This window comes from Temnothorax americanus, unplaced genomic scaffold, assembly GCF_048541705.1.
Source record: "Temnothorax americanus isolate GAGA-0224 unplaced genomic scaffold, ASM4854170v1 Scaffold7, whole genome shotgun sequence".
In the NCBI taxonomy this organism is placed as follows: Eukaryota; Metazoa; Arthropoda; class Insecta; order Hymenoptera; family Formicidae; genus Temnothorax; species Temnothorax americanus.
The window spans coordinates 1826844-2115201 of NW_027509792.1; the positions used below are offsets into that span (position 1 = coordinate 1826844).

Consider the following 288358-nt stretch of genomic DNA (forward strand, 5'->3'; position numbering starts at 1 on the left):
GAATTACTCATAATTAATGTTAAATTTGTACATTCCGCCCACTGTTACGAAACTGACATGGGCGATAGTTGTAACGTTCACTTTTGACAGACGTTACGGCATTGTATATGGCAATAATTCGTTAATCACACTCTGTCCAATTAATGTCAAATTAAATGGTGTGAAATACGAACCGCATTTCCGTTTGATGCAGATACGCCACATATGTTGATGTCATTACCGATCGCGTCTGATGAGCCGGTTATATATTGAACACGATAAATAAGCATATATCTGATATAATTTTCTTGTCTAACGAAAACCGAAATCGCATTACGAATATATCTCGTCAAATTTGAGGAACTAATATTTTTAAAACATGATTTAAACTGTATTAAATATTTAAACTAGATGTTTAGACTGCATATCTTCACAAACTACAATGTCGTTATTTGTAGAGGATTTCGCTGTAGTTATACACTGTCTGCACACAGCAGACAGGGTGTTAGCAGGGTTTGAAAAACGAAGATCACCATAGTTACGCCGGCTGAAGGAAATGCATGAATATAATGAGAGAGAGTAAAAGAGGGGGCGAGCATATGGGCTTTCGAAGAGCACCGGGGACAGGGGGCGGATATGGAAAACGTTGAATGAGGGGGAAAGAGTGAGGGAGGCATACGTGAGCGAGGGTAATGTACTGTTCTCACCTCCGACAGGCCCTCAGGGGTTCCTCGGCTATCCTTTAGTACGTGCCGGTATACGCGATTGTACGCTGTATACTATCCGATATGTGCATGTAGACGCCATACGTACGTACATGCAGACATGCATATATGCGACGGGCAAGGTCGGTACGACTCAGTACGCGAGAAGCGCGTTTGTTGCTCGTATCTGTTCATCATCGGGCGTCTCTCGTATCCAATCCCGGGCAAAAGAGCAAGTTAACTTTCTCTCTTTCTCTCGATATGTCTGTTCACTGTCAGACCATTATCTCCTCACTGCTTTCTACTATTTATATCTTTAATGATTTTGCTTGCACAGCGAAGAATGGAATTATTTTAGTTTTGAAATCGTTGCCTTTTATATTTGAATTAGGAATAGTCGAAAATGAAAATGTGAAATGAAGAAGCTTAAATCAAAGAATTGAAGGATTTAAAAATAACTAATTTGTGTGTTGAAAAACCATAAAAAGTATTTTATTAGTAAAATTTATTGTTAATTTAGTTTTGCTTGAAACAATTTTTCACAAGATTCCAAAATTTACGATAATTATACATAAATAATTGTATACGTTTGCATTACTATTATTGACGATTTATTTCTATTACTTAATAAAAATTCGTAGCTAAAAGCTGTATAGGTACTAGATAATTATTCACGCACTGGATAAACTAAAAAAAAAGAAAGAAAAGGAGGAAGCACAACAACGACGACACGATTGATTCATCGACATTCACGATTGTCCTCTCCACGCGCATACGCATTCGGCTATACACGTTCGTGAATTATGGCGACGCTACGTTGCGTCCACCGACAGGAAGAGAAGTACACGAGAGAATCGAAGAGAATGACGCCGAGTCGAGTCGCGAATCGCTACGAGGGGGATGAAGAAGAGAGAAACTGCGACAAGGGCTGCTGACAGGCAGTGACGGGTACCACTTTATCCACGACACGATTCTGCGCTTACCACAGCCCACGAGTTTACCATCACCGTCGTCAATGCCGCCCACGACCGATCTGATCTGATCTTATCTTAGTCACCCTGATCCACCATCCACTTTCTATCCGCCACCTTTCTTCGTTTACTATCTTACTTGATCTCATAGCCCTTCGCGTCTTCCGCACGAGGTTTCTCTTACCTCCGCTTTTCTTGCTCTTGTTTTCCTCCAATATCCACAACACGGATATCCGAGATGACTTCTTGGTATAATATACCAAAAGCACCCTTTCACCCTCGCGAAGCTTAAACGACGAGGCTCGGTGAATCTAAAAATGTCTATTTATTCTATGTCCGTGCAGATTGTGGAGATACTCTCTATCTTAACCCTCGGTTGTCACACGGGGTCAAAATAACCCCAATCAATTTTCAAATAGCTGCATGCTGTTCAAAAACTGACAGAGTTTAAGTGAACCGCAAAAAATTCTAGAATTAAGTTTAAACATTGTAGAATATATTCTTATTATAAAAAATTTAACTTTTGAGTGGCATAATGTTCAAAAAAATCCTTTGAAAAATGTTCAAAAAAGAGGTGTGACAACCGAGAGTTAAATTCGTTTCTGTCTTCGTTTTGTGTAATGTACGTTGCTTGTTATGTTGCGCTTGCTTGTCGTGTTTTTTTTCTTTCTATACTCTTATTCGCTTTCGCTAAGAAATAAAAGTTAGCTTTTCCACATCCCCTGCCGAACTAAATAGGTACGAGCTTTCGGCGGAGGGTTTTACGACAACGGAGAGACGTCTATATTTGGAAATTTTACGTTGGCAAGGGGAGTGCGCTACAAATCGAATTCCCTTATTTCGGTCATCCTGTCGAACGGTTCTCGATCCTTCCCTCACGCACACCTGCCTGTCATTCGGTACGAGAGTGCTCTCGATTTCGACGCCCTAAGGGAAATAATCCGTCGTTTCGCTTCCTGGATCACGTAGAAGACTGCGTATCCTTCGCGGAGTATTACGGATTTCTGTATTCCGACATGCATGTATATCGTGTACATAGTACGTATCCATATGTATCGACCGAATGTACATGTGTAAGTCTGGCTTCCCCTACGATGCGAAGCAGGCGGCCGTGAGTGGAAGTCGTATACGGCTCATCAGCGTCAACGTGCAAGTGCCTTGTTGTCTGAAATTGCGGCAACGAAATGCACGAAACTTTATCGATCGCCTCAATCTTGTGCAAGTTGAGCTTGTCTTCGACGGTTTCGCATTCTCGGCTGAGATTACGGGGCGAACTGTAAGTGACAGACGTATATTACAAAATCTCATAAGGCAGTGCTAAATTGTACCTCGTAAAACAATGCGAAAGATGTACAATCAGAAGTCATTGTTCTATTAGAAAAGTAGAAAAAATTAACTTGAAATTAACATAAAGTTTAAAATTATAAAATAATAGTTACAATAATTATACATGTTTATGAATATGATTATAATATTCAATTATAATTTTGGTAAACTGGGAAATAAAAAAGCATGTATGTTATGAAAGTATATAAATAATAGAATAACGTATCTCTAGAGTAAATAATACGGTAATGCACTTAACGTTCGGAACATAAAAAATAGCTGTGTAAAGACACGTAGCTTTAGTTACTAACAATATGGCAACATGAGCCATCAATTGTCGATAATACCGCCGATAGATACTTGGCATGCATTATTTACTGATTATCGACATGAATCGTATTCTGAATGAAAAGAGACTTAATATGCAGCGAAACGTAGAAGATTTGAAACCGTAGAAGAAAATATTACAGATGTAGGAACATATATACGCTTATATTCCCGTGTTCGTTGCAAGTTCAAATAAAAACTATTAAGTGGGAATATGGGTCTATATAAAATGTAGAATGCAAATGTATATTGATATTTTGCATAGTGACTTTGGATTTACATACATCGCAGCAACACCTGGCATGCCATATTTCGGATCTCGGCTCGCGTAAAATATTATCGTGATACCATCTGCCACTTGCAACAGATACACGGAGAAAATATTTCGTTTATCCGTTTCATGCATACGGCACATGCATATGCACGCGAAAGCAATCTATTTGAGTAAAGTCGGGGATAATACATAAAAGTAATCTCCAAGTGCGCTTTACGATTGTTTTTATTTATTTTATTTTGTTAATCGGTTTTCACTCTAATCGCGCGTTTGAAGGCACATCTGTTTCTTTTCCCGTTTTTCGCAAACGAGTCTTGTGTGATCTATCAATGATTAAGATCATTATATTATTAAGTATAATTATAATTTTATCCGATATATACTTATTGAAAGAAAGACGACCGAATTATTTTGACACAGTAAGACTTATATTTGTTATGAATGCAGTAGGAAATAACGTAATCGTCATCGTTTAAATGACAGAGTGTGGCCGAGCTCGAGGATCTCCACGCTGAATACTTGTCTTATTGTGGGGGCAAGTGCCTTTCGGATACCTACATTTCAGCCTCGAATGGGCGTCGATAGACATCCTAACGATCACCCAAACGCAACTATAATTTCGGGTTTCTTTAATTAATATAAATAACCTCGGTGTGTGTAAGTCCTGATGTTTCTTGGGTCCAGACGGCGCGAAAGAACGGCCATCCCACCGCGTACAGCTCGACGAATTAACTCATTGCCCCTTCAGCGGGTTCCATGACTCGACTCGGCTCAATGTGGATGTGCACCCAGGTATATACCTTCTTTTTCTTGAGGAAAAAAAGAACTCGCCGGGAATCTCCAAATTACCAACATTTATAAACCGGACTGAGCATTCAGCTAACGTGAACTTTAAAATAACGGTTTGCAGGAGAGTCATCGCTTTTAATTGCCGTCCTCGCTCGCTCGTATTATCCGTTCCATTCAGCATCGAATTACGAATTATCGTATTCACCGCAGTGTTATTGGACGTTATTACTTTCGACTCAACGATTATAATTCGGGCGTGGTGTGTCTCGAGCGAATAAATTACAAAATAATTTATATATTTCTTGCACGTTTGATTAAAATACGTCATGCTTTTGCGGAGATTGAAATTATGTATACTAAAATTAAATGGTTAATTAACGAAAGTATAGTTATGGATAGAATCGTTGAAGGACTAATAAGATATATAACATAGAAACAAAATAGCATCATTCAATATTTAATAAAAACATTTTTTTTATTTTCTTCTCTCTGCTCATAGTGTTTCATAAAAATGCAGAATTGTACAATTGTAGTGTATAAATCACGATTACAGTTCTTTAAAATTACGAACGGGCGAGAGTTTAATTATAGTTTTGATGAGAAACACTCGACATAAAAGGAATCATTAGCGCTTGAAATTCGCGGACCATTTCTATCCACCATACTTATTGACGTAACATGTCTTCTTGTTCACTCATATCAACTTCCAACTCGTGGAAAGGTGCTCGACTTCCTTCGTGTAAACAATAATCCTACCGTGTAAACGCGAAAACGTAGGCCGCCCAAACCATCGTACTCCGCGTGCTTCCTTGAGCAAGAAATAGCGCGGGATCGCGTTCTTGCTTTCATGAATTTTCTATACGCGCACCGGATGGATTAAAAATAACCGTAAAAGCGTTTTTGCGCGAAGATAGCTTGGGGAATTCTTCCTTGTTGAAAACAAATTTTGCGCCGCTAGCTTTATCCGTATATTGCTCAAGAGCAGAATATTAAAAACTATCTGGAATAATGTCTGTTCAGCATCTTTGCGTAACGCAGAGGAACAACAAAGGATCAAAATTTATTTATGGTGTCAGTAATACTTCTGATACTCTCACATTATGTCATATAATCGCATTTTTGAGAAAGATGCGCTGAAGATAAAAATGAAATAACAGTTCCTTGTGTGTTCTTTCATTAAGAGAAGTGGTCCGAACAAATTAACAAATATCAGAAGTTAAATCGCATCCCCTATCTCTGAGCTATTTATCGTGTTTTTCTTTTCTAGATACAGTTTATTTTTTGCGCATTACTTTTATTCGATAGTTAAGAAAATACTTTCGAGCGATACGAAATCCACTCAACGGCCGACATTGATTAAAAAGAACAAACCAGGCTAAGAATATCTCGGCTTGCACTTCTCTCGGGACTTGAAACTGGAAAGTAGTTAAAGATTAGGGATAAACAGTATATATATTAATGTATGTAGGAAGTTTGCTCGATACCTGTCGCAAAAGTTACGAAGTTACAAGCCTGCCCCTACCCACACTGGGCAAAGTTTGTTGCTTGAGCAAAGAGGTTCGCAATCATTTATTAAAAGGTAGATCAGAGAAAACGAGCTAAAATTTCAAAGCTTCAAGAAGGTTGACTGAAGAGGCGGCGCAAACTGGAAAAAATACAAATATTAATGAGCAATAATGATGGAAATAGAAAATAATACACAAATCCTTAATTTAAAACTTTGATAGGTTAGTTTAATTTGTAAGTCCAATGAAAGTACAAGAACTTTCTTGAATAACATAGCTTTTTCATCAGTCTCGGCCGTTTAAGACTTTCCATGGGATAAAAGATGAAAAGGTATTGACTTATGCCGTATTATGGTAAAATCTCTCCCAGTTATATAATATATTTCATTATTTTTGTATAACTAGCATGACAATATTTAAAAAAGCATGATTCTTTTGTGCGATAAAAAATGTTAATTGTTTTTTTTTATAAGATAATCAGCGTCATATAAAGCACCACTTTCATGCTACTCGAACACAATATGCTAATCTCTATAAAATTATTCTAATTAAATCAGCAGTATATTCCATCTTGTAACTAGCGCAAATTATTCCAGATTGCTCGTATAATAAATATTATGATTAGAATGCTATCTTGAAGGTATTTAAAGAAATCAAGGAGAAATTCGCTCGTAAATAAAAAAATATGCATAGGTCAAAAATGTTCAATTATCGATTAAAGCATATTGCATTTCGGATATAAGATACTATATACAGCGACAGCTTGCCTCTTCGCCGACCTAATTGCGGTTTCCTTCGTTCGCGAGTAGAGAGTATTGAATCCTAAGGCGATCAGGCATTGGGCGTGTGTATCGGCGAGCATTATCTCGAACGCAGAGCAAGTCACAGGTACCGTATAACCGCGCGCCACGTCGGTGTACGGCTCTGCGCTCGGAATTTCCCGGATAATTTGGTCGGTGCGGCCCGCCAGCTTGTGATTTGCGAGCTCCCGATGGATAAAGACGACTCGTTGCGGACAGGAGAGCGCGGGAGGGTAAGAGAGCTGCGCGAGGACAAATGTTGCGAGACGAGGAGACAAGTAGGATGTCGCGATAACGGAGAGATAGAGAGAAAGAGAGACAATGAGAGAAGGCACGCGGAGACTCGACAATTTGCCATCGAGTTTGCGAGCGACTTCCTGGCAGCCCGAAGGTCTGTCTCCTTAGACGAAGGAGTATTACTTGGGTTAATCTATGTGAGAACCTAAGCAGCTGCCTCTGGTGGTGGTAGGAAGCCTCTGTCTGTCCTTCCCTTATTTCCTTATAGCCGATACGAAGAGAAACAACGGGCTTTCTCCACTACGTTTCTTGCCCTTAGCTCGATTACAGTTTATGCAGAATGCCCAGGTGTTTGTATATTATTATACTACGAGTAATTTAGCATAAAATCAATAGCGTTGCCTTCTAGCATTTCTTCGAGGGAGGAACGCGAAAATTCGCTAGTAATTTATACACGGCGTTTATGCTTTTCTGTGGTAGGGACGTTTCCCCTAAAAATAGAATTCACCCCGCGGACATTGTAATTTCCGCGGCAGTATACCTCCAAGCGTATCGCATATTTCGCGAGGAACCTCTTCTGTCTGATAGGTGTAATTTTTTGCGCGCGTGGTTTCTTCTTTTCCCTTTTCAAAGTGTAATATCGATATCGCGGCCTCGTTCTGACAAACGCTAACGATATCTCGTTAACCATATCTCGTTTTTGCTTGTTTCAGGTAAGTGCAATTAGCCTATACCCGTTCAGCCGCGAGGCGCAGGGGCAGTACGCGTGAGTATGTCACTTTGATGAAATTTCAAAATAACTGCTACTGCGTCGATGTGATGGACGCTGGTGTCCTGACAGCCGACGGGACGAAGATAAAAGACGCGGTAGCTAACGCGAAGCGAGCAGCAGCCCGAAAGAGAGTGGCGCGAGACTAGCGTCCAATTTGGACGCCGGAATGACGAATCGTCGTGGCGTTCGTATGCGAAATTCAATTAGGTCGGGTTCACCGGTTAGTCCGCGGTTGCCTTCGAACGATCCCCGCGAGAACGTATTACGCGTCGATTGCGTCCGCGATCTCCGTCGTCGTTAACCAACAATCCGCGACGGACCGGTACGACCCACGCGGTTCATCGATTTCTAAACTCGATTTTTAGATATAATTGATAAAGGATTGATTGACATATTCAGAAAATATAATGAGCGAACGTCACTGAATTATTTAGAATACAAAGCGGTCTTTTATATCTACACATTTCGTGTGTGAAAAATCTAATAAATACCAACGAAATACTAATGAATTAAATTATCTCGAGAGATAAAAGGTAAAATACTATCCTATTATCTAATTATGGCAATAAATATTTTATAAAAAGAAAAGGAAAAGAGGTAAAATCAAATTAAAAGTGATTTATTACGAGTGACAACAGTAGAACGTGTTTTACTTTTTTATGGAAAGTAATAATTAATTCTCTATTAAATTTTGTTTAACGATAAAGTGTTTCTATTATTATTTTCGAGGGAAACTTGTCTTTCTCAGCGATTTCAATTTTTATTACAGTCTTTTTACGATTAATCTACTTTTACTGAATCGTATTTGTATGAACTTTTGACAATATATTCACTAGATAGTATCTAGAATTAATGAATACTTTCAATTTTGTATGACATTTATACGAAAATACGTAATTGCATTCAAGATCTTCCATATTTCTATATTTTTTATATTTCTACATTTTTATTGTTAAACTTATAGCGAAATTATTATTTAGAAATATCAATGGCATAATAATAAGATTATTATTCGCATATTTTATGTAATCACGAATACTAGCCTTTACTGGTAGCTGAGAGGACTCTCTGAATTGCTCGCTGAGCTTGATAGGGCACATGCGAATCATGAAGTAACTTCTAGGTTGAAAGTTCACACCAAATTCCTCCCTCTCACCCGTTCCCTCTTCATGAATTCTCGGCGTTTAAGGCGAGGTTAGCTATTGTGTGTCCTTCTATGTGCAATTGTGGACATTCGGACATTTTAAGTTCTACACGTACATGTAAAAATACATACTTACTTGTAGAGCAACGCTTCTTCGTAACGGTAAAACATTGACCAGTTGACTATCCATGACTGAAATTTCCGCGATATATAAATATATACACACATAATATCTGGAGTAGCTGGACTATCCACGTAGCAATATACGAGTAGTTTTCATGTGGCTAAACAGAATCAGGATATACTGCGGATGACACAATTGGGAACTCAAGCGCGTATAGCCAAACGGGTTGTAGGGCTCTGAGCTAATTATTATATTCCCACAACAATGATCGTACATTAAAAACTAATATTCCTGACGGGAACTGAAAATTAATCATCGCTTACCCAGACATATCTAGTGACCCACTGAGTCCCTGAGACACGGTCTAGGAATAACTTCTCAAACAACTATAGGTCTCCTACCGACCTTACGACCCGGGAGAATACGCATATGGTCGGTGCATTGACGCGCATAAGTTTTTAATCATTTCGTCGACACGACCTTTGTCGTAAAAAATTGCAACTTTGTTTGCTCGTTAGAAGTCGTCAAGCTTTTTGAGACAAAGAAATTATTTCACGCATTAAAGACAAGTATTAACAGATTTGTCTTTTAAAATGCTCTATGGACATAATTCATTTATTTCTCTAAAATTGACCAGAATTGTTCCGTAACATTTTATTTGAAACATAAAATACAGAAACTCAGATAATATATTATATTACTCGCTGCAATTAGAAACGCTACTTCCTCTAAATTATATGGCAGATATAATTCGTGACTTCGTAATAAATTGGAAATGAAATATCTCCCGGTTGTTAAAACGCTCTTTGCCTACACCAATTGTAATTAGCAACTTCCGCGAGATTAAAATTCCTTCACGAATCAGTGAAGCGCCGTAAAATCGTCTGTAAACGCTGATTTCAACGGCGATCGCGCTGTGTCGCACCGTAATGACCGCGATAATCGATTATGGCTCTAAATTATGGAGGAAGTTTTAAACCGTCCCGCCTTCATTGGCAAACGCAATCAATTAACGAGGAGCCGCCCGTCTATGAATTATTCGACTCTCTTGTATCTATATAGCTGCACGCGTTCACAAACGAGAATGTCGTTCGGGCCATCAAAACGTTGGAACTCGCGTATAGCGAGAGACAAATGCCTCGTTGAAATATGTAAGCAAGAATCCGTTTCGGCTAATGCGTCCGTCTTTCCCCTCTTGCTTCCTAATGCGTTTAGTTGACGAAAAACGTAACAAATTGCTGCCGCCGCGAACGCTGTCGACTCCGTAAGAAAGCCCCATTTCTGGCATTGACAGCTGGATAATGTTGCAAGCCTCTTATGGCGAGGCATTACGTCGCTTGATGGTAGTCGTGTCTGTATCCCGCGCACTAGTACTTGAATTGGTAATTGCAGCACGCGTCATTACGCACGGAGCTACTATTACGGTATTCTATCTGCGACAAAGTCAGGCATATTTTTAACGGTGAGGAAGTAGAAAGAAGTTTTCGGTAGCGAGACACAACTATTGCAAAATATGTTCACATTATTAAACTGTTAACAACTGCGTTCTTTAAATTGAACTTTCGTCATTTTCAGCTCTCATTGCAATTTCTAACGCATGAAGAACCCCGCTATCGCGATACGAACGCGTTATTTCGGGTTATTACAGCAAACTGAAACGTAATACGCAGCGCGTTTCCAAGTTCTAAAATCATTCACAATTATATCAAGAACTGTATTCCGCGTGCGACTTTCGCGACGACGTGATTTCCCTCGCGATATAGTCGCGTTCGACTCGTGCAAGGCGCCCGGGGAGGGACTTGATGCGGTACTTTAAAAGTACGTGGCACACTCCAACTACACCAACTACACGGTACGCCGCGACTCGCTATCGTTTCGTCTAAAGTGTCTCTCGCGATATCGATGAGAGAACGCGCCGCGCGGAACATTGCATTGCGGTCTCGGGGAAGAAATTGCACTCCGAGAAATCCAATAGGTTGCGGATCGAATCGGTACTCGCGACCGTTTCAGAGAGCTTTATCTTCTCGACCTGGTCGCGCAGCTAAACGAGGCTAAACATAATCCGCAACGGGACGTGTTCGTGGAGGAGGTGGCTGACGAGCAACGTGCGCGCTTATATGCTGTCCGGATTCCACCGTCTCGTCGTCCACTCTGTACGGCACGAATTTTTCTTCTGCCCAGAGACTCAAAGGCAAAAGCTATTAACATCGTGACTTTTCTTTCGTTCAACGGCCAGAACTCATTACCACGTTGTATAAGAGTTCCGACAGTTTTCGAGGTAAAGTTGGATTAGAGGCTGGCAGCTCGTTAGCCGACCTTATCGATCGTTTCTCCTGGATACCATTGTGCACGGCGTATTAATTAAAAAATGAAAATCCAGAGCCCGTCCAACACACGAGGAGCTTTATAATCTCCAAGTTTCGTATCCTCTCTTGCACCCCCCCTCTCTCTCTCTCTTTCTTTCTCTCTCTCGTCCGGAAACGGCTGCGAAGTTAAATTACACTGGATCGCTTATCGATTTTCAATTTACTCTTGGGGTATCAATAATTCAATGAACTCCGGAATACTACTTAAATGAAGCTAGCGAAGTCTCAATGGTTAGCCATAGTTTATCTTTTCATACCTCTTTTTCATAGTCAAGAGCATAAATTATGATCCGCTGTGAAAGATGTGACGGATGATGTTAGTCCGATCGATAGAATATTCTGAATGAGTCTAGAGTCGAATACGCGTGCACAGAAACACCTAGGAGCCCGCATTCAACATAACTGTCGACAACCGTGAGAAGCAACATGTGCGATCTTACCAAATCATTATCGACGATGGCTCTAATCAAGCGTGGACAAGAGAGACTCGCGCCGTATTCGAATTACTAACAAATGTATGTTACAGACAGGTGCGAGGGTGTCGAGGTGACATCTCGCAATCACTCTGGTCCGCCAATTTATCGAAAGAAAGACTAATGGTTGCCGGAGGGTGACGCTTGGTGAAGTCTTTGGCGGGATGGAGAGAAAAAGGGGAAAGAGAAAGAGAAAGAGAAAGAGAGCGCGAGGAGACGACGGGACGAGGAAGGGCAATGACAGATACCACCGTCGGAACCGATCGATCTGGAACGAAATAAAATATGCTCGCGAGAGCACGGGTGTAATTACGAGCGCCGAAGAAAAATACAGCGCGCCATTACCGGAGGGTTAAGTGAACCTGCCCTGATCGGCTTGTACGGAAAGGAGAAAAAGAGAAGAACGATAGAGGAAGGGGGTCAGCAGTGGGATACAGGGAGAAAGCGAGATAGAGGGAGAGAACGAGAGTGAGATAGACGGGGAGTGAAGGGGGCAGGGCAACGCGAGGTGAAGCCGGAGGAGAAGTATTACTCAGATAACTGAGACGTGGAACGAATGAACGAAGGGAACTTCGAAACGGGTAGGAACGAGTCGTAGGAGGTCGGACGAGGCGACGGGGGGGAGTGCTCGCTCTCGCGAGGACCATCAAGGGTGGAAAGTACGGTTTGCGTGTTCGGGCGCAAGTTCGCCTTGGCTTCCGGTTGCTCGCATGCTACAAGTCCACTTGTATTAGGCTCGCCGTACGAATACGCCACACGCCCGCCCGCGGTTCGGACGTAGTCAGTCAACGGTACACGAACGCACGTGAAACACACACACATACTCGGGCATTTACGATCGAACGCACGAAAGCCGTTTCGGCCAGAACTCACCCCCGACGCGGAAGCTAATCGCCGGTTGAATTAATTCCAGAACTGAGAATGGCTTCTGCCGACACGCCGGCGCTTTACTATCTGGAAATGGAAAGATATCGGAATATCGAGTGCGACTAATGGCCACCGGAAATGCTAGATATAGAGCGCGTGCATGCAAACGCGATTTCGATTGTGGCTTAGCGCGAGTACATAAAAAGTTCGAGGTCGTGCGTTTTGCTCAATTCATGTGACCCGACCGACCCTGGGGCTCGAAGGTGAACTCTGATGTGGTTAGGGAAACTACCCTAGACTAGATACAATCGGTCGTTACAACTTTCGCGGGAAGGCATATAAAAGCCATTACACGCAGGCTAGATAATTTCTATTATTACGAGAGTCATGCTGAAGATAATAGAAAGTTGGTTTGATAAATGCCGAATATAATAACTCCATCTTAAACCTCACTTTAGATGATCCATTTGCGTCAGATTTTATAGAAAATTTTATGAATTCTATTTATAATTTTATACACCATGCATTTTAATATATTTTTACATTTTAGCACACAAAAAGTTAGAAATAGAATTCTATTCTGCATTCCGACAGAAATTAAATATCGTTTAAAGTAGACTTTACACGTCATTCCAAATTAAGAGAGAAGATACACAGATTTTAATATTTTACGCAAAAAAACGTTTCCATGTATGATTCAACCATTTCTTTTGTAATAAACGCGCTTCAAAAGCTATTCAAAAACACGCGTATTTTCTCTGTTCCTTAATTATCACGCACAATATTTCATTCGCGCGACAGATCCAGCCTCGCGTTTCAATTAAAAATCCCTCCTGATACACGAGCAAGCTCCATCCGAACGGCAGTCAGAAATCAATGAAAAATTTTCAGGATTAATTTCGAGGAAAATGATGAAAACACCGTGTCCGCAACGCGCGCGCCGAATCAAAGTACTTTTTTGCGATTCCATATAGGGGTAGTTAAGTTAAATAATGAATGAGGATTGGCTAGCTGAGTCGGTCTGCTGGGGGTTCGGCTCGGTATACCGAGTTACTTTGATGTCTGGCGGCAGCCGCCGATTATGGAATCAATTATTGCGCGGTACTCCCTCTTTCGTCCTCTCTATATAGCCTTTTCAATCCACTCTCGCACTCGTGGCTTCGGGCTTATTCGCCCGTTCTCTGCTCTCTTTATCTTCTCCCTATTCCGCTTCCTCTCCCTCGCTCTCTCTACCTCTATTCCACTTCGTGACGGATGCGAAGGGAAAGATTTATTCCGTATAAAAAATTACACGGACAGAGAATCACGAAGGACCGATTCCGCGGAAGGTCAGCGGAGTGCGGACTCAGGTCTACCGTCTACCCATGTATACATGAGGATACCCCGCGAGGGATACCGCTATTATCGTTCCATAACCTACGTCAATTACGCCCCCGACGACGGGCGGTACCGCGGAAATAGAACTTTAACCATCAGTACGTGCTTACTTCTCCCAGTTGCAACACTCGGAATTAATTATGAGATAAACCGCACGATTTTAATAGATACTTCGCGAATAATTATATCATCGCTAATATCATGAAAAATGTTTCGTTATTTGCGATCAAAATAGTTTTCTACTGTATTTTTTTTACTATCTTTATGTATTATCGCGTTTATTTAAATTATCGTGATTAATATAGAATATATTGCAATTCGTGAAAATAAATCTAATTTATTTTATAACTAAACCGGCTGGAAGCATTGAGAAATGTCGAAACAAGTTATAAAAATTTATTATTTATTTACCTTATTACAATATCACACACATGTCAAATACAAAAGATAACGTAGATGAACCAAGTGTACCTTTTCTAGAAACATTTCTTTTTATACTTTCTCTTCCCGGAGTCTGTAATGGAAGGTATGGGATTAGTCGGCGTTACAAACATACATGCATATTAAAATATGTATTAAAATATGCAAAAAGAGGCTTAGCCATCGTTGTTGCGCGTTGCCTGCCAGTTGCGTGCGCTTTTTTTCTATTGATTAGAAAAAAATAGATGGTCACCTCAAAGTTTTCTATCAATTAGAAAACTAAATTTAAAAAACTTTATTCAGTTAATGATAAGAAATAATTTGGAAAAGAGGATATTGCTTACTAACATTGACTCTTATTTTTTTTGCTCTCTTTGATGGAAATCACGTATCGTTGCGCTACATTCAGTGGTGGTGAATAGCCCGTCGTGTAGGCGGCGTCCTCGAACAGAACCAGGTACTCTTCCGTGGCGGTCGTCGGTAGACGTTGCACGACCGCTTTGTAAAAGCAAGTAGTCTGCGGGTACAGCGCCATTACTGTAGATCCTTTCGAGAACAGGGCGTGCGGATCGGTCTCGGGATTGGCCCTCATCAACGGCAACGGCACAACTCGTCTCCGCGACAACGTGTGACGTTCCTTCTGCTCCTCGTCGATATCGTCCACCTCGTATTTGTTTGTCGTGGGATTAAAGTGCAGGACCTCCGCGAGTATCCAGTTCTCCCCCTCCTCGTTGCCCTTCACCAGGGCGGCTACCATGTCTCCCGTCTTCGCGATGTACGTGGGCTCGGCGGGTATCGCGCCGCACAATGGTGGTGGTTTGTGGCCCGGTGTCTTTCCCACGTAGAGGGGCAGGGTCTGCGCGGTGCTCAGCAGCATCTTCATCAGTGCGCCGCGCCTGATGGTCTCCTTGTTGCCGGCTTGACGTGCCTGTATACGTAGGTCATTTCGTAACGTGCGGATCTCGTTGATCTTGTCGAGAGCCTTGCGCAGGATCTCCTCTTCCTGCTGGGTGTCGGTCACCGCGGCGTTGTACAGATTCTTCAACTTTTGCTGGTAGTAAGGGGAGACTTTGTCGTCCGGTGTGACCTTTTCGTGGGTCTTCATTATATTGTTTAGATTGTGCTCCGAGCGGACTCGCTGACTCTCAATCTCGTGTACGAGCTTGTAAATATTCTTCAAGAGCTCTTGTATCTGAGTCGCCGCCGCGTCCGCCGTGAGAGGCATCGCGTCGAGAGATATGAGAATTATAGGAGGCCGTGTGTCAACTGTAGTAAATAGCAACCTAACGGCTTATGCTATCGATCGCTTCCCTGTAATGAAAAAGTATAAAACGCGCGCGTTTTAGGAACATTTTCTTAACGCACTTTTTTTATTATCAATTTAAAATTAATTTAAAATTAATTAAAGTATCAATTTAAAATCAACTTAAAATTAATTAAAAAGTATCAATTTGAATATCATTAAATATCTTTTATTTTACAAGTAACATTCACAATATTGAATACCGCGATAAAAAAATTTTTTTAATTAGGTTAGAAATGATCGTTCTCGAACTCGTGTTTCTCAGGGACTCAGGGACGACATGCTTCAGTCCAAGACCCAAGACTTTATTTGTACCACGTGTATATAACAGAATCACTATCTGAATGCAATTAGGAGTTCGATATTTCTTCAAAAACTTCCCGCGTCGTTCGGTTCGATGTTGATATAGCGCATGCAATCGCCGTTCATTTCCCGAACTCGTTCATCGAATTTTAGCGTGTACTACGTCCGCCAACAGCGCTCGTGATAAAATGGCCGAGAGTCGGCGCAGCACGACTCGATCAATACACTTACCCGGTCGGGAACTGACATGAGTCACATCCGAGTGGACGGTTGCTCGACGAGTCTCCGAAGAACGAGGTTTCGGTCAAACGTTTCGATACACCGACAGTCGTGTCGCAGGGCTTCCTAGCACGAAGCTGCGAGAGGCACCGAGCGTTCACGAGATGTTACACGTTCGATCGTTGACGCGCATCTGCGCCACAGGCCGCCACACCGTTTCTCCCACTACCTAACTACCTTCTGGTTCTGGTTGCAGCAGTTTTCTATCAAGGCGATGCTGCCACCTGGTAGCGAGCTCTGAAAACAATGCATCAGTGATAATGCTGACTGTCGCAGAGCTGGAGTCACTGGTATCTTGGGCCTTAGGCTTGCTCAATAAATTTATTAATCCTAGCTAGCCACACACTTATTTTCGAATCCTTAATTCGCCACGCTTCGGTTCTTGAGACCGCTCGGCTTTGTCACATTGTCATTTTCATTCTAATTAATGTTTTTAATCTTGTAATGTATTAGGAATTGGAAATACAGAGTCTGAATAAGATAATTTATAAAAATATCAGGTCAAGAAAATATTTTGAGTTTAAACTGAATTTATTATAAGGAAACTAGAAAATTATGTTATGTGAAAACGGAAACCGAATAACGTTTAATGGCCCCCCACTGGACCGGAATGTGGCGAGCTAGAATTAATTGTCGATGCATAAAATATTTTTTACATCAGCGAACATTATTAACGTTATATGTTGATTATATTATACTGATACAAAACACTGTTTGTCAACTTTGTCATTTTTGTATTAAGCTTTGTATTAAAGAAAAGAAATTAATATTGTTTAGAAAGAAAATTGAAAAGTGTCTCTTTATATTATATGAAAGAAAGAGCATACTGAAATCAATCGACAATTTTGCTTCATTCGCTGATCGCAATTCTTTCTTTTCGATCTAACGCGAGAGGCAAGTCATCTAATGTTAAAATTTATGTAAGTGCTTTGGAGAAAATAATAATCTAACAAAATGCGGTTAAATATTTGAGTGTCTGTACGTGCACAAGGATACACATTAATCTGTTAGACAAATTATCGAATTATCACGCTTTCTCGTTATAATTCGATCGCAACTCTCTCTTTCTCTACCTTTCTATTTATTACTGAAGTATATTTAGAGAGAGTTTGTGAAAAATAAAGTCAAATATGTAAATTATCAGAGTTATCGGTTTAAATATTCAGTATATGTTCTAAATATTTTTGTTATCTCAGGAAAGGTTTCCATAGCAAGAAATTTAATTGATGATTTAATCTTGAATATTTAATACCATAAATGAATTATCTTTATTGATTTAAAAATATTCGGCATATGTTCTAAATGTTTTTGTTATCTTGATAGAAGAAGTTTCCATAGCAAGAAATTTAATTAATGAATCAATCCTGAATATTTAATGCTATAAATCACGGTGAATGGATTATCTTTTTTTTGTATCTTTCTCAAGAATGTCTTTCATAGCGATTTGTACCGTGTCAGTGCTATTACTGTACTTGAATCATATTCGAGATATTTCATTAAACGTTCGATCGGACATTCCATTACTTGTGGGTTATGTGTGTGTGTGTGTGTGTGTGTATGCCAGTGATAAAGTCGTTTTGATATGCGAAAAATACGCCGTACGCTGATAATTTTTCTTTGCACGAACTCGTTCTTCGTAGATCCAATCGTATATCGTATCGCACAGACGGGCCTGGCTGCGGTACCAAGCGGAGGCATATATTGAATGTGGCGTGTATCATCGCTAACAACCAACAGGTTAACCGCGCTAACAGCATCGATAGCACCGCAGAATGCCATAACTCATTCGCGCCGAGGCATGCCGAGGCATGCCAAAGCTTGGGAAAACTGAATCTAATCTCTTGATTAAATTCATACTTCCGCGGCGAGATTTCGCGTTATCGTACTTTGATAAACTTTAGTCATTCATTTGTACGAAGTACTCCGTAATGAACAATTAATTCGTCACAATTTAAAGAAGCGAGTTAAAACTAGATAATTATGTAAGAGAAATTATAACATGTGAAAATATCGTGTCGGAAAATATAGCGCAACTCGATATTTAACTATTTTTTAAATTTGTAATTTGTAATAATTTGTAATTAGTAATTTTTTTAGTTTGACAACTTAAAATAATAATATAGTAATAAAGATTTTAGAGTATCTATACGACAGAGCGAACGTTACGAGATTGCGTGTCATAAAATTATTCGCCACTGTCGATCAATGCGATACATTTCAGTGGGCGCCGATCGAAGCATCCGTTTCGATAAATCGCGATGACCGGGATTTCGCCGTGAAAACGTGTCGCGTCGTATCCAGATATGCGATCTCTTGGCATATCGCGGTGTGTTACGCAAGATGCATCGTGTGCACGTGCATCATCGCTAACGGCTGACTAGTCTAACCGCCGTGCTCTAACCGATGGTGCCGATGCTGCTTGGTGTACAGGACCGTGCCATAACGCGTCGCATGTAGAACTTGAGAGAATTCCGAGCCGCGTGGACCATTACCGCGTCTGCCATCGTTTCTCGAGCCTGCAATGTCTACATGTTCGCTGCATCGTACACGTACGCGGGTACACCTGCCGATATGCGGCCTCGCTATGTGTAAACGTTATCCCGCGCGCTCTTACGAACGCCATGACCTATCCGCAATGAGATGCGTGTCACGCGTGCCACTGGCATGCACCTGTGCTGGTGCATGGTTATACCGCATTGTCGAGAAATCGCAGACGATTAGGCGGCCACGTTGTCCCGAGAGTCTCACACACATTTGAGTAATATATACGTACGCATCATCGTTGAGTGTCCTGCCTGAAAGTCGATTTCTCCATCTTAAGCGATTATGAAATGCGATAAAATAATTTAAAATCGCTACTGCCGATACCTCGATAGTTCTTGGTTACTTTAAGCAGTAATCTAACATAACTGGATTTTTTTAACTACGTGAGCAACTTAGTATAAATTCAATTTTAAAAATATGGCTGTCGTAGCGTTGTTGATATGTCGATTTAAAGAAATTTTATTTGAAGATTTAGAGTATATAAATTTTATTTGAAGAAATAGAGTATATATAATACTATTAAATCGTAACGTTGCTATAATTACTCCGACCATGCTCAGATTCGAGTATTCGTGCACTCTCTCGTTGAGTGGAAAACAAATTCTTTGTACACGTCTGATGGGTGCAGCCGCGAATGGACTATTAAAATGTGTTATAACGATGAGCTGAGCTAACGTTACTTCAAAATATTACATACATACATATGTACGTATGTAGATACATTTTATAGAACAATGTGTCTAACGAGGCGTATATAAGGAGAGATCCTGGGTCTCGAGTAAAGTCCTCACGTCATTTCGCGCCCGTCGTCTAGACACCTATATTTTCACTGATACCTATTTCGACTCTCATCACCGAATTCGCACAAACTAACCCTGCGGCAAACTCCAAATCGCAATGCTTTGAGCACATGACAGAGACAGAACAAACTTTACTTTTCGGACGTATAAGTTTTTAGCATTCTTCTCAATTATTATACTTTTACTGTCGATATTTCCACGTTTTGTAAAACATAAATCGCCAGTATAATGTTCTTTTTTTTTTTAAGATACGACGTTGTGTACAATGCACTGATGAAAAAAAGAAATCTCGAGACAAAAATTTATTATACAGTTGTGACGTTTACGTTCCGTTCGGTGTGTCCGGTAAGCAAATGTGATATAAGACAAAGCAAAATAATGCAGCGGAACTGGTGTGTATATATATATATAGGTATAATGCATGGATATTCGCATAAATCGATCGTGCGTAGCGAACGACTGATTCGACGGTGGCTCGCGCAATTCGATCTTCATCTAATATCGGCCCTTTACGACGCACGAGTTAACGACTTGTTGCAGTCGTTAATCCGGCTACAATGCCGGATACCGGCGCGCATAAACGATATTTCAAACGGATCCTCCGTAAGGCGCGGAATGAAAATGTCAAACGCAGCTATACGTTACCGTTGACGCGAACGGGAAACAGGAGCCTGCAAGGAAAACCGGGATGGAAAGTTCGACTCGTAAACGCAATTTATACGCGGAGATTCGATATCTCGTGACTGTCACATATGTTTGTCCTTTTGTTTCTATTAGGTTGTTTGTCAAATCGTTTAGTAGAGGCAGGATGATTTCGCCAACCGCACAGTCTTCGCATAAAACTGCAGAGTAAATTGTAAACAAATAAACGTAGATACCAACTTTTCTAAGCTCATGCACATTTTACTTTCGGGACTTTATCGCAATAAGTATGTAGTTATTATACATATATAAAATATTATTAGCAAGTGACAAGTAAAAAGTGGCTTTGAGAGTTCAACGCGGTCTCGGTGCGTAAATTAACGTTATATCGATCTTTAATAACTAATAGGATACATAATTATAAATCGGACGTTTTGGCTCTACTTAAGCCATCTTCTCAGATGCGTTAACAATTAAATCAAAATATATATATAATCTCACGTTCTCCGAGAAATAAGTGAGTAACTTCAAAATTATTTCTCACCGGAGATCATTTTGATTTAATTGTTACCGCATCGCTGAAGATGATTAAAAGCGAAGTCGAAACATTCAATTTATAATTATGTATCCTAATTAGTTATTAAAAATAACGTTAACTTACGTATCATCAATCGCTTTGAACTCTCAAAACCTCTTTGTACTTGTTGCTCGATAATTCCATTATCAAGAGTTACTTGTTATTTATTCAATTATTAAAATATTATTGATATATGATGCATATTTCTCTAATTTATAATATTTGTATCATATGTTTTATATTTATATAATATAACATACATGTAATAGCAATAAAAAGCTAAAATATATTAATATTTATACAACTTTGTATATCTATTTTTGCGAAGAGTAAAATATGAAAGCGTTAAAGATAAAAGATGATAAAAACGGAAAATTTTTCTCCAACGTTCGTTTATCGCAATATGCACAGTATTTTTTATTGATTATCGAGGAAATAATAAGAAATATATACGTACGTTGTAAATTACTGTCATTTACTATTCGCCGCATGATGGTGAGAAAACCGTCCTTCCTACATCGCAGCTTTATCATTTATTATCTGAATCTCAAAATCTCGGGTATTTGCAACTCGTGCGTTCGGGTAAAAGAGTCACGGCGGTCTCTCGCTGCGCGTGTACTTGGCACGTGACACTACCGTGTCTCTCGATATCTTATTCTCCACAATACATGTATACTCGATACACTCGATCGATGTGCCACTGACGATCACACGAGACATCATGCCGCGCGCATCTTCTCCACGAGAATTTACCTGGATTCGTCTATAGAAGTGCCAGACGAATGCTCGTAAAAATAGCGAGAAGTCGTGAGAGGAATTCAAACGGCAGCCGTTCAAACGGAATCGATACGATTGTGATTTTCCGTATCCGTATAGTGCCTTTTCTCTAACTAGTATCGGGCGATTTATCGAGGCGGATCGAAAGAAAACAAATGCGGAGCTTCGAAGCTGGCCGCTATATGTCTACGCTTTGTTGCATAGAAAAGTAAACGTATTACCACACACACACACACACACACATGCGTACACGTTGATGCGTGCCTTATCTTTTATTTCGAGAGCTTCGCTTCCGGTCCGATAGAATATTCAACGAGGGTGACATCGTATCGATGTATGCGCGCTGCAAACCAAATATTCCTTTCCGTCGATGTTCACGCGCGCGGTCAACACCAGCGTGGCCCATAATCGGATCACAGTCGGACAGGAAACAATAGAGCGGAGAGAAGTGATAAAGGTCAAATCACAGAGGCGGCGGTGCGGTCAAGGCGTAAGGGATATTTGATTTTATGCCAGAGATGCTCTCCGGCTTGAGGTGTCAAGATGCTGGACGCGCTTCCTTTCTCGACGCGAAGGTACACGCGGAAATCCCTCGGCCGCTGTATAATGCAGACCCGTGCGCATTAGCGCGATTAGATCGACATTCGAATCGACATTGCAACCTTTTGCGCACCCCCTCTCTTTGTCTCTCTTGTTCACCCTCCGTTTATTTTTTATAAGACGTAGCCTGGACTGCCTTGCCATATGCCGTTTCATTGGTGGCGGCGAGGGCTCTGTGACACGCGTAGCATAAGGGATAATGCACTGCCTCGTGTTTGCGTAGGGAAGCTCCTACGGATGGGAATTATCGAATTTCAGAAACGCCCGCGTACGGTCCCGTTATTATTTCAGTAAACATACGAAGCTCGACCAGGTGAGCAATGGCAAGCCGGAACGATAGTCAAAACTAACAAGCACCCTCGCCCTCTCGAGAACGATAATGCCGCCTCCGTTGCCGTGAAATTTGTCCATAAATATTGGCACAGAGTAATCGATGTGACGAATATTTCATCGGGGAATGAGTGATACCGTGACAGCCGGTATTATCGATACTGTCACTTTCTGTATTCGCATTTCTTGTCGGTATCGATAATGAATATGAATAGGATTTTACCTGTTTAGAAGATAAAATTTTGCCACGTGCGAATTTAATAGCTTTTCGCAATATTGATCGATTTATTAGATGTTGTTGAAACAATCTTCAATGCTGAATATATAACGCCTCGTGTTTAAACAATTTTAACGACGACAACTTGATCGACGTTGAAGCGACATTTGCGTGGCTGAACGGCGAAAGCCTGTATTGGACAGTTCCCGGTTGACAGCGTTTAAATAATTAAGGAGATGTGCGAGTTGGCCGATCAATGCCGAAGTTCGGCGAAAATTGACAATCCATAAGATAAAGAGAGAGAGTGTGTGTGGGAGAGGGGGAGAGAGACAGAGAGAGAGAGAGAGCTCACTGAGAGAAGCGAAATACTCGAGGCCGGCGACAGGAGAAGAGGGTCGGAAAGAGGGGTTGAGAGACGCTGGCTGACAGGCTGAACTCAGTGACACAGCCCGGCGAACGTATTAATAATAAATGCAAACGGCTAACATCAATTTCTGTCTGGCTGCCTCCGCCGCCGCTACCCTCGCAGCCAACTCGGAGACTTACCACTCCCTTCGGGAGGAAGAGGAAGCGAGACGAACTTAACTACCCCTTTATTTAGTCGCCCGTTTGCTTACTTACACCGGACTCGCTCCGACGAACTTCCGCGCGCGTTTGTCAGAGAGCCGAGGCTGCCAAGACACGAAGAAAGAGCGCGAGACATTGAACAAACTACAAATTGATACAACCCCCGTATCTCCCTCTGCAATTCTGGGCTGACTACTGCGATGTTGTATACAGCGGCGTCCGAGAAATTGAAGTAGAGTTAAATTAAGGCTTGATTGACAGTTCTCTCTCTTTCTCGCCGTCCGCGTCGATTGATTTTTATATAGTTAAAATAATCTGGTTAAGCACTTCCGGTATAACTCGTATTTAGGCGAAAGTTTTAGTCGTCTCCCTCTCCTGTCTACATGTAAGTTATACATAAAATAAAATTTTACGAATATATACATTTTTATTTTAAGCTCAGTAAATTACAAAAGTTAAATTAATTTTTGTAAATTATTTTGTAATTATGAAATTATTTCATATATTTCACTTTCTTTAATTATACATTATATACCGTCGCACACACAAATAAAAGCGTATTTTTATCTCTGTTGTACAAAATATGATTATTCAAACATTTTAACATTTTAATATTTACCTGAAATTGTGGCAAACCTGCGTTTAAACATTATTGCTTGGTTTGTGATATATTCCCTTTCTGTGTTCAATGGAAACGCTACTTTTGTCAAATAAAAAGGTTCTTCACAAGTCATGCGACAGTTATGCGAATCTTTCGTTTTGCAAGAGAAGTCATATCACTTCGTGAGAATCGATTGCACAGTCAGCGGATATGGCATATCCCATGGCAGTTACCCGAATAGTAGGATACGCATATGGATGGAAGGGATATACGAAATCGCTCCGCACTTCGGCGTGGTACCGAGAATGATAGGCGAAGAGAGTGACGGCGGCGGCCGTAACGTCAAAGAAGACGTTGAAAGGATTTTCCTCGATAAATGGCTCTCTAGACCCAAACGAAACGGAAGCGGAGACAGCGCGCTGAGAAAGACGAGTGCACTCGGTGGAGTGTAGAATGACCGTTTTATCGGCACGAGATGCACTTCCTTTGGGACACCCTTTTTGCAGGGCGAGCTTAACAGCATCGATGTAGCGCACCTTGGACCATCGCACTGTTCCGATAAGGAACTGAGATTGTCGCTGGAAACCGATTCTTTATCTGGTCTCGGAGAATGAAACGGGGAAAAGAGGATATAGCGAAGCCCGTGAAGAGCAAAGGAGACGAGGCGCAACGCGTGTTCCATCGATTAAACAAGAGGAAAGAGAAAGGGGGAAGAAAGATGGAAAGAGGCGACCTCACGAAGAACTTTTCGAATATATACGTACCACCACCGCGATCTCATCTCCCTAAGTAAGATCGCCATCCTCCACTTAGCGGAGGATTTATACGAGCCAAGTTGAAATCGAATCCTGAACGGATGGAACTTTAAATTCCTGCCGTAAGTATAAACGCACCGCCGCGCTCTCCGTAGCATTGATTTTGCTGCGAGGTTGCGCTTAGCAGCATACGAATCACGCGAGATCGACGATGGCGATCGCCCGAGATAGGAATGCCGTGATCCAATAAGGAAGGAAATTAAATCAACTGAAAATTTTTAACGCGCGGATATTTAGGAGCGAGCGCACCGAGTTTACGCAAGAGCTGACGGAGCGAGAAGGAACGATAATGTCGTAGAAAGACTAAACGAGATTGATATTTATGGTGATTCGATATCTGGTGACAATAACCGGTTGCATGGAATATCAATTTTGATCAACCGGTTCAACCTACGCGGTATTAGACTCTTTCGACAAAGCTGCAAAAACGATCCGTTGCTCGAATATTTTAGAATAATAATTTTGAATAAATTAATTTAATAACATTGTCTAAATTTTTTTTTACATATAGACATAGATCTTTATTGATCCTTCTTTCGGTTCCTCATTTGCTTTTTAAATTTAGTATTTAGTATTTATTTAGTAAAATACCCGGAAAATCATCAAGCCTAGACGTGCTAAGCTATGTTAATCCGTTTCAAACAGATATACTAGCAAAGACGTGGTATTACAGATCATTTGTAGATATCATCTCTTTTAATTGCCCTGCAATTCTGCTTATTTCGTAGAACACACTATCAATCCAATCGGTTATATAAATTATCATTGCAGCAAACACTTTGTCAAACATCTAAGCAATAAACGCGTAGATCTTCGCGTTTTATCTAGACGCCAGAATTTCACAAACGTGTGCGAATGATGAAGAACGTTGCTGCGCAATAAGTTTTTCGCATATTCTTAGCCGTTCATGCTCTCACACGTTCCACGTTTATGCAATGCGAATGCGCGTATATACTATTATATCTTTCAACGCGTCGCGTCGGTATTCCCCGTCGGGCAATAATGCTTGTATTTTTCCTCTTGCACGCGCACACGCTGAGCCTGATTTTCTAATGACTTATAGACGCACCGTGGCCATCGGCACGTGCATTTCGATCCTACCTTCCGATATCTACGACTCGCATTAAAGCCAGACCGCCGTGTACATCTCGCGGCGCCGCGGCTAGATATGCGCGCGTAGGCAAGGTAGGTGCTAACGATCGCAAGATACGATACGATTTGCGCACGATCGATCTGCAAAAACCGTCACCATGTACAGGATGTTCTAAAACCGCCGAATATTGTAAACAAATATTAGCTGAATTAAAAAAAAAAAACTATTTAGTTTTGTGTTGAAGCATTTTCTTGTTGCAAGACACATCTGTTTTTTAGAAGCTTAACAAGTAGCAAAGCATTATTCTTTAATGAATTTTCGCGTTTTAATGGAACTTCACAGCCTTTTTGTAATCGTTATATTAAAAATTTTACACTCGAAACTAAAAGGTCGTGATAAACGAAGATATAAAGTTTGTTACACAAAATAGATTTCACATGATTATTAAATGTGTTATTATTGAAATGCATATCGATCGGCTCTGTCGCTGTTGTTACTACAAGTACTCCCAGTTACTATTATACCTATGTGCATCGTAATGCATCTGGTCTTCGTAATATTCGAATGCTGGTGGACAGTATGCGGGAATGCGGTGGAAATCGCTCGCGGAAATGTCTGCGGGGAATTCTATTGTTAATGGATAGGAGATGGGCGGACGGGCAAGGTAGTAAATCGGTATCGTCGTAGGAAGATAGTATAATAATAGTGTCGTATAACGCAGGGCGATAAAGTCGTAATAGGCAAATTAGCAAAGCTTTTTGTACGACGTCAGTAAATGTCGGCTCTGCGTGTTTATCGATGATGCCTGTGGTAAAGAGAGATTGTGACGGCAGGTGGTCAGCTGACATAGCTATTTCGCGTAGATTATATTCCAACAATCAAGAACCGGATTTACGTGACAGCAAATGCGATACAGAAATGTAAGAACGTATCTTTGCGTTTATAAGATATAATCATTGTGTCTACTCGATTTGACATTTAATCACACCTTTATGAAATAGTTCGTGTTATATTAAGCACTAATACACATATGTATATCGAAATGATTTAAAATTGATTTGATTTATTTTTTTCAATAAATATTACAGGTATAACATATTTAAAAAATCTTGATTACGTGAGATTAAATTATATTTTTTGTATATGTTGTATTAAATAATTAGCTTTAATATTTTAGACTGCAATTTAAGAGCGAATAAATGTAACATGATAATCTAAATAATATCGAAATATCACTTGTTTCGTCTGCATCCCGGAAACGCGTTATCAATTTCGCCGTAATTGCGTGTCTGAATTTACTTACGTGTGTTTCACGCATAACCGCCAATTTAGTGAACAAAGTGAAATTTATGTTTTGGTTACCATTTCGGGTAATAACAATACATAAAATTTATATCTATGTAACACGGAGAAGATACCCCAGATATAGCTATATATCGTTCATATATAATATCCGTTGTGATTATATCTACGTGATTTATAACACCGCAGGAGGCAATTGGCAATCGTTGAAGAAGTCGGGTGTGTGCAATTAAAATTCGTGACACGATGAGAGGTAATTAGAATTTCGGAACGAATTATCCACTTACCGTACAGTAATCTCAAGTCCCGTATTTCAAGTATAAACGCTACAGTATACTTTACATCTTTATTTAAATTAGATGTATTGTCCTGATAATAACTGCATTAATAAGAAAAAGCGCAAGGCCGATGCAGCTAGCTCGAAATAGTTCATAAAGATCACAAACTTGCAACATTGATTATCACAATATCCGCAGTGAATCCACGGTGCATTGACGCGAATGCTCCCCGGGTTCGTCGAAGTAGGAAGACTGGAGCCAGAGCAGAGAGAGCGTATAATCCAAACGAGAGACAACCGGGGAGGGCGACATAACTGGTTATGTATATGAAACGCTAAGTCGTGTGAGTAACATATGTCACGTATTAACAGGTTGTCCCATTAAACGTTCCGGCAGCGCGCACGGCTGGCTCTTTTCAACCCCGAAGAAACCGCCCGCGTCCTCCCGCTTTATCTCGCGTATTTGAATAAATTCGAAAAATAAAGGTCACCGGCGCGTTCAATTATAATTGAGCGGTTGTCAACGCGACGATAACGTCGACACCCCGTTTCCCGCGCGTCAACACGTGTGAATCTCGTTCAACAAGGGCTCCCTTCCTGCGTCGCGAGGCCCGAAAAAAAGGAAATGGCTGTGGCACGGTGTCCTTTCTCTCTTTCTCCCTGACCAACCTGGTACCGCGGAAGTGTTACTCTTTTTTCCCTTTTCTTCACTCGCGGGAGTGTGGGTAACGCGAAAACAAGTCGGCGTCGCGTGATCTAACGCCGAGGGGAAGGAACCGTATCCTCGCGTCGGACAGGAAAAGGAGAAGAGGAGAAAAAAAATGCGTAATTAATCCGGCCAGACATCGGTATGCCCGCCGTGTCGGTAAACCTGTGCGTGCATGCGTGCGTTCGTGCGTGCTTATTTCTTTTGAGTAATTATCCCCACGGGTCCGCTCGTCGTTAGGCGACCGAGAAGATCGAAGATAAATATATTAAACGGTGAGAAGATATAGGCCCGGCCTTCCTATACAACATCCTGGTTGGCTGACGCGAGGGGCCGATTATTGAATGGATAAATTTTCGAGGAAAAACGAAACCGTCGAAACTCGCTCTCGGATTGAATTTTGTTTCGCTAGGTCCGGGTGTTGGAAGGGATCGTTCGTTCGTGAAGCCCCCTGTATTCACGCGGAACGGATATATCGCCGCGATATAAGAAGTCTAAGCAGCGCGCGGCTATCTTGAGGTATCTTAAGACCCGAGTAACAAAACGTGTTCCTACCCGAATAAAGGCCGCGAAGCGAACGGGCGCGGCGATATGATAAAAATAACGAATGTTATTGCTAACTGCTAACGAGTCAAAGCACCTCGGCGTGGGTATGGCACTCGATAAAAAACCTGCTGGCCCACGGAATTCATTTATTATTCGCCCTCTGCGTCCTTCTCTCTCTCTCTCTCTCTCTCTCTCTCTCTCTCTCTCTCTCTCTCTCTCTCTCTCTCTTCCCGCGGGTTTCGTCTCCCACTGCGGCAACAGTCGTGCCGCCATTATCGCAAATTTCCGTTTCGGTGATGCCACTTGTCAATTACCGCCTCGTATTGCCCTTTCGCCGCGCGTTTGCGACGTTTATCTGGTCGGCTCGCTCTGAGGATTTATCGCACATGCGAATTCCGCCGAGCGGCCGATTTATCGAATTATACCGATCGCCAGCCCTTATCGGCGCCCATGATATCGGCCATGTCGCGCATAAGCGATACCTCGGTGAATGAGCGAGCATCGTTTAAATGCTTTCGTGCGTTTCGTGCAGAGCTGCAGCAAAAAATTAAGCGGCAGCGATAATCACCTTCGTTGGTCCCCGTCGCATCAATGCGATTACAACGACAAGCGGTCGCTTCGGGGCGTCTTATTTCAGACTCATCGACCCAACTCAGAATACACACCCCTCGGTTATTAGCGATCCACCCCGTCGCTATTCTCGCACTTACTATATAACTATCTGACAACAGTACGATGTTTCCTGCTTAGCCGGCTTTCCCCCGTCTTCGCGCTTCGTTCCATTCGTCGAACAAATATTTGTCGTTGTGTCGATTTCCTATCCAAGTCTCTCTCGGTGTCAATTATTCGTTGATACGCGCGCCCGCGGTGTGCGTCGACGTTGCGCGGCACGTGTTTCACTGGAATAACGCACAGGTGTTGCCGCGTATTGTGCGTATGATTCGTACGATGGTCGTGGACTCTCGGTTCGTTCTCTGAATTCGGGAATAATAAGCGTCGTGTACCCGCGTCGCGTCGCGCGGAAGAACGGGTTTACGGTGGGATTGCAATGCAAACAGTCACCAGAATGTGCACACCCACGTGTTATACATGCCTTTGCGTTTCTGCATGCGCCGACAATCCCTCTGTCCCTTTCTCTCTCTCTCCCTCTGTCTCCTCTTTCTCTCGTTGGTGCTGCTATTTCTCCGGTACGCGTTCTGCAATGTAACGCGCGAACCGTGCAGTCAGTTACGCGCGTCGCCTCTACTGCATATACATACAATGCTCCCGGTTGCCGACTTCTCTCTATCTCACTATTACGGACGTTGGCCGCACGACCTCGTCACTGACCGTTAATTGAACCTCACGGGCTACTATTTAAACGTATTTATTAATATCATTGTAACTAGTAGCTAGAGTTCTTAATGCACGCGGTAAAAAAAAAATAGAACTGGGGCATCATTATGTAAACGGATATATGTATATATTTATAAGGATAATATTAGATATATGAATTAAAAACTAATTTGATATTTTAATATTATTTGCAATTATAATGTGATTATAATCACTTTGATGCTTATGTAGATAAGTTTCTGTTTTATGAATTTTTTAACTTTTTTATTACACAATTTACTGACAATGAGTTTGTAGGACTTTTTGGCGTATGTAGTGTGTTTTACTAAAATATTTGGAATAAATAGTGATATTATACGTAATTGTCCACCAGCAGTCCAAAATCAGATATGCAAAGCTCGAAAAATTGTACTCAGAAAACTGCAGAAAACTTCACTCCGACTTTACGACAGAGGATATAAACCTCGGAATTTTTCTTTCTGAACTCGCAGCTTTGGTGACTGTAAAGTATTATCCCATTTCTTTTTTTACATTATAAGTTGTTACATAACTCAAACTTAGAATTACCTGCTTTCTCGAAAGAATATCTAAATCAATGCAGAGGAAACTTCAAAATACGTAGACACGTATATCGTATCGCGTAACATTGAGCATATCGTAAAAACGTAGAAAAGCTTCGATATGAAAGAATATAAACCAAAGAAGAATCCGTTGAAAAATTTCAATCGAGATAACGTATTCGCCAATAGAAGAAAATCGAATCACGGATCTCCGAGTGGAAAAATGTAACGCCTCATAAATAAATATATCGGGGGCGAGGCAAATAATATCATCCAATTACACCGCGGGCTCGTATCGATCATGTATCTCGAACCCATCGACTCCCACACACAGAAGCGACGCGACGGCGCGGGCGGGATGGACAGATGAACGAACGCGCGGTCGCGCAGGTGGGCTAAGGGCAATCCCCGGCTCATTGGCTTCTCGAATCCCGCATCGGGAATGAACTCATGAAAATGATTGCCAATCCCAGACGGTGGCGGGTAGGCATTAGTAACCGATAGATCGAGCGTCCGGGGTAGGGGAAAAGGCATCGAGGTTAAATTACCTCTCGGAGAGGTAGCAAGGACAAGGGGCCGACGCGAGGCGGTGTGGCCGACGACCGAAAGGGTGGAGAGGTGTGCCGAAGTAGCGAGTAAGTATTAGCGGAGATTAATCGAACGACGAGTCCTTGCTCCACGTCCACACACAGACGCACGAAAGCCACAGTGGAATGGCTCCTGCTGCTGCTGGTTACTGGAACGAAAGGAGAGCAGAAGAAAGAGAGGGACGACACGGTGAACGCGCTGCGCGCGTGATTAGTTACACACTTAGTTACTTACCGAGGTACCAAAGTGGAAGACGCCATTAGTTTCAGGTTTCAGGTGGAAACAGTCAGGAAGAAGATGTCGCCGGGGGACCACTAGCTCCTGTCTACCCACGACTTATACTACTCTTTCTCCTACAAGTTTCCTCTTGCGAGGGCACAAGAGCATAAACGCTTTCTGGGTCTGAGAAATATCCTTGCTTTAAACGAAATTAGCGATTACGCCATGGCGACCGTCCCGTCGCATTAAAGTATTATGAACGATAAAGTTTCGGTTAGCAGAGAGATCGATTTGAATAATAATAATTATTGCTTTTTATAGTAAAGATTTGACAGAAATAATGATGCAGATTTAATGTAGTGAATACTTACATAAGTACCATTAGCATTATCATAAGTAATGCTTTCTGGAAGAGACGAATGTTTATAAAATATTAAATTTCTTCGACCGTGCGAATTAAAGGCGCCTCGCTTGAAGGAAATATAATAAAAAATTTTACAGCAGGTTTTTAAGATTCAGTGAATCTGCAGTTTGTTGCATCTCCTTTTTTTTCTTGTTTTAACTGCGTTCGCGATGGCTGGTCAATTACCCAAAACGTTTTACCTTCTTCGAATTAAGCCTATTCGAAGTAATCCTTGGTCGTCTCGCTAATCTCCGCATTCCCTTTTTTATACAACATCAACCAGTTTACAGGATTAGCCGTCTTATTGCGCGAAACGACATCGTTAAAGTCGATGACTATATGCAATTTTATAACGGTTGGACGATTTCGCGTGCATACTTATCGACTACGAAATTATCGCGAGACGAATTTACAGACCTCACCTATATCAAATGCGGTTTTTAATTTGAACAAGGACCTTCGGGAGCGACGAACAAAAATGACACAGTCGTCATGTGAATTAATAACGATCGAAGTATCTAACTTCATCACGAAGACTCGCAAAGTTATCGCAACTTTAGAAACGATCAATCACAACTGCTAGACAGTTCAATTTATTGGTCGATGTATCTACTTTCGCAGGATAACAAACGAATGCGCGAACTTGTCAGTCAGGGGAGGTCCTAAGAACGCTTGCACTCAGCCAGCTATTTGAGATTTGCGTTGCGACATTTCTACTTGCAACTGATATCTCACGTTTTCTCTCACGCGGCCGGAGAGCGACATCTCGCTCGCGCCCCCGATGTTTTCCTTTCTTTTTTAACAATCTGCTTTTTGCGCGGCGTCTAAACGAAACGGTGTGAGAGTCGTGAGAGGTAACGAGTTTCGCTTCTTGCCGCGAGAAAAATGCCTCCACTCGTAAAACTCGCCTCTATTTTCTCTGTTTGCCTTCTCCCTTTCTGTCTCCTGCGAGAGCGAGAATACGCCATGCTTCTTCATTCGATAAGCCGGGGTGACATTTTACACCAGCAGCGAATGAATGTAACGAAGGGCCATTTAAATGTTCTCGCAACCGGAAAAATACGCGCTTTTTGCAAAATTCGGTAGGATTTTGTACACCAATTATTTTCCACACCGGTACTAATCTACTACTAATAGAGTCACCCTAATCTGTCGGTATTGATTCAAGTGATCGCGATACTAGTAATTTCGTACTTCGGTGTTGCACTATATATGTTGTAAAGGAAGAACTCGACGACAACGAAATGGCATTCAGGACACGGCATACTAAATTACGAGACGATCAACTTTGTTCCTTCAGCACTGTTTAAAATCAATTTCTTATTCTTACAAATGAAATTTTTATTTTATTATCTCGGCATAAATTCGACCCTTGATGATGCCTAAAATACTCGCCTCAGTGCTCCTCGCGCGAGGAGTTACGGGCAGGCTGGTCGTACGTGCGTAGCACATGCAGCAAAGCAGAAGGAAACGATTCATAGCGTTTTAATGTCAAATATGCGGGAGATAACGCGGACGGGGAGTCACGATCGGAAGAGGACGGAGATTGCGTAAGGGGGACCGGTTGCGTGTGCAAGAGCAGCGAGGTACGAACTATGGGACGGTACCAACCGTGGGTCCCATGCATTTAAAATGTTTCATTAGAAACCGTCTAATAAATATTGACCCCCTTTTTAACTTGATTTTCAAAGGGCCATTCGGCGAGCGGACAAAAGGGGCGGGGGAAACCCGGACGTGCGTCTGATGGAGAGAACTCGTCGGGGGCCACAGCGTTGCAGCGCTGACGGTACCTGCGCGAAACAAGATCTGATTTATATAGACACCGTCGAAAATTGGTTTCATCCCCGGACCACATCTCCTGGGTGGCATTCGGGTGGCCCCAGCGACGACGCGCTCGTTCGGGGTATCCATAAATACATCCGTGCCCTCTATCCCCTTCGGTACGGTTGTTCCGCGACGTAGAAGCGATTCGGCAACGGAAATCGATTAGCCTGGTTTGTGCTTACAAAGTAACTGCTGAAATGCGATAAAGAAGCGTGAGTTCTGGCGAACGTAAATAAGGCGGGATAAATAAGTACGCGGATAAGAACCGCGGTCAGACAGGAATAGCATAAATTCGATTGCAGATACCGCTGCGTGTGCAATTCCAATTGACAGCGATGCGAGAATCATATACGCGTCCGAACATGTTGTAAATGATGGTTCGTTTAATATAGCCGCGACTTCAATTATTCTCCAATTTTATAGATTCTTCAAATTGAAAGATTGATGGAAATTAATTGAAAAAAGATGACAGAGATTATTGTAATGAAATTTATTTATTTCTTGTGTGAAAATTTACAAGCGTACAGAAGAAATATTTGGCTGCACGTATTGCATGCTAAAAATAAAGGCAAACTTAAAAAAATATAACGATTATTCAGTTCTTTTCATAAAATAATAAGTAACAAGATAGTAACAATAAGAATTCAGGATTCCGTTACGCTGCTGAGAAGGGAAACAATCGTTTTATAAGTATGCAAAAACTGACACTCGAATAATAATAAAGGGGATAAAAAAGAGAGTAATGCTTTAACTTTTTGACAGGAAGTGCATTTCACGTGATGCACCTGGTAGTAAAAGCCGAATGCGTCTGATATGTAATAAATTCCGAAATGCCGACTACCTTGGTTACATCTCTCTCTCTCTCAGGCGCTCTTCCTTATCCGCTCTCTTTTTCTCGGCGCTACCTCCTTTGCTATTTCCGCATAGTCAATCGTTGAGTTGCATGCGTTTATTGAGCTGTTCTACACAGAATACAGCCCTGTTCGTGCGCCCAATCGATCGAGCGAGCTATCTATCTCGAGAAATTAACCTCCTCTCCCTCTTTCACGCGACGGAATATTAAGTGCCATATTCATGCTCGCTGCAGGAAATGTGTTATACCGTTGAAACAATGTGAGCGGATATCTGAAAGTAATGCTTATGCGTCGAGTATTATGCACAATGCAAATAAATGTAATCGTTGTTGAAAGTAAAACGTGACTTAGGAAAGCGTAAATTATCGTGGCTTTCAATTATTATATAATCAAATTGACGAAAATGTTACTCATTTGACTTTTCAAATTAGAACCCTAAGAAGTGTCAGATAATAATATTTGAAAAAAAAAAAAAAAACTGAAAGTTTTCGCACAGGAAGAATAATCTAAATCCACATTGAAGTTTATTTGACGTGTAATGTCGCAGAAATGTCCGAGAAAGTGTTACAAATGAATCCGTGATACGCGTCTGAGTAGGTTACGAATGTTGGCAGAGAACGTACATCGAATTTCGACGCGTGCCAAATCCTAATCCCACGAATTTCCCAACGGGATACTGCCGCGAATACGTGCGACAATCATTCTATACCCGGCAGTCGAATTCCACATTAGTGCAACGTGAGAAGAAAATGTAAAAAGTCCCTACGGAAATACGGAAATGGTATAACAAAACGTTTATGATACTTTACTTCGATTTCACGGTACAAAATATAATTATTTAATATATTTAATATAACCCCATCGATTTATATATATATATATATATATATATATATATATATATATATATATAAAGGGATGTTACCAATCGCATAAAAGCTGTTATAAAATCTTTTTTTTTCTTTAGATTTGAGTCTTCTCGTATCGCGGAATATTATCACGCGCTCATACAAAGCACACACAGGTTCGACGAAACGCGAAAGAACACCTTATACATGGCGGAGCCAATAATTCTCGAGGCAGGAATATGATCGAAGCAGATGCGTCTGCAGGCGGTTATATGCACACACTCGCTCGCATCTCTCTTTCGATCTCCGTACGTGTGTCCCCGTGCGCTCGTGTCAGTGACGCTTAGTCGCAAACGCGAGGGTATTACAGGGCCTCGAAGAGAGAGGAGATGGTAGATGTGGTCGTAGCCAAGGGAAGGACGGAAAGAGATGTAGCGTGCGGGCCCGGGGGCCTTAAAGCGGGGGCCGGTTTGCGTGGGCCGTATACGGCACCTCCGTTCACCATACCCGGCCCACCTGGATCCTCCTTATTCCTACGGTCACCTTCACATCTCCATGCTACTATTTTTTTCTCTTTCTTTCCCACCATTCGCTCCTATCTTCTCAAAGAAGCTCTCCTTTCTTACACAGTATATAAATATACACATTGCGTTCTGTTCTCTTTTCATTCCACACATCGATATCTGGTCTTTCAGCCTTCCGTCTCCTTTTCTCTCAGATTTCAATCGTCATTTACCCCGAAATCTCTCGTTTTCTTTTCTGTACATTCTGCCCTTCACGCATACATTATTTTACCATCGTGAACGTATCCCCGGATATTTCAATTATATCCGTGATGTTGTACGAATGCGACAATACTCGCTCATTTGCGCGTGTGTCTGTGTATATCCGACAAGCTTGCCCCTTTCCAGCAGATCGGAACGAGAAAGTGCCTTCCAATTTTATTACCCACCGAGGTACGATCTCGATAATGAAATACTTCGGGGAGTATTTCGGCCCCCGAGTGAACTCCATTCGACTATAATCGAGATAAGAATGAAGCGCATACCCCGAACGCGCGCTGCAGTCGCGCGGGTCCTGTCGATGATCGAGGAACGTGGGCAAAGCCTCCGGGCGCAGAAGGTGTCGACGACTTTTTCGTAACGAACTTTTATGGATTTTTTCGGAGGCGCGTTCATATTATCTTTAAAGTCTGTGAGATAGCTCTCGAAACGGAGTTCCCTAGATGATACAATTTTATAGGGATTAAAACTGGAATGTGAAAAATTTGAAGAACTGCGTTTAAAGATAGGAGTTTTACGCAGCATTTAGGAAATGTGCTGGAATTTAGGAACTTTTTTTAAATTGAACCACCAAACATGTTACTCAAATTAAATTTTCTATGAATTTTGTTTTGAAAATGATATTATCAGTATCATATAGTATTGTATTACGATGAGAAAGAATATACATATATAGATACACTTTTTATTTATCTTTGTGGATACAAATTTCAGAATCTTGCGGGGTCTTTTCCGAATCCTTTTATGAGATACAAATGGGTCGAAATTTAAATATATTTCATGCTCATTTGGATCTAAAATAATGTCATTAGTCGTGGTTTCCGGACTCGTGTTGTATTTCAATGCTAATTGTTAAAAGCTCGTCGAAACTCGTTAATTATTTCCACGTTGTTTCGGTGCCACCTTGTTAGAATCGGCGAACGTTGCGTCTGCGGAAACTCATTATAGTTCCCAGTTTTGAGAAGTACATTCGTGATAATGATTAAAAATAGTCATGCAGACACACATGTGCGAGAGCATCGACAGTAATAGGCCACAGCTCAAAATTCGTAAATTGTTGTCCTCGTTGATTTTAACTGGTAGATATGTCGGCCCGGCCGTAGCGCTTGACACCGTCGTCGTCGTGCGGCTTATTTCTGTTTCATCCGCAGGCTTAAACGCAAGAACGGCGATGTCCGTTGCGCGACTGATTTCTCCAGAGATTATCCAATCAAACTTGGTAATTACATTTCCATGATAGATTTTGCAGATTCTCCCACGCCGCTCGCCGTAGCATCGCCCGCAAATTCGTGGTTTGCCGGATTCGCGGTGTGTTTCGTTTGTCCTATCTGTATCTGTTTTATTAGTTTCCCCGCGATTCTACCGGATGGCCGTCTAACCCGGAAACAAATACGACCGTGGCAAATTAGTTTTGGCGGCGAAGTTTCGGCTTAAACATTTTATTACCCGTGAGTTGATATTGCGTCTGATAGCGGCAATCAAAACGCGAGGTATCACCATAAAAACCAATATATGAGACAATATATATGGGATAATCAAATGTTAGCAGAAATATATATGAAATGAGCAGGAAACGGTATAGAACACTTTTATTATTATTTATTTATGATACGAAAAGTAATAAAATTTTGAATAATAGTAAAATTTTCATGAAGATAATTCAACTATATCATAAGAATATACGAAATACATTTTTCTCTCACTCATTTCTTGAAATAAATTATACTACTTATGTGTCAAAATCATTATTATAGACACTTTCCTGCATGATAATGTATGCTAATTCAGCTACAGACAAGCTTTTTAAGCCGCTATTACGTTCGATTAGAAACACTCACGCGCATAAGCATTTATACATCCCGATCTTAACTGTATGCGGAAAAGTCGCGGTTGAACGCTCCATATTCTCATGAAATTATGCGAATTGCCGTGCTGTAAAATCCATATGTTATAGCGACAATAAAATCGCACCTTGGTTGGTGCTCGTCGCAGTGGTTAGATGCTTCGCAGGCAAAGTTAGCCGAACTAGCCCTTTAAAGACACCTTAGACGCGCGATTACGTCAAGTACGGGGCTTCATTGAAAATAACCAGGTCACACAAATTGGCGAAGCCCTGTCCTCCGCCGCCGCCGCATTTCCCTGCATTCTCGCGGTCCCCGCGCCGAGGTGGCACTTCGTGGAGGCGACGGCCAAATTATTGATCGTCGCCGGACAGGTTAATTCCTTTAAACGGAACAAATCGAGCGGACAAAACATTCCAATCCGCGCAACGCTAGTCGGACATCTATTGGTCCGGCGTAAGAACGGGCACCACACTCGCCGTCTCGCGTCGCGTCGGACTACAGTTGTCCGGCCGCGCGTTAACCGTATTCCGGTCTCCCGAGCGGGCCTCGTTACACGGTGTAAAGATCTCGCCATATTTGATGTCATAATTATAATATTTACGAGCTGACACTCGCTACGTTTAAATCGTTTATACGTGATGGACGACAAGAACCCACTAGGACCCGAATCCCGCGCTCCCCCGAACCGCGCGGTTGCGCCCTGAGACTCCAGGGCCCCGCTAGCGCGCAATTTCAGGGCACGTTAGGGTTCGTCGAACCCGCGCAATTCCAGGGAGCCCTTCTTTTCGGAGCGATACCGGGCGAGTCATCAAGTGCCATTATGGCGGAATAACATGTCGATATTGCGGATATCAAACACTCGTTTAAGCGGGATTATGGTATATTAAAACATCATGCGATTATTATGCGTAAAAAAAACGTTTATTTATTTTCTCTGTTTATGATATCTAAAATGTGTCGAAAGGCTAATTTATGTGTTATATCGAAAATAAAATTTTTTAAAAGTGAAACCGAAATAAGAAAATCTCGAGCGGTCTTTTCTCAAGATAATAATTTAATTGAATATAAAGATGATCGTTCTGCAGATTCTCGCATAGATTCTACTGTCGCAAAAAATAAGATACCGTCGCGGAATCATTCGCCTATCCGAAATGAGATATCGGCCAATTCGTATGTATGAATCCTCGCGAGGTTCCGTGGCGAGCGAATATACGCGGTGAGGGTGTACTCGCAGCGCGAAATGATAGGATGCTCGTCGAAAGAGCGAGCCAGAGCCACGAGAGTTCCTCCGCCGCGCCGGTTATCTCGGAATAACTATGGAAATCACTACGAGGCTCGGTTCTCACACCATCGCTGTTGCTTTCTTCGTCGACCGTTTCGTTTCCACTCGCGCCTCCGATACCGCACCACGGTCTCGGTGCCGCCGTATCCTCTTCTTTCACCTACCTCCTCTTCTCGCCCTTTCGTGTGCTTCCATATGGCTGAAGGTGGAGCGCGTACATGCACGGGCGGACACGTGAGAAAGCGAACGATCCTGGGCTTTCGTACAGTTTCGTTCCCTCGGCGAGCCGCGGGGCCATTGCGTTCCTCATTGCCGCTCGTCGTCCCGACTTTTCTCACCATGAAATTATCATTTCCTCGTCCTGTCGGCAGCACGTTCGCAAATACTTCACGTAAACGCACAGATTGCGCGTCGCGAGATAAAATCTTTGCGAATTGTCTCTTGTCAACTTCACAAAATAATAATTAGCTTGAATATAATTAGGACTATACCAATAAATCTAAATGATAATATTGCCGGATTGTAGAAATGTTTGATAAAGATCTTAATTGTAGTCACTGAAATGCGAAGTTGGATTACCTAATTGCCGATTATCATCGCTCCTATAACTTACGTTTATCCGAAATATCGAAGAAAATTTCGAACCCGACTATTCGGCAAGGAGTTTTCGTGTTCGCGATATTTTTCTAGTGCATAACTAAAAAGTAATTATTCGTAAAGTGCAATAAGCCGTTACGAAAGACGCCGATAAAAGTCCGAATTATGCCTTGTGTAACAAAATACCCCGCCTGTCATGCAGCTGCCTGTAAGGCCGTTCATAAAGTGCCGCGAGTTGGGTAATTACTTTTTTTTTCTGCGGAGAAGTACAACCGACTGGTAGCATAACGCAAACGTTGCCTTCGGTGCCGTACGTCGACGTTATATATCTGCAAGAACATCCGCGAGAATTGGCGGGGAACTTTCCTTGCAGCATGCCGAGATATGTATACCATTTCAAACAGAAGCTCCTTCTGAAAAATGTATTTGAAGCAGTTATTGTTCGAGTTAGTAGAAGTATGCTCGTATACGTCTGTATACGCGTTATATTTTCGCGTCAGCAGGATGTATCTTGTGGCAAATAATGTGTTGTCGATGCCATATAAGTACATATAATACATAATTTTTTTCAACACAATATAGACGAATATTTTCTATATTGAATAGCTTCGGATGATCACGTGAAATCTTCATTGCACTTTGTGTAAGTATTATGGAAGTATTCAAACTTTTTAATTAATCCGTATATTACATTTATTTACTAATAAAATGCGGAATTTTGTAAATATGAAACCATAAAACTTTCTTTCCAATATTTATTTATATTAATAATTGGCAGAGTTCGGCGATTTCACCGATGTGTTACGTTGCATAAGGATTTATAAGAATTATTGATAATTCAGGTTCAGATAAAAAAATTTAGCTATACGTATATAGACACCGCCTACACGATACATTTTACACCTGAATAGATATGCGACCGGATACGAATAACGTCGTTAATGGCCAACGAGTCGGCACACATAATGGTTATTGAGCAGACGTTTTCTTGAACCCTTGATCTTGACGTGAGACTTTTCATGGCAAATCCACGTCGTTTGTTTGGCCGAAGTATTTATAGCTTCGGCGCTGCGTGAAATCTGTTATGTTCCTAAGCCAATCACCCACATCGCGCAGGCATTATTCATGCGACTCATTCATGTCCGCGCGCCGTTCGACACGCCGCGGTATTCTCACATTCTCGCGCGAAATGAATGTTACTCGATCCGGTTTAGCGCGATTATTTCGATGATCGCGAAACGTTCCTTCTCTCGAATTGTCACTCGATCAGACGCGAAACCTCCGTTACGCTCTACGTCGATCTGCCTATCTTGAAGTATTTATTGCTCCTGGCGTCGTACAAAGGCCGTTACGCCCGGTCGCTCGAATTGTACGACATAATGAGATCGCGTGTGCTGCGCCGTGATCGCGTTTCGGTGTGCGCCGTCGTATGCGCTGCGCAACAACGTTTGATCAAGTATAAGATATCATTCACAGGAGGTAAAGCGCTCACGGAAGCTTCGAAGTCGATTCGATCCTGGCAAATTAATGCGGCTCGAGATATCTCATTCAACCCGTACTTACGACACACTTACTCGTAGAATGCGCCCGGTACCGTATGTACATTGGACTGCTCGGAAATTGCTCATATTGCATCAACGTGCCGGTCCACGTCAATATAGAATGACAGTTCTATTAGAGTAATCTAATCGTTACGTTCTGTGTGTGTCGCGTTTTTCAATTTCTTAGAAATGTATAATAGGATCTTCAGAACAAACTAATGTAACTTATCAAAAATTAGCTCGATAGATTTTGTAACGATTAAATTAATCTACAGGCACATAGATGATTAATTATTTCTGTTTAACATTTTTTTATTAAAAAACATATACGTGTAGGTATATATGTATAATATATATTTAATCGTTTTAAAAATAAACACATAATATTATTCGAATCAAGTACGTGCTTCAGCATCGGATGCTAAACGCGCAATTATCGCTTCCAAAGCGTCAATTAGCTTTGGCGTCTCGAATCGTGCAAACCGAGTATGACTATGTCGCAGACAAATAAGGATCCAAGTACGCATGGTCCGATTACCCACAAGCGGACATGTCACTTCGCCTAAACAGTACATAGACCGGCGGGATGTATACGCATGCAAAGCGCCGGACGTGTCGTAGAATCGCCGACATTTGTAGGAGCTTGACTAGAAGCGAGTAGATGCCATTGCTGCACTATGTACACTAATTTCCGAGCTGTTTGATAGATCTTGGGTGATTGTTAATGATGTTTAAAGAGGCTGGAGACGGAGGATCCCGGTGGAAGCTGGCGGTGCTACTGTGACTCGATACGCTTCAAAGTGGTATTAAATGTACGGTCCACCACACGGACCCCCGCTGACGGGGCAAATTAAACAAATACCATTTAGTCGCAAACGATTGCACGGCAAATGTTAAGCATGCCATCGTGCTCGTTTGTCAAGGTACCTCTGTGCAATCGAGGCACGTCGGAGAGAGACCAGCGGAGCTAACTTTGATGCGCCGAGTTGGCGATGGTAGATTCGAAGCTCCCCAAGTCAAAGAGCTTAACGTAAGCTTAGTGTTTTCGTAATTAATTAGGATCGTTCGTTAATCTTAGCGATAAATTCGGCGAATACGCTTTGGCTGAGTATATGTATCAGCATCGATACAGATAAAACTCGATTAAAAAACTGCGATACCAACGCGATACAACAAAAACCGATTCTAATATAAGTACCACGCGATTCTTCATCAGCAAGATCTCGAAATTGCGACAGCTGCGAAGAAGCAGCTGTATATGTCTGAAAATACATTTTGCAGATACGATTCCACGCGAGTTAAGTATCTCTTTGTTCATCGATCGTGTACCGTGCGTGGTATGCAGATATAGAAACGAGACAATCAAACGTTGATCCGCTCCTCGATCTCGTAAAGTTTCACCGCGGCCGGTGTAGAAGCTTTCGCAAGATCATTATTGTCGACTGGGTAGACGAAAAGAGAGCCTCCTTGGAAGAATGCAGGGAAACGAGGAGACCGCATTACTACTGAACGTAGGTGCTATCCCAGCGATGGGTTATATTCCCGAAGCTGGTTTTACGAGCGACAAACGCGCACGGGATAGAAGATAAGTTTCCAACGATTTGCCCGAACCAGTACGTGCAGCATTCGCGGGAAGCGCGGCAGCTTAAGCAGGAGGAGCAGTACGAGGCACAGGCGCCGCAGTATTATTCTTATACAGGAAGTGTACCCTTAGCAGCTTGCACGCTCTGCGCCGGCCGGGCTCAGGACTTCGCCTTTGCCGACGATATCTATGAGCTCCCCCGGGATATTTTTACGATGGAAAATGTCTCGCGATCCGTTGAACTCTGCGGAGGCGTGTTACGAGTTAAGTTAAGAGAATAATGCCGGTCGAGAAGTACGGAAGGCGTGGTCTGAGGAAAAACTTCGTCTCGCGCCGAAGAGAATTATCTTATTCGTATCGAGAATTATTTATCGTATTTATTCTATATTAATGACGGTTCCCCCCCCCCAAAACTAAATTTAAAAAATCGTACAGAAGAGTACAATAAAATATAAAACGTAAAATTAAAATATATTTATTTAAATATAAACCCAGGAACACACACTTTAATCACGGGCACGTTATTCAGGATTGCTACATTTATGGATTAAAATTCGTGCTGTTATCGGTTACACGCTATCACATTTTTACCACGATTATACCGCATTATTTTTCCACTTTAGATAATGCTATCTTTATCTTCCACGACGGTAAGGTGTACCTATTTGAAAATGCCTGTGCACACATTTTAACTTTTCGGCTAACTTTATATCATTTGCCACTTCCCCGAGCGCCTCTCCCTCAAGAAGTTTTATCTACGAGCTCTTCCACATTTTACCAGACATAAAAATGCCAGAGGAAAATACATCGGTACAGTAAGCCACGCGCTATAGTTTTTCGTGATGTTTAGCCAGTCGAAAGATTACTTTCTAGAGATAATATTTTTGAATTAAACCAAAGATATAGGTGAAAAATGTGGATATAGAGCAAATAGATTATGTATAAATTTATAACTTCAATATATAATTTATATGTATATATTGTATATAATATATAAAAAATGTAGAATATAAAACATATTACAGAGATTACCGTTAATTCATAAAATATTAAATAAAAATTTTCCTCTTTGATTAAATGATTAGAAGAAACAGATGAGAATATATATATGCGCATTAAATTAAAAAAATTACACATTTAAATTGAATTATTAATTAATGCCTGTTGAAAATATCAATATCTATATAAATTTGCCTTTAAAATTTTATAAAAATTTGCTTAATAACGGAATCCCGCGGGGCATTATCCTCGCAGGCACAATGAGTTTCTGTTGCGAGCTAAAAAATTCGCTCTAAATTCCACAGTTTCATGAGAAAAGGTTCTCGCAGAAGCTCGCAAAGTGCACCGTAAAAGTAGATCAAGCCGGTATCCTTCGGGTGTTAATCATTAAAATACTTCATCTCCTCCGCTCGACGAAGTAAGCCCCGGCCGGGACTCGGATCTTCCGTTTCCGCCGTACGTAGCACGCTGGCGCACGTCTCTGATGCAGTCTCCTCTCTCCCCTCCCGCGTAGAGTTCAATGAGGTACCATTGTCCCCTGCGCCTAAAATGATCATAAATATTCCACAGCTCATCTCTATACCTCTGCGCGGCGCGGCCGGCTTTGGCCCTTCGCATAAAGGCACGCGATATATGTTCCCTACCGCGTTCGCGCTAACTCCCCATGGACAGACGGGAGCGTTGGCGCAGCAGGTGCAAACGCGGTATCTCTCCATCATAATCGTCGCTGATAATGGGGACGCCTTAGACGCCTCAAATTACCGAAAGAACGAGACCGGAATCATTCAAAGTCAGCTGCGGCACGTTCGTTCACGCGGCGCATCTTTATGCGCGGCCGCCCGTGCGCCAGATAAACGCTACCCCGTTCTTTGTATTCCAAAAGAAAACGATTCGCACGAGCACGAATCACGAGTAGATCGTTCGCTATTAATCGACGTCGAAATCTTGAATGCTTATCGGGCTTTGGTAGCGCGGCGATTAGTTACATTCATGACATTATCACGATCATTAAATGCCGCGGCGCGAGACGTAAAAAAAAACCGTAATTAATACTCGCCGTTGCGGCTCGGCAGAAAATTCGATAGCGTAGAACGGTATCAGCGACGTGAAGGCAAATCGTAAAAAGTGCACGCTCGTTCGCGGAGAAAGAACTTCATCGTGTTATTGCCCAGTATCATTATTTCGTTTAAGACGAAAACGATGTTTCGTACAGCCGCGGAGACCGTGAAAATTGCCTCGAGGAGGATTCTCTTATCAAATAAAAAGACGGGTGTTAGGGTGCCGGCACTGGCGCGAGCTGGAGAGAGGAGACGAAGCGAGGCGAGGCGAAGCGAGGTGAAGCGAAGAGAAGAAAAGAGGAGGTGCTCGGGCTCGCGGACGTGCGAACTGACAGGAGTCCATCCCAGATATCCAGCGGGATGGTTCTCGTTTTGCGGCCGGGCGGCTGGCGCCTTTTTTCGTCTGTTTGCACCTTCACCGAGGGTATACTTACGCCGGGCGTACTCATTATTTCTCATCCGTTCCTCTCGGTAAGACCTCTTCTTTCATATTTAACCCGTCCGTCGCTACGAAGCTTTCGGCGTGTTTAATTTAATCGGTATCGACGCCCTCGACCGAGTAAACCTCGTGCGAGAGTCCGATCGACCCGCTCGGTCGATAGCCGCGTATTCCGCTTGCGAAACGACTCTCTCGCTGAGGGCAATTGTTTTAAAACGCGCCGCGAAAGACTCGCCTGCCCGCACGAGGGATCCGGGATAATACGATATTGCCCGTACAAGCGATATCGTTATCTCTACTTTGGTATAAAGGCGCTCGAAAATTAAGATTGAAACTACGTCGAATAATTATTGTCACTAAAACTTCGCGTATTGCATTATTTTAAAATATTTATTTATGGCAGCGTTGACATAGACAACATTAATCGAGAGATGTGTGTTTCGTCTTAATATTATTTTCAATTTAGTTTTTCTGTGAGCGTATTTAAAAGAAAACTAAACGCTCTTATTTTCCGCGAATAGTCATAGATGCGTGTTTTTCTGCTTTTAATACTCCGGAGACTAAGCTGTCTTACGCGGAAACAGCAGAGATGAAATCTTTTATCTCGACTTCTGCATAAAGCGTCGCCTTTTATGACTGTCACTTTAAGGCCGAAGCTTTACGGCCTGGCCGCTTGCATATTTTACTCCGATCCAGTACAGCAGTGCCGGGTCGCGCGAAATTGAAGAGCCGTATATTATACTGAAAGCCACTTTTGACATTCTTCCGCACACATTTCTGAAAATTACACCGATGTTTCGCTTTTCATACCACAACTTTTATGTATTACGTTTGCACGATACAAAATAAACGATACAATTATATAGAATATTTTTAATTAGCCTTGACAAAAAGCAATTATATTCGACTGTCGCATTAAGAATTTCATATAAAGATAAAAGTTACAACTCTCTCACATTCGAGTTTTCGTTTTATCTATAAATATTAATTAGAATCATGCTAGGGATGAATGCCACTTTTACAAGAGATATTCTGTTTTATGATGTACCAGCTTACGTGAATAAAACATAAAGGTTCCAGGGCGTATGAAACGCTGTCAAATAAGATCTATAATCGAGGCGTAGCAAATTGCGAAATTTTGTCGTTCGAGCGCAACGTTTATTATCCCGACATCGTGTAATATTCAAGAGCTACGAGCGGACTTACGCAGCACTTACGAAATAGACGGCGGATTCGCATCGTTTCAGAGGCAGTGGGTTTGAAAAACGTTCTGGCGGCGCGGCAGTTATTACCGGAAGAGAATTCTGCGGGAGTATGTTACGTTCTGCCATCCGGGAGCATTACGATTAATGAGTTTGGACGGTCGCCATCTCAGAAATTATATAAGAAACACGCCGCTTAAACGGCAATTCCGTGCTATACACCGTTTGTTACGATAAGAGGGTAGGAAAGGGGTGCGCGGCATGAGCGTAAAGAACAAATGAGAAAGAATTGTGACAATCGTATTCTTTCTATATCCAGTTATATATATCGCTTCGTACCGAGGAACGCACATACCGCTTATCATGAAATTTGAGTCGCTTCCACTCGCTGTAATATGTCTATCCAATTTTGTTGAATTTAGCATTCGTCATTCTATAATACAATATCAAATTGTTATTTTATAAATTAATATTTTTCGCATAAATCGAATATGGAAAGAAATGTACTTATTTCAAAATCGTCTTTGCTATATGGAACCCTATTTTCTGAGGAAGAAATAGCACATTCGAGAGAGATACTTACGAAGGTCTGACAAATGACTGGAACCAAGATTTATAAAGAATTTTCAATCAACAATTCTGCTCGTAAGTCCGCTAACATGTTAGCTATCGCGCGCGCGCGCGCGCGCGTATGGCGCTTCTCTATTTTTCTGCCTTGGGTGTGCCGGCGCGGAAACGACCGTAGAGCTCTCTTTGAAGGAAAGAACGGGATGGGAAAGACGTAAGAGGATATTCCCGGTTTTTAATAGGAGAGAGGGGGATTCTTTTCGATTCTGGCGCGTCGCCAGCTTACACCCAAGTATACCAGGGCAGGGAGAGGCAACCTTGCGTGTAACGCGCTGCGACAAACTCAAATATACCGATCCCCGTGTTCAGCACACACGAGATACGCGTGTACGTGTGTACGGTACGGTTAAACCATTTCTCGAGCTATCTCGCCGGCGATTTTGCAGCCGTTGTAACTGCCGTCACGATAGCGCCCGTAGTTTCGGGAGAGCTCAGCGATGCCTGCGGGATTGCTCGAGATTTAATGGCCTCGGCAAGATTCGTTCCTTAAACCGTGAATAACGTCGGCTACGGCTATTTCCAAGAGGCGTTGTGCATACGTTTATGCACAGCACATACATGCTGCGATACGCGCGATCGAATGCGTGAAAGAGATAACGGGTCATTTATTGTTCACACAAAAGATCTGCGTGCTCGTTACTGGTCGTAATAACGATCGCCATCCTGTGGGAATCAAAACGTAAGGAAATATAAACGTATAGCTGTCGCTGCAAATCATTCAGCCGGTTTCGTCCCACCACTGACAGACAGTCACTTAACCGCTTTATTGGATTAACCCTTCCACGACTACGGGGCACCCCTATGCAATTACCTTCGCGCTAATCGCCGACGGCGTCACGTGTAATAGGAATTTATTTTCCGTGACGTAATGCGCTTAGAACGGCCTTACTTTCCTCCCGCTTCGACGCGGCCACCGTGCAAATTTGTAGCAAATCGCACATTCCTGTTTTGAGCGTAACATATTTAATTATGGGTTACTCGATGCTACGGAGATTGTGCGTTAAACTCCGCAACTTGCGACATCGTACGCGCGTTGCTCGGTTGCGACACCGAACACGCTGCTTCTGACGTATATCACGTGTCTCGTGCCGCGCGAAGAATGACACGAGATGACACGAGATAACGCGAGAACGCGGTAGGCATATACGCAGCTCGTTTTTAATTATAGCTGTATCGACATACGTAAAATTCCTGACAAAACACAAGTTCGCTCATTGTCAGACGAACATATATAATATCTATCCGGCCGCGTCGCCGCGTCTCTCGATACGTATCCAGTATTTGTAACATCGGCCGGCCGTCCGACAAGATATCGCATGGTTCGATAGTCCCTTCGGTCCCATCGATAGCGGAGCGCGTCCCGCATCCACACGCACACACACGCTTACTTCAAGTACGAGATATTTTGGTCCAGCCCAATATCTCCGCCATGCATCATTGCCGTCGTCATGTTTCGTACAAGGCTCGTATAACAAATGGTAGCCAAGGTGCGGCGAGAGAGGAAGGAGTCCTCTCTTGTCTCGCGGTGTCTTGTTCCATTTTCGCGCGCACCAATCATTTGCATTGACAGGGCCCTGTTCCAGGCAAAAACTCGCTTAAATTCTGCTGCCACCAGCCCCGGTACGGCTTTCTAACCCGCTCGGCATCGGGCGCGCCGGCGGCCGTTGGCCCGAGCTTCGACCCGATGGATCGAAGGATGTAAACGACAGGCGACTGATTTACTCGCGCGTGATTTTTATACTCGCTCTCGTTACCGACGCCCGGCCGCTATGGCCCCTTTCGTCCCGACGAAAACGGTCGGTTGAGCTCCGAGGATGCAGAAAACTTTTTTGTTGTCCGGCCAATTCTGGGAAAACGCGTTTGGTACGCGGCAACGCGAGCAATAAGGATCATTCGTAGGATTCCTTCGAGCGAAGGACATACAGACGCACAATACTTTTCTTTTTTTCAATTTATGTGCGCTGATACGAGCCTATTAATTTATTACCGAAAGGTATTTTGATAGCCGATCAAGAAGGAATAAACGGCGAAACAATATTTTGGTGAATATTTTTCAGTGCACTTGTAGATTCAATGGCGGACACTCTGTTGGACGACACCGAGAATTCCGCTCAAGTTTCCTCTCACGCAAGTCCCTTATCGTGATCCATTATCAAATTTCGTTGGCCTGCCGAGACTGCAAGATGCGCGCCTATACCGTGGAATCCTGCAAACCGTAGTTTCACGCAATTACGCTAAGAAAGTAACTTGATCCGCGATAGCAGACTACACGTTCGCAGCAGATTGGACAGCATGGTGGGTAGATATTTCCGAACTAATTGGTGGATGGCGTCCTTCGCAACATTCTAGATGGCCTCCGGTCGCTTTCTTCCTTCATCTTACGCTCGCCCGGTCCGGGCCGAGATTCTCGCGTAAATCCTCAGCCGTGGACAAGAGAAAGAGGACCTACGGATATCAGCAAGGGATTCTGCTGTATCCGAACACGCTGCATGCTCACGAGCAGAGAGATACTCGCGCCTGATCGTGAATCATACCAGTTAGTGTCGAGAGTCCTGCTCGCAGCTCGTTAGATTTATCACCTTTCGAGTTCACGACGGATCTAGTTTTCCACGTGCACCACGATAGGACGATAACGGCCAGGACATACGCACGCGTTTGGCATATATATATATATATATATATATATATATATATATATATATATATATGTATATATGTACGCCAATGCAACGTTTACCTGCTCTTCTTCATCCCTCCCGTCCATTCTACTCCCGTCAGCGAAGTGTATATAGTTAAATCCTTTGTTACGCCCGTTGTCCTGATCTCTCCCGTAGGATCTTTGCAACCACAGTGAGAGGAGTCTAAAAGAAGAAGAAGGAGGTGCGCCTTGCTATCGAGGTATCTCGGTGAGCACAAAGTATACAGCAACGAACCCGCCAGCGAGCAAACACCGTGACTCTCTCATTCTCTACTTCTCTTCATCCACAGGCCCTTTCCCTCTTCTGTCTTGAATCCCATCGGCTTGTCTTTGAACGAATCGAATCGTCAGCTTTTTACCCATGATTCGCGATTTTCTTATCCACGGTGCGCATAAAGCGAATAGTAGCCTATCATCGCGGATACGATTGGCTCGCCGATAATATATTGGACTCTGAAGCTGCATGGAGCCGCGGAATCGCAACCGTAAGAGCTATACGCGAAGTGCGCGCGAGGTCGTCAAAGAAGATGGCGAAGAGGATTCAGGGTGTCCAGTGTATACGGAGGGTAGAAAGGCGAGTTGAATTAATAATCGGTAGATCGACCGGATAGCTGCTTCCCCTCGAACACGTCGGGCGGGAGGAAAAAGAATAGGAAAGCAAAGGAAGGCAAGCAATATGAGCTTAAGGGAGAGTGAAGCTTCTAAGAGTCGAGCATTGAGTTGATTTATGCCAGATGGTAGATAGCGACGGTGGCTATGGCTGCTTTGCCTCGGTATGGTCGTTCGCTGAAGCACCGAGAACGAGCGAGCCACCTTCAGGGGCCCAGGATATATCTGAAGCCTCTGTAATACCAGAGAGATGAGAGAACGAGAGGTCGGATCTCGGGAAAGGAAAAGAAGAGTGGGAGGAGGCATTGAAGAATAAGAGTCCAAGGACGAAAGGTAAAGCGAAGAAGAGGCAGAATCGCGCCTTCGAGAATCGTACTTGATGGAAGAACTGATGCCGAGTGAACCTTTCCTCAGGGATATCCCCGGCCCATGACTTTCTACCTCGATACATTTTCATTAACACCATGAACCACCGCGTTTCTCTTCTCCCGTCATGGCGTTACTTAATGTATCGGTTGTTTAGCAGTCATGAGATATACGTTTATGGAGGAAAGAGAAAGAGAAAGAATATCACAAAAAAAGATTACCTGATCTTTTTCTTTATTTGTTGTCGACCGTGTTCTTCTATCACCGTGTCGTCCTTCTGCCTCGCTTCGGGGATCTCATTTCGCGCCAATGGCAGTTTTCTTTAAAAGCATTTTGACGGTATCGCGAAGTTTCTCCTCGTAAGATATTGCACGCTCGATACGACGCGCGCGAAAGATCGGCGCGCGTTTAACGTGCGCGAAAGATATCGGGCGCGCGTTTAACGTCCTCGGGGAGAATTGGCTCAGGAGCTCACAGCTCGATGTCGAAGAAAAACGACGCTGACGAATTCAGGAGAGCGAATACCTCGCACATTATTACCGAATGTTCGTGCGCATGTAACGAGTGTCTCCAGGGGCAAGTATACGACTCGGCTCGGCTTTTTGTGGGTGCGCTCGTTCGGAGTAAAAGTCTCCCTTGTCACCTTCAGGACAAGATGTGCACAGAAAGGGAAAGAGAGAGAAAGGGAAAAGACGCATTTATCACTACGTGGTGGGCGGGTTTATGGGGTTGGGATTTAATTAAGTCGATAGACACATTGCATCCTGCTGCATGCACCAACCTGCTCGGCCATGCGGGCAATGCTTGTTGAGAAAACACGTGTCTTAGAAAGACGCATTGTAATTATAGTACAATAAGAAGTAATAAATGCAACAAATAAGTTCTGTCGATTTAGTGAATAATAATAATAAGATGAAATGTAATATCTTATTAACATTTTACATTTACATCTCATGTTGTTATCATCTAATTATTGTTAGTGCAACAATTTTGTGTCCTTCGATAGATAGATAGATGCAATTCTTTTAATTATGCAGTTCTTAGAGGTTTAATAAACATCTCGCATGCAGTCATATTATTTGGCATCGCAGTATAGAACCGTTTGTTCTACATCATAAATTCAGCGGCGTTTATCTGGCGGTAACCAGACGGTACTAGCCGGACGAATTCTCGCTCTCACGGTTTTCTGAAACGCCGACGTGCGCGAAAACGCGCTGATGTCGTTCCTCGCGATAGTGTATATACGTAGTGGAAGAAACCGTCTGTCGTCGAAGCTGCGGCAGAAGGTGGCGGACGCGTTGGAGATGGAGAAGGCGCGCGAGGAACCCGAAGAAACGAAGAGGAGCCAAATAAGTGGAAGATAGAAGAGATGGAAGACGCGCGCGAGAGAAAGAGAGAGGGGTGGGGAAGATTGGGATAGCTGTCGACGGGCATTGAAAAATGTGCTAAGTCCAGAAAAAGCGGCTCCCGTGGCCGCAAGCGCCGCGCGCTCTCGTTTTCTTCGCCCTCCGCTTCTTCGGCTCCACGTTCCCTCTCGCCGTCCATCTTCCACCGCTCCTAACTGGCCTCCTCTCCGCGCTCCATTACCTCGCAATCCTTGCTTCTTGCCTGCCTGTTAAACCGGCGGATACTGCAAAACGGTACAGGATCGGAGAATGTGGCAGGGCGGCCAAGGCTACCGTCGCCATTAACATTTGCGCGCGCGCGCGCGCGTGCGCGCTCGCACTCGCGTCGCTCTTAACGCGATTTCGACGTGTCCATATGTATGTAAACAGGAGCAATGGCGTATTTGCGTGTATGCAAACCGCGTGGCCTAGTTGTTTGCTCTCCCTTTCCTTGCCCTCGGGGACCCACGATGCGAAATTTTCGGGTATCTCGATCTCGCACCACAAGCAGCAGAGTTGCATCACAATCCGTTTGATTCTCAGCCTATGGCAAACGGTATCGCGAGCGATCTTGACATAAAGAGAATCAAAGGTGAAGATTGCTGATAATGTCTAAAAAATTAGTTATCGATATCGCGGATTACGACTGAACAACTCAGGGATTATTACAACATGTACCGAATTGTTGCAATCTATTTGTACGTCATCACAGCAGAAGCGAATAAAACCTCCAAGAAATATTATTTCTTCATTTCAACGAGAGCCTTTGAACGCATCCTCGATAAACTCGCGATGGCTACCTCTCGGACAGCTCAGGTCAAAGGATTTTCCGGGTAACCATACTCGCGATGATTATCGAGAATCCTTTCTATCTCGCTCGTATGCTCAATAACTATCTCTCAGAGGTAGCCAACACGATCTTATATACAGAGTTCCCACCGTGGCATATGAGGTGCGAAATAGGTATATGTACCGCAAATACGTGCAAAAGTGAGCTTTGGCAGAGTACCGCCTGTGCATGAAATCGGATAGATAGATCTGCGCTCTCGTCAGAACCCTCAAATATCAAAGAAACGCAATATGTCTTCTCTATCATTTGTATATGTCTGACATGTTATTATCGCACACGTTATTAATAACGTCAAGATTAGTTTGCATTAATTAGTTCCGCGTACATTTATCTTAATATATTCATTAATTATTCATATCATGAGTTACTGCTTTATTATATTAATTTTAATTTTGAAATAACATATTTATTTCTGTATATAATTTATTTTTTTCGAGTACGTTGTTTGCTATATTGTGTATGTCAGAGGAATTATGATGAGATTAATAAACTTATTTACCTATCATCTTTGAAAGACGACTAGGAAGAAAAAGGATACACGCGGCCAGACTAAAAAATATACATAATATAGCTCGATCGGTACGACGAGAGTGATTAACATCGATGAGTTAACGCGCGCATAGAATAATTATACGGATCATCAACCGTGAAGGCGATGTAACGTCAAGCGTCGCTTTGAGATGGGGTTAAATACGGGGATCAGGCTCGTGCGATGAAAGGAAAATAGCGCGACTAAAAGCTGAGTGGAAGAATGATAACTGCATTTTTTAAAATAATGTAATAACTTCGCGCGCGATATTTAATTTTATTACGCCGGTTATTAATTTTACATTGCAGTTCTTATCAATGAAAGGTTCGATTAAATGAAAATTCTCAATAAGATATTTGCTCGTTATTTTCAATATTAGATGAGACGACAGATAAAAGCGAGGAAGAAGAAATTCGCCAACAATTACGAAAGCATACGAGGAATCTGCTTGATCGCGTGCTAAAAAGATGATTAACATCGGCAAAATTAACACGCTCGTAAGATAATTACCGATCACCTTCAGCGAAGCCATAATAACAGCTTCGGGCGCGATTACGCGTTCGTTTAATCACGGACAAGGCATTTCTCGGATACGCGCATTTACGACCGTGAAATGAAAAGTATTACATGAAGTGTAAATATAGCGATTTTTATCTATATATAAAAGCTCCAGAGATTTATAGTTTTCTTGTTTACGACAATATAAGAGAGAGAAATTAGTGAAGTTTTTGCTTCACCCCGCTTGCAATATCGATACTAATAGAACGAAAGAGCTATACAAAGAACGGAGTGTTATCTTTTCACAAAGAAAAAGAAATTATACGCGCTTCTTTTGTTATCGAATGCTCGGGTATGTACTTATATACCGGTTAAAATTCGGGCCTGTAACGAAAGCTACGAGAGCAGATTTTTTTTCGATCGGCCCGAAGAGACGATTAACACGAACGGACTCGACGCGTTAGGGTAATTACTGGCACCTTCGTTGGCGGAGGTGCCATAACCGTTCGGATGCGCGGCGGGGTACCAGAAAAATATTGCCGGCGAATCCGAAGCGCTAACTAACCGACTGGTTAGCGTATGAAGGCGCCTCTCACTCTCTTTTATCGCCTCCCCCCGTCTCCCTCGGCTCCTCCCTGCGGCAAGTGCGTGCACGCACGTACGCACGCACGCACACGCGCCTGCCCGATAATTGAGTCACAAATTTAGCGGCCAACGCGACAAATGATGTATCGTTCGGGCGATTCGTTTCCGCCGGATATCAGACGCGGTAGGCGTAAAGAACGCGCTTTCGTGACGCCTCAAATAATTTCGCGTTTGTCGTTGTCACGTACAAATTAAGAAATGTTTTTTACCTTTGAAAATTAATGCCCGCGACCTGACGAAAACATCCACGCGTTGGACTTGTATCCCGAAATTAAAGTAATCGATATGATTCGATTACTTGGCGACTACTTCGATGACTTAAATTTCTTATATCTTACTGCAGTATCTTATGTGAATTTCCACGCTGTTGATAATGGTAAATTTAATCTCATAAAAATAATGTTAAACATAATATACAACCCTTATTCAAATAATCGTAAAGAAAAATTATTGGAGAACGCGATACTATATATGTAGAGAAATGATAAATGACATTAAATAGGGGGCGGTTAAAAAGCACGCGATGTATGCCTCACGACACTTGCAATTAGGTCCGATATATGCAAATGCATGTGTGCTCCGGAATTTGAAATAATTATGGGGATCGCGGAAAGTTTGACGAAGCGAGCCGCAATTTCCGTAAATCCGTCATTCCACGTTTTTCTCGCTATCATCGCTCGGCTGTGCCTCGCGGCTGCACGCGCACGCAAGAAGGACCCTGCTCGCATCGCTCGGCGCCGTCGATGCATCGCCGCTCCGCACTTTCGACGCACACACGCGCTCGATAATTGAGTCACAAGTTAGCGGTCGGCGCGACAAATGATGTATCGGCCGGCCGATTCGTTTTCACCCAGATATCAGCTATAGTAAATGTACGACTTCTTGCTGCTTGCCGCCGCCGCTGCTGCCGCCATCGCCGCAGTCCCGCCGCGTAATTTCGCGCGTAAATGATGACGCGGCGATTTATTAACAGCCGGTCATGCGTGATTGCTAACGCGACGCGTCCGCTTTCACGCGGAACGCAACAATTATGCTAAAAGACGAGTCGACCGTACCGTTGAATTATTGACGGATAATCCAGATGTGATAATGATACGACACGATAATCCGCTCTCGCGAGCACGCATATGCGGCGGTCCCATGAACACGGCGATGACGATGATTTACAAATCTGATCGTAACGCGTGCGTTCTATCGGAAAACACGCGTAGTTTCCGTATTTCTCTATTTGAGCTCTTTTACTACTCGTCGAAGTCGCACGTGCGGAACGGCATGCATAAACATTATACCGCGCGACGATGAATGCGTTGGGCACGCGAGCGACGTGCATACCTTCGCGACGTGCGTATTGGTTATTCAAATTCTAGACAAACGTCCGGTTTCTCGCGCGAGACGCTCAGAGGCTATTAGCTCTCTAACGTTACCATTAAATACCTTTTCGCAGCTTTCAACTTATCCGCCTCTCTTGCTTACGCGTGCGCATGTGGACGTATGTACCTGCCTCGATAATTGAGGTATGAATTTAGTGCTGAAGTGACAAATGATGTATCGTCGATCCGATACATGTATCGGTTCGACGACTCGTTCTCTCTCCAGATATCAACCTCTCTCTCTCTCTCTACGAGTCACACACTCGCGCGAACTGGAAATAGCACATTGGTAATATATGAAGGATTGATAAACGCAATTACGATGCTTGTCGCAATTTTTTCGCGGTTGGCGATCATTATGCCGATATTCCTGTCTCACTTTATTAATCGTAATAAACGTATTTTTGAGCGATAATCGCGCGGTCGAGCTAGTGCCGAAGAAGGGACGCGCGAAGTGTATACTGGCCGTGTTACACCTGACGGATTTTAACGATCGTTCGCCGTACGATTCGCTGTACGAAATATGCGCGGTAGACAGTGATTACCACGGAACCTATCATTTGTCATCTCTTGCGAAAACCGTCGCTCTTCCGCCTAGCGGCCGCTCGAATCTCACTGACTTGTGAGAAGAGCAACGCGTGAACGTACCGCGCTAGACACGTTACACGCGTAACGCGCGTTGTGTGATAACGAAAACGTTAGTTTCACGCGCGCGCAACGTGACAAACGATCCGGTACGCCGCGGCGCCGGGCGATTCCAACTTAATAAATAATAAATCAGACCGAAGCGACGCGAATACGTTTTGTATTATCGTGGCGTGATTCCTGCCATGTAATCTGGCTCCCGCAGAAGTTGTATTACAGCGCTAACCGCTAGTAAAACAAATTACGGTTTCTTGCGTGTGCGAGATAATGGCGGACAATTATGTCGAAATAAAACTTTTATTTTTACTCGACGGTGAGCATAAGTGGCATGTATTTGTACTCTTACGCGTGTCACGGGCAATTAATTTCAGCGCGATACAATAGCACGCACACACACGGCTCGTCTCGATGTCCTTCAATATGGGGAAAGTGCGGCGTCCATTGTACAAATGCATACACGTAGAGATATAATGTAGACAGCCTACGGTTACAAAATGTCACAATCTATCAACATTGATCGGCGGTGACTTCTATTTCTACATTGGGATTCAACATTGGGAAAGGACCTTAATCACTTTGGATAATCGCGCGCCGTACATTGTAAATGCACGTAGGTGGTGCGAGAGTGCTGGCACACATATACCATGCGTGCACACGATCAGTCAGCCACGAATTCGGCGCACGAGGCGACAAATGATACGTCGATTCGGTTCCAACTGATAGCAGATTGGTAATAGCTAGGCTGGCGAATTCTATGTATGATTTGATTTGCCATGGCCAAGTGCGTCGAACGCGTTACCGTTGTATCATATACCTGGGTAATTTTATATAATATAGATAATAATAGATATTATTTTTCATAACACAAATTTCAGATCCGGGAATGTACGATATACGTTATAAGAGTACTGTTTAAATAAGTGTGGATAGGTGTAAATATACTCTATAAGATAGAATATTATGTGGTCGGAAAAGAAAAGGCATACGTTGCATCCATAAATTACATACATATAAGGTGTTCTGACTAAATACATACATGGTAAACATCGTAAAATTTTCACACGGATACAACTGAAAATTCTTCATCGAACCGTTGCCGTGCTGGTGTAATCGAGGGTGTAATGCAGTAATGATATACTTGTCACAGAATCTCAAGCGTAGTCGTGTCAATTAAGAATATAAATTATCTTATTATCGTATAAATAAATCCTACGAAACTTCCATTATCGCGTTTAAGATATTCAATAGCATCGAGCCATTAATGAGTGTTCGAGCTCGCTTTAATTTACAACCGGATCACTACCGGATCGCTATCAATACCGATTTTGCATAAAATGCTTAAATAAAATGGCGTATAAAAGTTCGCGTTGCCAATTCGCGTCTTGTTACTCCATCCGAAATTAATCGGACCATCGCGAAACCGGTTCGCGTTCCGTTCGTACGTCAATTTCTTAAAATCCCCCGACGCTAATGTTACCCGTACACGCGCAGCTGCGATACCGCGCGCGCGCGCGCACGCACGCATGCACACGCGTTCGATAATTGAGCCGCAACTTTAGCGTGCGTGGCGCGACAAATGATGCATCGACCGGTCGATTCGTTTCCCCAGATAGCGGATCTATTCGATGTACGACTCCGCGGTTCGCGCGCTCCATCGTATATATGGAGCCTTCGTTCCTGCAATATCGCGCATGTGTATGTATGCGCGCATCGAGCAGGTGCATGCCGTCGCACTTTCACGCGGATGCGCGCGCAAACGGACACTATTAAATCGGGCGCTTGTCAACTCCGCGAAAACTAACTGCCCGCATCTCGCATCTGCATACTATCGAGATACGTTCCGCAGCGGCGCCTCTCAATTTGCTGTCCTGAGTTAAAGCTGCTCGTGCATTTCCATGCTTATGTACAGATACTTACATACATATGCGTTTCAATGTTTGTTTCAAACGTGTCAAGATATTGACGATAACGATGTAAATTAATATGCAAAGAGGGACATTCTGCATACATTCATTAAATTCTGCCCCGAGATTTTAAGAGAAAGCGGTTCTCTTCAATTAAAATTAAACGAAGTTTGTTAAGATGGAAATAAAATGCGAGTCTTAATTGGCAAAATTATCAAGTTATGACAATGAATTATTAATACGAAAAGATTCCCATGCGCACTTATCACATACAATAATCGAACAAAATAACGTCCACAGTATTTCTCATGTCGCAAAATATTTAAGCAAACAATTGTTTGAATCGAAGTCGTAGTCGTATTTTAGGAGAAAATATGATGCAGAAGCATTTAATATTTCCAGATCGTCTCTTCTTTATTTTGATATGTCATGTCTCATCACTCATGCTTATTTGTATTAATATCTAATAAGAATAGTAGGTGGAAAAACATGACGGAAATCATAAAAGTGGAAGAATAATCACAAATTAAGCTATCTATTTAGTCCTAATATAACTTTTATGTTTAATCGTTTTTCCGTAACAAGTGAAAAGTAATAGTAATTGTATAATAATTGTAAGAGCGATAGTTAGTAAGTAAAAACTTAGTGTAACAACAGTGGTAAGTTTGGAGATTAATATTGCCGGAAGAATTGTTTCATGTTACTCGGTACCCGCGCACTAAAGTATAGTGCCTGTCACTATATAATGCTCACAGGAAACGAGTTTTTCGCAATATAAGTATCCACAAAGTTCGCTGATCGAGATCGTTTTTTAAAGGATCGAGAAAAGAGAGACAACTCATGCGACGCGGAACTACCGCGTACTTTGAACAATAAGCGCGAGTTAATGACGACACGTAAACACGTCGTGGCGAAATCTATAAAATAGCTATAATGATAGTAATGCCGTTATTGTTATTATTGAATATTGCTCGATCGTAAAGACGACCGATTTATAGAACGCCATGAAGCTGATCGCGGCCGAGGTCGTTTAACTCTCGCACGAGGAGGAGCGAGTCGAGAGAAGCGAAGGACGTCTCGTTGTACATTCGCGCCGTTAAGATAACCAGCCCGATCGTCAGGTCGAAAACTTATCGCACGCGCGCCGTTTACTATTCCCTATATCGTTCTCTAGCCTCGCAGATATATCTGTCCGCGAGAAACTCGTCCCGTGCTCGTGCATGGTATATTGCCGTCGACCGCTCAATGACATAAAAGGATGTGAACACATTTTGTTCTTTAATTCACGACCGACAATATTGTACCTTAGATTATTAAACTATGAATTTCCGGAAAAGTGACTTGTCCGCATTAAAATGATCTAGTAGATATATCAAAAAGTAATATAAATGCTACGTATTGGTAACTATATGAAAATAGAACTTTCATATACACACAAACAGATAATAATAAATAATTCACAACTATTAAATACTATTGAAGAAAGATAGATCTCGTTTTACAAAGTCTTTAAGAACGTTATGTCATATTATATTTTAGATATTATAGATTTTAGTGATTTAATTAACATAATTAATTTCCTGAAAAGCACATCATAATAGTATTCATTTCGCAAAATATATTATTACAATTTGTGTAAATCACAGTAACATATCACGGACACGCATGTAATGCGTGCATCAGCATAAACAATACGTATCTATCTCAGCCTTCCTCTAAGGTTTTTTCTAATACGTAAATCTTTCTTACGGGACGGCTGTGCTACATGAAAATATCGGTTGCATCCTTTGAAGCTCAATCAATCGCTCTCGCTGCGAATCTCGAAATCTTTCTCCAAAGTCAGCCATCTTTTTTTGGCCCTTTCTTCGACTCCGTCCACGACTTTCCGGGCGACGTAATCAGGCAATTCCCGTACATTTATTACTGATGCGTCGCCCAGAGAACGCTATGGACCAGCTGCTTAAGGTTCATCGTGGTTGGCAGGTTGGCAGGTGTGGTTTTCTCCCTAACGCGCAAAACCATCATGAAGTGTCACGATCGTCGCGTATTTCAGCGACCACCACAAAGACTTCGCACCGGGATTGCTGTGCCGCTTGCGCGAACTCTCGCATCGAATCAATCGAATCTTACAAATGTGTCGACCGTCATCCTCGTCGCAAAGAGACTGCATAACACATTTGTGTATAGAAATAAATATAATTATTACGGAAACTCATGCGACGTGAACGGCGTAGAAGTCGGTTCATTTTCACGACAAAGATAGGGAACCCTCCGTATCTGACGTGGTTAAACCGTCTTCAGGACGGTTTTTGCGGCGAGGTAAACGATTACCCGTGCACATCCATTAAATAATGCGCTCGTTTTCTTCGACTTGTCGCATTCAGAAGTGAAGTTTCTTCGACTCCCTGGGTGCAGCAGCCGGACCACTTTCCAGGTCCTCTGCTCGCGGCTCTCCTCGACAGCGTGCGAGTGCGAGAACTCGTTCGCGCGCGTTTTCGCTTTCGTCGCTTCTTTGTGACGTCTTTGCCGCTCGTTGTCGCTGCTCCTCGGTTTCGATCTTCAGCGTGGTATGTTTATACATCACTTTTTATTCGCGAGTTTCAACCGGACGCACGTCGCAACGAATGCGCGCGGGGCTTAAGAAGCGAGCTAATGGCGTCAACGGAAGGATATTAAGGGAAAGATGGTATTAACTGCGCGCCTGAGGAATGCATCTGAACTTTTAAGGTTGAAAGCGAAGTGTCGATTCTCTCTCTCTCTCGATCCACGAAACATTTTATATAGGAATGTTTGGTTTTTGTAGAGTCCTTATTGGAATCTCGATAGAGGATTGCACAAAGCAGTAACTATTACAGTAATATCTATCAAAATTGATAAAGTAATTAAATGTGTTTGTAATTCTATTCGAATTTTTTTGTTATAAATTATGAAACCGTTTTTTTTTGTTTCTTATTTGAAGAATATTATTATATACATTTATAATAAAAGATTTAGGCTTAACGAACTTATCAGAAAAGATAATTAATTATCAGTTTAGATAATTAATTTGGACGGGCATTTTTCTCTTGCGAAAAAAGTAGGAAGGATAAATCACTTTCGATCTATGTAAAGTCTGGCAATGGCAAGAACTGCGTGTTTCGTAATCGCGGTACTTAAATAGCATTTCGTGCCGGCGAGTTTCACGCGGCCAACAATGGCATCGCCGTGCCTTCCCGGCGCGCATGGCGCATTTTAAACCTTAGGCTATTCGTTGTACTCGCACCGGGTCTCTGCATTCACGGGAGGTAATCCGGGTATTTTAGATATCGCTAAGTAGATTCTCACGTACGTTTCTGCTGGAGATAATTGGAGTTATTTGCGCGATCTTATCTTATCTTATTAATGGAAGTGCGATAACAATTTTCACGTCCGCGTAAAAATAATCTTGAAGAAGAACGGGAGAAGGATAACTGAACATAGATACATTGTTAAATATGGATAAAAATGTCCCGTTTCCGGTTCAAGGATTGTGAGAAGTCAAATTTGGAACATTTTGATATACGTTCACGCACGTTAATACAATTGCCGTGGGATTAATGCCCGATGCGAATACGATCGACCTTTGGGCAACTAGACGAGACGAACGGCATCCTCCGTTGCAAGAGGTGTGTCATTACATACAATGCTAACTACGCGTGCCTAATAGTACCGCGACTAGGATCTCGTGCGATGCTCACCCGGAACTAGTTCCATAAAATCGATGTCAGGGTCGAGCGCACGAACGACGTTACTTAATTCCCTAATTTATCTCTTTCTAGATAAACCGAACTAATTTACTTTTTAGAGTACTCTAATAAATGTGTGATGACTAAATTTCTTAACATTTTCACTAGCAGTTCTCGAAGGCGCATATTAATAATTTACGAGAGGCTGTTTATAGATTAATATAGATCATTATTATCGGTAGAGAAAACGATTCAATAAGGAACATGAATATGCAAATGAAACGGGATGCCATTATGAGAAGCGTACCGTAATGCAATTAGTAATAATAATGATAATTTTCCACGAGAGGAAAGAAAAAACGAGCGTAACGATTATAATGATATCCTTAATTGAAATCTGAGGCACAGGCATCCCATAAGAACAGAGGAAATACGGATAATGCGGAGAACAATTAACAAAGATAGAGGAGAGATACGGCGGTATAATTGACAAACGGTAACGAGAATGGAAAAGGCAAGTGATACGTTATATCGCTCGCGTGGAACTCTTTACACCGTAACGTACGAACGATTAGCCGGCTCCGCGCGGACTGATTCGGATCCGCCTTTCGATTTCCACGGACGTAGCATTTGAGATTGGGGCGCGGCGGCAGCGGCGGCGGCGGCGGTGGCCTTTATGCGGCCGCGCGCCATAGTAAATCTCGAGTAGAGAGACGGCAAATAGCGCCTAGGGACCAAGTTCAAATTCCCCGGTGGAAGAATCGCGGAAAATTCGACTAACTTGGCACTCGGATGCGGAAAGGGCGGAGTCAAACCGGCTGCGGAGTTCGTCTAATTTATATCCGGCGTCCCGGCGCCCCGTTTCCGCGTCCCGGTGCCCGGCGCGCGGACCTGCGGAATATAGCGCCGGCGGATTAAACTCTCCCTCAAGTTTCGATCTGTACACGTGTCCGTAAATAATATTCGATAAGATATTGGATATGAGGCGCGGCAGCCACGCCGTACGAAGTGTCCGAGAGAGTGCGATATGATATATAGGACTTCTGTAGAAACTCGCGTCATGAAATCACGCGTCGTACGCGCCGTGAAAACGAACCCGGGGAAGAACCGCGTGGCCGCTATATAAATCGTACGCGCAAAGTTCATCGGTGTGATTTATCTGACAGTAAAATCTTACCTTGATCAATTGAGTTAATACATCGTCTGGTGATAAGACTCACCGGCATAGTTATATTATTACAATGCATCGTTCGAAGCATCGAATGCTTGGAAGACTTCATAGACTTCTTGTATTCATAAATTAACGTCAATTCGATCAATGGTGGAGAAAAACATTTCGAAAATTTTAAATTTTTACATGAGAAAATCTCTGTAGGAAAAAAAATTATCACACGAATTCATCAGAGAAACATATTGCGAGAGGGAATAAAGCGTTTTATGTGTTCCTTAATGTCTCTTTTTCGTACACACACCGAGTTGACCGGGTAATTCCGCGAGCTGCAAGGATAAACGTATACTTCCTGCGCAGCCAGATTTACGATATGATTCTAATAATTCTGTCGCGAGGCATAAAAGTGCCACGGTATAAGGTTAAAGCAAGCCCTTGAGAGTGCATCGCTTTCTGAACTGACGATAAAAGCGGACTTTCGAGATTGAGATGGTCGCGCGCGGAAGCCGCAGAGGGAAAGACGTTGTCGGCTCGTAGAAAAGAGCAATTTTATTGGCGTATTGGCACGGATCCAGCGGGAAGCAAATAAAACACCGTCGTGATTCCCGGCAGAACGGAGACGTACAACATCGCAGCACGAGAACCGACTTTAAAGCGCAATTTAAACGTCGCAACTGAATTTTTTTTATCGCGCCATCAAAGGTCCCGTGTTCTGCTTTCTCGACGTGAAAGAAAAAGTCTTTCGATCTCCTGCGAATAATTGTATAAACGTTTCTTACTCTGTTATTTTTTACGTAATTGCAGAGACTATTGTTTCGAACGTGAAACGTTAATTTGAAAAAAAAGGTTTCTCCTGCATTTAATATTTTAGGAACACATATATTACATGGTACGCGGTGTATAAGTAGGTCATACCAGCACCGTAGCCTATGAGATGATATAAGGATCCATTAACCTATACGCTGATGCATCCAACATAATAATCAGGTCGTGTGTGCATTAATTACTATCACGTTTCTATTCATCCCCCAGCTGTTAGACCGCACTTCCATTAAGAAACTATGCCTCGAGTGCACTCTCTCCTCTGTAAAATGCATGCAAATGAGCTCATCATGGATTCGGAGATAATAAGCTTCTGTTATGGAAAAGACTGGTACGCCAAGAACCAATTAATTTTATTACTTGTTTTATCTGTTTTCTGAGTAACATTCTACAATTTATTTTTTCTGTTAGATATATTAGATAAATTTTCAGATATACTTTACTTCGTTCTAATATGTTTTATAAAAGATCTGTAATATATAATTGCGTTTATAATATTATATATTATTTAGAAATATATTATATATATTTATTGGTGTCGAAGTAGATTATTTTTTTGAAAGTTTATAATGTACTTCGAGCGAATACATGCGTTCGGGCTATATGGGATGAATCAAATTACGGGACGAGTACATCCTCAAGCTAGACGCCAGGGGTCGGTGAGGTCGGTGAGGTCAACCTTCGGCACTCGTGGGCTTCTTAAGAACCGACAATGAGTGCCCGAAGGCGCTAAGAAACCTCCTCCCTCGACTCGTTGTTAAAGAAATTGTCTTGGCTCGTCCTGGACCCGGAGATGTACTCGGACCACTTGAGCATGGCATTTGTTCCTGAGACGCGCCAGTCGAGATCGTCTCTCTACTCCATCTGGACGTTAACAAATGACATCTTCCTGCGCGTTCATCTTTTAACTGCGCCACGAACTGAAGAAATTCGCTTAAGTTGAGAGACTTAAACTAAGGAGACAGATTGCGTCGAGTAAACTTATTGCGAGGAGGTGGCTCGGTGCACTCGTGTAGTACACAACGATCCTTTCTCTCTTCAATATTTTCTCCATGATCTGCACGATAAGATACCTTTTAAATCATATTAATCATCGTGTTATACTATATCATATATTATGATCAATTTGAAATATTTATTAATATATGACACGGTATTTTTTTTTAATAAATACAATTTCTTAATATATAAATCTCGCGGTTATATAAATATTTAACGCTATAGAGTAAGTGCTATTTCTATGCAAATATATTTCGAGGATGGTATGCCATGGTATACCAAAATGCAAAAGCGGCGTTGCTAAGTCAGTTCATGATCATCGCATTAGACTCTATTTTCGACGCTAATTTCTCTGCCGCTGCCTTTTGGTAAGGCTTCGTGCTTACGTCTTGCTTAGGTCTGGCTTACGATATGTTCCAGGCTCTTCCTTTTTCGCATTTCTCCGTCTTTCCGTCCGGCTTGATAAATTCACCCGATGATCGAGAGGCGTGACTAACTGGTAGACGGTCGAACATACGCGCACTGACTTTGGCACGGATACCGGGCCCTCTAATTAGACTTTTGCTCGATGGCCGCGAAGAGAATGGTTTGTGGTTAATGATTATTCTAGGCAATCTATGAGGCAATCCATAAGTGTTTAACAACTTAGCGCGCGCGGTAATAATGACTTTAATTGACAAGCGACTGCACGCATATTAATCATATCCCGAAAAACGGCAGCATTAATTGTCAATTCAACGATATGCATATCTATTAAACAGCGATTTAAATCGTCGATTAAATCGCGCAGCTTCCATAACTTGAATCAAGCTGCATTTTGATGCACTTTTACGTTTTGCGTCATCGTCAATATTTATTATACAGATCGAGATTCTATATATTAATATCTGTATTATATAATTTCTCACAAAGATATGTAGAGTTGTAATAAATTTCTTAAAACTCAACAATTTATTAATGCAGGTATATAAAATATGCTAATTATACATATTTCCGTTAGGTAGATATTAACGACAAATTTTACTTACAATTGATTACATTTTCTTTTTTAATTCTTTATTAGAGAGATCAAAAATATTTTTTTTTACGATAGTAAAAAAGCTGGATGAACATTTGTAAGTGTCATCCTTGACAATACTCTGCATAACTTATTTACGTAATACGAATACGTAATACGAAACAACTTTATAACCGCATTGTTATTTTATCCACGATATTCTCTCTTTTCCTTTCTAAAAGCTGGCACGCGATCGCACCGCACCTTCTTCTTTGCACCTCCCTCGGGCGTCGACCGTTCGATCCTCGGGGCGTTACGCAATTAATTAGACTGCAGCGGATCTTCGATTTAACGTCTACGCCGACAAAAGACGTACTTACTCGCGCGCCGTACGCGAACGGCCCCGCAAGCCCAAGAAATGCCGAGACGGGTCCGTTCTCCCTCGCCTTTGATGCCGGCGGATTTGTGGCTCTATTTTACATTCCACGTGGTCTACCACGCGGCAGCGCTTTCTCTCTCTTCCCCGTCCTTTCTATTTTCCCGATCTCTTCGTCTGTCTCTTTAGACTTACAATTAGAGAATTAAAACGAGTCTAACGCGATGGCGACGGCGCCGCGGCGGTGACGATACGGACGCATTGTCGTGCGTTGCGATGCCAGGCAATTACTTCTAGCCTTTGCCACGAATGTATACCTTACCTTACCTTCCGTCTTCTTCTCTCTCTGTCGATCGAAGTCGCTACACGATCTCTCTCGCGCTCTATCTAGATCGTGTGCAGTGTGCAGCGTGTGGAACACAAGCGCCGAGAAATCTAGACGAGTCGGATTTACTAGTCCGTTACGTCCGTGGCATTTCACCCGGCGTCTCCTCTTACCGGTCTCGACGGTGTCGTGCCCGGCCAAGAAATCCCGCGTGCTCCTAGAAGCCGACCCGACGCAGCCGGCGGGAAATAGAACCCTGGACCGCGTGGTGTCTACGGCGCCCGACGAAATTAGAGTCCACGCGGATCTGCGACGTGTATTTTTAGCTCGGCGCGCGACCGCTTCTATCTCGGTCGGGTCCTCGGCCGTCGGGAGAAACACCGATACCTTGTATACGAATACGTGCGTGATTTCAAATGAGACGAGAATACGGCATACGCGAGCGTGCTTGCAGCAACGAACGGTGCGAGTAATTTCACATCGCACGAGAGCAATTAATCGAATTAAAAGCGAAAATTGATAAATCAATTTGCACGTTTATATCAAATTAGAGATGGGTACGTCTTATAATCGGTCTGAAATAATTGAAACCCAAACATAGCAGACGTTCCTTTTTTCGCTCCTAGTAGTACATTTGAATTTAAGTTGTGTGGTAAATACAATCGACGTGACTTTTACTACTCTATGTATGGATACGGTTGTTTGAGAGAAAAGAAGTGTATACCGCGTCGGAACTTGCGCAAGTTTAAATTTTAACTCCATCCACGGACAGTAGGTTGGAACTTAAACTTACCGTCCTCAAGTTTTTCCATAATTCTCTCCTTCTTGCCAGATCCCACATTGTCGTCGAACTGAGTTCGCTTTTAAACTTTGTCTATTTTCGCGAATTCTTCCGTAACTCCTTTCGCGCGACCGTATTTCGCAGGTGTATAAAATTCATGCGCAAAAATTCCGCGCCATACGCGGGCTATTATGCCGCGCCGACACGCGGTGGATTTTCCATTTTCACTGAACTGGCGATGATAAAATCCGGGATGAATCGCGGCCGGAGATTATTGGCCGCGAATGTTGCGGAAGCCAGCGCTTTTTCTAATTACGAGATAAGATGTATTGTACGGTACGTGGTTTTTTTGTATTTGCGTTGGCAACCGATTTTCGCGAGGGAATTCGAATTACGGCGGCGGAAAATATGAGCCGCACGGTAAAAATACCGGCGCGGTTCGGACCGCGCTATTAAGTATAAATTACATGTCACCGGGGAAAAATAGGACCAACGGGAAAGCTGAAGGTGCGATCGGCTGGAAATATGATTCCCCGCTTAGCGGTGTTCCCGCAAAATTTACGATCGGCGTAATAGATATTGGAACTGCGGATTCTTTATTACGTGTGCTGCCGTTAGATGAGAGATAATGATGATTCTCGCCGCGAACTCTGGCACCATATAGAACCGTTTTCCCTTATGTAATGCACAGTCTTGTTTCGCGCGCGATATATTGAACATAATAGATTTTATTTCAATATCGTGTAATGTGACAACCGCCTATTTGCCTGCAATTACATTGCTGATTAACGAATTAAACTTTTGCCGCTTTATCTTATCGCAATATCCTGAAATTATTATTTCTCATCATAAGTTTGTCGATGACATAGGTCATAGAGAGAAAGCTGCACGGTAATGCCGTTGTAAATGCAGAAATAAGCGAATAAGTCATTCCCTCGTAAATAATTAAATAAGCGGACGTGCGGGACTTTAATAAAATATCTTTCATCAGTGATTAAACGAGCTTCAATCTGATTCCCGCGTCCTGCGAATGATAATTTCGAAAACATCGTAAATATAGATGCCAAAAATATTGAGATGCTTGGTGAAAGATATTCGGTGACTCGCACGCTAAAATCACGCACTTAACACACTCGGGAATTAATTCTTTTTGTATTTTTGTAAAAACGTATCTTTTTTTTTTTGCGATATCGTAACATGAAAATTTGTTGGCATACAAACATATTACGAATTTTACTGAGGATCCAAGCGTAACAATTTTAAATTAAAAGTGGTAGATACTATCGACATTTCATGTTTTTCATCGTATGCTGCATTCGAGATAAAATTCCAGCGTGTTACTATCTTCCCCTGCAACGTTCTGTCAATCGTTGAAAGATTCTGTTAATAGAAAGTTCCGCACACGCACGTTCTCTTGCCTTTACCAATCAACTCGCAGTTCCTTGGAATTCACGAAACAAAAAGAGGAAAAAGTCGACATCACGCACGGTGGCGCCAACGCGTCGATGTTATGCACGCACGCACCTACACCGGCGGCGGCCGCGAGTCCGCATTGCATCGCGTTGCAATTGACTTAATGAGAATGCCAGCGAGAGAGAGAAAAAGAGAGAGAGAGATAGGTTGATAGGTAGAGAGACGAGTACATACACGGTGGCCGTCAGAGCGGCGGGCACGCGGTTCAAAGGGCGGCGAACGATTTCTCGTTACGATCGAGAGAGCCGCGCGAAATGTATTATTTATTTGTAGTCTTGGCGGTTCTCGCGAGCGAATCTCGGCATGTCGGGTTTGCGAGAGAAATATCCCTTGTGTTATAAAGGTACAGAGGTAGAGGTAGAGGTAGAGGCCTTGTTTGCAGGCACTACACCTCGTATGTACTCGTGATGTACTCGCAAAGAGAATCCGCGAACGGTACCGAGGCCGCCTTTCTTGCTGTTAGGCCCGTAAAGCGCGATCCTTCTTTATGCCCGGAGGCCATCATTTGTGTTCGTGCGACGAATGTTCTGATTGCATTTCGTCGGCACGCGCACCGTTTGCACGGGAATGACAAATACGCGAGCGCTTTTATTAATTAGCAGACACGCGCGAGCGGTAACGCATTAATTATTACACTGATTTGTTTTCGTAATTATTTGGTATAAAAACTGACGCTACCGTATATAATTGTCATAAATATTTAAAATGTTCGTTTAATATAGCGAATAAATATTGAACATCAGAGTGATCACATCATTCAGTATATTTTTCATTTATTACGCGAGCCTGGAGGCTGATTATGCTGCATCGGTTGTATACGTAGTCTCTCTATACATTGTAAGACCCCATAACTATTTGTCACGAGTGCGATAAGAAATTGCTCGGCTATTTTCACGTGCGGCCGACGTGTATCGGATATCTCCTAGTTCTCGACCGCCGCCGTAACTCTGTCGCCATTACACGCGATGCATCTACTCGGCGCTTTAAATAAGCACGGCATAGTGCGCGATCCTTCATCGCGCATTTGCAGTCACTAAACTTTCCGTCCCCCACGAGATATCCCCGCAAGCCCTGTTCGCGAAAAAACGGCCGGGGTATGGCCCCGACGTGTAATTCCAATAAACCAAGCCAACGGCACCCAGTTCTGTGCGCGCACGAATGGCGGTTTGGAAGAAACGTCGTGTGTCGGCGGCCCGCTCTCGCTCGTCTACATCAGGATCACCCGATTGCGGAAGTGGACGATCTCGTCGACAGCCTACTGACGCGCCGATGCGCACTACCGTGCAGAAGCGGTCGCGTGCACTCGTACTCTAGCTTCGCCCAACCGACCCGCTCGTGCGGTTGACATTTAAATACATTATCATAACAATGCGCGCGGGTACATGTTAAGTTAATATCATCATACCTTTCCTCCTTCGTCGGCGGCCGCCGCAGCGTACACAACACGGTAGTTCTTCGTCGAGGAGCGAAAGGACAGGATGCGATTCCCCTTCCTGCGCTCGCGCGGCTCGCTCTCCGCTTATGATGCGCTTCTTTTTTTTTTTTTTTTTTTAAGCACGCACTTGCGACGCCTCGGCGAGGGCGCAGGTAATATATCTCGCTTGCCGTCAACGATTTGTTCCCATCACGAGGAATAATCGAACGCGATTGCAATCCTATGAACCAAGTTTGTAATGTTCTTCGATGCAAATGTTTATGGATATTGATCAGCGTCTCGCCGTATTTGCTGTAATTTATTTTATTTGCAGTGGTCTCTTCGCGAATAATTTTTATTGTTAAGATTTCTTTTTAAAATTTTGAAATATACTAGATATGTCTCAAGCTAGATCTGTATGTCTCGAATTAAAAATTAATTTATAAAGAATGCAATAATTATACCATTTTAAGATATTTAAATTGTCATTGAACAGTAGAATATCTTTGTCGGAAAATCTCTCTTCCGTTTATTGCACTTCAAGTAGATATCCAGTACCTAGATACGTATCTCAGACATTTTGTGATAGCATGCAAACCTTATTTCCAAAGAGACTAATATATTATCGTATTCGTTGTCAACAGTCTCTTCCCTTTAATTCACTCGGTGCGTCTTGGATTTGTCATCCGCAACAAGAACCGCGTGCGGCTCTTTCGCCGGTCGGCAAAAGAATTCACGGGCTAGTACGACGCCAGAACTGTCTTAACCCTGGTGAGAACCAGGACGATGCGGAAAGGTGCAGGACTGGCGTAGGGAATAGGGCCAAAGAGAAACGTATACGAGCGTACAAGCGTCTTGTAGCTGGACAAGCTCGGACGACCGCAGCGGCATGCGTCACAAAGAGACCGCAAACAGCCGCGGTAAGAAGGGATTTTTAGTGCTCGACGAAAGATGAGAGAGAAGATGCGAGAGGGAGAGAGACATGGAAAGATGGCGGCAGTAGATCCACAGAGAATATATTGATATTTATTTATGACTGGTAATAATAATTGATCTTAGGGATGCGTCTCTACGGGGTCTCCAATGGCGCGCCCCCCTATGCTTGGTGAGTCCCGAGCTGGCCCAGGAACTTACGACTTCTTTATTTCGCTCCGCCGTATATCAGCGCCAAAGGATAGAAAGTTGCACATATTTCGCTAAATAAATTTAAATCACCGCTTCAGCTTTTAACCCTGACTTTCTTGCACAGCAATGTCTTAAAAGATTTAAAGACAATACTCCTGGTGCAGTATAGAGAGATAAATCTAATAACGTCGATTATTATTAATTGTATCGTTAATCGTACTTATCACAATTAAAAACGAGAAAGACAATGAAAAATTTGATCAAATAAAATATATATAATATTTATAATTTATACTTTTATGACATTAAATTACGCATTATGCAAAATTTTCCAAACATTGTCGGCAGAAAGCAAAATCGATTTTAATTATTATGCCATTTTGGTTATTATTTTTATTTAATTCCAATATCTGATAAAACGCGTGATATTAAACATTTATTTAAAACTTTCAAGATTAGAATATCTTTAGTTAATTTTTTTCTATAGAAAACTTCAAAATAAGAATAAAGTAATTGACTGCATGCTTGTCTGAACTAGCTCAAATGTTTCCTGTAATATTTTTATGCCCATCACAGAAAACAGACATAGATGGCTGGTGCAAAAAGATGATATTTAGATAGCGGATATCGGCATTTCATATTGTCGACTTGATGACTCCCTAGAGCCGTATAAAACTGTGAGTCACGATCGCGTTTATTTCGTTCTCCGCGTGAGTATACTCGTGTGATAGTGCCGCTCGTTAGTTGGTCAGAGGGAGTATTAGAGTCTTAAACAGCGTCGTTTAATAAATACGTCAATCGTAAACTATTTCGCCCGGGATCATTAAATATCAACATATTACAAAAGAACCTCTCCTCCATTACGGGTACCCTCGCTGCGACTTCGCTTTCCTCTCTACTCTTTGTTGTTGCGTTCTCTACGTGGCATAATAAATCTGCACCTCGTACGCGTGTACAAGGTGTTCCAGAAGTCAAGGACTGTTTTGAATTAGCAGATAATACGTATGGAAGTAAAAATTTAAAATAGAGAGCAAACATTTTAATGGAGAATATGCATATCAATTACTTTTGATCGTACAAAATGGAAATTAAGGCACTTTAATGAAATTTTCTAGCTATATACACAATTTCGAAATTTATTTTCAGTAACACGATGTTCTTGTCAGCATTTTTTTCAGGAATGCATGAGCTTCTTCTTATTTTCGACATAACTCGATAAACACAGAAGATCTTTGGATGCGTTTCGCATATCTCACATTTCCCTTCTAAATTCCTGCAACCTGCAACTTGTTGTTTCTCAGAAATCGCGGAATGCAAAGTAACGATTCTGCGCGAGATACGTAACCGGCATCAAGGTGGTCGCCGACCGGGGTATCGCGCGAGAGTCGAAAATTCTGGACCGGACCCATTTGGACCGCACGGTGGAACCCATGAATCACGCGGAATCCCTCGTGAACGGACGAAGTGACGTCGGTATATCGCGCTCAGGCCCAGTGGTTTCTCGCTAGAGTTAAAAAGTTTGAAAAGTAATCCTCCTCGCATTAGAGAGTTATGCGCGAATCGCGCGCAGACACTGATAAAGCGACGTAACGCGATGTGACTCGCGGCGCTCTCGCACATAAGTTTCGCCTTGCGATTAATGCCTGTGAGATGCGTGACGGTACGGTTTTTGACACAGACGGGGGAAATTAATTGCCTTGCTTTAATAAAATTCCGTATCTTTGCGCGCGATTTGTCTACGCGATATCTAATCTCGCATATGTGCGGAAATAATCGACGGATGGAAAGTTCAATTAGGAAATCCACGATCAGCGTATAATATAATTATGAAAAGACAAGCAAAGTTTGTTTCTGTCATTTTGTAGATTATTTTACAAAGGAATATCAGTTTTATGAATATAGGGTATAAATGATTTTTATGAGATCGAAACAATTGAGTCGGATGTACCTTTCACTTTATTCATTGAATGTCACAAACTAACTTTGCCGTAAAGAACTTCGAATAAGACTACGTTGTTATTGTAATAAATACCTGTGTAACCGCGTGTTAAGCCGCGTCCGCGGGACCAAGAGGGGGCTGCAATAAAAATATCAATGCCTCGTATCCACTCGCCCCATCTCGCTTGCTACCATCGAGCCCTATTCAAGTCCATCCTCTCTACTTCAGTGAGAAAAAGAGAGGGGGGAGAGAGAGAGAGAGAGAGAGAGAGAGAGAGAGAGAGAGAGAAGGGAGAAAGAGAGAGAGTGCACTTTCACAAGGCAGATGTACAACGCTGTCGCTGCCGTTGCTGCTGCGGCCATCATGCTGCATCGTCCGACGGCCTAAAGCGGGCAATAAAGGGGTACCGCGCTCGCGCAACGCAAACTCCGACGCACAAATCAAAAAGTAATGGCTAGTTAGTCGCGCTCGACGCGTAAACGCATCTCGTGGATGACCGAGGGCGGATGTTTAACCCCCCGTGGCCGGGGCCGATTAGCCGACAAATTGGACGCGCCTGAGCCCCCCCCCTCCTTTGCCGGTCGCGCGAGTATCGACGCGGGGAAAATCGAATGCCGATGCGGAGAATGTCGATCACCCATAACGGATCTGGGTGTAGGCAATTACGACGTTTCTTAGCTCGAACTTATTATATCTTAATCGATGAAGCTTCCAAGCGTGAAAGAGAACCGAATATACGTGGCTATAACGGTACATGGCACGATCTTCATCGCAACATAACAAGACAACCTCAGATAATGTTGAAATTGATAACAAGTACGTTAGATTTAAGCTTTATTATTTTTATGTGAAATGTGTTTTTGGTAAATGAATAAATTGTGCGTAATGTGTAAAATTATTCGCACATATTTGTTTTATAACTAAAATAATCAAACAAGATGATATATATAAAATGAAGACTTTTACATTACGGCATACATATAGGACATGCTCTTTCAAATGGAAACGTGTAGTTAATATATGAGAGAAGACGTAGTATATTCTAGTATATATAATTTTCCTCTTGCAAGTATGGAAGAGAAATAAACGCAACGCACGAACTTTAACACTTCCATGTACGGCCACTAAAGAGTTAATGAGTTAACTGTTTCTTTTCTTTCTGTTCTAGGTAAGTACAATCACATGGCAACATCTACTGAATATATGGAAAGCTTTTCCACCGTATCGGGTGTAACTTATACATGTAAGTACATTACAGAAACGATAACATTCTATATAAATATCGAATATATCACTAGCAAGTATAAATTTAAAAAAAATATACGCGTTAAAAGAGGATAGTGCGATTTTTTTTTAGATTGATAGATTTATAAGATTTTCTACAAAATAAATTAATTTTTGCCTTGCGAAATATAGTAAATCATTAATATCAAAAGTAAAAACCGAGACGCGGTAAAATTTACTCTCCGAGGCTCTCCTGAAGCGTAAACGCGGATTAACGCGACGAAGATTCACACCCCGCCTCGGGCGGCTTTGCGACGACAGGCGGGTAGCTTTTCCTTTCCCTCGTTAGCCTAGCTGATCACGGATGTCAACTATCATCGTCGTATTCGCACACCGTTGAACTTGCCCCGATAATATTTTCACGGCGTTTATCATACCTGTGTCGCTTTGGTAGCTCCTCGGGCTAACTAACGACCAAAGTGCCCCGTAGGCGAAAATGCGGCAGCGAGTATGCTGCATCCAACTCGATCGCCAGGTACTGAACTGCTAAGAACTCGCCGAAAGAAAGAGAGGAACAGATAAGAAAAAGACACCGGGGAAACGAGTAGATACTGCCTGCGACGCTTTTACGCTTGTTAACCGTTCCCTTCGTGCGAAAAGGGGTAGTCGTATTATCCCCCCGAAGCACCGTGCTAATTATTTATCGGCCGTGTCTCGACTAGGTACGAACGACCTCGATGTGTGTGACGGGACGACTTCCAGCAGCGGTACGGGGCGCTCATGCGTCTCGTCTGTATACGTACGTGTGGCGGGCAAGACAAGCGTAACACGGCGAGATCTAATCGTGATAGCTGGTGTATTGGTTAAACGTAATTCGTCCCGAAGACAGCCGCAATTGGACGCGTCCGGAAAATAACGAGCACGCTGCCAGAGGATGAATTAACCGTCGCACGCAAGCGGCAAATAGGGTAAAACGGTGTATTTTCGACAAATATAATCGTGATCAGAAAGCGTTCAGTTCCGCCTTCCGACTCTATCGGAGATGTATCATTACACGTTCACGCGCGCGGATCTTTTAATGAATATCTAACGAGATAATCTCGTGTGTGAATATACATGTATCCGAATATCTCGGAAGCTCAACCCAAGTTTATCATATTGAAACAGATATTTTACGCGTACATCGGGTGATAGTATATAAGTGAAATATAGGTAGAATATGGTAATCGCAGATTATGATTGAATTTCTCATTCCACAATTTTAATATCTGATGATAGAATACAAAAATCGCGCGAGAAATATTGAATAAGGAATATCCCCGTTCGCCGAAGATTAATCTGAAGAAAGCTCTATGATTCTAATTACTTATAAATTAAAAAATGTTCGTATCTGAAAAAACAACCCTCTCGTGTTCTATCTCTATCTCTTGCTTAAAAATCCATGAAAATTCGAGTGAAACTCATAAATAGTTTACGCTACATTAAAACGCGATATATACGAATGAGCTATTTAATCGCGCTCGCGAAAACATACTACTAGCCTTAAAAGATAAAAATATTTGCGTATTGGTGCAAAATCGCGTATTCGATAAATACGTCCATTGTATATAGCGATCTCGTAAATACGCATATTACGGCCCCGTAAAATCGGATAATCGTTTGCCGATACGGGGCGAACGAATACAGCGTGTGATAACGTTTTGTCCACGGTCAGCAGATTGGTGATTGGGACACGCTGACCCATCGTTCCCTGCGCCTGTGAAAAACTCGCCGCCATTTCCGCAATCGAAATCGAAGATTATGCCCGAAACTTTTGACAATGGTCGCCGCGCGATTAATCGAATTCACGTATGCCGTCCGTTGTTCGTGCTCCGGGCTCTCGCGGCCCCATCGTCATTCTAACACTTTAGACTTCGCAAACTATATTTCACTCTCCCGCCGGCAGTAATTTTATGTGCCGGCTGTCTCACCTATCTTCGAGATGCGCGGAGAACCACGGCCACATCAACCCGCCAGTCTCGATATCCAAAGTTTATTGCCGTTGATAATCCGTAAATCGCTGTCCGTAGAAAACAGGTATAAACGATAGCGCGAAGTCGTAATCTACACCCCAATCACGCCGGCAAAGTCGGCGAGCAAGAAACTGGCATCATACCGATTTCGTCGATTCGGCATGCATCCGCTTGCGTTGGTATATACACAACGAGATTGCCTTTACATACTCGTAACGTTTAGTAACAATAATCATTCGTTTGCAGTATTGTTTATAGAAATAGCCGAGGAGACTGGGGAGCTTTAATTATCAACATTCAATTATAACTTCTGTTTTTGATGACAGAGAAATGCATGACGATGATATTGTATCGGAATATTTAAAGAGTGGCGTAACGGAGTTAATTAAAATAATGAGACTGATACAGATTTATATATAAAATTAAGTTAATATAAATTAATAGCAAATTAACAGCGCTTCAATTGTTAAATGTTCGGTGCTAATATTTGCGACGAACAAACATGTAATGAATTAATAGCGGAGAGATTTATTTTAGGTTGTTGTAGAATTGCAATGATTCGGTTTTACGGTCGGCATCAGTGTTGGCAAACGAAAATTATTTTACGGCATTCAAGGAGGCTATTTATTCGTCGAATTAATCGCGCGTGAATGGTAAATAGGTCCGTTGCGGAAATTTCGCAAAAAAAAAACCGAGATAAAGCTGACGCAGGAATAATTAAACGATGGAATTCTCTGGTGGGTTATCGGATTTGATTTGACGAAAAAATATGAAATATTACTGAATTCCGAACTTGTCGTGTATTTTATTTGCGCGTTTGTATTTGTTTTTAAAATTCGTATATTTAAAAGAGAAGATGATTTTTAATGAACCCTTGATTATCCGAGTTAAAATTGTTTTTGCTAAAATCTTTCCATTAAATTTTCGCGATTTCTACGTATTATTAATCAAAACATGAAAGGATAATTTATTTCATCATTTTATCACTAGCCGAACGTAGAAGTTAAATATGAAAAATACTAACTGTTTATTTTTTTTTTCGTCTCCGCAATATTTTAAGCATTCGCGTAATTTATTTCGCGTTGTCAGACACGTGATATGCTCAATACGTCATCGCCCCAAGCTTTCCCTACATAGTTTCTAACTATCCGACAAAAAGTTTCGCCCCAAATTTATCACTGGTACAATCGCAATCTAGGCAACGGCGCTAACCAAATTAACTCACGTATGGCACTGCGTTCGATATACCGCACATCCTGGAAAATAATATTTTTCGTTTTTTTTATAACATTTTAATAACAGATTTTGTCTTCAAGCATTAATTATTAAAGAGAAATTGTTAAATGTCATGGATTATACAATATATAATATATACATATATGTATATAGGATTAAACGATCGCCGCTAACGATCATTTACCCATTTATTGTCCTTGAGTTTAACGAGCGATTGATATGTCATTGGCGGCGGCATATATCCATTCCCGAAGCTCAGCGGATTGTAGACGTAATCGATTAGCGTGCAAGACACTTGACCCGGTTTACTGGCGTCGCCGACTAATGAGTTGGCTGAATTCAACTCGTCCTCGTCGTTCGCCAATCAACTCCGAGGTAAACTGATCGATCCCCCATCGATTCCCCCCGATGCCGTGTTGGCTCGCGCACGAGGGCACGTATGCGTGCAAAACGTATATTTCGTGTACGTGCGTATATACACGCGCGCGTTCGCGTCTGAACTGCTCGCAGGGGGTTGTTGCTGGTGATCGCGCATAGCGCATAAATTTTCGCGTTTGCGTGCATGTGTGCGCGCACCGTGGCGTTTCTTAACGATGGAAATATATGTATATCGAGGTGATTCCGCGCGCGCAGGAATTTCCGACGATAAGTGCGAAGCGAGGCGTTGAACACGTGCGTGTAAATGCGAAGTCGAATAAAACAAATCAGTAAACGTCAATTGATACGTGCATTCGAGATCGATCGAATTCTTATCGAAAGTAACATGGTATTACGAATGATCTCTTTGGTTTAAATAACAACGCGATTTTCGTGAAAAATTCACCCGAGTTTTATTCGTTTGTAAATAATTATTTTATTTTACGTCAGATCAAGCTCGCTATCATGAAGTATGTTTATCTCGTATCAGAGCTTATAAAAAGACCTTTATGGTTTTTATTGGTCTTTTTCTCCAAGAGCACCGCTAAATTCTGATAGAGTTTCGGAATGCCTCATTAAGTCGCGGCGTGCGCGCAAATTGTTTTCTTTTGCCGTAGGACCGCATCCAATTAACAAGCAAATTTGCTTTGAGAAAAGAAAAGATATTACGAGTCGCTCAGACCGGGCTTGAATAGCGAAAATAACGAGGGATGCGCTCGATATCAACTTAGGACCGCTAAACCGTCACGCAGTTAAACCGTCATAGCTACGTGCATACGCGACTGTTTACGAAGGAATTTTCCGGCGGACGACGCGCGCATACCATATCAAATAATTTCGTGCGTTCCAGGAATATCTGTGCTGACGAACTTCGTGTCTGACGAACTGACAATAACACGGTGCGCCAATGCAATTTGCACCTGCCGGAACCCGTCACGATGGTAGGCTCTCAATAATTTGTGCGCACGTCGTTGTCGCCGCCGTTGCCGCCGCCACCGCAGCAGTCGCGGCACTCTTCAGCGTGATCGTCATTACGCTAATTAGTCACGATGACTTTCGCGGAAACCGAGTGACCACGGCAAACCGACAGATCCTTTTTCGCTCTCTCTCTCTCTCTCTTTCTCTTTCTTTATATTTCACACAACCGCGCGTTTCACTCTCGCTAACGTACGATGCATTTCTCGCGCAAAAAGATGCAGAGAGACACGAGAGCGTTTATCTCTTTTCGGTATACGTGCGCTCCTTTCGACGGCGTGTTGCATCATTAATGTATCGCTGAAGCAAGGTATGCGAAAAGCGCGGTTTTCTTTTTAAAAGAATCTCGCTTACGGTTTTATTTCGCGATAGAAATTGAATCTTCTTTTCTCACGATAATAGTAGAAAATAGCAGAGCTTTCTTTTTTTTATAAACTAGTTTCGTCAGCATCACGAACGTGTTGCTCTCTGATTTCTATGAACTTAAAATCGTTAGTTTTTTTCGTAACGCAGCATCCATCTATATAAGGGTAAGAGAAACCGCGGCGTGCATACCGAATGCATTTCAACGAGATTCCTTTCGTCGAGTTTTGCGGACACGAAGTGAAAAACGGTAACGAATGTAGCGGCCGGCGCTCCACGGTCTTCTTTGTTCTGTCGGCAGCACATCTAGATCGAAGCTCGCGTGCGACGTGAATGCCTCCAAAGGATGTTCCCCGAACGATCGCGCGGCTCCAGGTGCATCGCGTTCTCGTATGCACGTCGGTGCAACCACCTCGAGGAAAATTAACGTCTCGATGTGGGGTTGCAGCATCGTTGCACAGATGGTGCTACCAGTTTCACACGATGGTTGAGATTTCTGAACCCCCCTTTGAAGGAAAAGCTCGCGAAGCAATGTGCGACTTTTCCGACGTTCGTTAAGAAAATATGATTGCCGCGCTTGCACGACGTAAGCGAATTTCTTCAGCTACATATACATTGCAGATGCAGGGAATAATAATAACACTTGAGAAAATGTTACTTTCATATCGCACGTATTAACGTTATAATATTATAGAAGTTACGAAACATTTCACGTATATGCTTTTTTAGATCAAGTTTAAGCTCTTTGTAATACGGATGTTAAGATGAACAACATGTGTTGTATATATTGTGCTATCCAACCTTTTGCACCGGCCTTTATTTTCATCTTTCTTATCATTATTACCGTCGTAATCATCGTCATCGTAGGATGTCACTAGAAAAGAAAGAAGTAGGCGACAGAAACATAGCTTTAATGGATTGCACAGCTACTATCAAGTCCCGTTGTATTCACAGTACATACGTGCATGCATACACGTGGCTGCACTCGAGCATCTTTATTCAAAAAGGCCTCGATTTCGTTCCGTTTTTCATAGCACCGTGCGTAGCAAACGAAGGTAACGCTCCGTTCGTCACCTTTCATCTTTTGTTCTTCGCAGCGAGTGCTTTTTCTCTTTTTCCTTTATCTTACAATTAAGCATAATTACACGTGCATCAAGTATTCGTAAGTGTATGTCGTAAGAGTATATGTCACTGCGGTGCAGCTTATAATAAATTAAGATCTTTTGTTCTTCCGCACTACTTCTTGCTAAGGAGGCACTTCATGATTATTTTTCGCACTATTTTTCGGACTTGCATTCTGTCATATTTGATACCTTTTCCATTAAGCACGAAATTGATCCACTTGTTATGATATATAAAAATTTTCAAGATATAATTACACATGACATTTTGTTTAATTCTGGCCATTTTCCAATATTAGAATGCTTAGATATGTGTGTGTGTGTTTAGTATTAGAAATTTAAAAATATATAATTAGCTCTAAAATTGAAATTTCAACATAAGGATTATATTAGTCTAGTTTAATTGAGATGACGGAAAAAGAAATTGCACACTTCTGTATTGAAAAAAATTTCCTCATTCTTCCAATCTCGCTAGACCGTCGTTACATTACAAATTCATTACTATTTTTCTCGTAAAATCGTCTTTTTTGTCTCTTGATGTATTATATTTTGAAATTACATCATGCGATTAAAATCGTTAAGCTTTGCGAATTTACGAAGCTGTTGAGAAACAGTGACGACGTATGTTAACCGCTTACATGCGTTCACCACGAACTTTCTCTCCTTTTCTGATGTAAACTCGCAAAGACCTGTGATGAAGTGCATCTCTCGGTAGTCGTTGGCGTAGCGCATGGCGAATGGGGTGGTTTGTCAGCGGAAAAAAAGTGAAAAAAAGAAAGAGATCGCGGAACGTGTGCTTTCAGTTGCGTGTGCAGGCCCTGCAGATTATTATAATAAAAGTCTCTCTCTCTCTCTCCCGACTTTTTTCGCTCGCGATAACGTTATCCACTTTGTTCGATTGACGCGCGTATTGCATCTACATTTGCATTCGTTGTACGCACGCGAAAGCGGAACACGCATCGTCAGTGGCCAAATAACAATGACGAACTACGTTTCTACTACCGCTTTGAATTTCCTCTTCGCCGTCTAACTGATAATAGAAAACGCTTCTATTCTCTGCCGCATTTGAACGTTTCATTACGATTGTTAATTTCATTATTAGTACGTATAATTATTTTGGACAAAATATATCCGAAAATTATATTGACTTGATAATAACAATAGTATAACGATACAGTTTTGTTTTATTTTAACTAATTCATTAATTTCTTTTTCTCTTCTTCTTTTATCAATTAATTGTCCCGTTAGCAATCATTACACATTAACATGCTTTCTCTTTCTTTTTCTCTCTTTCTCTTTCACGTAATAAATTTCTAATACCCTTTCTGCTATATAGAAGCTGTAAATGTTCTCGCAGTTTGGTCGTACCTTTTGGTCAAAGTGCAGTATATGCAGTACGGTTCCACATAGAGGCTCATTGTTTTACCTCTGAATCAATTACATGGCTCGGCTCCCGTCCGATGCTATCTCCCGCCCGGGATGCGCGCGGTTCGCGTTCACGTTTGCATTATTCGCGTTCGCGTGTGTCTTCCGTTCTGCTTCGCGAACCCTCGGTACTGTGCCTACGTGTATGTACCTACAAATGAACTCGGAGATCCGCGATTTGAACCTGGTAATTGGAACGTTCGGATAAAGCTTGCGGCCCATCCGTCCATCGCGGCCCGCCTATATCGGTCTTCCTCTTATTCCTGGTCTCTCGTTCTCTCTCGCGCCGCCTTTTGCCACCGCTATCCTTTTCGCCTGTAACCGCGATAAGCGCTTCCGGACCGAACGTCTCTCATCGCTCTCACAACTGGTCTTTTAATTAAATCGAAGTTTTCGCACAATTAAAATTTCGTACCTGTCGGCGAATAAATCGGTTTATTTACGATCGGACAGGAGTCAGATTAATCGCGTATTAACGCCGCCGGATCTGCTTCGTAAAAATGTTTGAATATTCGAACAATTACATTTTTCATTTGTGAAATAATCCGACAATATAATATCTAAAAACTCATATTTGTAAAAATCGTTAAAAAATGTTCCTATTATTTTTTTAATTTAAATATCAAGAAAAACATATAGAAGTTTATTTTTCGATTATCCGACATTCTATATCAAAGTCAAATATGTACAATTCTGAGATTTATTAAAACCGTCCTTATTAAATCGCAAAATACAAGAAATTCTATACCTATAAAGGCATTATTACCATAACGACATCCTTCGTTAATGCGTTCATTTCTTTAGCGTAAAGTAAAAGCGGAGTAATATGTTATCGCGTCTAAACTCAGCAAGACGCAAACGAATGTGAGATCGAGAAAAAAAAAGGAAAAAGACGGGAAAGACGGATAGAAAGGCAAAGCGAGACGGCACACGCTTGACCTCTTTGAAATTACAGAAATGGAAAGTGTGCGTACACTTCGCGGAGAAGTCAGCATATTTAGTATCGTCGTATACACATATATATGTACGTATGTCGTGCCTTCGCTCAATCTGCGAAGCGGCGAGTCGGCAAGTAGTTACAACGATTTACTAGCACGCTTGTTCGTTCACGCGAACGATGTACACGTCCTCGTCAGCCATCGTGTCGGACAGCACGGGACAGTTCTTCGTCGTCATATATCAAGTTGCGTTCATGCCGCTAAAGGGCTGTTACAGCTTGACAGAGCTTTTATCTTCCAAGCCCTTATTCCGTTAGAAAAGCTTCCCAAAATTTAAATTACAAAAATAGGTTTCTAAAATCGATATCATGTAATATTCTAGAGAGAGTTTGCTTTTGTCAAGATAATCTTTTATATGTGACAAACTTTCACGCTTGGGTAGTGATATACAGTGAAAGCAGGAGAAAACAAAAATTATATTGAAAGTGTAAACGAGATATAGTCATTCTCATAGTCAATATTTATTATTATTTCACGAAAGTCTAAAATACGCAATAAAAATATAGAATTTATAATACTATCTATAGAACGCTTATATGCTGTGATTATCGTAGTTTTTGCATAAAAACGTACTGTGAGTCTGTATCAAAGAAGTCAGAGTCGGTTAAACAGGGACAAATAATGTGGACCTAAAGGCATGCTGAAGGAATCCACCGCGGTGAAGCGTCAAAAGACGCGACATGGGATACCGATGCCAATCTGGTCGATCGTACCAGCAAATTGAAAATCTGTAGAAGCAGAAAATAGGCGAAAAAAGAATCCATAGGAATGAATCAACGGTCATATGGCGAGGCTATTTTTATTCCGACTGACCGCAGTCTACAATAATGTTGTCCATGTGGAAATCATCAGCTTTAGAAATCGTTTACAACTGGTCTCCGAATGTTAAAAAAACGTTATTCTAAAAGTTACTTTAATAATAAAATTTATTTTAATGTAAAATTTATTGTATTGTAGAATTTTAGACAACAACACGTAGAAAAGTAGTCAAGATAGTTGACAAAACATAAAAAAGAAATTTTTAATACTGTACATATATATTACATACTTTTGTTAGTTATTACAATTCGCGGAGAGAAATGGTAACAAGAATAAATTTTAGATACTTTTTTTGCTCTTTGACTTGAAGGCTCAAAAACGAAAATATACCATAACAAGGACGGGGTGACATCGAGGGGTGAAAGGGTAACACCGAAAGGGAGAGGTAGATTGGACGTGCCGATTTAATTTCGTTGCGAATCACGCTCAGTAAATACCGTTCGTGCAGATCCTGGGAGCCGATCGTGGCTGTAGGAAGAAAGTGGCAGCTGGTACGCTTTAATTAAACGAGCGGAAATGATCCTCAGGTAAATATTAAATGCGACGGACGGGCCGTGTCTCGTTAATATATATACGAGCGGGCGTGTGAATATGATTAAACTTGTATCAAGGCAAACCGGATGCGCCCGTGATGCATCGTCAGAAAAATCCTCTCTCACCGTCGTTAAATTTACTCGTGGTACATCGACTTTGCATATGGTTTTATTATCGCGCAATGCCGTTACCTCACACACGTGATATCTAAAAAAGAAATAACGGTTACTTTATTTATATACTTCCTGTAAGTGTGTGATAAAATAAAATTAGTTCATTTCATTCTTTATTTGCACATGAAGCAAATGCGAGGAATACTCGGTAAATATTTTTTGTTTAACATTATCAAAATTAGATATTTTTCCACTAAAATTTCCAGTAACTGATATTCAATTCCATTAAATATATAAGCGACGCTTTTTCTCGAGATTCTAATTTTTCTGATTGCTCTCCTGCCGCAATGCACTTCGCCATAACGAGATTGGCGACGTTAGACTTTTAGATCCGAAAAGTTCTGACGGGGGGGATTCCGCGTAACGTTCTCAAGAGTAACGTAGATTATCTCGACAAGACGGCCTTTAAACTTTTCCTCGACAAACCTTGTCATCGCTCGTCTCGCAATTAGTCTCGCTCGATGCATTTTTGTTCTGTGTCTGCCCGGTCGACTTCATGCAACGCAGTGTTGTGTGCTGAAATGTCTATACTAGTAGAGCGATACACGATCCCTCCAGAGCGTTAGAGCACGGTTAACGCATGCCATGCGTGTCAGTCGTTCACTCGGTGTAACGCGACACTTTAAATCCGTGCCGTTATTTTTAACCCGTGCGCAGCTCGGTGGTTACATATTACGCAGCATTAACCCTGCCACGGCTACTATCGAGGCAATTAATTTGTGCAAACGAATAAGTCAGCGTGGCTGGGATAATGAGACAGAGATCCAAACGTTTCGACTTCGGTAGGAGCGCGAATAGCGACTGAAACGGTCCTCCGGATTCCCAAGATAGAACAAGAGAAAGGTCGGCGACCTCATTTTAGAGAGAACGCTCGATTGATCCGTGGAATAACCGTAAGGAGCTTTACTGCGTAATTAACGAGCGACGAGTGTAAGATATATAGCGTTATTCTCACTAGAACTTAGTTTCTTTATGCTCACATCTGACACCGCTTCTACAAGATATGATTCTCATATTTACGAGTACTGTGCACTGCTGATATGTATGAAGATGTTTCATTTGATTAACCCGTGGGTTAAATCCATTAAGCAACATCCATTTGGCTCGAGACTTATTCGTGCTGGTAATTACAACGCAGTATTAAAGAAATATAAGGAATAAAAGAAAAATTATTTTCTTAATATTATTGTGTCGTTATATATATATACATATCCTCGCATTAAAAGATTTATTACTGTAGGATAGCTCCATGATTAACAGCATACAAAGACATAACAAAGACTCATTACACCAGGCATAAAAATACTCGTGCAATTATTAAGAAATTGCGAAATGCGAAATGATCAAAATTATTTTATCTGTCCCGGCTATAATAAGCTGGAGAAAAGAGACGTGCATCTCTAATAAAGCTTAACCCTTTTAAAATTTTCATCCGAGACAGTTAGGGAAACTAATCACGGCGATACAGATCGCGCTAAGGAAATTACTGAGTGCCTTGCCCTCGGCTGTGCCACGAAATTCGAAATCCCCCGGCTAGGCTGAGGCTACGAATCATGGTCGAAGGGACGCGCCGGTATCAGCGATAGGGCCCCAGAGATTAGATTCGCGCCGCATTATTATGGACGGGCGCGGTCGTGCGTATAACAAATACGTCTTGAATTTTCGGGGCACGGCCTGGCTCTATCATCGGCGCGCATTTGTATTCGGCTCGCAAGACGGGACGCGTCGCTCTTCGGCCTAGCCGTTTTCGATGCGAAAACGACGGGAAACTATCTCCCACGGGGCCGCATAACCCGCGCGTTACGCGCGAACGTGGAACGTACGCGCCGGAGAGGTACGCGAGAGATCCACCATGAACCTAAATGGAATTATCTTTCATTTCTCTCTCTCTCTCACTCTCTCTCTCTCTCTTGGCTGTCTGGTAGCAGCAACGTACAGTTCCACCTGACGTACAGTTATCGTTTCAGACTGTTCGAAACGGTTTCATTCGCTCGGACGAACCGGAACATACCGGACGTGTCCGTGCGAATTACCGCGAACCGAAACACGATTTACCCGGGCAATTTATATATCATGGTGAACGTCGTTACGCGCGCGCGCGCGTTCCCTTTATCGAACTTGACTCTCTTTTTCAGCTGTACACTGCCGCCGATGAGCCTTGTCAAATAAATATCAGATTTTAATCGGATGAAACTCGATTTGATCAGTATGAAAGTAATCGTGTTTGGGGCTCGTTCAAAGTTTACTTTGAGGTATATCGTCGTTACGTGGAAAATATGAAAAATAAATATCAAATATATCGCGCGCGCGAAACTTCCTATATACGTTTAATTACTTATGATGAAAGTTCAAACATCCGCGTACAAATAAATATCTTGCGGTAAAATGTCTCCCGTCCCAAAAACAAAATTTGCTCAGGCGACGAATATCCGATCTGAAAACCAAGAGATCATAAGTCATGTCTCTAATATAAAAAATATATAGCAAGATCACATATTCATAGCGACGGCCATAGGGGAAACGTGACACGCGATCGCGATTTCCATGCAGGCATTCGATTCGTAAGTGAACCGCGACCCTCTCCGGACCGGATCGGACCGGACGTGACGCAGGGGGGGTCTACAATTAACGGCTCGTCTCCGACGGATATATGGACCGTTCGTGCGGGCCGCGCTGTGTCATACGTCACGTCTTTCGGTTGCGCGGTATTTCGGCGTAACGAGTCTCAGTCGCACGCGTTATTCGGGCGCGACGTGAGTAACGATCGGGCGAGAAACCCACTGCAACATGATGCAACGCGACGCGTCGCACTGCGTCGCGCCACACCGCGCCATGCCGAACCGGTGAATCGAGCAAGCGGGACGAACGGCATCCCGCGAACGCGATACAGCCCCGAAGTTTCGGATTTCTACGGCCGTATGAAAGTTAGCGTCACGGAAGGCAGACGGTACGGCTGACGAGACGGCGAGAGCACGGGCGGAATCGGGAATTTATGGAACGACGGGACCTGGGATATCTTCCGCGTTGAGAACTCGGGGAGACGACGTGCCCGTTAAACGTTGTACCTGCCTGCCTTGCAGCGATAATATACCTCGTTACTCGTGCGTAACAGCAACTCCCGCAACACTCGCCCCGCAATTTCAACGTTCCTCGTTTCGCACTTGATGTCCTTTCCACGGTCCTTCTAATCTTTCGATACGCTTTGGGCGCTGAAACTACTCTCTTACACTATTTTCTCTTCACATATACAATTTTAGAGAGTTTGATTAAATAAAAAAGTGCAGTTATATTTGTTATATTGCATCGTGTAGGCGAAATTGTCATTTCGAATAATCTGTCGAAACTTTCAATAATATTCATAGTTCCATTTATATTTAATAGTGCGTCAATTAAAATTGATTTCAATCGAAAACTATTTCTGATTGTTTCCATCGTTGTATAACTACAATAGTACACGCAATAGCCGTTGATAAAATATTATAGTTTTTCACGCGCAAAGAGCCGCAACAAAATAGTCTAACGGTTGTAATCACCGTGCGTGCAAATTTGATTGCACAATCTCTCTCGATGCGAGTTTCCTCGCTCTAATTTATAAACTCGCTCGCCACGTGGGTAAACCCGTGGAACAAAAAGCTCGTTCACCGCCGTCTCTGACGAACTGAGCGTTTGCAGAACCACTAAATAAAGGCGAAACTTTTCGGTCGACGAGAGGGTTGTTTCGACAAGGGTCAGAGGCCTATTCAAATTATTACACGTGCGGCAACCCTTTCGAAGCGGTGGCAACGAGGCGCTCGGTCGCGTTTTGAGTAATTCCGATAATTTTAGTGCGGCTCTCGCACTTCTCCCCGAATTATTCTAAACGAGATTACGTACATCTGATTGTGAGCGAGAAGACGTGTCGACGTGACTTTAATGCGATAAACCGCAAGTAACTGCCACTTCAGGTAATATGAAAGCTTTCGAGTCTATAGAGTTGTAGAGACAAAAGTAGCAAGCAACAAAGCGTTCTCTCAAAGAGAAACATGACGCTCTTTTCCTGCGTCCTCCTCGATTTAGAGAATAAATTTTTATGACGAAATTTAATTAGAACCGAATTAGTGAAAGAAACAACTGAATGTAATTTTTGCGAGACAAAAATTCTCTTATAATTAAGATGTAGATATTTTATTCTCGTAATGAATCGCACATGTTTTTGTGTGCGTTACTTTTCAAAATTATTATATTTTATTACTATATATTATACAACGATAACACATTATAAATTGGATATTCGAAATAATAGATAATGGTAATGATTAAATACGAATAATCAAGTTGTGAATAATTTTTTAAGCTTAAATTCTAATTTTTGTTATTTAATTAAATTGAGTGGAAATATAAAAATATACGCGTGATAGGTTAAATTTTTTCTGCTAGCTTATCAATTAGCGCAACTTGCTAATTTTTGTTTCTTAATTTTTTATGCTCTCGAACTGGAAAGCAATTAAAGCGACTGGTTTCATTTAATGATCGACATAAATAAAAGTCTGCGTAATATAATATAATATGCCACTACATACGCGAACAAAAAATCCATTTGACCACCTGTATATCATTCTAGGTGACGTACTAATATCCTAATAAACTGCAATGGATGTTTTCAGAGCGTCGCTCTTACGTTTGCCATTATAATCGTAGCAAGCAATAAACACCTTTCTTATTACGCATCAAATACTAACTACATACCTATCAAACAAACCACACAATTAATTGCGTCATAAAAGATAATCGAATTACTTTATTCAATAAAAGTTTACTCCCATTAAATGGCATAACCCATATTTAGCAACTCGCAATGGGATGTAACACATATTGATTTGCAGCGCCATGCATGTCTTAATATAGTATATTAAATTTACGTTTATTTGGCATTTTTGGAGTAAACATATTGTGTCTAGAATTTCGTTATGATATATTAATTATAAATCTAAAATTGCATATTTTTATATTGATTCATTTAATATGTGACTTAATTTTTTACGTACTTCAAACAGTTATTGTTGTAAAATGCAACTATGATTCATGAGTATTCAAAAATATCTGGACACGATGTGTTAAGACGTGCACGCCAACGTTTAATAGTATAATAAAAGTTTCACTTCACCTTATTCGTAAGAACCGCAATAATTGCTTTCCAAACACGGGGAGTATACAAATGCGGCCTACATCGCGAAACAGTATCGAGAATGCAAATTGGCGAAAACCTTGCCTCGTGCCGTATCATTCGGACGTTTTTCACCGTACAGATGCGTTTATTCGTGCAAAATACAGACCGCGTCTCCTCGTCTACAGTTCGTAACAGGGCTCGCTGTTACGAGCCCAGTTTCGCAGATGCGGAACGCGTTCCTTTGACGACGCATGCAGCGCACAATGTGCACAAGCATGCACCCGCTACTCTTACGCGAAAGCCTTTGCAGCCGGACGAACGCTAATGACCTTAATGAGGCTGTTTTGACGCTTGCTCGCTCAGCCGTCCCCATCTCTCGTCGCTATGCACTTCTCTCCTCGGCGCAGTGTAACCGCAGTGCCGGGAGTAATTGCCGCCGATGCGCTCGGGCCCCGCTCGCCTAATTGCGTCGGATTCCTTGTCAAGCATGAACATCCGATATCGAGGTCATGTCCGAGTAACGCCTCAACCAACTTGGTCGACACGTGCTCACGCGTCCTTTTCTCGATCCTTCACTTCGTCTCGTAATTTCATCACGTTCCATAACGTACAGATGTTATTTTTACGATTGCGAAAAGTGTAACGTTGCGCGCTGATTGCGCGTCCTGAAATACGTTAGTCCGATGGAAATCTCATACAGATAGAGAAGCGCAACTGTTATAAATAGCGAGGAAACAGTGCTCGATCAAATTTTTAGTATCTGTACCGCAATCACGATTATAATAACACAATATTATATTAAGTTTCATTTTTTCTCTACAATTTCTGATGGCATTTTAATATCGTATTGATACTATTATATGCATTTTAACTGGCAAAGCAAGCATTCCAAACGTCACTATAAATGAATTTCTCCACTATCTATATACATGTTATACTAATAAAGATAATTTTAAAATGTTTAATTATTATTATATTATAATAAGTCAATAACCAATGTTACAAAAAATGTTACGTCACTTATATTTAATAACTCTAGTGTTTGGAATTAAAAGAATATAGTATATGTGCAACGATTTAAAAATCCTCATTTTGAGAATATTTGCAAAAACATTTTCGAGTGCTTTTGAAAATACGATATTGCCTATAGTACGAAATTGGCTACTCCACTATCGTTCCGATCAATTAGAAGCGTACTAATACGAATACGCGCGCGCGTAGAACGGATTCCGCTGTTGTAATATTGGATATCAAAGTTTACGCCGATTATCCGGGGCGATTTTCCGCGGGTTGAGGACGTACTCGAAAACGGGTAATAAAAACCATGCGCAGATCCTAGAAAAGCGGATTAGAGACGTTTGATCCAAACTATTCTCCGATGCTATTCGACTAACACGCGCGTAGACGTGCTCGCGTCCAAACAATGAACAACGAATATACATACAGCTCGAATCTTGCGAATATGTACACGTCGACAGTGTACGACCACGTCGATGGGGAATCATAATCAACCTAGCTGAAACGAGCTTGTTTCAAATCTGCTTAGCTTTCACTCGAGAGTTCTGATGATCACATTGCTAATTAATCGCGCAATTAAATGGTATTTCGGCAATGATTCGCTAGTACGACGTATCATGAGAGATTTGTAGGAGTAGAAATAGAACTTTCAACTGATGCATTTCAGAGTGCCTGTAGTTTCTAAATTGGGTATTAAGCGACAATAAATGGCAAAAGCTAATTAGGATATATATAACTAATGTTAAATTTATATCTATACAAATTCAGAATATATCTTTCTCATTTAATTTAAACGGGACATATACTTCTTTTCATTTAACGTTACGAGACTTTTTCTCAGTTTCTATAAACAAGTATCGTGCCCGGTAACAGTATTTTATTATTGGAAAACAGATAAGCGTTCAGTGTTCGATAAAAGATATCGCATATATGTATTATTCTTGTTCGTGTGCGGGTTAATGTTTTCTTCCAGTTTCGGAATTGTTACCAAGTTTCCTGAAGCGAGAGATATGACTCGTTTCTCTCTGGGTCACTAACTTCTTGGAGCGAATCCAAGTTTTGCATATCATTCATACAACCTTCACTATATAAGACCAGGATTTACATGAAATAAATGTGATATAAATCTATATATCTCTCTCTATGTTTTTAAAAGTAAAAATCTTTTTTGAAGAGAAGCAAACTTTTTCTTTGCGTACAGTTAAGACGAGATTCAATGGCTCTATAGAGACGGTCCTTAAAGTTCGCATCATGAACTTACATCTTCGCGTTATTCATATCGCTTCCATTTTTATACTGTCGGTCAATTCGTGCGCTCTCGCGGTTTAGAATGCGCTAACAGAGGCACGGGCAAAAGAAAACAATTTATTGTGCCTCGAGTCGTTAAAAGTACATTTTCTAGAAACGATTACCACATTCGCACGACATTTTTACTATTCAGCGTGCCTTGCAATTTAGAATGATGCATGTCTAAGCTTATCGTGGATCTTGCAACGATGCCTTTCGACATCGTTCGGTGGAATATAGCGAAACTACTGACAGTCGCTTTTGAAAGGTAATGGAGTGACTTGAAGCACGGGAGCAACGCAACTTCTTTTTTTCTGAGAGAACGTCCAACGATAAGTAATGATGGTACAGTTTGATTGCTAAAACAGTTAAATTATCTCCTCAATTAATTGGAGTAAATACCATTCACGTAATTATGTGTGTACGCATTTTTCTACTCTCTGCTAGATTCGGATAACATTGAATTCAATCTCTAACATAATGCAAGACAATCTTTTAGGCTGTCCACAAGTCAAGTACGAGTCAAGAAAAAATTGTTAAAAAGAGGAAGCTGGCAAAAAGACTTGAAACCATAATGCGAGGAACGTGAGGGTATTACGTGAAGTAATGATAATAGCAATGATAATCGTAATAAAATGAGGTAATATCCCGTAGACAATGTTATTCTCCTATTATATGCTCCCGCGCTCGCTGTTGTAGCAGCAAGCCAAGAATAGTTGCTTCAGAGACACGACGACGACGATCATTTTAGCAAGCAGCAATCACGAGAATGAGATTGAAATGCATTCTGTGCGTTTACGGCTACTTAGTTATCCGTCTGGATCTTCCCCGGTTGTCCCTTTTCCGTGCAAAGAAAACTAATAGCGAAGTGCGAGGGATGCAGGAAGTCTGTCCAGTAGTACTGCCTTCAAATATATCCATTCGTATGTATCGTGCCTGCCGTATTTACTGAAGAACTTCGTCGATCCTGTGAATTGTTCGTCAGCGTTGATTTTGCTCGCGGAGTCGACGTCGTCCGCCGAAGCAACGAAGAAGAACGGCCAGATCTGCAGCAAGGAGAGTTTGATTTTCTTTTCATGGCGATTCTTCGCTTCCCTATCCGTTATGCAAAGAGTATGCTGCCGAGGAGGATGAGAAAGTCAAGAGATATCGTCGAGTGGCGAGTAAACGAACGGCTGACGAGCGCCGCCATCGGGAATTTGAGCGCTCGAGACTCGATTGCCCATTGTACTTGTGATAATAATTATTTATTGCTTAGAGCATCCAAAGAAGTACCAAATTAACCAGAATTTTGGGACGTCTCAGCATGTAAATTCAACAATTTCAATATCTTAATTATCTATATAGTGAAACATCTCGTTTATTTCAAGCTACAAAATTGTTTAGAAAATATAAATCAAAATTAAATGACTTGAATTTTGTAAACTATATTTTCAACTCAGTTATCGCCTTAATTGCCAAGATTATGCCATTAATAGTTATATTTGTAAATTACTCTTAACAAAAAGATATATTTATGGTAAGTTAATTTTAAACGCCGTTTTTCCCAGAGGCGATTCTTCGCGCGCCTATACCGGCCAATCGTAAGTCATTTATTAAATTGCATCGGCATTCTCTTAAGCAAAATAAGCGCAATTGCAGGCGATGGATGTTAAAACGCAAGGCCGACGGTACTCTGCCGTGACTTCTGTGCGCGCTGACTCGAGAGCGTACAAGAGCGGTCCGTGCAACGGACGGTATTACACGAGACAAGAATGTGGCGAGGGCATGTATTACGCCGTGATTAAGGGAGCATGCAAGTAATTTGCTAAACTGGAGTAATGTCGTAATAAACACCGTTTTATGCTATTCCGCCTCTCCTCGTTCGTGCGTCCTCGCCGCAAGGAGCGGGCGTGGAAGAACCACGCGGAATGCAGTCGCAGCTTCTTCTGCGACAAGTGACACCGCCGCGGTTAACTAGTTTCCAAGTAACGTAGCGTCACGAACATTTACGGACAGTCAGAGCTTATCAGCTCTAAAATGATAAAAAAAACATGGGAAAACTTGTTAGGTGATAATTTAAATAATTCTATACGGAGTGCAGAAGGCGATGCGCATTTTATAATTATTAAACGAAAAACTAAGAAAACAAATCAATGAACAACTTTGTATTTTGTAAAATTTCCATGGTTCAAAGAAAATGCGAAAAAGAAGCTAGTTTTTATTTTATTTGAAAAATGTGTAATTATTATGTTTCGAAGAAGCCTTGAAGATCCATTTTAATGGCGGACCGTTTATGACGGTGTACCTGACTAACATAAAAATTCCCTAATGAGAGCGAGAGCTGGACCGAAACTCGTATTATAGATCGCGTGCCATAACTCGCGGGTTGATCGACGGGAGACGCGTCCTCGAACGGTCGTTTCTTGCGTGGCGGGATAATGAAAGTCGGAATCCCAAAAGGTGGAAGCTGACCTACACTTTCACGGCCGCGCCGGCCGCGCCGGTATTTAGCCGAGTGTAGCCTGGCCCCCTGATTCGCACGTAGGTGGGAAAGGTGGTCCTGGATTCGTGAGCGGATGGTTAGCGGTAGCCGGCATAGGAACGCCGCGGCGCGTCGTATCGCGCCGCAACAAAAGGCGAACCGCGAGCGGAATGGAACGCGACGGAATGCCAGCGGCGTGTGAATTACATTCCTGACACGGGCTAAGCACAGCCTCGACATCCCATAGAGCCACCTTTACCGAACTCCTTCCCTCCCGCCCGCGCCCTTTCTTTCCCCATTACCACCTTTCCTCCCCTCCTCTCCCGCCCCTCAAGAGATGCTCGACGCGGTGCGGATGGGCCTGAGACGATTGTGCTTTTAGCGACGCGATCTTGCCTCGATCAGCAGCTTTTTACCTCTCCGGTCGAAACCAGCTCAGGTGGCCCAGTCCCTGGAAGTCTTCAAATAAATCGAGATCCGATTTACCTCGATATTCGAGAGCCGGCAAAAGAAGCGACGATTCATTTCGTTCTCGCAAGAAACGCCTGTTTAGCAGCGGCTTTTTCTATACTGGGTAGAACGCGGCTTCCTCGACTAACTTTCTCCGTGTCATGAGGAGCTGTAGTACCGCAAAATAATTACACTATAAATATCCGGTAGAAATGGACAGTAACCGAGATTATCTTCACGTACGCGTGAACAAAGCGAATAGCTCGTGCTTTTTGTTTTATTTAAATATATATATATATATATATATATATATATGCCGCAAATATCTTAAAGAAATAGAAATTAATAATGCACGAAAGAACGTGATAATGAATAAGAATAAAAACTGTTCTTGTAATTGTTCGGAACTTTGTAGTTGCATCATGTATGTCAAGTTATCAGGTTATTTTCGTGAATTAAAAATTTTCTCGAAAATCTTTTGTTAAAAAAACTTCTGGACCTATAACAGAATTCTTTGTAATCGCAAGGCGCGCAAATGGCAATCGACATTAATCTATAGCTAATCGGAAAGACTGTTGCCAACCGGTAGACATAACAGATCAGCTGGAACAACGGTTGTTTTTACAGGATCGTGAACGCGTCAGGTGTAAATAATGTTAACATGAAGTGTAGCCAGCGACCGAGCCTTGTCGGAGCACGGAACCGGTACGTGGCTCGGTAATGAATAGTCGAGACGAGCATCGAGCAGTATAAATGATCGTGCGCGCGCGTGTTGAATCGACAATTTTCTTCGCGTTGTGTTATCCAGGGTCCGATGACAGTGTCGATAATTGCCAAATCACTCAGGCGCTATCGGACGCTGGAGATATGCGGCGAGCAGTTTGGAGAACGCGCGCGTCGATTGACGCGTACAATATGTCGCCGTTTATTCACCGACCCGTTTCCATTGTGGCCGCGCCGACAATACAGTTTTGTTCGATACTTACCAATGAGTCACGCCCGATAATCGCGGGACTTTTCGAGTACATCGAAGTACCACTCCGGCAAACGCGTGCACGCGTATAAGCGGTACAATACGCATTTGTCTCTTTAACAGGTCAATTACGGTCTCGTTTTAGCATCCATTTTCCTTCGCGATGCTGCGCGCGGAGTAATCCCTCGCTATAGTGTCGCGCGATGAGACGCATCTCGCAAACGTCAACGGTCATGACAATAGAAAAGCGAATTATTAATAGCGGACGCGCAATGCGATATCCGCGATGTTAATGAGTGAGAGTCGAGAGAGCGCCGATATGAGAAACGCGCGGCCGTGCCGCAAACCGCTCACGTTCGACGTGTCGGGACACGCACAAGACCAGAAGGTTAATATTGCTAGTATCTCTACTGCGCTCGTACATTAAACGCGTCATATCCTCCGCGCGAGCATAAACGCGTTTCTCACTCGACACGCGGCGAAGGTGACGCACCTATGTCCCCTCGCCGCAGTCGATCTTACCTCGCGTGGAAAACGCTTTCCGCGGAGTCGTTAACCCGGCTTACAGTGTCATCGGTCGCGGACAGCCAATCCGTTGTCTCGTGTCTCTTCTTCGCGGAATGGCGCATGCACTTCCGCGTAACAAACTAGCATTCAGCAGCGGCTTGGCACGGGCAAGGATTGCGCGTTACAAGCGACTCGAGCCGGGAGGGAAACACAACGGTTCGCCTGTATACCGGTAACTCGAACACGACGAACGAGACTCCGCTAGACGCGGTCGGACATACACGTTCGATCGGATGGACAGAGTGGAGGTCCGCGAGACCGGTATTTCGACTCCAAGGGAGCCGACGTTTGACCTTTCCCTCTGGCGTTACAACCACCTGTCTCCCTCGCCGACGTACAATTCATGGATTAGATCTGGACAGTTGGACTCCGCGAATAATCATCAGATAACGTCTCTCTTTTTTTCTCCCTCTCTCTGTATCAAGTTTCGTTATTCCGGTAGATAAATTAAGTACACTCGGTATGCGTCTAACATGCGGCGCCAGCCATTTCCAAATAAGGCATGCAAGAGGCATGAGAAATAATAATTGCAACAAGGGCAACGAATAGCACCGAAAGACAGTCCAAAGCGTGAGAGCTTGTCTTATCCGTCTAATCGAGTCGATCGTTGGCAACACCAACAACGATCGTGTCGATACGCTATCTGAACGCTCGTAGACAGGTGCTCCTCGTGCGAGAGATAAAAAGGCGCGATTTCGCTCGTACAAACATCTCCCGCGAACATTTCCTACGAGCACATCGCGAGAGGATGGACTTGAATCGATGACGACGACGACGATAACGACGACAAGAACGAAAATTCGAAGTCACGTTACTTATGTTACAGACGACGCCGATTTTGATCTTCGTCGATTATCCTCCTTCGCGAGACGTGACTGGGGAAGTGATTCGAGGATCAGTCTAAGTTTCTAATTCAGGCGGAAGAATCGTCTTTATTCAGGTTGCCGCATTAACATCGGGGAAATGTCTCGACGTATCTTTTTTCGAGGACCGTCGCGACGAAGAATTTAAAAGTCACTCTTGCAGCGGATTTCAAAGCGACATATTTGTATATCGCGATAATAAGATTAATTTAATCTCCAATAATGGATTATTTACGATAAATAGAAGCGTTTATTTATTTTTATTTGATAGATTGCAGTTAAAGCGAGGAAATCTCTTTTCTTCGAGAACCGTCAACTATATACCGTCTCTCGTAATCCCAACTCGCGTAATTTGATTGACGTTTATTACCAGATAAAATCCCTTCCCAGGTTATTACAGACTTTCATTCGCGATGCTTATCTATAATGCATCTTAATTATGTTTTATATTTCGAAATGGGCCTTGACGGGCCGGTACGATCGGACAGTAGCAGCGTTTTACCATTAACCTACGTATCCACACCGGCGATTAATCCGCGGTGTGGCAGTATCAATCAATTTTAATTCGTCGGTAGTCCATGCGTGCGGACTGTCGGGTTCGTCTTGTACCTGCTGGAGCCGGCTACCGATTTGTGAGAAGGGTATTTCAGAACTCGTCGTGAGGTGCCTTGACACGCGTGGTTTCAACCTTACGAATCGAACTCGCATCGTGGAACGCCAATCAACGCGCCGACCCCGTTTCAGCCCCGATACAATCGGACAATCTATCCCGCCGGCACCTACCCGTCAACCGGCGATGATACAACGCGGTGGCATCGCGGGCCGCGTGACAAATGATTCGATTTAACAAAACCCTACCGGTCAAATACTCGAACCTGTTCGTTACCCGCTTCGTTATCGCATCGAGCTTATGTTAGTTGAATCTAGATACCGGCGCGCAAAAGCGCCGACGTAGGCGTGCTTGTGGCCCTTCGGCTATTTCGACTTAACTAAGCTCAACACGATAACGAGACGATGAGCTGACGAGGTGAGGCAACGTCGCTAAGAGGTAACGATTTAACAAATGATCGAAATCGCCTATATTTGATTATTCGAGGTCGACGTTATCGTCTGCAATGTCTCGCCGCGACGTACTTAAGCTTGTTATCGACGGAAATTAGACTAACGAACTTAAACGTTTTTACGTTATCTTGATTTTTAACTTTGGTTCTACAAAATAGTATATGATATGTATATATAATTACAATAATCAATTATAATTATACAAAGCATTTTGTTTTACGATCCTTGGAATATTCTGTAAAATGTATATGATTAACCTTACATGTAAAATATAATGCTGTATTATTCCGGTTTAAGTATACTACTGTATTAAATGAAGTAGAAGACAAGATTGTCGAGGAGAACTCCGTAAATAAAAACACTGACCATGACAATGGTCTCGGTTGGCCCGGAAATGCGCGTGGGCAGCACGTATCATCTCAATGTCCAAGTAAAAATGCAACCTTGCTGACTACTGTAAGTACCACGACAGGACCATTGTCGAGCCTTCTAAGAAGTCCGACGAGCTTTCGGAGAAATGCTGACCAGAACATCAGACTTTTCCAAAGTACGCGCAGGGCAGAAGAAAATAGCGTCTAGACTCACAGTTGCGAAGAGAATAGTCGGTAATTGCGATAAAATCTCAATGCGAGAAAATGACGTCGGGAGGACAATGTGCATTCGCGATTAAGCCTCTCACTTCCGAGAGATTTTGCGGCAGAAGTAAAAGCTGCCCGTCTTGCGTACAAGTGCTGTACAAGCACTTTACCCGGACGTGATAAAATCTGAAAACGAAATTTGCGCACAAATATCTCCTTTCAATGATCGCGTATTACAACTCAATCCTTTCGGATCAATATCATGCAGTAACGCAGGTAACATAGACGTGAAGGTTTCTGCACGGACGGAAAACAATACGTTTCCTTCATCGCGCAATATGCAGTATCTCGTAATTGCATAAGAGAACATAAACCGGATAAACGTAGAACGGGACACTTCATCGAAACATTCGCCGGCGGTTTTTCTTCTTTTGCCAAAGCGAACCGTTAAAATATCTCGCTACATTCGAAGCGATCTGACCGAACCGCTTTCTCCGTGGCATGCACGATAATCGGGCCCCTCGTGTACCGACTCGTAATATTTTTCTTGCCCGAGACACACCGAGAGGCGAGACGCGCGTTTCCATTCGATCGCCGAGGCTGCTAGTTGCGCGGCGATACAAGCCGGCTCTGATGACAGTGATTATTATATCTTGTTACCACCGGCGATGTACCTCGTGGCTAAGCGCGATGCGCTTTAACGCATCGTTCGCGCGAATCATTATCTTAAAGACTCGGCTGATACGAATCTCGATCGGGTGCGCGCCAATTTGAGGAGTCGGGCGAAAGCATAAACGCGGATATATATATATATATATATATATATATATATAACTCGTCGGCGCGAGGGTCGAGGGAGGATTTCATAGATGCATGGCATTGATGCCTCGCGATACGCCGTGAAACGCTCGATCGGTGGACCATAACGAGTACAACTGCATTAACCTCGGCATCTCTATGATTATTGACCTTATATGTGCTGAGCGTATCGAGATCCTACGTCCGCGAAGTATTGAAACTTCTACGCCATTTTTTGAAAATGGGTTTTAAAGTTGGCAAGTCGCGAAATTTTGTGTGGCTGAATAGTTAAAATTACATATAGAATGCACTAACAGCTTTCGCTGAAATTGTTTTCACAGATTTACTGTGTTTTTAATTGGAAACATATTGTTTACCAAAAACACACACAAAAAATCGATAAATTTATATTGTAAACTATTTCAATTACGTGGTAAAAGTCAATAAATTCAGATGGTATTGCAAGAGCGATGCGGTTACTATCCGAGTTACTATCCGATAAATTGCGACAGATTCCAATACGATAACGGGACAGGTTTTAAATGTGCTGCTTAATGCAATGCTTGCACTCGATCACGATATTTCTTAACATCATAAGTGGACCGTACGGCGCTTATCATATCGTAAAAGAAATAAATGCGTATTTCACGCACGACTTGGCGATTAGAATGCGATAGAAAGAAAATGACGGAAGTATTAATTGGAAATAACCGAAGTTTCATGTTTGGACACATAGAAAAATATTCAATTGGGAGATCAGTTTACAACGCAATAATACAAAAATACATTCGATTCGAGTTGTATTTAAGATAATTAATTGACGAAATATAGATATTCCAAGCTGCATTTGTATTCATATCGCGCGCGCGCGAGAGCAATAAGATTAACAGGTATCATTAATTGCATTACTTTTATCCAGCGTATATTTAGCTTTAATCCTCAATGTTAAAATTAACGACAAAATTATTTCGATTATATCTCGGAAATCAATGATACCGGTGGCATTCGATAGCATTAGTATGGTATCGTTGACCGAATCGGAACTGAACGATTACTCGATCCCATTTAAATGCGGTTACCTTTAGACAAATATTTCCCAAAACCGCGGAGCGTATAACTACTATTCCTCTCATAATAACTGAACGCTGAACCGCCGATTTACGACGGATGCGAGCCGCAGACGAATTTCGAATGTATGTATCGCTTCGCGCGTTCGTCCATTTTGAGCACATTTCGGTCTCGATGAGAACCAACTCTCCGTTTCGATCGATATATAGCACGGTATACCGAATAATTTCATCTTCAGTGTTATGAACGCCACACGTCCAACTACCATCATCCACGAAAAAAGAAAGAAAAAAAATATCACGAAGTGATACGGATGAAACGAAAAACGGCGGCGCACGTGATCCCGTAGGAAAATATTAACTCAAGCCCGGGGATGGGATCGGCTTACAATAAATAGAATAAATATGACGTACGGCACGGCCCGTCGTCCGACGGGTCGGGGGAAGCCGTAAGTGGGATCTAAATTGAATGAAGAGCGTATACCCCGGGCCGTACGTGGACCGAAGCGGTAGCTTCGGCGAGAGGGGTCGAAGGGGAGCGATCCAGGGAGGGAAGTTGAAGTGGTGGAAGCGCGCCGTCCCGGATGATAGCCGGGCTTTATTGTTTTCCGCCCGGCAGCCACCCGGTATGCTTCGGCCCTCGGTCCGACATTACGAAATATACATATACACACGCTCGCGATGGTCGCGACTTTTAATAATTCCCCATACAGGGTGATAATAGAAGGCGGAGAGACCGGGGGGATGCAGCCGGCGAATACATCCGGCACGAATCGGTAATATCCGCGACCGTCTCACGCGACCACTTCAGATCGAGCAAATAATTCGGCGACGATAATTTAATCAGATCGGCAGCGCGCAAATTGCGTATCGGTCGCTCGCTAGCTCGCGAAGCTATCGAGATATCGTGGATGGAGAATAATTCGACGCGCGCCGGTATCTCGAACGGAGAGTAATCAATACGGAATTAAATCATTCAGACATGCACAACTTGAGTGTATTCAAATCACTGATTCAACCTTGCGAAATTTGCATTTATATGCCTCAAAAGCTGTAATACTGTTACAGCGGTACTATTGTTTAATAGAAAAATAGATATTGATTGTTATATTGCTCATGATAGAATGTTACATCCCTCTCCATTTTTAATTTATATACGAGCGTCAAATATATTATACCCTGAAATAGTATAAATTAATGTTCATTACTTACATTATAATGGACTAAAAGATAATGCTGACGTTAATGTACAATAATAGACTAGTCGATAGATGATGCTTTTGAGGTCGTCAAAGAGGAGAATGCGCAATCACTGTTGAATCATCGTAAATCTTGTTATCGTGCAAAAATTAAACTAATTCATAATACATCGTACGTCAAATTATAATAAGATGCATTCATAAAAATATATATGCGATAAAAATTGCGTGTCTTACAAAATTATTATATTGTACTTTCTCGCGTCAATAAATAATTGATTGTCAATAATTTAATTAAATTGATCGTCCAATTGCAAGTTACGCTTGATATTGACACTCGGACATTTAATAAATAAAATATTAAAAATAAAAAATAAAAAATGCGCGCGATGGTGCCTAAAGTCCTTCGTGCCTGAAAAGCAAGAAAACGAAATGCTGTTGTAGCCAGAGACTTTTCAGGCATGTAAATGATGCTGCGGAGAAGCACTTTGTATCGAGCCGTCGCGAATAGTACATTTCAAAGTCCGATGCAATATAAGCGCTTGTCGGTGCAGCTGAAAGAAATTAATTTCGCGACTGTTGCGCGCCTTAATAACTCTACACCGACAAGATAGATTCCTTTTTATACTTGCCTCGAAACGCGCTGCCATTATGCATGCCCGAACCCCGTAGACGACGGTGATTTCGAAAATTCACGCCCGAGTAATTAAACGCCGGGATGAACTCTCATTTCAAGCATCCTAAGGTGCATGTGTGAACGGTTACGAACAGATTGAGTCTTTCAACGCGACACTTTGTCACAGCTCTACTAAGCGGCGCTTATTGGAATTTTAGATATGAGCAGAGAAAGTCATTGTACCGCGAAAAGGATGTGCTCTTCTTTAGTCGGACGAGAACTTTAGTCAGCGATATTGGCGTCGCTCGGTTAAGAATTGCAAATGAGAAACACGCGAATATCATAACAGATATTTGCATCAACTGTAAATCGCGAGCGTGTATACTTATTATACCAAATTCACCTACTACAGAGAGAAAGAGAGAGAGAGAGAGAGAGAGAGAGAGAGAGAGAGAGAGAGAGAGAGAGAGAGAGAGAGAGAGAGAGAAAGAGAGAGAGAACTGAGTTTGCATATTTTATTCTAACCCAGTTATTTGTTTGAACATTACAATTTTCTTCGAGGCGAATATAATAGCGTATATACTCATTAAACCGCAAGTCTGAATACTCTTATAACAGTATCCGTCAGAGAACTCGATAAACAAGAGAGAAACAGCTTAGAAATTTAAAACGAGTTAAAAGAGAAGCACGCGATCTCTGGCGATCTCTTACATCAAACTACAAAGTAGAGCACCCCGCAGTCAGACGTAGAGTTGTTTGATAGTGAAGCTTGCGAAATAAGTAACTTTCAAAGAACTCACTACTGCATTGCTTGGCGCGTGATGGATGCTTTCATACTTCTTCTTCTCTCCCTTTCTCCCCCCTAAGCCTTCATTTATTAATACGTCTGGCCTGATACGTTCGATCCAGATTATATTTAATAGTTTATTAAAACACTCTTTAGAAGGAGAAACATTCTATCGGATGCTTCGCACAAATTTCATCTCATGGTACATTTTTAGTTCCGCGATCTTGACTCGCGCCGAAAAACTGCAAGGCCCAACGATTTCGAGGCAAAGCCGCGCACAAACTGAAAGAAACCAAAAGACAGAGAGATACGATCGTGTGACTGTAATTTTTGCAGACAGCCTGCCCACGATGATTCACTCCAAGATACCCCATAGACGCTGACGATCAGCAATCACGGTACCCTGCCGCGTGCTCTTACCGAGGGTTAATAACGGCAAACGCTTTGAGGGAGCTATATCTCACCCATGCGCCTCCTTAAACGACGCTCACAGTACCGAACGATGAAATAATCTTCCGCACTTTATCGCGAGCCTCCCTCCTACCTGAATCTCGAGTACGACGTAGACAGGATATGTCTTTATATATAGCGTCAACTTTTAGCAATAAAGATTATAAAACTAGGCTCCCGACGAAAATTTTGTTTACTGATGGATATTAAGAAGTCTCCGCGAACAAATTTTTTAAACAGAGACGCTTGATTAGATGCAATTAAGGTAAATGTATCAATGTCTGGACATTTTTATCATTTTAGTCCTTAAATAAATTATAACGCGAATTAAAATCAAAGTATCTCTCTCTCTCTCTCTCTCTCTCTCTCTCTCTCTCTCTCTCTCTCTCTCTCTCTCTCTCTCTCTCTCTCTCTCTCTCTCTCTCTCTCTCTCTCTCTCTCTCTCTCTCTCTCTCTCTCTCTCTCTCAAAAATACAAATATTTTTCTTATATTATATATTTTTATCTTTGATTTTAATTCACATTATACTTATTTGAGAATTATTAAGAACTAAAATGGTAAAGGTGTCCAGACATGTCTAGGCATTGGTACATTTACCTTAATGTCGTAATTTAAAATATTCGCCTAACGACGAAAGTCTGACGATAAAGTTTGTCACAGCGAAAGCGATATATCTTGTATATCGCGTGATAATTCGAGTAATTATTAGAGTCCATATATGCACGCATCGCATAAGTGTTGTTGCTTGTTAAGTTGCCAATAAATAGCGGATGATGGGTAATAATCAAAATTATGATTACGACAATAAGGTATCGCGTTAAGTTATGCGACGATCAAATTGCATATCTTGGCGTGCATGCGCGCGCTAATGTCGTTGGCAAAAGATTATTTCCTCGCGCGGCACGCTGTATATAGCGGTATGAGCGGTATGAGCGAAGCGAAATTTAATTTCGCGAACCGTTATGCGCGCTAATTTCGACAGTGAATTAAGACTTCTTGCAAATGAGCATTTAGTACGTGCTTAATCCCTGTGATATCGACCCTCGTATTACGATGCGAATTAATCGCCGATCTCGCCAGGAAAAGAGAAATAAACAGATGAGCTTTTTTAGGGAGGATGAGGAACCTAAGAAGCATTAAACACCTCGTAATTTATTGAACCAGTTAACAACGCCCGTAAGTGCATTAAGGTAAAATTGGGTTAAACTTTCTTCGAATTTTTTTTCTAACGTATGACTGATAGTCTTAATAAATACAATTAAATCATTAAATTTTTAATTGCCATGCAATTAAATGCATTGTTATTTACATAATAAGACAAAATTAGATCATTCAGTGAAAATTGTATAAGCAATAAGATAGATAGACTATCAATGTGCACGTGTCATGTGTATTTATCTCATAACTAACGATGTCGATAATGTTTAGGGAAGGAAAATATGGAGAAACACTGCATTTTTATGAGCAAATTGAATTTTGTTACTCCATGTATGTTTTAAATTAGAAATTTAAATTCGAGGTCGGAAGAGTGAATTAACGTGCTGCGTTTGGGCAACCTGTCAATTTGCGTAATTATTACTCGCCCGTATATTTGCCGCAATGAAAAGCCTGTTGTCCCTTAATACGTCGATAAATAACAGACGATGAGTAATTACCGAAATAATAATAAGGACCTCGCGTTGAAATATGTGCGATCGAATCGCATACTTGACGGTGTCAGAACACTTTGTTGTTAACGATTTCATTCAAACTGTTGGGCGCACAAAAAACTTGTAACATGATTTATACTTCGCTTAAGAAGCAGAATAATGTATCATGTCGAGAATGTGTTCATAAAACACTACCAATAAGTACAATTGGGGTAATGCAACCGCTACAAATTGTTGCAAAATTATTAGACATCTTAATGATCATCAAACACTTCACCAAGCTTCAACGATAAAATTGTAACGTTTTATTTGTCTTTTAATATTTCCTTTTAATACAATGCGTTATATAATTCTTTCGTTTGTTAATTGAAGAGGACAAACGTTAGAAAAAAAAGTAAATTCACCGAGAATAAGAAAGAAGAACTGTATAACGAAGTTTTCATTTAACCGCAAGGGACTCAATTACTGACCGCCATATATACGACAGTCGTAACACTTTGCACAGTCGAAGGTATCCGTCCCAAGGAATAGAAACGCAAGGCAAACAGTCCAGAATCTGTCTTTCTCTCCGCGATAAACTTACCGATGAATTATCCGCTAACTACGTTTACAACATAAATATACGGTTAACGACAGTCAGTTTTGGATAGGTAGGAAAAATACATCTGATGATAACGCGATAACTTTTGCTTGACTATCCAAACAGAAAAACCCTAATACCGCCGAATTCACTCTCGATGACGTAAGTTCGGAAACTTCGGAGAATGCATGAGCTTTTTCAAGCATGTTGCCTCAAGTTTCCCCCGAATTACCGCGAAATACGCAAACGGGTGTTTAGCGGAATTTCAGCGACGACGAACCGAGACGTTCTGGATCACGTTCTCGTCAGAATGCATTCCCTCCAGGAAGGTCTAATCGACCAGGACGTTGAGTGAATGACTGAATAACTTACAATCCCGATAGGATCTCCTTAATGATCGAACACGGTGATCTCCATACAGATTCCTCGAATCTATCTTCGATAGCCGCAATTTGAAAACTTATGGACGGAGAGGCAAAGAGAGAAATACGAGAGACCGTATCAGAGATCCGATCGTTCTCGAGCGCTAATCCTCCTAATTGTTTGACACGATACCCTACATAGCGAAGGATACATGTGTGCGCCTTGTCGCGACATGGACACATGTGTGTACAGTCTTGTACACATCTTACCAGTATCGAGCAACGTATTTACGTGTGTAAGTCAGTATCTATCTATCAAAACCGGAATGGGTTATTAAACACCCACCAATAGGCCATCAGAGGCCTTAGATGAGAGACTCGGCAGGCATATCGTAAAGTGCGATTTGCATTTTTTTCCCCTCCTCGGTCGCTGGCCGTAGGCAGAGATATCGGCGTCACTGATGATTCGCGGAGGTATAATAGGATATTTCCGGCAGACGTCCAGGCAATGGCACGCGGAATAATAAACCGTGGGTAAAACGCAAATCGTTTTCTTAGTGTCTCCATAAAAATACGTAGGAGTTTCTTCGGCTAATAAAATAGCAATAAAGTAAAATTATGGACGATGATTTATAATAATAATAAGCGATAGATTTGCGTTACTTCAGCTCGTTAACCCCAGGCCAGCTATTCGTGTCAAACTTTCTTAGACAGCACCCAGCATTTTAATCCATTTCAATTTATATTATAAGTTCTTTCTATTCTTAATTTTATATACGAATAAATATTTTATATTTCGGAGAAATACAAAGCGTACAGATATTTTTCTTTAGCAAAAATCGCAATCTGTGGAATGCAAACCTGTCTTAAAACCAGAAATTCTAGTCAGAGATCCATGCAATCCGTAGAAATGATAACCCCGATGCGAACAACGTGAGACCCTGATTTACAAAACGAGCGTAGCTTAACGCATCCTCCACGTAGTCGAGCGCCCTGTACGACCAGGAGGCGAGGCAAGGCGAGACTCGCGAGAGTGCGCGCTTGCAATCTCGAAAAACGTCCAACGCCTCTAATCGTGACCTCCCAGAACGTCGTAATAAGTGAGCTGTTAAAGGCGGCGTTGAACCAGGACTGTAACCCCGCAGGATCAAGCCGGGATCCGTTGCTCAAACGTGCGTACGATCTTATAAAGCATCTATCTTTAGTAGCTTCGCACGGCGGAGACCATTAAAGAGAGAAAGAGAGGGGAGGAGGAGGGAGATTCCAGGGTCAGCCCGAAGGTTCCATGACGGCGAATCCTCCGCTGATCGCTCCGTGTCGTCATAAAGCGCGAATTTTCCCCGGCGTAATCTCGAAACACGAAACAGCAATCGCGGCATACCCAATAAAGTTTTCGCACCGCTGTATGCCGATAAACGCTATAAAAAGCGCATGCAGGGAAGCAAAATAATAGGGCATTAAGGCCGCGATAAAAAAAAATACTTCGTCACAGGTGTTATCAGGTGGAGATAAGATAACGTACGGTCTCTACACGGGAGGTACTCGTAATTTGAATGGATAAAAAGAGGTCTAGAGCTCTATATACCTTTACCTTCTTCATGACCGTTAGTCCTGACATTTATTAAATTTATTTTCTGATGCCTCTTACTTTCCGTCAATCACGGAAGAATTATGTTCTGTAATTTCTATGATAATAATATCGATAGTTAAATTTGATAGTTAAAAAAGCAATTTAAAATAAATAGAAGATTGCAGAAAATGCCGCAATTAAGAATATAAATAAGAATCAGTTCTCGGAAATATATGACGCAGAAAAGCAAATGATAATGTATTATTTTTATAAATGTTCCACATTTAAAATGTTCTGAGAAACGCAGACGAAATGGTCCACGTAATAGGCAAGTGTATATATGCAATATGCACGTTTTATAAATGCGCGCCCGGGCGGTGAAGTGGAAATAGCGTGAAAGCGCCAACACGATCAACGAGAACAGTCATGTCACTCCTTACGTACTACATTTTCCAGATGCCACATGGGATAGGTTTCCTCCGTCACGTGTACGCGGCACGTGTCGTTGCGTCGTCCGGCACGTGCTGCGACGTGTTGTCGGGCAACGAGACTCTTCCGGTCCCCTTCATTTTCGTAGCTGCTACAATTTCGCACACTACTACGATTTAAAACGATGTTTATGTCACACTAATACGATTTAAACCATAACAGTTTATATTATAGAAGATATTTATTGTCAGCTTTATAAAATAGTATTATTTCTTCTCTTTAAATTCTTTGGATTGAAGAGATAATTGTGTTTCATTCTTATTATCACATTGAAATTATAAAAGAATTATATACGATCAATCTAAAACGTACCCTAATATCCTTTGACAAATTGAGAATTTTTAAAAGCGTGTGAAAATCAATAAGTAAATTATCTAGATATATCTTTAGAAAGCTCTCGTCAGAGTAATGAGACTGTCGGTATTTGATGGATTACCGCTTTAACCGAGTTTGTGATTGATATGTTTATAGTTGATGGTTCGCAAAGGTAAGTCTTAAAGTAGTAAGATATATTTAGGATAATATATATATTCGGTGTATACATTTCTGAACAATTTGCATGGGGGATATCTAATACGCAGGTTTCAGTGGATCATTTCTTGGGTGAAAATTATACCACCGATGGGACTTTCGGGCTTCACCCCACGGAACTTCTATTTTCGTTTTCCAATTACCCACTGGGCTGTTGACAGGGGAATGTCGGGATAACGATTATTAATGGTACACTGACTGTGAATATATAATGTATTATATCCCAGGATATCATAGAGAGTGGCGATAAGGCAATCGAGAAACACGTGCCGCGTGTATCTGATTTAAAAGCAATATTTTCTATAATAGAGGGTGTGTTCCTGCGTTATGTAAGTCTTCTATTGAAATTTTTTATGAAAAAAGGTTTTTAATAAAAAATTCTCAATGCTCGAAGAGTCCTCTCGCCATGCGAATACTGCAGTTTCGGAGAGTGGGGTGTTTGAAAGAGAAAACCTTTGGTTTATTGTAGGCAGTATCGATTATGTAAAAAAAGAACATGTATTTTCTTATAATATGTTAAATATGAAATATAGATATGAATGTTTTACTCATACCTATAAATAATTCCTCACATCTCAAAAAGTGATTTTAAGAATATTCAACACGTCCAAAGAGATCTTTCGCATGATTGTGATGGACAAGGACAGCAAAAAATCCTCGAGGACGCAATAACGCCACGCGAAAAAATACACTTATTTTCTATATATTTGCACTTGGCGTCTCTTGCAATTTACCTGCCTGCTCCGGCCTTAATACTTTTCAACATATTCCACGAACGTGTTAATCAGATCGAGTATAAACCAATGAGAACAGAGAGTGCGTCTGTGCTTCTCGTGAGCACAGGGAACGGGGAATACACACGCGATCCACCGCGTGCCCCCGCAGATTCACGTCGGTAAGAAGAAAATTGGCGTCTTGGATCAAGGCAAGGCTTCTCTCATCTGTCGGGAGCGGGCGAGGAAGGAAGAAAGGCGAAAGAACGACGTAGAAACGCCGCAACCCACCATTCCGCGGTGCCCCCTTGCCAACCTTTCCGGAGGCCAGCTCTCGTACTCTCGTATCCGCGTTGTACCTTCTCGCTCTCCATCTTTCCCTCTTCGGCGGCAAGAACTCGCGACTTTAACCGCAGCAAAGTGGGCATGGCGAACTTAAGGACCGTGACCGATACGATTTAGGGGCGCTCATTTTTCTCGGCCGCTGCTATAACATCGCCGACTCTGCCACGTATTATCTTGAAATCGAGATGACTTTACGGAACCGACAGGATGTACGTTAGTTAGGCTCTAATTAGAGCCGAGAGCGTGCGAGGTGTATCTCTCGGCACGACCTCGCGGCCGTGTCGTACCTTATGTATCTAATGTATCTTTTATCGATCGCGTGCTACATGTATGTTTGTGTGCGAAGTACACTTTGCTTCATATAAAGTCACAAATTACCGTACAATGTCGCAGACCACGTCGGCCATTGATTGGAGCTATTTCAAGATTTTATGTTAAGCCCAATCAATTGGTTATTTAATAAGAAAAAATTTCCCCCATAAAAATAATGAACTTTCGCCATTACGCACGAAAGTAGAAATCATCGAAATGTCAAAAGTAATAGAACTAATATGTAGAATCAAGAGATGCGGTAGCGTCTCGTACTAAGTATTATTTTTTATAAAGTTATGGATAGACGCCTCGAAAACACCGATAGTTCATGTTTTACTTCGTTTTTTCGAAAACAAAGTGAAAGGAAACGTAAAATACTCAGACCATTTCTTCAAAATCAACGCTTATTTATTCGTAAAACGACCTCGTTCATTAGACGAAATTCATATATGACAGCAGCTAAAATATGAAGCTATTATTGTTGAAAATTTTGCGCGAGTTGCGCAAATCACCAAACCTTAGTGCGATATACATATATGCAGTTTCCCAATATATGAAGTTTTTGGTCATCGCTGTGATGATGCTTCGTTTATACCTCGAACGTTCTTGAGTGCATCGTTAAATTTCCCTTGGGGCAACGGGGAGGGATCGCGAGTGTTCTCGACGAAGTTTTAACGAACTAATCCCCTTATTCGAGTCTAGACAGTGATTTCGGGCATGAGAGAAGAATCGGTAAGAAATAAATGCTATCGTCAGAATTTCATCCGATCGGCACTCGGGAAGAATACGGCAAAGTTTCGCTAATTTGTAAAACTTTCCGCTATAAATATGAAGCTCACCACAAGGTGGCTGTCCTCGATCGGAGAGGAGAGTGGCATCTTTGGAATTGTTGCGCGCGCAGCCCTGTCGCTTTGAAAAGCCAAGATTGCGAGGATCCTCGAAACTCGCGCGAAAGGGAGTTACCTAGACTACGGCGGAAAGGAGCTCGGCTGGCGGTAGGGTAGGATAGGTACGATAGGGCCGAGGGTCGCGGGGTGTAAAGCGCGAAAAAGGGACACCGGCGTCGGGGAGAATGGGGAAACCGTTACGCCGTCTCTCCGAATCAGCGAGGATTTGATCCCGGCTCATTGTACGATCAGAATCGATGGGATCCAATTAACCTCCCTTTAAGAGGGTCGCACGGGCCCTATTGTCCCTTCGTACATAGGATTCCGCTTGCGACATGGCCACGGCACGAGGTAACGCGGTATATATAATCCGCTATAACATTATCGACCTCTTCCCTCCTCGCTCGCTCCCGCGGCGAACCACCTCACAAAGGGTACATATACATTTTCTTATTTCCTGTTTGATTTCTCCTCGCCTCCTCGCCGCCTCCTCTTCCTCCTTCACGTCTTTACGTTTTCCCGATATCGACGAGGGGAACGAGGGAAACCGGCGAAACGTCGTTATCGAGATTTTCTCTAATTGATCTCTCCCCATCGACTGCGTCGACGTCTGTCGTACAACCGTCGTTACGAAAAAGTTTACCGAGTGGTGGATATTGTGAGGGACACGTGTTCGTACACGTGTATATGTTTACGGTACTATATTTGCTGCCGGAGAAACTGCCATTTTCTTCATATCTTTGACCGCTGAATTATCCTCTCAACGAAGGGAGAATGTACTATCGTATTATGATAATAAGAAAATATTAATTTTAAATGAACAATATAAGTCGCTTTTATTGATGCAAATGGCAAAAATTGTTTGTCATGACCGTCAAACATTTTTCAAAAGCCGTGTTCCGTTTTACGTTTAACATTGTAATCGCTAATTTTATGTAATATTAGGCTTTGGTCAACGTGTTTGCTTTATGTGCAAAACTCACGCGAGAAAGTTTTTGCATATCTCACGCGAACGATCTCTGTGTTGGAGTTCCTTCAATGGCTCACAAATAAGATACCCTGCAAAATGCGCATACGTGTTGTAAGTTGAGGCACCGGGCTGTCGCATGAGTCTTCTGAAAGGGGACGATCGAGAGAAGTAGAAATGACAAGAGATGACGGTCGGAGTGGTGCACTCCGTGAATTACTGAGAGGAGAGCTTTTTAGAATCATCAAATATCGTCGCTGCTCGCGTTTCAGTCGCTTCCGCTTAGAAACCATCAGCCCTTTTACCGTGATCACCCCTGCGTAACGTATTATAAAATAGTCGGTGTCTAAAAGGGCCAACCTTCAGTATTCGAGATCGCAAATATCGTCTGAATAATATATGTTTGAATGATGCAATCTTGAATCGTTAATCCATATAATAGTCCCATTAAATAACTACCTCGACATAAAAACGAATTAATGGCCCGTTGAAATTGGGATTATAAAAAAGGACGAAGTTATTGTACTGGCTTCGCTTTACATTAAACTACAATTTCATTTCATCTGCCACTTACAAATTGTTCCCCATTATATTTCCGCGTTCTCATTAGCAGCGATAATAATAATAGTAATGACAACAATAACAATAATAATAATAGTAATAATGTCAATGCACTGCAAACAAAACAAACTTTAATTGGATTTCTGTACGCTTTTCATTTCCACTGAACAATTCCGGCTCGTCGAGAGACTTTACAAAACCGACGCGACGTTATGTAAAGCGAATGCTCGAAATCGTAGATGACAGAAACAAACTTAGTAGAAAGTCAGCGCAACGCGATGCCTATTTAATTTCCGAACTCTCTTCGTGATGCATTGACGTAAATTCAAAACACGTCGTCGGGAACGGAAACCAGACGCCGCGCCGGTCGAGATGAACGCTCGCGTGTGCCATAGCGTTTCCAGACCCATCAGGCGTCCGCCGAGCGATAAAAACCACTGATGTATCACGCGGTTTAGAAAAGGGCATTCCCCATAACGTCTCTCTTCATTAATCCGAACCTCGCCTTTAACGTGGCCCGCCCATACGAACCCTTTCCCACCTTTTAACTGTTGCAAATGACCTCACGGCAATCTCGCTTCTTCAAGGTGCAAGAAGAAACCGCCCTGTCTTGTTCCCGTTCACTTGTATAAACGTCCAGTCCGCTAATGAAGACGCACAATGACGGCGCCGTTACTCGTCCGCATTATAACGTTATAATACTCCGCGGCTATCCATTGTGCAATTGCCTTTCCAGCTATGAAACCTCTACGAGAAATTTCCTGTGCGAAAATTAACAAGCGTAAACAAACCGCGCGGGATTATGTTATTTTAATACTTTACTCGGCATAATGACTTAATCAATCGCACCTAATCCGTTATTTATTATTTCTTGATCATTTTTTTAACGCATAATACGAGCCGCAATATATTACTCAGCTGTTCCTGGCAATTCATTTCCCTCCAGTCATTTGACGACTCGATGCTTTATCAATGTCATCGCGCCGGTCACTCCTCAAGTGCGCACGTTACGCGATGCTAACAATAATTTCATTCCTTAATGCTCGCAATAAGAGCAACATATCCTCTGCCGCGCGTTTTGTCCTCGGACAAAACGGCCGGTCAAGGCGCGTGTGACACACCAATTGATGAAGATGCACGCCAACGTAACTTGTCCGCATTAAACGTCATAATCCACAACGGTGATATATCGAGCTCGCGGCCCCGAGAGGTCGAGAGCACGTACTATTACGTAGAATGCGCGGCACAAATCACTTTCGTTCCGCAAAATTTCTTTTGTCACGCTCGCGACGACTCGCGTCGCTCGCCGCGAAATGTCCGTGCATGCGTATACTTACAAAAGCGCATAGATTGTTCGCGTAAAATTGCGACTCTATCGGCGACTTTGTTGCGCGTCATCACACCGTGATTGCATCGCAATGCACACATCGAATCGGTTATCCTACGTCACTCATTTCATCAGTTTTTAAGCCGCGAAGGCGTTTCATGAAACTCATCAGAAGGATAAATCTTACACATCGTACATCGTGACTCAAAAGTAGACTCCACAATTTTTTTATTGTTACGTTCTTATCGCCGTCATTGTGTATTGTGTATCACCAGATGTGTCCCTATTGAATGTTAAAGTATCGCAAAGGCGACGTTTAATTTTCACAGGAAATTGAATTTTATCTTGAAAACGGCAGATAATAATCTTTTGTAATAAAATGATTTCAATGTCGCTGGTCGCTCGACGAAAAGTGCCTCATCCATCCATTTATTAAGAACGTTATTCTGGATACATTATTCATCGCCATATATTCTCGCGAAATAATAGCGGTTGGCGCGTGGATCGATCTTTGCACAATTGCCGCAAATATTTACATCCGCAGTAACGCGCGCGCGTATTGCGAAGGGATTGATTCTTCTACGGCACCGCTTCGCGTTCATCCCCTCGCTCGACCCAATGCTACCAATGCTAGAGGCCTGACATACATAACAAATAGGCAGAACGGCTCGAATCTACGAGCGGAACGTGGGAGCGGAAGATGGATTAAGAGATAAGGAGGCGTATCGGGACCAATCAATTACAAAGTCGAGGGTTCGTGCGCGGCTGTATATGGGAGTGAATCACCCGGCGGGGTCGCCGAGGGGTGGTCCCCCCCCCCAAAAGTGAAACGGTTTCTGAAATATCGTCCCGCGCGGCAGTTACGCGATAGCACCGATCGTGATTCTTGTCTTCTTCTCCTCAAACGAGCCCATAAAATTCCCTAATCGTCCGCTATCGACTTACCGGAGAAACGCGCCCGATAAAACATTATCTGCGAGTCGGACGCTCGGTTAAACGAAGATTAATACGCGGCGCGCGATTCGGGGGTGGACTATATAACGTCGACGTTAAAGGAAAATTGGTTAAGTTGCAGCTAAGAGTCGTAGCCACTCTCGGAAATTCTCCCAGCGATAAGTCGCCGTGAGAACGCTAGTTAACTCGGTCCGCTATTCATTATTTTTATCTACGCTTTACCTATCTCGTAGTTTTATTTCAGAATTAGTCGCAGTCACGAAGAACGTGACTTTCACACGAACCGTCTCGTTGAAAATGATATCGAAAATACTTCCTTCTTCTTCTACTTCTTTATTGCGTAACAAATAACGTGATGAAATATAACTGAGCTTTGCGCTAAATTTTATTTTTAATCCAAATAAAATATTATTTAGAGCGCAATCTGCAGTGACTTATTCTCTACAAATAATAATTACAAAAGCTCTTAGCAATTTTCCGTATTTGTCGGATCTCTTGTCTTTAGAAAGCGCCCCGTCGATGTGGAATACAATCTTTCCAGACACTTATTAACAGACGAAACACAAGACGTCGATCTTCTTACGCAGGATTTAACGGCATTAGCGCGAAACAATTTACCTAAAACGCTTCGACCTGCCGAAATGGCCGTGTAAGCGTGAACCCTCGTATAACCGAGAACGTAAACGTAACATCCCGTGTCGAGTTAGCGAAAGATCTCAGAGAGATAGAGAGAGATAGAGAGAGAGAGAGAGAGAGAGAGAGAGAGAGAGGGAGAGAGAGGACAAGAGCAACGAGACTACCCCACGAAACATCTCCTATTGTGTTCACGGAATGACAATGTTTCTCGGGGAAGGGAAAGAGGATTCCCCGAAACGGAACACTTGTAATTCTCATCTTATCCCGAAAATGGACGAGCAGGCATGCCACGGGAATCCACCGCAACAGAAATGCACCCTTTGCAATCAAGTACGAGCTATCAAACGTTTTTCATACCACCCCACTTCTATTCCACAGCCGCGCGCGCGCTCGTCCTTTCATTCGTCGAACGTTGAAGTGGTTCTCGTTATAGAAATGAAAACCTCCGGGATTTTAATCTGTCCATTAAATGGCCAGAAAACGTACGGCGAAATAATTGGACAGCTTTTTATGTAATAAAAATCAGGCGCTTCCGCGTCAAAACAGATAAAAGATTCAGGCAATTACAAGTTCCCCCCCCCCAAATAAAACATACTGATGGTATATTGTTAATAACATCACAATATGTGCTTCAATATATGTGAAATTAATTATTAGGATTAATCTTTCTTTCGTTATTGATAAATTCATATTGAATATTAATAACGAGATGATATCGTTGTATTTGTTACCAATACAAAGATTCCTTTACTTAAGCAGGCCTTTATATAAAAATGTCTTAGCGACTGTAATATATATCTATCTGTCGTTCACGCCTCATTAAATATTTACAAGAGCTATAACACACCGACGATACTAATTTCAATGTATCGCTCCATTTCGCACGAGAACGTGTTTCAACCGCGTAAACGCACGATTAACGGTGCTTTCGCCAATGAATTACCACAATTATATTCATCACATAAGATCCGAACCGGTCCGCTTGCGTCACCAGGAAGAAACAGCTATCTAATAATTTCACCATTAAGCCTTAATCAATCGCGCATAACTAGATCGGCGGCAAATAAAATTGCTTGACATGACTCGAAATAATTAGACAAAAACAGTTTGTAAATCAAGCTCCGCTCTTAAACGTGTTGCCTTTAACATATATTTCGCCTTATCACGTATTTAATGCATGTCTCACCACTTAAATCGGCATTATTGGTATCGCATTTCTTAGTGTAATTTACGAGTATTTAATCGTGAAGTCGACATCGAATAAACCATCAAGTTCTAATATATTTTATGTCACTTTCTGTTACGATCTACTTATACTGCTTGTACATATAGATGCACACGCGCGAATATTAACATATAAAAAATAAGAAATAATTTAATTTCTCGTAAAACTTATTTTTTACAAACTGCAATATGCATAAATAATCAGTGAAAATACCGGAAATAAAAATGTGCGAAGAGTATGGGGATATTTTTCGCGGGGGTTGAATATTTATTGCGCTTACCAAATAATTTTCTCGCCTCTCGTGTATCACGAATCGATCGGGTTATCGCACGTGGCAATCGTCGCCGCGGGCAGACGTGACAACCCGTGGAAAAAAAATTTTCAATCGTAAGCGGACATCGATGGGGATTACGCGCATAGCCGGGCGCATTATATACACAAAAGAAAATCAGCGCGCAGCTGTGTATGTGCGCATATGTATTGCAAGCTGGATAGCAACGTTCGACATTGCCATGGTTAGAACAGGGGTGGTATGTACATCCACCCCAGTCTGAAGAGGGAACGAAGAAGCCCCTTACCTCACGTTCCGCTATAGGAGCCGCAGGCTATGAAACAAATCAATAGTTTGCGCCAAAGTGAGTTGAGGACGTGGCAGCAAAAGCGAAGACAAAGAAACGATTCGCGGTAGAAGGAGAGGGAGGGAGGGAGAGAGAGAGAGAGAGAGAGAGAGAGAGAGAGAGAGAGAGAGAGAGAGAGAGAGAGAAAGTGGCGGAAAGAGAAGAGACGGATAGAGCTTTTCGCAGGGGTGGTGATTGGATGGAGTTGCTCAGGATCCCGTGAAATGATATCCATCGGAGTAGAAGCAGATAACGCTCCTCCGTTTTAGTTGCTCGCTTGCCTTTCGACTCCGAATGCTTATAATCGGCCACGAACAAGTGAACTGGCGCGCGCGTGGAATCAGGATCAAAACCAAATGACCGTCTTCAGTTACCCGAGTCATTACTGAGAAAGTTTTTGGACTCTATGGGAATCGAGGCGTTAGCAAAATTCGCGAATCTCATTAAAGCATCATGAAATCGAATCCTCTTGGGATGAAACGCAATAACGGAACGATCTCTGTGTATAAGCTGCGTCGACGAACTCGCGTGGCTGCAATTCAGGCTCTCGATCGTTTCATATACGACTTGTGAATAAACCAAAATTGAAAGTAAGAGGCGGTTTTTCTTGATAATTTTTCGACAAGATCTTATTTCCTCTAGATCATAAAGTAATCTCTCGTGCTGCTCTAATTGATTGTTGCCTAATCGACAAACATTATCCTCGAATCTTTGAATGGAAGCACTTTCCTAGCAGAAAAAGGGAACGAAAGCGAGGAGAAGTAACGGCGACAGGGAAAAAAGCGCCGATGAAAACGGCGAGATGAAGTGCGTTACAATGAACGTAGCGCAATTCGAAGTTGCGCGAAATGTGCCGCGGAAATAGGAAGTGCGAAACGGGAAATCGGTCGTGTCCGGGTAAAATAGGGCGGCTTTTTAACGGAACGGTTGCACGAGTCGCGAGACTCGTATGTATAGGAGTGGGCAAAATGTGCTCTTTTGAATGTTCATCGGAGAGGCTTTTGCGCTGATGGCAGGGTGGCGAAAAGCTGAACTTAGATGGGGAGATTTCGGATGCATATGCGCGTGTGTATGCGACGTGCGAGCATTCGAAGTCGGTGACCCAGCTGCGCGCTGACAGTTGTCGACTCTTTGTCAGTTTCCCTAAGCGATTGGACGAGACAACGCCCCATTCGAATCGGGCGGTACCCCGTGTTCTCGCCCTTCTCTGCTCGCGCGAGATATCACGGCGCTCGAGTGCCGACACTTGTCTATTTTCCCATTAAGCACGTACATGTGATTACAGGGCGAAATCGCGCGCCATGCAACCCCCATGTACGCTTCTTAAACCCGAAGACTAGTACGTCTAAACGGATCATCGGTCGAACGCATCTGGCGTATAATTAATAATTTAATGGAGCTATACAATTTCTTAGAGAATAAAATTCAACTTCCCTAAAATTTAAATTTTGTTATACTTCTGATGACAAGCATTTAATTAAAATAAAGTTGTATAATTCTTCTATATTCTAACATAAAATATCTTATCGCGTATTCTCTATTTTAAAAGGAATATAGAAATGTTAATATTTTATATATCTAATAATTCTAAATTATAAAACTATCAATGTAAAAACGTAATTAAGTTTGGATAAATCATTCTAATTGGTTCAACGGAAGACGGCGCAATATGGATCACGATTGTCTGCAACGCGTGTTCAAGAATGCACACGAATTTCGTTCTATATATAAGAGCGATTGCTGTGTTATTTGAAGTCCACCGCACATTCAGGTATTTGCACGCAAAAATGCGTGCATTATGGTAATACGAAATGAACGTAACTAATTTATCGTAGGGCTCTGATAAACACTTAGGTTATTGACGTGTAAATAGCCACGAAATTTTACTCCGAAACCAGAAACTTCGCCGCAACCGACCGACCAAATCGCAAAATTGGAAGTACAAGCGGAAAGTGAGAGGCATGAAGAGCAATTCGTTCGAAAATTGTGCGAACGCTATGCCACGGCTATTCACGTATTTCGTCGTTTGCGGCCGCTGCCAGACACGTTAACGGAAGTGAAATATGCATCACGCAATGAAAACATAACGAGTACAGAATTTATGGAAATGTATGTAGATTGCGTAAGTCGGTAAATAATGCGCAACGTTTATGTATAATCGGGTGCTGCGAAAGTAGGCAATCGCAAAAAGGTTACGTGTTGCGATGAGGATAACAATTAACGTAACGTGAATATGATGCATAACAAAACGTCGAATCGATCGAATTAAAATTAAAAACACGCGTACGAAGAGGGTGGGTATTAATGGCTGCAGAATTTTAATTTTTGGATATACATTCACATATTATATGCTGCGTATCACGCGTTATTCATAATGCTTTCCGGATTACACTGAATTTGTGGACAATCGTCATATCTAGGCACAATATGGGACCCATTCGACGGAATCCAATCGATAGATAACACTTTGTTGTTCCTTCGCGTAAACAATGAAGTGGCGAGAGAGAAAGAGAGAGAGAGAGAGACTGAGCATGTAAGCACGAACGGGAGTGTATGTCGGCGATTCTCGTATTTTGGGGTCAGTATCGCGGGATATGCGAGGACTCGTGTGCACATATGCGCGCATACATGTCCTTCGTATTCGCCCGTTTTCCACCCAGCTGGCAGAGTCACGTACTCGCCGTTCACGGACATATCGCGAAGCGGAGTTCGCGAGAGGGAATGCGCCGCATTACCGCGCGGTAATCGCAATGATTACGAAAGCCCCGGGGTGCCGAGTATATGTAAGAACCGCGTGTATGCATTCCGCGCGAGCGCCGTATATAGATTGCTTTACGGCTCGCGCGAACGATTCGGATCGGGCGAATCCCTAACGAGGGGGGGAAAGAGTGCTAAATGTTGAAGAAATTACGAGGCGGCGATCCGGCCGATCGCTATCGCCGGTAATGCCGCGTGATCGACGCTTCGCCACGCGCGTCCCTTGTTTCAAAAAGCCATAGCTTTTCCAAGCCCCATCGTCGAAACGGGGAAGCCGGATGGGCGTGCGAGTGCAGTTACTCGAGGATAAGACATCGTGTATATACGATTTAATACAAGGATACGGGCTTACCCTGTAACTTGCGTGATAGAGTTATCGATGCGTCCGTCATCACCGTCAGTGAAGTATGCATTATTTATAGGTAATCCTAACGAAGACTAACATATCTTAAATATCCACAAAATTCGTTTTACATTTCGATCACAAATTCAGGCTCTAACATCTATACATGTTTGACGTTATCAACATCCTTTTCAATTTATTCCGCATCACATTTCTCGCCCATGGAACTAATCGATGTGTCAGCTTCCGAAAATGGCACGGTCTACTTCGTCCGTCAACTCCGCGGATCACAGAAAGTTACGTTCTCTCGAATTCATCGTCACTTTCACCAATTGCAGCCAATATCAAACTATACAAAATAATAGTATCATTGTTCATTAAAGTGCTCTCATAAAAGTCTCCGCGAAAGAGAAAACCTCCCGCTGTTTGGACATGTTCCAGGATGCGTTATCTTTTTAAGATACTGCTTATATCACGCGCAGTCACGGATTCGCAGCATGCGTCGATCCTCAATTGAGCGAAAGCTGAGACTATAAAGGGCTCGATACATCGGCGCGTACGTTCGTATTGTTGCGATCTATATATGCCTAATGTAAATCGAAGTGTATGACCTGAGCAAACGCTCCACAAACATTTGTACTTATATCTATTGGTTTTAAAGTCGTGAAGACTCAAAATTATTAAAAATTTACTTACGAATACTACTTAATAAATAAAAATAAGAAGAGCCTTAAATAAAACAATTGTGAATTAAAATTGATATACTCTTCTTTATGTACGCGATAACTGTCTTTATTATGATAAAGCATGTACTGTGTCACAAATGAATATTTGTTCAAATTTCTCTTTACTTGTTTGTTATCACGTATACAAGTACGAACGTACGTCCCGTCATACATGAATACGAATTCGCGTGGTGGCATTTCCGTGTCGAGAGGAAAGCACTCCTCGACACCGTAAATACTTGAATCGACTTTCGCAGCGCAACCTATCGATCTCCGTGATCGTCCGTTTGGCTGCGAGCCACGGACAAGTGAACTTTCTCTTATCGAGTCGCGCGATCATCGCGTAAGTATTGGGTAAGGACGGTCACGTGTGTCCGTTTCCTTACGAGCATCGATCCTTTTGCGAACACGTGAACGAGCACGCAGAAAACGACGCCTGCTTCGGATGACGCAAGTACGCTCGCTTGCATTTGACAGAATTTTTTGCGGCGGTGGAAGCACGCGGCAAAGAGGTATGACTGACGAACACGGAGGATCTGATAAAGAAATGCCTATCGATAATCTTGCGGCTGATGGACCGATTATCCCCGAGATACATAGCCTCCGACAGATTATTAATCGACAATATGACAATATCTAGTTAGCAGAAGCAAAGGATACGTCCAATAACTATCGAAGCCCCATCATTCCTGCATAATCAATACTTTACGCAATATGCATTCCGCAACGTAAAGTATGCACTCAACATATATATTTCATCTTTCTATAACGACTGTCTACTGCATTTGACATTCAGCGCCGTATCGTAATCGCCCATACACATATACGCTATGAAACTTTAACGGTACATTATTATTATTATTAAGTCATCAAATTGCTTGAGACTTTATTACTTATTTCCCTTATATTATTAAATCTACATAATCCAGCAATTGATTAAACCGTAAATATCTTAATCCGAATGAATGTAGCATGATCCATACCGCGCAAATCGAATAAGCCGTAAAATATTGTTTTACGCCGGGCGTGATAAATTTCGCGTAAAAAGTTTCGCCGCAGACAGCGTGATCGTAAATAATGCATCCAGACACATATCCATACGGCTGCGACGCGCGGCATCGCGTGAGAAAGATCGCTCGTGTTCGCCATAAAGCTTCCCATTTCCCCCCGCTAAATTTGTTAGCGGCCCATTGTGCCGCGTGCGGAGGTGCGTATGCACGCACCAGGTGCATCCTGACGTCACGACGACACGTGTTTCAATTCGCACATCAAACACTCCGGGAAAAAGAAACTTTCCGGAGCGTATCGGTACCGCTTCATATTGTTACTCGTTACGTTAGGTTTTGTTAGGTTTCGCGCGCCGTCTCTCCCCCCCCTCTCCCACATTGATGTATTACTTCTGCATTTCTGTAGGTTGTGCGAATTCTCTTATGAAAGTAGTCAGCAGTAGTAAGGTAAATGTACCAATGCCTGGACAGTCAGTGGACACGTACCTATGTCTGGACACCTTTATTATTTTAGTCCTTAAATAAGTATAACGTAAATTAAAATTAAAGATAAAAATGTTTTTTTTTGTATTTTGAAACTTTAGTTAGAGTATCCAAACGTTAATTCGCGTTATACTTATTTAAGGACTAAAATGATATAAAGGTATCTAGACATAGATACGTGTCCACTGACTGTCCAGGCATTGGTATATACATTTACCTTACATTCTTATAGACACCAAGTGTTCTGTTGAAATCGATTGCAAAATTGATGAGCGTTGTTTAACGTCGATTTTTGCTGTCAACTCGACAATGATGATAGCACACGATTGCGTTTCAAATGTGCATATTTTTATCGAGTCGATCGAAGTAAAACACAAGCACGTTCCGTTGGTATTGATCTGTTTAACATGCATAATGAATTGATAAACGTTGCAGAGACAGAGTTACAAATGAGAAATGCATTTTTCGCCAAATGAACGAAAATAATTAAATCGCTTCAATTTTTCGTTGAGAAATGCAACTCGCGTACGCAACTCGCCAGCGTTTGTAGCGGTGTGTGTCACAATCATTTTAGTTTCTCCTTGCAATCCTCCAAAGGTATTAAACCTAATGAAGTGAGAGGGGTCACGCGCGCAGTCTCGAATTACACGGTAGACTTATTTAACGCAGCCTCCATGCGGAACGCTCAGTACATCATACGTGTTCCATGGCGCATTACAGTAATACTCCGCGATAAGCCACTAATCTTTATAAGGGATCGTCCCAGTTGGGACAGCGCGAGCGTAATCTGTCGAGAGGGCGACCATTAAGCGACTAAAAAAGAAGAAAAAAAATTTAACCCACCCCGTTGAAGCACGATATATCACTCGATGCCGACCTAACTTCGTACGTTCCACCCTTCCCTATTTTTTTTTCCATCCCACCTTCATGTTCCCCGCGACCGAATGCTCTCCCTACCCTCTTACGCCGCGCCTATTAGTCGACATATATGCGGCGCGTTTGCAGGCATTAGTAGAAATGTAATCTTACTTAAGCATATGTCGGCATGACTGATCGGACGGTCGACAGCTCGGATAAATAATAGCGCGAAGAACGATGTCCCCCGATTTCGGACTCTTTCATCATTGAGCGCATCCCCCTCGACTCGCCATTCTCCCTGCGGTCCCCTCTTACGTGCTTGTGGGAATTAGGAAAAAAATCACATATGGGTGCCGCCTGCGCGACAAAGTGGGGGATCATGCTGGTAGCTTGATTGCGTCGATGGCCATCGATCTAGCCACTAAGTCCTCACCCGAATTCAAGTACACGCACGAAGGTCCTCCTTTCGGGGACATACGAGTAATTTCGCGCGATATTTGCGCGTATTGCGATCAATCGCGGCGCTTTGCGCCGTACAATAAACCAGATCTGCAAAAGCGCGAAGATAGAGATGATTGTGTTTGACAGGCGATAAAATAAACAGTCTGAATTATTTCTATTAAGAAATATTAATTTTAAAAACTTTTGTGCGCGTCTCTCTCTCTCTCTCTCTTTCTCTCTCTCTCTCTCTCTCTCTCTCTCTCTCTCTCTCTCTCTCTCTCTCTCTCTCTCTCTCTCTCTCTCTCTCTCTCTCTCTCTCTCAACTGTACACATTCAAGAATTACGTAGACCTTGTTTGATAATATTTTGACTCGAGCGAGACGTGCTAAAGCTAAAGCGGAATATTAGCGCCGAGCAAGTTCCACCTTAGGCGTTACTGTTCCTCAATGGCTCAAACGGTGAATAGCTGGTACGGGGAAGGACGAGCAAACGGGAGAAGAGACCGAGAAGGTGGAGGGCGTAATTGAATCCCGACAGAACGTGGTAGCATAATAGCTTACGTAGAATGATTACGTAAAGCTGCTATTGTACGGCTCGCTGCCGCTGCTCTACCCATGTACGTCGATTCGTAGCCTCGTCGCTTGTAAGAGCGCCAGGCATGCACAGACATACGTCATGTATTAGCATATGTTTCCTTACAGTAGGCGCTACCGGTAGCCTGCATATGCGCAACCCTTTCTTTTATTTCCGATCGCACGCCTCGATCGAAGAGGCTTGCGATCACGTCGAGTCTTAAAATTCAATTGAATATCCTATATCAACACGTACGACTTTTCCGACATATACATTCGCGTGCATTTCTAGCAATTTCTGCGACATTAAATTTATTATGTCGGAATATAAAGGAAAGTATGCGTGGGATCGATTCATTTGTACACTGTTGAAAGTTAGCTCTTGACATTTAAATCAATACCATGAGTTAGATTTATTTTGTTATTTTTAACTACCATGTGCATCAAACTTTATTAGTTGAAAATAAAATAGAATTATTTTAACGCCATTAGTTTAGTCAAATTAATAATTTAACCCTACGAATTTAACAGTGTAACGCAAGGCGATCAAGAGGCATTGCGAACATTGTTGCGAATATACATATAATGAATAAAAGTAATGTTACGCAATGCTGCAATTGTTTCGTAAAATCCCTACTAATTCTCGCCTTTTATTCTGTAATAAATCTCATTAAGTTTTTATAAAAAAACAGAGCTAATAATATTAATAAAATATAAATTTTTTTTATATTGCAAGATATTTTTTTCTTTTTTGATATTGTATTCATATATAATTACAGATATGGTTATTTAGAAAAGTATTTATATATTCGGTCACATCTCTACGTACCGTGATTTCGGTTTGAGACGAAAAGAAGCTGCAGCAAGATGCGAAGTTTAATGATTTCTTGCTATTACCTTACGTACGAATTGAGACAGCACTCTCCTGTCTCGTTAAGACTCGAGGATCGAATTGCACGAGGGAAAGAACAGAAATCTGGGAAACCGTTTAGTAACACGACGCGAAACACATGCTGCTGTAGCCCGTATTGCTGTCGCTACCAGTTACCTCTCCTCCATCTCGCCAGCGCCACACACGTTCTCGTTTTTCCGTTATTAGATATTTTTTCCATCTCGTGGCAACGTGCCACGTATTGCGTACAATAGCCGTAACCTGAGCAAAATCACGGGGACTGCTTCGACTCTTTTCTCATCTCGGTGATCTCTTTTTGTATCCTTCACTGTCATATCTCAGTCTTGCGACACAACGATGCAGCGAGAAGCGAGAAATATATCGGTACACATGTCATCATATAAGTAATAAAAGTGTCGATACAAGTGTCTGGCTTGACAAATAAATCCTGAACGAGCTATTTGGATAAAATAACTAATACACCCTCCGTCTTATCGTAAATTAGTAGCTACTATTTAATTGGTTTTAATTTATTCAAGAATGATTTTGTTGTTGCTTCTTGGCGCTTGTATATGTGATTGTTTTGCACATATAGGTACATCTCTAAACGTTGATGCAAGAATGCTCAAGAAACGTCAATGTGTATCTTGATGCATTATAATAAATTACTACTATACCTAGTGTCCTGCTAAAACATTGGCGCGAGTGCCGTCGCGGTTTCTCGGCACTTGGACCGTCTCGGTGTCTCCGATAGCCGCTCGGCTGGCAACGATTGCATTGTCGGAAGTGGAAGTCCTCCATTGTCCCGAGACAGGCTGAGGTCCGAAGCGTGCAGAATCTGTGCCAGGAGTGCATGCTATGTACGCATTGTCCCAAATGACGTCAGCCTCGGCGAAGTTGCGAAACTCGTTTGCGCGGACAATCGTCGCCGTGCCATGCCGCGCCATACGATGCACGCGATGCACGTGTCACGCGTGCACGCGTGTGTCGAACGCGCGGGGCTCTCTCAAGCCGCGTCTAGCTTCTCGCCGCTAGATTCTACCCACCGGTGTAACCAGGAATGCCAAACACACCTAGGTTTCGATTCTGCAAGGGACTACGACGTCGTGCTCGAGACGGGTTATCTTGTGAGTCATGGAGCTGCCAATGGATATTAATAATGGTTCCGAGTACACGCTCGTATAGGATAGAGTTAAAAATAGCGACACCGCGGCGGGAGCTTTCACTTCCTCGTCCCAAGGCGTTACGGCGTCGGGCCAATTAGGGTGAACCGACGAAAAAGATCGTCTCCCTCCGATAAATGCCGCAGGGGAGAAGAGGTCACACGGGTACGCGCCATTGTATTTCATCGCGGGCAAGACGTGTGGATTTATTGGGCATCGCTGTTAACGGAGCGCGCGGTGAAAGTCGACCATGTATTATATATCGCGGGAGTTGGCGGGAGGAACGAAAGCGGGCAACCCCAACGTCGAATGTAACGTCGAAACGACGGCGGCCGCGCGCGGCGTCGCCATGCGCGGTGCACCGCGCTTGATTTGGACGATAAAGGTCATTCGTCTTCGTTACCGTTCGCTACGGGCTGCTCCTCGTTTCGCCGAACTGTCCGAAATATTTTACGAGTTGTTACGAACGCGAGGCGACAGGCACGGCCTCGGCGAGATTAAGCGTGTCAGCGCAAATGTTAAGGCTCAATTTCCAGCCGACGGGTATGAATTGATGGAAGACGTAGACGCAGATGCAGACGCGAAGACGCGTTTCCAGTTTCACGCCGCGGAGAGATGCCCGACCCGGCGTTCGCCTTCATCTTCTTCGCCGGCGGGATGATGGTAACTACAGAGGAACGGTGAAAGATGCGTTTCTGCGTTGTCGATAAGGGCATCTTCCCCCCTCTTTCTCTCTCTCTCTCTCTCTCGCTCACAAGTTTAACGAACTGTATTGCTCAGAGCCGAGGGAGAGGAATTCTGAATGACCTCAGAAGTCAATATAGCCGGAAGAGTATGTAGGGCGTGTGCCACCACATCGCATCGTGGCTGAGATCTAGCTGTTCTCTTAATCTTCTCTTATGTAATGTTTAGAGATAATGACTTGCATTAGAGGAAGCTGCTTATTAGCGTCGAGTGAGGAATTATTTACGAGATAATAATAAGGATGTACGAAAGGAGAAACTAATTAACACATATAATATACGTATATACATATATCTATAATATACGGAAAATATATGCAATGCATATAAATACACGTGCATGTCATGGAAAATATCTCCAACGCTAATAAAAATATCGTAATATAGCAACGAAAATTACTTAAATAAATTACGATCGGAGAATATGTGTCATTAATATTCCATCATTCTATTCTTACGTAACAAAAAAATTCTGCTGTATATTGCATGAAAAATACCGTGTATACAAAACTCTTCCACCATTCGTTCTTACGTAACAAACAATTTCCGCTGTATATTATTGCACGAGAAATACCGAGAAAAAGCACACTGAAGATAACCTTATAGCAGGTCGAAATGTTTGTCACGTTATTTATTTAAATTTGTAATGTTGCATTATCGCTTGCAAAAACGTGTGTACGTATGATATGTATAGATATATGTGTTCATAATGTATCGAGCTTGGGTCTGTCGGTTTGCTAAGCCTATAAATGACAGTTTAAATCAATCATGCTCCCTGTGGGAGCTACTATTAATTTTAAAATTGAGAACGACTCTCCATTTAGACTGTTAGTTAAATGCTAGATGCTATGTTGATGCAAGCCAAACTGAATGTAACGTTATAAGTAATTCGAGATGTTCCTGAAAATGACAACGTATTTTCGATATCGCGCGCGTTCTCGCCTGCCTTCTATATCTTCCACAATTAAATCCCACCAGACGAAAATATATATATATATATATATATATATATATATATAACTGCAGAATAATATTCAATAAAAAAATTTAACACAGCTTGCAATTGATATAAAAATCTTTTGCAGAATACGTATAAAGAGTTTCTTCCACGGAGCACAAGTGTTATTCGAAACGCCATAATCGTGTCTGTTATATCACGACTCGCTACAAAAACGTACACGCGTTCGCTCCCATTACGTTTCTCTCGAGATGAATGGAAATGCCGACATGAATCGAAATGGACGCGACGTTTGAAGTGGCCCGAGAAGTTACTCGAAACGGGGAGAGCATCTAGAGCCCATATAGCGGGGCCCATCGTGTTCTCGTTTATTCCGTATATACAGAGGTAGACAGCGAGGCAAAAGCCGGCCAACAGCTGTCAAAGCTTCCTCGGCCTCTCCCGGCCTTGTTTCTATCCGAACCCTTCAGCATCCGCGGTATCCGATGTTGTGGTTGCTAATGTACTCAGTGTACACCCAGTACGTCAACCGACAAGGATCGCGACAAGAAGAAAGGACGACACAGTCAGAGCTAGTGTTTGCCTTCGTAGTAGAAAGCGCTCGTTCGTCGATTTCCGCTCGTGTGAAATCTGAGTGAGTCATTCTTGACGAGATAAACGTCAGGAGAACGCGAACGATGAGTTATCTTATACTTGATCTTTATATTGATACAATTCAATCTACGCTAAATTATATTCGCGAAATTGCAAAAAAAAACTGTTTTCTTTTCTAATTTTTTAGAGTTTTTATTATAAGTCAAGCTTTTCATTCTTTCGTCGCAGTCTGCATGCGTCATAGAATTATAATTACACTACTGCTGCTGTTGGTGCCTTAAAAAAATAAAATTCCAGCAAAAACTGAATAATACGAATGATTATGAAACATTATATTTAACAGGATCCTTTTTGCAGCAAACATGGAAATATCTGCTATATATATATAACGCATTTTGCAAACGGACGGCATTTGTGCACATTCCTAAAAATGGCAGAAAAATGTTTCGCGCTCAATGAAGATTAAATTACGTCGCCTCGTATAACGGCGCTGTCCACAAATCCCCCCCCCCTCCCCGGGGGTGCACCTAGATCTTGAGAATTCTCGTTCACGGTGGGTTTCATATTTGTAGCCCGCTGTGGTTCTGTGGTCGGGCGTTTCAAGCGACTGGCAACGTAAATTAAACTGCGGTCGTCGCGCCGTGTGGACGGCGAATGAAAACGTTATAGACTCGCCAAAGACCAGATTTTACGGAACCATCCAGCGGAGGCTGGTTTATCCCGAGATTGTGGTCCAATTCGTTGTGACGTCAACGTTAGATCGAGATAGAAAATAGTTGAACCGGTAAACTAAACGAGACGAGATTAAAAACAGTCACTTGAAAGTGAAATAGAATGGCACGGGGTCACTTTTAGCTTCTGTTTGACTTTTGAACCCGCTTTCTATCTCGATATAGATACGTAGTTTAGTAACACTGAACACACAGAAAATCTATCGTGTCGAATTACTCGATGAGAGAGTAACGTACTGCTATATAAAGATTGTTTCTTAGGGAACATCGAGCACGTTTAGAAATAAAAGCAAACCGAATGCGGTATTTGCATGCCTGGAATGCAAATATTTCGCTAACCACGCGACCCAAAACAGAATCTCTGGGAGAGATAAAAGACAAGGGACTGGCCCGAACTTCAAAAAGATCGGATTCTAAAGCAATCGCAATCTAGTCGACGCGACGACGGCGAGACAACTATCTGACTTTGATTTGGAGCCGAAGGGTTTAACCGCTAACATACTCGGCAATGGTGGCGCCTAATGGGCTTGTCTGGCTCTAAAAATATATCTTGCTTTGAATTTCCCACATTCAGCTCTCGGAGCCGTGCGGGGCACTGCCACTGTTACTCCACTTTCGACCGGTGAAAATAACTCGACCGGTGCTTCGCGGTACCGTGTCATTTCTCTATCTTGCTTTGTTCGCTCGCGAGAACGCGTTTTTCAGGCGTTTCCGCGACGTGCGACAAAATAGAAAAAAAAGTATTGCGAGAGGCGCGATTGCACGACACCGGGGAGGAGGATGAAAATATAGCGTATAGGCTTTTTACGCGACGAGTCGTGGGCGGCATTTTTACTCGGTGGGACGTCGCTCAATGACCGAACAATCCGCCGTGGAAAATACGGTATCGTGTGTAGAGTGCAAAGCGTAAGTGACTTTCGCGTTTAAGAAAAATGAAGGAAACTGACGATATATTCCGGGAGAGATATTCCGGATTCTGTCACGAAGATATCGTCAGATTTCTTTCATCTTTTTCAGGAAGCGTATATAAAAATGTAGTTATTCATAAAATTATTACTATCACAATTCCATTCTAAAATTAGGATACGTCAGTTTTAATTTGCCTCGCGATGTATAAATAATGAATTTCCTCGACAAGATCACACACCCATATGTATGTGTTAATTGGAATGCAAGAAGAGAGAGTCCGACAAGCTTATTACGACCCGCGTTCTGTGGAAGCATTGTGGTCATTACATTGTCTTATTTACACAGAGAGGGAAGTAGGGAAGCTCAGAATACTCAAGATCATTTCAGAGAGGTGATCGGTCTTTGTTCACATCGCATCGTTCGTCACTTCTTTCCGGGAACAAGCGAGCTCTCTTGATGTTGGAAAGAATGGCACGAGAGTAAAGAGAACCAAAAATCACTCAAGTTAACCGACCTGCTACCGAGTAATTATCCTTTCTTCAACGTAAACTGCCATCGTTCGCGTATAAGAAAGACGTGTAACTAGTCGGCTATTATCTGAAAATCCATTCTCTGTCTTCACATACCTATAGTGGCACTATCATAAAACATCGCGTTTTCTTGATAATTTAATAGTACATGGAAAAAGTTCTTGTAAAAAATTTTCAATCCTTATTTTCCATTTTTTACGAACAGTTATTAATTTTTTTTTGTTTTTTTTTGTTTCAAATAACATTTGCGATAGACACAATATACGTTAGGGAAATGTGGAAGGTTGTGCTATATTAATATACAACCGGGAAAAACAAGGGAGCTTTATTACGCCGTGAAAATGCATATTCATGAGTAATAGTTAGCTCGTAAATATTTAAAAGCAACGGGTACCTATCAATAAATAACGCGGGTTGATATTGTATTTCTAACTCCGCTCGTTCGCAGCTGTATGACGTAATTTACTGATTTCTCTATAAATGTATCCCGTATTAATTGTAATTCAGAGAATTAACACAAAAATGTTCATTTTAAATATACATACGTAAACTTTTCACCGCAATGCGTTGTATAATTTTTTTAACAACGTTACGCGCTTCTTTTGTTAAATCATAACAACGCGGTGTAAACTGTTACGCACAAGGTTTTAAAAAAATATCGCCGCACACCTCTGCCCGTTTATTTGTAACAACGTGTAACAATCGACCGTATCTCTCAGCAGCAAGGTGGAACGAGCAAGTACCGCCAAGAGTGCGCGAGTCCGCACGATGCAGACAGATCGTTACAAAACGACGAGAGTCCATAACGTGGATCGCGCGTGATGTATTTAGCGTCCTTGTCGATAATCGACGCATCGAGGATAATGCCGGTAGAGACTAATCTCGACAGAGACAGCCAGGCTCACCGACACGATGATGAGAGATACATTCTTAGACGTGCCGCTCGTAATATGCGGGCGCTTACGACAACGAGCTCACCACTCGATCGCCTTGCCGCGAATTTTCTCTCGCGTTATTTTCTCACGAGCCTCTCGGCTCGCACTCGCTCTCGGTCGCCGCGCCTCGGATCGTTTACATTGACCTACAGTGCAAATGCAAATGCAAATATCCGCGCCGACCTCGCAGATTTTTTTATCGCCCGAGGCGCGACGATATCGTAGCAGATGGTGCGAACAATCGCGTTACATAAGCAGCTACGTAGAGATTATGGTAATAACAGGCGCTTATGGCGTTCGCTACTTTCACACAAGCCATGCCCATGACATCGAGACATTCATATATGCGTTTTTTAATATTATTTATCCTTTAGAATGTAATGGAGTATTTCAGGGTCGGGTCAGTCTAGGCATATGAGAAATTCTCTGCTATTTTAGCGAGCGGTTGATATCTATTTTTATAAGTTAATTTCTATGAAATCATAATCCGTGCGATTAATGTAAAATTAGATAGCCAGAAACTTGACATACTCCGATTTTCCGTTCGTATAAACACGCAATTCCTTTTAGAAGAACGGACCGCGCGGACTGAAAAAGTCAGATAAAAATAAGCCGATTTGAAAACGGTTTTTCGTTTTTAAGGTAGAAACCCGGCCACCCGTAACGTGGATCTATCAACACACGGCGCGCACAAATATCTGAACCAATGTCGGCAGACCGTAAATCAAAGTGCTCCTTCATTTTCGATCAAATTGGATCTACATATCGTATAATCTCGATATTTCAATATTCTGGGGAAACAAAACCCGCGTACCGACCTGCAGGGTCTCCCGGTGGTACAATCCGCGTGACGAAATAACGTTGGGGAAACCAGGAAAAAAAGTCGAAAATCCGGAAACAGCGATATGCTTCCAGGCCTCGCGCTGCGCGCTGTCCGGTGGATTCATTCATCAATCGCGTCGAGGCTGCATCTATTGTCCGAGATCTCGCACCGAGCTTTTCGACGCGTTTCACGGAGGCGTGAAAAACACGACTTTCTGGTTGACCCAACGGCGCGCACACGACAGCGAGCTAGCTACGAACCGAAAGAGGAAAACGCGGTTGGGATCAATGCTCGCGCCAGATCGCAATACGAGGCGCGACGCGACGTGTGTCGCAATTAAAAATTGTTGTCGAACTTTCCGGCGAGCCCCGCTTAGCGAGCACCACCGTCTCGGTTGGCTTTTTTTCTCATCGTTGCATCGCAATGCCTCGCCAGTGCACCAAGGCGTACGTCACATCACGTCCTATGCACTGATTACAAATAATTCCGCGAGCAATGTGTGGAAACGCGAATGCATCGAATTCACCGTATATTGCTAAGTTCATATGTGATAATTTTCGAAACTGCTGAAAACAACTAAATGATTCTTTCCGTGATGTAACGCGGCTAATATGACTGTGTCTCTAGGAAATTCAAGAAGGGTCTCTCTCAGTGATTATATTTTATTTATGATGATGCGTAAACACGCGGTAACAACTTTTTGAATCACAATTTTACGATTTTTTTTTACAGCTTACGTCTAGGTTCTACCTGCTATCACGAATTAGACATAAATCTTTGATACGCAATCGACCTTGGGATTTCTGACGTTATTAGAAACGTCTCAGGAAAATTTCTTGCTCAACGCATTATGAATTAATGCCTGACGAGTCATCAGTGTGACGACTCATGTCGATGCACGTACGCGCTAGAAATGATATAACTCTCTTGCAATCACACACGTTGATAGGAAAATCTCCAATTATAGGACAAAAGTGGTTAGAGTTGGAAAATTGGTTTTCAATGTGAAGGAATGCAAATTGAAAAGATTCCATTGATATCGAAAAAATTGAAACACGGGGAATGTCTACAGCGGGATATTCTAAATCTATCTGTGTGACTTCGTGTCTCATTCCAGAAGACAATCTTCAGTTCGTATATACGGCTGGTTGATTCTCTCATTTACACATTTACACTCGCGCCACAATTCGTATCGCGATATAGCGATCGATATCGCTTCTCAGTCGCGGAACGAAATTCTCGAAATACTTCCGCATTGAAACACTACATCCAACTTATCTTTTCTCGACGACACTCTTATTGCCACGCCATCCTCCACGTGTCACAAAACATCCTCGAACAATATTTCTCATCGCGCTTTCCGTGTTCGGCATTGATGGGAAAATAAGATTGTCGGCAATCACGACGTAGGATAATTTTCAATCGACGAGGAAGAATCGAGAGATAAAAAACGTGCCTATCTTCCTTGGTTGAGAGAAGCAAATCACAACGATTACGGGAATTCCATCGGTATCTCGGGGAATCGCCGCTACAAGGCAAAGCTTCGGAAAACGGGTTTACCGCGTAACACACCCACGCCTTTCTCGGATCACTTATTCCTGAAGAATATCGCCGATTGTACGATATCACAAGCAAGAGCGAATTCGAACACGATCGATCATGCCAGCGTGGCGCGGCGGATCGTTACCGCAATCAGTGCCAACGTGAAAAAATCTTTCCGCCAACATGACCAGAACCCAATCGGTTCGCCGATGCATAACCCTGCATAATAAGCCGCGAGCGTCGAGAATGAGAATAAGATCACGAGGACACACGTTGGGTGACGGTAAAAGGGCAAAGAGGAGAAAGAAAAGGAGAAAGAAGGGAGAGAGGAAAAATGTTCACATAATTCGTGTCGACCGCCTGTTCGCTCGAAAGTAAAGCGATACGACAGCAAAATGGAAGCGGAAAGGGACAAAGAGAGAGAGAGAGAGAGAGAGAGAGAGAGAGAGAGAGAGAGAGAGAGAGAAATGAACGATTGGTCAAGACAGGTAGCCAGGTAGCAAGGATTGCAAGGTAGGAAGTGGGCAAAGCAGGAGGAGACGGAGGAGGGGCAGCGAAGAATGAAAGAGAGAACGCGAGCACGGCGAGAGAGTCGGGCCGGACGAGGCAATCGCCTAGGTAGGCAGGTAGACGCAGCCAGGTGTGAGAAGATCCGAAGAGATCGGTGAAACACGGCTGTTCCGCGAGGGAGAGAGAACGACTGAGGGTGTCCGACTGCGGCCGACGGCGGCGAAGGAAGGTTGAACAGCCTCCTGAACGAGTCTCGCGGTCCAACAACGCGCCAACGTCCGCCTTAGCGGCCTCGCGAAACACCTGCCTGCCCTTTTATTTCTTCTGCTCTCCTGTCGTCTCTCGTTCTCTCAGCACCGCGCGCTTTGTCGCTTATACGCACATGCATCCGACAATTCGGCATGTACGCGTGCCTACCGGATATGTAAGTTACGATACGTGCATTAGTTTTTTTTTTCCCCAGAAAATTTCTATCCCTTGTTCACTCTTATTTCAAAACGACGTAACAGAATAACATTTAAGAACTATAAGTCATTTAAATAGTTGTAAACAAAATTATTAAGTTATCCAAATTTGTCGTCTTGCACAGAAAGAACGATTTTGCTGAAGTATCTAAAAATTTAGCTATAGATACAGACCCGAAAAATAATTTTGTTGAACCATCAAAATAATTATGTAGAACATTCAAGCTGTTTGTTAAAATGTCAAAATTTTTTACAGCATTATCATCATACTTCAGCGACTTACTATAGTTATTTTAATGGTGCAACAAAACCACTTTAAGATCTGTATCCATCCAAATCCCCAGACACTTCAGCAAAACCGTTCTTTCCGTGTGGTGGATAAAAAAGTGGCTGCATTATAATGATTTATAATTATACATCAGCTACAAACTTTTCTTCCCTCCTCTGTTTCTCTCCGTTTCCGATTTTTATTTTCTACATATTGAGATTTTAATATGCATGATTCAGACTTGAGCAGAAGAGATTTTTCTGCCTTATAAACGTTACCGCGTACTTGTGGCGGATGCCAAGAGTCATGGGAATACCAAAGCAGAGGGCGATACATTTATCGAAACAACCGGGAGAGGTCCGCTTTAAGTGTGTATAAATTTATACGGGCCGCAGTCTAGCGGCACTCGAACCGGCCATAAAGTGAATTCTGTCTGCGTGCTTTACGGTTTCATTACGAGAATTTAAAACCGCACAGTTACTCGGCATGCATTCGCATCTTTTATTTAACGTGACGCCGTGCCTTGCACCTTGCCCGCGCTCGCCACCCGTACTATTTTATGCTTTATTTGTGCGCTCGGCATGATAAACGAGGGCGGTCCAGGGCGCCGTCGATCGTTCTCTATTGTCACCCCTAACGGTCCGGCAAGAGAGCTTGTGCTGCCGTCGCCATAATGTCACTAAATTAGAAATTTAGACTCGTATTTATAGCGAACGCGTCGTAAATTTAACGACGTTAACGCTGCTGCTGACCCTAAAAAAATATCGCGGCCCCGTGATCCATAAAGCGGCCAAATCCACGGCCACTTTTACGGGCGCTTTAACGATGTCGTTGCTGGAATCTCTAGTAAGGATATCGCCGAGCCAGTCGCGTCGGTTCCTCGAACGTGTGGCGACAAGGTCTTAAGATGTAGCATCGTGCGTTATACCGCCTGTGTTACAAGGAAGTTCTCGCGATACTCACTTCGTCATCAAAGTTCTCGCTATCCTTCACTTCAGAGATACATATATAAGATTTACGGATACTGAGGGAAAACGAGGAGAAAGAATTGCGCCGCGTAATCGCAATATCGGCGCTAGGAAATGACATTTTACGAGTTCACAGCCGATTGACGCGCATCATTCTCGCGCTTTGTCGACGTCATAAAAACGGAAGAGACGCCAGTGTCATTATTGTTACGCTACCAGATACGTAAGGTACATTATTACCACTTTGAATTTTCACTTCCGCATACGTGTGACTTCCCCCTCGGGGGGTATATTTGAGATTCGTGTGGATACGCACGAAAAGATGGGTATAGAAATCGTGCGGCGCGCAAGAGACGCGGTATCGACTTCGCCGAGAATTTCAGGCTGGTAGAAAGTTTAAACAGCTAAACTCGCTGTCGCTTTTCCATAGGTGAATGCTTGCGCGCGGATTACCTGAGTAATCTCGCACGCGACAATTTGGACACACCGAGCCCGTATCCCCTTTTCGTGTGTTACGGCCGTGCCGCGTGCTGCGAACTTCCCCGCTGTGTTCGCTCGGGACGCGAAAGTTTCTTCACGGGATTTAATATACACGCACAATCCACGCTTGTATCCTGATTAAATTTTAGGCACATTAATCAACATTCCCTAGTAACTCGTTAGCCCCTTTGTTGTGCTCACTTTATTAATCATCTTGCGCGCGATCTGATTGAAGTATTTTTCGATCGTTAAATATATTTATGAAATATATAGTAATATATATATATATATACAAAACACGAAAATATATAACGAGAAATTTATTTTAGAGGCCAGCTAAAATGAATGCACGACGATAAAAATATATGATATTTTACGCGTTTGCGTATTAAATCACCTCAAATTAAATTAAATTCATTAAATTCATTAAACCTTCCCAAAAATTAGCTTCTGGCATTTCCAAAATAAATGGCATTATTCAATAGTATAACATCGAGAAACACAAAGAAACTGTTACGAGCGACGGAGAAAACGCTTCAGAAGAAAGCAATAAAGCATGTGGAGAAAGGCCGTTGTCCCTTTCTGTAACAACGTAGAAAATTTCATCTCGAGGCTCGTGCTTTATCGCACGTGACAACATTTCATGTCACGTTGCGGCACGACCATCAATTCATAACGGCGAAATTTCTTATGTGCGCGCGACCTCGTTCACTCGAAACCGAAAGCAACTGGCATGCCGTACTCCAGCGCGACTTGGAGTTCAAGGTAGACCGAGCATAATGAGAGATAATTCGTAACGCATGCTGGGAGTTCGTTCAACTTCTTGATCCTGCTCGGCTGCAGAATCGTTAATATCTGGGCTTCCAAGTCTACGGGAGAAGATCTAACGAACGAAACCTAATGAACAAAGTTTCCGAGTCTGTTAACATCCCATGTTTTCGCAAATTACTTTCCACTTCTGGTTTCGTCGTAATTAGCGCTATTGTTCTACGAACGTTAACAGTAATCTCGGAAATATCTCTGAAATATACGGAAGCACTTAAACGCTTGCCATGACACTTTTAATGATGTAATATTACTCGATATCATTCACTATTACAGAACATATATATGATAATAGAATTTTATTATCAGCATATTTCGAGCTAAGCAACAAATACATTAAAGAAGACAACGGAGTACGATATGCTCGTGTCAGCATTAATAATTACGCGTTTATCGTCTTAAACAATTTTCCAAGGAAAATTCCGTCCTGGTTACAGTGCAGAAATTCTTGTGTACAGTGTAACCCAATTGTCTCGAGTGTCGCGTGCTCTACGTTTAACATTTACGTTTAACATTTGTTGCCTGGTGTTCTTGAATTAATGAAATTTGAAAGGTCGGTTCACGGCGAACGGTGTCAAAGCGAAATAGAGAGGCGAATACCGCTTAGAGTTAGGATAAAATACGTGTCGCGAGAGATGGTGGAAAATATAAGATGAAATTACGTAAATAAATTAGCGCGGATACGTCGTGAAACGTCGAAAGAAGAGTTGGTTGAGAAAGAATGAAAAGAAGCCATCAGAGAGTCGCAAACCGCAATGACGAAGTCGGCCATGCGTGCACACTTCGGTGAATATGTGCACGTGAGCAGAACGACGGCGTATGCGTGTATAATTGTACAATTATGCAGATGCGAAACTGCGTGCTTGGACGGATAAAATAAATGCGACATCGACCAATTCTTCTGTCTGTCCCGGGCGTATAGCGCGATGATATCCGTCGAATTAATTATACAGCATTACGTTTATCGATAAGATTTCATCATTAACGAGCGACGCTCGCTGATGAGCCGAACCCGCGCGAGCGACGTATCGATAAAGACGAAGCTAACTGTATATATCTGTCGTCGTCTCGATGGAAGAGTGCGATAGTCTACGTGAATTGTTCGTAAAAGTGCTACGCGAAATGTCTATAATTAAGAATAAATAGCAAACCGGTTTTTCATGTGCGCTCGGCTATTAACGTGTAATATATAAACGTTTTACGAGTACGTATGAGTTTTAATATATTTCATTAATTTATTTGTACTACTGCATATACGCGAACGCGCTCATATTGTGAGCGCATCGACAACGTCTATATTCATCCACCTTTGATTACATGCTTCGTACTGCATTCGTGGCATGCGAAAAAATATGATATAATTCCAAGACACCAGGAGTGAGAATTTTGCTAGGAAATATGGCAACAATTGAAGATGCTTATTTCCGAACAATCTTAAAATCGAATTAGATTCTTTCGAACGATTTGTTCAATCTTTCGCATGTATGATTGTCAATAATAACAAACGTAATATTCAATGCACTCGCTATATATCTATTTGCGATCAGTTAGACTGACATTGAATCGTAGCAAGGTAGCATTTTAGATATTTCGCTTCCCCTTCTGGGTACTGAGTTCTCTCACCAACGTCAAGGTATATACTCACGGGAGAGTATCGTTCAGACGCGATATCAGTACGTTCCAAGAAACGAGCATTGAGCATTAGCCAGTTTATTATCATGATTATTATGAAATATTTAAATGCAAAATGTAAAATAAATCAATAGGTAAATCACAAATTAATTATTTAATACCAACTAATTATCTCTCTATTTTTATAGATATCTGAATGCAATTTTCTTTTCTTCTTTGTTTCAGGTAAGTGTCAACTATGTTGTATTATATGATCTTCACTCATTCTCGGGTATCGTGACCTGATCAGCTATTCAGGTAATGAATCAAGTTTAAATTCAGATGTAATCACTGTGACGGAAAATCAGCTGTGAAACTCGGTTACAATAATCAGGATACCTTGTTAATTTAACATGTGCATACTAATGAGTTGCGAAATGTCTGTTTAATCTAAATTATCTGGAAATATTCGATCGTAAGCTATGAGTCGTCAAAATCATCTAGACTACGCAAATATGTATTTGATGAAGCAAATCAAAGCATTATTGCGAGAAACAAGTGCATTTTATGTATTCTTAAATTGCTATATGAATTGTGCGATTATATATACGCCTCATAAATATAATAAGATTTAAGTATTGACTTTTATATCGTCTTGACATGGAAAAAATATTTTATCTTGCAAATTTCAAATAAACATAAAAATCCTACAAATAGAAGAATATTTATTCTCGAGAAGCTAAAAAAATGTTTATCTTTTTTCGTAAAATTATTAAAGCTGGAGATTGCAAAAGAATTCTGTAATTCAATTTTTAATTGAAATTATATTTGGCGCTCAAAGCCTTGTAAAGCGCATCAAATCGTGTTACGTATCTGTGTAAAATTAATATTAATCGCTTTGACAGCGTTCGTCGACGAAACGCCGATTGGAATACATGGATAAATCGACGATGACAATTTAGATTAGACCGTGCAATAATCAAAACGAGTGCACGTTCGCGAGCGAAGAGGTGGAGTGATTCGGTTCTTGCTGCTAATGAAGAGCTCAGGATTAAGTAGCCCTGTAACCCATTCTGTTCTGCTCCCCCCCCCCGTTACCATGCTCATCTTCGTTTCGTGTCCCATCGCGCTCCCACGTTACATATGTATTATACGATCCGTTCCTTTTGCTCGATACGAAGTAACGTTCTCGTGCGCGTATATGTGTATCCATTCTGTGTGGGAGTAATCGCTGGGGATGTGCGACGGTCGTGCTTGTCGCGATATCAATTAAATCTCTGATTAGCAAATCCTTCGACTCCGCTTCGGACTTCGATCTCTACTGCCTTTGAATCTCGCTAGCGATTATAGACCGTTACCGCTAACTCGGGACAATCGAAAAGTTCACGTCTAGTCGTACCAGAATCGAGTTAGCCGAGTTGCAAGCGATAGAGGTTGACGACGCGACGCGACAGAATTCTATTAAATTTGTCTTACTTTGCATTTAATAATGTATCAATTACGTTCTCGACAACAGGATATATTTGCACTACAAGATCTTTTTCATTAATAATGAGGTTTTGTGAAATATTATTGACTGACATCACATTATGATAATTACTGTTAATATTATAATGCGAACAGTTGTTATATGATTATTATTATTGGCATTATAATTTACCCGGAACGTATTCGCGGTACAATGCGTCTTTTTTTATCTAGCGATAACAGCAAACTCACATGATTCAAATTAACATATGTTAAAATTATTTATGCAGTAAAAAGTATACAATTAACTATGATTCATTTCATAGACTTCTGTATATATAGTCTACTTGGGAAAAAATTCCCGAGTAGAAGATTAATTTAAATCCTTTTCTCCGTCATCCGAGAGACGCCAGCGTGTCGTAAAAATATCCGACGATATCTCTATACATATGTAAATACGGCGTAGATATTTTTCGCGTATTTTCGACAAAGGCGGCAGACGCGGATACACCCGGCGAATAATTTAACGGCCCACAAACGGCACCTCTCCACCTCGGATGACCGGCAAAGCGGCAGAAAGGCCATAAATTCAGGCGCAACGAGCGACAGAATAAAACGCAAATCGTGGTTCTCACCGTCGTTCTGCCCTCTCCTCGCAGTCCTCGGAGCTAGCCCGAGCTTCAACAAAACAAAACGACCGACCAGCATGGTTCCCTCTCTTTCGGGCGTGAGATCGAAGACGAAGTCGCGCGAACGAGACGCGTCGCCGACGACGAATCGGCCGCGGGAAAGCCCAAAAAAAGCATCGCTGGGACAGGATTTATGATTGTCGCGGCTCGTTGTTGTTTAGGTATTGAGACTCTCGAGCCGCGCTAACTGGGGAGTCTCGGGCGATCCCTCATGTCCATCCATGACGGTGTATCCTACCTCGAATATCATGGGTAGAGAGCGACCCGAGAGTAATGGACGATCCCGGAGCAGCCCGGAGGAATCCCGATTTCGCGCCTATCCCTGTTAGTAATCGTGCTTGTTCGACACCGATTCCGACTCGTCGAGATGGTTGCGCGCGGCTACCGGTTATTTATGCGCCTTAGCCGATTCCATGGTCTCGCGATGGTTACCGCTGGTTACCGCGTTGGGTGTAAAGAACGAGATTTTCGTTACGGGACCGTAGAAATCCGCTTCTTACGGCGGATCGTCTTCATAGTCGAGCGCTGATTTCTTACGCGTAACCCTTTCGAATGACGACCAATGGCCGCGGTTTTATCGTTATCCTCTACGCACATGTGTTATTTGCGCACCCGCGATTTTATGAATGCTCTTACGGTGTCACTTATCTCGATATTTATGCTACCGCGACGAGTAATTTTTATATCCTTCGTCCGTGACGTATTCAGGCGTGTTCGGCACTGTACGATCGAAGATCAGAACGAATGGTGTCGTAAACTAACGTTATTTTTACATGCAATAAAAAATATTTGGGATACCTATTGATACCCTGTTAATGTCTTCCGCAAGGCATATATTGTTAGAACCATTTCTCTGTCAGATACTTCATGGTCTAAATGCTCTATTTTTTTCACGATAGAATTTTTCAAATTTTTTGTTTAGTCTCTTAAAAAATTAATTCTCTATAATCTAAGATATTTAACTTAGGGGTCTGCATCTTTTACTTATTTATTAATATTAATTCATTATCTCATATATTACTGCGCAACGACAGATTTATCTATTGCTCGCTCTTTGCTGTATCATATATGATGCATCTAAAACAGCACGCTGGCGACCGGGCGTCCTCGGTTGTCTTTTCCACGCGGAGCTGCGTCGGGCGCCTCGATCAGGCAGGCTATTAATTTGTATCGAGACCGAACAGAAAGAAACGTGCATACGTTCGTTAGCCAGTCCCCACGACAGTCGAATGAGCCGCGGAATCGCATCTATCCTTTCTCGACACACGAACGCGCTATGTCGGGCCCGTACGGCGGAAACACGCGTGACCGAGATAGGTGAGGCACCCGTCGGTGTGGGTGAGTGCCCCGTCTAAGGCCAAAGAAAATGTCGTTGCGTGTGTCCATCCACGCTCCATGCACTTTCGACCGAAGCGACACGTAGAAGGATGCTTTCTCGATGGGTAGTGATCACGATTGAATGAGAATGAGGCCGAGGGAGCCAATACAATTAACCTCGGCAACATGCCATTGCTAGAATGGCAAGGCGTTCACCGTGCGCCAGCCTTCGCTGCGTCGCATCGAACGTGGTGCAGCTCGGCGACCGCGTACGATCGTTCGTCTCTGCTTACGAATATAATTATTGCGGCGTTGCATCCGAACACACTCGTTGATCGTGAGTAAAATATATCACAGCGTTAGTCAAAAGTTGAAAATCGAACGTAAATGTAGCGATTTAACTATCAGAGAGAACTTATACAATTTACATAAAAACATATAAAAAAGTCTATATATAAGACTGCAAGGTTTGGCGCTGGTTTCTTTACCATATCTTTTTGCCGAAGATGATTTTAAACTTTTGATCGGCCCTGTGTAACGCAAAAGCAATATATAGGTACACGTTATTGCTACTATTTCCGTTTAAAGATGCGTTTCAATGGGGATGCTGGTTAAACGATGCGACGCTGCTGAAACGTATTAGGATGGCGATTGAAAAAGCAACTTTGGATGCTTTTGGACCGTTTTGCGATCGCAATTATTGTGGAATAAACGTTGAACGTGGTAGCGAATGTAGATGCATGCTAGGTTTACGTCGCCGAGAATGCACCTGCAAAGTGAGCCGATGAATGGAGCGCGGTTCGCGCGAGATTCATCGCGTTGCCCTTTACAGGCGCGATGACTTTATTATTGTCCGTTGCACACAGGATATTCATTCCGACCTTAGAATCCTCGTATCTGTGCGTAGTGATTCTTGTCATTACTTTGTCACAATAATCGACTAGATCGACTAGAAAACAGTTACTTAATCGTGAAAAGCAGCCGCAGGGATAATTAAAATCAAGCAAATTTTAAATAAATTTTTAATATATTATAGGAGAGAATCGGTTCAGTTTTCAGTTTTTACATCGATAGTGTATAACAAGAATTTTATAAATATTGTAAATGGCAGTGTTGGCGAATTGCATTTTTTCGAATATTTAATAATATAAAAATTTAGTTTTACCCTAAAGATGCGCTGAAATCTTCTCTTATTCTTTTTTTATCGTGATGCGGGTCTCTCTCTTACTTTCTCATAATCATATAATATTTTACGGAATTTTGCCTATCCTTAAATAAATAAAATAATTTAGGATCAATAGATGAAAAGGAAGGGGATCCGCCGCGAAAATAGACGCGTAATCCGACTCCGGACGATCGTAGACGATAATCCACTTCCAAGAGTAATCCGATTTTCACGGCGCTTCTGAATACATTCGTTTCCTGAACGATGCCCTGCGTCTCGTCGGATAATGTTTACACCCGTACGTGTCCAATGATCCTTCGCTATATAGCTTATGCGCGAGATCTTCGATATCCTTGCCTATACGTGTGCGCACAGCAATTCCCGCGTTCCCGTTTCAAAGTAGCTTCGGTGTCGCCTTCCAAGGAATCGTCTATTCCTTCGTCTCGTCGCTTCTTGCCGTCTCGCGACAAGATGCGGTATAACGTCGTCTATCCGCCGCGCTGAAAGACGACACGACCCGTTTTTTGCGGGAGCCTCCTGTCGCAATTAGCGCCGGCTTCCCGATAAATAATTGAAATTCAATACATGCCAGGCGCAACAACATTCGCCTCGCGGACTTCGTTGCGGCTTTCGTTCTCCACGTCATCGCTACAACATGCCGCTCATAATTAATACGCCGACCGCCCGACAACGCCTCCTTTTAAATCAAGTTTTCGCGAAAGCATCGAATTTCACGACGGCAGCCGTTGTTTCGGGAAATGGGGGCTGTTTAAGATTATTTTGGGTTCTTCACTCTCTCCGTCTACTAGAGTATCAATTTCATCGCCATGCCTTGTTTTAATGATTTTGCGAAAATTAATAGTTTAGGTCTGAAAAAAAAATTTTTTGATAAAAATTCTTTTCGCTAAGCGCTTTTTGTTACTATATCAAAATACAACTTTATCGCGCGGTATATTTCTTACGTACTAACATTCATACCATAAAGAATGCATACTGACACATTTATTTAATTATTATTTATTCATGATTTTTTTTTTTCCATAGTGATATGAATCAAATCTTAAAAAATACGAATTTCAGCACTATATCGAGATTGTTTTCAGCAAAATTTTCAATTAAATTTATGAGCCATTAATAAATCCTATAATCAATAAAGACATCTAATGGTGGATCCTCGCTCACGTATGTTCAACTGCCTCACGTACGTACGTGTCAAGAAATCACGGAAAGTCACTCGACGGAAAAGTTGCTACTCGCCGATGAGACATATCCCGACGACAACGTTCAGGTGAACGCGGGTCTGTTACTTCAGGACTATACGAGTTCGTGTTTACGATGCAGGAGCTACGTATAACATCGCCGTCAGACGGGCCCGTCCGAAAACTTTCGAGACAGTGGAGTCGGGCGGAAACACGGCGCGCGGATGAAGTTTCGTGAATTATTTACGACCACACACTGGTCACTCATACAAAAGGAACGCGTTAATTGAAAGTTCACATTTCGAACGGGCTTCCGTTTTAATTATATTTCACAGCATTTCTATTACGTTACTACATGTCATTCGTGTCCCGTGGTTCTTAATTGCGTTTCCTCGTTCTAGCGGACGTGACGCATTCAAGAGTCCAAACATCTTGAGGGAGGAATATTTTATGCGTGTTTCATACATTGCGTTATTTAGCAATATTTAGGATATTTTGAGGAGATAAAATGAGACTTTTACAATTAACAGTTGCATTTACACGCCATCTTTCCCGAGGGAACATTGTAAAATCATTGATAACATACGAGGAACTATCTGCAGCGTCTCTAACTGTATCGCAAATTATCCAACACCCCGTATACCTATCTGCTCGCTATATGCTCGCAATACGAACCGCTTTTCTCGTAAGAGAAAATGAGAAGAAGCTTCATGGAGATAGTAAGAGACACACGACGTGATGGGGCTCAAAAGCTCCGAGCGAAATCAAAGGGAACGCGAGATGCTCTTCCGCGAGATGCGACGTCGCCGGCGTCGACTAGCTTCGCCCGATTCTATCTTGATGCCTCGCAGGCTCACAAAGCGGATAGCAATTTAATAGAAGGCCCATGAGAGAGAACGTTATGTGAAAGAAGCAATCTGCGCGGCTCCATTTCTCAGAATCGTTCCTGTCGGAGTGATCCAGGGCGCGGCCGGCGATCGGAAAGAATCGCGAATTAATCGACAACTTCCGACGAGTTGTTCGCGCTGCGCGTAAAATGCGAGTCGTCCGTCAGCAGCACCCTCGAGTGATCTTAATACCCCGTTCCGTGATGTTAATGCGGCGGCCGCACAGCGGAAAATCGTCCGCTGGAAGCTCGGGCAGCCGCGCGGTAGAAACGCATTAACGACGTGTACATACACTGTACGCCGTAAAGAAAAAAAGAACGAAGAAAAAAAGCGCGAAGAAAACAAAAGGAGGTAAGAAGAAGGGAAAAAGAGAATGCGCCAGGTATAGGCGAGTTAATAGACCATCGCGACGCTGTTTAATAAGATATTTAGGAGCCGCGAAGAGCCTCTTAATCTACCCTCGTATAAACGGCGCTTATGCAGGTATAACAACGTCCGACCGCGACGGGAAAGAAAGAGTAAAAAAGAGAGAGAGAGAGAGAGAGAAAGCTGGAAGCCCCACCTAATGGGACAAGTCCTAAAGCTGGCTTAACTCGAAATAAAAGCCGGCGATTTATAAATCTTACGTCCTTGACGTGGTGTTTATGGCATTCTCGTCCAGCCACCTCGTCGTCGACCGATCGGCGACCGGTATATCGATGCTTTCGCAGACCGTTTGATCGCGACCGCAACGAATTGATATAGATATTGATCCGCATTTTAGACTAGTATTATGAATCACCGCGATTTTTGCTGCCATTTCGAAGTATAAACGTAATATTATTCTATTCTTCAGAAATTTGACACCGATTGCGATTAAAATCGGCACAATTATCACGAGAACCCATTCGATCTCTCAGCGCAATCGACCGATGATGGATGGCACGTTTTTTGATGCGAATCGGAACAGGGCAAGGTTGATGAACCATCTAATCGGCCATGACAAAGTCACGTTTTCCAAGGTCGCTGGGTTCCGGTTCATCCGCTCGCCGCTCGCTGCGCGCCGCGGCGCGCCGCTCGGCGCTGCCCGCGGCCAATCGTCGAGCCGAGCTCAGGAAATGGGCCGACGATGAAAGATCAACTTGGTGTAATGCAATATCAGCCTTTCGCAGTGGGTAGAGATAATGGCGTGACCGCATTACGGCACGATACGCCAATTAGCGTCAGCCAAGCCGAGGATGAAGTTATGGCCGGTCGGGTTCGGGTTGCCGAGCGTCTCGGGCGGACACGATAACACAGCATAGTACTCGCGGGAAGATGACAGCGGTGGGCCGAGCACGCGCGCGAAAGCGAGACGGAGAAAATGACGACGAGATAGATCCAATCCCTGAGATTTTCCGCCGTCGAACGCGAACGCGCGGGGATTGGATGACCGTGACGTCGTTGTCGGCTCGACGATTAGTCGCGCGTAAAGGGATGATTATCGGACTTGATTGGGAAGAGTCATCGTTTCATTCAACGAAAATAAATAACCCTTTCCTTCGGTGTCTCTCTCTCTCTCTCTCTTCCCTTCCTGTCGTTTGTTGATTCGATCGGGCGTGTTTTACACACAGGACGATAAACGCATCTCGTCCTCTCGGGCAAGAACAAGGACGCGCCTCTTGTGGTTTTTGTGCGATTCAGATGGATTAGTCTTGCGGCTCGGGCAAGACTAATGAAATTCGCGCCAGGAAACCGTGCGACAATTATCGCACGCTTACTTCGTCGCGATCATTTGTAAAACGCTTCTCCCAGAGGATCGTCTGCTGATATTGTAATATTGCGTAACGCAAATTCTGAAGGTGCACCAGATGTAGCGGGAGCGCAGCTGCGAGGATACAGACGAGGCCGTCCCGATGATTCGCAAGAGGCGCGGAAGAGGCGAAACGCGTGTGAATTATGGAAATGAGAACGAGCGGGCGCGTTATTGGCTTCGGGCGCTGATCGCAATCGCGTAATTGTCGATCGACGGTGCAGGTGGAAAAAAAAGGAACGAAGCAAGCGCTGTTCGACATACACGCTGGCCGCCATGGCGCGTTCGATAATTTTGCTGTTAAACAACTGGGACGCGTAAATCACGGCACGTGCGTCGTTTTAAAACCATTTCGCGCGACCGTACGCTCTGATAAACGCACACACTTCCTCGAGAGTACTGTGCGCTGAAAATATCTCACGCATAACAAGTAATCTTATTATATTTTAAACTTGTATCAAAAAAATTTTTAGACAGATTCATTAGAATCGCCTAAAATATAACTTTTTTGTATAATCTATATAAGTGTAAACTGATAGACAAAAATCTCTGATAGAAATAATATAACATGTTTTTTAATAACCTCGAAACTATTTATACTTTCTCGATAAAGACACTCTCAGGAAAAACATTGTAGAAGTAACAAATAAATCTTCTCGATAGGAACTTTTAATTTATTTTTATCAAACTGTGTATTTTTTATAATAATAATAATAATCGTTCGATTATTTCATCTCTAATGCCTTAATCGTAATCTTGGCATTTTTTTCTACGATTAAATCTCCTAATTATAGTTCTAACGACAAATAACGACCAATTCAATCTTTGGTTATACGTTATACGTTGAAGATTAGCGGCCGGTATAGTTGACGGCGGTGAACTTGTTCTCCAAAGAGGAGCGAAGTACGACAGAGTTCTCGTCAGGGCCTCGCGATAGCAGATCCGCGTTTCCTCGCTTGCAGCTCGCGTCGGAATTTCTTCTCTCTCGGCGCCTCGCACGTCTACGTGTCCAGGATATCAAGCGCCGATTCCTCGTACCAGTCGGCTGCCTCTTCGGCATGAATACTGAGCTCGGAGCGGCGCGGCGCGAAGCGGAGCACGGATCGGAGCTGCTCTCTAGGAAAAGAGAAGCGCGCTCGCCTGCCACCGAGCGTTGTTTCCTATCTTGGCGAGTAGCGGAACCGGGTGTACCTTTCGTCCTCTGACGGACGAGCCGCGGTAGCTGACAAGTTGCCCCATTATGGCCGTACCGCATACGCGCCACCCAGGCACGGGTAGCTCGCGCTCGCAGCGGGACCTCCGTGTTCGCAGTCTCTTAAAACTTTCTCGTCCGTCCTTTGGCATCTTCCTCCTCATCGTTATACCCTTTCCCCACCTCCATCCTCATGCTCGTTCCTCCGGTCACTCGCCAACTTCGCAGACGTATTGCCGCGATTCTTCTTTCTCGACAATGACTTCCGTGTGAAACGCAAAAGAAATGTAAATGCCAAAGTCCCCGCGGCTAAAGTGTCGGAAGGATTAGGATTGTAAAAGGAGAATAAGAGTAAAAGAGACTCCTCTTATTATATTAGCTATCGTGCTTTAATTTTACTTGTGCTAAATTGATGTTGGCTGTTGCATTTAAGATACTAATTGTTCGCATGCAGCTTCCTATCTAGCGAATGAATGGCATTTCCGCTTTAGTATCTTAAATGCAACAGCCAACATCAATTTAGCACAAGTAAAATTAAAGCACGATAGCTAATATAATAAGAGGAGTCTCTTTTACTTTTAATTATATATATATATATATATATATATATGTAGGTCCAGAGGTATGTTCCGGGACTGTTTACGTTTTTTGAAATGTACAGTCTTGGAATATAACGCATATATATGTAATCAGATTCAAAAAACTGTCCTAAAAAATGCCGTAGGACATCAATTTTTTCCAGGACAGTCCTGGAAACTGCCAAATGTCCCGGAATATACCGATATCAAAAATAAAAGTCCCGGAACATACTTCCAGACCTACATATATATATATATATATATATATATATATATATATATATATATAATTACTCATTCGTTTTCAGATCCTCAATCCTCAGGCCAGATTGGTGGAGATTTCTATAGAATGTACTGAGTGCTTATTAATGTGCTCTTTCCCGAAATTAAACGCGCAGTACGAACGATATGCGAATATTATATTTCAAAACTACCATGGTGCTGAATGAGTTTGCGCTTGTGGAAAATTTTGAAGATTCCTAGATGGAAACTGAATCAAAAGCCGAGCGTTTATATTGTATAATTAATGCGTTCGCATCCACAGGTCGGAAGCAATGAGAAGATGGCATAGAGAGCGCGTTTGAATAGCGGATAAACCAACGTTGCATAAAAACGTTATCGCTTCGGCGAAACCAAATGAATACGTCTTCTTGGCTCCTTGTTCGAAGATTCCTCATCGTCGTCGACGTTCCCGGTGGTAATTAAGCGAATGCCTCTCGACGCGCTCAAAAGTTCCCAACAATATTACAGCGACCGACAGTAAGTAAGGGGCGCGACCGGATTTCGTCGCGTTCGCGAAGTTGCTCCATGGCGCTTTTGTCGAGCGAAAAGGAAATACGATGTCCGAACTGCATTTCCCAGCACCGACTGCGCCCCGTTCCTTCGTCTCGGAATGCGAGAAAGGAAATCCGTAAAACGTTCAACCCACGCTTCTCACCTCGTCCCAACCTTCGCCCAAGACTTCGCTCTCGCGCCCGTCCTCGCCCGCTCTGTGCATTTCCAGAAAAGTTTAGCATCGAGGCGAGACGGAAGTCAATTATCGCGAGAGACGCAGCCGGCTCGTTACTCCCCGGGAAAATTATACTTTGGTATTTGCAAATTGTATTTGCGCTCTTCATCCTTACGTGGCTGCGAAACGTGTAAACGCGATCGAAAAGAACCGACTGCTGAACGAAAATACAAATTTAATTACAAGCGTCTTTTTACGAGAACTGCAAGTTATTTCTCTTATTAACTCTTCGAGTTAATGCAACATCGAAAAAAGTACAGCAAGCCAAGACTAAATTGGATAATTGGATGCGATTGAATTTTCTCTAATTTGTGTCTCTAATTTGTCACAATAGTGAAAGACGCGTTATAAATCTTGCGCAACGTGCATATCACGTACAATGGATAATACTCTTGGTCTCGCGTATCCCCGCGACAAGTACCAGTCACATGCGGCAGTGTACTGAAAATCCTTTTCAACGAAACGCTTTAAATTCTATAAACTTCTGAAAGCTAGCGCGAGATGACTATAGCGATTCTTACATCGTGAAGGATTTAAGACTTCGCGACAATCGCGACTGTCCGAAGCGACGAATGCGCACGGAATAAAGTCGGGGCGAAGTTCGCGAATAATTCAACGGATTCTCGCGGCGTTTCTTCGAATTCTTCTCCGGTATGGCACGCTACTTTTCGTTGGTCTGTTGGTCTCCATTTGGAATGTTTGAATAAAGCGCGCTAGAAGTGACGCCAATTAACGCGAATTATGAGACACGAGAGAACAAATTTATTTTTCAACTTATTGGTAGTTCCAGTGATATCACTCTTTGAACACGATTCGAAAACATTTCATAACTCCTCGATGCTTCGCGAACGCTTTCTCGTCCAGTTTCGTTGCACACGAGGAAAAGCAGATAAAATCATGAGAGGAAAAGGAGAGGATGGAAGAAGAGAAACATCATGGAGCAAACTACGCTCCTTAAGTTGATTGCGCGAGAGGACCCGGACTGCGAAGCCACTTCATCGTTAATTGTAATTTGACGTTTAGCTCGGGTACCAGGGCACCACTGATGCTCTCGGCCCGTAATTTTAATCCTTTCGTCGTTGAGACGATTTCGCCCCGAAACGCCCGAAAGCCTTGTGAAATAAATGAACTTAAGCTCGATTTACGCAGGGAGGGAGATCGCGGAGGATCAAACAACGGCGATGGAGACGGTGACGGCAAAAAAGAGTAGGTCGTGAGAACACTTAATTTTTAACGATTCCTAGTGCGATAAAAAACGAAGAGAGAGAGAGAGAGAGAGAGAGAGAGAGAGAGAGAGAGAGAGAGAGAGACGAGGAGCGATGGAAGGAAAAGGAGAAAAGTGGAGAGAGCTAGGGAGGAGAGAGGTACCAAAGAGACTCGAGAGTACAAACCAACCCTCTGGCTTGTTCAATTAAGCTCGAATACACCCGACGCGTATTTATGTGACTGAACGTCGCGACGTTTTCCGGCGAAGTAAGTGTTGTTCATAACGATGAGATATTTTAATTAACGAAATTTTAATCAACGAAACTGAAACTGCTAAACTTACTGCCTCTTTCCCTTTAATCGATTGAAACTGCTGAGTTTGTAATAAAAGCGTGCAACGCCGAATGCCGCCGAGTATTCTTTTACGAGCGTGAATATCACAATCTCATTTTGCTCATTCTTTGTTTTTTGAATGGAGAGAAACAGCTAAAACATACTTTGTTTCATTCAGTAGAGATCATGTTTAACAATAAACAACCAAAACATACGTAACGAATAACGTAAAGTAATAAATAATTAATCAGATTAACATGCTGATTTTTTGCGTTCAAAATATTAATTTTTTACACAAGTATTCGAATAATCCTTTCAGATTCGACTTAACTAAGCCGAAGATATTATAGATATTCACGTTCTTTTACAATCTGCGATAAAAGAATCCTTTCATAAAATCTATAATCGGGTTCTTTAACGGCCAGAACGTATAGGTATTCCGTTAATCCGGCCATATTACTTAACGAATTTTACCGTCGAAGACGTAACTAGGAATCTAGTCCGTACGTCGTCATAAATCACCTTACGACAAAAACGAAATAATGACATGTTCGTTAACTTCTCTCCCTCGTGTAACTCGCGCGTTTTTCTCGTGCACGCGTCAATGTACTCGAAAGTGTAGACTGACAGTGTTAAGAAACACGCGTGGCCTCCCGAGCAACTTTAATAAGCAATAAGTAGCAATAAATAATAAGCTAAACGCTGTGTCGTGTTTTGATAGGGAGGCGCCGTATTCACGGTCCGACACGCTATTATGATCCTTCCATTTCTTTTTTATCTCGACGAGATACGCCCGCGTATCCGTGAGCACACGCGTGAACACACAGTTATTCCTGCAACTCCGACGGTCGGTGTGGTCACCCTTAAATCACGATCCTGTCTAAGGAACAAACTAATCCTGATTCATGCCGAGAAGACGCGTATAACCGGCTGGTTTCGTCGTACCCTGGTAAAACTCGTGATCCGGATGGCATAGCAAGTTTCGTATATAGTTGCGTATCTTTAATTAGAAGCCGCGACTACGCGAGGCAGGTGAAGCGAGAAACGAGCAGACGTCCGTAAAAGACGAGGTGGAAATAGAATGTCGAGAGAATCAAGAAACGAATATGATCAGTTGAAAAATTGAGCAGCTGAAATAGCCGCTGTGTATTGTTATTAAAGTTTTATTCCTGTATGTCAGATACCTTTAATATATTGTAGATCTTTTTCTACATTTATTTTGCATTTACGCGTGTATCATTTGTCAGACGCTATTTATTAATTTGAGACTCTTTCGGGGTTACTAACGTCAACGTAACTACTAAAATTATTCTTATGTATTAAAATATATTTCATTGACATGTATTTTATCTCGTTTAAGTTTAAGAAGCGTACGATAATCTTGGATAAAAATATTTGTAGTTATTTTAATATTTTCAGTTTACGAACCCGGGGCATTCAACAACGAAAGAGAATTATGGAAAGCTTTAAACCTGATTATACCTCTTTAAGACACGAGAGCTCGAGTCAAGTAATCCTAGGCAACTGGCGAAACCTTCGCGTTTCAGACTCTCAGAGCCGCAATTAGCTCGCACGAGGATGCAAGCGGAGCTATCCGCGTCCACCGTCCGCCTGTCGAGAGAATCTGAGCTTGAGTGGCGGACACGACGGGGCCACGTCGAGAGAGTTAGCATAGACAATGGCCGCGCCTCGATTACGTCGTGGCCACTCGAACGTCGTGGGAAATAAAGTAAGACCGTATTTACGCGTGACAGGAGTCCTTCGTTCTGTCGTACCGACGACGTCGATGACACCTTTCTCGCAGATTGTCTCGGATGACTCTTATTCAGAATCCGCAAAGGGGTGGATATTGATCGATCGTGATATATGCCGTGTGATAGCACTGAATGCATGTTCACAGAAGATGTACACTCAGCAAGTCATTCGCATCAAGTACGATGAACAAATCCATAGAAAGCGATTGCGAGAATATCATAAAAATGTAAAAGTACTTTCGGTCTCTACGAGTTAACTCGAGAGATTATAAATTAAAGAGATAGACCTATTGTTCCAACCTATTGGTAAGCTACCTGATAGTTAAATCACATGTCTATCTTTGTCCAATGTAAAGGATAAACAAAGACATACATATGATTTAACTAATTAGGTAGTTTAGCAACATAGACTGGAACAACCAGCCCTAAATGATATTAAACTTTGTAGAAATAGAAAAAGTTACGTAATATAAAACTTGACATGAAAGTGAATGACATATAAAGCTAAGTGTCGATGTTCATATTAAATAGTCGATGACATCGGAAGAACGAGTGAAAGCGCGATCGATCGATATGGTTAAGACGTACAAACGTCACGATCGAATCTTCTTCTTCCGTTACCTTTTCATCACTGCCGCTTGTTGACTCGATATAATGTACATATATATCATCCTCATGTACGTGTCACATACATATATATGTATATCATCCTCAACTATGCCTATATATATATATATATATATATATATCTCTGATAAATTTCGATTATAACAGTCAAGTGACAGGTTCGAAATACTTTCTTAAGCAGGTGCAGAGAGGAAGATGTACACTTTCAAAGTCGCTTAATTGAATTTCTTTGAAACCATATCAGTTTCTTTAGTGTCGTGATAATTTATAAGCATATCTCGATTATGCAATTTTATACAAGAAATTTCGGAGAACCTAACAAAAAGATTTTATTGAAGAAAATATTTAGAATTAAATTGCGCATTCTAAAGCCGCATAGAAATATTCACATCCTCAGGGCAACGTAAAAAATTCGCGCGAACACCGCAGCCATTTCTGCTTGAAATCACGCGAAGGGAAATATTGGACGTTACAGACACACGCCGTCTTCCCTCGGCTTAGCCAGCAAGCCGAGGATGCTTGCCAGAATGTGGCGTTGGAAGTCACTTCAAAAATGCTTACACAAAATTCACGAGTGCCGGTACATACGTATATAAAGAAAGGCGAGGGATCGTGAGGGGCAGTGGGACCGTGTGTGCACCGAATGCCGAGTCAGATGCCGTCACGTATATAAACCCGGCAGTCCTCCTCGTTTTGAGCCGTCCTCCTCGGATGCTGCAGTTCCGGACCGTCGCGTCGATCGCGGCGCATAATGCAGCGCGTGTACACGCGCATCCGCGCGACGTAAAGAGTCGCGGTAGGCTAATAATTCTGAGTTACTGCTAATACGAGGAGCTTCGAGGAGGTTCTCTGAGAGAGAGGACCTCTCGGCGTCGGCCTTCGCCGCTGAAATCGGTATTCGCGTCGCGTCGCATCGCGTTCTGGCATGGTTAAAGGATGCGCGACGAAGTTGCATCGAAGGCCGCACACGGCAAGACTTAGACGTGTGCGCAAACATACTCGCCGCATGACTCGTCATGGCGAAAAGAGACGATCGGACGGTCTCGAGACGATCGTCAAGGCAATCGAATTTATTTATGAACCGTCTGCGATCGTTCGTCAGCCGGTTACCGATCTTTCTGAAACACGGACGACAGCTATGCGGGCGGAATGTAATTATGACCTTCTCGAAATGCAAAACGATGCGACCGTCGGTGATTCATGTGACGTGATCGGAATATGGGCGGAATTGCGTTTAATAAAATTGCCGCGCGGAAAGAGATATTTGCGCAGTTAATTTTTTACTCCGTGTATAAAAGTTTAGATGTGACAATATGCGAATAAAATGTCCTGAAATGAATAGATTTGAATAACATATCTAACTTTGGGGATATATTTTTTAATAAAGTATACTAAATTAATATAGAATAATACTTTTTTTCTATATTTCTTCCAGTTTAAATAATTTTTAAATTTTAAGTAGTTTAGAAAATAATGAAAACACGAATCTTGATTTTCGAAATCATTTTTCAAGTATATTTTATAAGATCTGTGTCGACGATTTAGATTACAAAACACAAGCTTGTGAAGAAAGGAATTTGTTAAACGACACATTTGATCCAGATATTTAGTTAAACACTCATTTCAGTATCGTGCGTAACTTCGTTTCTCAGCAACGTGTTTCTACATGACGTTGCATACATAGCTGTTCAGTAATAGCTGCTTTCACAGAGTTGAGAGTCCTTAATTGATTTAACTGTACTTGCAGTCGCGCGCCGTTTATTTCGCTTACTAAGAGACGTAATGTCATAGTAACGCCTATTGTGTGCTGTCGCGGTAGTAAGTTACTTCTGCTGCAGGATTACGAATCGAATATCTCAAAGTGGCTTTCTCTTTCTCTTTCTCTTTCTCGTGACGGTTGTGCGGCCCGATCGTAGCTCGAACGAAGCTTTACGATAAAAAATTCCGTGGGCGCCGCCTCAATAATGTATCGCGCGTAAAGAGAAGGATTAAGCATACCCAACCGGTCAGAGCGTCAAGATTAAATAACGAAAAAAGATGCCATTTAAAGATGGGAGGACGGTAATCAAATTCCACTAAAAAATCGTAGCCCTTAAAATTTGGATCTTAAAAAAATTCTAAGATATCTGCCAAGACTCACGAATATTTCGATATAAAAATTTTACAGTTAGAGATAATAAAAAGACTTACAATCAGAGCTAATTTGTTCGATGTGGAAAATACTGAAAACTTTCTTAGAGAATTTAGAATTATTTTTACGAACTATTAATTTCAATTATATAGCGTAAACGGAAATTTATTTATGTTGTTTATCTCGACAGTAGTTTATTCAAATTATAAATAATCAAAGTCTTTTTCTCAAATGCTGCCCACAACCTGTTATCACAAAGGTACACTCGCTTGTGCAAGTCGACATATCACTTTGGTAAAGTTCAACGACGTTTTCGAACGGCATAAATTTCGAGTTTGGGACAAATCGTTAGAAGCCGAGAGAAGGCACGCGCTTCGCAAACCTTCCAACGCTTAGGGTTGCACGAATGCGGGGTCCAGCGTGTCGCGTAAAGTCGAGCTTTTCATTGAGCATCGGGTGGTACCATCGCGACCGGATTATGGAAATGTCCCGAACTTACGGCAACCCCTCCTCGTCTGTGACGCGCGTTCTCGGCCGGGCCTAACCCGGCTCTTTATTATTGTAATGCCCGAAGTTACGGCCGCGTGGTCTCGCGTCTGGGCCCCCTGATATAAGGCTTAATTTATGAAAATGACGTAAAATAGGAGCCGGCAACGTCATCGCCCGAGTCCTTCCACGGTAACTCCGAATATCTTATACCCCTCGCGTCTCCCATCCCTCCGATCTTCTCAGTATTTTTTATGTTATCCCTCGCGCCGCTGATCGCTACTGGTATTCGATGGATTTACGAAATCTAACTGAAAGGGACTCAGATGGGATCTTCTGATGCGTTAAGCACACACATGCAATTTCATATTAACCCCTCAATAAAGCTCAATATGATATTTCAGTGGAATTCGCAGTATTCGATGACGAGAGTGATGGCAACAGAGGGATCCTGAAGTTAGGACTTCGTCGCATATCGCTATTCACATTAAGAATGCATTGTAAATTATACAAAATTGATAGTGAAATTCAATTAACGGCATAAGGCAAATTATGTAAATAATCATGAATATAATGAATTGCCACTTCGCAACTAAAAGTTGCTTAAAAAGAACGTATGGAATGACGATTGATTAATTGCCCGCTTGAGCAATTGCTCAAATCTCTTAATTAATAATAATTATATTGTTTTATTTTTTTCCGATTATCGAACGTAAATTTATATGATTATGAGCTCAGTATTGAATTTCTGCGAAAAACAGTTTGTAAATCTCGTTGTAAATATAATCTGCTTGCTATTATATTCCTGAGATCTCTCATAAGAGAGTTTTGATAATGATTCGCAATCTGACTGCTCCCACATTCATAAATTAAGAAGATGATTACACGTAAATCGAAGATATTAACCGGACGAAGACGGGGAACGGGAGTGAAAGGTGCCATGCGTAATTGTAAGAAATTACCGCGAAAATTACACGTCGGTTGTGCAAGAAAATTGGATAGATCGACCGGCAAATCGATATTCCACATAAAAATATCCGCCTACAAAGCGTTGCGTTGGCGTACAATCGAAGGACGTGAGTCTTCAAATATCAAGAGAAACTTTCGTGTGAATCCGATCGTGAATATAGTAAAACGCGCGTTCGATGGGAAAACAAATCTATGATTAATATAAAAAATTTATATAAAATATTTTTAAAATTTGACTTTTTTCTATTGTAGAGAAATATATGTATAGATTATTTTTAAAAATGAGACCAGGAGAAAGCGCAATAAAGGGAGAAAATTAATTATCCGGCCAATTTTGATTTATTATTTTAACGTTTGCCTTTAAAACCAAAAAATCAGCCCCTTTTCAACGGTAATTCCAAACGAGTGGACAAATGTTTGATCGGGTCAAATAAGCGCGTTAAATTTCCGAACGGCACGTTTCAATCGCACGGTCGAGCGTAACATGCATATAAGAGGAAAAAAATTACAGATATTCCGCATTTCCACGGGGTATGGCGCGGAGGGGCGGGTGCACTCGCGGAGGATGGTGAAACGGCAAATAAAACGTATTGATGTTTGCAATTAAATGGGCGAGACAATGAACAAATACCGATTCGCTTCCGGCTGTACCGGGACGCGCGCGGTGGTTCAATTTAATAAATATCCATCTATTAATTTTCCCTTTTGGTCGCTACGCCGGTCACCATCCTCCCGGATTATTTCGCCTCACCACCCACGCTCTTCCGTCCTCCTCGTCGCAGATCGTGTAATGCGTTGAAGAAGACGCGTGTGACAAGGAAGGGAGCCATCGAACTATTTTACTCTCGCGATATCCTCGCGTTTATTTGTTCACGCGTTTGTTTTGCGCTTGTTAACGGCCAACCGCGCTCTACGCAAACCCGCCACTTCCTACGCTCGTTTGCATTTCATTAACTTTGGCTTCCTCCGATTCTCTTTGCACACCGCGTGCCCCGTCGCGTTGTCCGGTGGATCCGCAAACTCCGCGCACCGCGCAAATCCCGCGAATTACGTTTTTCTCTTCAACGCGCAGAGTTTGAGAGTGGAGAAAGAGAGAAGAGAGGCGCGCGAAGAACCTTCATTAATTCCGCAGATTTTTATTTTTATTTTACGTGCACGTGAAATCTCTTGGTTAAATATGTATTGCAGAACCGCAATATCTTCTATTTAAATGAGGATCGATGTGAAATTTCGATCATGATTTTACGGTCATGATTCAGATTTTATTTTGACTGCACCATCCAGTCAAGTTGAAAATATATCGTTCCTTTGAGTCAAACAAACGGGAGTAAATAATAAATTGTATAAATAACATATAAATGATAAATCACTCACCGGCTGTGGTTGCTTCGCCCGATATATCGTCGATGTCTCGATGCTTCGATGCCTCGATGCCTCGATGCCCAAGCCTCCGCCTTTTAGATTTCTCTGTTACACACATATGACACATTAGACATATATAACACAACACTTTACAAAAACGCTTAATTATGATGCGCTAATCATAAGAATACGATAATCGTGTCGCACTTTGTACGGCGCTCCTGACATTAACCATACGCAACGCACAATTCAGTGAAACACGAGATATTGTTTAATGAAATGATATACATATAACGACATCATATTGCCTGAAACATTTGATTCGACGATTTGTGCGTTGCATTGCACGTTTAATCCCGAAATGGTAATGGACAAATCACTTTTAAAGCGGCGAAGATTTGAAGACACAACATTTATTCGATTCGAAGCATCGTTGAGCGGTAACCCATGGCCAGGGAATATCGCAAGTTGAAACAACAGTTTACAGTTTTCGAACCCCATCATTTTGATTCCCGCTTTATATGAGTAAATCCCATATGGAAAGCTGCTGTCGCATCGATATGCTTTCAACTCGTTAATTGCGAAGTTAATTGATCGCGGGTAAGCTAATAAACACTGATTAATCACAAAGAATAATTGCGTTTAAAGGAGTAACGATGACAGACTTGGATCGTGCGACGTCTTGCCTGCTCGAGCGTTAGTGCGTAAATGGTAGCGCCGACACAACAAAATCAAAGCCACATGTCGGGACCGTTATCGCTACGAAATACATAAATTCATATTCCGTCAAATACTCTGGTCCTTGTTTTCCAAATTAATTTTGACGAATATGTCCGTTGTCGCATATCGTATATTTTACTTTCTAGATTCGTTAACGTCGCCTAACATAATGATTTATGTATGATTTAAAGTTTTTATAAAGAAAGAATGAAATAATTTGCAAACGGTAATTAAAATTTGCTGTATTAAGCAACATATGAAAATCGGCCGATTTTTTCATACTACAGATAAATATTTAAAAACTAAATGCTTATGTTCTGCGCTAGAAAAAAAAACAGTCTATATTGAATCCATGCTTTCACGCGGGAGGCATCATTTATCGGGACATTAAAGAAATTCCACGATCCTCCTCGCGATCCTCGTAAACTTTACGCGTTTAACGCAATCGACGTTCATTTCCTTTCTCCCGAAATTCTACGTGGGTCCTGGTCCGCCTCTCGCCGCGGGGCGACCAATTACTTTCGAGTCGTTATAAGCAGTTTCTACTTACCTTCCTCGTTTCGGAGAGACCGTGAAGCGAGACAAACCGCTAACCACAATTCGTATGCGCGCGGAACGCGAGCGGACCAAGATGACGCGGGGAGAAAAAAGCAACGAGAAGATAAGACGGTAAGAGAAAAAAGGGAGAAGAGGGACAAGTAGAGGTGTACCTATACGTGTCCAAAAAACACGGTGTTCCCCGCGGACGAGTGTAATAATTTCAAGTCAAAATCGGAGATGCTCTTTGATTCGTGCCTCTTCTCCGCCGCGCGCCGTCTCGATCTTCCTTTCTTCGTGCTTTTCGACTTCCTCTCTTTCTCTCTCTCTCTCTCTCTCTCTCTCTCTCTCTCTCTCTCTCTCTCTCTCTCTCTCTCTCTCTCTCTCTCTCTCCTTCCCCCTTTCTCTACTTTTTTTCCTTTCCTTTATGCTCTTGCTGAATCTTGCGCACCACGAAATAGGCACTAAAGTATAATTTATTCGCGCTCAAGGGAAGGGAGAGAACGGCGCGAGAAAAAGGTACGAGGGGGTAAAAAAGGGGTGCACGACTACCGGCCGGAAAAGAACCTTAACGCTCGACAAGGCGCTTTCAAACCTGATTATTCACATAAATCAATAAATAACCCGTTGGTAGACTCCGTCCGTTCGCCCGCCCCCGATGTCTGGGAGCACCATTCCACATACATTATGCCGCACGGTACATTAAGGGGCCCAAGGCCCCGCGAGCGACGATATATTATCTATTCCGCTTTTGGTGGCTGGCACCGTCGCGTAATAATGCGCCTAATGTCCCGAAACTTCGTATATTTGGCCAATGCTGTGGCTCGTTCAAAGTGAAAACGACATCACCGACGATAAATATGTTGGTCGTTCTGCGCGTCATTGGATTATGCTAATCGCGGTAGGCGAGTGATATTATTTGATGAGCTGGCTATATCCCATGCTCGTAACTACCTGTCCTGCTCGAATGCTAGTATAATTATTATTGATAGACTTATTATTTATTTAATAAAGTTCACAATGGAAATGGAAAACGTAGCATGGAATGGAAAATACAGAAATATCAAGCAATTTTAAGCGTTTCTTTATGAAAGACGAGTCTTTCTCATAAATTTAATTTTATATTTAATTATGGTATTGTTTTTACATCTTACTTCAATTTGCACTATCACTTTTAGATTCTCTTTAAATTTTATATATCGATAGAAGATTGATATAAATATTAACGAAACAAGTATGAGCATTTAATTATTTGGTAATTCATATATTATTTATAGATATTATATTCGACGCCACGATTGAGTCACGCACCTGTTCCTAAAAATATATATACGCGAAACGCATTAATTTCCTGAGCACAGAATTTCCATAGACAAAATTGTATACGGAACAATACGCATTCGCAATTTCAGTCAAACAACAGATTCTCGTTCGCATGCAAAGCGCGGCGTGCCGGCGAGCGATCTAAAGCGATCCCGTCGGGGATAAACACGGGCGGTCGGTATCGCCCTCCGCGAATCATTGAATTATGCTAATCGCCAGCGATGAGTGATATTATTCGGTTACACCAGCCACGCTCATGGCCATTCATCTGGCCCCGAGCCTTCCGGTTATCTCGCAACCCCACGTATTCTGGGAGCGAGTCGGCGGCGGAGAGGGACAGACCGGGGCAGACGTGTCTCGTGCATTCGTGCATCATCCCTTCCGGTCAGGGTCAAGGTTCGTACGTGCACGTGTTTGGGATTATGCCGCGCTTCCGCAATCACCTCGGTACGTTGTTCATTCGAACTGTCGATACCGACACGTGTTCGGCCCGGCGCGGCGCGGCGGTGCGACGCTCACGACGCGAAATTAATCATCTCGCGGATAAGCATGATGAAGTAACGAATGAGGTAGGCTAATGGGATAGGCGGCGCATTATTATAATTATCCCAAGCGGTATCGTCGTGGGGAGATAAATATTATTTTCGCCGTAATATCGGTCCGGAACGGCGCGTTAGATTAGTTGTTAATTGAGTTTCGTTTAACGATGTAATTAAAACTAACGTCGTGGTAATCCGGCTTGAAAATTTACGTAGAAGGCATTCGAAACGGGCAAACTTTTTCCTCAATTGTAGCTTGCGCGATTATATTTACGTTTGTATAGCATCATTACTATATCCTCGCTGTCACCTCGCTGTCAATTACGTCGAATTAAACACTTGTTTAGCGATACGTAATTAATGGTAATATGACATTGCCACTCTCGGTATAATTTATTCATGAGCTATTTCCGCGGAGGGCTGTTTGTAACAAAATTGTACTACGCGTATTAACCGTACTGGCGCTACCTTGATGCAACGAGGTCGATCTCATAAATAATTTCGTGGGTGCAATTAAGTCTTAAGTGCTTGCGGATATATATCCTATATAGCAGCATAACTATAAAGGCTGAATCAGTAACTACGAGATGTAAAAGAGCATGAGCATTAATGTCAAATGTAAAACTAGAAACATTTTTTCTCACAGTGTAAATATATTTGCACGACAATTTGGACGGTAGTGTAAAATAGAAGTAGGATCTTGTAGTAGATCTCGTAAACATTTAGAAATAATCAACAATTTCGTCGTTATGGTAAATCGCGTGTAAAAGGCATTTAATGAGATTTATATATCATCTCTCCCGAGTCGAAGTTAATGCATGCGGAGATATCAGAATTCCGCTTCCTCGGCCACGCCTTATCTTATCAACAGCATTTCGGGCAAAGATATTAATCGAGTACATGCTTTAGTTGATGCCATGGGGTTAAAACAAGTTCATAGATAATAGATAGATAAGCAGACAATTTGTACATACGTTACTTTATAAAGTACATTATGAAGTACATCAATTGTTTATTAAGCAGGGATTAATGCTTCCGAAATAATTATACGACGTTAAGTCAGAAAATAATAACTGTAAATTACTGGCGGGTCTCGGTGTGTTGATTGAATATCCCAGATCCATCAATTGATCTTGCACTTATCTTTTTCAAACGTAACGCGTGATTGGAATAGCCTGTTATACCAGCGACACGGTTTTCACCCGTGAAACTCCCACGAGAGCGCGTTTAATCGACCGCGATGACGCGGAATAAACGGCTTAATAAATAAACAATTTAACAAGCAGAGGTCGGGGGTAATTAATGCGTCGGCCATTTGTAAATGACTACGTCCCGCGAGAGAGCTGCGAAGGCACGACGTTCGTTAATTCACCTCGTCGCTTTAGACTATAAAACTAATTTACGGATATTGATTAAATAATCGCCATCGTTACATTTCGCCATAACTGAAATCTAACCTGGCGTGATTCACAGTTCCTCATATGTTCAGAATTATATTTCCTTTTTCTCTCACACGCCACACACACATTAATTTCGATCTGAGTTCTCTCTTTTGAGATAAATATATATTTACACATAATTGTGTCATATACAAGTCTCGAATTTTCTCTCGATTATAAATTCTTCTGTAAATTGAGAACTCGGAAATTTTTTCTAATTTTTCTAAAATTCTAATTAAATATCGTGTTTTTATAATTTTTGTTTATTAAAGTTAAACGTCTTAATAACTACAAATTAAAACTCTGCCAGAATAAGTTTTCTCTACAATAAATCAATGAAATGTGATCTCATTCTTCTGGAGTTCAATTCTTTAGAATCTTTTAATCATATTTTAATGAAGAAGTATATTGGTTTCTCGGTTTTAAAAAATTAATTGTCCTTTTCGTTCTAAGGTATCTGTGATTCAGAGAAAGTGCGCAACTTATGGAGAACAACTTGTATCTATCTCCCGCAGATTCTAAGCATGACATACGAGAAATGAGCATACTTTCACTTTACGCGCACGAACGAGCAATAACTCGAGCGTATAACTGCCGATGAATGGGTACAGGAAGATGCGATTCCAGTTATAAGTTTACAGTTTAACGACACGATCCGTCCGATCAGTCGATCCGATCGATGAGTTCCTCCATTCCCTCCTCGCGTTTCAAACAACAAAGGAATGACATCGCGTATCGATGGCTATGAAAGACTAGAACGACAAGTCCGACGACGTGTAATTTCTTACGACGATAACTGTTACGCGGATCGTGTCGCCGAACAATTCCTGCCCTATAGAAATACAAACATTCCACCGCATTCGATGTTTGTGCTTTTATGACGATATATCCAGGGAAGAATGCTGACGCGGGCAATAATTGTGGACTCGCTAGTGAGCAAAAGAGAGAAAAAAGGAACTAGTTATAGTAATAAAACTAGTTCAAGTAATAAAACATTAAAAATCTTAGATATCTTCAGAAACCTTAATTAACATTTAATTTATTATAACATTTAATTTATTACGGTTAATATTCTCTGTGGAAGTATAACGCGACTGCAGACGTTCGGCACTCAATTCAGTTTTACTGTTCAGACAAGTACTGTTCATATACTTAAAATTACAAAGTATCTACGTATAAGCACTCTCATTCACTGGTTCTCAATCGCATCAATCGCCCGAGTCTTCTGTGAGATTCTCCCGTTATCTCGATACACATTTCGCACGATATATAGTGATGCCGATGCAACGATTCGCACTATCGACGCCTCTTCACGTTACTGCAGGCATTGGAATTTGCGCCATCAGCCGCAGATACGTCAATAATTACGTTCAATCGAGTATATGATGCATTTTTGACATGCGAATCTATCAGTAATCATTTATCAGTAATCAGCGTATTCCGTTCTGATGGCGAAATTCGATAGCAAATGATACGATCGCGTTACTACGCGCGTGCATCGCACTCTCATCGTGGGTGGATACCGCAATAGCCGAGTGATTTACTACTACTTTGCCAAGTAACGATGCGACGTATATGGAACATCGCGATTCTGACGCGGACGCGAATTATACTTCACTCGGCATCGTGCGCCTTGCCGATCGTCAGCGGTGACGCGAGTAATTATTCGTCGAAGAGATATAGTCATCGCGGGAACCGCGTTGACGGTGTGTATATCTACAGCGAATTTATTTTATGCCTCGTTGATCTAAGTCGCTAAGTTCGATCGATCCGATAAGGTCACTTGCGGTAACCTTAGCCGCCGCCGCGGGTTGCATTTGCGAACCGACGCATTTTTTAAATTCACTGCCGTGGAAACGCGCGGGCCTGGATGAGGATTTACGACTTTCTTACGAATGCCGACGAGCGTTTATAAATCCTGATGCGATGCGCGTGATGTAAAATTTTTATATATACCTTCTGTACTGTTAGCATGGCTGATTATAATGTGTAAATATTTTACGACATATATACATAATTATTTAATGTTCGAACCATAAATTATTGCTATAAAATCGAACATTTTTACTTTCGTCTACTTCAGGCAAATAACAAGGATTGCATATAATATTTCAATACAAAAGTTCACATTATTATTTATTTGACTGCGCATATATCTTATAATCGCGGTAAAAATGCAACAGAGTGATAAACGGTCAATAAGAGTACAATGACAATGATCGGTAATTGTTTCATGAAAGGTCCGAGTTAGCTAATCCAAATATTCAATAGCGATTTGTTTAATGTCGCTGCGGAAGGGTGATACTATCTCAAATTGCAGCATCGCGGGGAAATTTTAAGAACCTTATGCGGAACAATTTACAGCTCCCGTCGTGAACAATGACCAATAAATCCCTAGGAATGATTTCTAATCGCACGGCGCGAACGCAGTGACGGTGCCACTCTCGTCGCAGCATGAGGAGATTTCAATGTTAAGGAGGCTCTTACCTCGATCATAATATGACAGATCTTTATGAAATTAATATATGTTGTAAAGTGAACCACAACGGACCGATGCCCAAAACTTGAGCATAGGTTGACGATAAAAACTGTAAAAATATCAGTATTGAAATTCGCATTTTTAACACAGGGCATATGGTAAACACTAAAATTTTTACCGGAAACGATGTATTTTCTTAGCAAGTTTGCGAGCCAGGTAAACAAAAAACTAAGGAATTGTAGTTAAAATAATAATCTTTCTAATGATAAGAAGAAAACTTGGTGTTGACGATGAGTTATAAAAGATATTGTAGTTTTAATATGACGTACGACAGGTTAGGCAAATGATCTTCCGAGTGTCAAAATCGCGCGAAGTTTCTAACCTCACTTGCACATGTCTTTTCTCTGCGCTGTATGGTAGCGGCATAATTATTCTCTCGCGCATTGACAACCTTTATTTTCGCGAATTTTCCTTTCATTTTCCCTCTCAGCATTCTCACGTTATATCTTTCTTTTGGCTCCATCTCTTCATCGCGTCATTCGCTACAACGCTACACGGCTACACCTCACTTAGCTGCAGACTGCTACAGACGACGTTGTGACACGCGCATGTTCTGCTCTTTAGCACTGACGTAGTCAACTGACTTATTGTATAAATTTTAATATTTACACTAATAGAACATATAACTTACTCTTACACTATGTAAAAATCATTATTTATTTTTTTATTTAATTTTCCGATAATTTTATAACCAATTATTAATGATAATTTTTCGGTTGCTACATTGATTAGAGCAGCCGGGTAAGAGCCTCCTTAAAGGCCTGGGCATTCTACTTGTGTACCGTACGCTCTGCGACGGCCACCGGCCGCGAGTTTCCGCAACCCCTTTGAACGGTGGCAGCGACTTAAAGCGTACACACCGCAATAATCTGCGTGAATAATGACCGATAAATCCAAGTGCGTTTTCTTTAGCTCGTTTTGAGCAACCCATTTGTCAATATTAATCGTAAATCCTGCGATTCTCTGTGTACCGATTCTCCGCATTTGCGCACGTGCTGCCGCATTATTGATATGTAAATTCAATTCACGCTAATACGCATTAGTTTTCCGCCGGATGATTAATGCGCCATGTTTTTTTCTCCGTCGAAGGCGACGACATGAGGTACACTCAGCCCGGTGCAATGCGCGCCTTGCGCTTATCTCCTCGTCTATGAGACGACAGTCTCTACAAACCCCGCAACGGCAACCGACGTCTCGTCAAGCCCGAGGTGAAAGAAATTTCGAACTATGCGGCCGCTCTTCGTGGCGGATAGGATAGGCTCCGGCAGCGTAAAGCAAAGGCACAGCGGCCCCCGTTGTTGGAGGGAGGAGAGTATACGTATGTGCATACAGGCATCTAGTAAATACCTGCACTAGCCAAGCAGGTCCACTTCGAGTCAAAGGCAACCAGCTCCTCCCGCCACCTCCGCGACTTCATCTTCCGCCCCTCGTCCGCGCCTTCGGCTCTTACCGTTACAAGAACAAGCTACACGACGCGGTGCGACGAAGCCACGTCGGACCTTACTCAACCTTGATCTTGCCTTCTTTTGATAGCCTTTGTTAATACATCATGGGATAGATGGCGTTATTGTTGTTATTATACTATAGAATATTAAGACTTGATCTTGAGACGATTCGTTCTAATACGAAGATGGAAATTTCACATTCGATTTCACATCATCCTTTGATACAAAACGCCTATTTCTTCATTTTGTGAAATTGTAAAAGTACATTATAATATTAAAATCTTTATACTTTAGAAATTATAAAGATTATTATTTCTTTTTTTATCTATTTAATAATTATACATATAATATATATAACGCGCGATATGGCAATTATTTTTGTTAGATGTTTGGAGACTTGCCTTCAAGAAAATAGAAGAAAATATACTTCTTCTTTTTTGTAAAGAGAAATTCACGAAAGAAAAGCAAATTATATTTATCAAATAACTATCGTGACTGACAAAGAATCGCTTCTCTGCTCGTGTCTTCCCGGGCAAGTTTCTAGGATAATAAATCATCGTTGAGATCGCCGGAATTTATACCGCCATTGAGCAAGCTACTTGCGCGATGGTAAAGCGTTTGTAAGTAAAACTTAAACACAGCAAAAAGTGACGTTCTGGCGTTAAAGCGAGAGTCAGAGCTAATATATGCCGTGCGGCTTGTTTTATTTCGTGTATATACTTTGTGCGGAAAGTATAACGCCTGTAAGACTATAATTTTGATAATGAATTGTAGCGTCCGACTAAGGCCTTCATTATGCCGAGAACTAGGCGTTAGGAGGCAACGAAATTATATACGATGGCGTCATTAATCATCTCAATCCTGACAAGTCTTAAATATAAATAACCGTAAGAGTGTTAGATAAATTTCATCCGTATGCTACGTAGAGTTGAACGTAATATCTCTCAAGAGAATTCAAGATTGAAGGCAGCATTATTGCGAATGCTTAATATACTTCATTACGGATTGACAATTTTCCGTGTTGTGACACTTAATGCTATTACTATCTAATACTCATCCTCGAAGATGAAAAGAATGGGGAACAAAAATAGCTACCGCGAAATACAATGAATAGAGAACTATGATTATAAATACCAGTATACATAAATCATTGTCGCCATACCAGAAAGAATACCAAAATCAGATTGTAATTAAACTTTTAACCGTAAAATGCTTAAACTCGTTACGCAGTCAGGGATTCGCATCGCGTTATACAAAGTTGCGTTTAAAGCATGATGGAAGACCTGCGACTCGGAATTCACACATGACTACGAATGATCTTGCGCAGCTTAAACGCAAATTATTTGTGTTCATCATGCGCACAGGGTAAATTCAATGTCGGCGGTTGAAAGAGAGCTTAACTAACCTACCGTACTAGAAATACGGTGACTCGGCACGATGCCACTCGTTCTGGCATCGTGGTATTTAACAAGGCGGGCCGCGAGCGTGTCACACATGCGCGGTACGATATGGTAAAAGTCGCGTTCCATCGTCATTTCTTGCGGGGTTCGGAAAGCGCAAATGTGCACGAGCGCATTTTGAGCCTCGTTCGTGCATCAGTCGCTATTGTGGTCTGTGAGCTGAAAGCGCGTGGGCGACATACACGCATCTAATACATATAGTCATACGCGGTGATGAATCAGAAGGCATCAGGCATGGAAGAAAGCGACGTGGAAGAGCGAAGGGTAAAAGAGGCCCTTGTCCAACACCAGGGGTGTTGCTAACAAGATGCGCAGCCCTTCCGCGAGGGATACTACGAGCGGACACATGCACGCACGCACGCACGCACGCATGCGGAGCGAGACCGGGCCGCATTGCGTTACGTTGCGTGCGAAATCGTAACTAGTCGGCTTCGTCGCGACAACTACACACACCTATACATGCAAATGCATACGCACGCCCAACCCCTAATGACTTATTAGCAGGCGCACGTTAGTTAACGACGCGACAGGATTACTCGGTTCATTGTGGCGCGGATTCTACATCGCCCCTTTTTTTCTCACTCGCCTCTCACTCGATATTCCGTCTCCTGCCCTTACGAGACTACCAACATCGACCCTCTCGCGGCAAATCTTCTCCATCCTGGTTAATGTCGGCCGTGTGCAATGCTTTTCCCCCTTTCTCTCGTCTTCTGCTCTCTGAATTTGTATTCCTGCGCCGCATGCACTTGCGTGCCAGTCGAGCCATTCACATACGCTATACGTTGTCGTTTTTATTCGAAGCAATATTAATTAATATTACACGACACATGTATTGTGTCTATTAATTATTAATATATGAACTTTACTAGATATGTATATATTTATATATTTGTATGTTTCTGATTCTTTTTAAAAATGTATGATTTAACGCGCATATTTATCGACGACGAAATAGCATCACTTAGTGCATCGTTTTTCCATGCGATGCCATATTCATCATTTTCTTCGCCATTTCCCTACCCCAGTCCCCCTTGCACGCATTCCCTTTTCTGCTGAGTTTCGCTCTTTGAATTTTTATTCCTGTACCGTGCGCACTTCTCCGTATTATCCAACCACGCAAGTGAATAAGGAGACGGTGGAAAACGCGCCAACTCTCGAGAGTACCAGAGCGATGAGAGACGTGGAAGTTACTTTTTCGCGTCCATTACGAAAATTAATGATTTTTAATTTTTACTTCCGCAAGAATCGGTTTCAATTCTGCATCACTTTGTGCGCAGCATGGCCCGATAAATCAAAAACAAGAACGCATGATATCAATAGCAACTCGAAAACAATTTACCCGTGATTGCGCTTAATGGTTCTTGATGGAAAATCTTTATCAATAATAAATATGTTGATATGTCGATATGTTGATGTGTTTATTAATAATGAATATGTTAAGATCAACATATAGTTATTATTCAGTCACAGCAAAATAATTATTCAGTCAACAATCTAAGATTAACCAATTTCTACTAACTTGATTATATCGTTGTGCTTTTCAACACGGCAATTCGTGCGATAGTATTGTCTAACACTCTAACAATAAATTCTCAGTGTGTAATCAATCCTTGATTCTCTTTTTATCTATCGATGACCGTAAATTATTTGTTATAACTACGAGCACGCCGAGAGGAAGCAACGGGGTTTACGTTCATTATAAATGAAGCCGAGTTGAAAAATTCTAGAAGCTCTTCCGCGGCATCAGATTCGATCGATCGTACGCTCGTAGATCATTCTCACCGACACGTCGTGACTCTCGGGCCGCTTCTTTCAAGCTGCACCGAGCGGCAGCGCTCGACGACGGTGCACGACGTGGAAACCGTTGCGGCGCGATCGATATCGCCCCGATGCCGCCTAATTACGGAACGCGTCCGCGCGTCCCGGCATGGCATTCCTCGCGTGACAATTAACGATTTGTAGCGCCTAATGTTTGGATTAAACCGTCGTCGACGTAGTCGTTATCTGATTGGCAGAGCGATCCGTTCTTGTCATTCGTCTGTCGTCTGTCTCTCGCCCCTCGTCGTATATTATATCTCTGGCCTAAGCCATGATCTTCCTTTTCTCCCTCTGTCTCTATATTTTTTACTCTCCGTCTATATCTGAATGTCTATTTAATAAGTGTATCGTATCTATGCGCGGTTATGACAAACTGACCGACGCGGCGCGGTAGCGTTGCGGAAATTACGCGGCGTTTTCGGGACGAGTGTATCACATCATGACCTTTGAGTCCCACGAAGGTACTAGATTATTTTGCGAGAGAAACATTGCTTTCCACATGTGCTATTTGAAGATATTAGTGACAAGAGACATGGTTATATAGTTTTATATATAGTGACGCATTTCTTTCTATATTAATTATGTTACGTAATAATATATAGAATATCGGTCACTCGTCACAAATTATTACAATGATACAGACTATTATTCCACACATGTCATAATAAAACTTAACTATATATTTCCAATAAAAAATCCAATAAACTAATAGATTTGAGTAAAAAAAAAACACGTTTGCAGTTTTGCAGTTTTGTAGCAAGTTATATGCAATGCGATAACCGATATTAACGTGTATCATGCCATTTTCAGTACAACGCACAGGATTTTATCGTAATACACTTTTCCTGTACCGTGTATTTCGCCTTATTCACCCGCGATATTGCAGTATTCTCTTGGTCACTGCACGTAACATTTTTACAATGCAGTTTTGCGTACAGCCATATACATAAATGAATGCAAATAGCAGCGAATGCATCGACAAAGGGAGCACATGGGCACGCAAATAGTTTGTACCATTTCGCTAAAGACGGTATATAATACTATGATTACTATTTGGAATATGTATATATGTGTGATTAAGAGACTTATGCATTACAAATTCTCTACATAAAAAAAGAAACTAAAAACGCTTGCCTCATTATCTACACACCAAAATATTTTTTTTGTAATTATGTATTAAGCTACTATTAAATGTTCATTTTGGCACATCATATATGTTATCGGATAGCTACTTTAATCCCAGGCCTTTTATCATATTTTTTAATCGTTCAAATTCGTGAGTATGTGTTTTATCTTTTCATCGACAAACTCGATATCTGATTTCTGTTTACGATCGCCGCTTAAGACACCGTAGCGAGAGAATGAGATGCGGTAGAATGGCGAGCCGAGAGCGCACCCGGCGCGGTGTGGATTCCTCGCTGACGGAAAAAAATACAACGTTCGGACACGCGGGGGCCCCCCCTCGTCTCTCGGACGCGACTTCGTGGAAGCGGCGGGGCCCTTTGATAGTGATGCCGAGGCCCCTCGAGTCTCGCGTTCCCGATGTACGCACCGGACTCGGTGCTGGCGAGTTTCAATCGAACGAAATTGCGCGTGATTACGCACGAGCGCGCGCTTAAGCGCCTAAGATTGAAAGGAATCTCCGGCGCCCTGTGATGCACGCGCACGCGTATGCATATACATATACACGCGCGAGCGAGCGAGCGGCACGGCGCGTAATTACGCGTGCATGCGAGAACACGAGCAGCCACGACATTGCAGCGAGCGGCCGGTTTAAGCGTTCAAATTCAATTGATATTAATTAAAGTGGCAGTGATGCTATGTGTGTGTATATATGAGAGAGAAAGAGAGAAAGAGAGAGAGAGAGAGAGAGAGAGAGAGAGAAAGAGAGAAAGAGAGAGAGAGAGAGAGAGAGAGAGAAACTAAATAAGCGAGGTGATATAATTACTCTCCTTCCTTTTTCTACCTGCATTTCGAGATCCACGCTCGCGCGTCCGCCGCGAGTTGCGAGCGACGTTTCTGACGCGCGTTACAGCCGCGCGCGCTCGCTGCAGAAATGCAGAAATCATGTCACGCGTTATTGCGAACGCCATAATAGTGCGTGTATGCGCTCGCAACGAGGCGAGATTATACGGCCGCGCGATGACTCGGAACCCTCGGAACTTCGCCGACGCCACATCTAATTAATATGCGCCGGACCGAGTGGCGGTGAGGCAAGCGCGAATCGGAAAGTGAATTCTCGTGTCCGTTTATTTGGCGCACCTGATTTCACGTCGATCCGCGAAAACGTGTCTGTCTACGAGAGAAATGAAATAGATACCCTGCTTCGTAGTATAATTGTATAGAATTAACGTGATCGTATCTAAATTGTCGTAAAATAGTATCGGAATAATCCATTAAACTGATGTTGAAGCACCAGCTTATATAATAACGGCGGAATTATCAAGTGATATAATTTAATCTTTACTCTCCGCGTCGTCCCGTTTCATCTTTTTAACTACTCATGTAATTTATAAGTTACATATGCTACACGACTGAAGATACATTTACCGTAATGATAAAAATCACATGTATTATACAGTAATTCACGTATGCTCTGCTCATCTCGGAGAAGTTTTAAATTATACCTATAAGTTGTTTACGTGCCTTATAAACGTTTTGTAACGTTATGAATTATACACGACAATATAGATTATAATAATCGGTGAAATGAGGCGGAATGAGGAAAATCATGAACGAATTTTCGTGCTTTCTTTAGCGACCTGCCAATTATTACCGTCACTTAGTTTAATATGATTGTTCCTATTAAGAGATATTCAATTAATGTGTAATTAATATGATTATAGATAGGAGAAATTCCAGGCAGAGTGCAAAAATAACCATTTCTCTTTCCTATTTCTGTGTACATTATAAAATCGACTTCTTTGGATAGTATCGCATTGTGGTTTATAAAAGTAAAAAGTGATCCAATTTATATATATTAATAATAATAATAAATAATAAAAAATTTCAATAAATCTTTGGTTAATACAAATTAAGCTGAATTAGAAACCAACTAAAGCTAACATTAAGCCATCATTACTTTTTTCTCCCTTTCTTTTTCAAATAATGATGAATTCGACATTTAACTTTCACTCGTTTATTAAATAACACATATTAATTATGTAAAATACTAAGAATCATAAAAGCTACAATTCTAATTGAGTTGAAATAAAGTTCAGTTAGCTGTTCTCAAATTCAAGCTACTTTTGTGTCCGTTGCATAATTTCTACCATCCATCTATGCAATATGTAGCATTGCAATGAACGAACTAATTTAAACATTTGCAGTTACAAAATTTTTTAAATATGTATTTCGCTCTTTTCCAAAAATCTCTTTTTTTTAATCTGGGTTACGTTATACTCTCGGACTTTCATTTATTCTTCAGGTTTTAGAACAAATTCGTTGATAAAGAAGAATGTCTCGGAATGATCGATACGAAAAATTTCACAGCGCAGGTTAGATTAAAGAACGTACAAATTCAGACCAGACAGCTAAATATTAACGCGAACCATTGTCGGAGCATGCTAAAAGTTCAGCGGCCAAAGTATATCGAGCATCCTCGTAGAAAGCCGGAAGCCAGAGAGGTCTCTATCCGTCGTGTACAATTCCCAGGCTCGTTATCGCATATACGCTTTGTACGGCTGGTCCACAAGCGGGTCCACTCGTGCTGTTCTAAATGCAGTGGACCACCGGGGTTGGCCGAGCCACATGGCTGCCATACTTTGTGCAACAGCACGTTACGTTGACGTACACGTGCACACATGTATGCATTACGTACGCAATCACAAACACACAGGCGCGCGCACGAGAGTATTATAGCGAGATCACGCTTATCCCTGGACGGTTCAAGAGAGGGCGTGGTGCGCCACGCTCTAATTATCAGCTCTTCATTTCCTTATCTTCGGGGTACGAGCGCGTTGCTCCCGTTGTCTCGTCGCAAGACAGCCGCGTGATGATGCACGGACCGGTACGGGCTGATCTCTCGCGCGCGTGAATTTCTACGACATGCTACATGCTTTCGAAGGCATGTCGAGGAGAAACCCGTGGCATGAAACCTCATTGTGGAGGCGTGTCGAGATTTAACGCGCGGACGCGCAGTTTTTGCGCGCTTTTCCCTATGCGGGTCGCCAATCGATCCGATCTATCTTTCTTTCTCTCTTTTTTCCTCTACCTCTCTCTGTCTCGAGAAAGGGGGTGAAGGTGTGTGATTTACGCGACAAGAAATAGGCGCGTGTGCCGACGGAAAAATGCACGCGAGATGTGAAGGATTGCTTTTGACGCGCCACCGCGATGCTAGTAACTCGATATTACAAATTGATACGTAGCTGCGAGAAACTGGCTTATCACACGCCACCCCACGGTCATACATTTTCTATAATGGCGGAAGATTTTAGAGCTCTCGAATGCGCGAATATACGCGATTGTGGTTGCGCACGTCAATTGCTGATCAGTTTATCACTGTCACGGATTTACCGCGAGATGGCAAAGTTACGAGCTATACAACCGAGTGATGTGTAGCGCCAATAAATCATAATGTATTTCTGCAAGAACCATTTTCATTTTTTTTTCTTGTCATAAATGAGAATTTTCGGATTCAATATCGTATAGTTACATTTGATGCTTTATCATTATTAACTGCTGACACCATGCATAAAATATGTGTCTACATGTTTATGATATCGAATGAGATATTCGTGCAGTTTCTAACCAGACATCGTTATATAAGATATATGATTATACGATCACCTTTCGCTATCGACACGTGTTAAAAAATCGCTCTTGAATATATATAATTATCGATGCAATGTTTAAAATAACTGCTGAACAGGGTGATTAACGTGGGATCACGCGTACGTGTTTTTTTCGAACTTTTTATACGTATTATACGTCCTGCACGCAATGCATCTAAACCACATATTTATTTTAACGAGTTTCACTCTTGTACCACGTACCACGTGTGCGTACTTTCCACGTTTGTAAATTACCTTTTTCTCATCCTCGTAACTCTTCCATTCGCAAACTTTTTTTTTTTGAAGGGTAACGGCGCGTTATCGTTTGAAACGCGAGCTGAACAGAAGCCAACGCGACGTCACCGTTCGTCATCGTCGTCGCGCGAGGGAAATCCTACATTTTTTTCCAACCCCTGTATCACTCGCTAAAGCGAAGGGCATGCACCTATCTGTCTTACACGTACGCATGTAAGTACACGTGACGCGTAACGCGTAAGTACATAGGGCAGGGCGAAGAACTGGAGGAGCGCACGAAACGCAAAGGAATGGAGGGCGAGGCGCAGCGCGAGGGATGTGAGAAAAAAATCGGGGTAGCAGCTAAGACACCCCTACGCACAGCCTACGAGGGATCAATGCACCCGTCAGGGTGCACCGCCCTGGCGAGTGCTCGTGCGCATCGCGTATGCATCTTTGTATGCAACCTCTAGCCCGATTTCCTCTTTGTCAACCCCTTTTCCTTCATGCAGTAGCGCTCCTTCCCTTCGCTCTTCTCTCTCTCTCTCTCTCTCTCTCTCTCTCTCTCTCTCTCTCTCTCTCTCATCCTACATCACATCTACACACACCACACACACACACACACTACACTCACACTCTCTCTCTCTCTCTCTCTCTCTCTCACACTCTCTCTCTCTCTTTCTCTCTCTCTTTTGCATACTCTCTCTGTCTCATTCTCTTTCGATCTTTCCATTTCCATCTCTCTCCGTCTTACCCTTTGCTCCGATTTCTCACCCTCTGCAACGACATATCCTCTTATTCTCTCCTTACCTTCCCTGCGCGTTCACAGACATTTCTCTTGTTTTCGCACACTCACCCCCCGTTTTAACGACCCTTCACGTCTCGTCCCTTTTCGCACTTTCGCACATTCGCGCAAAACTCTATCCTAAGAATAATCCCCTCCATGCGGTATATCGTCAATCTATATGTACATATATGTATGTAAGTGAAGAAGGAAGAAGGAGAAGAGGAAACATAGTATACGGCTACGGGCAACCAACGGAGATCAACATACTCTCTATCGCTGTATTTCTCCTTCGACGTCACTTCTGTCGTTCGCCCCCTTCACACAAAAATTAGTAAGGGAGTACGACGAAATGCGAAGCACCTAGCTACACAGAGCAACGTGTGCGTGCATCTACAGCTCTTCACGCAGCCCGGAAAAGGGTCGCTGGGTGTGGTCTACATTTTTTTTAAGTACCCCTGCAGCAGCAACTCGACTCGACTTGCCAAGAGGGAAAAGCTAAGCGAATATATCCGGTAACGCTGATTTTCTCTTCGTCATACTTCACCTCCTCCTCCTCCTCCTCCTCCTCCTCCTCCTCCTTCTCCTCCTCCTCCTCCTCCTCCTGCTGCTTCTTCTCCTCTTTTTCTCCTTCGTTCCGCGCATGTAGGTCTAATCAAGAGGCTTCGTGGCACGGTTTCTGGCCTCTCGATGGAACGAACCTCATGCGCGGCGCGTTTCTGGCGCTTCTTTATCACGCTTATGTACGACACTTGACTTCTTTTACTACGCGCTCAGCTGATCTACTCGACCTGTCTTGTAGTCGCTGTGCGGTGGGACACGCTGTTATGGAATGGAGTCCATTAAGGGGTGCATCTACTCTATTTTTTTCTATTTTTTTCTTATATCTCCTGCTTTCTGAAGCCCAAGGATGCTCTTACCTTTTTATAGAACGTCGCCGCTACGTTCGCACGACTTCCGTTTCCAACGAAAATTTATTATCTGTCACAGTCGAAATAAAGTGAAAACAATTTCGACGACGTGAGTGGTTTCTTTCGACTCGAATTTCCGGTATTATTTTCTGTACTTAAGCTCTCGCAGATACATATCTTCAGAAGGTAGCATTTCTCAGATGGTTATCCATTTGTATAACGGAATCTACTTTGCGTTACATTTTTCTATTTCTATTTGTAAACGTAATATCATATCAATACACGAAAAATATCAGCAATACGCACGCGCGCGCGCGAATTCTGTACAAATTATTCTTCAATTATTGAGATTTCTGATGGACCCTTTTAATCGAAAAAGATTAAATTAAATCAGTGGCTATACTTTTCCTGGACAGATATTGAATTTCTATAGAAGTTCGCGTCAAAGGAGAGACAATATAATTTATTACAAAAATCGCGTCTATGAATCCCGGCATCACTCTCGTCAACAAATAAGGCAAGAGACGCCGCGCGTGTTCTCGATATCAGGAAATCGCGACAGGCACGTTCCGCCTGACGTGCATTTCATTTTTACATCCGACGCACTTCGCTAGTCAGTCTAACGACTGCGCCGCAGCTCGCTTTCGATTCGCCGCACATTATCGAGCGCCCACTGCTGCTTTACCTCTGCGGTTACCTTCGCGGATACTCTTTGCGTGTCTCCCTTCGGGAGACCAAGTTCTACGGGCTTCCTTCGCGGGATCTAGTTCGTACCTAACTCGCGCCAGTTGAGATCGTCGGCGCGAGATTTACGCGAGGAGGAGAGGAGAGATCCTCTCAACGACTCAGTTGACCCAACTAGACCGACAGCCACCAAGGACGTGAGCTCGCGCAAGCCAATCGTGGATACTCTCGCGTTTATCTGCCAACTGGACAGGTGACTCGAGAGAACACCCTCTCCTACCATTATTCGTAGCTTAAACTACCGGGAGCCGGGAGTCATCGAGAGAAAGAAAGAGACGCGGTTGATGGCGCGTTGGCGTATTCCAATTTATTGCGAACTCGCTCGTCAGCTCGTCGAACGACGGACGCCGGAAAGGAACTGGAGACCACCTGAGGCGCGTCTTTTGCCCGCGAGCAGATATCGCCGCAGGCTACGGCAGTATTTTATATCGCTTGGTTTTCAGCGGCGATCAGTTTAAGCAGCGCACAACGATGCTCGATAATGATGGACATCAGCACACGTTTTAAGATTTGTACTATAGAAAACTTTCGTAATATGTCCAATGCAAAAACAATACCTCTTCCTTGATTCTATATAAAATCGACAAGAGCGATATACATCTTCTTGTAATATTACTAAAAATAATGAAGTCGATAATCATAACGAAGTATATATTTAATTATTCAATTATTGCAAAGGGAGAGATCTATATTTCATATTAATTAAATATTTGATATTTAATAATTGATATTTATATCATTGAATATTTGATATTTATATCATTGAAAGTGCAATTATGATATTATACTTTTCAAGCTTTCTCAATATGTATTGAAGTGTGATAAAACGAGTGCTATCATTATCTCAATTACCAGCGAAACTTTGTAACGGATTATCAATGTGATCTGCTATACTAATACGTAGATATGAAATAAAAGGAAAGACGAGAATGTGCTTGATAGTCCAAGAATAAAATAGAGAACGGATCATTTTCGATTCTCATGCAGTGTCGACGGAGGAACCGCGCCCTCGTTGCACGAATCGACGGGGGAAAGTAAAAGACAGCAGCGAGCGCGCGAGATGAATACGGAGGAGATCACCAGATGACGAAGGAAGAGGTGAATGACGGTCGAAGGAATGAGAAACGTAGACAGAATGCTATATCAAACCGGACGGCTTCCATCCTTATTCCGTATTCGGATGCGCGTTCGATTAACATACAGTTGCACCAGGACCGAGTCGCGCTATCCATTCTACTCCCCTTTTCGCGTTTCCTCCCGAACACGCACTCACGCACATTCCCACCGGGACGCGGCCGAAGATTATGCACGTATCTGAAGGGTTGGCAAAAGATGGAAAAGAGAGGCGAGAGGAAGCAGAGTACCGTGTACCGGCGGCGGCAGAGCACTGTATACAAAGTCCACGGAGGTACGATAATGTTTGCGCACCCGCGTTTCAAATCGACTCCAGTGGACATTGATCTTTGATCTTGAGACGAACGTATGCTTACTTACATCCTGCGTTGTCCTGCGACATCTTCTACCCTTGCTTCCTTCCCTTGTTATCCATGAATATCCATCGACCACTGTCGAGACATGCGAGATTCGGTCGTCTTCTTTCATGAAAAAAGCATGTTTTATTTTTACGATTAGTGTGTAGTATTTTATAAATATACACACTATAACAATAAATAGCAAATAAGTAATATAAATGGTAGATTAAGATATTGGCACGTTATAAGAATGAATATTTATAATGATCTTGAGATAAATGCATGCTTACTTACATCTTGCGTTGTCGTGACATCTTCCACCTTTGCTCCCTTGATTTGTTATCCATGAATCCCATCGACCACCGTAGGGACATGCGAGATTCGGCTACCTCCTTTCATAAAAAAGACAATTTTTATTTTTATGATTACTTAGTACGTAGCATTTTATAAATATACTATAATAATAAATAGCAAACAAATAATATAAATGGATAGATTATAAATGGATTAAAGTACAATTGGCACGTTATACAAATAAATATTTATATGAATATTATAATATTATTTTTATTTCATATAAATGCGATTTACGTATACATAAAAATATTTTGTTCCAATCTTCGAGATATATATACCATGTAGAAATGGAAGTAAAAGCTATATATTCCATAAAATATCAGTATTTTAGTTTTTTACAGTTTTATTTTATTTTTTTATTATTAATAATGAACTCTCTCTCTCTCTCTCTCTCTCTCTCTCTCTCTCTCACTCTTGAAAATTGAATTCATTGCATCGTACTTGACATTATATTGTATTTTTTATATAAAAAAATTTATATTAAAAAATTAATTCAATAAAATTACTAATATAATTTTATTTTCTGAAAAAATCCTCTAATCTCTACTACGATTCGTGTATAAAGCATTTAATAAATTATGGATTATTTAAATATTATACAAGTTTCAAGATTAAATAGTTGTGTTAATCTATCTTAGCTCATCCCTTTGAAGAAAATAGATCTCTGTGAGATATTCAATTTATATTCCTATGTTTTTAAATGTGTACGTATACCTTACCCAGCACGTCTATACATATCCATAATTACAATTTTACACAGATCTTTAAAACAAAAAATAGTATATCATTCAATAGTATATCATTCGAAACGATGCTCGAAACTATAATTGATTTATAGAATATAAAATGCAAATTCAAATAATAGCATATTGCTATTGGGCAATGCCCAAAGTAATTAATATTTGAAAAATGAATAACTCAAAATATAATAATAAATGTTTGATATTGTAAGTAAGTATAAGGGCCATTCTACAATACGTCGCAAACGATGGCAACTGCTAGTTGAAAAGTGTTATTTCTGATTGCCGATTGCCCCACACACACGCGCGCGCACACACACACACACACACACACACACACACACACACACACACACACACACACACACACACACACACACACACACACCACACGGTTGCTGTCGCCAAAAAAGTTAAAAATTCGCCAACTCTCTTTTGACAACCGCAACTGGCAAGCGCGACTGGAAATAACATTTTTCAACTAGCAGTTGACATCGTTTACGACGTATTGTAGAATGGTCCTAAGAAATAAAGTAAAAAACAATAATTTATACTTACCACCAAGGGGATACTCTGCCCGATGCTTCTCCTAACCTTCTTCCTCTTCCCAGATTGTCAGCTCCATTGCATTCACTTGACACAACACTCGCGAGAACACGATCAATCAATAATCACAATCGCGCGTAATAATCAGAATAATCGCACGGCATTCGCTCGACACTCCCGACGTTACTCACATTAAAATACGGAGCTAAGAACTGCGTACATGCTAATTAAACACATCGCTATGCTGTATAAAGTCGAAAATGATTCGTTCCGTATTTGCGATAGTTTGTTAATGATCTAAAGTAAAGCCCTAGAAATCAGAGAAGCGACACGGAGTTGACACGGTATCGGGTATATCGATATATTCACCATTTTGTTGTTACGAGTCCTTAGGTCTGTTTTCTGTTGCGCGGCGCCGCCATTAAAGGTGCACTTAGGTGCGTTTAGTACTACACCGCTCGCCTGAGCTCAGGCGAGCGGTGTAGCACCTTTAAATGCACCTCACCCTCACCGAACGGCTAAGTAGCAATAGAGCGTGATTGGTGGGATTCAAAGATAGAAACCAATCGTTAATGCAGTAACAAAAATCAAATGGCGCCCAGATTACATGATTTAGGCAGCCAATCAGACTATACCTCTCTCAATGAGCTCTCAACAGTCTCAACTCTTCTCGGATTATCCAGGACTCTAGTCGAAAGTAGTGTCGTGCGTTTCGGAAGTGCGTAGTGCGTAATGCGAAAATGCGGAGTGCCTCACGCTGTTGTCCGAAGGTTCGAGCGTCGTCGCCGTTGTCCCCAATGACGCATACATATAGACGTTGATCGCAACCAACAAGGTAAACACGACGATGCGACGCGTTGTATGTACACAAAAAACGTATGCCCGGATTGCTGGGCGGCGTACATACATCGACCGACTCTCGTCGCCGCTAAGCATTCATCGCCTTATAAAATATTCTTACATTATTTCTTACGTATCAAACTATAATTATTAATAAACAATCGTATTACGGCTTTCCATTGTAAGAATTATATGCGATGTTTCGTGTATAGAATCACTTTATTCTCGACCTGAAAAAGACGAATTTACATTGATTTACGGAAGAATTGATAGCTCGATGTGCGTGTATGAACGTCATTAAAGAAAGAATTATTTGCATAAATGCCGAAATAAGATAATAAATTACACTTTCCATTTGTTTCAATTTTTATCTCCAACTCCAACGAGTGAATTACGCGAAATATTCGCCTCAGAGAACAATTGTCATGATATGCTTACTATTATAGTTACCGTAACTAATTAGGTGCGTACAGGATAACAAGCGATAATTTATTCATAGAGAATATTCGCATTTTGATATGAGATAACAGTGCGATGTACGCTGACTAAGCGACGCGCACTGGTATCTACCCGTTTGATTGACATAGTGTGAATGATCTTGTATACGCACCTAATATATGTATACATATAGAGGAGTAAAAACCACACAGTGGTGTAAGTCAAATTTTTAAAAATATTTCCTCGTGTGCATAGATGCAATCTGTACAATATATAAATTGCATCTATGCACGCGAAAAAATATTTTTAAAAATTTGACTTACATCACTGTGGTTTTTGTTTTTACCCCTCCATATATTATTTTATTATTCTTCTCTCTTTTTGTATTATCTTCTATGTATTTATACATTGTTATATTTCTTCATATTGAATTGGAATGGCAACGTCAAAAGAGACAGTAACGCTATTCTAAGTGTTATTATTTTTTATGACAATATTAGTTTTGCCTTATTGCTGAATTCTTACATAAAAATGTGAAAGCCTTAAGACCACGCACAACAACTGATATTTTATGAACACATTCAAGTCTTCCGTGCTTTATGTGTAATAATTTCACGGAAAATTGCGAACTATATGCATTTAGTGCAGTTAAATAATGATAGAAAAATACGCAACCTTTTATGCTAATAATTTTTTCTTTTGTTTCAGGTAAGTAACATTACTACTGATGCTGATCGTTCCTCCAAGAGGCGCAAGGTATCTCTTACATCTTATATTAAAAATATTATATGTATATATATATAGATATTTATGGATAAACAGAGGAATCCTTCTATATTTTTTTTAAATATAAAAAATACACTGAAAATATATTTAGATCCAAAAAAATATTTATTTAGGTGGCTGTCAATAATTTACTTAAGGGGCTCGTCTGGTCAAGAAGCTGTTTTTTTTTTTTGGAGAATTTTTTGTAAGGAATCATAAGAATACACTTTTTTGAAATTTTTACATCATATTTATTGATATTTGAAGAGTATTTAAAAATTTTTCCAAGTTGATATATGGTCAAGAATCCGCTGTAGAGCGCCCCGACGACAGCTGTGTAAAAAATACGGTACCCACGATTCCGGATCTCCAGTTCATCTTAAAAAAAAAAAAAAAAATTTCTTAATCTGTGGGTGTGTGGCTATCGTGTGAACTAGAACCAAATAAAAATATTGAAATTTCAATTTTTACCAACGTTTTGAAAAAGAGTTTCATTATGAACTTTTTTCAAAACGTTGGCAAAAATTGAAATTTCAATATTTTTATTTGGTTCTAGTTCACACGATAGCCACACATCCACAGATCAAAAATAATTTTTTTTTTAGGATGAACTGAAGATCCGGAATCGTGGGTACCGTTTTTTTTACACAGCTGTCGTCGGGACGCTCTACAGCGGATTCTTGACCATATATCAACTTGGAAAAATTTTTAAATACTCTTCAAATATCAATAAATATGATGTAAAAATTTCAAAAAAGTGTATTCTTATGATTCCTTACAAAAAATTCCTCCCAAAAAACAGCCTCTTGACCAAACGACTCCCTTAATATAATACACATATTTATTTAGAATTAGATATTTTTACTTAATTTAAATAAAAATATCTAATTCTAAATAAAAAAAAAATATGTGTATTATGTTAAATAAATAAGCTGTTGGCAGCCACCTAAATAAATATTTTTTTGGATTTAAATATTTTTTTCTCAGTGTAGAAATAATTATCGAACAAACTTTTTATCAGATTAATTGATGATGAATAATTTTGATCGTTTTATTGATTTTCACGATAAGAAGTTTTTAAAAATTTATGAAAGCATTATCGCGTATTCCTATACCGCTGCTAAATTAGAAGAAAGAATAAAATTTGGCTAAATATAAACGAATAAATCGAAATAATACAATCCTTTTAATCAAGAGCGGACCAGTATAATCACCAAGCGTATCCTCTACGATCAATACAATCGTATCTACAATATCGAAATACGATACGCGATACCGGCGGTATGACCGCATTAGCCTAATCGATTACACCCGGGCTAATTTCCGAACGTAATACAGTTGCAGTCAACGAATACGTTGGACGATTTAACGCCACCGCGTAGTTTCCAATGCGGACTGGCAAAAGGCCGGCTTGCGCGCGCTCGAGCGGAAGTTTACTGGCTGGAGGGACAGTACGCGAAATTCAAAACAGGCTCGTAAAAGAAAGTGGCACGGTCGCTGACGCCCGTCCCGGTAATCCGTATCTTTATCGCCCTTTATGCCGTCGCGGATCACCTTTTGAAGGGATCGCTTCTACGACGGCGTTTTATTACCCGCCGCGTTTCGTTCCGCGTAAGGACATCGCCGTCGGACTGACAACGTTAAGCGGTTTTGAACGGGAATCATAAACGATCGTCGCGATCGGTGGTATCACTGAAATAACACCGGCCCGCATTTGATGTTTATTTATTTCGTATTGACAGTTTTTTTCACGATTTTACGTCAACCGTGCGATTTTACAAAGTCTTAAGCTTTTTTCATAAGATCATCCCAATTATAATAAACGTGTGCTATATGCTAAAATCATAACTCATGATCTCAGTGCACAAGCTAACTAGTTCGATTGGTATCGACGATTGCCGGTCGCGGCAAAAAAAATGCTGAATGTTACACGCATTCGCGTACGACCACTTGCGTATATATATATACGCGATTCTTAGGGCGTATGCCTGCCGCGGATGGGCACTAAATTAAGGCAAAAGAAAAAGAGATCGCGAACCGAACCGGACTGGACAGGGAACGGAGACGCGAGGTAGAGTCGGCGGAGAAAAGGCAGAAACGACGACGAGCTGAAAGAAAGACGAAGATACATTACCGGGACTGGGAAAGAGAAGGAGAAGGAGCCAATGCGCATGCATAGCTTGTGCGACACGCATCGATCAATCATTCGCTAATTATGCCCGTGATTTCTTTCTGCCGTGATGGCCCGGTCGTGGCGAGGCCGTCGACCTCGTCGCGAATGGATCAGCCATCCGCGGCGGAAACGCATGCTCGCTCGTTCGCATCCTCCCTTCTTCGAATCCTCCGGACCGTCCTCGAGAAGGTGGGACGGCCGGAACAATCGGCGGGGACGAAGTCGAGAAGGCTGAGAATAAGGTGATGGTTAAGAAGAAGGAGGAAGAGAAGGGGGAGATTAGGAATGTCAATCGGATGGGGAAGCGTGCGCGGAAAAAGTTCTGCAGGAAGGAAGCTGAAGAGATAGGCAGAGACAGCCGGGTGCAGTCACTCGGAAAGCAGACGTATTAAATGAAATTAAGCAATTAAGCATTTAACCGAATTAGCACACCGTATAGAGCACGGATACGCTCGGAAGAACGCGCCGCGCCGGTCGCTCGTACGGAACGCCGGTTTTCCGGCCCGGTCCGCTCCCTAGCTCGAGTCCCTGACGATCCGTCGAGCGTCGTCTCGTTAATTAATTAAGGCCACATTCAAGCTAAACTCGGCTTAGTCGCTCCTTCGGCTCGTGGCGCAAAAATTTGCGCCGTCAACGCGTGATGCGACCAAGTTTTTAGTAATTGCGCCTGCTATCATAGCAATTGATTTTAAAAGCCAGACACATGACTTGGTCACCTAAATAGATGCATCCAAACATTTGTCATTTATATAGTTAAATTATTTTTGAATTCTTCGGTCGCATTCTGCTGTCGTTAATTTCTACACTGTTAAACTCATAGGGTTAAATTAAACTCAATTATGAGTAATTTTTAACTATTCCATAGGTCGCCACTGCTCCTACTCAATATGTACTTAATTTAACTAAAACAATGTTAATTTGACTAAACCAATGGAGTTAAAATAATCCTATTTTGTTTCAAACTAATAAATTTTGACGCACATGGTAGTTAAAAATAACAAAATAAAATCTAATTCGTGGTATTGGTTTAAATTTCATCCTCGAACCTTTAACAGTGTAACGGGAAGTGTAAGAATTAAAAATGTTGCTTGTTTCCCGGCTTTATGATTAAGATAACGTTGTTATTATATGTATGTGTGTTTGTAACCCACCGTGATTGAGTAATCAATTTAACTACACTTGTGTGTAGAGTTTAATTGTATACCAGGAAGACTACCGAAATTAAGCAGATTATTTATTTGTACAAAATACCGGTTTGCTGGACAGCGTTCATATCTCAGGATGATCCGTCTGTCAAGCGTCTGTTAATTGATTTAGATCGTTTTTTAATCAGATAGGTAGTGTTGTGTCGACAGAAGAACTCACTACGCGATGTCGTTAGTATTGCCTGACGTAATATTTTCGGATTAGTTTTTTTTCACTTGACGGTTATTACTCGCTATTAATTCCGAAGGCGTAATTTATGCTAACATTATTATTACCATAGCTATCTGTGGCATGAAACGCAAGACAATTCTTTCGAACATATTGCCCACTTTTTTCCCTTCGAAATTAATCAATTAACCCAATGTAAATGATTATATACGGACAGTCTGGAGCCATCTATATGCGTTGAGCATTCAACGAACGTTACCTCATTAATTAATTAGGATCGTCTTTGGAACGGACTTGTTACCGCAACATACTTGTTCGTCCTTCGTGCGTTTCTTCTTACCGCGAGATCATGCGGTCGTCAAAATGAAAAGAAGGTTGGAAGATCGATCGGTATCCCGATCATCTCAGCCAATGCTTATGCGAATCGAGAGTGCATATGCATTTTCTTTCATTGGTTTTTCTCCAAATCAGACATGTAACTCATCAACATGTAGCGACATCTTTTTGATTTAATTGCGTGACCACGAGTTTAATGTTTTAGATATATTATAAAACTTTGCTTATGCATTATACTCCGTTAATGGTATCAACTGAACAATTAAATATCTAACAAATAACATACTCATTATTAATTAAATTTGCGATCTTTGATCTTTGAAGTATAAATAGAGTAGAAGAGTACGAATTAATGCGTGAATTCACGTTCACAATATATGGTTTAAACCGATTAGATTCCACGAGACAAAATATTCAGATAAACTGTGGAATCGCCGATCTCTGACCGCTCGCGCTGTACGGACAATTTTATCTTACACCGGAACCGTTATCCGCGCCTCCCAACGTGAAAATTCTATGATTCGCTCGATGTTTACGAGCCGATACTGCGTTCCCTGCCCGCCCACGTGGGATAACTTGTGTTTCGCGCTTTCGGTATTACAGAAGATAGTACGTAACGCAGCAATGTAGTACATTATCTCGCGAAATGACCGCGTCACGACAGTAATGACCGACCGTAAAGTAATTAACAGTGGCAATAAACATAGAGTCGACTACCGTCGAGCAGACCGCTCGTTTACGCGCATCTAAGCCGCTTCAGAACGATCTTACAAGACGGCGAACAAAGATGATACTATGGCCTCGTCCGTCTGAGCCCGCGTAACAGTTGCGTAAATTAGACATCCGTCCACAATAGAGACACCCACTACGTGGACCATCAAGTCCGACGATAATTTACGATACGGCGGCATGTGCGAGAGTTAATTTCGTTGAAAAGATATTGATAGCCCCGTGAACGATGACGAACAAACAAGCTTACAAAAGATTATTCTGTTCTTTCTGCTTGTCGCTCGCAAGCATAGAGAATAATTATTTCGTTATTTTATCATTACTTAGGTAAACAAATTCTCCCCTGAAATCTTAATTTATAATCTACTGAAATGATTTTTGCGTCCTGTTATCCTGATGTCTATCAATTCCATTCGACGGACTTTGTTTGTGATGATTTTACTAATAGTAATCGATCTATTCACTTTAACGAAGATAAAAAGGATACGGTCATGTTCCTTTTCTCTTCTTTATCTCGTATACGTTTCAAGATGATGCTGATTTTCACGACTCGATTCAATTATAAGCGTGAGCGCCTTTTGTTCGTGGCGTCGGTATCGTGATATCGGTTTCATCACTCTATCAAGCGATCTTCGCTCACACGATAGATTATCCTCGCGCGTCACTCGCATCTCTGCAAAGGCGATCGCACGCATAACTCACTGCCCACCTATGATCGAGAAGCCATCGCGGGTGAGTTAACTGTCGAGGAAGCGAGAGAGATAGATTGTGCCGGCAACAATGCGCTTTACCGGGCGACGCGCACTCGCTCGTTAAAAGAATTTATCCCGACCGGACGAGGGACAAGCCGGGCCAACCGGATCTTGTCCGCGGTGTCGCTATCAATATTACCCACGAATTTATCGTCGTCCGTAGGAGAGCGGGGCTGACCGGCGCGGCGCGGCGCGTAGCGGTGAAAGCGACGGCGGATCGCGCGTGGGTCTCCCGGGTCTCCTATCGCGATATACTCGATCTCGCGGCAGCATGCTCCTATACAAGCACAAAAAACCTCGTTGCCCCATCCAATACCGCCCGTCCGTTGGTCTAATCCGGTTTGACAGAGAAGTGACACTGTGTTGTGACGGGCCCCGAATGTCGTCCTCTCTTGTCCATCCATCCGCTGAATCCTGTTCGGCCCCGCGTTCTCTCTTTCTTTCGCTCGCTCCTACATAAATCAAGAGATGCAGTAGCATGTATCTGCGAGGGATGCCACCGTGTATCTTGCCCGAGGCTAAATGGCATTTAAAAAAAATATCCGCGTGCTTTAAATATAGTGATTACATAGAAAATACATATTAATTGGATAAAGGGCAAATTTGTACGGCGATAGCGTGATACGAGCAATAATTGTGGAAAGCATAGATATTTTGTGATATAAGCAAGTGGTTATTCAAACTCCATTCATTCCGTCGATCGGAGCGCATCTCCGCTCGGTGGTTCAACTATACCTGTTTCTGCTACCGAAGAGCCCTTCCTTGGAAATTACGACAGTCGAGATCTCGAAACCCTTAAACTAAACTTGTCAGAGAGCTCTTTCGATTAGAATCAGCAGAAGCGGAAAGTTTCATGCGTTGTGCACACTTAGTCAGGTGTGCGTAATTTTCCGTTTCTCTGGATCCGGATGTGAACAATTTCACGGATAGACTTGTCAGAGAGAGTTTGTGTTTTTTTTTTCTTTTCTATTTTTTCTCCTGATCTTTACATCTTTCTGTTCGGTAAAACCAAACAAAGACTTGTCAGTTCGTATAATTTACTTAATTGAGATCCTATTATTTTATCATATAAATACAGACGTAGTGAAATATGTCAAACACGTGTAGATTCGTTAGTAATTTGATGATAACTTCAATCAATATCATTACAGGACACTAATTAAGCTTCATGATTAATTTAATCGTATCGTTAAATGTACTTTATCTTGTAATAACAACGAATAACAACGAATAATGACAAATAGCAACGAATAATAATGACCCAATTACGTAAATACGAAAGAGAGAAAATCAATTAATGTGGATCCCTCATAATAACTCCCGATAACCAATTAGATTTTTTCACCCTCGATAGGAAACCGTTTAAGCGTACCTATCGAGACGCGACGTAACATCATGCATGCCTCAGCCTTGAGACGTCACGTTCCGAACTTGTGTGATTTGATTCGAGGAAACCTTAAAAACCTTTCCTGCGGACAAAGAACGGGCACTCGCGAGTACATTCGCGGACAGCTGCTCGTCGTTGATTGCTCTGGAAACGCTTGCTCCATTTATAAGGGGGAAAAATGACGTAGAAAAGGAAACCGGAAAAATCCTGAAAGAAGGAGACTTACAAGGAGAGCAAAGATGAGAGGATGTGGCTTTTATATCGAGATGATAATCATCATTTGACGATTTAAAACGATGTCGAAGCATGCGGGGGTGAAGATGCTGTAGGGAGACGAGAGGGGGACGTTCTCCGCACAATGATGAAAATTACAGGCTTGCGCGCGACGTAGACGTATATGGGTTCCGCTCGTCGCGAAGAATTTTTCAGTCACCTCCTAATGACTCTTCCTACGGCTACCCGTTTACGGTTAACAATAATCATTCAATTATGGCGCGTGACGTGCACGTCATCCGGTGTCTACCGGGACCATGATGGCGCCGTCATTTTTTTTCGTGTACTTGGTCGTGTAAAACCGCGATCGGGATCGAGAGGGAAGAGCGTGAATCATCCGCGATAAGATGAATCGTTTCATCACCGTACAAATTGTAAAATTGCGAACTCTAATAATAGCGGACGCGTGCGACAGCTATTTTTACGAGAACTGATTAAGGAATTATGCCGTTGAACGCGAAGACTACAGCGGGAAATCCGATAAATCGTGTTTGTTGAACATACAATAAATGATGCATCAAGCATTTAGCCAAACGCTGTGCGAAATCCAGAAGCGATCCGAAGGTCTCGCGCTCGCTTTCGCGAATCGCGCATTTACACGCAAGCGAAATTCGACACGCACGCGTCGTGCGTGCATGCGTGCGTGCATGTACGTTGTTGATCGCTTGCACGCGGCCTGTACCCAGCGAAACGAGAGTGTTTATTTAGCTGTCTCCGCTCAGATCTTCGTGGCTCGTCTACCTGTTTCGTCCGTCTTCACTCGCGCTCGTTGTACGAAACGCGTACTAAGCAAACAACGTTAATCATCTGATCCCGATTAGTTTTTTTTTCTTTTCACGTTAGAGTGATGTCATTGCCGTCTGATGACATCCACGTATGATATCAGTAATAATTACGGCGAACGATAACGATAAGCGGTATTCGGAGAAGAAAGGCGGTTACGTGAAAAATAAACAAACGCTCTTAATGTACACACGTTGAAAGTGGTGGTTGCATGACGCTCGGCGTGATTCATAGGAAATGATTGCGCTTTGTTACTTGAAGAGAAGATCGTTGTATCGCGTGAATATTTAATATTATTGCGATATAAAGTTACGCGATCGTGTTGTTTAATTGGTGCACAATGTATCGTAATTATGAACTTTACATCCAGGAATATTGAAACATACATCAAATCTGATTCTTTTTTCCGTATTTAATTTACTATTTCTTACGGCATCAGTCATGTAACGCATTACTATGTTACTTCTCCGCGGACAATAGCGTACCATTAGCGACAGGAAACAGCAATTGCCAGAAAGAGTAATTATGTTGCAACGTTGCAGATTTACGCTCCAGAGCATCTCGATAATATTCACGTTCCCGCATGGATTCCATCCTGATTGGTAATTTTTCGAAAGCAAAGAAACTGCGATTCGCCTCGGTCGATTTAGCCGACCGCAAAAAAATCGCAGCGTCACGCGTTGCGTGCCTGCGTACCTTGGCTAACACTACGGCAGATGGGCACGTCCTTTTCCCTTACATTCTGCACGATTCGTGCAGAGAGTCCCACTTTCTGTCTTCTTCAACCCACACAGCACCGAGTTTCAAAGAATATTTAACATCACGCGGTATTATCGATTATCGCATCATCCTTGCTTATTCAAATTCAATAAAAATTGGCTATCACTGATGTGGATTGTTTCACATAAATTCGATCACATCAAGGAAAATGCGCGACGAAGTTGCATAAGTATTCTATATAGCACGCAAATTTTCTAATTAAAAGCGACTTACGCTTCTTGCGTGGCGATGCAAAATTGTCGGCAATCAAGTAAGATGAATTGCACGACACGCATATAATTTGATACGAAAAAGATATACGCGGGACGTAACTAATATAACGACCAGATACACTTTGACGCCGCATCCGTATACATGTTTTTTTTTTTTTTTTAATTTTTATTTTTTTACGGTGTCCTCTTTGACGCGGACGAATCACGCTCGCTCGGGCAGATGCCTCGCCGGCATGCACAAATTGCACGCAAATTCCCACACCGGCCTGACGGTCGTGGGCTTCGTGACACTTTGCTCTTTTGTCACGGCGCATCCTGCCGTGTGTAAGAGACAGATCCTTCGGGCGCGCTTCGGCCGTTCGTGCAAAGCAAGCCAAAGCCAAGCAAAGTAAAGCAAAGCAAAGCAAAGTGCGCGGCGAGCGAGTTGGTTCTTCGACCGAGTCTCCACGTCGAAGTCGGCTGTCTCAGATTACGTCGTGTCACCTCACCTCGGTTGGTCTGGCTCCAACACGCGGGAGAGAACACACGTGTTAACATCTTGTCGCCCAAACCCTCCGAAACCGAGCTTGGACTCTACTGGTCTCTCGATCAATACCGAACTCGGGATTTCGAAAAGCGATCCATTCCCCGAGAGAACTTCATTGTCTTGTCTCGGAATCGAGATAATGATGTGTATAATTACGTCGTTTGAGAGAATATATATGCCATATTAAGACGACGAATAGTCGTCGGCTAATAATAAATCACGCATTATATCTGTCTATCATCTCTAGTTCTAACCGACAATTATGTGTGTACGTGTCTTGTATCTTTTTTTAATCGCAAAGAGAATTTCAAATTTATTAAAAACAGATTTAACTACTCAGGAAGAGAATCATTCAAGAGATTATTACATTAATAATATATACTGCAATATCTCTAATGAAAAACTGAGAAGAACTTGAAATCTTCAAGATTACTATATAAATTTTGATTCCAAAGATGCATAATACATTATCACAACGCATCACAAAGTATACGAGAGCATATCAGATTTACCTGTAGTCGATTCAAAGAACAAGAACCAGAAACGGCGTTCGCTCGATAAAGACTGTAATCGGTTTCCCGAGTTCGGCGATCGGACGAGAGACAAGATTTGCCGATCGAACCGTTAAGGCGGTTAAACGCTTTCGCGAATGGATCCAGATACAATGGGCTCGTGGACTGCGAAGAGCTACGGTCGATATGAATGTCAGTAACACACGGGGCGGGAGTTGGAATACGCTTTCACGCGTTTATCGCGCATTATATTTTTATTGCCGGCCTCTCTGTCCGGGTTATGGATATATCCTGGATTAGTTTCGATGTGTACGCAGCTGAGACCCCGGCGGCTGCCTGCCACACGGTTTCCCATATGCACGAACCCCCTAGTTATCTACAGGAACCTACCCTAACTATCTGGAATCAATAAAAGCGCATTGACGGCTTCATCTTCCGGTAACGGTCGGCGTTCATAAACGGTGCGGATTGTTTTAGACGAGCCTTCGCGCCGTTGTAATTTCAACCGTGAGCGGCGTGATTTTCATTATGAATGTGGTGCCTCGTTTTTATACGCCTTTCCGGTGTGAAAAGCCTTTCCGTATGGGAGAGTCTGACGATCGTTTCGGGTTGGAACGATGACGTTCGCCGTGAAATGAACTTTTGCGTTCGGCGGAGAACGAATCTATGGATTTTATTATATATATCAGATCGGACGGGGGGATAAATTCATTCTAACCCGTATCCCGTATTTTTTGATCGTGAAAAGAGGATTTATACGAGTCAGTGACACAATCTGTTAGGGAGAATAAAGCACCCTCGTTATAATGAAATGTTAAAGCGATAATGTTATCGAGGAAATTTGTCATGGATCACAAGTGGATTACAAGTTATTAACAAAACCCTCGAGTACAACGAAACGTCAAAAAAGGGTGCTCGCGCATAGCGCGGAAAATTCAATATTAAAATCGAATTGCGAGTGTAATGTCGCGTGTGACGTTATAATAGCCGAATGTTAACGAGTTCGCACGCACGCAATATGCAATCCTCGATCAACGAGGTTGTAACGAGAGAGCGGCGCGTTTAATAACCGTACGAGGAAATTAGGGTTGTCAAACGCCCAATTAGCATTTCCGTAGTAATTAATGGCGAGATTCGTACTACGTATCCAATGAGTGCCTGTGTTTGGGGGGAAATTCATTTCATTGGTGCATATATCATGTGTTAAAATATTGTACTGATCTAAGAGTATCTCTCTTCTACGGGGATAAAATTACTATAAAATAGATAAAATCTTTAATAACGTTTCAATTATTGTCATTTTACAGTAAATTAATTAAAATCTCTAATAACCCCTGTGAAGAAAATTGTCGAAAAGTATATTTGTTTATTTGTTTAAATAGAAACGCTTCGTAATTGATTTGATGTGTAAAATATACTTATCAAGGATCTTATACAATATCTCAAGCTATCGAGCACCTTCGTACTGCGACGATATCAAGCTAACAACGTGCCGAGGAGATAGCGTGGTAGGAACAATACGATTTGTTCGCTCGAAGGGCTTCCCTGGTTATCGGTCGATGAAAATTATCAGCGTTCCAGCAAGTAGGGATAATTTGTCTAGCCATCGACATGATTTCCGATTTCGAAAGCATATATCGGCGGACGCTGCTTTATACCCTGAAGATATTTCGCAACTGACGGGTCGCGGCCGAGGTGGAGGAGCGAGACCAGAAGAAGAGTGGAAGTCGCTTCCCGTTATTTACATCGGACCCCGCAGCTCTGGTAACCAAAGCAGTATCCGAAGGTGGTATCCCGCGCGTACGGGATTACAAAGTAACTGATGAAGGAACGGACGGACGGACGAAGGGATCGAGATGCAGCCGGCCGATACGCTAATGCCACGTCTGCAATGGCATTATAATACGGTGCACACTCTTTTCTCCGGCGCATACGGTTTATCGGACCCGGCTGCACTCCGGCGCGGCGGTTCGTCGCACTGTGCACTGCCGATAAACGCGGGCCGTACTCGCGGCAGGATTCGACGCCACGCGTGATTGGCCCGAAGTACGGTACGGGCAGAACCGCATTAAAAAGGCTTTGCATCGAGATTCGAGACACCGTCTGCGATCGCGCTCGGGCTCGATTATGCTTTTCATATATGCTGTCGCATATTGCGTGGTGGCTTCGTTTGGTCCACTCGCAGTGGCATAAAACGCATTTTTCTCAAACACATTTATAGCAGATGACTGTGGCACTTTTGTATGTGAGAAAATGAATCTCTTTTCTGCACGCGTTGTCATTTATGATGTAGCAATATAAATTATGGGATCTAGGTTTTAATTTTTATTATTTTTGTACGATGTATTTTTTTGGATTATTGTGTTGGATTTGAATTATAACACAGAAAAAAAAACTGAACTGACAAACGTCTCCGACTACAGTTGCATTCGTACCTAAAGGATTATTAAAATATCGAAATACTCAGCAGAAATGGACGACGAGGCGTTAAGATAAAAACTCGCTATATCGTCTACGTTATATTCAGTGCAATATGTTACATTGTTAAAAAACAAAAGATTGGGTGTGGGTCGTATTCACAAGCACCTCGTAAAAAAAACTGATACTGTTACCGCCCACATATCGCGTGTGCAAGCGAGAACAAAAATGTATCATTGACTAACGACCGTTGATAGCTTTTATCGTTTCGAACTCAACCGGAGCTACCGGTTCGAACGGAAGTCAACATTTTCGGTATAATCCTTACGTAAACCGTCCACGTAGGAATAACTTCGACTGATCAAACGTCGCGAGTGGAATCTAGCGTATAATAATACTCTACCGACCTTCCTAATTATACGGGCTTTGGAGTGCAATTAATTTTCGCAACGTACGCGCCGTCCTGTCTAATAGTATTTGAAGTTGACTACGTGAGAGCGAAAACCAAATTCCTTTGAGCGCGCGACAATTTCGCTTTACCACGGAAACAAAATCGATTTAATTTGATTTTCAGTTTGCGCCAGTACAAATTTCGCCCAATCGCCAAAGTTACATAAATTGTTATTAAACGATCGACTCTCATACTTACAGTTAATCGTATACTGGTAGGTATACGTGCTTGCCAAAGTACAGAAGTCTAAAATAGAATTGTATATAAAAGAACAATTATAACGAATCACATTACGGTTTCATTTGTGTAAGAAAGTCATTGATAATTTCTTTATATACTTCTATGCATATATATATATACAATAACGGCATTTATTGGCCATCACAAATCAGTGTCTTTTATTTTATATAAAAAAAGAGTTGAACTCGTTAAAAGATATAGTAAAAGCGTTTAAAAAATAATGAAGAAAGATGGAGATGTTTGATAACTAAAAATAAGAAAAGTGAAAGGAAGGTATTCATCCGAAATTATTGGCAAACACGTAGGTATACGAATGTACTATATGTAATAGTGAACGAGACTCTGGAACTCTCGAAGACAATAGCAGGCTCGGCTCTTAGGAGAAACCTTTCGCGCCCGCGTTTACAACTATTTATTCTCGACACGAACACCCACCCGCGCTACCCGCGGGTCTACCGAGCCACGGTTCTACCCGCACAGCCCTGATGCGTTGTGAGTCTGCCACGTATGCTGGCAATAATAAATGTTGTATTATATACGGTAGGACGCGTGTATGCCCGTGAACGCCGAACGCCACGCTATCGGTATTCAACTTCGGCTTTCTAATCGGCGCGGAACAATGCGCTTTACAAAGGCGCGGGTCTTCGAAGTGACTTCAAGCACTTTCCATTCCGATGATGGTGTCGTAAAATTCAACAGTTTTCGCGAAACTATATCGAAAATGTATGTAAGATGCCGGAACAAATGTATAAGATTGAAGATTATAAGTTTACGAAATTTATTTGCTTATAAATGGCTGCAAAGTTCTGTTTAGAATCTTACAACTAATGCAAATTGAAAGATAGTAATTATTGCATGTATTTATAACTTTGTGCTGACAGTGTGCTAAAAAGAATCGAACGATATTTAGATTGTCTTTAATTTGCTTTGCTAGGATATTCTTTAGCGTTTACATTCAATTACGAATAAATACACTTTAACGGTTATAAATGTTCAAACGTTCTGCACGAGAAGTAATATTATAATCTACACGGATTTTTAAATAATAGAAGTCACGTTTTGCAATTGGTAGTTAATCGTACAACTTGTCTGAAGGTAAAAAGATAATATCGTTAATGCGGACATAATTAATATGTAAACATAGCTAAACGTGATAATTAAGTCGTGCTCCGGATCAGTAACCATTTAAATTAGTACCCGGCGATACAGCGATAAATATTAGTTTTCAGGCAGCAAGTTTGTATTGTTGATTTTCGTACAAAATTAATGTTTCCTAACACGCAATACATCGCAATATATGCGGCACTCGGCACGAGAAATAATTACACATTACGTAATCGACAGACATTTTAAAGAAACGCTCGTACGCAACCGAAAAATTTGCGAGCAGATGGTATGCATCATGCGGAAGCGTTCCGACGTTCGTCAATGAGATATAATTCCTTTCACTTCAGAATGTTTTGTCGCAATATAAATGCATATATGTACTGATAATACCCTATGAAAACGGATCACGTTTTTTTTTCTTGTTTTTTACGAGGTACGTGTGATACTCTCTTTTCATAAAGCTATAAAAAAATAAGATATTAATAAAAATCCGTTGTAGACTCGAGTCTGTAAAATTATAGATCTTATCGATGGAAGAAACGTAACGCCCGAGTGATTCGTAACTGAATGATAGCGATCTTCTGTACAACAATAGACCTATTTCAATTGCTGCAATTATTATTTCATTGACTATTATAACATTGTAAAAGTCCTAAAATTTTTAATCTATCTTAAATCCAACGGGATATTTTAACACAACAAAGGATATTACCTTGAATATGATATTACGAAGAATATATCAATCTTCAAGCGATACAAATATAGAAACTGCAAGATAAATGTACCAATGCAATGCCTGGGCACGTACTTATGTCTGGACATTTTCATCATTTTAGTCCTTAAATAAGTTCTAACACGCGCGTTATACTTATTTAAAAACTAAAGTGATAAAGGTGTCCAGATGTAGGTCTTAAGTGCATTGATACATTTACCTTACGGACTGTTTTGATATAAGATAGATTAATTGTTCATAAGGCACGTTATTTTAGTAACAGCACAGCGGTGAGCTCGCCGGCGGTGGTGAGTTTGGCATTCCGGATAAACAGAATAGCGAGTGTTAATACCAATTACAATGCAACTGGCGCGTCGTACTTTATTCAGCCGCGCTACGCCACTGTAAGCGCGTTTACGATCCCAACGTGGGCTGGGTTTACTTAGCTGGGTTATGCACGGGGGACACAGAGGATATACGTAAACTTGTGTGTGCACGCTATGCACGGGTTAGCTGCTAGACGACCATTATGCGCCCTGCAGTTTCGCTCCGTCGTCGGCGTATGATTTGGAGCACGTGCGTCTCTAAAGATCGTTAGACATCTCAGCTTCAGCTTTTTGTCATCGCATGCGGAAGCTTTGAGAAATAGGATGCCAATTGGCTGACATAGCACCGAAGCTTCATTATATTTTATATTAAAAGTTTGGTGACTCAATGAAATATATAGGTAGAAAAAATTTTTGTATACTTATAATTGCAATTATGAGTATAAAAAAATTGTATGACACCCATTCATATTAATAAGCTTCCACTTTTAAATTTATATAGTCGTTGTTTATAAATTTACTGATAAATTTACGATGCTACTTTCGCCATAGAGAAAAAATATATTCTATATATATCCTTTTAACTCTTCATTATCTATCCTCAACTAGTAATTGTATTATTTCGTATACTAAATACGAGGTAGCTGGCAATTAGATAAATTAGCGAAAAATAATTTGTATTGACAATTAATTATTATGAGACTTACTCAATGTTCTAAAATAAATAAAACTACACTAAGAGAATTTTTTCTTATATTTTACCCTTAAATTCACTATAAACTTAGGACAACTTGGCAACCAAGTAATTTTTAAAATATACAAAAGACATTTTACAAACAACGTGATAAAAATTACCAAGCAGATTGGTAAATTTTGAAAAATTATTGAAATTTCCTACATATATTTTTGTAAAATTAATCAAACATATTTTATATTTTAATGTAATAGATATTAATATTTTTTATTATGATAGACATTAATCAAAATAGCTTGCATAAAAGTCTTGGTGGTACATGTTGTCCCACAACTACCATGATTTCAGGGTAAATTTTGAGAGAAAATTCTCTCCGTGTACGGATAATTAAAATGCTAAAATAGTATTCCAATTGGCGAAGAAGCTAAAGTTTACCATTGTTATGTAAATATCGAGCAACGAAAAAGATACTAAGGCAGAAAAAATAGAACGGAGAACTTAATTGACAATCCGTGCGTGAAGTGCACGCGTCGCGGCGAGCGTCTCATCACAGGTTAATATATATTCAAACGAGATTTTGTCTATACAAAAGGTAGTGCCGCCGCCTAAATTGGACTAAATACTACGGCACCACGCTCATAATTAGTTTTTCCCAGAAGTTACAGACCTGCGCACGTTCTGTGTCTTACCTGTGACCTACGAACTGTGTGGATGTCCTCTGTACATGCATGTGCACCCCAACGCTGGTACGTTAGCATAATCTTGTTCGTAGGCAAGTGGTCCTTTCGCACATACATGCTCCTCCTTGGATCTCCTTCCTTTGACACTCATGCGTCCTGGCCAATGGCTGAGCCTCAGGAAAGCCCATTCGTAATTCGATACATCGAGAACCGGGTGCGATGAGGCGATATCCCTAGAAAAAAGGACTATCAGGACTTGGCCAAGAGTCCTTGTGCCTGGCCTACTTCTTTTATCTTTCTTTCTGTCGGTTCACTTTGTTCTTTTTCTATCTCCCCGTAAACTAGCCTCCTCTCTGAGCTATACGGTAGCGCGAGTCCGGTAGATTAGGTACTAATGCTACCGACGAGGCACGTAACTCGCGGGTAAAATATCTTTTGCCACGACGCGACATCCTGTATTACGCGCGAGATCACCCACGTACTTCTGGTCTAATCCTCCGAAAACTCACTATAGATTTTTTATTTGCGAGCAAAAAATAAATTTGCGATTGATATTATTAAATTTTAAAACGCGTATTTATTAAATCTATATATTTTCTACCTAGTTATAAAAAGATCTGAGAGATTCATTTATTTTTATATATTTTGTATAAAGCTATAAAATAATAGAATTACTAATCAGTGTTGAAATTACATTAAAGTGTCAAGAAAATAGAATTTATTTCTTCTAAAATCAAAATAGCACGGTAAATTACAATAGAATGCAAGAGAATAATGTCTTTATAATATTTGATTCATATTACTTTATGTAATATTCATATAGAATATTTTCGTATATACATATTTTTTAACTATTATTCCGTCTTAAATATATGCAAGGCACAATTGATTAACATTGATTAACACAATTTATTCGGCTTTTTATGAAACTAGAAGAATATGACGATGAAAACATCGTTATATAAAATTTCTATTTGCTTCTATTACTCCCGTTGCAATGTCTTGTAATCTGCACGATCCCACGAGAAAGGAAACCATTGTAAACGCGGTGGAACGTTAAATATGTGACGGAAAGTGGGGATTCTCGGAGGTGCGACTTAATGTCGCTCCGCCCGGCATGTAAAATAATATCATCCGTGGCCCCACTTATCCGTCCTTCGCACGGAAACTGGATGACGCGCTATTCGAAAAACGATACCGACGCCCGACGTTAGCCGCGTGGATCGCGATCGCTCGATAAAATCTCGATTTTCTCTGAAGTCCACTCTATACCTGCGCCATAAAGAAGGCGAGGAAGGTAATAAACGGTGGTGGTAGTCGCGAGGTAAAAAGGTAAGAAAGCAGTGACGGGGCGGAATGCACTCAGGGGGGATGCACTCGAGCGCGCCACTCGACCAGCTGTGACCCCAAATCGCCGAGACATCTTAATAGAACGTTCTTCGTTCCGGAAACATCTCTGAGTGGCGTATCGCCGCGTTTATTATGTCACGATCGCATCGGCTGGACAACTGTGTTTTGTGCCCGTCATCGTACCATACCATCGATCAATCGCGGCAACCGATCAAACGATCAAGAAATAAAAATGGTCTAGCAACTTTGACCCGTGGATATTTCGGTTACGAGATCTTATAATGAAATGATCTCTGAACTCCACAATAAAGAGTTTAGTCTCTCTAAATCTACGATTCATCAGAACGATCTTCTCAACGCAGATCTATAATACAACTAAAAGTTAGTTGCTTATAATTAGTTATTAATTTGTTACAAAACGCTTCTTATTGGACACTTTTTCTTCTAATTCCTCTTACATATAGAAGCTGAATTATTTTTCCAACACCTTTTTACTTCATTCGATGTGTATATATATCTTTCGGCATAGTTCAAAGGTTTAAGTATCTATATAAGAATATTAATTGGGAATGAACAGCGATAGAAGGGATCGAACAAATATCTGACGAGCAACATCGATCTAGATAGGATCAAAAGAGGGTCGGATTCGGTTATATCGGATTTCCTCAATTTCCCGACAGTGGCCGAGGCGGGGATTTGTTCATCTCAAACGGTAGAGATCGTCTCGGCTAGATAGCAGGGCGCAGGTATTCCGAAACAAAGGTGAGGCTTGCGTGTCGTTTCGAATACTTTTGTACATTCGCGCGGTATGTTGGCCCGCTCATCTCTGCATTCCACCGTGCCCCGTATCCGTGGGTGTGCCTTTCTCCGAAACTTCGAAATTCATGCCGATTCCCGCCGCCCTCCCCTCCTCGCCCAATGTCGCAGCCGCCGCCGATTCTTTCTAATGACCGACGCACCCTGTTACTACCTCCGCCCATTCCGGCGCCGCCGCTAATTAAGTAGAATTGCCGCGTGCTTAAACGCGACCATTTGGGCGATTCTTATCCGATTTCACGGTACGAGGAGAGAACGTTTTCTCGTTCCTATCAATCACGACATGCGTGAGAGAATTCCTCGAACTTTGATAATTTTCTTTGGTTTTTTTCTTCAACTCCGGGCGATCGTCCCTAATTTTTTATGATGAAATAATTTATCGGATAAAGCGCAAACGGCGATATAAAATCGACGTTCTTTGCAAATTTATGACATTGAGAAAGGAACTTTAAACGTTTGGGTTCAAATGTGTGACACTGCGAATATCCAATTTGCAATTATTTAAAATGAAAGTTGTCTATGACGCAACAAATAATCACAGAATTGCATGCATGATACGGTTAAATTTCTAAGCACACACGCGCAAAGAGATGTCTGATTATTTTAATGTCTTACGGGAAGAGAGGGAGCAATGATGTATAAAAGATAACAACTATTTTCTCATTCATGGCGCAGCATCACGAAGGAGCCTCTCATATTTCTCAGCTCGCCTCCGTTATATTTCCTTGTTTTACGCAACACGTCTAATCGTCGTAACGCGCTCTACCCACTATGCCGCATACCTACATTGTGACTCCGTGTCTTGGGAGGGAAAAAATGCACCTCCGGGAGCGGCACGAGGCCGCGACAATACAAAAGTAACAGGAAGAGGTGGATCGCGTTGGTAGAGCGACGAAGAACGAAAGGTGAGAGAGAGAGAAAACGGAATAAACGTCGTACGGCTTTCGGCTACCCGGGAAACGGGCCGGTGTCTCGCTCATTAAGACGTTTAACGAGCACCATATAATCGATTATTTATAGAGATATTCAAGTCCGGTAAGCTGTTCCCGGCCGCGGCGACGGTGTCGCGAGGAAAGCGCTAGTATCCGTGCGAGAGAGCTCCAAGAGTGCGATCGGGATGTGCGCGCGATGGTGCGCCGCATGAAGACGTTCGTCGGCTTTACTGCCGATTTTCGTGCATGACAGTCACGTTCGTATACACACGCACACGTGTTTGCAAAGCGCATGTATGTATACGTGCAGCGAGAACCCGCAGGTTGAACGGCTTTTTATAGGAGCAAGCCGATTGTATTTTTTTCCCGCGTGGACACCCGCTGATTGTCCGGGGTACCGCGGGCCCCGGCGCAGGAGGTCCCTCGCTCCTCCGTCGGAGAGACGTGACCGCGCGCGCCGTTTCGTAATTCCCGCGTTAGCGCCGATTTATCATCCTTATTAAGCCAATCTACCGGCCGGTGCCTTGAACGGCACCTCTGAGATAGGCCGAGGACGTATGCACACGCGCTTGTATGTACGCCCGAGATCAACGGCGCCCACGTGCACACACACACACACACACACACTACGAGTCGATCTCAGGAGAGCATTGAGCGAGAGAGAGAGAGAGAGAGAGAGAGAGAGAGAGAGAGAGAGAGAGAGAGAGAGAGAGAGAGAGAGAGAGAGAGAGAGAGAGAAAGAGAGAGAGAGAGAGAGAGACGGCGAGAGCAGAGAGCGCACCGTTACCGAGGTCTTTCCTCGTGCTTTCGTCTTTATTATGGCACCCATATACCCACTAATGACCATGCACCCGAGAGAGAACCGCGGATATGACCGCCCGCAGGAGTTACGATGTCTCTGGCGGACCGTTAGTAATTGTACGCGCAGCGATACAGTTGTTAATCTACGGTTGTTAATCTGTGGTTGTTAATCTAGCGGGGCAATCTCGGCGAGGAATATAATGAAGGCGACGTACACCACCTCGCGGCTCTCCGTGTCATCCCGTGAAACCCCCGAAGAGTTCCGCCGCGATCGGCGACGGAGCGGACCAAGACGGAGCGAACCCTGGGAACGGTATCGTTGGCAGATTACGTTTATCTTCGCCGGATAGATCTTATTTATTTGCGACGATGGCGAACCGCGAGCAGAAGTCGTGAGCTTCGTGAGGCCGAGCATCGTTATTAGACGTCGTGTGTATTGGACGATGAATTACACAGGCAACGGTAGAGAGATAGAAGCACATTTCATTAAACGCAATTTACGCGAAATTTAAGATGGTATCAGGGTCTGAATACTCGAATGATTTCGCTAAAAATTGCATAGCGGTACTGGGTATTATATACCTATATGTTATAAAACCACTTCAATTGCAATGTGTTGATACTCCCAATAATTTCCTTTATTTCTTTTACATTTACATTCGCTTTATATTTGTTACACCGATTTCAATCCCTGGATTTACTAAGTAAATCCACCGCGTTAATTGTGCACTCCAAGCAAGAGTTTATGTGTACGGTAATCGCCGTACCGAAAACAGTTGATCTGGTTTATCTCGATCCCATTATTTTCCGCGGCGCGCGGTAAAACTCGCCTCCGCCACGACCCCTAAGAAATAAGGCACGTGCTTAAATCGTTAATGAAACTACCGACGCCGCCACGTAGCGACCATAAATAGCCGTACCCACTCAATTATATACCGTCTTAAGAAGGCCGCGCCGATACCTACGCCACATCTCCGCGCGCGCGGATACTTCGTCTTTGTATCGTTGCGAAACGCGGCTGTAACACGCGTGGCGGTGTGCGCACGAAATAAAATTGATTTCCACGTTGGATCCTGAACGGTGGTACAACCGTGTACCGACAATTTATAGAACGGCAAAGGGTATATTCCGCACACGTGCGAGTCGCCTCCGTGGAAGATCCGCGGCGAGTAATTCTGTGTGCGCTGGCTTCCTTTATAACCGCCACGAATGCCCGTTAACGATCATCGAGAGCCATGGAAATGGCCAATCACGGGCGATACGGTGCCCTGCTTGAGGATTGTCAGTAATTATGTCTAAACGATCGGTTGCGCCGATAGAGAACGGATCGGCGCGGCCGCATCAGCGGCGCGCAATTCGTTTTTCGCAATAGCGCGAAACGGAGAGGAATCTAACGGAAGTGCGAACGCCGAGTTATGACGTTATCGCGATTGCTAGCAGCAATCGGTATATTCATTCGCAGAAAGAAGCCTTTGGAACATCCAAGGAAAATTATCGTTACTTTTATTTCGCTCGAATGCGTATTTCGCGCGAACAGTAATCGTTTAAATATCTTAGCTGATTGCGGTCGTATATTACGAGACGGAGATATTTAGTAGCTGGCACGGCATTACGTCGTCCAGTCAGCGTTTAAAAGAAGATTTACTTACGCAAAGCCGAGCTAAGTCGAGTAAGCACTACTCACGAATTAAGCCGTTGCAAGAAATCGCCGTGAAGCGGTTGCATTAATTACATACTTTTGTGCGGCGAGCGTTTAATCCTTGCGACCTAATTAAATGATCCCCGTGACTTAATTACACGTTGCCGCACTTTGATATGTTCATATAATCTGGTATTTTGGTACTTACTTTATCGTAAACTGTTTCTCGTTTTAATAGTCGTACTTAAGACTCATATTTCGAAAACTTTGTGTTTGTTTCATGAACTTTTGCACTTATATTACATTAAATATACATCACATTAATTAATTAATTATAAATAATTACAGTAATGACAGAAACTTGCATAAATATTTTGTTATAATATTCCAGATACGTAATTATTTTTTCAATTTTTTTCTTCTCGATTCATTCGCTCGTAGACTATCTCCCGCACGCGTCCTATTTGCATCCGAATTATTAAAGCGTTAATAGGGCTAAACACGTAAATACCTTTTACAAATGCCTTAACGTGTCGCCGAACAGCCGCGCGTACGCGAAATTAAATTATATCGTCCGCACCATCTGCAATGATAATCACCAACCGCCGCGCCGAGCATTACATAGAACATAACACGAACGTGTACTTATCTCGTCTGAGATTTTGCCGGCATTGGAATGTACGCGCGGCACTTAAAGGACTCGTTAACGAAAACCGAGGAACCAATTACTACGTGGTTCTACAGCGTACCGGGCATTACGCGTCCGCAATTAATTATACAAGGGCATCCGGCTGCACCGCGGGCTGCGACAGCGGCTGCGAGCCCGGCCCGAAAGAGCTGCATTGAGAAACTTTCGACGAGATAATCCGTACCGGTTTTGCAAAGGCAACGGTGTTGCATTAATGGCCCATCCACCGCGTAAAGCCATCAGGCGCTTGATCGAGTCTTTCGGAAATGGCTTAATATGTCGGCCGCCGCGTTTGATTTTAACCTAGTATCTTATATCTTAAATACTTTATAAAATGCAAAACGCGGCACTTGGAGACCTTAGCGAAATTATTGCCGCAGATAATAATGCCGACAAAGCGTCGAAAATCGCGAGGAAAAGAGTATTTCTGTCCCAATAGTGCCAATTACGAAGTTGTATCGAGTTATAACGGTGGTATGGAAACACCTGCTCTCTTGCGAATAATATAATTTCAACAAGCATTTTATATCCTTTTTTACGTCTTTTTTGATAAGACATATTTATGTAAATGCGCAGAGAACATGTAGGAGATAATTTGCGCAAGATTGATAAAGCTGACTATGTTTCTTTAATGACTCGTTTTATGCAAAATCGCTAAACGATCGGATTGGTTCTTGACGATTTGATTTTTGTCTCTTCGATAGGTGTGACTTTCGCTTACCGTTGCCCAGTTGCAGCATTATTAGGCCTTTTCTTTGGTTAAATATGTTTATATGTATGATAAACTATTTCATGTTGTGTAATTATAGCTAATTAGAGAGGGATTCTAATATTTTAATCAATACTTTTGATTCCTTATTGCGAACGATTTTAATGAGTAGTTTGCACTGAGAAATCGTCGTTTCATGTTTTAATATTCTATATTATAGATAAGAAGAATCTTACATTCACCATAAAATATGTACGAGTATTGGATACGAAAAATATCTGAATTATTATTATTCCTTTAATCTAGATCTATTAGGACTTCTTTTCTTGAGAAATATTTTTAAGGAGATGTGTGCTGTTCTTTCCGCTATTAATAAATTGCAAATTTCTTTTTAAAATATTGTTAGTAATCGCATCAGTTTGCATATCTATAACCTAAATTCGTTATTTCAACACATCGTCTGTAGGTATAATCTTGTCGGAGAAAATGACAGTAATTTCATAAAAAGATGAAATCTCGGATGAAATGCATTCGCATTCGCTTCGCACTGCAACAATCTCCATTGACCTAGACAGAATTGACCCGCGTGCGACCCCACGGAGGTAGAGAGAGAATGGAGCCGTCATCGCCGCCATCGGCGAGTTTATTATAGACGGTGAACGGAAGCGACGACAGAGAGCCGCGACTGCTGCGAAGGGGCACACCGTCGACGGGGGCCTTCGACGAGATAATCCACGCCCGGTTGACAAAGCTGTCCGCGTTTCATTAATGACCCGCCATACGTATAAAACCTGCGGACGACTGTATCGGGATCCCGGGGTCCCGGGGGGCATATAACCGTCTCCTTAACATCCTCGTCGTCGGGACGGCATTTGTTTTCGCGGTTTTACAAGCGTGTATAACGTGCTGCGCGGGGACCGATAATGCGAGGATAGTTTATGTACCCGCCTTGTATATGCGCGTATCACCGCACGCACTCAGCTGACGCAACACTTTTCTGTCTTCCGACTGCCTCCTTCCGTCCCGCGGCTCATCCCGCGTCACCACCTTCCTTGATATGTATATTCGCACTTTCGCGCGTCCGCGCGCAGGTATGTAACGCATTAACATTATAGATACGCGTGGCGTGGGACACGGGCCTCTCGTGCACGTTCTAACGAGCATGATCACTAACTCTTAAATCCCTCACATTTATATTCGCGTCTCCGTCGTTCGCGGTCAGTTCGGGAGAGGACTCCTCTCTCCTCGGATCTCCCTGTCCCAATCACGACAAGATACACTGTTCTTTCGCGCCTTTTGAGGCCGCCCCGACCATGTACAATCTCAAGGCAAAGACAGACGCATCGACAAAAAGCTACAGACGTGGCAGCTTGATACTTCGGGATGCGGGCGCCGTTGGAAAAAAGGGGTTGCACAGTTCGCAATCTTTTATTTTCGCCAGCACGATCAGATATAGCGGAATTTCGTTGAAGTTTCGGAGAAACTCGCTCATTTTTTTTACGTAGTCAACAACGCATACGGCCTTCCGTACTTTTCAGTAGCTCATTCCATGTATACCTATTATAAAAAATATGTGAGCATTAAAAGTACGGAATTTGACGATACTATTCTAAAGTCTGAATTTACTTAAAGTTGTTTATTATTTAAAATGATATTGTTTTTTAAATGCAGAACCATTGAAAACTATCGAATTTATGCGTGTGGCAAGCATTTTCTGATATTGAAAAATTTAATCGATATCGAATTGGGGAAACGCTAATGGATGAGCTAACTATTATAGTGTTTCTGGTCAAATCCATTATGTCTGGCGTTGTATGCGTAAATAATATCTCTGATGCAGCTAGTTTGTGGTGAAACTGTAAAGGGGTTAAAATTACCTATCTGTATGAAATGTCGTCAATCGGCAAATCAATAAAGAATGCGGTTAAATTCGTTTCTGCGAACATAATAGTTTTCGTGACAAAAATTGGTCGGGTAAAAGAAGCAGTATAATTTCTACATCTTCGATCGATGTAAGACAGTAAGAGAAGTGATGTCTCCTTTATAAGAGAATTGATGACCTAAAATATTTCGATATACGGCGGTAATAACATGTGCAAATGAAATTATTACACTCGCTTGGTTCGCAACTGGGACGAAGGGCTCGGCGCCAAATATTATCGACTTTCCAAGTTACCGCGTTATTCTCTGCAGTTTATCTGAACAATACAAATGGCGAAGCTGCCACGAGAACCCATTTACGGGCACGGCGCGCGAACTTGCTTGACAAATTAATAAAACTCGCGATTAATCTCGGCCGTCCTTGCGCTCCCGTAGTTTACGAAACCGTGGAAGAGTCATTTATCACGCGCACAATGCAACTCCCGCTCGAGAAGATTCTTTTGCCATTTTTACGAATTTGCACGTCAAAAGATACTTGGTCGTTCTCGAGTGCGTATTAATAACAGTAAGTATTTCGGGGCGTCCGAATAATTGCGATATTGTCTATAAAAGCGACTGGTCATGAACTCTGCTGCTTGCATATTTTGCGCCGTGCGCGCGTGATGTATGGTAAAAGATGACACACCGCGTTCTCCTGCTTCGTGTACCTATCGACAATCGTTCACCGCATTTCCATAGAAACCATTCGCGAACGAAACGTTACGGCCGTTTCTCGCGTACGTACAACTGGCGAGTATATACTGTCGATGCCGTAAGTCGATCTCCCGCGAAACATACGAAGGAACGCGCACAAGTATCTCATAGAAATTTTATGAGATTCCGTATGCATTTTTCAAATTGCTTCGAAGCCAACTATCGATTTGTGGAATTTGATTTATCGAAAGCATTCGTGGAAATATTCCTGGCAAAGCTATGTATCGATATTCGATGAAACTTAAAACGCCGATATCCGTTAATTTTGTAGTTATAACAGAGTTTCGGTCAACTTGGTCACTAATAAATGTAAAAGTTATTATGTTATTCTCCTCTTCTATACTTCTCTTCTTGTCAGTTAGCCTCACATATGTTATTTATATAATTATCCACATCGCTAATTAAGGGTAATGGAATACTGAAAATAATACAATTATTTCTGGTACTTTAATTCTATCTTTTCTCTCCACGAATGATAAATCCAGCTGCATATTCGTTCGATTAGCAATTCGTTAAACGTTCACCTTGCAAACATTTTCGCTGCAAATTTTATCGAGACAAGAACACACGATGCTTCAGTGTTGCGTATTACAACGAAGGCAAGAAAAGCATCATGATAATTGCGTAAGAGCCTATATAAGTAGGTACAAATAAGGTAGAGGAGACCTGTATAAATGAGTACGTCGTCGGTCTTATCCGCGGACCCGAAGCAGAAAATCGCCGCAGGTAGACCGTACCGCGTTCGACAGCGAGCAGATTTATGGAGTTTCTATGGCGCGCGCGCGTTGGTACTACTCAAAACGGGAAGATCGCGAACATGCGACGACGATTAATTATGGTTTATGGCGTATATGCGTTAAGCTCCTACGGCTCTCTTCGTCTAACTCTCCGCATTGCCTCGCATTATGATTATGCGTGACTCTCTCGACGCGATTCGCCGTGAAAGACAAATGCGATCGGTAAGCGGTGCCAGCCGGTATTACGAATGTCTCCTTGCCGTATAAGCGAGCCGATTACATCCCATTAAATTGTTACAGCGTTGTTGAGAAATAGACTTTCTATTCCCCGTAAATCGTGCGGGGACCATGCGGGAGAGTAGCCGCGGCGGGTCGCGGCGAGAGCTGCGGATTCTAAGACGCGGTTACTACGCCACGCGTGAACACAATTTTCTCGGTTAACGAGCCATCCGGGTTAACGTAAGTCGCGGAATGCCGCGACCCCCGCGATACGTGGGTGCTGCATAAATCGCGAGAGTATGATTGATAGAAGCCACGCGAATACAGCCTTCGCTGGCTATCAAATGATTTAAGACTTGATTTAAGACTGGCACGAAGAGAGATATAAAGAGCCTTTTAATCAAATAAATATAAAAAATGGTCTCTCACAAAATTACTAATTTTTTTGCAAAGACTAGCAAATTAACCTGAAAAAATTGATACAAAATTTAGTAAATTTGAATGCTATCACAATGATCATTATAAGCAGGTGAATTCTTAGGTAAAAATTGAAATCCGTGATATTGTCGGTAATTACAACGCGAAAATTTCTCTCGGTAAATAAGGCAGGTGGCAACGGCGCTGTAGGCTGTAGCCAGATGCCAACGGCTGTGAAGAGTGCGCGGATCGATTAACTTTCGAAAATCCCGCACTTTCCATGATCATTAACGAGGAATTAATACTTCGCGTGACAACACTTGCCGATAATTACACGTCAACTGGTTAATGAGATCTCGACCGGTGTAATTGGTCGCGCGACGACGAAGGCACATCTGACTGTCATATGGCGATGCGTATAATTTCGAGTTAAGGGTATGAGTGAAACGAGGCAGCACTTCGTCGTCGCGTCGCATTCTTCGTCGAGTCGGACGACGAATGCACTGTCCGCCGGTTTGACGGCCGAGTGAAAGCATGAGAAACGGGCGAATTATGCACCCGTTTACCATAATTCATAGAGAGACCGGCCGGCCTCACAGATGCGTATATGACTGCGGTCTCTCGAGACGATTAAAGGTGTTTCGACTGTGAAGAGTACGCGGATGGAAACTCAAGAATCAACGTTATGCATACGCTGAATGCGAGTGTCACGAAACGAATCGACTGTATCGAATCGCGTCGCCGTCTCTCTGGAACGTGGTACATGACGCACTTGCGGTATATCGCACGCACGCACGCGTTTTCAGGCGGCATCTTGTGTCGCCCGATCGCGTCGACGAGGTTTCTAAGGTTCCTCCGGAATTAAAAACGTGGAGACAAGAGGATTTCCTCGCGCTGAGAATCAAAGGAGAGGATTACTGTGGGAGGAATACGACATGCGTGCGTTATTATGAACGACAAGGGATAAAGGAAATACCAGGCACACCTGTTATTCCCGATGACGTCTTTTTTCATTTTATTTCGGATGACGAGAGGTCTCTGACTTTTAAATTCTTAGTTTCGTAGGTCGAGCGAAAAGGAATGGAATGAAATGGAAACTTTTCTCTTACCTGATCATTTCGTGCGATCTATCACGCAATCCACATCGTGCGAGCGTATTTGCTTTATTCAACGTCTACCGCATTGAATTCTTTCTAAAAAAAAAAAGAAAACATAATTCCAGGTAATTCGCGGGTTTTTATATTTGGCACATCGGCACGCGGATGCTGTGAGCGTGGAATGATTTTACCGTGTAGCCATTTCTTATCGCGATAACAGGTGGAGTTTTTGCCTGCCACGTCGAATATATCGGATATACGATCGTTCGCAGCAAAAGAGCTTGTAGCGAAAGAATCTTATAAATTACCAAGCTAAGCGGTACATACGTCTGAACTCCCGTTTTGTCTAAACAATTCACAACGACGGCAGCGATACATTTCACCAACAGAAGGCTTTCATACGACGAATTATTCGATAGAAATCGACTTAAGTGAAGTGTCGGTTTGCGCATATTATGCACATACGACTAGACTCTATACTCGCTAAGAGAATGCACGAAACAAATCGCTCTCGTGACTCGGTCGCGTAATATACGCCGGTTAAAAACACACCGGCATATATAATTCATTTTCATTACAACCAGAGGGGGGTCTGGCGAGGAACGGCGCGGACCGACGGTAATGCAAATGTCACGCGTGTACAGACCTCTAAGTTTTTACAGCGTACGGAGTTCGCGTGTTCGTGAAACGTCATAAAGGCGAAGGATATTCATTTTAATAACCAAATTAGTTAAACAGGACCCCGTGCAAGGTCTTTTAAACGTTCGCGTGCCACAGACCGTTCGTTTCTTGTCGCGCCCGCTCAAGGTCCACAAAAAGGACAATGCCTCTGGAAACGAGGGAGGAAACACGTATCGAGCTGAACCTGTCTCTCGGACGGATCGCTTTACCAGCTGCCTGGGCTGGCCTTCTTCAGGCGAGTGAGCAAAAGAAGCCTCTGTAATTTTCTAGGAATACGCGGTGAGAGGCAGACACTGGAAATTGTGTTCACGCACGTAGAAGTATAGTGTTTTTAAAAAAATTATAATTAAGTAAATACGTTGGGGAACCACAGACGTATAATATATGCATTCACCTGACTTATTCTGACAACAAATTTTATTAGCAATTATACAATATGTATCTACTAAATTATTTCTTAAAAAGTATAAAACAGTAATTCTTATTTTACACTCTTTTTATAAAATCTTACCTAAAACAATAATTTATTTCTAATTTTTGGTTTAATATATTGTGTGTCTATATTAATTATATAGTAAATCATGTAATTAATATAATATAAGTGATACAATGAATAAAATCATCTGAAACAAATTTGCGAATATCAAAAGTTACATTTTATGTTAACATAGCCTGAGAGTATTTAGCGCTAAATACACGTAGGCACCAAAGATCATTATTATGTCCCGAGAGGCGAGAGCGTATAATACTTATAAGGGATCGAATGTTACGCAACAGCGGTTACAATCGAGAAATCGATGAAGCAGAGAGGCAGATGCAAGAGCAAACGAAATGCAAACGGCACGGGAAGGTGCATCATCGTGTCGAAGGCGGCCAGTGTTGAAGTCAGCGTTGGTATAGTTGCGAACGGGCCCTTCGCATGCGGCATATGTTTGACAAGGGCAGCAAAGCAAACATAATGTTCGGCTCTCTCGGGCCGTGATGCAATTTATTGCGCGATACGACCTCGAGTTAAACTCTCGCGGCGCGCATATCTGCATGCCTCATCGACTTACGCTTCCTCGTTAAATACGCTCGTGCATTTTTCAATGATTTTTAATGATTTTTCATCCGATCGCCGCGGTGGCGGCGTAGAGAAGAGTACATTATGCGGTTTGCCGAGATCGGCGAGATGCGATTTAATGGATAAACGAGATTATTCGCGTATTTCCGTGTAGGAATACCTCGTCACGTGGAAAAGGTAATCGCGGACGGCGAGTTACGTGAAGCAACTTTGCGTTATATGCACGATGCTCGAGTGACCCACATCTTGAAAGTCTTGCGCTCTCTAATTTAAACACATTTCTATCCGACACGCGCAAATAGATATGCATTCTCCATCATTAGCATAACTCACCCTGACCCCTCATTCCGTCAAACGAGAAACGCATTTTGTCGACGATCGACTTTCTCGCGTGATACGTTTTCATCCGTGATCGTGCAGATTTGGAGAAGAAGAGCGAGATGATGGAGGGAAGGAGGAGAATTATCAGAAATTCCATCGACTTCGCGACGTTAATTGAGACCTCGTCTCTCCCTGTAAAACAACTATGCAAACTGAAGCGTGCGTCTCGTACACGGTGAAGATATTACGGTTTCAGAGGCTAATGGCAACGTTTCAAAGTTTGAAGTTAATTTTTATCCTTAACAAGCTAGTACAATTTGACAAGAGCTCAAAAGGAATTTTGTTCTACGCCGATCTACGCAATATATAATTTTAAAGAATCAACAATGATTCATTAGCAAAATTATCTGGCGGTGTCTCTTCCATAGTTGGCGGCAGCAAATTTATATTTCCATATTCGTCCTATATTAGTTTCTACCATCAGTAGACTATTCCTATCCAATTCCTACACGGTTCTCTCGCTCTCGCTATCAGAGAGCCGCAATAATTTGCAGACGCGTCTGTATGTCCACGACTCGGCCGCTCACACGCGCGTAATACGCAATCCGCACGAGAGCGTGAGCGAGCGACGGGAACAAATTACAGGCGTAACGTACCGATCGCAGGCATTCCACCGTGCCTACGGTGTTAATTGAACGCTCGTCATCTCCCGCGACGGACGCGACGGATACTTGGTAACCCGGCGCATCTAACTCCGCCGCGCGCGACGACGACGAGGGCTCGGCGTGTATATTAAAGGGCATTAAGTCGACGCGGGCCCGACGTAAATATCCGCAAACGGGCGACGTACCTCGCGGGACCGGGACTAATTAACTGTGTCGCAGGTACTGCGAAAACGGTCATGCGACGCGCGATAGCCCTCGACGGGGCAGGTACGGGCCTGAGGATGAAGAAAACGCGCGCGTGCGGCGATAATCGTTGTCGACAGGCGAATATATTAAAAATCTTATTGCGACAGCGTCTTTATTCTTACACGCTGACAAAGTAATGTAACGAGCGTGGCAGGAGGTGCCAATCGCGACGGAGATGGAATCCGGGGAACGTCACCGAGGCGGATTCTCACCTTCTGCCGGACGAGTTCATCGGCGACATTCTGTCCGGGTCGTGTGAAACGAGAAACGGAAACGGACGCCCCTGGTCTCTATCTGTCACGTTCCGTTCTTTCTCTTTCTCTAGCTAGAACGATACGCGAATATTAAATAAACGGGGTATCGATCGACGATGAAACAACCGGTTTGCTTTTCTTACTAAATAGCGAAGGAATTAAAAGCGTTGATTACGATTGTAATCAACATTAATTAACAATTTTCTTGATTCCATCAACGATCATTAAAAATCGCCAAATTTAATGTACCTTGTAAAATTGCGTCAAAAATATTATAGAAAATAGTATTATAGAAAATTTTATTAAAAGTGTCAAGTTAATTTTCTTTATGTATTGAAGAAGTATGTTTTATGTATATATCTAAGAAAAATTCATGACACACTCTACTACCTCATGGTGTAATCTAACTTTTAATAAAATTTTAAAATTTTAAAAAGATTCTGTTATGAATCTACGAAGATGACATACAAAGTGATTTTTTTCAATTTCTTTATTGAAAGTCATTATTATTAACTCACCGTGATGGCCATGAAGAAGTTGCCGCCTGTGCCTCGTTTATTCCTTTCGTGTTTCCCCGACCAGGCTCGCGACGCTCGCGACTAATTGGCAGGCCGGCGGCCTAAATGGCGACCCGGTTAAGTGTGAACCTGTTTCGTGAACGACGTTGGCGACCATCGCCCTCTCCATCGTAGTCCATGGACTCTACGACACTTCGTGGAAAAAAAAACGTCTACCGTGATTCACGTCTTCATCCATCGTGCGTGAGAACACGTCACGTTTCCGAACGCTAATTGTATTTCGCGAATGACGCTAATAAATTCGAAAGGCGACCTTTCGATGACGAGTTCGTACGCGTTTATGATCGAGGCGACATTCCCGACGTGACTATTCCCAGAAACTTTAAATCGCTGACATTTCACAAATAGCTGTTAAACAATCCTGTGAATTATGCAAGTCTCGGAACGTAAATCATCAATAATGTCTTCATTTCTAAAATTTGCTCTTAAAATAAATTAACTCTGCAAAGATTCTTCTTTTCTTTAATTCTTTAGTGAATAGCAATGGAGTGAACTTTTGATTGTAATATATTAAAAATCATGTATAAAAAAAGATAAATCGTCCACTTCCTCTTTCCGTTAAAAATTTACAAAGACTATATATTTACTAAAAGACTAACTTCGACCGTATGTGCGAAGCTCTTTCGCCGTAAACTTCCGCTCGCGGTAACAAAAACGTATCATGATGAGTAAACATCCGAGAAGAATCCAAATAAACCGCTCTCGCTTGCGTATCCCCGCCGATGAGCTGCTCGCATGTGCAATTTTCAGCATCCGGACAATGTATCGAAGATGACGGGGAGGTGCAAGAAAGACGCTCGCGAATGGAAAGCAGATGGCAACGACGAAAAGGCGTTCTAAGAAACGCGACGACAATGATCGCTTTGGCGGTTTGGTCTTTCGCGCAAGTCTAATACACTGACGGCAAATTCGAATTGAGAAGCGTGAAAAACGCATTCCCCGATCATTACACGCGGCTGCGCGCGCTCTCCTCGCGACTTCTCCCTTGGACTTGAACCACAAATCACGCCGACGACATTACTATCAGGAGACAGCCAGCAGTAAAGCCCTTTACTTCGGACCCTTTTATCCTTGTTGTGTCTCCTCGCGAGAGGTCAAGCGGCCGCAACAGTGAGAAAAATTTCGGACTTCTTTTTGTTATTTCTCACATCGCCACAAGTATACTGTATAACTTTGGACTTTATTTATAATAATTATTTAATATTATGTACATGTATATATGTATGTCTTTCTCCTCTAGAACAAGATACACTATATTTGAAATTACATTCTTGTGTAAAAACTTTCAAAAAGTCTATATACGCAATGAATTATCAGAGCTTAAAACCGAAATTCTTTCATGATGCAAAGGAACAGTTTTGATCTATACCGTAACGTGATATGTTCCGCGTGAATCGTGCGGGAATATCGCTTTGGCTACGTGCTAGCCGATACACTCGCGGGTCAACAGGTGCATAAAATTTGCGGTACGCGGAAATTGGCGGGGTGGCGGTCGTAAAATCCGATGCACCGCCGTGTTCCGGCCATTGGCTTGGCGAAGAGAAGATTTAGATCCGGCGTTTCGAAGGTGCATTGCCTACCTTCGGCAGTAGATCACGGGGTCCGCAGGGGGACATTACGCGCGACGGATCGCCGGTTTGTCGAATAACTAAGAGATCTGTGAGTGTGCGAGTTATTGCGAATAATACATTATTCCGCGGTGTTATAAAAATGAAACCGCGCAATGAGACGGGCTGCTCCTGACTGAGAACTGACGGTATATGGCGAAGTTGCGATCTGTTAAAGTCTTCTTTCTGTGTAATAAACAACAGTTACACTATTTGTAATATTGTTACGACCTGTTCTTGCAATCTTCCTCGTTATTGTATCTAGTTGTTACGAGCATGATCGACATTATATACTTTTAGTATCATTGTCGTTCGTATTTCTAAATGCTAGTTAAATTCAGAAATTTTATATCCCATTTATCTGATTTAGAACCGCTGTAAGACGGTGATATCTATGCAGCGAGATGCATTTTTATACTTCAAACACAATGCAACATTTACATGAAATAGCTAAACCGCTAATCGATCATAACGACGCCACATCAAGATGCATGATCAAAGATACGCAAGTGGAACACCTTCCCTCGAACGAGTTAACGGAGTTTATCGGCATTCATAAGCTCTCTCGTTTCTCCTTTCGAAATAGGGATTTGCATAAGGAACCTGTTCGTGAATGCGTTCGCCGAGAATAGATCCGACAAAGTGTTTTGATCGCGTTCGTTATCGGCCCCGAAGAAGCGTGAAACGTTGTGACGCGCGAGACGCGACAGGAACCAGGGTAGAATCGATTTTCCTGAGAGATCGCTAGTCCCGATAACGTTCCGCACGTCGTTCGTGAATGTATCGACAAGTCGTGCAGCGAGCCGTTCAGCTGTGAGCGCCGCGCCCGACTCCGTCGTTGCAACACACGTCGACTATCAGTTCGTCTCTCTGCATTATGATTATCGGCCGCTTGCGGAGCGAACTCGCGAGAATCCAGGCGACAAATCAAGCATGAGATATCATTATCCCCAACGTTGCTTTTTTACGTATCGCATTTTCATCCTCGATTACATAATAATTCTTCGAATGGAAGATTCTCAGTTAGAGACCGCGCGGCGTCGTTCAACGTTATAATTGTAGTTGAGTAAATTTCAACAGGCAAGGCAGCCAGCGCTGGACATGTTAGATGCATCGAGATAAAGCAACTAAAAAGGGCATGGTTACGCAGCCTTCTGGAATGTATTACTCCTCGGGACCTTGCAACTATGTAACTCATGGCGACGTCACGTCCTCACGCTCGCACACGTGCCATTGCGCGCACGCGTGAGTGCGAGCGCGTTATTCACGGCGACGACGATCGCGGCTCGTGCATCGTTCGAGATACCGGCGGACAGGCAGGATTAATCACGAGTACCGGTGTACGCGTTCCTAATTGGCAGCGTGTGACGTATCTATTAATGGCGAGTGGCCGAGGCGAAGCGCGACGGGGCTTCAAGCATTAGATCTCGGAGATTAGGCGAAGCGGAGGAGAGGTAACAATCCCGATGCTGCCCAAAAACAGGGAAATTCGAAGAACGTGCACGTGCGAGAGAAAGGAAGCGCCTAAGACGAGACGCGTTCGTCCGTGAGAGAGATGAAGCGATTGAATGAGAAAAATGTTCTCTGTTAACGTACCTGTTACCTCTCACAAATTAATAGCGGCTTCTCTAATTGATACGTGGAATGAACTCTCGGTTGTCTATGTCGCTCGTTGTCTTTCTTTTCCCACATATCCGCGGTTTCTCTCGCTCGCTACATCCGCCGTGCCTTCTCGTCTAGCTTACCCCATTATTCGAATACTTGGTCTTTCTCTCCTTCGTATTATTCGCCTCTTTTTCCTTGGTCGTAACTCTCGCTCGCTCGCTCCGCGCGTCTCGCGGTTTTATTCGTCTCTTTACATACCGCACGCGGGAATTCGCGGACGCGGACGCGGCGCGGCGGTGATGGTTTAAATGTGGTTTTAATCACGGACGTCGACATTTCCCTAAACGCGACGCGTAGACACAAAGCCGGCTATTGCCTTTATTGTTATTCGCGCGTCCCTCGTGAGCATGCTCGGTGTAATTATTCGTTGGATATATGAAAGCGAGGAAAGTATCGAGTATTACGTGAATAGTGGCAAAGTGAGAGGCGATGGTATAGATAGAATTAACAACGACGGCCGGAGACGTCACAGAGATTCGCTTTGTCTTTGTTGCTTTACCTTTGACTCCGTAGCTTGACAATGTTACGCGTGGTTGGTAACATTATTACTGGTCTCTTTCCATCTCCGCTTTTATGAACGACAACGATATTATTGGATTTCCTACGAAAATTCTCGTCAGACTAAAGAACAGATTTCATAAGAAATTTCTTAAGAATTACTTTATATTTTATTCTGAATAAATGAATAGTTTTCTCTCGCGATTTTACTCGATCCCGCGTAACATCTTCTCGTAAAAAAAATTCCTAGAGCTATTTCGCGCGATTTATTTCACCGCGCATAACGACGTGCAGGTGCGCGATCGATCGACCGGCGTTCGTATTCCATGCGGGCGCGAGCGGCTGCGACGCTTAATTTCAATGGGCTTCACGTCGCTACTTCCACCCCCGATGACCTCCTGAAAAGTAATCTCATGCCCCATAAACCCCGCGGTAGCAGGTTCGCGCGCTGAGCTCCGACGAATTTACGACGTCTGAAACCGGTGATTCGAGAGCCTCGTAGCGTTACGGCATACCGATGATTTCTTCTCGGTGGTATATCGCAGGCTCGATCCGTTCTTTTATCCTGGAGCGCGAACGGTCCAGAAATAACGCCATCCGCGCGAGTCGGCCTGGTTCGTCTCTTGTCTGCTTGTCAGCGCGGGGCCCACGTGGATTTCGACTTGGATCGCGACTTGAGTTTGCTTACCTTTCGCCGCGACTCGGGCCGCCGTGTCTCTTTCATATTCCGCTCTTCGTGGAATATATCGTCCGTTTACGGGGACCGTGTGTATATATACATTTAGGCCGCTGCACATGCCACCCCGCCTCGACATGTTGCTGGAAACCGCAGTGCGGCAATGACATGTCGTCTCCTTCGTTAAACAACGAGGTTAACAAACCGCCTTCGGGGAAAAAGTCAAAGGTGGTAGATAACTTTGACGCCGTCGAACCGCCGTGGAATACACCTTAGTTTCACGAGGTCTAAATTTCGGAGCTATCCTACCTTCAACGTTGCCGAATATGTTGCGGCAATATTTCGTGCGTAAAATTTTATTTATATGAAAGAATATCACGCTGTTTATATAGATATGATATTGATTATTGCTTTTATAGTTCAATATCCAGTACCAATAATTCCAAGAGAGAAAAATGTCTTCTACATTAAATAAAACTTTGGACAAGAACTACGTAAAAGAACTTTACTGCAACACGTTTAAGAAAAGCTGAAGCGTTACTCATCTTCAAATGAATTTACTTAGCCGAGATAATAAAATCATGTCTATCTAAGTAGGTATTAGAGAATTATAACGAGCTGGCGCGGAACGAATCGCGTCTCCCGCGCGCGATCACACTTTTCCTGGTTATTACACTCCATTTCCTCGTCCGTCTCGTACGCCCGCACAAAGCCGGACCTTTTAAGACTTGTGCGTTTACCACGATGGCGCATATAGCCCGGATTTGTATAAACTTTAAGAGCTGGCCGCGCCCATAAAAAAAAACAGAAACGCCCGGCGGTCGGATCTCCGCATACCGAGAGGGGCACACATGCAAGCGCCCGCAGGACCGACGTGAGAGAAGCAATAAAGCGAACGGCATCCTTCTGTCCACAAAGGGTGACGGATTCGATCTTCTCGAAATGGGCAACGCGGAGATGTGGCCTCGTCGTCTTCGTCGTCGCCGTCGCCACTGCGAGTTTTACTTTTATTGCGACCGGAGCGACCGACGTTGCGCGGCGCGACACCGGCTCGAGGGGGGCCCCGCTTTCGTATAAACTTTCGTGTGAAACGACGCTTTATTGGTTTATTTTTAAGACCCCGTGCTCCCGCGTCAAGAAACTCGCGCGAGCACGATTACCGCCACCGGCGCGGCGCGGCGCGACGCGGAGCAGAGACGCCGTAAAACGTCGACATCAGGAATAAGCTCAACGTTTAAGAACTAACCGCAGCTCGGCCGGAATGTCTTTTTTATAAGGGTCGTAAGAGCCACGCGTGTCCACCGGGAGCCGAGTGCGCGCGAGTACTTTTAGTCCAGTCAAATTAGACATTTGAGCTCGGAAGTGAAGCGGTATCAATGAAACCCTTTTAGGGTTGTTGGGGGGATGTAGAAGAGCTTATTTCTGAGTTGTCGGGTTAATCGGACCGATGGGTTTTTAAGGGGGGAGGGGGAATGAAAAATTTCGTTTTTTTGCAATAACTCGGCGAATTTTGACCGTACATGATTTACAAACCCCTCATTTTGTGGCTCTTTTAAAGCCCTACAATTCATTTCCTGAAGACCCTAACTTAAAATCAATCCATCGGTTAATTATCCCATCGGTCCGATTAACCCGACAACTCAGAAATAAGCTCTTCTACATCCCCCCAACAACCCTAAAAAGGTTTCATTGATACCGCTTCACTTCCGAGCAAAAGCCTTTTTTTTTGTCTAATTTGACTGGACTATTTGACGCAACGCGAGAATGAGTGTCAAGAGGACGAACATATACCACACTTGTCTAAACAAGTTTCTGGGATACATAGAAACTCATTGGCATTTTATCCTGTACTCCAAAATACGTTTTTGAATTTTTAACATTAATATAAATAATATTTGTTTTAAATTATTTAGTTCTATAATTATTTATAGAATTTTTTAAATAGGAAAGAATGCTTCTTCAATGTTTCATGTTTACGGTATTGAGGAAGTGAGATATTTCCGACGAAAAATAAAGTTCGCCAAATACGTTGCGCGCATTCCGTGCTGCACATCCAGTTACATTCCTTTTATTACGAAGTACCGGAAGGCATCTCTTCAACGAATGTCTCGCTACTACAAGACGATTCGCAGAGGCACTCGGACGACCTATTCGAGGCTGATGCGGATCTAAGTCCGCTTTAATGCCTCTTACGGAACATTGCCGGATCCTTATATAGGAAAGGCGTTTAATTAACATTTCTCGATGACCGCAGGCAGCCACCGCGCCGACTGTCTCACGTCACTCTCGTTCGCGCGCGCTCACGTCAACGCCAGAGGTTGCTCAACCTCTCGATCTCGTATATACCATCGGCATCGGTATTGACTAACAGTGTGCGCGTTGCACGGAATCTAATAGGGTGTGTCATGGAAGTCAGATTTAATTTTGCATGCGTAAAAAGACGAACGTTGCGAAAGTAGTAATGCTATCTATCTAGCTATAACGCTAAAACGGACTTTTAAATCTCTTAGGGCCGGTTGTTTCAATCTGTTGGTAAACTAACTACTAACTAATAGTTAAATCATATATGTGTCTTTGTTTTTCCTTCTAATTAAACAAAGATAGACATATGATTTAAACTATTAGTTAGTTTATCAATAAATTGGAACAATCGGCCCTTAGAAAACCTTTAATGCTTTTTTTTATATTTATAACACTGAATCTGACAACTGAGGTATTTTTATCTTTAAAAAATGCATCATTGTATATACTGAAGATAAAATTATCGCTAATCGTTTAGTCATTCTTTACCGATATTTGCATCCTGTGCAATGCGACGGATAATTGATATGCTATACGACATTCAATAGATGGAATACCGAAATCAACGTAGCGAGCTCTTTCGCAGGGTAAATATAGCCCTGTTCGCCCACGGTGGCGATAGAAAAACGAACGCGTAAATAGCCATTAAGATGTTGCGGCGCTTAATAAACGCATCGCTGTTCGCCGACGAACTCGGCACTCTCGCTGCGAGCGCAGTCGGCCAGGCGCGGCGCGGCGTATACCATGTCGTAATACTCGGCTACGACTTTAGCCGCTTTCGGTAATGCCAGAAGTCGCGGTGGAAGTCTTAATGAATAACAATGATCCGCGCGGAGTGCAACTCGCAGGCAATCAGTGTCAATCAGGATGATTACCTTCGATGTAATTACCGATGCGCTCGAGGAAAATTTGCAGGTTTCGATATGCGTATATGAGTCGGCAAAAGTACAATACATAGAACAGTATAGAGCATAGGTATATAGGTTGTATCAGCATAATTTGCACAGCGTGTTACGTGACGTGATCATAGGTGATTATATGCGACTTCTGACTTTCACTCCTTTTAGTCTGATAGAGAGCTCGCGCTTTCTATTTTAAATATCACATATATTGCTGTCGTCAAATTATATTCTGATCGTATCTCGCTAATACACAGCAGAATGGACGCGTTACTTCATCGCGTGCGACACATTTACGAGGATTTCGGAGTAACTCCGATGTCGCGTTAGATGCAATAATTCGCGATCCCGAAATTTATGTTACGTTGGCGTAATGTTATTTTGTCACAAATCTATTAAACGCAGCGTGAACGCCGGAGATAGATGACCCTTAATTTCCTACCGTGTCACTGCGAGAATATAATCCTACGATTCAATTAACCGTATAGATAACCCTGCGTATCTCGTGCATATAATCGTATATAGTGATACAAAGCGTGCATTTCTCGAATGATTTGGAAAGCAAATTTAGGAACGACAATATTAAAACGACAGTTATAAAAATATGTAATTTTGAAACTGCATGAATATCAAAGTTATGAATAAAAAGCGAGAACCTATTAAAAACTATATCTAGAAAATACGAGCAGCAAATAGAAATAAACCATTTTCGGAGCCAAAACGAGACGTCTCGCTTCGTCTTAACTCTTAACTAACTTCGCGATTAATTCAACCGTCGAAATTAAATTGCTAAATTGCACCATTTGCGCGTATGTCTATCCGCTGATCAGGCTGTCTGTGTCCGTAATAACGCGTGTGTCAAGAGATTATAGGATTCCTATCGATTCAGCGCTTACACAAGCGGAACCGAACATTATGATAACTGCGTGTTTTTCGTTCATCTTCTCCTGCCTCGATATCTCATCTCTGTATTATACGGATCCTGGCCAACAAGAGAGATGAACAAGGGCGAAAAATCGTTCAAGCAAGAATATATGATTAGGGTTGTACAAATGTATCGAAACAAGATATAATTATGTGTATTTGATAAAAAAAAAAACAATCAACTAGGATTTTTTCTTTATCACAATTCGTGACTGTCTTATTCCTGATTATTTCAATTTGTCAATGTTGGAAAATATTCAATAATGATGTTACTCAAGAAGATTTATTTGCCGTGATAGAATCAGCAGAACTGCTTTCTCACGAATTTAACGAACGTGATTTAAAAAATATAATGGTGTGTCAAAACTTTAGGTGGTTAGAGTTATTATTATTGTCAGAGGCAACCCGAGACGATTCTAGACACAGAATGAACATGTGCTATTTTAAAAATGTACGTAATTATCTGAATCACACCAACAACATAGCGAGTCGTCGGGTATCGATTTCACCGGTTTTCGGTTAAACGCGGATTCGTCATGGCACACTCGTCGCGGTAGGTTAGCTACATTAAGCGCCGCGTTACATCTGTTAGAACACGGGGACAACCACGGGTCCGCTTCTCAGTCCCTCATTTTATGGGCCTTTCGCCGCTTCTCTTCAGACCAGTTGAAATGGTTTTTTGCCGCTCTCCATCGGTATTCGAAGTTCCTCCTTCCCCACGCAAACTTGAGAGACCACAGAAGGTCGTGAGGAAAGAGGAGAGGAAATCGTTGCTCCTCGTTTCCTACCCGGAATTCGGCCGAAATGTATTCAACTTCACCGCGGGATATGCCTGCGTTTCTTGTTCCTAGAGTACGGGAGAAAAAGCTGGGAACCGTGGGAAGTCACTGAAAAAAATAATTAAATAATTACTCGCGAAATAATCGAGAAGCCGATAGACACATTCGTAACATGCTTTATAACACTTTTATACAAGGCATACTTATTGTAAAGTATTTCGATTCAATGACAAAATAACGTTAATTACATAGATGTTATTATTTCTGTTAAAATAATCAATGGCAAGTAAAAAATTTGTCTAATTTTATCTAAATGTTTGCATTATCCTATATTAGCCTTCGTTTATCTACCTACATTACTTAAAGATTCATAAGAGTTTTATCTTAAGATCTCGTTTCGAAGAGTACAGAGCTGTATTACATTTTAAAATTTGATCACGTTATTCTGTTCGAGATTTGATTACTCTGCGGTACCATCGCATCGTAACCACGTTATCGAAATAAAAGCAACAGCGCCGAGTCAACAAACGTCCAGATGTGCAGGCAAAGTTCAGGGGTTAAATTACTCCACAAACGGAGACGGGTCGCAGGCATCTAATTCGGGACGTTCCTTCAACACGTGCACCACGCGACGACATTACACGACGAGTATACTTAGCCGAAAACCGTATTCGAGTTCGTTCTCGTAGCCGCGATTTCTACTGCACGATTTATTTCTGCGGCGTATACCCCGAGACTCGCTCCTTGCCCGAAACGATCCTCGGCAAATAACAGGGTCGATATTTCTCGAGAATGCCGAACCTGCATACTGCGAGGTGCAATCAGCCGCGATTGCGATACGTCGATCATCGTAAGGTCCGTCGCTCTCATCGCGAGGATGGATGATTCGTTGTTACGTTGCAAATTTAGAGATCGGATCGACGGGGAACCCCAAATGATACGCTTTAAACGCGCAACGAAGAAAACGTCGAACATTTCCCTGTAACGCCACTTTGATCCGCGTTCATCAATTTAAGTCTCAAATTTTAGCGCAGTGCTCCGATTTACAAATAGAGTACGATTACAAATTTCGCGTTTTACTGATTTTTGTCTTTCTTAAATTTCATTTATAACAAAGCTAAATCGTGAAGATAAAGTCAGAAATTAAATTTAAAACCAATAGTTATTTTTTTCCCTTTATATGTCGGTTGTACGACAGCACCGTTTTTCTGCATGGATGCAACGCTGCCTATCCATTTTCAGCGCCACGTCTATAAAACAAAGTTATCGTTACTGAATATATATTTCACCCTCCTTATCCGGGCTCTTAGTCGTAGATACGGTGCTCCTTTAGATATATCACTGAATGTCGCGGGTTTCGCGAGGGGGCACTCGTATACCGGAAGTCCAGGGTCCCCTGGAGCCCGGGTGCACACCCGTAATCGCAATCGACCGATCGTCTGGCCCACCAATGGAGACACATTATTTCTCCGAGTCTCGAAATAGGTCGTGTAAGTGCCTTCGTAGCCCATGTGCCCCCGCAGTGGACACTGCTTCCAGGTAGATATTACTCGGCGAAGAGAGGGAGAGAGAGAGAGAGAGAGAGAGAGAGAGAGAGGGGACACACGAAAGAGCGAAGAGAAGGAGGAGGGCTGATAGAGGCATGAAAGAGCTGCTATCGCGGCGCACCTCGATCTTTCCTCTCGCAACTCGCTTGTGTCAGTTCAGGGAATGACGTTCGTTCTGGATTATTTATCGCCGTGAAAAATACCTCGAAGTGTCCTCCGTCTCGCCTCAACTCGTCCGGCCATGCGATAAGAGAGGTACTCCTCTTCTGTGTCTCTCGATCGGCTTTTTCTCTTACGGTTACTCTTATCTGAGCTTTGTTCCGACCGACGAGGTACCCCATTCGCCCACGGTAACCCTCGAGAACATATAGAAGAAGGATATGAGAGAGAGAGAGAGAGAAAAAGAGAGAGAGAGAGAGAGAGAGAGAGAGAGAGAGGAAGGGAGGGAGGGAGACAGGACTGTTCGAAGTATTCTTTTCCTTTCTCGCCTGTTTCTTCACCGTTTCCTTTCCGCTCCGACAGGAGATACCGCGAGCACGCTGACGTCTAAAATTCCATGTGTCTCGCGTTCCACCTTTTCTCCCCGCAGCGAAGTTGCCTGGATTCTTTTCTACATTTACCAGGCTTATCTGCGTTTACTACATACGGATACGTCAGTTCCCGCGAGATTAACCGGATATGCGACGTTTTATTGTAGTTCAAATTTATGTCCGAGTGAGTGTGTGTGCGTATGAAAGAGAGATAGAGAGACATATACGTGAAACAATACGGAGAAATCAAGAGTCATTTTAAAGAACACGCAAAAATGAAGCTGGGCGCGCCATCAATAAAAGTATATCTTAAATAAAAATATGCTTTGACATTTCTTCCTATTCGAGGTAGTAGTAAAGTGATAGGCATCTGCGGTCTTTACACATTTATTTCGCATAGCGGAAAGCCACACCTGCCAATTCAGTCTTAAACCCAGTATTAAGATTCGCGGACTTGTTGCAGCGTTGCTTATCAGTCACGAGGAAGATAAATCAAGGAATTATCTAATAATTACGGGAATTTACGAGCACTTGGGCGATCGTAAAGTCATAAATACGAGAATGTTATTACTTTGACGAACACGGCATCTGCGGCAAAGACACGATGGTGTCGCGTGGAAGCCGTAAACGCCCTCGCGTATGCACGTAAATCGCGAAAAAGAAAACTCCTTATGCGGGCGTCATCAGCATGCGCGTTACGGGAAATGATTATTCTCAGACATGCATTAGTGGGTGGTCATTGTCGACTCCGCGATGTTGAGTCAACGGACAATGACGCGCAATAGTACCTTGGGTGCCAGTCCGATTCAACGGCTTGCGCCTCTCCTCTCTCTGAATCATTGTCATCGATATGCAGCCACACGCATAGTGTATTAAACATTACGAATGCTGTCCACACACGTTCTCCCCCCCCCCTCATCAGACTCGCGTTGATCCGGTTGGTATTTCGTGACGAGGCGTGAATGTTCTCTTTCGAGCGCGTGCCTGTGGCTAACCTCACGACCGAAAACCTGTTCGAGAGTCTTCTCCACCTCGGGATCAGTCCTCGTTGACATCGCTGACGAGGTTCGTCAACGGGATCGCTCTTCCCGACAAGCCCCCCTTTCGCGAATATCCCCGGATAGGTCGCTGAATGTTTCGAACTATGGCTCTTAGTAGAAAAGTGCCTCATATTTTGCATAATATATTAACCAACTCGTAAACAATTAATTTTTAAACAACTGTTCTTTTGTTCTTGATGAAGATCTCTCTCTCTCTTTTAGCAAAGTTGTTTAATAAATAGAGACAAAGACCATTTTCAATCAGATTTAAAATTGATCAAATTATAGCATTTCTCGTCATGTATTCTTAACGTCATGTATATTCTTATAACGCATGACGATGCATTCATCGAAATAAATCACGTTTCATTGAAGGATAACGTGAAAGAGCGATCGTTGAACTTGGCAGAAAGGAAAGCTCGCGAATTAGCACGTGGGTTGTTCTAGAGTGATCGACGTATCAGCATATTCATGCTCGATTTCCTACGCCGGGTATATCAACTTTTGAGCGACCGGACTAAATCGGCGAGTGCTCGCGCAGAGGATTAATGTCGTGCAGGTACGAACTCCGAACTCGCTCGTCCCACGGACCATTTGGATAACGTTGCAAATAAGTTGTAAAGATTCTTTTCTCACCTGCGTCTGCCGTCGGGTTACCGCGACAGGTCGGATTAGCATCAATCCGGCGACTTCGTGCCGACCCGTCCTTAAATTCATAAGTCCTTCTCTCGCGTCTCTTTCTCCCTCGTATCTTCAATCCGCTTTTCATCTTATTCCATTCGATAATACTTTTCAACGATGTCATTCTAAACTTGCCAAACGCTCACGGCTTCTGTCTCACGATAATCTCGTCAGTTGTCGTCTTCATCGTTTCCTCCTTGCGATCGCACGTTATTTCGTGTTGTATCGTAAATTTCGCAATCAATCGTTCAACCTTAATCCGCGGCGTCGCCGTATTTATAAATCCGATTATAGCCGATATGTGTCAATCGTACAGAACATAATGTATAAGAAACATTTTGTTGATGTAATTGATTTTTCGCAATAACAGAGTATACTTTCAGCGAATAAAAAGACACAGCTTTTTAGATATTATTTTAATATTAATTGTAAGAAATCTCTTATAAAAATCGTATGGATATAAATTATGCTCTGAAATGAATATGCTTTTATTTGTATGCAGACAATGTGTAATCCATTTTAATGAAAATCATCACACTTGTTGAATTAATATTGCTAACTATGCCGCATTCCTTTAAAAAGATTTACGACACGTGCGATTGCGTTTATGTCGCAATTACGCTACTTTATTGTCTACTTAGCACCGCGCCTACACATGTAATTACAAATATCATTTTGTTTTGCCCGCAACCTACCGCGCAGGGATGAATGTTATCTCGGCGGCGTGCGATTCATTCCGGATATCCTGTCGAAATAATCGTAAGATCAGAGACACTGTTTCCCCCGGGACTTCCTTACCGGAAACGAGTGCCGCACTCGCACAGACGAGCCGCCCGCTCGCACGAGATATTATCTCACTGATAAAGTGTCGGCGGGCACGGACGAACAGATATACCAATTAGGACGTGCGATAACGATCTCGATCGAGGTGTCACTCCCGTTCGATTGAAATATTGTAACCAAATATCGGCCTTTGCGCTATTATTGAGACATTAAATGTTATTCAGTAATCGTATAATCACACGTCGTAAAATACGGAGCTGTTTCTATAACTATACGAATAAATATCGTGCAAATGTGCGATCGCTGTGACGATAAGTCACGTTTCATGAAGCCGTAGACAGAGCTATTCGAAGATACGGTGAAACAAATATAGCTGTTAGTAGTGTAAATAAAATTCAATTCTTGTTATGTGACTGCATAACTAATTAGAATGAATAACTGCGAGTAAATGTCTTTAAAAAAAACGTCGGATAAAGCACGAATCAAATTAATCCATTTCATATTTTTAGATCCATACGCTGTAGTCTTTTGGAAAATTTTCCTTCTTTTATTCATTTGTCCGATTTTTGAACAAATTAATAAAAAAAAAGTTACTTTTAATCGACTGGCAGATCATAATAAACTGTTACGAAGTATGTCCTTTGATTTGATTCAAGATATTTCATTATCTTTTCAGCACTTGTTTTAACAGGATTATTAATAATCTGGTAAAAAATCCAAATATCTTTTCTAAAGCAAGTGAAACTTGATCGCGTTATACCGAATGAAAAGATACGTACGCCAGAATGAGAAACAAGTTCCAGAGAATTTCTACGTGGGAACAATGAGTCACCGTTGACAGCTCATTAAGCGCAAAGTTTGTTGTAATTACAGCATCTGTCGCGCACAAACTGCATATTTCCTATGTTACAATTATGCGATCGTAATTAGTACATTCTCGAATTTCGCGAGGTAAAGTTTGAAATGTTTGAAAATACACTGTAACATTATACCTATCCCTATTAATGCGTAATTTATAGCCGAAAATGTCTCGATTTCAAAGCATTAAGTCTCAATCTCTTCATCAATAAATCCAATTAACCGCAAAGATGAGGAAAGGGGTAAACTACTGAAATTATAGCTGGTTATTGTTTGTTACATGGATACAAAGTGATGAACTTTTTTCATGTTCCTGCATGGCATTTGCATTGAAACTGCGTTCATTATTTAACGATTAAATGAGATAGGCATAATCTTAATTAATATCTCGTTTCTTAGAAAAACGTTTCACAGCTATGTAAATCAGAAATATATGAGAAGAATCGTAATTTGGAGCATTAAAAGTGACTCGAAACATTGTTCCTGAGTTTCGAAAGAGTTAATGCCTTTCTCATGTGCAACATCGTCTGCTATGCGGCAGCTTCGTTCCAGGATGTTTCCAGGATCGAGAGACGTGCAACAAATTCATAGAATCGCACCGGGCGCTTCCTTTCTTGAGTCGTCAATCGGCACCGACACGCGTTAGAAGCCTAGTTCGCTATATCCGATCCCGGTGTGCAAAAACACGTCTTTTTAGCGCGGCCGAAGGCGCCGAGGTCGACGGGCGACAAAACGAGTACGACCGAGGCGGTTTCGGAATATCGAACGAGCGGAAACGCTTTGTAGGGTCCGTGTTGGTTCGCCGGATTCCGAGAAAACGAGATCTCTCGATCTTCTCTCGAGTGCGTTCTCCGCCGTTTCTCTTTCCCTCCCGACTTCGGGGCCGCGATCTCCGACGCCGACGTGTTTCCACGTCGTCCATCTCCTTGTCGCTCTAGGATTCGCGCGATTCTTCCCGATGCCCGACAGATTCGTCCCGATCCCCTTCTCTCTGTCCTCGAGAGAAGACCCTGTTCTCGCTCTCGCTTCGCAACGACGTCGACGTAACAGGAGCGAACCGCAGAAACAGCGCGAATAGCGAGGGGTTGGCAAAAGGCAGAAGCAAAAAAAAAGGGAAGAAAAAATAAGTGGATTCACGACTCGAAGGCCATTCTTCAAGGCCAACTTGTATGCGCGCTCGTGAGCAAGGGGCCACCAACGAGTGCAACGCGCGCCGAAATTAGCGGAACACGTCGTCGATAATCCTCGCGCGCCTCGTCCCTTCTTCGCAAGAGATTAGAAAATGCATAAAACTTTTACGCACGCTAATACCGATCCCACGATGGCCACTTATTTGGCAAGCTTCACTCGTTCGGTCGCTCGTTAACGCTTGTAGAACGGCGCGCGAAAAGACGCGTGCACGCGAGTGCATGGCAAAAGGACGGCTAAAAATCCGGGCCGGCCCGGCCGAAATCTTTCCGCAGGGTAACCGAATACTTCGCGTGCCATTATATCGGCTGCCTTAGAGCGAGCGGCTGAATATTTTATTATATTTTTATAGCGATCGGATCGCCGTCGCGAAGCCTGGATTTCTGGCTGCCGCCAAGTATCACGTGTGAGCGAGTTTTTTTCTGCTTAGGGAGCGGTTACACACTTACGCCTCCTCGTGTAAACATCCTTGTATTAGCTACACGCCTGTCGTGCGGTTAGATTTTTCTCTGAAAAAATAACGGTAAAATATCAGCTACTCTAATGAAAAAGCTTTCTGCAATTGTGTAGGTAAGAAAATTGGCAATCGTAGTTTCGATCTAAAGAAAATAAATCAAATTGACGCAAACTAGTTTTCGTAAAACTATGTAAATGTAACATCATAGAGGATTAATAGAGAATGAAACGAATTAAAGCTGAAAACGTGTGTCCTAAAAAAATCTGCCATGATTGGACATACGAGTGACTGCTTCCTGGCGAGTAAGACAAGTTAGTGAAGCAAGTTTAAATTAGTTTAAATGCCTCAACGAGCATGCTTTTTTCTCATTTTCTTTCAATCCGTTACTCTACGATTCACGTATGAAATCGCGTATCTGCAATTTTAGTGCCATTAGACAGAACTGGCGGGTTATTATCATTGGCACCGAAGGCAAAGCGGATAAGAGCAATTTATCGCGCATTTATCGTATTTAGCAGGCGCGTCTCGTGTACTTAAAACGCCATTAGAGCTCTTAATTTGCATCGCCACGATGTAGCGACATTGTAATCCCATTGTACTGTCAGGACCCCACGGCAGGAAAGAGGACTTTCTTTGACGAACGTTTCCTCGAGCGACGGAGCCCGGAATCCCTCGATCGTGTATTCCTGCGACCTTGCACGCACCGATCTCGCCTTGGAAATGCGTTCCCACGTTATCATAGAGCGGATACTGTCTAGTCGATATTGCGCGCCCGTGCGCGATCAACGATAATAGTTGCGAAACGGACCCAACGCCCAACGGTAATAGAGTACGCGCGAACAGATCGCCCACCCGAGAGCGATTACGCGGCCGTTTCTGACGCGCGCGGCGCGAATCGTTGCTGCGTATATTCTATTTAGTTGCGCCTTTCACGCATTAATGATAATGACATGAAACCCCGAACGAAGGACAGTCGCGAGTTGCGCGTGGAATTCCGAGGCGTTGGCAAGATTTATTGCGATTTGAGCCCCGGTGCAATGCTGTCCACGCACGATGATACCGCCGGCTTCGTTCTCGGAAATATTGCGCCTAGATTATGATCACGGTTTCGCGAAATGATCGATTCATTTCATAAGTATTCATTAATCTGACAGGATCAAAAGACCCGAGGCAGTGCATGGACTATGGTTGAGCCAATTATTATCAACTTTTATTAAAAATACATTCTTTAATTGCAGTTATATGAGAACAATATGGGGAGAGAGAGAGAGAGAGAGAGAGAGAGAGAGAGAGAGAGAGAGAGAGAGAGAGAGAGAGAGAGAGAGAGCAGAGAGAGAGAGAGAGAGCAGAGCTTTGTAATAGCTCTGGGAATCATCAGAGAATGCTTTTTCTTTCTACTTTTGTAACTCTTTGTCTAAAGAGCGTGGCTATTATTCAACGTGACATTACAATGAACGAATTAATACCAATTATTTCATGCAGTTATCAAATCCTTTTCGTTCTCTAAAATTAATCGTTCATTTCATAGTATAGAATTTTTAATATCTAGATTAATATCTATATGTTTATATTAACGTAGATCGACATTAAGAATTTTTTCGTACATTGCCCTACGCGCAACAATGCGTTGTGAAATTACATGTAATACATCCTATTATTGAAATTTCTTATGATTATTTCACGAGGTAACGTTCGAGACGTTTAGGAAGGTTTCCTCGCTTACGTAACTTCAACCGTACGAACTCTGACCGAAGCATCGTTAAATACCGCCTTTATGCTCCGCAAGTGGTACCTTCGCGATGAGAAAATAACGCCGGTTCTTACAGCCGAGGCACAATGAAGCATAAAAGCATTAATACAAAAAATAAGAAAAGTATTATAAAGCGTTACTAATGCGCAGTAAGATAATAATTATAAGATGTAGCCAATTGGAAACGTATATCGAGGTACAACGAGCGATTTAAAAATGCAGTGTATACAAATGAACATCTATTCTTTCCCTGCGTATCAATGCCATCACTTTGCTGCAAAGTCCTTACATTACCTGTTTCTTAAACTCTATTTCTTGGATTTTATTGTTTCTTGATCGTTAACTACGGCACGTACGACTCTTCCGCGCCATTTTCGCGGCTAGATAAGGCGCTAAAAGCCGCCTCGTTTATCTTGCCGACCCTCGAGATCCCGACGCTAACGACGGTACAATTTGTTCCGTGTATTCGGACCGTTCAAACAATGGGCGCGCGCGAGCGTCGTTATCGGCTTGAGCAAATGCAGAAAAATCTAGCCGTCGGTTTACATTCCGTGAATCACCGGGGCGGAGATGGAGAAAACGTGTCGTCGTGACTATTAGAAAAAAATGTCACGTGCGCGCGGGCGCGCACACACACACGCCTTTATGTACACGTAAAAAGACCCGCAAAGTCGCGTCGTAAAACGCTCGCGGCCGCGCGGATGTTACAGTTACGATCAGCCAGTCTTGATAACAAGTCTTTTTCATTTGGGGCCTCGACAGAGCATTCGAGAGTTTCCGGCGTGGCTAAACACGCGCGCCCGCCCAATCTTAGATCATTTAATTTGACCAGAATGACCTCGGTTTTCTGGGTTAAGAGTGTCCGAAAGAACCGCCTTTTAATGACCTCTTTCGCCTCGCCGGCTTTTGCTCGCACCCTCCGCGATGCTCTGATTGCTCTTTTTGATTTAACTGAGAATGGGTTCGGTCTCGACACCAGAGAGTTTTGGTTCTCTACAAAATTCTCGCACATACCATGGAGACTATAATGCACACGATTCTAGTAAAACTAATATTTGTATATCTTGCGGTTGTGACATATGCATCACATAGCGATTTAACTTTTTACCTATATCTCATTTGCTTATTACTTGAAATAAATAAATACACTGTGGCAATTTATTATTAATTGATTTTAATTGACAGATTCCATTTTTTGAAAGTATTTAATGTATTGCAGGATGTCATCATAATTATCGCGCATATTGTCTATATAAATATTTAATAATTTCAGAACTAAGATTTTTTTATTGCCAAAACAATTGACTTCTAATATGTTATAAGTTATAATTAATTATTAATTGTAATATAGTTATTAAAAAATTAAGATTGAGATTACATTTTAGTCTGCAATAAACATTATTTTGCCGCATATGATATACTAACTTAAGTACTAAATTATCATAATTGGAACTGGAAGTCTCATAACATACTAATTTACGTATTAATCATAAATTAGAAAAACAGTTTGGTGTTCTACAAATTACTTATATTCCTTATATTTTTTCGTCATTTGGTACATTAACATGCTTCCAAATAAATGTGCGAAGGGTGCGCTCTCACACATCCGATGAAAAATTACCTACTACCGAATTTATTGGTGAACAACTGGTACGTTAAGCCAAAGAGAGAGAGAGAGAGAGGTCTAGAATCACGCGCGAGTCCGCTTGCTCGATTCACGCACGTTCGACAGCCTAAAGTGCTTAGTTCTTTCTTAATTTGCCAGCACTCACTTAAGAGAATTAAAAAAAAAAACACCGAGGATAACTTCATGTTTCTCTACTGCTGGTTCTCGAAAGGGTTCCTTCAGATCTTCTTGGATTTCCGCGCGACACGATCGTCACATTAAGTGAGATCAAACGCCCGAATACGCGTAGTTTATGATCGCCGTGTTGGCGTTTCATTAGGAGTTATTATTTATCGCGCGGACAAAATTAACTCACGAAGAATGTCGGCGTGTATACGATTCCGACTCTCTCTCTCTCTCGATCTGGAGTCGAGAGAGAAATTCACAAATTGCGTTTGCATTTGACATCGCTTGTGTCATCTGCTCGATAATAATCGGGAACATAAAGAATCTAAAACTTGGGAAACTATAATTAGAGAGGCACAGTATCGTAGTCGATGACTAATGAATTCTGAAAATTACACAAACTTCTGTTGCGAGAATGCATTGTTCCCTACTTCGCTATGTAATCGCTATCGACAGATAGACTTCCGCTTGCTTTTCCTAGATTGTTCTTTTAAACACTGTAATGCGCTGCGCCCAATGCACAAGATTGATAGGTTCAATCGCCCCGATGATTTAGTCGGCAAGTGTTACGGTGCGTGTCTAATTCGACATTTGTTCTTGCTTCCTGTCGAGTTAATAGATATATAGCTGCCTAACGGCAACATTAAGACCATTGTTAGCCACGAGCTCGGCGTTAGCCGACACGTATTACTATTTACGATCGACCAACGCGAAAAAGCCGATACTCGCGTGTGGCAGATACACATATTGTGATCGATAAGACACGTTATCCATACAGACAGATGGAGAATGAAATTGTGCAATCTGAGGGAAACCGCAACTATTATTCATCGCGGCGTAACGCATAGTGAATCGCTCGCCATAATTACTCGGGCTGGGTAATAGTTTCTATTGGAATTCATTGGGTAATATCGACGACGCCGACGTTACGATTGATCGAGTAAATTCGCTCGGAGAGCACGCGAGATTTTCGCAGGTTCGTTGATTTTGAAATATTTACGTATCGCTTGGGTTTTCCTTTCTGACGTACAAATCACGCACCTGATTTATACACCGAGCACCATTGCATATCTAATGATTGAGTACGCGAGCATCGAGGCACGACACTAATTCGATATCTGTCTTTAATTTCTGTCGAGCTGCCAGACACGGCAGCGACATTAAGGCAGCTGTTAATTTCATTCACGCTCGCTTATGAAACATACGCGCTGCGAGCACAAGAAATCGAAATCTTGATGTACACATGAAAGGTGCGATCTATCATTCATGTTTAATTAACTTGATGCAGTTGCCGTTTTATGTCAAAAAATAAATTCGCGATGTCGTCGCAAGGATTACTCACAATTCCTTGCTCATCTCATCATTCAGTACTTCACTTGTTTTCGATATTTAGGATTTTAAATTATGAAATAGTTGTTTAGCAAAAAATTAATGAATTAAATAACTGCTCTATTATTGTATATTTTATTTTAGTCATCCATTGTTATTCTTTAACAGGAAAAACATTTTATGAGATTTGATGGGTGATTCAGCGGATGTTCGGAATGGACTTCTAATTTGTCGTTCCTTATATCCTGTCATCAAATTGCCACTTGCGGAAAAGCGCTCTTACCGCGACGTTATAGCCGCCGTTAATTTCGAGATGCGTTGCGTCGCGTCGGCTGCGAGAAGTGAAAATCTCGATACGCGCACGTGCCGGTATCAATAAATCACGAGCGGCGGCGTCGGCGGACGTCGGTGCACTTAGCCAGCATCTAATCTATTATTGAGAGCGTCATTCGGGTCTCGCACGAGTCGCATTAGCGCCGGGCGTTTAAATGTCGGTCTACCCCCGTGATATTTCGAGTGTCTCCATCGGGACGACGCGCGCCGGTGGTCCGTGATTTATTTCACCCGGTGAAATCGAACGGACGGCCGGACGACAGCGCGCGCAGGACGGCGAGCAATCACTGGAAACCACCAGACAGTGGCCGCATCATGAAAAATCAAGTGTATCTGCAACGTCCAACCTTAATTTTTCCTGCGGTGGCGTCTCAAACTTGTATAAATGCTATTTCCGTTTTCTAGAGAGGGAAGCACTGAACTCGGGAGAATCCTATTAATTTTTAATTATCTCCGCTGTGCGTTGCGGATACTCGTCTTGCCCGGAGGATATTGTATAATGCACTCACGGAGTTGAAAAGCGAAATATCACGATATGACGATTATAATCAAGTCACTTCGTGATATTTCACTTTTCAACTCCGTGAGTGCATTATCAAATTTGATTAATGTGACAAACTATTATCGCGATGAAACAATAAAAATTCTTATTAGAGTCTTGCCGCTTTAAATTAGTCTTGCCGCTATTTCGCCAAGTTCTGTTCATTAGCGGAACTAATCATTTTTATTTTACGCTGGGCTGGTCAGAATGTAAATTATTAGATTCTCTTCGATTTTGAATTGATCGCACGGTCTCGAATCTGACAGAGATAAAAATCTTTTTTATCTCTGCGCATAGAACCATAGAAAATGGGACGACTGCAGTCTGCTGACTACCGAAATCTGTTTCTCGCGTTTCTACGTGAGAACAATTTATCAGACGATGCTCGGAAAGCGAAATGCCGCTACACTCGCATAATGGCCACAATTTGTATGCATGCGCCGACACGAGCAAAACGCCAATATCGGTTAGTCGCTCGACCGAGAACTTGTCCCCGATAACGATTTCTAATAACGCAGGTTGTCTCGCGACACGGCGTCAGAAATGATCGTTATAAGAACGATCGACAACGGCAACGAAGTGAAAGTGTACGAGCCGGGAGATCGAACGATGTGCGGGCACATACATGTTCATATATGCATATAAACGCTGTCATCCTGTTTTCAGCTTTGAACACGAGAGCCTATTATATCCGACAGCGACGGCGGTACCAATCTGCACGTACGCCACGAGTGTTGGCAGTACGCGACATCGCTAATCGATGTCCCAGACGACGATTTATCTATCAGTTATTTGTCACTTTCTCCTTTTTCTACGTAACATATATTTTTACACATTCGGGACCTTGAACCCTGAAGTTGTGGTGATATTACGGACGATTATTAATTATGCAATTCTTACATAATGCATACATTGCATACATTGATAAACGTGAACCGAGATTTTGTAACAGTAAGTTTATTATTTTGAAATGTTTGCAAGCAATGAATATTCTACAGTTCTCCCATCATACCGAAATCTTATTGAGCTGTAGATACAGAAATAGAAAAGCGACATTAATGATTGAAAAAAACAACTCGGGCCGACGAGAGAATATCGTGGTGCTTAAAAAAGTTGTTGGACAAGATATTATGATGTCAGATGACTCAAACGACTGGGAATCTCTTAATTTCACAATAAAATTTTTACGACTTCTTTTAAACTGCTGTTTCAAATCTGTAATAAATGCGTGAACTTAAAAATCACGTCTAGCTTTTCTTTGCTCTACTCGATATGTTTTGCAACGGTAAGCAGTATCATTCCCCAAGCTTTGTATCACTTACTCGTATATTGACATCTTGTATGAAGCTTAAAAGAGAATCGTAGACGTGTCAATGGAACGTTAGGCGTTGCATAGAGAACGCATCGGAATAATCTCGCCGTAAAAATACAGTGGCTGCCAGAGCGATCGGCTACGGTGCGAAAGGTAACGCAGCCGACGCCGCGTGGCCAATAATAAATCAATGAGTAATTAAAGATTAACGGTACACGGCAAATGAGCGCGCGCGCTTGTTGGCTTTGCGGTGAGGAGGCGCGAGGTAGAGGACGCTGATGTATGAATGATTTCATCAAAGGCTATCCATCATCGCCTTCGTCTAGCGAGATGTTTGATGGTGCCGCGCGCTTCTCTTTAAGCGCGCGCTTCGTGCGTGATGCTGTACAACACGCGCGCTTCTTTACACGGCGTTCACGAGCGCGCACGCTTGGATTCAGTTGTGCGAGCACGCCTCCGACCAAGAGAATGCCTTCCACGATATTCCGACGGACTACCGGCGGGACGCTATAAGCGTGTTACCGCTGAGAGAACCTGCGTCGTCTGTCGAAGGACAGGTCTCGATAGTACTCGTAGTTTTCTACAATGCCCGAATGAGACGACCAGTGTTACGCGAGTGCGAGTTCGTAATGACATCGCGGCGGCGGCCGCGACGAGAAATCGCCTGTGGTGATTAATGAGAGACGGAAAAGATAAAGCAACGGACACGAATCGCCAGCTCACGAAACTATACGCATCCCGCGGATAATCTCGATATCTTGACGATAACGTAACAGCATTAAGTAGCGGCTTCTTTAACGATGCGGTCAGGACTAATTCGCGGACGCCGATCGTATCTTCCGCGATAGGTGGATCTAATTCAGAAACATTTATCGTATCTATCCGGAGATGAAAGCGGTTGCCAACAAGATTGCAGATGGTGCGCGAAGTTGTAGATACATAGTCACGCTGAAGAGAAGGATCGTCGGCGAAGGCGCAACGCAACGGCGCGGCACGTTCTTCATAGGGAGTCAAGACTTGAACAGCAACGTGCCCGCTTATAGCACTTGACACGTCCAATTACACGGTTCTCATGCCTTTTGCAAGCGTTGGCGGTTGCCAGTTTCGCGAAACGAACTCAGCAGCTTATGCGTCTTTGGAGCTAGCCGCGAATGCGTGTTACGTCACTCTCGGTAGCAAAGCGAACTTCTTCATGAATTCTACTTTCACTATTTAATTTTGCTTTTCTTACTTTCATGTGTCATCAGAAGTTATAAAAGTAAAATTGATTCTAATATTATATCTGTTTTATTGTAATTGTAATATTTGTACGATGAGAGAGACAATATTGACTTCATACAGAGATGTTTTTATTGTCATATTTTATTGTCATGCAGTTCTCTCTCTTTGTTAATATATTTATATGCAACTATTGAGGAAGAATATCTACGTATTGTACATACACTTTCTATTATAGATGCTGATGATTTGGTTGATTTTCTGATACCGATTTGAAATCAATTTGGCGGTCATAATCCGGCGTTTCATCGCACACGGCACGATACAAAATCTCGACCGTAATCGACGACCGGGATACCACGCGCAGTGGTTGATAAAACTCATAGCGAGAATCGGAGTTTAGATAGGGCAGTGATAAGGCCCATCGATCGATCCGGAATCACGATCGAGCAGCGGTGCCCGATGATGTTGCTCTCTACAAACCCCAATGCAAACGATCGATCGGACCGGCGGACCGCGAGCAATTTCATCTCGATGTAAGCTGAATCGATCGCATGACTGCGCGATTTCAACCCCGTCCGTTCGAGATCGCCACGCAGGATTACGTCCCCGAGGCGGCAACAATAATAATCGAAGCCTCGGCTCGCGGAAACGAATCTCGATCGGAATCCGCGTACGATGCTTATTCGCGGCACCGAAAATTCAGTCGCGACGGCGACTTAGCCGCTTGATGATGAACTCGGTTAGAAATTATAGTGCCATTCAGCGATGCCACGTTTCGAAACGCATTTTGCGGAAACTTTCTCTCGAGAGATCCGAGAAATCCCTTATTTCATCCAAATTACGAAATAATAGGTATTTGGAAAATAAACTCGGATTGCGATTTTACATAAATTCGGCGAGATTATAATCATCTTAACGTTCGTTTGCGTTTTAAGAAAAATCCGCCAGTTGGATCGTTTGAGTGGAAATTGGAAAATTAATTGCATGCCGATTAATGGGCTCGCGAGAACTGCTGATTTGCTACGGGAAAGCTTGCGTACTAAATTGCTGGAAATAGGTCCCGAGTAATAGCTGTTGCATAAACAGTAGTAGCACATGGTATTGCGTATGCAGGAGGAAACTCACGTATAATACGATTTAGTTTACGTGAAGTTATTTCGAGCGAGATGAGAAGCTAAATTTCATTGTTGAAGATTGTAATATTCTCCTACAACGACGTAATATAATTACAATACATTGATAATATGCACATAAGATGGACATAATTATATGGTATGAAGATGTGCATATAATATTATCTGTATCTCTTCCTATTTTTATATCAAATTTTTATACATTTTATAAAATATTTCAGTTCTAAGATAATTAATATTATAGATGTGAGAATTGTAAAAATATAAAAGGACTTGAGAAAAATATAAATATAATACAAAGTAACATTTTTTAAAGAATAGATCAATATTTCATGTATATCGAAAAAGAGAAATTTTAGAAATTAAATATTTAATATGACGTTATCATAAAATGTATTAATCTGATACTTATATGATATGTTGTATCATTATATATTATATGTATATTAATCAGAATATTTCTTGCTTATCTTCCACGTGTAATACTTTTGACATTTCGTTAAATAACTCGAAAACAATGTCGCTCGTGATTCTTGAAATAATTCCTCACTGCACAGAAAATGAATTAAGACACGATTAGTCGAACTCGGCGAAGCAGCATGATCGATAAGAGTTGTTGATAAGCAATCGTACGCCAAGCGCAGCCTTAATTAGGACGTAGCCGACCTTATTTCTTTGTGTGCGGGATATCGAGAATAAATTCTTCGTCGCCCTCTGTCGCGACAAAATGCATCTTTAGTCATCAACAGTAAAGAAACGAACCGAGGAATTACGGTATTAAAAAGTCGTTAGTATTTTATTGATCGATGAGTGGAAAAGAAAGAATATACAGAGAACGGCTCGCTTAAGCTTGCATAAGCAACTGTCAGACATATGTAAAATGCGAGACAAATTTTTGACGTTAAACATGACGTTAAATGCGATAATTAGAAATTCAATTTATCGTAACAGAAGATTATTATTTTTTAATGTCGCAGTGTTCTTTAAGTTGACTTTTATCGTTCGATTTACACACCGTGATGTTTGCGTGATTTAATCTTATTTTATTATGTCCTGTCATGTTCTTTAATCCTATTGTTAGTAGTTGTGCCTCATGTTTCTACAAACATCGGTAACTCTAATCGAAACGATGTGTCCACATATTTTTTATTACACCATTTCCTTTAAACGTTTGCTAACGTACACACGCGCGCCCATAAGAATGGTCTGACCTTAAAACCGTGAGAGGGTTTCGTATCCAAAGATGGTATGGAAAGACGTGGCAGAGCAAAAGGGATCGGGACGCGCGTTTTGTTCCTCGTCTGCTGCGTCTGCTCGAAAAAGGGCCGTGAATAGGGCTAGTGATACAAGCGGTGGGTAATTATAATCGACGTTGATTATCCGGACGGTTATTTATGAGATATTTATGTATAAGGCCGAAAGTCAGAGCCGGTCGAATGAGGCCGGACAGGGACGGTGTGCTCGGACGCGAGAAGATACGTGCTACTACACGTGTGTTTCACGTACAAGGAAGAACGACAGGCTGATGGAAAGAAAAAGGAAGACGAAGATAGAGTACCCGAGGGAACGAGGCACGAGCCACGCCTTCTCGGGTTCTCGGGTTCGCCGTCGTTTTTCTAGCCTAGAGAGAGCTTCGCATGAACGGGAAAGCTCTTCCCGTGTGCCTTTGACAGCATTTTTAATTACTCTCCTCCTCTCTGGAAGCCATCGATAATTTAAGTTCGTTCATATCTCGCTCCCGCGCGGAGAACGTTTTATCTATCGTACCGCTATAAGAACACTTTTCTCCGACCGCACGCGGAGAGAATAAATTGTATGTACCTTCCGTGTGAGTGATTTATGAATATGCAGGTGGGAAGAATTTTATGCAATAGAATCATAACGTTAAATACCGTGTTATCTCTAGTCGTGTATCTCTAGTCGGAATTTCGTAATGTTTTGGAGTAAAATAATTGACCAACCGCCACAGCTACCTGCACAGATGCTAGTTTGTAATAGATTCGGATAACAATTGATATGTATTGCGTAACAATATCGCGGAATAGCATGAACTTTGAAACTTCGAAATCCCTGGTGTACGCAAATTGCATCGTTACCAGTTTCGCTTGTTATAATATTATACATAACACTCCTTATCGATTGTTTCTTCGAAGATGTGGTCGTCGAAATAATTTCATTTTACTACTCGAATTAGGTTTATCTATTTTACATTTGTACAGATATTATTATCGTCGGTAGAATTGGAGTATTTTTCATTGCCAAAATAACAGGATTAATTCGCATTAATTATTTAACATCACGCACGACCGAACTGAAAATTTAATAAACAGTAGCAACAGTTGAATTAACACCCGATTAAATCTGGTAAAACGATGATAAATTATCAGAACATATCTCTATCGAAAATCGCGCCGTAGCGCAGTCCATAATTAACAACTCCGGCAACTTTAGGAATCATATTCCATATATAAGTGTACTAATTGATCCACGGTAGTCATTATAATTTATTAACACTTCCCGCTAAATGGATGCAAAAATATCACGCGTCACTTTTGATAGCACAACCAGTCAGATATTGTACACGGTAGAAGACATTGAACCAGATTTTGCGACATGATTTTTTTTAGCGTGCCACAACTATTACGCTAATTGACAGATGCCAATCATGGAAACTGACACCGCGTTTATCGCAATAAAAACCGCATCCGGTCGGCCCGTATCGACGTCAGTCAGCTTATTAACCACCGCAATCAATTCATCATCGATCAGTCGAAACTCAAAGCTCACGCAGATCTCGTACGTGCACACGCGTGTTTAATGGACGTACCGCGTGTGCGGAAACCGGTGTACCGGAAAAGAACCGACCCGGTCGCGGCAGACACAAAACGTCGTCGACGACGACGCAACCGAGGCGAAACGAGGTTAATCGATACGCTAATTTCGAGTAACTGCGGGATAATTGCGCGTCGTTTCTTGCCGACTTTTCAGCCCGTCCCGCGCCAGTCCTGCCCATCTTTCCACCCTCTTTCGCACCTGTAAAAACATAATTAATGAGCGTGCGGGAGGAGCCCGAGCAATACCGCCTGATTGCGCTCTCACCGCGAGGATTTCATTCTTCACGCTTCCGCGACCGTGCGGTTACGGTTTACCCTCGCGGCTTTGCTTCCTTTGTCGAGAAGACTATGGTATTTCTTTCTTTGACCACGATATAATGTATTCAAGAGAACGAGGATGAAAGAAGAGAGAACAAGAGAGAATACGTTTATTGCCGTATCTTGAGGAAGAGGATGGTAAGAAATACGCGAGAATAAGATTACACCTGATACTGGATTATAGATAATAGATAATGATATGACACACACACACACACACACACACACATAACAGTAAAATGTGAGTCACAAACAAAACAAAAACTTGTTTTGTGTAAAGTAAAACAGTATCGATCACCAATACGAAGGATTGGAAAACGAGATGAAGTGAGTAAACGTATTATCTACGCGTTCCGATATAGAAATAATCTGAATATCAAGATTTGATTTGTTAACGGTTCATGGCTATTAAAAGAGTAATTTTTTAGATACAAATCAGTTCTCTGTTTAGTATCTGGTCAAGGACGATCTATAATCTCGAACTAGTTCGATGAGTTGAGACAATATATAAAAGTTGTGACTCTCAGTAATTAATGCCGATTATAAAATATTAGATAGTCATTCTCATGTCAGCGATTGCCCGTATACTTGCTCCCGATATTCCTGTCAAGGTTGGGAACGCGAATCGTGCTTCGGAGCGCAACAATATACGGATCGAAAACGCTAAACCGGTTAAAACGACGTGAAGTATTCTATTTGTTTGATCCGCCGCCAATTAATGTCCGTTAGAGGACGACGTGTCAGCATGTTAGGTCATTGTCTTTTAATGGCAAACCAGTTCTGCGCGCTTTTTCGAGCGCTAAAGACACTCGTGAGCCTTCAAAGGAGTTACATAATCTTACAAGTGATGAAAACGCTTTTCCTATTCGATCTGTTAGCAATTAAAGTCCGTTACGGAATTATAGTTGCGCAAGGTATTGTCTTCTATCGGCGGCGGTTCTCTTGTCAACGGCAGTCAAGAACGTTTCAGAGAGTTAGAAGTCATTAAGCGTGTTGTGTTCGACAAACCTGCGAGCGATTGCGATAAGGTCGAGCCAAATTGAATATGTAATTAAATCGAACGGACGAACGAATGAAATAATGGGTGTCATCTGATAATGACTCCCTCCCTCCCTCGTTCTGCCAGTCATGGTCCGGGTATCGTGCGCCGAGGCTACGCAAGATTAAAGTCGTGTCCATTTTGTGATCCGACAATACTTTGACCCCACCCCGCGAACCGCGGTCGATAATTAATTGATCAGTACCCGCAGATATCGCATGTCGATTACGCCATTAGAGTTCGATGGATCTAGGAGGGTCGACGACCTGCTTATTAAGCCGATGAAAATAGCGCATGAGGAATTTTCACCCTTGATGCTTGCCTTGGCTATCTGTTTTTATATATCTATTAAAACGATTTTTGATCATAATACAGATTTTACATTCATTATGCAATTTCAATATTAATATATTCAATAGTAATAAAATAATATACATATGTAAATCTTGCAAATTTGGTATAACTTGGTGAAACATTTTATATAAAAAAGTTCTTTAATATAATACAAGAAATCTCAGATTTCAGTTGTTATACAAGTGGCCTATATATTTACAACTTCTGAATTCTTGTGCTTATGCGAGAGGACAGCAACCGGTTCCACGAGCAATTCGTGATAGTCAGTTATTGTTTCCGACTGTACGCGGATGCCTGTCTACGCCGAAAATCCGTGAAAGCCGCGAGGAGTCCGAAGGTATCTCAAAGATCGAAACGCGGATGAGGCTGGCCGATCGATCGCGACCGTTACAGATCGAGGCCGATGCGAGATCGTAGCGAGTGCCTCTGACGTTTGCAAGCCAACGTGAAAAGAAGTCATGGTAGATAGTCCCGGTGAGATAAGGCGAACTGACACAAGCCATCACCTCGACTCCTCCGTTGTCCAGAGAAAAGAGAGGCTTCGCTTCGCCGCGTCGCGTCGGGGGGGGGGGGGTTTCGTTTGTGTATTCGGTTACCGTATGTTCCCACGGAACATGCTCTCGCGTTTCGAGCTAGTTCCTGCTGCGCGTCTTTCCTAGCTCGATGCGCACAGAAGTGTGCATTTTCACGTGAAAGCCCGCCCCACATCACGACAACTCCTTTCTACGTATCCCTTCAGGCCTGTCTTCGCGGTAACGGCCGTAGATGATGCAAAATCTCGTAAATGGGGCTCGACGTTGTCGAACACTCGACAGCGGAATTATTCGCGAATACGTGGCGTATGTGTAACTTTCCACTTTTCGTGGGAATGTTTGCTGCCAGCGCGAAAACGGGTTTATAATTGGAGTAACGACATAAAGAAGGATTTCACGATTGCAATGCCCCCGCGCGCGCGGTGCCCGTTCGCTGAATATCCAGGTCTATTCGTGCCGACGCTTTCTTCTTTGAGAATCCAATTTTAACTGTCAGTCATCATAACCACCGATCATTCCGACCGGTACTGCGAAGGGAGGTAAAACGTGGAAGGACATCGGCTCCTTCCAACGACAGGACAGGACGCGCGTCCCGCAAAACTTCTTGCCGGTCTCCGCTGTCATCGCGGTTTTGTAACAGCTGATTGTAAAGTGCTTTGCGTCTGGCAGACTCGTACTACTCTTTGTAATTAATGACCCAACTTTACATAATGCGCGGTGACCGACTCCGACGGCTTCCTTTTTATTGCAGAATTGCTATCATCCCATGCCCGACTGACGTTAATTAATAGCACTCTCAATGATGAAAGGGATGCAATTACTGTTTTGTCACATCGTACCCACAGAAGCATCCGCAGCCGTGTCTCTTTGTGAATTCTCAGCGCATTAATTCCCCCTGTCATTATGCGCTACGAGAATCATTCGATAAATCATTCGTCGAGGAACGATCGCGGATTTCTCTCGTCCGTCGTTACGTTACGATACGTCGGCGTCGGCGCAACGATCGGGCGCGAGCGACGGGGAATACTCGAGCACGCACCGCCGCGCGTATATATATGGCTCGACGCTTTCTTGCCCGTTCGGCGACTACCACCAGTACCACCGTCACCACCCTGCCACCGGTCAATCAGGGATTTTATTCAGTAAACTGCCGCGCCTTAACCAGCGTATCGCATTAAACGGGGCCCTTCTTGTAATCCCCCCTTTCCTCTTTCCCGGCCGCCCCTTGCCGCCCGTTCACGCATGAATTATTCATATCCTTGACTCAATTCTGCAAGGGGGTCCGTCTCTCTGGAAGTCAGTCAGAAATACAGGTCCGGATTATAAAAGCGTTCATCGCGCGACGCGCGGTGAAAACACCGAGCCACTACTCTCGGATTAAAGCGGTGTGCAAGGTAGCGTCTGGATTTCCATTTAAAAGTCTCGCCCTAAGGATCTCTCTGTTCGTCCCGCAATAGTATGCAAAACTTTCGAAAGTTCGCGTAGAGTGTCTCGTTGGCAGCACGAAATATCCCATTGACATCAATGTACGTGTTCAATATTATTTCAGCGCTTCATCATAGCGACCTTCGTATCTTTGAAAAGAACTTTAAGCTCGCGATAATGTCGGATTTGGATTTTCATTTAAAGTCCTGATGATGTAACTAGATGTTCTCAGAAAATTTACATAACGTTTCAAGAATACAATTTATACAACAAAACTGAAATTGAATTTTTTTTCTTTTGAAGATTTAAGCCGAGGTTACTTAGCGTTGAAATAAATGAGAGGATTTTTCAAGAACGCCTATTAAATTAAAAAAATTAGTATAATTTTATCAAACTTTAATTGAAACTTTAAATGTGAAAAATTGTTAATGAGTTAATGATATGCTGAAAATTAGATTTTTACTGAGAAGAATGTTATTCTGAAGTCGGAAAATATATTTCTCACAATCAAAATCGATACATTTTGTTTTTTTTTTCCCTCAATTAAGCCAGCATGGTAAAAGACCTTAAAAGTACCATTTCCATACGAAATCGTGTACTGCGGGTGTGTTACGATCGAAACGGAAATACGGTAATTTTTCGTGTCGACTTGGACACATTCGGCATTCGAAACCGCGAATCGGTTTTCGATTAAAATGGAGATAACGCGGTAACAGGAACGTACAAAATATCGTGTCGACATCAATCGTCCGATGCCACGGCGACATCGGCGCGTGCAACGGAATTGCAACAAAGTGAAACTCGTTTTGCTCGGGATTTTAGCTCGCGTGTGTGTACCTATATAGGAATCGACATAAACCTTTGGCGACTCGATAAACGCCTCGCACCCGTTGCCCAGCCCGTTCGCCAGGCCCGCCTTATAACTTACGTCTACCCTTTCGTTGCGCGGCGGCGCGTTGTTTCCAGATACGGTTTCCGCGTCGTAAAATTTCATTATTTACGGGGATATCGCGACGCGTACAGGGCTCCTTGCCTGAAAGAGGCCCTTTGAGGATCGCGGTCGAGGCAGGCGGGGTTCTAGTTACGGTGTCACAACACGTCGCTAATAAAATTTACCCCGGTACCGCGACTTAATTCGCCTTTAACGCTCGCGTGGCGTGCGACCGGGACCGGCGCGGCGCGAGTGTGAATGAATCCAACGAACGTGCCGCGACTTACGGCCGGTAACGCCGGTTAAAGCGGAATAACGCGGATCATATTGAATTCACGATCTACGCTCAGTGGCTATGATCGATCGCGTTGCCGTCCGTCGAGGCGGAACCGAGTGGCGAACAAATCGGAGAGGAGCCCACCTGCGCTATGCATTCCGCGGACAAGACAAAACAAGGAGCTTCAATGGCAAGACGAACGGCGAGCTAAGTGAGTGAGAACGGACCGGCGATCAATAATTCCGCGAGAGCGGGATCCCGGTTTTTGCTCGGCATCCGCGGTATTTGAAGATTACCGCAATGACGCATTAGTTGGATCTATCCTCGTTATCGGCATCACTTACACGACTGCCGCCGTAAATCATTGTTTGCATTACCTATAAGCTGACTTCTGCATCCTATCCAAGTCGCACGCCAACGGCAAAATTCTGACGATGAAGTGTGATGCGAATTTACGACGAAATCGAATTATATTCTCTCTCTCTCTCTTTCTCTCTCTCTCTCTCTCTCTCTCTCTCTCTCTCTCTCTCTCTCTCTCTCTCTCTCTCTCTCTCTCTCTCTCTCTCTCTCTCTCTCTCTCTCTCTCTCTCTCCCCCTCTCTCTCTCTCCCTTTCTACGCGATCGCATTTGGTCTCTGAAATTACTTCGACAACCTTTTGCGAGATTTCCACCGTTCTCGGATTGTTGAGTGAGTTACTACCAACGACAATTTTACACCACTAATATTTCGTCGAATGACTTAAAAAGTTCGCCATTATTCACGTAATAAAAGAGCGCGCGAAAAAGAGAGTTTATTTTGTCTCTGCAGCACATTGTAAACTTACTACATTTATAACTAAGCGGTAATGGAACGAAAGTCTACTATATTGTCATTTCGCTGACACTCGTATAAAAAAACTGACGTAAAATATTAACTCTAAAACGGTATACGGTAACGTTTAACAGACCTCTTCGTAATTCACATATAGTGACTCATTTACTGGTAACCAAGCTCGTAACAATTTTGTAACGTTAATGTTCCGTTAAGTGATTTTATGAGATTGTAAACCTTTATAGTAACTCCCTGATGACAAGCAGTATAGTTTATTATGATTTGCAGATTTCTTGATTCACAGTGATCATTAATAAATCGTAATATTAATGGATCATAATGATAAAGAATATAAAATTTATGAAACATATTTAATTTAATTGCATAAATCGAAGTTTTAACATCTTGCTGAAATATAATTTTTATATTTTTATTGTATTTTATTATGTTGCTAAATTATTTTAATAGTTCGACGACCGTGTCTGTGTCGAATAGGAAATTTATCTCATCTCACCAAACTATAAAACATTTTCGGCAGAACGTATTCGGACATCTAAGACGTCATATGCGCCGTTAGGACGGAGTCAGCTTCTATTCTCTAGACGATCATACTGGGTAGTCGTAAAGCATCGTCTTCTCTTAGGACCGGATCGGTAACGTTCTCAATGGTGGCTGAGCGACGGATTCACCACTGAGAAGAAGGAGTTATGCTAATTTTACGATTACACCTCGACCCAGTTGCCCAGACGCGACGTTCCTACGCGAGTAAGACACTCTCGGACGCCAACGGATTTCATACTCTCACCGCGGCGAACGTTAAGCACCATTGTCGGCATCGAACAACGGTATTATGACTATCGCGCCCCCTCACCTATCTCCCTAGACGCCGCTTTTGTCCCCCTTCCCGCTTACCTGCTCACCCACAGCTCTTGTCACGCTCATTACTTCACGATCAATAGTTCGCTCGAAAGTCTCCCCCCCCCCCCCGTTGGGAGGGCTGGTTACGTTCGTGAACGAGATTTGCGAGTTGGACCTGGGATTTCTCGCAAGGGAAGTTTATGGTCTGTTCTTCGACAATCTAATTAAAACAATCGTTCGAAGGATCGTCTGATTTTTATTTCGAATTAAACTGTCTTCTTTTTCCAATTTATTCCTACTTATATTCATTATATTATTTCTAGTAACATACATAAAAAGCTGACATCAGTTATATACTGATAAAATAAAAGACAGTGATTCAGCCATCCTATAGTTGCAAGTAATTAGTCTAATTATCTACATCCGTACTTATATGTATATGTACATGTATAAACATTAGTATCATTAAAATTCTGAAGAAGACAATTTGACAAGTAAAATAAAGAGAAATGTACTTCGTTGTTAAACAACATCTTGCACAAGTCAAAGATCATACACATACCAACCCGTCAAATTCTAATTGTTTTATTCTCATATTAATTAAATTGCTGCGTAATGGATCGCAGGTTAATATACGAAACAAGCTCGACGTGACTTAGCTTCTTGGGAATCTTTGAGTCAGCTTCGTTGCGTTAGGAGCTCATAGCTGCGGATGGTTTGGGATTAAGTCGGAGTATATTCTTGGTAGAATTATATCGTCTATAATTAGTCGCTGCTGAAGGAGGAATTAGGTGTATTAAGTTATGCACCTGAATGTTATTGCACATGCCTCTCATGTCAGACGACGGTATTGCCAATGTAAACATGGTATTACCAGAGAAGCACGGATTACCTAAATCTCTCAAGTAGAAGGAATTGCCTGATGATAAATTGACACGAAAAGCCGTTTGAATTTACGATTCTATGAAATAACGATTCTTATAACACAAGTTATTATTGTACTTCCTCTATATTTCATAATAATATTAGTGAAGCAAAGTTTTTTATTAATCGCGCGCGTACTAATTGTTAAAATCGCATGGGGCCGTCATATTAATTAAATCAATAACAGTAAACTATCAACGCTTTAAAAAAAATCACAAAGCGAAATCTAAAAAATAAAAACCAATATTTCCTGAGTTATAAAAATCAACAGATAAGAGATTGATACGCGTGCAAACGCATTTATGAATTTAATTGTGCAATTTTTATATAATAAGCAATCAATTTAGAAATCGCTTATAATAATTCGAAAATAATCTAATTTCGACAATCTGATTTCTTACATAATAATAAAATATTCGACTCTAATTAAACTCTCGTATAAAATATTACACGGCAATTATATCTATCTACAAGAACGCAATATCGTAATTCGATATAAAAATTTTAATTCTGTGACACAATGAATGTAACAAGATGACGACAATCTGGCAGCGTTACATGCAAAAACGCACATTAAGGCTTCGCGTCTGGTGTAAGACTTTAATCACGGGAGACAAGAAGGAAGACTGATTGTGCTTTTAACGCACGCAATCTCACGCGGCCGATTAAATGTCGAATCGATTAAATCGGTGTTCCTTCGCTACCTTTTTCCTCGAAACGGAAAAGTTCCGGGGAAGCTTCAGATCTTTCCGCGAATCCAATGTTCGACAGATTGAATTGCTTAAGAGCAAACATGTAAGTTTAAAAAATGATTTTAATTACAATATTACGCACTTTCTCTTGACTGCATTTTCTCTCTCTCTCTCTCTCTTTCTCTCTCTCGGTGTCCGTTAAATATTTCGTAGACTGATAATTGCAGCTATAAATTCAAGATTAATCGAGCCCAACGCTGCCTGTCGTTGCCTCCTCCCCGCGAAATCCATTTCGCACTATAAATCAATCGACCCGTTTCTCTCGTTCCTCGCACGATTCTCTCGCACCTTCTCCCGATAAAACTTCGACACTCTCTCCCCTTGGCCCGATCCCAGGGTAGAGAGATGGTGCTCGCCGAGATAGGTTGCATCCACGAGCATGAAACTTCGGTATTAACCCCACAGCTCGTTTTGTCGAGTGCGTGCGATCGAATCTCCACGATTGGCCGAAATTCTCGGAATAATAAAATCGATCTTTCTGGGTGTGTATCGAGACTCAACCGCGAAATGTGATATCGACCTGCTTTTAAAACTGCACCGTGAAATCGAATGATACATTGTTAAATCTGAAATAATTTTTGACGAAATGGTTTGCTCCAAGAGTTGATATATATACATTTATATATATATATATATATATATATATATATATATATATATATATATATTATATTTATATATATACCCGAGGAAAAAATATTTAAATATATTATGTTTAATGATGTACTTTGCTCGGAAAATGTATAATGTATCAAATTATTTATGCTGTGACGAAACACGTTATTCCAACGTGAATAAAAATTTATGCAGGACTATTTATATCCTGAAACTATCTGATTTACATGCGTATTCGAGAACAATACTCTCAAGTACATTTCGTTTTCGCACTTTTCTGCGCACCGCCTCGTACTTCATCTGTATAAATAACGGCCGCACATGTTTCGACCATGTCTCGAAATTAAAAAGGGATCCGATACGGCACGGTATACGGTGTAATTCGAGAGCGAGCTAAGGGCGAGCGGAGAGAGAGAAAAGGATGGAATGTGGGTATTCGATAGCTGGTGGGATGGATAGGTGGTCGAGAACGTACGTGGACACGCCCTTCGAGGCGCGATCTCGCGCGATTTAGGGCTCTTAATTATATGTGTGTGGAATGGAATAGCGCGCATTTTCAAGGCGGGGGAGTCGAACCCGTGCGCGCATACATGTGTGGCGCATCATCCGCGCGCGCTTACGTTCCGCTCTTTCTCTCGCCCCGTACTTCTTCTTTCTCCCCCCTTTCTTGCTCTCTCTTTTATACGCATTATGAATAAATATATATGCCGTATATTGACGCGCGTGCACGGGGCGTGGTACGCCCCGAGCGTTGACCAGACTCGGCCGAATCTGGACGATCTGTTTTCTCTATATCTCCTTGAAGCCTTGAATGCATCTTTGTGAAACGTGTCATGAAAACGTGCGCTCTATCCGTGTAATCCTGACACCATTACATTATATTTTCCAAAAACCAACATATATAATCTCGATATAACCATTTGTTTCCATATTTAATGGGTTAATATTTATAAACTTGATTTTAGTCACTTTTTATGTCACTTTTCATGTGAAAAATGACATAAATTACTTTCTGAAAATTGTGTAAAAATAGTGAATTTTTGCTTTTTACGTTTACTTATGAAATGCTTAATTTAATCATTTGATATCACTGTCAAATTATGTATCTAAATCTAAAAGAGTTACAATTTTTAGAAACTGGATTACGATCTAGATATACGATTATTTTGAGATAACTGACAATAGTTTGAAATATTATTCCCTTTCTGTATTTCGTTCCTCTATAAAACAGGGTTTATCGCATGTTTATTCGCGTCGCATATCAACTGATCCATAATCTAATAAAATTTCAAAGATAGTTCACACCAACCGCTGCCGCGCGCAATCACAGGATACGGCCGCGAGATAGCCATGAATAAGTCATAAATATCTAGCAATTAAGAACCACTTACCGGACGGACGAGGAATGGTATCGACGATCGAGAAATCGAGCGCTGCGCCACCCGCCCGCTACTCGAGACGAAGTCATTCCGAGCTTGTATATCCGTGAAATTAAATCGTGCGTTCGCGGTGATCATCCGTCACACGTATCGGCGCGTATCGGACGTGCACGTGCGTGCATGCGTGCATACGTGAGCGTGTATGTGTGGCACGCATGCTGTGCCGCAAAGATCGTTCGCATGCAACGCAACAGCCCGGTGTTTCGTTTCTATTGCGCAAATCGCCCGACGCGACGCGGAGAACGCATGACGCACGGATGGAAACGCTTAACTTATAAATTGCGTACTCGCGTACTCGATGCAACTCTGGATCGTGAGAGCGGTGAGAGTCGATGCACAATTGATCCGACGACACCGTTATGATCTGCTTGCGTTTGTCGCGCGTTCGCCAACATAATAAGTAATCCCCGCAATGGAATGAGACGCCTGGACGACTGGACTGGCTGAACGTTACAATGTAGCGCCAGACTACGTTGCTATCGTCTCGATACAACGCGCAAAGTAATGGATCTCCGAGGCGAGTCGTGTAGATTATAATAATATATTGAGTGACAGCGTAGAAAGATGGGGGGAGGGAGGGTATAATGTGTGGGAGTAAAAGGCGTTTCCCGAGGGCAAGGATATGCACGTGACGACGCTACGTGTTTCTATGAGAGTCTCCGTCTCTGTGAGAGCCACGTAGATAGAACGATCTGTGCGCTCATAAATTTTTAGCTGCAGCTGGCAGATGTTCTTAATACCTTAGCCTTAACGTCTGCGTTCTTTTTATCATCGCATTAAATCTGCATCTGAAATAAATGTGATATCAGCTTTATTACATTTTCTCGATTGGAGTCGGAAGGTCCCTATCAGCGACCGATTATGCGCTCAAGAGACCGCGTCTCTTCAATCCAAGATTTAAGCCGTGTGTACCCGTCTCTTCCGAGACATCCTGACGATGCAACATCGATGCAAAAGCGGTGTAAAATGCCGGTCGAAGAAGGCATGAAAGATGCGCGATGATATTAACCCGTATCGCGCGGTACGGTCTGTCTCGGACAAATCGCATATTTACGACGTTTCGGCACAATGATGGGATTTTTAATCCTTCGAGCTCGACCTCCGCGAGGAATTACCGCGGGATGATTGCCGTTGCCGGTCCGCGTTTCACGTTATATTTCGTCCTCCGCAAGAACGCACGCGTGCGTTACTCGCGTTAGGCGAACATGCACGACTCATGCGGACGCCGAGGCGAGGTTCAAAGGGGGCCCGGGGGTGACAGGAAGGATGGAGACCCCAGCGTGTGTACATAAACATGTCAGGGAGCCATTATGCAAATTTTTAAATACGATGGGACTATATATCCTGCGACTGCGCCGGGGTGCGAAAAATAAAATTAGTATACTGCCACAAATGTTTCTCAACTTAAGAGACCGCTCGGTTCGGATATACGCGTCGAACGAGCCGCGCGAGTAACTGCCGAGGGATCAACTCGGCCGTGTGTCCGGCTCAGCTTCGAGCCGAGGCGTTAATGCCAGATCGCAATGATTCGTTCTCAAGGATATACGACTGCTTGAGCCCCGCAAGGCTTCCCTTTCTCACGAATTTGAAGTGAATATAAGATGGCCAATAATACCATAGTAGGAAATATCGATAGAGTTTTCTTTTATCTGACATCGATAGTCACTAATCACTATACTAGAAACAATCTGCGTATTTTATGAGAAAAATTGATAAACGCAATATTCTGAGCCGTACAGCATTTATCGCATTTTCAAAGAATTATTTTTAAATAACAGATTTCTTTTTTGTTTATATATATGACGAGTGAGATTATTTAATTAATATAATAATTTACTATATATTATATCTTTTATTCTTTATTATTAAAGACTTGTGTGTGTGTGTGTGTGTGTGTGTGTGTGTGTGTGTGTGTGTGTGTGTGTGTGTGTGTGTGTGTGCTATGAAACTAATGTCGCATTAAGGAAATTTTAAGGAATGACTAAACGGATTCAGAGAATTCAGTCTTTTAAAATAGACATCCTGTGTAAATAGAAATTCTGGTTTTGCGGCGTCTTGAGGTGTCATTTTTGGAAACCGCACATTAATATCGCGCTTGTTGCCGTTCCGGAAACTGCGGAATTCTGACCGTACAAGCTGCTGGTGTAAAAAGCGTGACGAAGACGACCACCTCCTAGACATATTTAGTCACACACAGCGACAAAGGTGTTGTACAAATAAATTTGGCAGAATAAAATTTAAATCGGAAATGCCCAGAATTTCACATCGCGTGAATAAAGCAATAAAATTAATAGACCTCTCATTCTCTGGCACCTCTCCGTCGAATTAATTTATACTTGTATACCTTATGGATTCGTGACTACATATAACTTATATATTTAAATGTATGTGAGTAATCTTAAAAATCTTAAAAATATTTTATCAAAGCCATAAAAAGATTTTTACGAGCCTAATTTTTTGGTTTTAACATGATAATTTTAATATCTGATCTGATTACTAATTAATTATTTAGCTTTGCTCGATTCTCATTACCGAGATAAATAAGTCACACAATAAGATAGTCTCTCTAAAACGCCATATATCTTACATATCTATGTATCTGTATATTCCATATATCTATTTTTTCGTGGATGAATGAATTTGTGTCAGAGCAGTTATCTTTACTATTAAAGATAATTGCTAAAGAAAATAACTCTTATGTTTTCTTTAATACAATGACTTTTAGCTTTATGCCATCTAATTTCCTGTTACTTAACTACTTAAAAAATATTGATTGTTCGCTTAGAATCGAGAGAGTAATATTCTCCCCGGCGAGAAATCGTTTCACGTCATCTCGAGTCTGGTATCTTTATCCTTCGCACGCGGATTCTAACATATCGGGGCGCGCACCGCTCTGCGAATTATATCAAACGGTGCCATTATCTCGCGTATTGCGTAATTCTCGTGCGAGCGAACCCATTCGATCGGATGTTAAACCGCAATGCGCCGCATTTCCTGGATGGCAAGAAGTCAATCGTCTAGTGAAGGGCACGATCAAATTGTCGACTCGTCGTTCTCGGGTTCGCGTGAACCGGAAATTGCGAACTGTCTGTGCCTGATGTAAACGAACTTTTTGGACTTATTCCAACAAGCCTATATCAGCTGTAATACGGGCCTTGGTGCACCTTGCAGCAACTTACGAAACTCAATGGCGCGATGACGGGTTATTTATTCTATAAGATTTAAAAAATAATAGCAATCGAGAGTAAAATAAGTTGCGCCTATTCGGATATGTTCTCCGGACATTCGGAGAGCGGCTCGTGAATCGCTGCTAAGCCCGTAAACTGCGAGCGGTACGCGATTCCGGCGAACGGTGCTCGGCAAATCGTTCGCGCTCCATTTATACTTGGGCGCTTAAAGAGTGCACGCGCCATCCGGTACGCGCGTATACCGCGAATCCGACGACGACTTACCGGGACCGGTCCCGGGAGAGGTTGCCGTTGGGCCGGGATGCCCGGTCGCGTCTGCGGCGGAAATGAAGGAGTTGATATATCTGCCCGAGAGCTATAACTCACTTAGTACTTGCATACATACTCTCTCTCCCTCGTGTTCCTCGCCGGACCCCCCCCCGTTCCCGCCCCGCTCCGACCGTCTACCGCACACTCGGCTCTTTCTCTTCCTCTCCCCCTTTTCTCCTCGACTTATCGTCTTTCCGTCCTTATCAGCTTTATCTAAATTTCTCGCTCTATCCTCCTCCCTCGGCGATGAGACTCGACGGTTACTTCCCCTTTGCACTTTCCGCGCCCTTTTCGCATGGCTGTGCATGCGCATAATTTCCGAGCGCCCTTGTCCGTGACGTACGTGGCTGGCGTTTACGCAACCTCGTGTCCAATCTATTCTCTCGTCCTCCACTTCTTCGGTTCTGCGTGTACGCGAACGTTACTCGTTCTTTACCCCGGGTGTCTATATGCTGATATATGCGTACATATGCGTGCGCCGTATACGTTAAACTTGCCGTACCGCATATTTCCGCAACATAAAATTTACAATCTTCATATATTTTTCTATCTTCCTTGAGCATCAAGTCGTTTTTCTGGTCACTCGTATATTCTATTAGACGATAATTGCATTGTTCTTCCGTTATAATGCGTGAGTTCTATGATTCCTCGATGTTCTCCCCTTAGATCCACGTGCACGATACATCCTTTCGAACTATGACGTATACATATGTGCGCTCACGTGGTTGTCGCTGGCTGCCTGGCTCGCACCAGGAAGAGGTGAAGAAACGCGAAGCGCGCTCGCGCGATGAGGAAAAGGATTCCTCTTCGCGCCCGCAGGCCGCGGAGGTGTGGAACGATCGTGAGGCGTAAAAGAAGCAGAAGAAGAAGAAGAAGAGGAAGAGAAAAGTCCCAGAGTGGATCGGCGTTCGGAGAGAATCGAGCGAGAGGCAATACGCGAATGTTTAATGCCTCGCACTAAATTATGCAATTACCTTTATGTCCGCCTGAGACCATCCTGAGACTAGCACGAGCGCGTGCACTCGCGTGTATGTGTGATACGCGATGTGGTGTCCCTGATGTGGCGGTGCGTCTCGTGCACCTGCACACGCATGATCCGTCCGTACATCCGTAGGTGTGTACGCGCGAAAAAGCGCGCAATCGCGCATACGTCACTCGCAAGTGCGATAATACACACGAAGGTACGCCATGGTCCATGGTTCGCATTTCTCGCCCAAAGCCCACGAGCGGCATATATCATGGGCTCCTATCATGCCTTTGCCTACTATACCACTAGCGAGACTGAGCCGCCAGACTACGCCGCGGCTGTTAGAATACAATGACTGTACTACCATTTACCCCCGCGAATGGTATTACAATAGCGTGTCGTTATTATAACCGTAGTCGCGTTACCACCCTACCTCCGATATATCTAAGCGCGGCAAGGGGCTGATTTGGCGAGAAAATTGCTCGAACGATCACGTATCGTAAAGAAGATAAACGTGCGTTTACCTGTAACCGCAAATTGCGTTACGACGATGCAATATATTGCGTGGATGTAATATTTTCATCCAAATGCGCTCCTAATCAGACGAGAGATTGGTTAAACACGTGTGCGTTAACCGCCGCGTATTTGCTTTAACTATACCGTAGTGCTATAGTAATTACTGTGATGAGCGTGCATTTGCTATACCTACTTCACGAGCGGATCCTGTTCTAATACAGGAAGCTTTGTGTATTATTTCTGCATAGTTGCCTTATTACTAATCGACCGCGGAGCACCTATTACCGCAACAATGTAGGACTCATTTCTGTATCGGTATACGCGCGATTTGCATATGTATGCCCTTCGGAGTATCATTGACGAATTGACTATTAACGTGTAACAGCAGATGTTGCCGATGTAACCGATAATGATGAGTATTCTTCATCCAATCTCGCGCCGATTACAAATGACTTTGTTGTCGATTCGCGAGAACGGTGTCTCGTTCATCCAATCGCGATTTATGTGGGCAAAAAGCGCCGATGCGTGGAACGATCGGTTCGTCGTGAGGCAGATTAGTCATGTGACTAAGAATGTAACTTATACATCCTGTATTTAAGCATTCTTGCTGAACGCTAACACATAGGATGCAGTCGGCCGAACGAACCGGTTTCGGGTAGATTCGCTAATTTGCGTGGCAGAAACTGATAAAGACGTGGCTAGTGGGAAATAAAATTGTCCGTATATAAAGTATAACTTCTCCTAACGCAGCTCTCTATGCGAATATTATGTAAACGCGTCCAAAGTATTCCGAAAGTGGTCGCGGTATCGTCTCCCGTTACCTTTCGGCCCTCGGAAAAAGAGGGAGGCGCGTTTTTAGCATGAGCACGTCGATTCGACGAGTGGCATTCTCTTGGCGGATATGCAAAAATAGGGGGCAAAAGCGCGCGGACGTTCGAGGAGCGACGAGGATATACAGATAATAACAATCGTTCTCTCTCCCCGATTCTCAGATATTCGAGAGGCGCGCGTTCGCAGCTTTAGAAGATTTTATAGTCCGATATTTTATTATTTAGATACCTACTATCGGATTATTCGAGTATACAAAGGTGCGTACGCGACATAGACGGGAGGTGCGGTCGATACAAGCGCGCGGAGGCGCGAGAGAAAATTGAAATCTCTTGTGCGTGGCCGACCCACACGTGCGGTATTACGTTCACTCCCGCGTAGAGCCTTGAATTACCAAAGGCCTTCGGATAAAATGTAAAATATGTAATCTTCATCGAGCTTGAAATAACTGGGAGATACGTATAACAGACACTCTCGCGCACTCGCGGCCGTGCGAAGAAACTATGCAAATAACAGAACGTGACGTAAAAAATAACGTCCTTTCTGCAATGTTATTATGAGAAATATGGATTGCGAAAATGTCGAAAGGGTTGCTGCTCCCTTCTCCGTCCGGTTTGAAAATAACTTGCAGATTACGCGCCGGATAACATGCAACATAGTGCTACGCGTAATAATTTCAAGTATAGGTTGGACGCGTCATTAGAGAGAGAAAAGCTGATATCTATACTAACACAAATCAACGGCTTACCGTGAGAAGTATATACGTTGCAGATACTTATTATACGTATAAGATAACGAAATTTACGTTTATTGCTCTTGAAGAAGCGATGCGGCGAATGGAAGCGTCAAGAATTCGTCATTTACAGCAAATCTCGTCGCGCGCACGACTCTGTAAACGTGCAGCCTTGAATTACGAAGAGCCTTCGGATAAACGATGAAATATGTATCCTTCATTGAATCTAAAATAAGATGGAAGTACCGCGCGCTGGTCCCGCGTGTGTCGTTTCCAAGCGGCAAGGTCAGCCGTTGCGCGGTCATCCGAGATGATCATCTCAGATGCTATTATCTGGATAATGCGCGATGCACCCCGGCGTGGAAATACGTACGGCTCGCAGCCAGGACAATGAATTACGCTCAAAGGGTGCATCTCCTTCCTCTCTTCCTTCCCCGCCGCTGTCGCTGTTTCCTGTTGCTCTTGCTGTAGCCAGTATGTCGACGAAAAAACGATCTTTGACCTGCCTTGTACTCCGGAGGCCCATCGTTGGGTCAAGCAGTATCTGGACCGTAATTCACAAATCGCAGACGCGCATCCTTGTCCACGCGGACCAACGAGACAACCAGAACCGCCACGAATTACGCGACTCTTCTGCTCCGCGGAGAGACAATTCCGACGAGGATATTGTCAATTTCAACTTTGAATTAATTCTACATTATTGTGATTTACAGATGTCTCTTTATGCATTTCTACTTTGTTAGAAACTTTATAATAAGCAGTGTCTTTAATTTGCATTATTAATAAAACTTTAATTAGATCAATGGTTTATATTACATATTCTGTAATTCATATTAATCTGAACGACCTTTTTGAATAATAAGATTTTGATTGAAGAATCGAAAATCAAAAACTTGTTAAAGTATACTGAATGATGAACCAGTTATAATATTAAATATTGAATACCACTGTACATTATGTCTTTATGAATCAATTTAGATATCAAGATAGATATGTTTTGCAAGAAAAATTTCGAATAATTTATGGAAGTTTTCATATTCAAATGTCATCTTCTAAATTTTTATAATCGACACTGTTGCGTTATTAATTTAAATATTTAAAAAATCGCAATAGTGCAATAACGATGCGATTTATAAATCGCAGATGCAGAATTTTATCTGAGCGATTGCGGCAACTGACCCGAAGTATCGGTTGTTGTCGCCGGAAATTACGAGCCAGAACGTATGCGAACTTCAGCCGAAGAAAGTATTTTCGGTCTTCTTGATATCAGCGTGTGTGCGTGCGAGCACACGACTTAACATTTCATTAACCGTACATTAGCGTGCTTCAAGCCTCGTACATACGTCACATAGATAACCGCGCCGGGTCCACGCGAGAATGTACAACGAGCCTGGCAGATAAGTGTAAGGAGATACGGGACGAGTAAGTTACGATGCGTCTTCTGATGCGAAATGCGTTAGCGGAACGAGGGTTATAAGCTGCCAAAACCACTCCAGCATCGTGTGAAAAAGAGACTTCATCCAGAAAAAAGTAGTTGGACTCTTAAAGAATTATATGACAACGGGTATCGTTGAATCTTATGATTTATATTAGATATTCTGTACTGTAAAGCATAGAAAATTAACTAACGCGTAACTAACGTAAAGAATAGATGTTGTATCAAAGACTTAAATTGTAAAAAATAATATTATTATAATATAATTATATACGATGTTGTCCTGCATGTTATAATATCGTTATTTTTTTGCTTCAATGATAATTTCACAATAATTCTTGAACCAGCATCAAATACAATGTTTGTAATAGCTTTTACGTCGTGGAAATAATTTAGGATTTGAATAAAAAGTGGAGACGCCTAAAATCAGCTTACGAAGTGGATTAAGGCGGTCTTCGAAAGCCGATTTCTCGAGAGCCTCGAAAGCGCCACTCGATAGATTTATTTCCATTCATAAATATACACCGCGAGCGCGGTTCGAAACTTTGACCGCCCCCCGTTCACTTCGCTTACGAAGCACGCGAGCCACTTTTAAGAACTCGGCGAAGTATAGGTTATACATACTTCGGGATATTGGGACGTGGGACGGTGGAAATTCCACGCTGAAAAGAACGTTCCTCGGCCAGAACGAAGCATGAGACGCGAAGATTAGGTGGACGAGTCACGCAGATGAATAAGAGAAAGGAATAAGAGAAAAAAATGAGAGGAAGAAACGTGGCTGCGTGTATAATATCTGTGCTAAAACGAATGAGACGAGAGGAGGCGAAAAGAGAGAAGAGAAACGAAAAATAAAAGAAAAAGATTGTGGGAGAGAAGGACTGAGGAAAGGAATAAGAGAAATATTATAAAAATCATTCCATTTCTCATGGATTGTTGGAGGATCGCTCTATCTGCGAACAATCGCTCGTTGACTGTTACGCCTTAACAATAAGCAGCGAAATAATCACAGTGATCTTCGCGCATAGCGCGGAAAGGAAGACGCGTCTCTTCGCGATACTCCGCAATATATAACGCGGTTGATGCATTTGCGAAATTGTTTCGCGCAACACCTCGAATCTGATAGCGCTGTGTCCGGATTCTATACGTTCTCGTCGGACTTGGAGGCTGCAAAACGATCCGCGCAATGGTCGCGCACGATCGTTCTGCACTTCGGACTATCGTCCGGTGTGGTGAGCTAAGCGGCGGGAAAATCGAGCGGGGCAGAGGCAGGAGGTAACCGATCACGATTCAACCCTTAAAGGTACGGCGGCAGCCGCTTCCTGGTGCTGTTAACGGTGAAAACCGGCGCGCACTACCGCCGATGTTTATGGGCTCGTTACACAACGATACGCTCTCTCGCCACGCGGGGCTCAAGGTGTGAAAATTGAGAGAACACTGAAAAAGGAGATTATCCCGGTGCGTACTAACGTTCGCAAATCATAATGCAACAAGATACGAGGAATGCAGCTACTGACGATTTCAAGGATAGTCAGCGTCTCCGCGCGACGATATCTCAGGGAATCGGCCACGTGAATATATCTCACTCATTCTCGCCGAGGCTGATTTATAGATCTCGATGGTATCGACGGCAAAACGTGTTCGTCCGGATTAGCGACTGCGTGTGGCGAATAACTAAGTCGTAATTAAATTCATTAACGTAATTAATCTAATTAATCGATTTTGAAAAATTACACGTTTCTCGATCGCAACAACGATATTCGTGTGAATAATTTATAGTCACAATTTTCTAGGAAATATTAGTGTTCACGTTGTGCTTGTATATCATATTGTTATACATGCTTGAAGTTATTCTTACTTGATACCTTAAGACAGATTTATCCCGCGCAAGGGAGAACACCGTTTCCCCGGTAGTCCGATGATTAACGACTGACACTATTAAACAATACGAGAAACATAAATCTTGGTTTCGTGATAATTTATATCTAAAGGAAATCTCATCACGTCGAGTCCGTTCATAAATAGTATTCATCGGAGCTCATGCTGTCATTAAAACCATTAATATCCCGTGTTTTATCGATAGAGGATCACAGGTGCCGACAAGTTCACGGCCACGCGCGCGAAGGACACGCTTTTGGCCAGCATATACAGGAGTCAGTCATAGGTGCTGTTCGCTCCGGGCGCGAACGTGACGTCAAGCAGCACGATTATTAAAGATCTTCCTTAAACGGAACATAGATGACGACGCGTCTATAACATCGTCGATTCTTCTGCGCACGCAAGAAGCGAGACGTCTAGCTTCGGGGCTGATTGGCCGATCCTATAGAAATACGCGGCCGAACAGATCAAGCTGTCGAAAACTAATTGCGACCGGTATCCCGGGTAGCGCGGTGGGTGCACGAGGTCATTCGTATCGACGCAACTCGCCCTGTTTTTTCTCTTTTATTTCTTTTTTTTCCAATGCGGACGCGCCGGGCGAAAAGAGGCGGACAATTATGAGACGCGCCGGATCATACGCGTGCAATTATATCGCGCAAGACTAATTGTGTGTAAACAAAAAAAGATATCGATCGCGCCGATGGCGCCGTACACACTGTGATTATGAAATGCATCTCCGGATCCAAAGTGAGCCGTCTTCTCATTGACACCGTAATTCCCTCATTTCAAGATCGGGAAACTGCACGCGTACAGTTATGGGTAAGCGTGGTCCATGATAATCCACGTGATTAAAATTCAATAAACTCTCAAAAATAATTAGCAGAAATTTTAAATTTTACTTTTGAAATATTTGAACGTAAATACTGCAATATAGAGGAGAGTTATATATTTCAACAAATTTCGAAAGATGCTTCCGTCGTGTGAAACTCCCGACTCACGAAAGATTAAGCACAATTCGAAATTCGAAGGAATATCCGGTCATTCAAACGATTCATCGTCCGGTTTCACGTTGAGATCCATTCTTCGAGGTACAGAGGTTAGAACAGAACGTATTATTAAGGAGCCCTCTCTAGACGGTTCCCCCCCGTTATTCCTTCGTATCCTCACGCTCTCTCGACCGGACGAAATCACGTAACGCCCGAGAAACGGACAGAACAGCGAACGGAGAGATCTCACAGAGACTGCAAAATCCGAGGCCCCGGAGGTATTCCATCCGAGAGAGTAGGGCTGATGAAACCACAATGACATAATATTACGCGGGATACCGGCTTGGTGCGATAATCATATGCCTTTTCTCACCGCAACCCCGCGGATATGGGCCTTCCAAACTATGATGCTTACTATCTCGCACAGTTCACGCTCCTCGCAAATACCATTCAAAGTTTCAGCAGGCACTAAGAAGCGTGAATACTGAACGATGTTACTCAGTTTGCAAAAAAGACGTTTGCTATTTTGCAAAAAGTCGGCATTAAACGTTCTATGAACTTTCATGAAGTCGTTATTAAACAATCTATGAAATTCCAGAAATTAAATTTATTACACTTTTACGTATATATTATTTCTTTTTGTAAGTAAATAGAAAAGAACTTATATATTCGAAAGTTGAATAAAAATTGAACGATAACTATTCAGTATAGGTTCGACATAAAAGAAGTCCACTTTAATTAATTCAAGTTTGTTGAAGAGAACATCTCGAATCTTATATTTGGGTGGCAAATATGCAGCTACTTTTCGATCCATTCGCAGTATTATTCAATTCGCGATGTTAGAAAAATATACGTGTACATATACATTCACGTGTTTTTGCATTTAAATATGTAAATCCTTAATATTTGTCTAAAACAGTTAATATTAATTTGAATTATAATTCCTACTTGACAATGATACGTATATTTGTAATATTTACAATGTGACTCTTTAATAGAGATTGAAGAAGGTACGCGTTTAAAAATATCTAACTACAATGAAAACATCCTAAAGCGATAAATTACACAGACTTTTTGCTCCTAGCGGTATCGGCCACACGTACAACGAATTTCTCTGCTTTCGACGGGCATTAGTCGTATCGGTTGCGTTAAACGATCGACCATTCCGGGAACAATGTTCGCTATAGGATAGGCGTGTTGGTGCAATAGGAAAAGAATTGCTGAACGTCAGGCAAGAATTGATAGAAAGACCATATCGACATATTGTGTAACTGTTTCTCACTATTCTTCACCAACGAACACGAATAAACACGGGCGAAAAAACTTATATTTCTCATACATTACCAAAGTTTTACCTCACAGAATTTTTCTTTTATTTGTCGTTCCGATTCTTTCGTCGTGCAATTCTATTTCATTGCAGTAATATTTATTCGCAAAGGATATAAATAAATTTAGCGAATATACGTGCGCTAAAATTTTAGACAAAGATTCGATAAGGCAATAACTTTGTAATTATTTACAACCACGCCACAGTGAGTTACAGGGGGTAGAGAAAGACGTAAAAATGGCCACGGTTCACGGAGGAACCTCATCGATCATCGTCAGTCATCGTGCGGACCTCGTAAAAATTCCGGGATACTCCATCGCATGCGTTCCTCCCCGTAATGTTGAGGTTACACAGGCGAAATAGTTTCTTAATTAAAGTCTGAGAAGGTACGCCGAGTTCAAGGCCGGAATCCCGGTAAGCGGAAGTAATTACGCTTATCCAGAGAAATCTATTAAAAGTTTAACTCAATATTATCTCTCTCTCTCCCTTCTTTCGGAATTCTCCAGCACGGTATCTTTTCTCCGTATTAGATATCGTTACGTGGCCATCTACGCGCGCCGTAATGAGTCAGAATAAATTTCAGCATAGGGGAATTCCTTACACGGCGTTTAATTCTTCGTGACTGTAACATATTTCATCGGAAAATATAAATCAAAATAATAAAATGCCTACTGATTTTATCTTTGCGAGCTTCCGGAAAATTAACGAATGTCTTTTTCAATGCATTTTTTCATTACAGACTTAATATCCTACATTATTCACGAAAATGCATCGCTTTTTCACTGTTTCCGATTTGAATTTAATTTAGCGAATGAACACAAGTTTTCCAGTTGCTGCAATTTCTCCGTGACAATGATTTCTCGGCGAAGTCGCCAGCGGGCAAGAGCAAACTCCAATCTACCTTGCCGTTCTCCTTTAATAATTGTCAAAGCAATCCAGACTACTTCCTGAGTAACTCCGTTAAGACCGTTTTTGCCACAGTTCCGACACATGACGTCGCCGCGGGTGCCGCGGCGCGTCGCGTCATCTCCGAAAACTTTGGTCCGAGAGTCCATTCGAGATTCGTGTCGCTTGCGGTAAGATCCGTTCTCTGTCTCTCTGTCTCTCTCTATCTTTCTCCGTGTGACTTCGCACACCTTTGTGCGATTCCGTCAGGATCCCTCGGCGTTCCTCGCCTTCGCATCGCGGCGCTTACTTGCCGAGGATGAGGCAATTCCCGGGACCCATCAAGAGCTGCAATTCCAAGTTCTCCTCTCGCTATGGCACGTCGGGTGTTGTTTCACTTCCAGTAGGAAGGCATTATCCTGGCGCGAGTCGCAAGTTTATTGTACGCGGCGAAAGAGCGGGTATGGGGGCCGACGAGCGCGCGAGATAAACGCGCACGCATACACACGCCGATCGCCGTTGCGTGTGCACGCGCGTTCGCGCGCGATACCGAGGTCCGAACGCAGTCCGAAACGAGATGCCACGAAGAGGGAGACCGTGTGAATGAGCTACTGTTCTGCGGTCCGCCGGGCGTGTTTTTCTTATTGATCGGAATGCCGGTGTACGCCGCGGCCCAGGCCAGGTAAGGGAAAGATAGGAGGGGATGATATTACGGCCGATCGACGGATCGGCAGCTTCGGCTTCGGAGTAGAAGGCGGCAGCGCGGCGGCAGAAGGCGAGCGTACGGAAAGGCATAGAGGCGCGAGGAAACCGAACACCAGATACTTGAACAGTAGATAACAGAACGCGCGCGCGCGCGCGCGAGTGAGAGAGAGAGAGAGAGAGAGAGAGAGAAAATCTCAGGCGTTCCGTTAACCATCCTCGCCTGGATCCGACCGCGATCATCCGAGAAATGTGCGACCGTAGCCGCGGCCGCCAGCGACGATCCAGTTCCTGCCTGCGCGTATCGCGCGTCTGGTGTGTGGGAACCGGATGCTGGGGGTAAAAATAATCGAGCCGTTGATAGGGGCCGATATAACTGTTAGAGGAGAGAAACATTTGTGCGGTGAAAGAAGGGACGTACTTAACAGCGTGATCTTATGACGACGGTTTAAATCTCCGCTATGCATAAATCATAATTCACATGTTGAATTATTTTTTATGTATTCTTGCATTGCATTCCTTATTCACTTGCTGATCTTTTACTTATTGTTTTTACAATATATCTATACCTTATTTTTGCCATCTCACTTTCTGTCTTCTATCGCTCACAGTTTCGATTGTAGTAATGAATTATAATAAAGATGTTATTATAATACATCTATTATATATAAATAATTACACCGCAATTCATGGCAAGAATCGTGATATTAAGGAGAATAAGACGGGGAATAACGATAATACGTAATAAACGTAACGGTGGAAACCAGACGGTGGCGCTCGAGCACGTAGAGCAATAGGCTCTTTTTGATGATATAGTTAATGACCTAAACTCTCCTTGGTATTATTCACTAATGTGAAACCGTGCTCGATCGCGCAGTTATACTTTCTATCCCACGTAATCCGCCAGAACTGCCATCTGGAGAATCGCCTATAATTGCGTTCATTAACCGTAAAGGATCTCAGACGGGGAGAACAAGTCGATCTTTCGAAAGGTAACAGGAGAAACCTGATCATACGTGGCTCGCGGACATATACATATAGCGCAGATCAGCGATTCGTGTACAAGCATTAGTTGTTACCAATTATCTGTCGCTAGCGACAGCTATAGCGCACGCAGCACGACATGCTGCACTCGTTGAACGCGTTTTAATCTTTATATGAGGCGGTTCTTACCGCATATTAAACGATAGAAAGCAAGTTTGCAATTGGCATAAGTTCGATCGACGTTCACGAACTCCCTGGAAATCTCGTATGCTCGATACGCGCGCATAAACTGATAACTGAGCAGCGTGATCCTCATGAACGGATACGTCAGTTAGTATAAAAGCCTAGATTTCGCTGAGTAATCTTGTTCTCGTGCTCAGGGAAATTAAGGGTACGACGTAGGCAACGAGTTAAGAGCGATTAAAGCCGATGATAAGCGTAGAAAGGGTACGAGGTACACAGGCTGAGCATTGTTGGATGCATACTTTCTGTCGTGATTGGTAACATTGGCAGAGAATGTAGGTAGTAGAACAGACTCTACATTTTCTTTCTGACGAATAATGAATAGTACTTTCGAGGCAGAAGAATATAATCGAGGAAGTCAACGTTCAGAGCGGGGCGCAATGAGTGCGGTTAAGCGAGATTGATACTTTCAATCGCTGAAAACGATGTAACCTCATCCCGCGAGAAGAAAAAGCCCAGGACGTCAATGGTAACCAATCGCGATTTCTCCTTCAAGACGGTCGCGTCTCCTAAGGCACGGTAAAGGGAAAACGTCTTCGATGGATATGACCGCAGAAATGGAATCGTTCAATTTAGCGAAATCCATCTGACAGCGTTGTCTATCTCACGCTTCTCGAAAGGGTACGATCTGCGAGCGAACGCCAACACCTCGGACGATATCTTCGTTTACTATCGTATTTATCGTAAATCGTGCACTTCTGATCTAGTTTTCTCTTCGCGAGTGTTAGCCGATCTTTATCAATTTGCTGTAATTGAAGCAGCGGCGAAATGAAATTGTCGAGTTAATCCGACTTTATCGAGTTCGAACGTTTTCTAATACAGCGAAACCTATCGGGAAAAGCATGGTTTTCTCAAATAAAAAAATTATCTTATTAAGAACAATTTTATTTCATTTCTGCGCAATAGTGGATTCAGATTACAATATAAAAGAAGAGCTTTAAGATCCAAGAATTTCGTGATTCTAGCTAAAATTCTAGTTACAGAATTATAATTAGATACTAAGCAATTTTTAGTTCTATTGGTGCAACATCTAATTCTATTTTATATTATATTTTATATTTTATATCATTTTTTAATATGTTCGAATATATATAATATGTAAAATGTATTATATTTATATCGTATTTATTTTTCCGAGAAATCGGCATTTCGAATAACACAGCTTTTTCTACACGAAATATGTGAACACGACTATAGCTTTCTTTTTCATGTAATCCGCACGAGAGGAATGAAAACACGTCTTTTCAGCTTTGGTGCGGGCATCGGTTATCGAGTCCCTCGAAATTCTACCTATTTCGATATCTACCCTTTTACACGTCCGGTCCCACGTGCGCGTTTAATCAACCTACGATAGCCCTGGGTTTCGGAACAACGAAATGTGTTTAAAGAGCATTCGATCGCTCGATCGACCGTTCACTCGCACGATTCGACCATTCGCTCGCCGTTCGAGGTCATCGAATGCTGGTGACCACCTCGAAAGTTTTCGAGAGGAGTAAAGATAAGTGTCGTGATATGCATTCGGACAGATATGAGTGCGGCTCAGAATTATTCAATTTCACGTTAAGGTGTCCAGCGACACGTTTATCTCGCGCTGGTTGAAAGGGTTAAGCTATGGACGACTATACGGCACGACGGCGTCTCGCATTCCGAAGCGAGAAGTAAAGATAATGCGCGAGAGGTACCGCGCGTTGTGAACGGCGAGAACTCCTGGGGCTCGATGGAAAAGGAACGTCTGCGTGACGAGAGTGACGATAAGAATTTACGAGACCTGCGGGGCGGAAAAGAGCGCATGAGCGACGAACCGCATTATTTTTACGAGTATTGCCCGGTCCTGCTCGTTGATTTTTGTATTGGAATTCGCATTATCTTTATTCTTTCGAAGAGACAGTTGTCTGTCTGAAGAAATCGGAAGAATTCGATAGTAAACTACAGATCTTTACAGGGTCTTCTTTTCAGCGCTCATTTTTATCACTCGGTTAGTTTACAGCCAATTAAGGAAACGTTCGTGATCATTGTGAAATCACGAAATCCAATATTTTTCTTGACAAACGTATCACGCTCTCGCGCTCGAATTGAAATTATTATGGTCGGAAAAATTTGAGAAACAGTAAAACGTAAATGAATAAATCGATTTGTAAAAACATCTCGCTGTAAATTAAGACCGAACGTTTTTATTTTTACTCGAAAATCGATATATCCATGATGTCATCATCGTTCTTGTGTTTTGACGTTGAACTACTAACGCACGTTTCCGACACATGAATGCATCGAGATACACATTCCCCTTGCTTTCAACTTTATATCCCACGCTTTCCCAAGTGCCTCTATGTTAGTGTTGTTGGCAACGTTTTCAATGTCTCGGCGATCTCGTAGACAACGTAGAGCCTACAGCGAGAGAAAAGTGTTCCGCTCAAACGACCATTTCGAGCGCGAGAGAACTATCGTAAAATCGACGCAGGATCATTCCGCGTAGGGTTCTATAAACCGTTGACACAGCACGCTAGCTCGTAAATCAAGCAAGGACTTTCGAGCTTCGGCATAAAGACGTCTCCGGCTTCTCTTCACGTGCAGGAGAGCGTAGAAAGCTCATTCGTACGCTGCACACGCATCCTACGAGGTTGACACGCATCGTGCAATGCTCTCCCTATACATCGTGAAAATTTTAAGTCCGCTATACCATGCATACTATATACCGCTATATCATACTATATCGTACTATACCGCACTAGCTTATTATACGTACTGAGCGTATGAAGCATAAACAATAGTCCTGACAATCTGATCTCGAGCGACACTCTCGCCGCAACAAGCCGATACGTGTACATGCGTACAAACGTACAGAGAAAAGCGGTCTAGCTAGAAGGCATAAAAAATGGCGAAGTAATATTTGTATAATCATTATTACTTTCTAATCATTATTTTATGTATGTACAAGCCGAGTTTGTATTCTCGAGAAAAAAAACGAATATTTATTCAGTTTCTAGCACCTTGACATTAGTATAAGTTTCTTACTTCACTATTCTGCGTTCCACTTGATTGAAGATAGATATGATCTTTTCGCGAAAATTATTGCTTGCGGTCTCGATTAAGCATGACATTAACTATCATCATATTTTTGCTCACTTATAAATTTATATCAAATGGTTTCTCCGTATATATATAATTGAAATGTTGAAATATATATATTTTCTCGAACCTACAGATTGTCATGAGAAAATCTAGTTGGTTGTTATCACATGCGCGAAACCACAAGGAAAAAGAAATTTTTCCTAGCTTTTATGAACATTCCTTGGGATGAGTCATTATTCCGCCTACGATGTCTATATTCGAGGCCAACAATGAAACGAACGGGAGAGAATGGAGGACCTCGCTAACGGGAAAACACGCGAATTGAAATTCGACGTGCGAGCTCACTTATTCCGACCAGACGTCGTCGTCGTCGTCGTCGTCGTCGTCGTCGCGTCGAGGAATCGAGGAAAGATGACACGCGCGTTCCGGAGATGAGGCGGATGATCGGTATTCCGGCGCGTTCGCGCGACTGAAACTCCGGCGAGTACTGTTAAGGACGATTTACGATAGTAATAGACGCTACTCTCGGCGGCGGGCCGTGAATGCTAATACGCCGTTGCACGTGGGCGCAGTGCGGCACTGCGTGGCAAATCCAATCAAAGCTCTATACTATGCACATTCGGGCTTTATAACGCGCTGTATTGTCTGCCGCCACCTCGGTCCACCTTCCTCGGTCGCCTTCCTGTTCCATTCGCTTTCTTCAGCGCACTCGCTTCCCTTCCGCACCGCTTTGAAAGCTGACAACCCTTTTCCGCGTCGTGACTCGCGACATCGCACGCGTACAAAGTACTGGCATAAATATTATGATGGAAACGGATACAATTGAGATTGCAGGTAACACGTATGCGTTGCTATCTTATCGTTCGTTATGTGCAAAATATTTTGCTCTATTTATGTGGAGATAAATAATGTAACATGTTAACAGAGTATTTAAATGCAGATTGGAATATAATTTGTATCAAATGCGCTGCTTTGAAAGGTACTTGCGCACGTTAATTACAGAGGATTAATCAAATACCGAAGACGTCAGTAAACATTTCACGTATGTGATATTATTGAGAATCATTTTGCGATAAAGTACGGCAGATACTGTTCATGATGACACGAGTGTAAACATCGTGTTAAAATACCGGCTTGTGTCGCCTACCCTAAATCACCGCATTCATACTTCGCCGCAAAAACCCCTTTTCAGCAATATTTATTTTTCTCAATTTCTAGCTTTGTGTTCCACATCAAAGAGATGTTGCAGCATAAAGCAAAGGGTAAGAGGAATCAAACGATACATGAATTGGAGGTACGGTAAATAATCCAGAATACCAACACAAGGGAATAATTTCACGTTGCGATATAATTTATATATTACACGCATACGCTTTATGTGAAAGACGATTTATTTAATTTCTAATCAATCGGCTTATAGAATGCCTCTATAAATATTAGAAAAAACTGTAAAATTTTTTTACTGTTTGCTAAATTTTATAATAAACGATTCGAGTTATGTTATTTTATACAGCATGAAACATTCAGCTGTACAAATGAAAATTTATTGAATCACAAAATTTTATTAAGCTCTGAGCGTCGTGGTACATAATAGCAACATAATATGGTATATATGAATATCCTTAATCTTCACCTTGCACGCGAGGTGTCAAGTATCATCTTGTATAATTTCTCGAGCAAATTAAAGCTGCGAAATATCACATTCCTTACTTATTTATCAGCAAAACGGTGCAACCAGCTGGATGCACGCCAATCAGTGGCTCACGGGCAGCTGCCTCATTAAAAGCCGCAGTTTGAGAATTCCTCGCGTCTACGAGGTCACTAATTCGGGGTCAACAACCGAGGTAAAGCGTTGAGCGGTGAGAAACGCGGCAGAGACGCGACACGAAGCGAGGAAAGCGAGAGCCGTGGCGGAAGCACCGCGAATCGGCCGATAGACGAAAACATTGAAAGATACGAAGGCGCTGAGAGAAAAACAGGGAGAGCGAGAAAGAGCAAAAAAAAAAGGCAACAGACAAAGGGCCGGGCAGAAGCGAGACGGTGAAAGAGAGGAGAAGAAGCCAAGGCGATCCAATAAACATGAGAGTTTATCGAGCTGTTATGCCAGTCGTGGCCGCTTATCTCCTGGACACCCACTTAAACCTCGACCGGAGTCGTCCAGGTGAACCGCGTGAAAAACCTCACACGTCGCGCCTGCCTGCCTTCCCTGCGTAAACGCATAGGTGCGAACTTTCCCCCCTATCTCCGCGCGTGAGTGCGCGAATAAACTCGGCGTCTCGTTGCGAATCGGTGTGTGCATCAAGCCCCGGGGCACACACGCGGACCCGTTGAATTTATTACACGCCCGCTGGCCCTGAAACGATTTTTCCGACGGCCGTAAGGCCGCGCATGGACGCGTCCTTGCCGGATAATATAGAGCATCGGCTCTTATTCGCCGCGAATGTATTTCCATTGTTTCTCTTAGAAAATAATACGATAAATTGCTTTTAATGTACGGGTTGTGGTTAATTTTTTGACGCATTGCTCATGAATGAAGGATAACGATAATAATAGCGACTTAGATATTTATAGAAAATCAATAAACTATGAAAATTAATGACAGATTTATATACATGTATATACGTAGTTATAGATTTGATAGCGCAAGTTCTACACGATTTTTACATAAATACAATACATAAAAATCTCCTTTTAATCATTCATCGTCCATGTGTGTGTGTGTGAGATACGAATACCATACATAAATTTAAATAAAAACATTATATTTTTAAAATATCAATATATTTAACCCAATTAATATTTAACCTATTTATTTTATTTTTCCTCTTTTTCTTTATTTTTCACCCATCTAAGCAATCAATTCGAAAATTGAATCAATTATGATAAGAATACGAAAATAACCAAATAAAAAAAAAATTGATATATTTTGCCTTCATGATACTCTTAATTGTATTTTATTTGTATTTAATTTTATTACTAGAAAATCTCGCATATATTTAGCAAATTGCGATATATTATTCAACAAATCAATAATGAATAGAGAGTTATATATATATTAGGATTAAATATTTGCGCTAATTTATTTTAGCTCATCTATTTTAAAGTAATTCGTGAAATATTACATCTACAAATAATCTTTTATATTCTTAACTAAAATGTTTGGCTTTTTTTTAAATAATAACTACAGATATAAATTCAGCTAAGAATTAAGCCATAATGGATAATAAAAATATTTCACTGTTGTGCATCTGTTACTATTATAAATCCACATTGTTATATATGAATAATTGGAGAGAATCTATGTCATATATACATATACATATATGACAATATTAAATGATATATTAAAAACAAATATCGTACGAATAAAATTTTTATTTGTCGTCTAAATAGATACTTAATAAAACAATTTCAGGAAAAACATTTTTTTGAATTTATTTTTTATGAAATGAATTATAGCAAATGTAATATAATGAACATTCATCGTATGGTTGCTTCGCTGTTGCCCGAGAATTGGTTGACATATACATATATTAAGACACTAACAATAAGTTATATCTATTAGAGAGGACTGTTGAAAATATTTAAAAAAGAATCAGCAAAAAAATAATAAACTGTTGAATATTTGTTGATTATCTTCAAATAATTTTTGTATTCACTATTGACATGTTTCGTAACAATATTTTCTTTTTGTCTGTTTTAGGTAAGTGCTAGAGTTGTCACATCCTTTTCCGATTTTCGATAACGGTAAGTCACGAGCAGCGTCCGATGCTTTTTTCCGAAGCTATTGCTTTTATCGCGGTAGATGGTCACATGGCGATAATGGGGCAGAGATTGCAAGATAATAGGAAGGGGAAAGAGTCGCGGGTAGTAATTAAACTTGTCGGTGACTATATGAGAGGAGGCCAAATGGGAGGGGAAAGAGTTCGAAGTGCCAAAGAGAGAAGAGCGGGATATCGGAGAATCCGCCAGAGTGTAGATTTTTCCTAAAAATGTATTCGAGAGAGGTGATGAGAGCAACACGTTGGCGCTTATCTGGCACATGTTACGCCAAAGGATACGCGAAAAGCGCTAAATCCCGATGAAACTCGTGATAGGTAAATGTACATTATAGATACGGTAGGTCTTTCGCCCGCCTCTTGAAATACTCGAAAAATCGAAGTCGCTCGCCTCGAGCGGTCGCCGGATGCGTTTGTCGGAAGCGCCCCGTGTTACGATTGCCCGTTGGAAAACAACTCTCAGCGATTTCCGTTTGAAAAGTTTACACTGCAAATCCGTTGGCCGTCAGCGCGACGTTTTTATTAGCCCGGTATACATGTCCGGAATAAAGTTTGCCATCGTACGCAGTCGAATCAATTTCGGCCGGATTTTCTCGTACGCTCAGGATATAGAGTTATTTATACGGAAATCGTCAGTCGATGTTTCTCGATTTTTATTACTGGGGATTCGTAAGAGCGATCGGATAACCGCGCGGCAGTTCAACCGGATCATTTTATCTTGAACAACGTTTCGATCGTTTTGCAACGGACCTCCCGGCGAGGTTTCGATGTTCAAGCTAAATAAACGCAGTCTTGTTTCTCGATTGCGTTACTAGGCGATAGTCAAACCGCGATAGCCCGACCTCCTCGGACACGTTTGGAAATGTTTATCGAAAATCCTCCATGTTATGTACGAAAGAATCGCGGGAGAACCGGGCCCCGGACGGCCCGCGTTGTTACGTTCTGCTCGCGGCGTTGCTCCGCCGGATTCTCTCGGTCGTTAGCTTCATGATTTTATTACACGCTTAGGGTAATGCGCTCATCCCGTGACCTCAACTTAGACTTCGCTATCTTCACACCGCAGTGAGCACTTGGGCCAGGTTTTAGAACGATGAGTGTAGGCAAATTGGTGGCAAAAATATGTCTTTTAGTCGGTCCACATACTCTCCCACTACAAAATGATTCTATTTAAATACTATAGATCAGAGAAAATGATTTATGATAAATCCTTCATCATTATTGTCACAATTATGCATTGCACTATTTTACAGTAATTGAACATTTGCGATATATTATTCGCATAGCTTTGAATATACCGTATCCGAATCGTTGGAGCGTATACCGGTTTCCTTCCCCACGACTCGGCTTTAAATACATTTATCCGCATGCTTTATGCTCCTGCCATAATAATGCAATTCACATTTTCACCGTATTCGTTTTATGACTGTGTGAGTGCGTCGTGTCGATTCATATCAGCGCATCTCTCTCTCTCTCTCTCTCTCTCTCTCTCTCTCTCTCTCTCTCTCTCTCTCTCTCTCTCTCTCTCTCTCATGCGCGCGCGCGCACACACACACACAAAATTCGATTCGCGCTGTATAAGAATTTAAACGCGTCCGAATACGTTTATGTGCGTGTAATAACGACGAATCTAAAAAAAAAGCATGTTCAATAAATTCCGAAGCTGCAACCGGTTCCCACTTTCCAAAGTCGATCCATTCTTTATCGGCTATGGCCGACACTCCATCGGCTAAAATTTGGCTTCCAGAGTGGCAAAAAGGCGAATCTAAAGTCGTCTTATCTCGGACTACGGTTTCTCTCTCGTGATCTTACGACTACAATTTTCTTGCGAGCGTCCTTTGTCAGAGTCAGCCGGTTTTATCTGCTTATCACGATGCAGCTATATGCCTCATTAAAAAGTTTCGAACGTATAATTCACGGTGTGCATAATTTTCTAATAAAACAGAATCTTCGTGTTAAATGTAATTAAAATTAAATTTATTGCTAAAACGAGGAAAAAAACTTAAAAACTTTCTTAAAACAGCATTCGTATTCTGTCATAGGAAATCTTACTCATAAAAGATTTTTTCAGAGAATTCCGCCAAAAAAAGAGTTACAATCGATTACATAAAACTCGCAGTTATAAATCATCGAGACAAGGGAAAACTCGGTACTCCCCTCGCGCTTTCTACGCGCAATTTGATTCCGAGAGAAGTTTCGAGTCCGAAGCAGCAGATCCCTACGATTTCACGCTGGCATTCTCACTCACGCATCCTCCGTCAAGTTTCGACGGATTTTCTTTTGTCGTCGTCTTTTGCGTTCGGCGAGGGAGAGGAGCATCATCGCGTAAGCCTCTCATCGACAACTTGGTCGTCGACAACGCGGGGAAGAAGAAAAAAAGGAATGAAGGGGGGCGAGCCCTAAGCGAGATCTCTCGTCGAGGTTGACAAACGGCAGGACGAGTAACGGCGCGGCGCGGCGCGTCGCGGCGCGTCTGGCACCGCGAGAGCACGCAGTCGGCACGTAGAAGCGGAAACGGAGAAAGGGGAAATTCCCCTCTCCTCCCATTGCCTGTCCTCTTGAAAAGACGACGACGGCGACGGCGACAATGGTCGGAGAACGAAAAAGTGAAAAATTTTCTCGAGCGGAAAAAATGATATTCAGCAGCTAGGCGGCCGGTCGATTCCGCCTCGCTCCGTCCGCTACTCACTCTTACTCTCCATTTCGCCATTTCCTCTCGGTTGTGACTTCCTGCCTTTATTCCTCTTCCTAATCTCCTCGCCGTACGTAAATCAGACATGAAGTTTGTGTGCGATCGCTTCCACGGGGAATCTTCCCGCACTAGTTATTTTCCGCGAAATGTGCGGATCGATTCTTGTTATCCTTTCTTTTCACGTTAGCACGAAAATGAATCCAATTAATGTTTCGGCCCGCATCACACGGCGGTAGATGGAGAGAGGAAAAGGAAGGCAGCCGTGTGCTTCTACTCCGTCGCATTAATTTACGACACTTTCGACCACTTTTGCCACTCGACCACTTAGAGCCTGTGCCGTCTCTTCGGAGTCCTCCGCGCATACCTACGGCCTGACGTGGTTTCGCATTCGAGATCTGAGATTGTTGTTGTCGACCAAATTCCGCACATGTGTTCATAACGTTTTATAAATTACAATGAATAAGATTTGTTTAAAAAAATAGATATCTTTTTCTTCCTGTTATCATCGATATTGTATTTTAATTGGAAAAAATGCACTAGAAAGAAAAGAATTTATTCCGAAAAAATTGTTTTAGTTGTGATTTTTTTATCTGTGATATGACTTTCTTCACATAATAAATTTTAATAGAATTTTACGTCATAATATTAAATCATAAGAATATTAAATCTATATTTTTTAAGTAATTGACAACTCTTCTCGCTTAAAAATTACTTAGCTAATTGCGCGAACAATTCTAATCAAAGCTGGCAAACATTGCAAGTAATTAGCACGCTGACAGCTTTATCTTTTGCTTAAAAAATTTGAAAAATCAGCAAATACCATGAAATTACTCAGGAATAACGACGTTGTAATGTCCAGCATTGCCGATAGATAAATCCGTTCGTAATTCTCCGATCTGCCATGCTTTGTCATCCAACTCCGTAATAAGTAATCGGGATACGCGGCAAACTAGGAATTAGTAACGGTCAGCCAAGAGAGATGTACCTTTTCCGTTAAGGAGCGGAGAGAAGCGGCGGCGGCGGCGGCAATAAAGATAGCAAAAATCGAAGGAAGCGAGAAAGAAGTTGAGGCCAGACGGCCAGTCAGGCGAGTCGATTGTAGGTCCTCCAACTGCGCACGCACGTCCCACATAAGCTTTATAGTAATAACTATCTATCCATACGTAAGTTATTTCCAGACTGTGATTTAAAGTTGCCGATGCATAAAGCCTCGCCGCGCGACCGGTATCTCTTCTTCTCTCCCGCGTATCGAATACCCGCGTTAGTAGTCTCGTGTAGGCACACTGGAGAGATGCGTTGTGTAGGTATGTGGAAATATGACGATGTCGAGAACGAAAGGACCCATAAGAAGAATATGAGGATATGAGGGTAGCGAAGACTGTGGTAAAGAGAAAGAAAGATGGGGATCCGTGCTTTACGCGTTACCCCTCTGAGAAAGGCGGTTCTGAGAACGAGACCCAAGCAGCGGCTTCTGCGGCGCGGCGGCCTGCCTTTTCGCGCCGCGCGCGGCTCGTCCACATCCGCCCACTTCGCGTAGGATAGAGATTTACTAATGAGTATCGCCACTCGCGAGAACGTATCACAGTACGCTTCGAAGAATGAACCGTGGGTGGTAATAAGGTTCGAGACTTCAAGGACGCAGCGTGATTAATTGAGAAGTTGCTGTCAGATTTTACGAACCTGTGTTATATTATTTAACAAGTGACGAGTAAAAAGAGGGCTTTGAGAGTGCAACGCGGTTATTATTTACTTGTGATAATTTTATGACACTTATATTTATTTGTTATATCGAAATACGATTATTCACTGTGCATTTCGTTATGCGATTATATAGAAGTGCATAATAGAAAACGCAATTAAACAAAGTAATAATATTGCAATTTCATGTAAGATACAAATTCAGATTGTTTTCTTTCTTGAATCTCTTATTCTTAATAATTTATAACTTTTCAAAATAATTAAGAAATCGTAATTGTGGAGTCTCTTCGAACCTTCATTTCGAAATAGTAATTTTACTTTACAGAGATTCTTTTTCAAGGATAGTTATTGTCGAGTTGCCGCTTCAATAAGTTTTGCTAAAAATTGAGAAGTACGGAATTAATCGAACGAGAAATAATAAGAGTTGAAAGAACGCGGGCCGCTCGTAAAGTTACGAGCAGGGGATTCTTACGAAGTCTATCGGGTTCCGCCATCAGAGAAAATGAAAGCCGGCGGGCACGGCTTGTTCCTGCCGCAGGAGCAAATCCAAATATCACGTCTCACTGCGAGTGGGAGGACAGAGGATATCCTTCCTCTGCAAACGGCCGCTAAGTCACTGACGTCCTTTCCTGCCCCGGGGCGTTCTCGTTTCCACCCTCTCGAGCGTGAGACGCGGTGAGTGGACTTAAGCCCTCTAGGCACACCGGATCCTGGACTACGGTCAGCCCTTTCTGCTCCTCCTCCGCTCCCCGGTATGTCTGAGATCTTCGCGATGAGTCACTAGGCTAGCATGAATCACCCGGCGGATCTTCAGACGTTATTAATTACCCGTTGTACCTGCACAGGACTTGTCAATTAGTAACATGTCTCGAAATGTCGGGAATATTGCTTTTCAAGGATTGTTTAGTCGTGTATAATCCTGTTGATATTTGAGTAGGATTGCACGTTATATATATATTGCGTATTCACTATTCACGCAAATCAATATAAAGCGCATAAACGCTTCACATATTACAGAAATATGTTGATGAGACGTATGCACGACATGTTTATTGACAAATCCTCTTGACGATAACTAATTAAATGAAACAACTTGTTTGCGATATCGAACATCATAAGGAGCTCTCCGCGGGAACTTTTGTCGTTAGTTTGCGAGTTAATTTATCGACAAGCACTGTCGACAACTCGCGATCATGAATGTCACCTGACCGATGATGGAGTCTTGGTCTCCGTGTCGCGATGGTGACCCACCACGGTAACGGCGATAGTGTGTGGGGGAGGGGAAAAGGCTGAATGCCTTCCTATTCGTCTGAATAACAGCCAACACATAACATAACACCTCGGGAACAGCCGGCCATTGAAGAGCAGTACTATATAGTTCTACGTTACAATGGGTCACTGAGCGCACGTTTGAATAACGCATGCCCAACCTATACAACTCTTTACGAGACAGAACCTCTTTTTCTTCGTCGTGACCGTTCGCGTACGTCCGCCATATTAGCGTTTTTTTTTCGAGATTTGTCGGAGAACGCGGTAGGAGATAGCGATCCGTGAACTCGTTCCATTTCTAGATTAATTTTCCCGTAGATATTTCTTAGCCTTTGTATGATTATCCTTCGTTCTTTTAATTTAGAAAGCAATAAATTTAAAACTATAATTTTTAAAATTTGTTAGTAAAATTTATCAACTTCTCTTTAAAAAAAGTAAAGTTTTTATTACATATTTTATATATCTTAATCCAAATATGTGTGAGGTAATAATACATGGGGAAAAAATAATATTGTATCAACAGCATCAGTGTAAGTTGAGATAAAATCTATTGATGCAACAACAATGTTAATGAACAAAAAACATCAAATAATTGTTTTAATAATTTAAATATTTGGTCCAATAATATTTAATTGAATTAACTATTTATGTTTGTGGCAGCCCGTGACGTCGACGTTTAATTGAAGCAACTTCATTTTTTTTCTTGTATATTATTATGTAATTGCTTTTATTTATAGATTGTTTTTTATTGATGAGAAAGTAAGTATTTATATGACATATACATTATAATTTTATTGAAAATATCTGTAACATAGAAAATATTAGGAGGAAAAAATGCATTAATATATGGTTCATTAAATACACGATGATAAAACGCGATATCACGTATGTTCTAGTCGAATGAACGAAACTATACGAAAAGACGGTGGGAACTGTCGGATTCCCTTACAGCAACCGTGTTTACTTTAGCGTGTCTGAAACGAAACGCAGTTCTATCTACAGTCGTAGAGATCTGTTTCCTGAACAATCCGAACGGATCTCGGGATGTGAATCTACAAGATGACAGACCACACACAATCGACGTCATGGGGCGCCGCGTCCGACGGAGCTGTACGAGTTTTGTTGAGGGCTCGTCGGCCTCGAAGTCGCGGATGGCTCGGTTGGCCCTACGGGGGAACGTGTTTCCTCCGAGCCGTACTTAAATTCGTAGCAGCCGTAAAAATAAAGCTCGGGCTCGATCGAGCGCGCGGCGCGATCACTAATCTTTCTTGATCCCGATTTTTCTCAGAAGCGGCGACCGACGGCGACGGTGTCTTTCGACTGGCTAGTCGAAAAAGAGCGCGAATAAAGGTACTCGCGACGGGGAGTCCGAAACCCCAAACCGGAATTTGATACGGAAAGGATTTCTAACCATTTCGATTAGTCAGCTTCGTTTTCACTCGATCTTCCATCCGATGAATATTGTTACAAGATAATTGTGAGAGCCGTAACAGATTGGGTTACATGGAGCTTTCGATTCTATTGTACAATTGTATTTCTACGATTTTACATTTACGATAAATGAATTATAAAGGATATTCAGTTTGTTTAAGAAAACTGATAATCGTCAATTTATAAAGATTCAGTTATGAAAACATCAAGTGTACAATATTGTTAAGGTATTAACAGAAGATATTGAGCACGTGACAAATTTGGAAATATTAAAAATTTAAAAACATCCGCTATCTGGATGTGGACTATCTGAAAATGCTATATGCGATCGTATAAAGTATTGACAAAGTTGGAAATATTCAAGCTGACCTACATTCATAATATTTTACGCGCGCGATCCATCCGATCTATTCTTGAACATAAACGTCTTCTCCGATTATTATCGTTGCATTTCTTCGTTTGTTTTCTTCGTAAATGTGTCGACATTTTTATCTTAATCACATTAACTAAAATGTTTTATAATAGCATATTTTCTCATGCTAACCTTTCTACGTTATTCTTTACACAGTTGATATATTCGAAATCGGGTCAACGTACGCAGCTCCTTGCATGTATCTAAAACTTTTATTACGATGGAAATATTCTCGCGGTGCCGCGTCTGAGAAGAGAAGCGATTTATTTCGAGCGATTGGATTACCGTCAGGTAGATAAACCGTTGTTCCATAGCGGTTTTATTCATCTACTTTATACACGATATTGTTGACCGTCTAGAGTGTAATCGCGTGCGCGCTATGTCTTTCCTCGAAGACAGAGATACACCTATATACTTGCATAGTACCGCCTCCATCTCTCGCTCTCCTATTAATTGTTCGATGCAACGTGGGCGGCAACCGCGCTGTACTAATTACTTCACGGAGATAGTACTGGAATAATTCGTGCAGCGTGGAAGAAACTGTGGGATCTTTCCAACCATTATACGCGGACGCCGCGACGGTCAGGCCGCAAGAGAGAAACGAGGAAGGCTCCGGCCGCGGCGCAAGAGAGATCAGAGGGATCGACCTTTGGCCGCTAATCGTGCGAGACACTGACAAAGTTTCGTCAGCGTCAGATCCCAGGTTTCTGATATTTCGTGGAGAGAGGCTCATCCTTGTTGGCGTCGTGACGCCCGTGACTGATCATACTCGTAAAAGTTGACTTCCTCTCCCTCGTGAAAGGTGCTACGATCGTTGCAGGAAATCCGGCTCGTGCGCGAATACCGTACTCCAAAAGAATAACAACGTGCCGTTGTCGGAAATTCCGATTTTCTCCTGTCAAGCAGAACTTTAGTTCTGCGAGAAATCGTGTCTTGCTTGAAAATAATAATTTAAATTTGTGTGCGAAGAATATACCTATATATAATAATACTAGTTTTGAAAGTTTATAATAATTCCTTGATATAATTTCTATCGATAATTTTTTTTTTATGAAATATTCTTTATTTGTCTACGTTTCACTCGGTAACTCAATTTCTGGAAATAACTTATACCTACAATGTATTCGAGACGCTTGGTCAAGTGTCAAGTAGTCAACCACTTCATTTCACAGTGTCTAAATTCTACGCGAAAGTCATTTGCCAACGAATACCGCACATTTCTGGCACACGCAATAACATAAAATTGGTATCTCGTGCCAGACACGAATATGCGTGATTCTAGTAGACATGGGCATTCGAACGTAAGCGTGAGATAAACCAAAACAAAGTATAACTCGGTCAAATTCCACACAGTGCGTTATGAATCGTATTCCACATCGCGACTCTTCGTGAAGTAGTAAGAACTCGTTGAAGTAAATTTCTTAATATACGAGCGAGTAAAATTACATTCGCATTACAATTCACGAAAGAGGAGATTTGTTTGAGGGAACAGAACTCGATTTTGAATTAAAGCGAAAAATTAGTCAAGTAGGTAAACCTAGTAATTATTGAAAAATGTTGTAAGTAATGAATTAAATCGATGAAATTATCTAAATTTCTAAATTGTTAATTTATAGCCTTATTATTTTTCGATGATATGGCTGAAATATTAAATAGCCGTTAATTTGTTATTCATTGGAATCCTTTTGATTTATTGCTAGATATAAACGCGTTGACAATTTCTCACCGAGAAGTTTCCCGGTTTATTATGCGCATGGCACTCTTTGCGATATCTTTTCAACTTTATGATGTGTAAATGCAACTCAACACCGTTTTTTTCTCTTGACGATACTCCCATGTTAATAGCCGCGTAGAGTGGCTTTAGAAATCGCGAGAAAGACGAGATATTGTTTATAAATTCAAACTACATCGTCGAATGGCGCGATAAAAACAATTTGATCGTTCCGATAGCGTCGCTGGACACGGACAAATGAACGATAAAACCTACGAGCAGCGAAGGCCGCGGGGAACATGTTGCGATATAGACGAGTCGGATGTGCGCTCGCGCGCGTGCGTAAATCTAAAGGCGTAATGAACGGTAGGTTAGCGTTTCGCGAACGCTCCGTATAGATAATCCGCGGGACAAATCACCGCCTGTAGAACATATCCGTAACGAGCCAACAGGATCGCTCGCGTCTTCCTCGCGGAAGTGATTATACTGACGCGTCTCGCCATCAGCAAACGGGCTCGGATGAATGGCTAATGGGAATTGATACAAGACAAATAATGTTCGACAACTACGAGAAACGATCCAATTATTTGCTATCAACTGCCAGATTCGTGAAGCTCGTATAGCATATTCCGTCGTGCTTATTCCTCATCGTTAAATAAGAGAATCGTTCGTCAATCGCTGATCTGTCGTTCATTATACGCATTTGATCTGAATATACGTGTTAAGATTACTCGTGCTCTTTTCATGAGAAATATTACTGTAAAAATGCATTTAATTTCTAGCTTTTCATTTTAAAAACAAAAAGTAACTTTTACGATATTTTCAGCGATGATATGTAGACTTTAAAGAATGAGGAAAGATCAAATCAGAATTTCCATCCACAGCAAAGTAAGTTACAAAGCAAGTGTGAACGCTAACTAGAAATTTCACGTAGTAATAACCCACGAGTTGACACACTGTATATTTTTCTTAAAAATTCCATATACCCATCTCGCACGTGCTCGTGACCCGGCGCACCTGTCGCGTATATACGAGCGCACGATTTATGCATCGTGGCCTGGAACGAACCTGT

General features: G+C 42.3%; 1 protein-coding gene and 1 long non-coding RNA gene across 3 annotated transcripts; both read right to left on the minus strand.

Moving 5' to 3' along the window:
* Positions 1 to 14421: 14421 nt before the first annotated feature.
* Positions 14422 to 16477, minus strand: Sgf29 (SAGA-associated factor 29). 2 transcript variants are annotated; one of them, XM_077422201.1, is made up of 3 exons: positions 16293 to 16477; positions 14804 to 15766; positions 14422 to 14549 (listed from the first exon to the last, which is right to left on the minus strand). In XM_077422201.1, exons 2-3 carry the CDS (start codon positions 15678 to 15680, stop codon positions 14512 to 14514), a joined length of 915 nt encoding a protein of 304 aa, XP_077278327.1. In that variant the 5' UTR covers positions 15681 to 15766; positions 16293 to 16477; the 3' UTR covers positions 14422 to 14511. The 2 variants fall into 2 exon arrangements, with proteins under 2 accessions (XP_077278327.1, XP_077278328.1); XM_077422202.1 differs by having other exon boundaries at positions 14422 to 14719; positions 16293 to 16476.
* On the minus strand, positions 16439 to 201678 carry LOC143906257 (uncharacterized). Its single transcript, XR_013259469.1, has 3 exons — positions 201459 to 201678; positions 160574 to 160666; positions 16439 to 16577 (listed from the first exon to the last, which is right to left on the minus strand). It is a non-coding gene; the product is annotated as an uncharacterized LOC143906257 (long non-coding RNA).
* Between the last annotated feature and the right edge of the window lie 86680 nt (positions 201679 to 288358).

Excerpts from the sequence above, each read along its gene's own strand:
- Sgf29 (XM_077422201.1), bottom strand. The coding sequence starts at position 15,680 with ATGCCTCTCACGGCGGACGCGGCGGCGACTCAGATACAAGAGCTCTTG. Across the intron at positions 14,550-14,803 it reads CAAAAAAAATAAGAGTCAAT|ACTCCGGGAAGAGAAAGTAT; the intron begins GTTAGTAAGCAA and ends CTTCCATTACAG.